The following is a 267,179-nucleotide window of genomic DNA, read 5'->3' as shown; positions in this document are numbered from 1 at the left end:
GTAATAATTGGTGAAAAATTATAAGATTAAAATTCTTCCCACAACTCCCCTAACAATTTCATGCAAATACCTTAACTGCACATCCCTTGTTCTTCATCTCCTGTTAACCCTTTCCAGTGGAATGAGGAGCTCTTTACACTGGGTTGTGTATGAGCCTGGGCATGAAGGTAAATCCCCAGACTGGGACATTTCTATCACAATGATAATTATACAGAAAAAAAACCCAGAAGTACATTGATTAAATTATTTGTCCTAGAGTTTTAACTGAAACTATCATGTCTTTAACACTGCACAGAGTGGAGATGCACTAAAATGCAAACCAGTCTGTGAACACATGGGTTCACTGCGAACACTTCTCCCCACACCCTGGCTGGCAAGTGGACTGGCTGCACATTTATTGGAGTAGTCTTTTCACATAAATCATAGCTGTCCAAAGTCTAATCGGATTTTCTCTGCCTGCCAACCTTCCCAAAGGCTTCTGCACCATCAGCTTGGCAGCTCCCTGAGCGTGGCCCAACCAGGCACAGAGGAGCCTCCAGGGAGGCTCCTTCTGTTGTGCACATCCCTCCATGGCCAATTAAACGGGCTCCAGAGTCACCTTGTGCTCTGGATGGTGCAAAGAGCCTGCAGTGCAGTCAGGACTGGGGCCAAGGTGTTGTCAGAGCACATCCTAAGGTTGGGGAACGCTCTCAAAGAGAAATTTCAGAGTTACTTTCACAGCTCATTGCTGAGGCACCACACAAATAACCTCGTGAAATAAAACCCATCCCCACGATAAAAGCTGGAAGTGAAAGCATTCTCACCTCAACACAGAGCAGCTTCATACCCAGCAAAGCAGAACTGCAAAACACCGTTATGGTTGTTGACCACGGGAATTTCTAAAAGAAGCCTCAGAAAATGCTATGCATTACATTTTCTAGGTATAACAGATGAAAGGATATTAAGAAAGATCCCTATTTTAGGAACCATTTTAAGGTTTATGTTGCTTGCAAAAAATTGTAAGTTTGTTAAATATATGGCATTATTCAGTACAGCATTTTTACTGTTGCACTATACAATGACAATCACCTATAAAATGCTGACTAACCAGCAGCAGCTGCTGAAGAACTTGCTGGAGTTTCAAACCAAACTTTCTCAGAAGTTTGAGCTACAAGCTGAGAAAGCTGAAATATTAAGGAAAGAATAAATTGAAATAATTAATAAAAACTGGCAGCTGACTGCACAGTGCTTTCTGAAACTGAAGATTCAAGGTCTAACATGACAGTTACCTGTAACCTCAAAAACTTTATAAGCACATCATAAAAATGTAGAGGTACACCAAAAAGACTTGAGGAAGCAGCTGTTTAAAGACTAACAAAAGCATTTCACATTAATTAATAGTGAAATACAAACAAGAACTATTTAAGGAAGAATACCTTTTTATGAATATATACATAAAGCTGTGCATGTATGCAAGTATATATATATATATATTTGTACACTAAACCTTTTTGGTGAGGTGCCTTTTTCAACTGAAGCAAAGCTATTTGCACCAGAGTATAGATGGCTGTATTCCATATTTCCTATGTTTGTGCATATATATGCCACAGCTGGCTTTGACTTTAGGAAGAATGTGTTCAGTGTTGATTAATCAGTTATAATCAGGAAGCTGTGTGAATGTCTATTATGAATATAATTAAATCAAATTGCAGTAATTCTCTTTAAAGTATATTTTTAACACATGTTGCACAGCATGTTGTGGTACACATCTTAACACCAACACATTCCTGTGGACCACTGGTTTTTTGAAATGTTAGAACTGGTCTTTACTCATTAATGTCAATTTCACAACTGAAGGATTCTTCCTTGCCTCTCACTTTGTACTTTTTTGCATCACATCACTCCCTGGCTTATATTTAAAATTATTTGGTGTATTTATTGACACTAAAATTAATTTCTTCGAAACACTACATATTGGTACCATTTTTTGATGGCACGTTCATTTTTTGGCATGTATTTATTGAAGTAAAATCATATGCAGAGAATATCAAAAATATATACTCTGGAGTATACAATACTCAAGAAGCTTAACAGCATCAGGATGTGGAATTCAAACCCAGATCATCAATCTGCCTGGAGAGGAAGGCAAACGCCGAAAACAAGACAAGTCTTCCTGTGTCCATGTTTACTGTCAATGGTGTCCTTTCTTGGATGGAAATGGACAGTATTTCTTTATAAAAGTGGACTCCTAGGGATCAATGTCTCAAATCTAAATACTCCAGGTGAGGCACCTATCAACAGGATGATTTATGATTGCCGTGGTGCAGTCATAGAAATAAATGCTAATGATCCAAGATGCCTTTAAAGCAGTGTGGATTCCTTTAAAACCATTGTGCTTCAATTGCAGATTGCAGCTCTCGAGAGGCTGCCTTCCAACACAAGCACCATGGATTCCCTCAGCACTCTCACTTCATTCTTTTGAACATTGCCCAGAATATACCACTTACATACAAACACACTAAAATAGAATTTTTCACTTTTTCTAGTATTCTAAAAAGTATGCAGGATAAAGTGATGGGGACATTAAAAAAAGGGAAAAAGAAAAAAGAGCATTTCTTTGTCTAAATCCAGGTATTTTTTAATGTAGCTGAAATAGTTTGGCTGATGCAGTTTCATTTGTTGAGTACCAGGAAAATACATTCCATGTAATTAGAAAATAAATTTGTACTTACTATGTAATAATACTTGGAAAACACAAGAGGAAGACTTGTAGTCCTACTATGATGAACCACCAACTATTCAAAATTCTTCTTACTCACGGTGTCCCTCTCCTCTGTGTTCTAAGATACTCAGCAGAGGGAATGGGAATTTGAGATTTTGCATGATGTCAAGATAAAAATTAGCACTGAGTAGAAATAACACAAATGTAACTTTATGGAACAAACAAAAAAATGTCATTCCAAACCAAACAAGGAAAGAACTCGGTTGTTGTGGATTCAGTAACTTACAATCATTTGTACTTAGCACAGGGCTCTGTGTTAGGAGAAATATTTCCAATTTAATGTAACAGAAAATAAAATCCCATATATTTCAAATAGAACATGATATGGATCAGTAATGAATAATAAATTAGGATCCTAAGAACTTCAGGTCATTTCTAACTTAACAACAGCCTTTTTTTTGGACCCTGAGCGAATCTTTCTGGTTTTATGCTTCAGCTTTCCTATTTGAAAAAGAGGAATTAAAAAATTTTTCTTCAGATGTATTTCCACATTTTTAGAAAATACCACCATGTAAAATGTCATAACATGTTCTTGGTGAGATAATAAAATGATAGAGTAATAAACAAAGCCCTATTGACACTCTTAAGTACAACTAATATAAGTTTTTGCATTTAAAATATCTTGTGGGATTCCAAACTGAATATGGGCAGGAAAGTATCTTAAAAAAAAAAAGAAAGAAAAAAAGAAAAAAGCTTCAAACAGTTCCAGTGTAGTCAAAGAAGAGAGAAACTATAAGCAAATGATTGGACTATTGGCAAGACTTTTTTCCTTTTTATTCATTCAGAGAGCAGGAATGACAGCATCCATCCTCTGTAAAAATGAAGTTGGGAGCACGCAGCTGCAGAGCTGTGCAGAAGCAGGGATGGTTTAGAAGCCCAGTGAGGTGTGCCCTGCAGACCACAACTCTCTGTAAATCCATCTATCCAACAATTACACACTGCAGCCTGAGCCCTCTGCTCAAAAGGGCACTGGTACATATTGCACTGAAACCAATAATTATTCTCACCCATGCCAATTCACAGCACAGAGAGGAAAGAAGGTCTCAGGAACCAATCATTAAGGGGTTTCCAATGGTACTCAACCCTCCCACCAGTTGCACATCTCTGAATATTCCTAATAAATGTATTTAATGAGGAAAATGAATAATCACGCTTAGATGAAAATTGCTTTTTTCTTACGGGAATATTCATGAAAAACAAGAGTAATTGTTTTGGTATGGACATTGCTGAAATGCATAGAAAGTTTTTTGATATGAACAAGCATATTTTCTTCCATGTTCTCTCTCTCCTCATTGATTAAGTTCACCAAAGGAAACAAAACTGCTTGCTGGCCTGTATGGCAAAGCAGCAAGAAGGTAACCAAATCAATAGGGAAGTGATTTTGTGCTAAGCAAGTGATTTTTAAGCTGTATTTTACCATCCTTGCAAAAATATATAATGAAAAACACATGATATACACTTGTAAGAGAGAGAATTGAACGTTTCTTAGCACTAACTGCTGCAAGTTCCATTGGACTGCAGGAACACCTCCACACATTAGATTTGTACCTGCATTAGGGAGGGGAAAAGATGGCAGAGCCCAAAGGGAACCCAATACACAGCAGATTGTCTTTTTGTTAGTGATAAGAATGATAAAAAGTTGTCACCAAGAGATGAGGAAAACGCCTACATCAGAAGTCTTGTGTTCTTCTTATGGGATTCATGTTAGAATTTAGAGATAAAATTCTTCTTCTAGTAGATTTTTTTAAAACATGAAATTCCATGCAAAACTATGAATGAAGTCCTGCAGAATAGAAGGATTCCCTTGCTCAGCATTAGAAGTTCAAACGTTCAATAGCCACTCAAGGGTTTTGCAAGCTCTAAGACAGACTTTCCTCAGAAGAAAAACCAAAAGTGCTGTCCAGCTGTGTCTACATCTGTGAGCTGCTTGGCAGGTAGGTAAATGTATAAAACAAAATTGAAATAACTACAAAGGCAGTTCAAAAACCTTTCAACTTAAGAAATAACCCCCTAGTTTTAATACTTTTTAAAATCTCAATAATCAAATGGTTTGTGGTTTTCTTTGCACTGGTCTCCCTTGTTTGACCTGCCAGGATGTACAGTATCACTGTTACAGCACTTTAACATTATTACAAGACAGTAAGATTACAGATCAGCAGATCCCATTCTCCACTCTCACCTATGACCCACTTTGGCACATTCATTGCATTGCAGGAACTGCCTGGGAAACACTTTGAATTTTTTAACACTTAGATTTTTCCATTGTATATTTATAGCAGGTGGGAGTGAAAGCACAGAAACTGTTGAGTCTGTGTTGTCAAGAACTGAATATAGATTCTTAGGCTACCACACACATGGTCTATAACTGTGTCATAGCCCACAGGTTTTGATCCACTTAGCTCTTTAAAGAGCTCTAATTATAGCTAAAAAAAACCAAAAAAAAAGAAAATATTTTTTAGAAAAGCATCCAGTATTCACATGAATACATCAAGACATGGAAAGATTTACTTTCCTCAAAGGTGTTTGTCATGAGCTGCTTATCCACACTGGTGTCTTGAGTGGGCTCTTTTGCCCAGAAAGTTCCTCAAGGTGCACTGGGGATTGAGGCTTCCTTGAGAGACCTTCCAGGACACAGCTTCCCCTTTCATCACCGTGCTGGAGGGACTCCCAGGTGGGGAAGTGTTTCACTGACTCTGAAATGCTTTATATCTACAGTAACCCAGCTGATGCCAGGGTCAAACCCACCTGGAAGGTCTGCAAGAATTCCATTGTGTTTGGCAACTATGATGAAATGACACCTCTTCTAATGGTCAGAATTGATTACCCCAAAGAGAGACTGGGCTACAACAGCACGCTGTTTATCACACTCATGCACTTTGGTTTCACCACAACCTGAAGTGGCAATGCAAACTTTTTGTGAGCCCAAGCAAAACGCTGAAGTGGATGAATAACCTGGTAGGTGTAGCCAGTATAAAGATGCTGTGAGTCCTGATGGTGTTGATGCCAAGAGAAAAAACATCAGCAGAGTCTCTCTGCCACGGATCTCTAGAGAACAATAAAGAGCAATGCTGGTATGGGCATGAGGACTGCAGTTACATGTGGTCAGCACCCACACCTGGGAGAAATGGGTTCCAGGTGGTCACTTCATTTCAAAGCTGTCAGTCATTGTCATTGCACCGTGAAGTGGGAATGACTGTCTGTAGCCAAAGGTGAGACAAGTTCAGAAAGGACAAGTGAATTCCAAAGAAGGGTCTGGACCATAATTCTGTTAAAATAAAATAAAAATTTAAATAAATAAATAAACAAGGAGGCGGGGGTGAGCGGAGAGAGAGCAGGATTCGGGAATTTCTCCGTTCACCACCCCTATCCACCTTGATACTCCGCTGGGACAGAAACTCCCCAGTGCTGGAGCAGCACAGAAAGAATAATTATCGCCACGCACCTCTGAGCTCCCGGGCGGGCGGCAGGAAGGGCAGGGGGGCTCAGAGCCCCGGCTCGGCAGGGAGGGCGCGGTTCGGATTCCGGCCCCCGGCCCCGTTCCCGGTTCCGGCCCCCTTTCCCCGTTCCGTCGCCCCGTTCCGTCGCCCCGTTCCGTCGCCCCGTTCCCTCGCCCCGTTCCCTCGCCCCGTTCCCTCGCCCCGTTCCCTCGCCCCGTTCCCTCGCCCCGTTCCCTCGCCCCGTTCCCTCGCCCCGTTCCCGTTCCCTCGCCCCGTTCCCGTTCCCTCGCCCCAGCCGCGCTCCCGGCGCTTCCCGCGGGCTGCAGCGCCCCCCGGTGGCGCGCAGGGCGCAGCGCAGGCGGAGCTGAGGACGCACCTGCCGCCCTCCCCCCTGACCGAAAAACGCATCTTTGCACCCCAAACCCGCCACAAACCATCCGGTTTAACCTTCCCCTTGGAGATTTCTTCTTTGAGATCTCGTTTTTGCTGTAGTTTTGAAGGAATAGGAGTTGATATAAAACTACGGAAGAGTTAAAACCCATCATTTTCTTTTTAGCAACCATTAAAAAATCTCCACAAAATGTTGGGTTTATACATTGAATAAAGACTTAATTTTGTATTCTATTTCTTGGTACGAATTTATCTTCCTTTTCTTAAAATGTACTGTAAGTGCAGAAACAAGGGAAGCAGTTCAACATAAACATATGCACACTACTTATTTGGGTGACCCTGCAAGAAGGGCACCTAACTGTCTGCTGCTTGTGTAAATCCAAAACAGTAAATTTCCTTTTTAAAAGAAACATTTTTCTTAGAATGAGTACTCTTTTATTGTGCTTCTTGTGACTAATGAGATCCTCACAAATCTTTGTCAGTGTAGCAGAGGAAATAGTTTAAAGGACTTAGTTTCACATCATTCTAATACTCCTTGGAATTATTTTTAAGAGGATAACCATTACTCAAAAAAAAAAAAAAAAAAAAGGTAGTGTCCAAATTCCTCTTTCATTATGCCATCTCCTGAAATTTTTCATCTGACCAGTGCAGCAGATGAAAAACAAGGAAATAATTACAGCTCCATGATTCTGCAGGCAAGACAACACCAACGTAATGTCCTAGAAACACATTTTTCATAAAACATTACATATCAGATGGATTAATGGATCAAAATGCTGTCTCTCTTCTGATTTCAGAGAGGCAGAAGTGCTTGGTGCAGAAGCCAGCTCTGGGTGCTTTATTCCAGCTGAGAGCTTTCCATCAACAGAACAATTTTCTGCTGATTAATTACAGGCAGCATCTGGCTCCTTTGTATCACCTGAACTGCAAAAATTGTCAGATCAGTATGGAGATATCTGTCCTTTCATGTAGCAGTTAGTGAAACCCATACTACAGCATGTAGCAGTTAATTATTACACATAATCTATGTAATTCTTGGAATAAATTAATGGTATGAATCACAGCATTAAGTGCCACTACAAGTGATTGATGGAAAGGGATAGCAGATTGCTATAGAATAAAACAAAAAGGGACAACAGAGCTTCTCCTTTTACTTAGTATTTTCTGTTAATTTTGAATCTTTAAGGATCTTAATTTCATCTGACTGATCTACTTTAAAGGAACAAGGTGGACATGAGAACACTTTTAATAAAGATTTTTTTTTCCCCAGAATGGATTTGCTAAAAAATGCGTAGAATTTTCATCAAAATGAAAATGTTATGTATTTTCTAGAGTATTTTCTAAAGTCACTTGGAATAATCCAATGTAAACCTTCAGCTGACATTCTTAAAGAACCATCAAGAATATCTCTGAGATTTTTTTTTTCCTCTGAATAACAATTTAGAGATCACTGTAGAATTATATTAGGACTTCCTCTGCTTACTACCTGGCATTTTTAAAAAAATTATCATATTACTGCATCATACAATCCTAAAAGATCCTTCTCAAAATCTCTGCAGTCCAATTAAGTTTTCACTCTTTAAGATCATTGAGGAAACAAAATTTGTTTTTGACAGTACTGTTTACCTTTTTTATTAATAATTTATGCATATACAGAGTATATAAACCAGCACAAATACACAAACAGTTCCTTGAGGACCTTAAGAGCAACTTCATCGTGAACATGCATAATTTATTTCTCTTTTAAAAATACTATTGCAAGTACTCTTCTAACCATTTTGGAACTGCAGCAATGATCCTTTTTCAATGATCTTTAAATGCATTTACTTTGGGATAAGCAGACATAAAGCACATGCTTTTCTTTTTGACAACTTGATAGGGGAAGACATGAAAGTAACAGGAGAATTTAACTACAATTCCTTTAAATACAGGTCTTGTCTCTTTCAATAAGCACAGGTAATCATATATTCAGTAAATGTTTAAAATAGCCATTCACTATAAAATCATTTTAGAAGAGATATGCAAAATCTTACTCCATATGAATAAAATTCAACAGATTGCACTACACTGCAGCTTTACAGCTGGATCTCTAGACACCCATTACATTTTGTGAGCTGTTTGTACTGTAGCTTTTGATATTCTTAAAGGATTGACGGCATCCATTTCCTTTCAAATAGGGTCGTTTTCAATTTACTAGCATTCAGCAACCTGCAAATCTGAGTCTGCAAGGCGCTCTTAAGAATATCACTTTCAGACGATGGATGTTTTCCAGGTGGCTTTGCACAGAACCATGAAATGCAGCTGCTACGAAACCTTTGATGAGACATAAGTAGAACAACATCAAAAGTGCGCTTCTTTTTGAGCAAATACATGAAAGCACAAAACCAGCTGACAGTATCACATTGTGGAATTCATTTGAACTTGCAGACAGAAACCAAGAGGAAAGACAATTTCTGTGGCCATTGCTTGGAGCATGGCCTATACTGGATGCAAACACAGAAATGCATTTTTAACTCCATCATTATAGAATTGGACACAAAGCCGAAATTAAGTCTTGTGAATAGAAATAGACACACGCACATACATTTCACTTGTTATTTTACTGCTACTGCTACAGACACATATATTTCACTTGTTATTTTACAGTTACAGCAAGGTGTGTGAGCCAAATTCTCAGCTTCACATGGCCTCTTAGAAGGTCCAGCAGCTGGTAAGGACAGCCCTGCCCAGTGAGCCCACGGCAAGCACAGCACACTTACCCCCACTTATCTCCTTTGTTAACAACAAGCCCAATCCAAAGTGTTCTATCAAATATTTATAAAACAGAACGCTGGCTGCTGTAGAAAAGGTCACATCTCCAGGCAGAAATCATTGATTTTGCTGTTAGTATATGCTTAAGTTCCTTGTGCTTAAGGCATATATTTCTTTATATCCTTTATAATTTTGTGCAGAACAGAAAAATTTCAGGTGACAAAGCCAGCTTTCTGATTTCCCTGTGCCTTAGGAAGGGGACTAACACACCTTATCTACAGAGAGTCTTCATTTGCTTGTTGTCCTGAAACAAACCTGATTCTATAGCACAGAATAAAGATATCAAGCTGTTAACATAAATTATGATCAAGAAAAATACTTTTAAAAATTTAAATCGTGATTTAACTGTATAGTAATTAATTTTTGAGTATCTTGTTATTATGTTTATTTTCACTTTAATACACCTTTATTCATATTTGCTCCTTGGTATCACCACAGTTGAAAGTATTGTTTTGTATTTCAGTCCACTAAAGTCCCTTGATACTTTGCAGTGAAAAAAAAAAAAAAAAAAAAAAAAAAAAAAAAAAAAAAAACCCCAACTTTATTGGACCCAGAAAACAAAAGAAAACAAAACAAGAGTTTAATTTCAGTGTCATTTACAGCCATAATGACTGGTAAATATTGTTAAGTATAAGGAAATTTCAGATCTGTTAACTTGCAAGGATGTCTTCCAATAAAAACAGAAACTGAACACACGCAGTTCATGGAATCACAAAGTCTTGGCAGAGTTTTGGTGGCTCTTTCCCTTTTATTGCCACTTTCCCTAGGTTCTGTTGGATTTCCTGGGAACAGCCTGGCCAACAGCTGTGGTCTCACAGCCATTTGCATCCTTCTGGTCAAAGTTATTAATTTCAGCTTTTTCTTCTCATGGTCCTTAGAGAGCAGCCACAAGAGCAAGGGGGTCCTTGTCCTAAGCTTGGCATGCACTCCACTCTCTTCTAGGCAGACGGGTTATCCTGAGTTATCCTCCTCTCTGGGATTTCTAAACTATTTGGAGAGTTAGGGCTTTGTTTTTTAATTTTGTCCTAATTTTTAATAACCACCATCATAGGGATACTTTAATGCACAAGACATGTAACTGGTTATTTATATGGTTTAAACAGTCTTGCATGTGTGGCAAATTTTCCCCCTGAATAACTCTCCCAAGCTGGCCCTACTCACACACATATACACAAGGAAATTCAGTTGACATGCTTGCATATCTGATACTGTAACTGGCATTTACAAGGCACTCGTGAATTTTTGTGCATTTTACACAAACTTTTTTGCAAGCTGAAAAATAAATGTTCTGTTTACGGCGCTAAGAAATGACAAAAGGAGGAGCCTTAACCTTTACACAAAGCTGGAAAGTAGCATGGGAGCACAGCTGTGTGTCCCACAATGCTTTCCTGAAGGATGACTTTAATACTGTTGTTCTGTATCTGTCTATTGTCAACATCATAAATGTTCAGCCTAGCTCCAGAAAAGCATATACAAAGCACTTCCTGATGAGTACAGAAGGATTTTTTCCTTGTTGCTATAGAATATTTACACTTTCAGGAATGCCTCAATTGGGAGCAGCACTTAAAATATATCAGCAATATTTCTTTGACATCTGTCACACACATTTCAGCACAGCCCTTTCCAACAATGTATTCTCATGAATCATCTATTTAAAATCTACCCCATGTGCTAGAGACACGGTGATAATGGAAACCTGACAGCTTTTTGGATTTGTTACTCTTATGAAACTAGGCAATATGCTGAGACAAGTCCAAGCACCTATAGGGGAGGAGATGGAATGATACAGTTGAATTCCATCTGTGTTACAATTACTTGCGTTTTCTACATAATACAGTGAATTATTCACATTACTTCCTATTCCACACCAGGGTAGTCACTCAGCCACCACTGATCACCTTAAAAACAGGGGAGCATCAATTTTAATCAGGTAGCCTAAGCTTGCTGCTAGAACCCTGAAGGCACGGCCATCAGGGAGACACAGCAACAAAGAGATTTAGGTTCAAGAAGATACAAACATATTTAGCCTCAGTTTGGAGGCTATTACCAACACCCCCTCTGTCTGAGAAGGGCTGAGGTACCCTCAAGACCTTTGAAAAAGACTTTGCTGCTAAATAATTTTTTCTAGTGAAAAAATCCTTAAAGATTTTAAGAACTTATAAGTATCTCTGCATAAAGCAAGCCAGCCAACTCAGTGCTCCAGCTCCATCAGATACCAAGGGTGAATGTAAAGGGAAAAAAAAGAAAAATAACTTGGAATGATAACACTAAAGTATATTTCCACAACTCCCACCTGCTTGCACCTTAGACATCTTGACCCAGAGTTGATATATTTGTATTTCACCATCCTTTAAGAATTTTACTTTCACAAATTTGCATATCCACTTTTTGAATTTGCACAGAATCTACAACACAGTAGAAGGGTTCCACAGCCTAATTCCATGGTGAGAACCCCATACAGCTTTGCAGCTCTTCTGTGCCAAAAACCTGAAACTGACTGGAGCTCCTTCTGTAGTGTATGTTACAAAGGAGCTATTACAGCATGTACCATACACCAATTCTCGATCAGTAACTTGGAGATGATCTCTGCAATGAAAACCTGTTGTACAGAATCTGGCAGGACTCAGTTGGATAAGTGATGCCACAGCCAACCTGCACATTTAGCTCATAACTGGATTGCTGTCCTTGAGATCAGAAACTGCACCTGCCAAAGCAGGAAATTGATACTAATCACAGTCTGAAATACAGAGACGTGCAAGCTGCAAATCCTTTCAGCAAAAAGACTGATGAGAGTAGGATAGTGTGAAAGGTCATTTCAGAGTAGAGAAGAAAGAGGGTATTTGTGTTTGTAATGTATATCCAGCATCCACAAGTGCCTCACATTACATCTAAATGTTCCCATGAAAGAGCATCATTACAACAGGCCTGTTCAAATAACACCAAGGGCTGACAATTTGGCCTTACTGACCATTCTGCAATTTTTCTGTAACTGTTATTCTGCTTTACAGCCCACAGGCAGCAGGGTCTTTTGCAGATGTAATCCTGAAGTCCAGTATTGTTGCCATGAGGTTTTTCCTGGTTTGCCGAGCGTTCATATTGAAAGAGAAATGTGCAGTTTCTCGCACTCATTAATGTAAACACAGGACCGTGTTTTTTATAAACACTGCCCTTGTTATGAATTCCTTCTCAAGGGGAAGGGGAGGTTGAATGACAGCCTCCTTGGCCAATGTGGTAGGGAGGTGGGAATTCCATCCTCCAATCCACGGGCCTCATAGGAAAGGTATAATAGTGGTTTTTGTAAATAAACCTGGGACTTTCTGCCCTGCTCTGCTGAACCCAGAACTGTGTCCCGAGTCTCTCACTTCTGGTCAGGCCCCACGGTGATACAGTATAACTTTCACAAACACATACTTTGTCTTTTAACATTTGTGGGTATTGTTTGCTTGAGTCTTTTGACAGTTTTGATATTGCCTCTATCATGAACTTTTCAAGGATGCACTGAGAACATGGCAATCAAATCTGGAGCTCTGCAGAATTCTGGCATCCCATGGAGGGGCAAACGGAAGTTCATTTTCTGTAATGATGCCCTCTGGAACACATGCTAGACAAGCCATGCTATGGGAGAACTTCCCATTACTGCATGCAAAAATCTGTTCTTTGGAAAACAACAAACTATCATAAGGTGTACTTGATTTGCTACCTTACTCTTGCTAATTTGCTGGAAATCTATTGTTGGCTCTGCACTGGCTTTGCTGTGTTTTATGCCTAAAACTATCTGATCAATAACAAATTTGCTTTGCAAAGGAGACTAATTTGCTGGAAAATGTCAAATATGGATAGTCCATGAGGGCTTGAAAAATCTCCATTTTTCAGAATTCTTTTTCTCAAGGTTTTCACAGAGAGGAACAGCACACACAAAAGTGACCTGGAAAAGAACTTGTGGTTTTGACATGAGAATATGTACTAGGTATTAAAAAGAGAGGCAGAAAGGTAGTTATTTTCTTTTCCTGTAATCACCATAATTTTGTATTCATGATGACAGCTTACTGATAATTATGTGTTAGCTATCTATACATACACACTGATATTTATACTGAATGTAGGTTTTACATGACATGGTCACTAAGCTCCAAATAGTCCAGTAGATTTTGTACCAAAGTCAAATTGCAGTTCAAAGTGCTAGCAATTGCTGTGAACTAAGCAAATACCCTAAGGAGAAATGATCTTCCCAATGAAGGGCCAATGTACATAATTTAGACTTTATATCTCTTTCATCCCTTTTAATGGCAGATATTTTCTTTTACTTGTTGTTAATATGAAACACTGAGCATTTTATTCTGCTTATAAACTACTTCACCTTAATTTAAATACATCAGGCATCAGACAGAATTCCTTAGATTCTATATCACAAATACTGAATGCAACACTAGTAAGAATAATATCTTAAAAGACTTTATTTAGTAAGCATAATTTATGCATGTTTTTGTATACTCATCTCATTTCAATAATCTCTTAACCTTGAAATGCACTTTTTTGTTTTTAATTTTGTATGATTTTCATCTGAAAGGATTTAAAAATTCGTCCTGGAATTGTTTTACACAAGTCTAGGACCTTACATTTCTTATCCTCAGACAGCTCTGTCTTCTCTGAGGAACTAATGAGCTCATCATATATGGAAAAAATACACACACAAAGCTTGGAATTTTTTTACATGAGCCTACATGAAATAGCACCTAAGACTTTTGTGTTCCCTCTTACTTCCCTGAATTGATTTAATGTGCCACAAGTCCTTTGGAATGCAGTCAAAACAGGCTGCTACCACTTTATCTTGGAGGAATACATTATGAAACTATTCCCCTCTTTTCATCCATAAACAAATCCCATGGTACCTTCACACAAGTCTGTCTGCCTTTTGTCTCAGGTGAGGATTTCACAGGGTCCCTTATCTAAAGAAGTATCTTCTCACCTCCCACCCACCCCTTAAGTTACTCCTGACAGGCACACACCATAATAAGAGTGTGAGGTTGAGTTAGCAAATCCTCTGGGGAACAGGGCTGGAGCAACACACAAAGCTGATAAACAGGCACATATCTTCCCAAGTACTTGGAAAAGGAAATTTCCAAAGAACATTCACTGGGTTTTATCATTTTAAAAGCAGGAAAAGTAATCAGCATTTGCAGAAGATGCAAAGGATGGAAGTGCAGATTTAACTACTCTAGCCCAAAAAAATATTTTGTGTAGGATTTTGCACAGACAAAGTCCAATTTTCTCACAAGGAAGTGGACTAGGTGATTAAAAGGAAATTTTCTTAAAAATTATACATTCTCAACCCCAATTTTGTAAAAAAGTTTGAAAATGTCCAAGAAGTAAGAAGTTGTCCTCCCAACCACCTTCCCTCTAAAAACATAAAACACTGAGACTCTATTGGGAAGCAATTTCTATAAGTACATGGCTATTGAATTAAAAAAACAACAGGTAGTGGATTACACCCTTTAAAATCATTAACTAATGAAGTGAAAGTCATCACAAATCAAACAATGAAGCTCAAATGTACATTAGAAACTAACTATTGCCAAGACTATGTACCAGACTGTGCAGTGTGGAATCTGTGGGATCCATCTGGCTAGTGCACAAGAAAAACTCCATCTTCTTTGGTACTTATCAAGTCAGATGATTCTACAGTAGTGTGAAAGTTCCTTCAGTTTATTTCAAGATACCAAGTGCTGCAGACATATGCTTTCAAAGGCTGCCGAGAGAAAAAATTAACAATTTTGGAACAGAAGGGCTATTAGAGGTAATTCAGTTTATGATATGTACCAGGGCTGAAAGTGAAGAAGTTAACCTCTATCCAGTTAACTACAGCCACTACCAGTTCTCCAAAATTATTTTTTAGAAAATGATGCAGCTGTGAAAAGAGTTAACACAACACAGCTCCTGCTGTACATGAGGGAGATAGAATCCACTACATTCTTCACCAGCTCTATAAGAGCAGGTTTCTATACATTTAATTCTGATCTTTCAGGACAAACTGCAAAGCATAGAGAGTTGTTTTGAAAACTACAAGAACTCAGAAGATAAAAACAATCAAGGAAGATGTTAAAAGCAAGCATAATTATGGACATGTAGCTGTTCATGTAGATTGGTTCATAAAAATACAGCATTGCCTATTTCAGAAAGATCTCTGAGTGTTTTATGTACTTCAGAGAAGGTTACACATCTTTTAAAAATAGTCACAAAAGTAAAAATAAATGTTTTCACATTTACATGTTGATGAGAGCCCCACTTGTATGAAATGTGGTACAAATCTCACTTCTGGAGATCTTAATTTTATTCTGTAAAGTTACCTGAATTCAGTGATTGTTCCTACGTATCCAAGCCCTTGGACAACTCATGATTTTCTGCATGTGGAACTGTGCATCCTAAGTTGTGAATGTATTCTAATCTTATTGGAAATGAGTTCACAGATCAATTTCCACCCTAGCTCCTAACAGACTTTCGCATATCACTTTCACATGTTGGTGAACCCAACATGTTTGCAATTTAATATCTGACTGCTTTTAAAACTCCCCCAGGTAAAACAACATGAACATTTGAAGAGCATGTCTGAAAATCACTAGCAGATACATGTGCTTATTCAGTGCTTGTCTAGGAATTTTTTCATAGACCCATGAATGCATTTCCTCTTCACTTTAAGCTCAAGGCCAAGGACTCATTCTACTAAAGTCAAATACATACAAATTATATAATAAGAATTTATTTTAGACATTTTTCTTACCTTTGCTCCCACACATGAACAATGAGAGCAGCGACAGACTGATGCCTTTAATAAAAAAAATCAATGCATTCTTTTTTCTTCTTTTGTTACATTAAATTTCTAGCACAGAGATGGTGTTTATGTGATATTAAATCACTTCATTGTTTCAAGTATATGAGGAATTTTGGACAAAGACTAAAAGCCACCTGCACCAATTGCTGCCTGGATAAACGTTTCTGTGGGTTCATGGCTGTGCAAGTGACACCAGAACCTTTCCTCAAGTCTCTGCAGTATGCATTTCACTTTACTCTGACCACTGGGACTCTTTTAAACGTAAGTCAATTTTCCAAACCCACCAGTTTTATATGCAGCTTGTGCTTCTATTCAAATTATTTCTAAAAGCCACTTCACTGGTGTCTAGACCTACTGCCCACATCTTCAGGCAGCTCTTGAAGCAGAATGCAGCCAATCCCAACAGTGCTCCCTAGAAAATCCACCATGGCTTGATGGATCTTTTGACTAAAAGGAACTTGAGAATAGCCTGGTAATTCTTCGTAATTACACTGCATCACATCCTTTATAGGACCTATGCACAGCTCCAGCATTTTTTTATTCTAGGCAGCCTTGAAGATTAAAGATAGAAAGATAAAAACAACACATACAACTGGCTAAACCCCAATAGGTTTGAAAACTATGGGTATAAAGACACTTGTTACTCTGTCAGTGGGAGTTTCAAGTAGCTAGGGGATATAGGGCTGAATTTTTTCCCCTATTAGTCCAATGTAATTCCTAATACATGAACACTGAGTAATAGCTTGAGAACTAGAGAAGCATTAATATATTCTTGATTCAAGTGAATGCTAAGCATTAGTACCTTCCTTAAATAAGGCAAATGCACTAGGGAGAACACGATGACAGTGTTAAAGTTAACGACCCAGTGCAACAGTATTTAAAACAGATTTGGCGCTAGCTTAATCACATTAATTGCCACACTGGACAAAGTGAAGAATGATGAATACATTGTCCCTGGAAGTCCTGAAGCAGCATCTTGTCCATTATGTTAAGGATGCAGTGACATTCATGATCTCCAAGTAACTGGAACTTTGAGTGTACTTTGTTTGTCCTACTACATCAACTAACTATGAATTATTAATCTAAGCAGTCTTCAAAGTATTTTTTTCCTACTCTGTGAAGTACCTTTAACGAGGCAATCTGTCTCTTTACTTAATCACAGCAACGCTTGTCAAAGACTATTACCGGTTTGAGGATAATATGACGAGAAGAGGAGAGAGAATGTCATCTGGTGCTACTGCCCAGAGTATATACAGAGTACATACTGCCCAGAGTGCCAAGATGATTGGCACTCAGTTTTAAGTATGTGTACTCTTCCCTTTCCTAAAAAAAATCACCAGGGAGGAACTGAGCTTGTCAGAAAGCATCAACAGCCATTTCCCCAAAGTAACCTTAGATCTGCTGAGGTCTGACCAGTAACCATGGTCAGGAGTCTGGGAGGTTGACAGAGCCTTTTTTCATGTCAGGTCTCAAGGTGATGAAGAGTGGCTGCACTGTGCTCGTGGAGCAGTCTCGTGCTGCCCACAGCCATTGAACTGCCCATGCTGTGCTGTTCACTGAACACTGAACAGTCTGTGCTGGGCTGGGGGGGCTTTTTCTCCTACAGCCTCAGTCTAAGTACATCAATTAATTTGTTAACCCTCAGATATTCCTCTCTCACATCTGGCTAGCAATGCATGAGAGTTCCTATCATTCCTCCAGACGTCCAGAAACAAAAAATGAGTAGACTAAAGAAAAGATAAATAAATAAATATAAAGCACTGTCACACTGTCTTCTTCACTTCTGTGTAATCAGTAGAAAAGATAAACGTGGCAAGAAAGACATGAACTAAGTCCAGATGCTACAAAACACATCATTGGTCTGACTGGTTAACAATAATAAAGATATGTAAAACAGGATGTGTGTTACAAAAATCAGAAGTTACATAACTCAACTGCTATCACAGACATGGGATATTTAAAATAGGATCATCAATAAAAGAGAAAGAGAAATAAGTGGAATAAGATTTCCCATGAAATTCCCATGATGAATATAGTCAGATTAACAAGTCCTATTTTCATTCAAAAATAGGACTATATAGCTATAGACTAACTATCTATATATCTAAAGACTATACTCACTAGTGAAATAGATAATTAATAAAATAAACTTCTAGAATAAAGGCAATACTCATACCTTTTTAATTAGATAAAAGTTTTCAGGGGAAAAAAAAAAACCAAAACCAAAAACCTGATTTTCTTTTTTCCTTAGTAGATGGAACTAACATGAAAATTAAGAGCCTGTATTTGTTCAGGTCTCAGAGAGGTCATTTTTTAATAAAATTTCTTAGGAAAAGAAAATCTAGTTAGTTACCTTTCATTTCAAGCTCCTAGATAAGAAAATTTTTCCTCTTTCACAAAATAAGTCAAGTTTGTGTATAGGACTATCTGCACATTGCTTAAGCAACAAAGCTAAGAAGTCTTCTAATTACATCCAAGGTCATGGAACCAAAGTGAACAATGAGACTTCCAGATTTTTTCTGCTTACACTATCTTTTTTTTTTTTTTTTTTTTTTTTTTTTTTTTTTTTTTTTTTTTTTGCAAGCATTACCTCGTAAGGGAAAGAATCTGCTGTCAGCAACTGCAATATTTTCTGCTAAGTCATTCCACCACCTTGCAAAGGCATTTGAAAACATAAAAGTGATTTACAACTACATTTTACAACAAAATGCTGCACTATGTATATGAGAGATGAGCACAGTGTATCAATATGCAAAGAATAGGAAAGCTCCTGCAAAAAATTAGCAATGTTCTGTAGGAATTTTGCAGAATCACAGCAGGCCTAGGACCTCAAAGACCCTGATGATTTCAAATACAATAAATTCTGATAAAGGACTGGCCAAGCTTAAGAGGCTCTGTAAAGACTATGCATGAGGATTTGTGAATCAGTAAAATTAAACTGGCTTCAGAATACAGGTTGTGAAAACTCTTTGTATGCAACACATGCAGTAACCTCTTGAGCCTAGAGAGAGACATTTCTACCTTGTTCTGGCTGGTAGAAGCCACAACAGTGTTACAGAAAGAGCCACAAAGACATTTCCTTCCTAGGGAGGGTCCTCAGACCTCTGAAGAAGATCTAAGTTTTCTCAGCAAGGAGACAAGTAGCTGCAGCTCACACATTAAAATCCACTTGCACAGAAAACACTTCTCTCCCTGTTTCTATATTAAATTGCCTATTTATATACTTCTTCTAATTTTTGCTTATTCCAACTATTTTGAACTTACCACTGGCTGTATAGATGCTATAAAATACTTGAGGAATTAATTGTTGAGATCAGAGTAACTGCATAATTTTCAGGGGTTTTCTTACTACAGAATACATATTGCAAAAAAGGAGATCTACACTTCACAGACAGGGGATGGCCGGCTCAGGGAGGGCAGCAAGAGGGAGGGGAAAAACAACACAAAACTTACAGAAAGACAGAGGTGCACTTTACACTGATGTACTGAGGTGATTATGGGTCCCCACAATAACATTAATACTAATTCTCTAGGGCAAAATTCACAATACAGAATTAAAGTTCTTTTGTTCTCACAGTTAAGATCTGTTGAGTCCATTCTGAAGCAGTTTTGTTTTCAGTGTACCAGCTGCACAGAGGAAAAGTTTATGTAATGACATGGAGAAGGCTGCAATCACTGTTCTGTCCCTTTTAATTCTGGCTTTTGGAATGACATGAGGAACCCAGGTGGAAAGAATCACTCTGCATGTCTGGCCATGTGGCAGAAAGGAAAATGTAACTGATTATTCTTATTAAGGGAACAGGTTTTGCCAGAAGTATCAAGTTTATTCAGTTTCACGCTTAAAATGAAATATGCAGTGTGGTTAAATATTCTGTCTTTATTTTATACATAGCTTGAGCTGATTATAGGTATTTCAATGATAGCAATAATGAAAATTGTAATGTAAACCTAATCAGAAAGTTAATGGAAAGGGAGTGAAGAATGCTGTGATCAAAAAGTCAGATCTTGAAATACACTCACATCTTCAAGTCTGCACACTGTCCCTGCTTCTGTCTGTAAAATTTTAAAGTTCCCTCAAGTCCATCAAAAAGAAGATGGATATCTTTTTCCATAGAAAAAGACTGAGATATTAACACTAAGACATTCAAATAATGGCTTCAGAGATTAAAAGGAAAAAGTTGTCTTCCGGTTTTTCTTTTCTATAAGTTTAATAATGAATTACTCCTCTGTGCTTAATCACTTTGCAGACACAACACTTTCTGGGTACCCAAACGCTGGATACATTCACCCACTGGATATGTTATCACTGCAGCATTTGTAAATGGACCAGAAACTGAAGCAAAAGTTCAAGGAAAACACAGAACCATATAAGCAATTTACCCATTGGGAGAGACCTCCAATTTTGTATTGTTGCTAAGAAAACACTCAGAAGCAATCTCTACATTTTTGTTCCCAAAGGACACATGTTTTCAGTAGTTTATCAAGAGTTTGTGACTTCTATGCAAATCAGGTAATTTACTGTCCAATTATGCCATTTCCATGCAAAACCATAGATTGCATAAGCTATTATTAAATTTTTATTTTAAAAAAATTATTAGCGTAGTTAGGTATCATCTGAAAAAGAGATTTAGAAAAATCTCAAAATAAACACATGATGCTGTCAAACAATGAAACACAGCTTAAATATGAAGGCAACGGTGTCAGCTTTCCTTGCATGGGAAGCTACTAACCCAAAGTAACAGAAGGAACTTTAGGCTATTAGTGAAGTTTCTGTGGCTTCAAAACAGCTGTAATTGACAAAAGAAAGCAACCTGACAAAATACAGCTCGTGGTTCCAGAACCTGCATCCTGCCTCTCAGCATTAAACAAGTGAACTCTGATGGGATCAGTCACATTGCAGCAGAAAAGCAAGTGATAGCCAAAACTGCTCTCTATTGATTTTTTTTTCCCAGCTTGCTCTCAGGAGCATGTTTTGAACAGCTTCAAGAGGGACTCTGGAAACAAGCACTTTCTAAAATCTATTAGCCTAATAAAGCATTGTAGTCTACTGTGAGTTCAATTTTTTGGAAGCTTCTCTCACACCATTTTAGCTGTCATTTCTTTGATTAAGGCTACAGTGATTCGTGTACCTGGCTAACAGCCTGGAAGAAAGCCTTGTAACATAAAGGATTATGAAAAAAGTATCAACCCAGAGAAACAATCTTTACCCTTTCTCTCTCCTTAATGACTTAAAATTATGAAAGGTTTAAAGGGGGCAGGATGGGTCTTCAAGAGAAGAAAATAGCCAATTAAATACAGAACTTCATCACCAGCTGCCTCCTGCTTACCTTGCTGCCACACACCTGCAGATTTTCTGCACAACAAACAAAAGCAGTTGCCTCAAGCCGGGCACCCTTGTCCTTTCCTCTGGCAGCCACCTGAAGAGCTGGACACAGAGCCACTCTCTCCTGCTCCCTGCTCAGGGAATGCCTGTGCTGTGCTGGGTCAGCAGCAAATCCCGGCCCACAGGGTCATGGTGCAGGTGGGAAATGCTCAGACACCTTCTCCACGAGTCACACCCACCCAAAGCACTACACAAGCGATACCCAACATCGCTTAGAGAGCTTCAGGAGATAAATGCTGCCAAAGCCACTGGGCTGCAGTAAGTTGGATTGGGGTATATCCTTCATAAGGAAACCAGCCAGGACACGTGCTTGGTAAAATCCTTGTGTTTTCATGCTGGTGCCTGACTCCGTCCTCACACTGAACTGGTGCTCAGCTGTTCTCTGCCCGTGTCACACAGTGGGACAGTGCAGGACAGGACTACCTTGCCTTAGAAATGAGTTAGACAAACACTGCCAGACAGACTGTGAAAGCCTCTGTTAATGATGGGAGTCACGAAGCTGGAACCTAAACAGAGAGAATCAAACCTTGCAGCCCAATGACTGCTTCTAATATCCACAGAAAGGCTGCAGATCCACAGAAGGAGGGTAAGCAGGAGGCAGCAAGGATGACTGGAAAGTGTCTGAAAGGAGCTCCAGGCACCAAATGCTTTGCTGAAGCTCTTTTCCAGTACCTGCTGTCAAACACTTCAAAGAAAAGCTCAAGAGATACCAGTTGAGATAAATATGAGGATAAGCTACTTAGTCAAACATCTCAGCTTAATTTTTACTGCTTGGAGACTCTGAGGTGATTGCTTATATCCCTGACTGGTTTTAAAGCACAAATTTAAACACTATTCTTACTCAACAGTATCCAACTCCTTTTGATTCTCACAGATTTTTTTTTTTTGTCCAAGGGCAAGAAGACTGAAGGAAACCAGTGCATAAGGAAAAAATGTCCTTCCTTAAACTCACCTCTACTTCTTCCAAAAAGAAATTTAGTTTTGACAGCAGCCTAGAATGTGAGAATCCTACTATGAAAGCATAAAATTTACAATGCTTGATTCCAAAGTCTTTTTCAAGAAAAGCAGTCTGACTGTGCAGATTTTGAGTGGGGGGATGGAGTTGTGGAAGAAAAACCTCCTTCTGCATGGAAGTGCTTTTCTGTCAGGAGACCATAAAGATACCTGTTACCACCCACTAATTTTCACTGTCATCAAATGTTTCTGTTACCAAAGAAAATGAAAAACTTTCTACTGCTTAATCCATTTACATGTTCATATACTTCAACTCTGTCATTATTTATTTTTTCAGATACCAGCTATTACTGCCTTTGCTTCTAAATGAAATCAACTTTTACAATCTTCTTCAGTACCACTATAATGTCTTAATTTTTGATGCAGTAATTAGAATTCAACATATTACTTTATGGAAGAACTCAACAAGAAATTTTATCATGTCATTACTTAGTCTGGCTTGCATTCTTTTCCTCTACCACTGAAGCTCAGCTTCACACTGACTGGATTGCTGGAGAACTTTAATTTTTACCATAATTATTGATGAATAAAATTAGCACTTCAGAGTTCTTTACGGGTAGGTTTTTCTGCTTCCTTAAGCATGAAACACCTTAAGCATGATAATTCAATTGCAATTAATTTTCAACATAAAGAAGCTACTGGAAATTCTTCTGAATTTGTTCCTTCTGAATTTAAAACCCATTTAAGTCAGGTATAAAAGGAAGACTATTTAAAGTCATGACAATATGACTGTAAAGAACTGAAACCATGGTTTCATCATCCAGTCTGATGAAAATGAACAAAAACATTCAAGTTAATATTCGATTTCTTACCAGGGGCTAGTTCTGGCTCTGACAGCACAGGGAGACAGGGAATGGGGCTGATGGTTCATTCATCACAGATTGTTTCAGTCCCTGCTCAGAGAGTCGTTCCCTCCTCCAGCCTGGGGTCCCTCACATGGGATATAGTCCTGCATGAAGTTTTCCAATGTGAGTCCATCCCACCTTCAACAACCACGTGCGTTTAAAATACCTATACAGTTTGCATCCATTCAAAGGTGTTTTGAGTGCACAAATATATTCTGTTAAAGTAATAAATTTTCAGAAGACAAAAAATTGATATTAATACAACAACAGAACCATAAAAGCTCTTTATAACAATGTTCCAATTTTCACATCAGCATTTTATTCACCAAATAGATTATGGAATTAGCTTCATCCACGTACTTCTGCCAAGTACTCTAGGTGCTATTTTTACCTTGGCTGTTAAGTCTGAAGCAGTTGAAAAAAGTTTCACAGCTAAAAGGGTGTATCAAGTATCAGAGATGCCTCTAGCAACAGCTAGAGCCTTGTTCAATTTGTCACCTTATTTGTATCACCCTTTCCAATGCAGTTATGTTAATCTTGTCATATACAGTTTTATACAGTTTTATACCGTTTCCACTAACAAGGAAACTGCTGGCCTTTAGGAAATTGCTGACCATTACTGCTGCAGAGAGGAAAAAACAGGGTTTCATTTGCTGAAATCCATTGATTCCAGAACTGCTTATCCACACGGCATCTTTGCCAGCTGCCAGTCCTCAGTGTGCAGAGCACATGAACAGAGCTGATCACTCCATGCCCACGCTGCAGGAGAGCTCCAGCTGCTGTGCAATCTCAGCCTTGCTTCATCAGGGGGAATCCACTCCTGGCACGGCAATGGCGTGTTCAAGTGCCCATTAAAAGGCTCCAAATGCAGACACAAAGTTCCAAACACTCAGCAAAGCAAATATGAATCAAGAGGAAACACTTCTACTCAGTCATCAGTGTAAATGCAACCCATGCACATCCAGCAGGAAACAGCACTGGGATATCCCAGCTGCACATATTTTCAAGGATATCACATCAATGAGGCCAGAAGGTTCCGGTACCTATTTTGTGTTGTAGTCGCTTTGGACACAAAAATAAAGATAAATGACAAACAGTAGCACCTTGCTGGAACGCAAGTCTTCCCAGCTTCCTTTCCCACTTTTCATGTAGGAATTTCCTAGTCAAACAGCCCATACCCCTCCCACCAGGTGGGACTGTTGTGGCTATCTACAAGCAGCTCCACAGTATCAGTGAGCTCAAGCTTGTTTCCCTCTTTTGAGTGTATTCACAACCAAGCTATCACCAAAAACAGAGAGTCTAATGTATGCCAAACAATTAAGACAGCTTTCACAGATAACAGAAACACACTATATGCCGTAGCAGGCTCCAGAGAACACATTCAGTGTAAAACCTTTTGAAGGAGACCAGGTTTGCTCAGATATGATAATGTCTGGCATTTAAACCACTCTTCAGCATTCTGAGATGCCATTTTCCCCTTTAAATGTTTATCTTTTCCCAGTCCTTAGAGCATCTCTCCTTGATTTTCTAGTACTACCGTACTCAACAAATCAGTACAAGTAAATTTTTGTGTGCAGATAAAACCAAAATCACAGTCAAAGACTGACATCAGCTGAACCACATGGTCACCTGCAGCTGATGTACTGCCCTGGTCTGTGGGCTAAATAGTCTGGCTAAAAAGGCAACATTCACATCTGTTCTTAACAAATCCATTTCTCTGGCTGATCATTCCTTTTAATTACTAAATGTTATAAATGCCAGGACAAATTTATTGTCAAATTCAATAATTTGGTTTATTAAAATTCAAATCACAAAATTTGGAATCAAATTATAACAATTTTAAGCAATAAAAACAAAACAATACGAACCCCACAAACAGCGACACTTACTTGACAGAATTTCTCCCGGGAAAAGTTGAGCCAAGGGTGACCCCAGAGACACGGAACCTGGCAGTCGGTGTATCTAGCTGGGTTCACGCTTTGCCCACCCAAGGGCTTAACTTAAATACCCTTAACTTCCCCCTCGGCAACCTTTCTCCCATTGTTTCACTAAGCACCGGCCATTAACTTTGTTTATACTAAATCCCGAAAGGGTCCCCTGGCACATTCAAATGCTAATGTCCAGAGTTAGTCCTTGCTTTGAGTAATTTAACTGTCGTAGAAGTGTGTGATGATCCTGTTGGCACGTAGCATTTGATCGGTGAGAGTCCCTGTTGGCACGTAGCATTTGAAGTCCCTGCTCTGAGCCGTAGAGGTGTGAGTTGCTGATACCGGCTCATCTCAACAGGTCCCCTCCCAATACTTGAGAAGGCTGCAAAGTCTTTTGTTCCCTTCTGAATGGAGATGCCTGATTTTCAGGGTGCTCAGTTTCACCATCTGCTGCAGAAACCTCCTGAAACATAGACTTTTACCTGATATAAATTTATACAGCTTTATCATTTTCCAATTTACCATAAGAACATGAATTAATCATCTCACGTTTTTCACACTAAAGATACCACAATAGCATAATGACCTCATTGCTGTTACCAAAGTAATATCTGGGAGGTGCCAATAACTGTGTGGAATCTGTAGGTGTGGTTACAAGCTACCTTCACAAAGAGGATTTTAAAATATAGGAACAGTAGTGAAAAAAGATCATCCATAATGTGAACACTTGTTCTTCAAATTTCATTGTATCAAATTTTACTTTTCGTTAGACAGAAAGTCAAATATTTTTAAAGAATTCAGAAAATAAGGAAGGAAAACATGCCAAAGTAGGCACTCTGTGTGTGCACACATTCACAATCCTGACTCATGAGGTACACGACAAATCAAATTCTCAAGCATTAGCAGAAAGCATAACAAGGCAAAGGATATTTGCCTTGAACAAAAACACGGACAGAGTCTGAGACTGCTTTTGCTTCTTCTCCCTGATAGATGCAAGTATATCCTCAGAAATTACATAAGTAGGAGAATCAGCAGAGCAGTTCTATTTCAGGCTTTGCCATTAACTCAGCACACAGGTTTGAGGACTTGGCTTTTATTTTCAGTTGACTCATGTCACAGTCATTATTTTTCCTAGCTGCTATATTGCAAAATGTCATTATTACATTCATTTATGTTCACCCTTTTTTCATTTATTAAAAAAAAAAAAAGCCAATTGCTCCACTAACAAAATAGGAAGTTTGCTATTCCACGAACTGCAGGGATGGAGAAAAAAACCCCAATGTTTCCCATCAATAAAATAATGATAAGTAAACATACAAGCATTTCTCCCACTTTACCCAAAACTCCATATGAAATTTCTAAGAAATTCCTAAATCTGTGTAGCCAACACCAGTCGTCACCCCAGGAAGAAGTTGCCATTTATGCATTACAGTGTGGAGTGGCAGTGGAGTAAGGATTTTTCCATAAAGGAGAACCCGACTGTTCTCTGCCGAAGGCGCAGAACGTTTGCAGTGCTGTTAAACCAGGCGGGTTCTTTCACACATGCGCTGCCACCCGATCAACATTCCAAGTATCCCCATTCCTGAAACCCAGGGATTTCCTCACTCAGCTCAGATACTTTCACCAGGCACCGAACTTTCTCTTTCTCTGCCCAAACATTAAATGCAGCACTACTCACTCTGCCAAGAGTGGGGAAGTTTCTTTTTAGACTTTCATAGAACTTTAAATTGTATGACCACCAATTTCATTCTAGTGAAGGGTAAAGTCTTTGTTGTTAACAAGAACATGCAACACATACAGACAGATGTGGTTTTTTGTATATACAGATATGCTGTCATCTAAACAAATATAAAAGCACAAGGCAGTCCTTTGGCATTCCTCCAGCATGTATGTGTTTTCAAACTCTTAGGTGTAATAATTTTGAACTAAAGCTTCTTCATGTTTATTATTCAGATCGCAAAAATTGTATAAACAAACAATTTGCAGACAAATTCTAGTAGCAGAACATCTAGTCTCTGCCCCAGCCAGGAGAAAAAATGTTCACAGCATTATGTGCTTATGCACTTGACCTGATTTTATGCCAGGATCAGCATTGCTGATTTTGCAGAATGTATCTTCCAGATGAAATCTGCACAAGATATATTAATGTATGGTGGGCTCTCAGTTAAAGATGTCTCTATCTGGAGCACCAGATAGAATTAAAAAAATAGGTCTTCAATCAATTATTCAAAAGTTGACACTACTTGAACAGGTAAATTCTATATAAAATTCTGCTATTAAATCAACACCATTTAATCCCAAGAAGTATCAGCTCTTCCATAAACAATTTTTCTTATAAAAACAGTTTAAAAACAGAATCCTGTGAAATTTCCACTGAGTGTTGCATTTATGTTGCAATAAACATTCTACATTTGTAATGTAGAATTTAGAAAACATTTGCATTCTAAGACACAGTATTAATTTTGTGTGCATAAAACAAATACTACATAACAATGAGCTCTTTTATGAATAATTCAAGTCCACAATAAGTTTTGAATGCTTCCATTTTAATTGTGTGCTGGTGCAACATGATAATCACTGTGTGAAATATCTATAGGCCAGCAAAAAAAAAAAAAAAAGTGCCTTTTCTATTTCTGCTATTAAGTGTGATCAATATATTGCAACTCCGCTTCAGGCCAGGGCCAAGTTTCCCTTGTTTAGCTTCCAGTTCAGAATTAGTTCCTCTTAAAAATCCTACAGTTGCATGTAGCATAAATTTTAGAGCACAAACACTGTGCATGCTGTATCTCCACTTCTCTATGCACACAATTTTCAGGTTCTCTTACACCACAACAAAAAGGTCATCCCTCCGTATAGAAAATGCTATCAAAATAGCTGACCCATGGTTTTGTTACTTTTCATGAAAAAATATAAAAGATTGTTAAAGCACAGTAATATGTTGCTCAGACAAGGGCACTTAGGTATTGGTATGAAATACATTTCACAAGGAATCAAAATATACAGATCTACACCTGGTACAGAGCACAAAAAACCTCAAATCATCTTAAAGCAGAAGGTATCCCACTGAGTTCAGAAGGCACTAAAAAAAGTAAATGTAAAAAACATTGGTCTTTTTCAATTGCTTATTCTAATGTACAGCCCAAGCTACTCTTCACAGCATTGTGCAAATATTTTGTTGGTCCATTGTCAAATAATCACAGCTCCCCAGCCCCCAAACAGCCCTGCTGGTAACTTTTAGCTCTTACACGCTTCTGCTCACAGCATCCACCTTCACAAGGATACCCAGCTTGCCTGCTGCTGACTCTCAAAATGCCTCTGCTACAGCTCATTAAGCACAGGTGCACAGCCCCTTGATCCTCTGAACATGTCAGCCCCAAAGACGGAAGCCAAGGTGGGGCTGAGTGGGGCACCAGGGCCACGGCATTCCCAGGAGTGAGGCTCCAGCACAGCTCATGCCACACCTGCCGACCCAACTCCACCACGAACTGCAGCTGCACAGGGAGAGCTCTTCCCATTCCTCCTCTCTACTCAGGTCCTGACCCAAGGTCAGGCCGAGAGATAAACAGGTTAATAACGCAATGCTACCGTTGATTTTTAATCCTATCTTACAAATGTCACATTTTCACATCTAAAAGTTAAATGTGGAAATAATTTAATAAATAATGTACATGTTAGTGTTTTAAAAACAGCTATAAGCACTTGTAAGAGAACAGCAAAGCCTGACACTGCAGAAAATTCCTGGGAAGAACTTAGATTATACACTATCTAAGAACAGGAAAGGTGTCCTGTTTCTTCAAAGCCTGCAAACCTTAAGAAAACTAACAAAGTGTCAGGCCAGTGGATTTATTACAGGCCTGCAACTGGGTTGCGTGTAAAGGACTGAAGAAGGATTCTCACACTTGTCACAGCACAGCTGGTCTGTAGCTGGACAAATAAATCTGGCTGTAACAGAAACCTGTAACAGAAACCTGATTTTCTGTCATTTGGAAAGCAAAACGTACATAGGTGGTATCCCTGATTATTTTAACATACTGCCTGTGTTTATGCCTGTTGGTATGGTTTTCGGACGGCACAGAAATAACAACATGACTCTCCATGATGGTAAAGATGAGAGCAAACTTTATTCTTCTACATTCTACTTTTATAGAGTAGTTCGGTACAAAGAACATGATTGGTTATTCAGCGTCTACACTCTTTAGTAAACATTTCTTTCCAGTAAACACGTTGGAAAAACACCACCTGCGGATGGTTTCTCACTTCCCAAGGTTTGTTTGAATTCCTCCTTTAGATTTCTCAGGCTAACATGAGAAAGTTGCTCGTCTGCCTTTCACACAGACACTAGCAGAGCCTGAAGCCTAAATTCAGACCAATGTCAGGCCCACATCTCCCCCTTTTAGTTTTTGCTGAGGGCGGCGTCTGTGTCTGTGTCCTCTCCTGCAGGGCCCTTGCAAGAGAAAAAAAGACAAACATGACACCAGAAGTCCCATTAGTAATCAACCAATTACTAAACAGAACTTTCATTGGGCACCAACTTAAATGGTCAGGGAAGTTCTGTGGCGTTTGGTGTTGACCCTTCATAACCATGTCCATGCACCAGCGTCAAGCTTAGCTATTTACTAATTCTAATACAGAAAAAAACAAAACATCATTAGCCTGCTCAAAAATGGCAGTCTAATTTGTCAAGATCCATCACTCTAGGAATCATCCTTTCAGATAACAAGGGCTTTTTCTGCCTTTTAGCAAAGGACAGTGGTCCTTGCATTACCTGCAACCGCAAACTGATTTAATTTTCCAATTATTTGGACAACCTGAGTTGACCCTTTTTTTTTTTTTTTTTTTTTTTTTTTTTTTTTTTTTTTTTAAATGCAAAAATGCATGTGATGTTTGAAAGGGCAAAGACCCATTGCAGGATGTGCAGGACTGGACCACTGGTCACTCAATTGGCCCATGATACCTGTAGGATGTCACCTAGAAAGAAAGAATAAGAATAATAAAATTAATAAAAATATCAATAAAAAGATATCTGACTCCAAAAAAAAATCTACATGATCCCAAAGACCAGAAAGGCAAAAACCACAAAGTGAAATAACAACCCTTAATAACTACAAAACATACACCGAAGGCACGTGAAATATTACCTAAAATACAACTACATCTATGTAGGAAACTTAAATGAAACAACATCTACATTAAAACACATGAAAAGGAAATGTCCATTGAGACAAGATGTTGATCCTTAACATCACTGGATGTCTTCTTGAAGTCTGGAGCAGGAAGTGACTCGAGGAAGATCGATGAAAACAGGACCATGCTGCTGACACAGGACTTCTGTTGTCTCCATAACTTCCAACCACATGGTCATCTTTGCAGTCTATATGACAGCCACTAAGGCTATGCAATGTCCCTTTTCACTCCTCAAAGGTGATGGGTAACACGACTGCTGAACCTGCTAATGATAAAACACAGGCACATCTTCCCCTTAAATTAACAAACTTGTCAGGCTCCACTGCCCTAAACTGATAACTTGTCAGACTCCATTGTCTAAATTCAACATCCAGGTTTCAGAATTACTTTTTCTTCAGGTTCATAACATAAATGTTACATTGTTGCCTGTTATCTTTTTGATAATAATTTTGATCAGCCCAGGAACTGCAAAAGCTGAAGTGCTTCTTTTCCAGTGAGATCCTGTTCATCCTTCCCGGGCAGGAATTCCAGGTTCACCTCAAAGATCAATTCAGCTATTATATTTAAAGGTCAAATTGTTGAGTCAAATAACTCATATGTAATTTTTTGTTAAAAATCTGGGCAAACAGGCAATTCCCATCCAGAGAGAGCCAAGGCATGGCCAGTGCCCAGCTCTAACTGCAGAGGAATCCCTTACACCAATTTTAAAAACAAACTTTCTAAAAATCTTATAATAAGAAACTAATATGGTAATTGACACCTCCTAAATTTGTCAGGGTAGAGATGCTCTGAGCTCAGCAGGCTCTTGAGATGGTCTGTGACCAGGATTGGAACTGCATCCCAAACCGTCAGGACAGAGGAGGCATTCTTACAAACTCAGATAACCTTGTCTGGAAATCTGAAAATATTTAGAAAATCATGAATGCAAAACTAGCATAGACAGCTAGGAAACAAGGAAAAATTCTTGGGTGACACGTGTCTTACAGGCAATTATAGACAAATAGCAAAGTACATGAGAAGAAGAAGCAGAAGCAGCAGCCGGCTGTAGAACTGTGATAACTTTATCATATCTGTGAATTCACATCAAATATCTTAAAAACTGAGATAAATCTCATAACTGATGGTTATACTGTAGAATTATTAATAATACTTGTGTTATCTGCGAAAGGCAACAAAGGTTGCTTATTTGTTTTTTGTATTTCTTGTCATTTTTCTTCTATTATGAACAGGCATCTGTTCACAGAGACGCCTTGAGAAGAAATGTTTTGAGGGAGGGGGGGAGGGAAAAAACCCAAACAAAATTCAACTGTCCCTCTAAAGGGAAAAGCTTCTGCTCACCTCAAAGGCGACGAAGCTATTTGGCCCTCCCTCAGTGGGGCTTTGGGGGCTCAAGGGCCCCAGGGCCGCCCCGCGGAGCTGGGGGAAATCCAAACAAACGTGGCCCCCATTTTTCTGTAAAGGAAAAAGCTTCTGCTCACCTCAAAGGCGACGAAGCTATTTGGCCCTCCCTCAGTGGGGCTTTGGGGGCTCAATGGCCCCAGGGCCGCTCCGCAGAGCTGGGGGAAATCCAAACAAACGTGGCCCCCATTTTTCTGTAAAGGAAAAAGCTTCTGCTCACCTCAAAGGCGACGAAGCTATTTGGCCCTCCCTCAGTGGGGCTTTGGGGGCTCAATGGCCCCAGGGCCGCTCCGCAGAGCTGGGGGAAATCCAAACAAACGTGGCCCCCATTTCTATGTAAAAAAAAAAAAAAAAATTCAAGCGAAGCAACTCCCACAGCATTATCCGCTGTCTAGAGGAACGGCAAGTTCCTCGTGCCCTATTCGCAGTCAGCCGCTTGGCCCGCAGGGAAGGAGTGGGGGAGCGAACCCCGCCGCTCATGGCGGGGGGAAGGGGGAAAAGGAGCGAGGAGACCGCTCCTCCGTTCCTATGACGACTTGCTGTGCAAATTCACGCGGGAAGGAAATGGAGGGGAAACAGAGAGGGGACAACGGAGCGGGGCTCGGCGGAGCTCAGCCCGCCGCCGCCCTGCCGCCGCCTGTCTCGAGCGGAGAGCCGGTGGCCCCCCTCACCGCCCTGGGGGGAAGCGGGGGGGGACGAAGAGGCAAAGCTGCTCCAAGCTGCCCGTCTCAGCGGCACCGCGCGGGGAAGGGACCTGCGCGCCCGCGGGGAGGGGGGAAACCGAGTACGGAAAAACGAGAGAGAGAGAGATTTTTTGCAGCCGCTGCAGCGCCCTGGAGCAGGGCGGGAGAAAACCCGAGCGAGAGAGAGAGAAGGCAGGGAGATCGCATCCGTGCTGCCATGCCTCTGTCTCGACCGCACCCCCCATCCCCGCGCAAGGGAAAGAACAAAGTTAAAACACAGAGACACAGAGAAAGACAAGCCCTAAACTCACACAGGCAATCATAAAAACAAGCACAGGTAACGTTAAAAGCATAAAACACTCATAAAGTGAACTTTTCGCCCTGAACACACAGAAGGATACAGAGGGATCAAAGGTTTTCGATCCCGGTCCCGTCCGCAGGCCAGATGCTGGGCCACGCCGAGGAGGAAACGATCGTTGTGTCACTCTCCGGGTCGGAATCTGACCAGCTGTATCTTGGACGGGCTAGCATCTTTTAAAGTCACGGTACAGACTAGTCGCAGTGGATGATAGCGCAGGAACCACTGCCAGCCATCCGTGGTATGAAGAAAGGAGAAGGAAGAGCCAAGGAAGCGCCGTCTCTGCCGGCCGGGAGAGGCTTACAGACGCTCGCTTTGATCTCGGCCAGACAGAACCGAAAGAGGTCGGGGGAGTGCTGGGCAAGCTGTCGGCAGCGAAGAATTCCAGCAGCTCTTGTCAGGAAAGGCACAAGCTGTCCTTTCTCAGGCTGGTTCCCCAGGTTTTTCTGGAACCTTTGCCCAGCTGTCTGTTCTAGAAATTAAAGTCCAGCTGTGCTGGGTGCCGTCCGACCTGCTGTTTTTTGGCAGGAGTGATCTTTTTCCATGGTCAGCAGGACCAGCATTCTTTAGAAAAACGTGGAGATATTTTGCTTACCTCTCTAAGGAGGCAGGTAGAATTTTCAAGCTTTGCTGCATGAATCAGTCCCGGCTGCGCTGAACTTCTTCGAAACGTCAGGTCACCAGATGTTGGTATGGTTTTCGGACGGCACAGAAATAACAACATGACTCTCCATGATGGTAAAGATGAGAGCAAACTTTATTCTTCTACATTCTACTTTTATAGAGTAGTTCGGTACAAAGAACATGATTGGTTATTCAGCGTCTACACTCTTTAGTAAACATTTCTTTCCAGTAAACACGTTGGAAAAACACCACCTGCGGATGGTTTCTCACTTCCCAAGGTTTGTTTGAATTCCTCCTTTAGATTTCTCAGGCTAACATGAGAAAGTTGCTCGTCTGCCTTTCACACAGACACTAGCAGAGCCTGAAGCCTAAATTCAGACCAATGTCAGGCCCACATATGCCCATTTTGCACTGTGCAGCACTATTTTCTAAACGCTTTCGTATAGCACCGTTTATTGAGTTGCAGATTATCCAGGTCTTACAATAATGACAAACATTTATTTTAGACACCTTGTTACAGGTACTTTTCTTTCCCAATTGTTTTCAGTTGTTTGCAAGAGTTTATTTATAAATACTGAACATTTATAAACACCTGTCAGTTGCAAACAATTTCTTTACTGGGGGATGGCTGCACTGTCAGAACCTGTATTACAATTTCAACTTCAGAAAACACTCTTCTGTTATGTCTCTCTTAGCAAAGAAGTTTATCTCATCGTCACTAGGAAAATATAGCTGTTGCAAAGGAATTATTAAGGTGTTTTTACACAAACTTTTTAACTGCTGTTTCACATCAGATTTAAACGTCCCTTCGCTATTAGGTTTGCTTAAAAACTGAGAGAGAAGGTATTATATGAAATTTGCTAATAAAGCTGTTTAGTTACACCAAATGTTACAAGCATGTATTATCCTAGAAAAATGAATGCTAGCCACTATTTGCAAGGCAAGGTTTTTATAAAAATAAAATAAATTTAAACAAATGCCTGACTTAGGGTTGAATATACATAGCCGCATACTTGTCCATAAATACAGGGAACAAAAGTTCCCTTTGGAGAGAAGTGTTAAATCGTCTCTGCACTTGGTTATATTTCTATCATTACTGCAGAAGGCGACTAGGAACACTTAGTTTTTAGAAATCCTGACAAACAATTCCAACTCCTGTTACTATTGCTACACGCGACAGAGTAACTCCGACAGCACTGGAACCACTAAAATAAATACATTTTAGGGTGACCCAGATCCGCCCGCTGGGAAGGAGGAGCCGTCCCCGCCGCGGCTGCTGAGGGATCCCGCGTTAGTAAGAGCGGGGCTGCTGAGGGGGCCGCGGTACAGGGGCACTGAGGGGATCCCTCGCTAACAGGGGCACCGAGAGGGCCTCGTTAGTAACAGCGGCTGCTCAGGAGAACCCCTCGTTACCCCGGGTGCAGAGCGGGATCCCGCGTTAACCGGGGTGCCGAGGGACATCTCGTCAGTAACGGGGCTGCTGACCGGGACCCCTCGATGCCAGGCGGTCCTGAGCGGGCCCTGGTTGATCTCAGGGGCTGCACGGCCGTTCCCTGTGGCGAGGGCACCGGGAGCCCATCGCGGAGCAGCGCCGCCACAGCCCCGCAGCCGCCGGTCCGCGGGCGCCGCCGTCACGGGCGCGCTGCCCATGCGCGCGGCGGCCGCGCAGGCGCAGGGCGGGCCGGGCCGGCGGGCAGCCATGGTGTACATCTCCAACGGTGAGGGGCCAGGGCCGGGGCAGGGGCAGGGGCAGCCATGGTGTACATCTCCAACGGTGAGGGGCCGGGGCCGGGGCAGGGGCCGGGGCCGGGGCCGGGGCCGGGGCCGGGGCAGCCATGGTGTACATCTCCAACGGTGAGGGGCCGGGGCCGGGGCAGGGGCAGCCATGGTGTACATCTCCAACGGTGAGGGGCCGGGGCCGGGGCCGGGGCCGGGGCCGGGGCCGGGGCCGGGGCCGGGGCCGGGGCCGGGGCCGGGGCCGGGACAGCCGCGGTGCGCGTCTCCAACGGGGCCAGGCCGCGCCGGGGGCTGGGCACCGACCCGGGGGCAGCGGGCCCGCGGGGCGCGGCCCCGCAGCGCCGCCGCTGCCGGGACAGCCTGGCAGGGTCCGCCCGCTGCCGGTGTCGCGTCACCCCGTGCTGCCCTGCGGCCTGTGGCCTTGTCTGCTTCTAAAGCGGATTTAGGGACTTTGACGAGCCCAAGTGCGTGCTGCAGACACCGGGAGCGTCATAGTGCGGCACTTGAACCGCTTACGGGGAATCAGACACTGCTCTGGTGTTTTCTGTAGGTTTCTTGGACGCAGAGCCCCTGTGGCCGTGCTGACCCCTTCAGTTCAAGTACTTGGGCAATAACCTGCAGCAAATGAAACTCGCTGCCATGAAGTGCAGTTTCACCGTCCCAGCTGCGAACTCTGGACTTTACAGACCTGTTTGTGTGTAGTATACTGTACAGACAGTGTCACACACCGAACGTCACTGGATGTTTTATATCTGGATATGTTACAGGACAAGTTTTGGATAACCAGAGTCGGGCTCCCTGGAGTTTGTCATCTATAACAGATTTCTTCTGGTCGATAGCAGATTTTGTGGTTCTGTTGTAAGTAGAATTTAATTCTTTCAGTGAGCTTCATTTTAGATTAGATTTAGATGTTACACGTAGGTGGAAGTTACACTATGCTATGAGTAACACAATAAAAACGTTATATTTACTCTAACGTTCCACATGTACAACTGCTTTATTTTAAATTATGTGGTTTTGTTTATTAAGCACAGTATACTTTACAAAAAGTGCATGAAGAGTGACACTAACTTACTGGCAGTTCAAATGAGTTTCTTGCATTTCATCTATTTTCATACTGCAAAAAAGAAAATATACAGTTTTGTTGAAAAGCATCTACTAGCTGATCAAATATTTAAGCTGTTTGAAGAATTTCTACTGGTGACAATAGATTCTGATCATGTAAAAGTAATCACAGAGCAATAAACACAAATTTGTGGCCCCAGATCAAAGCCAGTTGTCAAACAGAAGGTTCATGTGATGTATGCAACAGTTCTCAGTGATTTCAGTTACAAGTTTATACTTTATGCATTTCTTCATATTAACAAGAAAACTACATTTTATAGTTTTGGCTTCACTGTAATTTGGAATGATTTCAGATTTTAGTTTCATATATAAGAGACAAATTGCCAAGATTTAAACAACAGCAATTGTGAGAAGATACACTCTTCATTCCTGAATACTACTTACTGTTCTTCAGGCTATTTCTTATCTTCCAATAAAAAAAAAAGCAATAATTATATCTAGCTATCAATTCACCTAACCCTTGTTTTAATTTTTCAGTTTCCAGAGCATTATTCAACCAGATTTGAGAAGAAGAGGCTACACATCTTCCTCCTATTCAGGATACCATGATGGAAGAGGGTATTTTTTTCATATTCATAAAAAACACAAGTTTTTTCCCCCATCTTGGTAAAGTGGCATGAATCTGAGTAGATTACTGTTGTGATTTGCATTGAACTGGGTTGTGCAGGAAGGCTGAAATGGTTATCTGCACTACTGTTGGTGACAATACACAGCTTTGGACAGCTGCAATAGCAGTACAGACTAACATACAGATATATTAATATTTTTGAAGCCTGCCTAGAAGACAAGCTATGTCTTTGTTAAAATTCTTTTCTTAGACATGTTTATACTCAGCATTTGACTTGCATTAGTGCAGTCATTTCTTGTACTATATTACCTGCAGATAAAGCTAAACACTGTTATGGGGTGTAATTTCTATGAACACTACAGCCTAAGTGTTTTTTAGCACTGTGTGAAAGCATCAGTGATCTGCAGCCTTCTCACACCACAGCAGAAATGAAACAGGAGAGGGTTTTCGTGAAAGTGGGGTTGGGGTTTTCTTACAGCTTTTCAGATGAAACTCAACTTTATCAGATGTTCAGACTTTCTCACTACTGAAATTTAGAGACAGTGTTATTGTATATCTAGCTGAAAAGTTTAATGACAGTAAAATTCCTTTCTTTTCAGGCCTCCAGCACCTCCTCGCCGTAGGATGGGCCGAATAAATCACTGGGGTGGAGGCCCCAGTCCACCACCAATGGCTGGAGGTGGATGAGGAAGGTAATTCCAAATCTGCTGTATCCTGCTTTGAAGGGTTTGGGTTCTTTTTAAATAGCAGTGTTAATTCAGGGTTAAGGTAGAATGGAGTGTTTTGTCCTCCTGCTGCAGGAGTTACCAAAACAGGAAAATAATCAAAATTACTCAATTATCAAAGAATAAAGATACTTCCAGTAAAGGGGAAAAAAGGCAGGGGGAAGGGATGTTTAAAAGGATTTTGGTTTAGGAATGGTGGGCTTTTAATTGCACAGAAGTTGATAGACAAAGTGTGGCAAAGATTTTTGAGCACAGCTGGTAAGTTATTTATAGCATCTCATCTTTTTTGGCTGCTAATTTAAAGATCAGAATGTTAGAAAATGAAGCTTTCATTTCTAATATGACATGTGAGGGGTTTTGGTTAAAGCTGATATTTCTCAACAGAAACAGAAAAAAATAAAGTTGTTACAAGACAGTAAAAATGGGTTTATTTCCCCTGGTACAATGATACAGCCATACCAATCTTGAATTCCAGTAAAGTGTAAAAATTAGAATTGCTTAGAAATAGAGGTAAAAGTAAAAAATGTTTTAAATTTCTTACCTGATCATTTAATTCTGTTTAATAATTAGTTTGGCTGCTGGGAGTTACAGCTGACACTGAGTGTATTTACAGTATGGTTTAATTTGCTTTAAGACTTAAGTAAACAATCCTTGTTTTTAATCAGTCACTCCCATTGTTACTATAATAAAAGTCACAAGGAAAAAGAAATCCCCATGCAGGTGGTTAATACCTATAAACCTTGTAGGAAAAAGTTCCTATACCAGGAAACACATACATCACTGTTTCCATTCACTAGAACAAGGATGAGCTTCTTCCAAGTAGGAGAAAAACCCTGGGGCGTTGTGCTGTTTTTTCTTGTCGAGTAGACACAAGGCTAGCAAAGACTGTGGAGATGGCTTTTGGGCAGTCACAGCACTGTGTATGCTGCTCAGAAACAGAGTTAGCAAGTCTTTAGCATGTGGTATTTAGCTAAATTAAAAATACATTATTTAAATGTTTTTACTTAGTTTTATCTCACAAAGAAAGGCCTCTTTAAATGTATTGTTATTACTTTATCTTTTAGGTAAACGCCTGCTGAAGAGGCAGGCACAAGCATACACATCTGCCAGATGAAAAGAAGAGGAATTTAGTGCTGGACCAAATGGGGATGTGTATGCCTGACTGGAAGCTGTTCTGTGAGAGAAGCAGATTAATGAAGTTGTACTGGGAACTCCTTCTTCAAGGATCCAGTGTAACTGAACCACAGTTTCATTAAATACATGTTTACTGTCTAAAGTCTTTGTATAGTTTCTGAACATTTTACTGTAGTTGCAAAGTAATAAGTAAATTATATTTGGCTTGTCACAAGGCTGATTTTCTCATCATTTTTAGAAATTGAAAAAATCTGAAGTACAATAAGCGTTCTGCTATTCACATGGGGAAAAATACATATTTGTAGTTGATATAGATGGACGCTCAAGAGTCAAAGCAGCACTTCCTATGAGGTTTTGTATTCACTCTCTTGGGACAAACACTCTGTACTTTGCTGTATTTTCATCGTATTAGTGATACTCTAAAAGTACTTCAAAAATGCAGCTAACAAATTACTTTGTTTTACAACCCTTGCTTCACTCGGGCCCATAATGGGTTTTATAACAGAAACACCTCTTGAAACAGCTTAATTCTCCACTATAAACTAACTGAAATGTATAAACAAATTTACTCTACAAATTTTGGGAGTTTTTTACAATAAAATTAAGTGGTGTTTTTGTTATGTGAAGAAAAAAAAGGTGAACTCAAATACTGACAGCTATCCCAGAATAGTTATTTGTTTCTAAATAGTAACTATTCCCAGTTTCAGAATGGGAGTTTGGCGCTGTTCTTAGAGTTCATTGGGGATTTGTGGGTTTGGGGTTTTCTTGCTTAGAGAGGGCTGCATCTCTTTGAGAAAAAATTAGCTGACAAGTATGCAGATTAAATTATTTTCCACATAGTGCCACTGCAATTTTTTTACTTAAGTCTCCTTAGTAATTTCTTGTTAAGGAAATGTTCCTGTCTGACTATTCAGGCACTTCTCTGGCACTTACATCCACGCCCTGTAAGATGAGATCAAAACTTGCCCTGCTTGATTCCTACACACAGCGCATTGACAGTCAGACCAGGTTTCCTTACCCACTCAAACCCCAGGCTTCTCAAAGCGGGGTCTCAGTCGTTCAGATCTTTAAAATAATTTAATCTTGGTGCAACAACTAAATAACAACCGGTGCCTCCAAACAAAGGAACCCCTGGGCTTTTATACACTCAGCATGAGCATGGCAAAGTCTGGAAGTCAAAGGCTGCTGCCGTGTCTGGGTTCGCTCCCCGGGCTGTGCCTCAGTTCCTCGGCCCTGTGCTGTGCAAAGGGCTGGCAGTTCATGGGCCTCACCTGGGGCTCCTGTGCCCAACCCGAGCTCAATGAGCAGCTCGAATTGCAGCTGCACCCCTACCTGCACTCAATGCAGACTTGGCTGTGTAACAGCAACTTTTCAGCCTTGAAAAAACACAGCCCTGCCAGCTCCAGTCAAACATACTATCTGCACAGTTTGTAAAGGAACTCGCTGCCCACAAACAGGGAGGCTGGTCATCGTTAGCCCTTTACAGCTGTACGACAGCCCTTCCAGTACAGTGGAGTTTTTAAGCTGCTGGAGGGCCGTATTCCCCCTCTTGCAGCCCCAGCAGCAGTACCAGCCCAGCTGACAGCGCTTGGCTGCTGCTCCACCAGACCCACGCCAGCGGCGGGGCTGCTCCCCAGGCTCCCCGTGCTGCTGCTGGGGTCTTCAATGCCAGGGCAGGAGCCCCGCACTCCTCTACGAGCGGGGCCATCCCAGGCAGCGCCCAGGAGCCGCCGGGCCCGCTCCGAGCCCGCTGGCGGAACCCTCGAGGGGCGGAGCCGGGCCAGGGCCCGCCCCGAGCCCGCTGTCGGTACCCTCGAGGGGCGGAGCCGGGCCAGGGCCCGCCCCTAGCCCGCTGGCGCTACCCTCGAGGGGCGGAGCCGGGCCAGGGCCCGCCCGCTTCCTCCCCGCGCCGGGCTCGGCGCCGCTCGGTCCCCGCAGACGCGGCTTCCGCCCGGCCGGAGCATGACCCAGGCGGAGAAGGGCGAGGGGGAGAACGGCAAGGACAAGGAGCGCGACCGGGAGCGCGAGCAGCGCGGCGTGAAGCGGCCCATCGTCCCCGCCGCCGTGCCCGAGTCTCTGCAGGAGGTGAGGCCGGAGCCGAGCGGCGGCCGCTCGGGCGCTGCTCCCTCCCCGCCGGGGCGGGCCCGGCCCGGGCTCGGCCCTTTAAAGGCCTGCCGTGGGGGGTGTGGAAGCGCCGGGAGGGCTCCAGGTGGTCGTGGGAGCTTGATCTGACCTGTGCGCCTTGTGCTGCTTTCAGCAAATACAGAGCAACTTCATCGTGGTGATCCACCCCGGCTCGACCACCCTGCGGCTCGGCCGGGCCACGGACACGCTGCCCGCGGGCATCCCGCACGTGATCGCGCGGCGGCACAAGCAGCAGGGCCAGGCGGCCTACAGGGACAGCTGGCTCCTCAGGGACGGCCTCAGCGTAAGCGCCAGCCACTGCCAAAGCCATCGCCTCCCTGGGGCGGTTTGGGTTGTTGTGCACTGCACGTGTCCCTCTCATGCTTCATGGTTTTCCAGAGGAGAATACCTCTCCAGTCAAACTTTTTTTCACCCTTTTAAGGGTTGTAGATGCCACCTACTGAAGTCAGTGGGCTTGCACCAGTCTGTTTGCATTGTATTTGATGTGTTTGCAATGAACTAAATCTAAAAAATTGATAAGTTGAGGGCTTGTACATATTGATTTCCCTGTGTTATGGTCTGATACCATACTCACTATTTCTTCTGATGGAATGCCTGTTAGGATTAGAATCTGACTTCTCCGTTTGTGAATGTGTTGGTTACTAGTTAATTTGTGGCTTGGATAACACAGCAAGTAATTTTAGGGCAGCCTGGTCAAAAAACATATGTATTAATCTTATTTTAAATCTGAATCTGTAAAAATTAAATTAACCTCTCCAATATGAAACCTCACCTTTAAATAATTGAGATCTATTTAAACATTTTTGCTCCTGCTTCATATGTCTGTAATTAAGTAGATAATGACCTGAGCACACCACTAGAGATGAAGTCCAGCACCCACTAAAAGCAGTTAAAAGATTCAAGCTGACATGAATAGGTGTTGAGAAATCTAATATAAAAATAGTTTCTTTAAAAATGAGCATAAGTCCATTTTGCATTGTACAAACATCTGTCCTTTCTACAACTTGTCAACCACAGTAATGATTTCATTGGTCTCTAATAGCTTCAGTATTAGCAGTATACAGACATGGTTTGAAGGTATTTACATTGCATATTTGGGGTTTTCCTTAGAAACCTGAAAGTACTGAGCAGAGACAAAATGGCCTTAAAATGGTGGACCAAGCAATATGGTCCAAAAAGATGTCGAATGGAGCAAGGCGCATACCAGTGTCACCTGATCAGGTAACTCATTCTTAAAGTCTTCTTAAATTGTTCATTCATGCAGCCCTTGGGTGTGATGCTATGCTTCAGTGGACAAGAATAGATACCTGTTTATAGACCAGATATGGATAAGTGTAATTGTGTTACCTAACCATGAAAATGTGAGAAAATTAAGATTTTAAATGTTTCCTCAAGAGTGGGGTTCAAAGGGGCGTTTAGTTTTTCTTCCATGCATAAAAAGTGACCGGTAAAATATTTATCACCAGGATTTGGTTTGATTACATTTCAGGCCAGGTCATACAACAGACAGATGAGGCCTGCCATTTTGGATCACAGCTCTGGGGCCAAGTGGACAAACACATCAAATCATCCTGAATTTTTGGTAGGAGAAGAGGTAAGATTGATTTTCCTGCTGAATGATGCTTCATGGTTTTAATGCAGCCATTGATCAGTTGCAGTCTGCTATAAGTTATTATGTACTGAAAGATGTGTGAAGCTAACCAAGCAAAACTGAGAAACTTTACTGTGGAGTAACTGAGTATTTGTTATCATTCAGCAAGACAAGAGGTTTCCTCCATTTGCTTAATGAGCATCTTGGGTTCCTTGCTGCTATAAATCAGGATTTTTGCAGGGAGTAGGTGAGAACTTTGTCCATATGGCATAATTCAGAGAAAAGGCGAGAAACTGATAAAAGTATCACTACATGGAATTGCTGCTGAGTAACGATATTTGTGGGCTTCAGAGTGTTTAAATTATTTTAGTTTCTAATATGAAGTCATGGAAAATATATCTTTATGTTCTCTAGATGTCTGTGGATAAGAACATTCAAACAATTTAAATTATGTACTTGCTGTCTTTTTATTTTAATGGTTTATAATCAAGTTCTGTTACAAAGAAATCCACTGTATTGCTGTTACATCAGTCTGAGCTCTGCAGTGCCTTCTTTTATCTTCTTCTGAAATACTTTTTTTCCCAGTTGTTACTCATTTTGTTACACTTTTTTTGGGGAAAATCAATACCCAGAATGTGATCTCTTATTTTCAGGCACTGTATGTTAATCCATTAGATTGTTATAATATCCATTGGCCCATTAGAAGAGGGCAGCTGAATCTCCACACAGGACCTGGTGGCTCCCTCACTGCAGTACTGGCAGACCTGGAAGTCATATGGTCACATGCAATACAAAAATACCTGGAAATACCTCTGAAAGACCTAAAGGTGAGCTGTGAGCAGCACATTTGTGTGGTGTGGGCTGTATATCCACTTCTCTAAGTGTTATTGTAAAAGAGAAGCAACTTGCTGTTATTGGTAGCCTCTAGCTGATGCGTTTCTTAATAAAAATCTTTCTGCTGATCAACAGGGTTCCAAGACTTTGTCTGGAATTTTGTCCATGTCTTTAAGACAAAAGCTGTTGATAAAACTTCTAACAAGGATGTTTGAAATCCCATGAGATATTTCACAGTGTTAGTCTTTGTTTGGGGTTTTTTTATTGACTGTAAAGGAGGCACCTGGGGAAGGGTTGCCTAATACTTGTATAGTTACTTATACTTGCAAAGTAGGTGCTTGTCTCATGCCTGATGTACTTTTAAATATTTTAATGGCTATAGACTCTTGGCACTTACTCTGAACACATTTTTTAAAGTATGAAATTGCCTAAAATTTTTATTTTTTTAATAAGTTGTACATAAAACTTTATTTGAGAGCTGGCTTTAATTTACGGTTCTTGTCTTCAGTACTACAGATGCATTTTACTAATTCCAGACATCTATAATAAACAACACGTGAAAGAACTGGTAAATATGATCCTAATGAAGATGGGCTTCTCAGGTAAAAACCATAATGAAGCAAGTACTTTATGATTAATTGCATAAGGATTTCTTTCTTTTTTTTTTTTAATTTTAAGACCTTTTTTTGCACATCAGTCCCAGGTTAGCTGGGACTAGCACCCTCATCTTTTGCCAGTCAAGTAACTGTCTCTTCTAAATGGGGAAAAGGGTTGGCTAATATTGAAACAAGTTTTTTGGTTTGCTGTTATGCATCCCTCTGTGGGCTGCTCATTCAGCTGAGGTAAAAGTAGCAAGTCTGATTTCTAAAGTATTTCTAAAATGCATGATTGTCTGGAAGGACAGACTGGAACCTCTGGTAGTTCCCAGGCTTAACTATGGATTATGATACAAATGTATTCTGTAAAGGTGGATTGAAAGGAAAACAGAGGGTGAAATTGGACCTTATTTTATAACTATTTGAAGACCTTATCTGAAATGCTATCGTGATGCTATTTGATTAAAACGAAAAACGGAATTAGGAAAACACTTCATGTACATCTGGTAGCCAAGACCGTGCACTACCAGATTAAAAAAATAATTAATATTTGGAGAGAATACCTTTAATCTTGTAGAAGATGGATCATTTGACCCTGCTCTTAACTTTTTTCAGGACTTTTAAAGCCTTATCCAACAAAAAAATCTCTGAGTAACCCCCACCCCATCTTAACTAAATATACAGGCTTTCAGTGCAGAGTCAGGCTATTTACAGATCTTTAAAATACATTAAAATGTCCTTTAAATGACAGCAGCGTGACTGTAATGTTTGGCATGAATTTAATATATTTTTTTCTCATATTGCTAGGAATTATTGTACACCAGGAGTCTGTCTGTGCTACCTTTGGAAGTGGTTTGAGCAGTGCCTGTATTGTAGATGTGGGAGATCAGAAGACAAGTGTTTGCTGTGTAGAAGATGGTGTTTCCCATCGCAACACCAGGTACCTTAGAGTGTGCAGAATTATTACAATCGTGCTTACTAAAGATTTGACTTTTAAAAGGAGACAAAATTTCTGTAAATATAGGGGGTTTCTTACTCTGAGGCATTTAACAGTCAACTGTTACAATATGAACCCTAAAGTATTATCTTTAAAAGAAAAAAACAGGCAAAACTGATCAGAACTAATACTGTATTCTGGAAACTCACCAAGTCATGATCCCAGCCTGTCTAAAATCATCTGAGCATTCCTCTCCCTATCACTGCAGTCAGCCAGTATTTCAGCAACTACATAAAAAATCTTTTTCTCCTCTGTGCTTTAGGCTGTGTCTTGCATATGGAGGCTCTGATGTGTCAAGGTGTTTTTACTGGCTTATGCAGCGAGCAGGATTCCCATACAGAGACTGCCAGTTAACTAATAAGCTGGATTGTCTGCTGCTCCAGCACCTAAAGGAGACATTTTGTCATCTAGATCAGGTGAGATGGGGCAAATCATTATCCTAGTAAATCTTTTTCTTTTACAGAGTGCTACTCTGGAGGGTCTTTTTGTGAGTCCAAGTTGATTGTAGATATTTTACTCAGGAGAATACTGGCAAAATCTGTAGAAGATTTAGACTTGAAATGTTTGTAACTTGGTTTATCTTTCCTCTAGCTGAAAGGAATTCCAATCCTTAAAAACATAATTTCTTTGTTCTTATTGCTGAAAGAAGCTGATACTTGCATACTTGCTGGTTTTCAACTTCAGTTCTGTAAGATCTGCCAGCAGGTCTCTTCTTCCTGCAAAATGCTCATTATACAGTCTTAAGCATGTAGAAAACTGTCTGGCACATCATACAACATGGAAAAGACTTTTAAAAACTCAAGAATAAATAAATATTAGAAAATGGTAATAATGGTAAATAAAATCCATTGTTAGAAGAGAGTTTTGTTACTTTTTTTTTTCCCGTAGTTAAATAAATTATGGAGCTTGATAACTATAAAAGATACCTTTTTTGTTGTTATTTCTATTGTTTCTGACCTTAGGACATTTCTGGATTACAAGATCACGAGTTCCAAATTCGGCATCCGGATTCTCCAGCTTTATTGTACCAGTTCCGGTTAGGGGATGAAAAATTACAGGTGATTTTTAAATTAAATTTCAAGTATATTGAGCATGCAGACTCAGAGCCTCAGTTCGTATCAGTCCAATGCTACTAAGCCCATGTGATTTATGGATTGTTCTTAAAACATGTTTGTAGATAAAATAAATTCCTATATAGATGAGTGGGCCTAATGCAGCACTGGTGGATGTACAAGACTTTCTAAGTAGCTTTATCCTTCAAGTGCAGAACATTAATGTTAATTTTGCAAATTTTTCAGCTCACCATTGAATATTGTAATTTTGTAACAAACCACATTTGAATGCTTATTTATCATACAATGCTAAATATGTAAAGAAACTTGTGTATTTGTTGGGATTTTTTTAAATTATAAGAAAAAGAAGACACTTCCGTATTTTGCAAACTATCTGGAAAAAAAACCCACCTCTATTTAATTTTGAATTGTGAGAAAACTAGAATAAGACTTTTGTTTTTTTTACCTGCAGTAAATGCCAAAAGAAGGAATATTGTGGTAAAAACATGCCAAATCTCTCTTCAGGCACCCATGGCTCTGTTTTATCCAGCAACTTTTGGAATCGTTGGACAAAAAATGACAATTTTGCAGCACAGGTCACAAGGTGACCCTGAGGATCCTCATGATGAACATTATCTGCTGGCCACACAAAGTAAGCAGGAGCAGGTGTGTGATTGCTGGTTCTATTTTTCATGAACTATCATTTAATTGGTAACTAACTCATCAATTCATCTCAGAAACCAGAGTTTGTTACCCTGGTCAGAAGTATTAAAGAATAAATTTAAAGTAAGTAGTTACAGCTGCCAGAACAATTCTTTAATTAGAAGTGTCTATTTTTAAAGTCTAAGAAGGCTTCATATTATGGGATTGATCAATCTGATGGAGTCCAAAATAAGCCCTTACTTAGAATATGAAGATTAAAATGAAAGTTAGATGAGGTAATAATGCAGGGCTTAACCTTGCTTTGCAAAAAGGGGAAGGGAAGTATAGTGGTGCTTAGTTAAGTCTTAGTACTGTTCTGGAACCTGCTGCTTTTTGCATTTTTCGTATTTCAACTTGTTTTCTTATTTTTAAGTCTGCAAAAGCTACAGCTGACAGAAAATCTATGTCAAAGCCTGGTGCATTTGAGGGAGAATTGAGAGGCCAATCTTCAGACATTTCAGAGAGGATCTACCCACAAGAAGTGGAACTGGGATCTTCCCAGGGTGACTGTATGATACCTGGCAATGATTCAGAGGAACCTTTAACAGCACACATGTCCAGGAAAACTGCTATTTCTCAGTTTGAAGGCAAAGCTCTGGGCCTGGACAAAGCCATCCTTCATAGTATCGACTGCTGTGGTAAGAATTACATTTGTACAAGTCTGTACAGTAGACCTTTATTTCACCAAGGAAAGATGTGTCTCTAGGTTTTATCACCTGGAGAGTTGCTACACTGTTCCTTATGCTTGCATCTTTGTTGATGCTGCTCGAGCTACATGTCCAAGGAATAGAAGAAGAATTTTAAAAGCAAACATCAGTTTCTATCTGGTTTGACTTGCAATAAATTAATTGTAATACAAGCCATATTAACTTTAAAAAACAGATCTATTTCTATATATTCATTCATTCCAGCATCTGATGATACAAAAAAGAAGATGTACAGCTCCATCTTAGTAGTGGGAGGAGGCCTTATGTTTCATAAAGCTCAGGAGTTTCTTCAACACCGAATTCTCAACAAAATGCCACCTTCTTTCAGAAGAGTTGTTGAAAATGTTGAGGTCATCACAAGGCCTAAGGTAACTGTTAACTGATAGCTAAGTAGTAAACTATGACTGGTTGAGATCTTCAAAAGATTAAAAGAAAAAAATTCTGTCAAAATCCCAGAGTAATTGAACATCTGAGATTTAAGGGAGCTTTCAGCCTATAACATAGCACTGGCTGGTTAGAGACAGGGAGTTAGAGGCATAGCAAGAGTGTGGCTGGTACAGATCACTGAAGAGTTTATTAGCTCAAGGCTTTGTTATTCAAGAAGCAGTTAGTACTGGCCTATGAAGGTAACCTGTCTCCTCAGCAAGAAATTGCGGTTTTTTATTTTTTAGTACTATCAAGATAATAGAAAAACAGGCGTTGAGATTAATTTTCATTTGGCATTAATCAGGCAAAACTTGTAAATATATTTCCATCTATTTCAGAGCCTCCATTACTGAAGGCAAGATTTTCATGATGTGCTTAGAACGCATCTTAAAACAAAAAGTGACTTCTTGAAGCATCTTGCATATCAGTTAAAAATTTTTATCTCACTATTTTTACCTGGATAATGCTGAAAAACTTTCCTCCTTCCCTACCCCATCAGATTGTAACTGGTGAATACTGTTGGAAAAATAAGATACTGGGAGTACTATGGAGAACTCTGAAATGAGAGCAATGATTGTGTCTAATCTGTGCTTTGAATTTAGGATATGGATCCACGTTTAATTGCCTGGAAAGGAGGAGCAGTTTTGGCCTGTCTGGACACAACCCAGGAGCTGTGGATATACCAGAGGGAGTGGCAGCGTTTTGGTGTCAGGATGTTACGGGAGCGAGCTGCCTTTGTGTGGTAATGGAGGTGGCTGCAGAGGAACCTGTAGGAACTGCTCTGAAGATTCCTTTCCCCAAATGCTCTTTTTTTTCCAGTGCACAGAGATTGATCTTCTGCTGATATATATTTTTTGTATTTTATTAATATTCATTTCAACTGAGATTTTTCTGGAAATGTTGTAAAAAACCAAAAAACTGACTGAATTCTTTTGTCTTCAGCTACCCGTCATCTTTTGAACTGTATGCATTGAATTCTGCATACAGAGTACCAGTCATCTCCAAAGTGACTGTATTTATATTGTACAGGTTCTGTATATTGAAATTGCACAATGTAGGAACTTAAAGTATAAAATACTATGTGACAGTTGTTAAGCCAGGATCCATTCCAGAAACGTGTACACAGAAGCAACAGCTGAAAAGTGCAGCTCTGGGTTTAATGTAATATTCTGTTTCCTACTCTAACGTTACCAGGAGATGAAGGTGTTAAAAAGTGATCATTAGTGTAAAAATTAAATGAAAAACTAAAACTACAGTCACTGTTTCTGTTTTACTTACGTAATAAATTATTTTATTCAGGGGAAAGACAACGAATTCGGAAGTGGAGTATTTTTTCTTGCCCTGTACTTATCATCAAAACCTCTTGTTAGCTTTTCATTATCCATTGTCCAAGTCTACTTTTTTCCCCTATTTTTACAAAACTCAATATAATACACCCCAAAGACTGAGCTGCAATTTTATATAGCCCAGCACGTCTTCCAGTTTCATTCCACCTGAGGGCAGTGAGGCTGCACTCCTCAACCACCCTGCAACACCACCCAAACCTGGTTTGGTCAGGCACCTGCCTTCAAAAGCACAGGACTGATTTGAACTGAAATATTGAAGAGGGAGCTTCTTGAACAAACTTGAGAACATTCCTATTGCAGTACCTAGAAGGTAGCCTCTTTTATATGACCTTATCTAAAAGGATGCTTGCAGCAAAACTACAGAATTTTTACCTCTGAAATGGCACAAGCTGCAGCAGCAATGAGATGTAATCACAAGTAGAGCAGCAAGAGGAAAACACATCCTCCAAATGAATTGATTGTGAGGAGCTCTAAAAGATGAAAAAAATCACTTTGAAACAAGTCCCTAAAAGCTACTGTCAGTTTTCATAATACTTATCATTATATGGTATTTATGGATTAATTTATGTGTTTTTTAAATAGAATTTAGAGAAAATGCACACAGAATTATTGAAATAATCATTTCCAATGTCCCTACATAGAAAGTGTGCTGAAAAGCAACGCAAAATGATTAATCATCAATATTGAAGTTGTTGATTGCTTTACTTAAATGACTTAATTTTCTTCCCTAGTTTGAAAGAAACAAGGCATATCAGTCTGAATCTGGTACCTGCCAATTCCTCCCATGTTACTGGAATGTACCTCCCCCTGCAACCTGATGTTTCATCTCTCTTCCTTTTTGTTTAGAGTTTAACCCTGAGCAAGAACTACAAAATAACTAATTCCTAAAGTGCAGCATTAGTCTAATAAGCATAAAGCTTAAGGAAGATGAAAGGCAAAATTTGCCAAGGCCAGTATAGACTAAGTCACCTAAGACCAAAATCATCTGCATTTTAACGGGATCTTAACATTCAAACATCTGTATAACCAAAACATCTACTTTTCCCAGATTTTTGCAAACATCCAGGGCAAAATCTGCTAAACATACCTGATAAATATTACAACAGAAAACAATGAGTAGTTTCAGCTTAGTTTGCAGTGAATACTGACTTGAAAATGATAAATATTCATGTATTAAAATATAGTAAATAGTAAATCCTGCACAGGATTCTCGAAATTTCGTTTTAAAGGCCATGTGTATGATTCAGTTGGTAACAATGGGGTAAGACAGCACCCGTTTCTAGTCTGCAAACCCATGAAATGCAGGAACCTTTACAATGAAGAGGAGACACCTCTATTTTCACATTCCAAACAATGAACACAGAGTTTGGTGTTCTACATCTACCCCTACTTAACTGCTGAAATTACTCTGTTACTTCATGAAACTTCTATACTCTTATATATATTTAGTGTATATTTTCTATAAACAAAGTGAATATTTTATTTGCTTACTGAATAATGCATTGAAAGTGTACAAAATTATTTCAACCCTGCAAACACACATCAGTTTGTTTTCAAGCATTCTTAATCACTGCAAAGATTAAAGACCACTTACATCAAGTGCACATGTACTTATAGTTCCACAGGGAACAATTACTCCTTTCCATTAATGAATCATTATTCAGAAGTTTGGAGTGTGGTGCTTGACTGTGAATAACCAATCACCCAGAGACTGTCCATTATCTTCTTACCTGATTAAGAACAAAAACATTAACAAGTAATTAGGCTAGAAAATTATTAATGATTCAATACATTCTGAGAAGAGTGATAAGGAAGGACTTGGGGAAAAAAAATCAGCATCTACAAGCAACATTAACGATATTGCAGCAGAGACCATTGTCCTTAGATGATATCAGAAAAAAAGTACAAGATATCACAATAATCTTGGTTTGTCTTCCTAACATCAGTTTTGTTCTGCCATGAGCATTCGTAACAGGTAAACAAGACTCCTGGGTTTACCATCCAGGAGTGGCACTGACTCTTCACACAATACCAATCCCTGGCCATTTCTGGGGGAATTTTCTGAGATACTCTCACCACCAGCACGTTTTAATGCAGTTTAGTCTATAACGAACCCACACTGTATTTGCATATACTGAAGATATTCAAAGCACAGAGCCAATAGGGAAGTAACTTATCTGAGTTATATTGTGGAATTTTTAGTTCTTGTGCCTACCCAGTAGGAACCTGTTCAGAGTTACGACTGAACACACACTGACCAGCGATACAACCAAACACAAGAGTTCTCACTGCTGAGGTGAGGAATCAGTCCATACAGACAGGCCCGGCGGGTCAGCGCGTTTGCTGCTGTCATTTCCAAAGCCAGGCTTTCTCCTGGAAACACGCATTGCACAGGTAAGGATGGCAATTAAACCTTCCAATTGCAATTCCAGCTCAACTCTCAACTCTCTTCGAGCACTGCGCCCAGGGCTCATACACACAGGGATACCTCCCGTCAGCGCCGGGGACAGGGCGAGGCACCGGCAGGGCGGGCACGGAGCGGTGCACGGAGCGGGACACCTGGGCTTTCATCCCCAGCCGCTGCAGCTCCCAGCGCTCCCGCGGGAAAGCAGCCGAGGGTGGGGGAAAGGTTTTTTTCTGCCCCACTAAGAGCGGGTGAAGAAGTTGGGACGCTCCGGGAAGGAGCGGGGTGGGGTCGCTTCATCGCGGGGCTGGGTGTGCCCCGCGCCTCGGAATTCCGCGGCGGAGTTGGCAGCCCCGTCCCGGTGGCACTGGCCGAACTGGAAGCCCTGTCCTGGTGGCCCTGGCGGAGCTGGCAGCCCTGTCCCGGTGGCACTGGCGGAGCTGGCAGCCCTGTCCCGGTGGGATGCGGGAGCGGCGGGGCAGCGCAGCCGCCCGGGAACTCTGGCGGGATGGGCGAGGCTGAGGACTTCGCCCGCTGCCCCTCTGGGCGCTTTCGAAACGGTGCGAAGGCGCTCTGGCACACCGTGCACCGCGGCCAAAGGGTGCATTCCGGGGGAGGGCCCGGCCGCGCCGCTGCCCTGCCTCCCTCGGAGCTCGCCCCGCGCTCCCGGGCCCTCCCCGCGCTCCGCCCGCCGGCCTGGGCGGTGGCTGCCGAGGGTCGGCGGCAGCCCCCACACTCGAGCGGCCTCCCCGGCCTGGGTTGAGACAGACGCGGCCTGTGGGTGCCCCGTCCTGCGGAGGGGACCGGGACAGACCCATCTCCCTCCTGCTCCGGCGGCCGGGAGCGAGCAGCCGCGGTCCCGGTCCGGTTCAGAGGTTCAGAGCCCCCAGAGCGGGGTCGCGGCAGCCCCGCACCCCGGACATCACGGACACGCTTGTGCACAGAGGAGGAAGAGGCGAGGTAAGTCTGCTTGAACACTTCCAGCCCTGGAAATGAAACTCACCACAAAGTTTTTGAAAGTGAATGAACTTTCTCCTTAACAGGACTGAAGGGGACGTTAGTCCAAAACATCCTGCAGCAGATACATTTAAACCTGTTACACAGCCTGCAGCAGGGAAAAACAAACAAACAAAAAGCAAGATCTGCTTTAGCCTGAGGAGCTCTTCCTCCTGCACTTTACAGTCAGGCCCCGCAGCATTTGGGGTAACATGAAGGGTTAATGCCCTGACAAAGCCCCATTACTCCTCTACATTATGTGTTGTCTCTGCTGTGGACATCTCTGGGAGAGGATTATGTTTTGCATCTGCCAAAGAGGATATTCTTGTTTCTCCTCTGTCAACAGAACAGGGAGTGTTTCAGGCACAGTGACCCTCCTTTTTGTTTCAGGATCAGTTTAGAAGAAGTGAGGTAGGATAGTGCTTATGTAGAGGCATCATTGGAAGAGGAGAGTGGATGTGAATCAATATGGCAAAAAAAATTGTGCATTGAAACTAGCATTTTAATCTATTGAAACTAGTGTTTTAATCCATTCAATCAAAATATGTGTGCTAGAATTATATTAAATGAGAATGACTTGATTTTTTGACCTCTGCACTCCAGAACTCAGAAGCACCAAGGTTTGTGAATCATCTACACACAGACTGTCAGAGTCGGTGTATAACTTTACTGTTATGGCTGGGGCACTGCTGACTGACTTCACTCCCAGCTCTCTCTGCCAGATAAAAATTCTCTCAGATGTTATCTTGCCAGTCCTGTTCTGTTTGAAGTAAAACAACAACAAAATGCGAAGAAAACCGTGAAATAACGTCTAACTATATAGCTGAAAAACATACGGTGCAGAAAATTTAAAATTCACTACTTAAGTTACTTAAAAGGAGCATTAGGTTTCGTTTTCATGGTTGGCAGTTCAGCCTTCCCTCCCAGGCAGAGGATGCCCTGTTCTGAGTCCCTTAGAGAAGCCTGTTTTCGTATATGATGCCAGATAGAGTTGCAGTTGTAGGTACCGTGCGTTACATCAGCCTGATACTGTATTCAGAAATGTGTTACAATGACTCAAGGAGCCCTAACACCTGGTTTCAAAATTCCACTGCCCACCTCTAGCTAACCAGTGGATGATTAACTGTATTATTGTATTGTAGCAACAGGATCTTCCTGCTGAAATGCTCCTGCTCTCCTCAGTCTTGTACGACCACCAGCCACAGGCCCTGCTGAATAGCAGCTTCGTAAATACAAATAAGCTTGTTTTTTTTAAAAACAAGCTCCAGATTTTGATGTTCTACTGCAATACAGGAAATGTATTTTATGTTGCTGTCATATGCATTTCTGCAAGTCTGCTCACTGATTACTGAGGAACATTTTACTACATGCTCATAAAGAGGTCATGATATAGGAGGAACCCAGGTAAAGACATGCAGTAACATCCAGTAAGGTCCAAAATTTTTTTTGTTGGTAGTGAGTACAGAGCATCCCAGTAGGGCTGCAATGTATAAACCTCCCTACTTCTGCCTCTTTCCTTTTGACACAGCCACCAACATTTAGAGGAGTTGGCCATAAAACTATAGTTCCCTACTGGATAATCTGTTCCCCAGATTATCAGGACCCAGCCCCATATTCTACCAACCCCCTCACCAATCTGCTGCTCCTGGATCAATAAAGTCCTGTGGCCCACCAATTTTGCAGGCTAAACATAGGTTTACCTCTTCCATAACCTTCTTCATCACAACGAAAACAAGTAAAAACCTCTCTCTTTGCATCCTCTGCTGCATCGCAAGAAGCTGATAAACTTTTTTCTTCAAGAAAGAATCCTTTGATAGACTTCACCTGAAAAAAAAACCAAAAACAAACAAACAAAAAACTCCCACAAAACAAAACAAAAAACAAACAAACAAAAAAAAACACAAAAAAACCCCCCAAACAAACAAACAAAACAAATACAAAAACCCAACACAGTCCCATCTTCAACTGGGAAAAATTTTGAATTATCTGTGTAAGGAGAATCAGCTGTGTGAACTTCAGGTTCAGACATATCCCCAGCATCTTATTTTTTCTTTACAGAAAAAAATGTTCTCCACGGCTGGTTGTTCATTCGGAAGTTTTGGGGTTTGTACAGCTCCAAACAAGTTTATTACAAGTTTTCCTAAGAGAAGTCAGAGTTATGCTTCTTCCCATCTGTTCCCCAAGAGTAAAGGAACATACTTTTGCAAATGTTGTGTTTAAAATTGTAATTGTATGTGGAAAATTTTGAACTTTTAGCAGCAATTTACACCCGATTTTGTTACAGAGGATTCAGTGTATTTCAGGAGTGTGCTTGCTCATCTCTTTCAGCTGTGCAGTGCTGGAAGAGGTAGATCACTGGATAACTCACTGTCTCTATAATACATGACAACAGCTTAGACAGAAGTCATGGGCCAGGGAGAAATATTATTTACAGCCCAAGGATACCCCATTTCACTAATTATTTAGACCAAAAGGAATAGTTTCAGGGAAGACAGCAGGAGAAACCCTTCAGGCTGGCCAGCAGGATCAGTACCTGTGACACACAGAAAATTTGGCACCAAGTCCCTGTGCCCAAACCAGTGCAACACAGAGCTAAACCTGTGGTACTTTCAAGGCTCACAGGCTTCTCTGAAAGTAAAAAAACCCTTTCCATTCCTACTCAGCCTAAGGCTCTAGTGGTGTCAGATTGTGACTTCTTGGAGCACTCTTCCAGGATTTGGGGTTTATCAGCAAGGTAGAAAGGCACAGATGAGCAGATTTTTCCTTTCCCTGTGTTAGGAGACACACCTGCAAATCTGGCAGTTTTCACCTTGGGGACAGCTGGAAATGAGTTTGTTACACATTTGTTTTGTGGAGACACTCTCTGGCAGAATGTGCAGTGAGCATACTCACCATTTCCATTGTGAACTGTCTTGTGTGACATCCCTGTCACAGACTTACAGAGAAGTTTTTTGTGGAATTGTATTTTATGGAAATGGTTTGCTCTCGTTCACCCCTGGAAAATGTATGGTTTATCCCAAGTCTGTACCCTCCCTGCAGTGGCTGGAGAATCTTACCGCGCCCACCTTGAACCTCTGTGTTAAGGGTGCAATCCGAGAGGCCTCTTCCATCTTTTGCCCTGGTGGTCTTCGGGGACTGCTCCCTCCCCATCCCTCTCCCCTTCTCCCTCTCCCCCCTTCCCTTCCCCCTCTCCCGCAGGACCATGCTCCCTGCCTGGAGTGAGACTTTGAATAAACCCTCATCCCATCAGCACCTCAGCAGCCGTCTGAAGTCTCTTTGCCTGCCAGCACGGGAACACCCGCGACCCTAGGACCCGGGGGGCTCCCGGGGAACCCTCCCTGGGGACCCCCCCCAAAATTAAACTACAACAGTTTTTGAAATTGTTGTTGTTCTTAAATTCCTGCCTGTTAGAGGTGGATAAAGAGATACTACAAGGAATGCAAAAGTTTCCACCTCTTATGAGTTTGGCAAATACTTGAAAATGTTCATCTGTCTCAGGAACCAGCAACAAATCAAAATCAGACTACATATAATATAGGACAGTACATTTGACTGCTGCACAGACTCCATTAAAAGAATTATAAGACAGTAAATGTTTACTGGTTTATTACCATTGTTAACTTCTTGGGCAGTGAAAATGGGTAAAGAATACCATTGTCACCTGAAAATTGCTGACATTTTAGAGGTATTAGTAATGCTGACTAATACTAATAGTATTATAGTTTACTAATACTAATAGTGTGCTGATACTAATCTTAATTAGTATCTTTGTATTTTTTCTAGGGTAAACCACTGGGCTTTTGTCAGAAATTCTGCAAGAGTGATTAACTATCAGTAAAGATGTCATATTTAATGAAAGGATTTAAATGTCACAGTCCTGTGATGTGCAGAATAGCAGGAAGCCTGTTTAAAGTACGCACATTAAAGAACACCTTGGGCATCAATGAACAACAATTCAAAATTTCACGTGCATCATCTCAGCTGAGCTCTGAAAAGGCAAACTCCTATAATTACATCATCGTGGGAGCTGGGTCAGCAGGCTGCGTTTTGGCCAACAGGCTGACGGAAGACCTGCAGAGCACCGTGCTGCTTTTGGAAGCGGGCCCTAAAGACACCCTGCTCGGCAGCAAAAGGCTGATGTGGAAGATCCACATGCCTGCTGCGTTAACCTACAACCTCTGCGACGAGAAATACAACTGGTACTACCACACCACCCCGCAGAGGCACATGGACAGCCGAGTGATGTACTGGCCCCGGGGCAGGGTGTGGGGCGGCTCCTCCTCGCTCAATGCCATGGTCTACATCCGCGGGCACGCCGAGGACTACAACCGCTGGAGCAGGGACGGGGCCGCGGGCTGGGACTACGAGCACTGCCTGCCCTATTTTAAGAAGGCACAGACACACGAACTGGGGCCGGATCAGTACAGAGGTGGGAATGGCCCCCTGCACGTGTCACGAGGGAAAACAAACCATCCTCTTCATCAGGCGTTCCTGGAGGCGGCGCAGCAAGCCGGGTACCCCTTCACAGACGACATGAATGGCTATCAGCAGGAAGGCTTTGGCTGGATGGACATGACTATACACCGAGGTAAACCGTAAAGGGGTCCTCAAGTAATTTCTCTTTCTGATACAGCAATAATTTTGAACATATAATCTGCACTGAATGCCATTTGAGTGTTTCGGTTACTGCCCAGCTATGGCACTCTGTATTGACATTCTATTCATTTCTCAGCAGCTTGCCATCAGTGTACTGTGTATTTCACTGCAAGTTGCATGGCTAAGAAAGTCCTGATCCACAGCTGTGATTGTGAAATTTCTTATGTTAAAATAATATCTTTAATTATTATATCAAATCACATTTGCTTTGAACTCTATAAACTCTATGAAGGCTTTCCCTCTGTAGGCATCCTGGTGATTATTGGCCAAAATCTGAAGCATACTGAGCATGACTACTTTGATGTTTAATGTAAATATACATTGTAGGTCAAAGATGGAGCACAGCTAGTGCTTATCTTCGCCCAGCCATATCACGCCCAAATTTCTCAGTTGCAGAGAAGACACTTGTAACAAAAATCTTGTTCCAAGGAACAAAATGCATTGGTGTTGAGTATGTGAAAAATGGGCAAAGGAAAAAGGTAAGAGATTTTCAATTTCCAGTATGAAAGGTATGAATCAAAGCCTAATTATATCTTTTTTTAAAAAGTCTATTAAAAATGGCACTTTATTGTGCAAAATGTTCATTATTTTAGAGGTTAGGTTGTTTCTTACAGTATATGATTCCTTGTCAGGAATTTTACAGAAGATGATATTCCAGTTGTATTGATTTAGAGATTAACTTCATCATCACATATCCATCTGCCAGTGGATAGGGCACAAGCCATAACTTGATGTTACACAGAGTGTTGTGTAAGATGTCTGGAGCCTGTGGTGCAGCCATGCCCTGTCCCAGCACATTGACCTGAGTGCTGCAATGGGGATATTTCTGACAAACAATTCTGGCAGAGGAAACTCTGTAAAAGCCAGATACTGAAATCTGAATGGCTCAAAGGATAAATGACAGATCTTGCCTTATGGTTGACTGTGGAATGAATATTTCCTAGTTTCAGTTCAACTTCCACTGAAAATGTGATTGTGTGGAAGGAAGCTTGAATTGTCATTACAAAATTTGGTGGATAATTGGTTCATTTTATGTCTCTTTCAATCCACTGCCTTCTGTAAGACCTAAATCATCCTCATTTGCCTTAACAGCTGATTAGGGATTAGTCTGTAACTAGGATATTGCCTAAAAGGGGCTTGTATGCTAATAACCTAAGATATTTAGTCCCAAACAATCATAAAACAATTACAAAGTGTATTAATAATATCCTAGAGAGAGCTGAGTACAAATTTTGGTGGTTTGAGTTCAGTCAGCCTTATAAAACTCAGCAGACAAGTTCACATGCCAGAAGTTAAAATGCAGTATAAATCATATGTTCTTTGATTTTCTAAAACACAGATCAAATCTTCTGCTTTCTAAGTGGATTGCAAATGCTAATCATTTTACCAATATGAAACAAAAGTTGCAGAACCTTTAACTGATTTCATAAGCTATTGGATTTCTGTGAAAACACTACCTCTAATTGCTGTTCTTGTGCCATTATCAAGATCAATTTTGTTGAAGAAAGTCTTGGAAACCCAATTACACACATCAAAGACTTTCTGAACACTGGTCCATTTAATTGTGAAATTCTTCAATTGCTATGAATTTTCATACATACTAATATATGTATGAATTCTACATAGTGAATAATATATATTTCTAATCAAGTATGGTACAAAATAACACCTTCAAAGTATTTCCCCTCCCTCTCTCCCCTTTCCCCCCTGCCCAGCATCAAAACTGCAGGATTAGTCTGCTTTTATTTTCTGGAAAATTTTATACTTGTCAGGATGGAAGAACTAATAATGTTATTGCGTTATGAACATCAAAATCAAGCAATTGACTACAATAAAGTGTTTTTGTTTTTACAGTCTATTTTAGATAGAATCTTTTTTATATCAGTCATCAGCAAAGTGAAAAGATCACCAAACCTGATTTAAAAATTATTCAAAACCTATTCTCCAGCCATGGACTTGTTAGTCTTCTAACACTGAAGTCCTAGAGATCTCCCAGGATTTCAGTAAGCCCTCTGACAAAAGTAGGAAAGGTAGACTGAGGTATTCCTGGAGTTTTTAAGTTCAGAATCAAGCAGAAAAGTATATTTATACTTTATATTTCATATAAAGGATGATATTGTTTAATGTATTATAGACTAACCTAAACAAAAGTGTATCAAGGTCACTTTTTCCTCTTCGCATGTTAGCTGTGACATTATGAAAAATTTTGTGTGGGCTGGGAACAAATACAGTGCAGAGACTGAGCAAGCATCATTTGAATGCTGTTCTGAACAAACTGGTATCAGTTCTGTGTATACCACAGAAAAGAAAAATAAATTTAAAAAGTTGGTATAACATGCAAAATACAGCTCTAAGTATTGATTCAACAGGCTCTGATATGGTGTTTATTTGCCTTAACATACTAAGGATTGCCCAGAGCAAACAACAAATAAAAGATAACAGCACTGGCCATCTGTTGACCAGATCAGATAAACAGTGTGAAAATGCTTCTTATTATTATTAGACTTGGATGTTACTGTAGCAACAATCTCATTTGCCATCATTCTGTATAGCTGAGGTGTCATTCAAAAACGACAGGATTACTAGTTAATATGCATTCCATACTAATCTGTTAAAACTCTGAGTCAAAGGCAGAGGAATAAATTAGCAGTATCATGTATCATGACCAACTCAGGCTCAGACCAAACTATTTGATAAAAAGACTGTCAGCAGAAGAAAATTCATTCTATGCCTGCAGTCAATTTTATGAGTAGTGCTTTAGTGGATGGGAGGGCTTTTGAGGACTACCATGAGCTAAGAAATCAAACTTTAGCCTTGGTTGAATTAAAAAAAAATAAGCTCTTGAGAATTTTTGAGCTACCATGTCTGTGAATTCCAAATCTTCCTTAGGAATTTCAGTTTTAATTTACAAAGAGTTACTGAAAATGGCAGAGAAGCTTAGCTGCCTGATCCGAGTGCCACAGGTACTCTTCCCCTGGCAAGTAGGATAGGAGCTGGGCTGAATGTTTCTGTGCCATAGAGTGTGAATGGATTGTAGAGATGGGAATAAATACAGGAATGATCAAAGTAAAAGCTTGATTACTTCTCTCTGTGGAAAATTCTGACAAGACAGGAATACATTTAAATGAGGAAAATGTGAGGGAAGGGTGTCTAATCAGGATCAGAACAGCATATCCAAAGAGGAGTCCCAGAAGCTGCTTGCATTCGGCTCAGGCTTAATAATCTTAGGGCTTTTGTGCTCATTTCCTTTTAGGTTTTTGCCAGTAAGGAAGTTATTTTAAGTGGAGGTGCCATAAATTCTCCCCAGCTGCTTATGTTGTCTGGAATTGGAAATGCAGATGATCTAAAAAAACTGGGGATCCCTCTTGTTTGCCATCTTCCTGGTAATTTTTTTTTCTTCTTTCATCATCTTATGAATGCAACTGAATAATCATTAAATTAAATTAATCATGAAATTGAGTTTTCTTTACGTCAAATTATGAAACGTTGAAAACATGTTTGTTACAAATCAGTGGAAAGATGTATTGATTTTATACAAATCAGTGGAAACAGGCATTGATTTTAGAACTAAGCAATAAATTCCTACTCTTTCTCCACCACATTTGACAGTGAAAAATGCCTTTCTGAAGGCATATTTTTATAGATAAGCAGCACACTTGTCATTAAGAGTTTTGATTTAGTTTTGATCCACAACAGATTGTATAAACTCCCACTGTCATAAATACTCAAATATAAAAGAGATAACCTGAACTTTTCCTTAAAGCTAAAGAAGAAAGCACAATATTTAGAAGCCATATCTGCCATTTTTAGAACAGCTGATACATCTGCCATTTAACTTTCCATTTTCATTTTAGTTATGCTATGTTTATGTAAAACCTTATTCTGACATGAGCAAAAGGCTGATGTGACTCATGGCCCTGGTCTGTGGCATCACTGCCCTTGTAAGGGGTTGGTTTAGTTCCCATTTCAGGTGTTCTCTGCTTGAAACATGGTGAGTAATTGTTCTGTGTGAAATAACATTTTTTTCCTCTCTTTCTTCTCCCTTCCCCTCTCTACTCCCTGCAGGAGTAGGCCAGAACCTTCAAGATCATTTAGAAGTGTATGTCCAGCAAAAGTGCACCAAACCTATTACTCTGTATAGTGCACAAAAGCCACTTAACATGGTGAGGATTGGTCTTGAATGGCTTTGGAAATTTACAGGTATGAAGCAAAGTATGCAATCATTTTTCCACTGACTGATTTAGAGCTGCCACAGCCTTTTATCTGTGAGTTTTATAGTCTGGGAGCTTTAATATGTAATCTTTTTCATGCTCTGGGAAATAACTGGAGCTTGCAAAAATTATTTCTTTTCTTCTATACTAGAATATTTTAAAGTTTTTATATCTCAGGTAATGAAGGACGTTATTATACACCTCTTTTAACATTCCTATGTCTCATATAAAGAAAAGTTCTACATTTAAAAATCAATACTACTAAGAAAAGATATTGCAAAAAAGATGGACAAAATAATTTTAAATCAATGTGATGTCAATAAAAGCATATTGTTGAACTGACTTAAGTTTTCTGTATAATTATCTCAAAAGAATTTGTTTGTTGCTCTAATCAGAATCATTTTGGCCTGCAAGTAAATGTGAATTGGCTTGCCTTAAGATGACACATGCATTTTACTGTAACTCAGTCATAAGCTGTACCTTAAAAAGAATCTGTAAATATAATACTTGATGTCAGTTAAATAGCTTGGCCAAAGTTGAGTTCTACATCACTTGCTGAATTATGTTATTATTCAGCAACTTCTTCTGGGTATATTGTGGCTTTTTACCATGCAAGTAAATATTGAGGGCTAGCTTACAGATTTAAACAGAAATGAAAATAAAATAAGGCGGATTGCAAGGCTTTCATCTTTCCCTTCAGGCACTGTGGATGGCTCTGCCTATTCCATATGACTGATGGGATAACTGGAGTGCACATCACAGAGTGAACAGTGCTGGAATGTCAGGACATGCAGCCAGTTCTCTCCACACCTTTTAGGATCCAAATCTGCTTCTGGAGTCAGACCCTTGGCCTGCCAGTTACAGTGAGAGAACTGTAACACCCCATTGTCAGATCAGTGGGATTTCCAAAGTTATGTGTATTTAGCTTTCTCCAGGAATTAAAAAGCAGATGAAAGTGATGCACACTGCTTGAACTACGAGCCGTTCATAATGGATTTGCATTCCTTGCAATTGACCCTGGACATATAAATTATTCATAGTAGTGCAACTAAGGGTTAAAAACAAGAGGACTTGTTGCTCTTCCAAGGTATTTAATGGCATCTTCTCTCTTCTTTACACTCTCTAGGTGAGGGAGCCACTGCCCACCTAGAATCTGGTGGTTTCATCCGAAGTGGACCAGGGGTTCCTCACCCTGACATCCAGTTCCACTTCCTTCCATCTCAGGTCATTGACCATGGTCGGGTTGCTTCCACAATGGAAGCTTACCAGGTGAGCTGAAGAGAATGTTCCAGTAAGGTTTTGTGGACACTGGCAAGGAGCTTTATGCTCCATTATAAGTGTTGATAATTTGGCTATATTCTGAAAAAATACTTTGTTCAGTATAATATGAAATAGACTGCTTAACCCCCTCCATTGGGGAAAAAGCACAGCTTTGTTATTTGATATTGCCACCAAATTTATGCTGGTTTTTATCCCTGGGAAACAAGGCAAGTATTGAATTAAGTATTCACTCTACTGAAGTGCCCTAGTGCTGTGAGTTAGGACACAATTTGGCAGTGGAACAAGGTGTTCCCTGTTCCACTGCAGTTTAGACAAAGGTTTAAGTAAAAATATATAGAAACACTCATTTATTCCTTGGCACAAATCCAAGCCCCTTTTTGGACTATCATCTTGATCCAAACCTCTGAATGCTAATTCTGGGGAACTGTCACTGAATATACATGTTTTTCCTTGCTGATCTTTTTCCTTCAGAGACATAACAATTTGGTCCAATTGCTGTTTGTATTAGAGTGCTCTGATACTACTAAACTGGAATGGTTGTATTATAAATGAAAAGAACACCTGTGAGTTGATGTGACAGGCATATTTCTTCTCTGCAATGGAATTACATATTTACCGAAGAAATTATGTAAAATGGAAAAATGTTCAACGGTATTTTCCATCTTTGGTTAATGTTTACATTTGCTGAATTTGTAAAGTCCGTCTAAAAAAAAACCACAAAAAACAAAAATACCAAACCCAAACAAACAAAACCCCCAAAAAACCGTGCTGAATTTGGAAGTAGATCTGGTGGGATTGTCTCATGAGTACAGCATGGGTGTTTCAGGTCCACGTGGGGCCCATGAGGAGCACAAGTGTGGGCTGGCTGAAGCTGAAGAGTTCAGACCCAAGGGACCACCCCATCATTGAGCCCAACTACCTGTCAACAGGTAACTGCAGCCTCTCCTTGCTCTGAGGTCAGCTTATTTCCTGCCTGTTTCAGTAGCTAGTTTTTGTGCCTACTAAACAGCAATTCAGAAGTGCTGGTTGGTACGTTGTTATTTATTTCTCACTTATAAAAGTCAATTAGTATGAAAAGAGGTGATAGTGCAAAGAACAGTGTAAAGTAGAAAGAATTCCCTGTTGGGGATGAAGTTAGAATTCTTAGTATCTGCTGTGTCTTGCTGTTTGTTTCATCACCACCTCTGCTTGTGAAGGAATGAATTTCTTCTGCTTCTTGGTGCTGAGACTATTCTCCTTTTCCTAGACAGTGGGTGCAGCAAGATAAAGTGCAATTCCTCATAGTTCACATCTTCCCTTTTGGGGTTGTGCAATACAAGTGACAGTTTTGTTCACAGTGAATGTAAATACCTGTGACTTTGAAAAATATTCTGCTTTATTATGGCTTTCAGCAAGAAGTGAGAGACTTTCCTTCCAGCCTTTTTTTCTACAATGCTGCTTGTTTCTGGTTTGCATTCTATATACACCAGCAAATTAAATGTGTACTTACAATTTTCGTATTTTCTCTCTATACAGAAAGAGATATTTGGGAGTTTCGCCAGTGTGTCAAGTTGACCAGAGAGATCTTTGCTCAGAAAGCTTTTGAAAAATTTCGTGGGCCTGAAATTCAACCAGGAAATCATGTTCAATCTGACAAAGATATAGACGCTTTCGTAAGGCAGAAGGCTGATAGTGCTTATCATCCCTCCTGCACCTGTAAAATGGGCCAGCCTTCAGACAGCACTGCTGTAGTGGATCCCCAAACAAAAGTAATTGGTGTTGAAAACTTGAGAGTAGTTGATGCTTCAATAATGCCCAGTGTTGTCACTGGAAACTTGAATGCCCCAACTATCATGATAGCAGAGAAAGCTGCAGATATAATTAAGGGTCTCCCATCACTTCAGGAGAAAAACGTTCCTGTATATAAGCCCAAGACCTTGGAAACACAGAGATAAATGAGTATTATCATCCTTTCACACCATTTGTTATTTAGGCTTTCATCAGCATGTTGGTGTCTCACACTGAACACACCAACATGATAGATATCATGCAAAACAACATATCCTATTAAAATAACTATTAATTTGAATAAATTTTTAATATTAGACTACGTACTGTGTTTTTAATCAGCTGGCTTAAGCTGCATATTTTAGAATCACAGAAAATGTTGAAGGGACCAATCAGGATCATTGAGCCCAACTCCTGACCCCGTGCAGGACAGTCCAAGAATCACAAACTTAGTTAAACATGACCTTTTGTGGTAAACTCAGATTTTCTGTTGAAGAGAATCTGTTTCTGATGGTTGTACACATCACCAGAAATACCGTGTGATTGCACAAGGAATGGAAGAGATGAATGTGTGCTATGTTGAAAATTATTGTTATTTGAAGAATTTTAACTGCTATGAGAATGTTACCCAGGATAACAGACAATCAGTGATCACCACATCCTGCAAAAAATGGTCAAGCAAATGTAAGCACTTATACAATTTCATATTCAAGAGCTGAATTAGTTTGTATCAGAATTCATAGGAAAGGGAGGAACCTGCATGTGCTCAGAGTTTTTCAAACATGATTTTTATGAAAGAAATGCAGTTTACAAATCCTCACTCAAAGTTAGATTTCACTAAGCTCAGCAGTCTCCAACTGTATAGGATTCAGGGAGAAGACATACAGTGTATTTATCAGAAACTTATTTTTCTAAAAATGCAGAACTGGAGTTGGTATTTATAAAAATCTACTGGAAATTTTTGTTTTGTTTTGCTTCTTTTTTTTTTCCCACAAGGAGCTTAGTAGAATTCTGCTCACAATTTCAGCTGATGTAGCTGTACCACTAGCAGTAAGAGATCTGCACTTCCTATAACATCCTTAAAGTGATTGGTCTTTGCTCAGATGATAGTTTGCAAAAGATATTTATCAATAAATATTTTGAATGGTGCCTTGCTCTCACTCAAAAATTTTTTAGAAAAATTACAACCAAACTATATTTAAAACTAAATGTTACTCAACTGTATAAGATCAGATGATATGGGAAGAGGTAATTTTAAATTAAAAGGCAGATATCTTATTCAGTGAACCAATGTTATATTCTATTTAGGACTTAAATCTTTGCTTTTTTAATTTTCAGATGTGTAAGTTCAGATACTTGAGCTTTCATGGCTGTTTCTAGTGTCAAACTAACTTTCAGGTACTGATTAAAAAAAAAAAACCTAAAGAAACTGAACTCACTGAAAGAAATTGATTCCATTGATTATTTTGTATTTATTAAGTATTCCAAAGCAACTTCTGACTAAGAAGATGTCAAATCATAAAGTAAAGGCTTCTGTAGCCTAAGATTGCTCAGGACTTATGGCAAAGAGAATAAACAGTTCTTCAGGAGAAAAAAAATGGAATTTTACACCATTTTAACAGACTGTAGAAAACCTTGCTGACTCAGATGTTGGCTGGAGGGACAACTGCAGATGTTCAAGGCAGATACTTGTACCTGGTGCTGCTCTCTGTAAGGCACTGACTGGAGCTCTGCTGAAGGAAAGGACCTAATTCCTTAGAGCATCTGCATAAACAGAAACAAAACCACTGAAGATGGAAGATGATAGCAGTGAACTCTGCTCCAAAGGGAGACAGGTAAACCCTTTCTCTGTATGTGATGCATTCTTTTGGGATGAGGGGAAGAACAAGAATATTTCACATCCTAAGTGACTGATTAGCTGCCTTAAGTAGACCATTCATCTGGTGCAACTGTTTGAGAAAAGCATGGGCTGTGTATTCTGTACCTCCTAGTGGCAAATGATTCTTTCTCAGCACTTAGGTTTGTGAAATTTTTCTTTAAAGGTATTCAGTAGATTCTGGTCATTTGTCATTTGAAATACAATAAGGATATTTTAAGTTACATACACTGGTGAGACTTACCACAGTCCTGTGCAGCTGAGAAGGGAGGCAATTCAGCAAGATGAGATACTGAAGTTGCTGCATTTGCACAAAATGTGGGTTTCCACTCTAGGCATGCAAGATGGGAGTTGTTATTATGCAACTGCAGAGGATCAACCAGCCACTGGCTTACATAACTTACCAGTGAACATGCACAGACCTCTCCTCTGCTGTTACACCAAGCTCTAAAAAGAGGAGTAAATAGCAAGGTTAGGTATCCATGTGTCTTTTGTTCAGGAGACAATGCTGCACTGAGAAATCAGATAGCCAGGCATTTCTTCTGAAACATCATCATCTTTTCTTGCAGTTCTAGGCATCCACAGACATCTTGGAGATTCCTCTCCTTCTAAACACTTAAACACTTTCATTACTGTGAACTGCAATGTTGCTTTATTAACTCCAGCCTCACTGCTGTAGAAAACTGAGGCTCCTCCATGAGATTCCTTTGATGCAGTACTGAAGGGTTTGTTGCCCTGGTGAAATCTTTAATAGCATCACTTTACCATTAGTTTCTCCTGTGCTGTATCTGGTTGCTGATATTGAATTCCTGTTAAATTTTTTTTCTGACTTCCAGCAGAGTCAAGTCTGCTAAAGGGTCCTTAGAACAGGTCTAGGTTATTCTAACATATCCTGTGGAGCACTGGCAGTCTCATAGCTAAAATTACCCATATTTTACACCTTCTTGGACTGAAGAACACAGGTTGTAATCCCACAGTTTTATCTATTTAACAAAATAATACAGTGTGGTTATTCCCAATTCTACCCAGATATAAATTCTATAAATATACAGATAATACATTATGTGTTCAAAACCAGTTAACTGTAAAAGCTGTTTGATTCAAGAATTACTAGACCTGCCAGCATGGCTTGGACCAGCAATGGTACTGCAAGGGAGAACCCCAGCATCTCCATGGAAATGGCTTGCTGCTGATGCTCCAGGCAGTTGGAGGTCTCTGGCTGAGGACAATGAGATTAAGAAAGAAAAGTGACCAAAACCATTTCTTTTGTGCACACATTTCAGCTCAAGTTGTTTCAGTATGAGAAGTGTTTTTAAAAGCAGCAGAATATAGCAGTATTTGTAAAATTGCACTGTATTTAATTTATGTAAGATTTTCTACACCACAACCTTAAAATCCTTTCCAAGTGTCTGCTTTCAATGAGTCTGCAGCCAAATTAGGCAGCTACATGAACACTGGAAAAGTGGGCCTAGAATATGCATTTTCTATAAAATAAACATAGAAACAGATTTTGAGGAGTAATAAAAGTATAAATATATTCAATAATATAAAATATATATATATCATCAAATAATAATAAAAGTAATGAAATACTTTTTATATTATAGTTAAAATGAAGAGAGAGAACACAAGCACATCTTATTACACTACTATAATTTTTAGTCTCAGTTCTTCTGTCAGCCAAGCGCCAAAAAAAGACACTGTTCAAATATGAATATATTTTATAGATTTTTTTTTTCAGTGAATTTACTTCACTGTAGAATACAGTGTTTAATTCTTTGCTAGTATTTTCTCTCATTAAATACATATATAAACAAATTTGGAGTCTCATAAATTATGATTTAATTGTTGAGAGAACTTTTAGGTTTTTTGTACTAATTACCATGATCGTTAGTATTCTAAGAGTGCCAATTACCATGTAATTATGCATATATTGATTACTTATTACCACGTATTTCTGTAGTGAAACTGAACAAGTATTCTTTGAACCTATGCAAATGTTCTCCCCTAAGCCAATAACTACATAGAACATGGTCTCCAACTAAATTTCCTTCATCGTTTATTTTTGCAAACAGTTCTCTCATAAAATTCCTTATCTACCTTAAAGAGTCTCTCATCACATTATTAAAGGCTGAGGACAAAGGGCATACAGTGAGGTCAGCATATTGTTTTCTGTCTCCTTGGAGAAATCACCAATTAAAAATCCTGTCACTGCTCAATCTGCCAAACCTGATGTGCTATCAAACGTCCATGCTGGACAAAATACAAGTCTGAGATTGTTTTCCTCCTTTTTTTTTAAAGTTTAACTTCAGTTGCCTTGAAGGTGATTATCAGAAGTGGGTTTACCACAGTAGGCAGAACATCAAAATCTACTCATTGTTATTTCCCAGGGATTGCTCCATTTTGGCCTCCCAGATTTTGTTTCTGTAAGCTGGGAAAGAGTAACAAAGTGAGTATTGCTGGGTAACCTACCCAAGAGCTTCCCAAGACATCATGGAAAATTTATTTAGGTGTTTCAGGGTATTTTAGTCAAATTTTCCTAATCATTTCCATAGGTCTGTCTCTAGGGAAGTAGTAATCCCTTTTGCACATGAATACTCTGCTTTATTTCTTTGTGGTTAACAGCAACCATTCATAAAAGACTTGCACAATGTGATGCTACAGACTATTTCACACATTCCCTCCCATCCTTATAACACTGCACATTGAATTTAACCTTTGGAACTTCTTTGTGAAAAATTATTAGTAAAAGGACTCCCAAGTATAATAAAATTATTACACAGTTTTATTTGGAGAACATTTTGCATTTGTTTTAATACAAAATGATGTAGGTCAAGAAATCATTTACAAACCTTTAAGTTCTTATCCTGGCATTTGAAATAAGAATGATTTCAGAGGAAGTCTGTAAGCTATTCATAGGAAACTGTCATTATGTACAAAATGTTTATTGACATGTTTTAAACATCACATTTGTAAAAATGTGAACTGGATTGCTATCTAGCATAGGAACTACAGGTAAAACCTGATAAGATAACTTGTTAGAACAAGTCATTGTTATCCAGTGCTAACAAAGTAGACAGTAGCTTTCAGGGTGTTTTAATTATCCTCCAAGGTCATTTCAGCCTCAAAGACATTTCAGGATTTTACTGCATTGTGAACAATAGCGAAGCCCTCTCTTGATTGCATAAAAATAAATCTTTGAAATAGTACACATAGAACAACAGAAAGGAAGAGGCAATAAAATAAAATATTTTTTATATCAAGGTTTTTGGTTCTGTGTAGAATCATACTATCACATTTCTTCTCTTTCCAAGCAGAGAAAATGGTACTCAAGTAAAGCATTTTCATTTACCTGTGAAGTATTTTCTGCCTCAGATATTTTCTGTGTCAGTTTAAGGTACGTAGGTATTACGCTTTGTCAAAACTAATTGCCTCATGACCAGGAATACCCTGGCATGAACTTGCCAAGGTTTTTGGGTTTGGGGCTTTTTTGCATGGGGTTATTACAAAAATAAAATTAGAACTTACTTTTCAGTCAGAAAAAAAAGTTGAAATTACTTTAAATTTTTTTACCTTTCCAAGTATAAGACTAAGTAGTCAACGGTGCATCCCTTTTGCAGAGAGATTTATTAGACTCAATTATTAAAAAACAAAATCTGATCTGTTGCCAAGTTCAAACTTGACACTTTATCCCAAAAAGAGATTTACACTGAGAGGTGGCTCTATTTAAATATTTAAGCTATAGATCTATATATTCCAAGTAAAAATACTTCTATCTAGAATTCTGTGGAGAGTTACAATAATTAGGGTCCATAAATATTGCTGCAGTTCAATTACGGTACAATAATTACAAAATATAGAACATCTCTTTACAAATACAAATCATTGTATATTACAATTAATTTACAATATTTTCTACTATATAATTTTTAGCAAACTATCTTATCTAATTCTACTATAACCTGGTTGCAAGTGCATTAGTAAGAATGCAATTATTCCAGTATATTTTGCCCTTAACATGATAGTCATAAAACAGACCATCTGAATGATATTTTCCTATGTAAACTGATGTTACATATGACAGATTATTCTTTATATAACTTCTTTTTCCAACGATCTCTAACAGGTAGAGCATGACAAATTGTATTTTAGAAGAGCATTAAGAAAAGAAATCAGGAGGCAAGTTTGAGAACAATGTTAGAATGGATATGCAATGGTATCTGATATGCTTTTGAGCACTGAGGTAATGACATTATTGGTTGTCATCACTCATCTCATGGTGCTGTTTCCCGCACAATCTTGTGCCAGACCTCTACAGACATTGTCACTGACAAAATCCTGCTCTACTAGGAAGGACAGCAGCACAAGGTTGAAAGACAGGCAAGATATTACACCTCAGAATCCTGCTCTAGCCCTCAAAAAACTGATTGTCACAATCTGCTTGGTTTCAAAATAACCTTATTCCTACAGAGGAACTGAAAGTTCTGTGGGAGGAGACTTGACCTACTGCAGCTCTGTTCACATTTCGGCAACCTGGAGATAATAAATTTATTAGTTATGGCTTCCTTGAGGTGTGACATCACTCATACAAAACTTGGATTGGTTATTCATTCCAGCTAGTGCCTAGCATCGTGAAACTATGAGGCACTTTTTCTGTTATTAGAACATTTTTCCTTGCTAAGTACTATAAGCTTGTAATGCATATCATTTCATCAGCTAAGTCCTCTTCATATCGTCCCGTTTCCGGCTCTTCGTCGCTGTAGCCAGGACCAAAATCTTGAAGTTCGTAATCTTGTCTGCTTAAAATTGGAAACATATCCCCGTTGGCCCCATTGCTGATATTTCCATTGAGAAGGTTACTTGCTGCACTCTCCATCTCATCAATAGTCATGTCACAGGCATCAGCAATCTCGTGTTTTGTAGCTGAAACAAATTTAGGGTCCTTTGCATACCTTCCCAGGCCTTCAGATATAAGTACCTGGCAGAGGGAGGTGAGAGAGTGAGGATTTCAGTGGAATTACAGAACAAAAGACAGACCATAACATTGCTCACTGATGGAAAGCACTAGAAACCCCATGCTGAATCACTGGAGCAACCCACAGCCAAACTGTCTAAGTAAATAACAATTAAATCAACAATGAGAAGTGTCCAAAGCACACCGTGATGTGTGATAATGGAACTTCTCTCACTGACTCCTTAGGTAGTCTTTGCTAAACATCAGTCATCAGGCTGATACACTAAAGACAACAGTTAATACATCTCAGATGGTGCAGTTAAAAGAATTGTCTGAAATACAGAATTTTATATGTTCTCAGTACTTTAGAGTACATGGAAAAAAGATGTTGAATTCCCATTTGCAAAAACATAACAAAATGTGTTGTTTAGCTCATAGCAATGGAAAGGAAGTGATGGATGGAAGCTACAGCATTAACTATGATTCAGAAATGCTGCACACACATTATCTTCAAATCTTTTTTAGTATAAAAGGGAATTCTTAGCATTCTTTAGTACACCTACAAATCAATCCTTGCAGTTGTTATTCTTCTCTCTGCATTTAGTACACTGATTCATGGAATTTTTGATCTTTTATTCAGATTACTGTAAAAATGGGGATTTATTTCTCTAGAAACAACAGAGAGAACAAGCATATACATCATCTGTTCCCTATTGCCATGGTGGAAGGATACTTCAGAACTGACGATCATCTAGAAAACTTAAATTTCAAAATTTTGATGTCTCTTTAGTTCTCTGATTAATCTCTAACTAACGTGAAGATCTGGATTCAGCAGAAATCCTTTGCTACACGACAGTTACGAATAAATTCCCCTCTTTACCCAAAACCAGTGTCTGGCTATAAAACTAAAAATCCAATATTTAGAGAGCTGATGTGAATTTAACGACACGCTTTTCAAAGTTAACCCCAAAACTGCTCAGACAGACACTGTGGGCTCCTCCAGAGCTCCTGCAGTGCTCACCGCTTCCACCAGGCTGTCTGCACTCCTCTGCTTGTCGCTGTGTTTGTGCCTGAAGTCGTTGGGGACGGTCAGGCTGGCTGGTGTGAAGGTCCTGTAGGAGATGTCGGGGTCGTCCGTGTACCAGGAGCTCCTGTGCAGGGAAGGCAGGCTGCCGTTCATGTGCTCTGTGGAGTCAGCCCTGTCCACCTGGATCAGGGGGGTGTAATAGGGGGAGCGGTCCCTGTTGGGAGGGGTGGCAGGCGGGGTGGCCCAGGAACGCGTCGAGCGACTCGGTGAATGTTTATGAGCTTTGCTGGAGTCCAGGCCTGCCACAGCCATCACCTGGTAAAGGCAGGAATTTTAGAAGTTAGTGATTTCAAATAGTCATACTCATTTCTCGTTTCAGCAGATAACTCAAACCAATTTTTCAGGCAGCAGCTACACAAAGTTAACATCTTCTGATGTGTAGTAGCCATGCAAGAGAGAAACAGGACTGAAATTGGTAAATTGACACAACAAAATGGTGTTTTTCCGTTTTACTCATATCACAAAATCTTTTCGCTTAAAGAATATATTAAAAAATACGAAGTATAGAAACATTCCTTCTGTCCAGGACACGATAGGAAGCTGTCAGCATTTTCCAAGCTGGGCACTGAGCCTCAGAAGGTGTCTATCTTGTACTTGCAAATGGTCACAAATGGATTTGAGATAGGCCAAGGTTAATAGACAGCTGTTGTATTATGCATTCCTGGTCAAAATTTAGGGCATGGTGACTCTTTGTGAGCACTCAGAGTCAATGGGGGAGGCTACTCATTCTGTTTTGTACAAGGTGGATGTTTGAGAAGCCGTGTGTCCAGCAACAAATACAACAGGACTGCTCCAAACACCAGTGAAAGTCAGGAGTCCAATGCAGAGGCTGGAAGGATGTAATTCACTGTTAGTTAAGGAAGGGTCTGAGCTTACCTGCTGCTGCATTAAGTGAAGTGGCAAAGCTGTGCGATGGTGGAAATTAGGAGAGAGTGGGATCTCGTCTTGGCTACTCTGTCGGCGGAGGCATTCGAAATTAAAGGAAGATCGTCTGTGTGCTACAGGGAAACCATAACTCGTTAGAAAAACAAAACATTTCTCCTCAAAGTCTGTTATTTCCAGAATTCCAGGGTGAACTATGATACAAATAAAAAACAGATCCTCCAGTAAGAAACAAGTTGTGCTAATAAAAGCAAGTGGCTGGCTAATAAGATAAAGGGCAGATTAATCACATAAGCAAAAGCAGTCCCAGGTAGAAATCACAGAAGCAACCTAACATGACAAAACTGGAAGCAGCTGTTTCAGAAAACAGACTTGTCTGATGCAGCTGACTGGCTCAGACACTCAACTGCAGAGTCCTGCTATAAACAACTGTGACCTTCTTCTTTCCTCCCTATGGCTTCAAGCTCTTAATTCTATTCCCGAAGGAAATATGAAATCTCCAGTTCCTTGGAAGCAATATGCAATAAGTAGAACCATATCCAAGTCAACCCAGGCTGTCAATTCCTGATGTTTATCCTGTTGTTTAAGACAGAAATCATACATGGTCTCTGCTGTTATGTGCTCTTCTGTGATAGCAAAGAACAAGTAGAAATCTGAACTGAATCAAGATGTTTGGCTGATGTTCCAGCTGATGTTGTTGAAAGTCTGCAGAATGATGGGAAGCACATGGGTATCATTCCCCTGTGCCAGCTTCAATGCACAGAAAGCCTAGATGCTGAACTGCAGCTAGAATCCAGGTCCACCTCACAGCTGCAGGCACTGCAGTGGGACACTGGAGAGAACCCGGCTGTACCAAGTGCCACAGAGTTACGGCACCCCACAGTTATCATCAGACACTGCATGCTGGATACCAGCAATCAAAGAGCCACTGAACTAAAACAGGCACCTCCACGAGGTGGTTCTGTCCTACTAAAGCAAACTTTGTCTCTCTCCCTCGTCTCTACGACAAATCCAAATACAGGAATGCAAGCCTTAGCTCCTGATCCTAATATGCTAAATGTCCCAATACCAGCATGTATAATAAGCAACCCAAAAAGTCATCCAAAACAAGGCACACTTCTTTGCATATGCTTCTCTGCAGAGAAGAGGCTGAAAGAAAATCTCTGTCATTCCTCAGTACACTTCTGGAAGCGATTCAAATACTGTGGTGATGAGTTTGGTATAGAAACATCCAAAAAGCTTGACATGGAGCTCAGTTTACTGACTGCAGTACTCAGCCAAGGCACTGGACATTATGTTCACTTGGACTGAATCAGATGCTAGAAGGAACTGTTTAGTGCAATGTACGGGTGTTTTGGGTGGGGTTTTTTTGGTGGTTTGTTTGTTGTTGGGTTTTTGTTGTTGTTGTTGTTGTTTTGTTTGTTTGTTTGTGGGTTTTTTGGGGTTTTTTTTTCCCTTTATTTATGTGAGACAATCAAGGCTTCCTCAGGCCAAACAGCCCATACACTAGTTACAAATAATAGATTTGAGATTCTCTTAAAATCTGCCCAGATACTGAGCTGTTAAAGTCTCTCAAATCTTTTCTGGAATATTAAATAAATGGTTATGACAGGAGGTCTGACACTGATTGGTTTTATGACACTACATTGGTTAAAGTCAAGGACTTCCTAAATTACCCTTATGCAACTTTGATCAGAACTAGGCCCTCTTATCCTAGGATATCAAATACTCTTATCTAGTACCTTAACCTAGTCCTCTGTAGATGAGATAAAAAGCATAACTTCCTCTAAATAAATTACTGCCAAACACTGTCATTAAAACTTTATCTCCAAGAATGCAGTTAGAGGAAACCTTCAACTCTCCACTTGAAACACTTTCATGGGAAGACCCAGGACAATGTTTATATGAGAGTTTTTCTCCTGCAATCTGTGGAATAGATATACAAAGCATCTTTCTCTTTGGATTAAAATTCCTCTGCAATCAGAAAAGCTTGTAGAAAGATGTACAGGGGTCTCCTTTCACAGTGTCTCCTTCATCTGATCTGTCTCCCTTCTGCTACTAAAGCAGCTTTCTGTACCCTTCACTATTGTTCAGCTGAGTTATTTACTTTCTGTGGTGCAAGACTCATTCTGCCCCTGTGCCCCTTGAGGGCAGAAAGCCAAAGAGCAGAGAGCATGCCAGCCTTGTCATAAGGAGTTGAGTGTGGATCCAATACTGGCAGTATGCTGGAAAATACTACCTTTATTATAAAAAAAAATATTTTGCTGCTGCCTTTGACCACAGCTCTCTGTAGCTTTAAACAGTCTAAAACTGTACCTCAGGTATAAAATTATCTCAATACACTTGAGAATCTCTGAGACAAGAAAAAGCCTTGAAAAGTGGTTGCTTTTGATCTTCTAGTGCCACCCCAAGTTCTTCCTCTCTGTGAAGTGTCAGAGGTCAAACACCAAACCCAAGAATTTTGAGTGTGTGCCTAGTTCACCAGAGGATAGGCACTGCTGATCTCTGCAGTACAGCCTGGTACATACAAAGACAGAATTGCGAGACAAGAACAATGACATCTTGCAGATTATTGTCCTTGAGATAAGGAAAAACCAAGGGATAGAGATATAAGGATGAGAAGAAATCAAAATTGAAGAAACAGGAAAAAAACATCAGTTGACAATACTAATTCTATCTATAAATTTAAACATCTTCTCCCTCAGAAGAAACACAGAGAGCATTATTCCTGAGATAGCAGAATAAAGCACCAATGTCAATCTGAAATAAGATGCTTAAAATCCAATTTTTTTTAAAAAAGCCTTTTAAAACTGGAATCTGTCTGAATGCATTGGAATGATTTCAGATTTGCAAACAAATTGTCCTTAATGTACTTACGTGGTGGTGTTGGAGGTAGCAGCCGTCTCCTAGGAGATCTTTTTGTATCATAACACATCTGTGAATCATCTTCCTCAAAAAAACCATGTGGGTGATGGTAACCTTTTGGTCTCTCAAAATCTGAGTCATGGCAGTGATATCTACAGTGGTAATCACATCTATGTCTGCATTAAAAAACAATAAAGAAAATATTCTTTCAGTGAGTTTTTGTAAACAGTTACCAAATTAGCTTCCCTCCAAAAGATTTGCAAGCCTACTCTTTCTCCAGCAAGATAATCGAACACTGCATTCTGTAATTGCACAACTCAGATTTAAAATCCAGTTTCTGTAGGATTTTGAGATAGGGCATATACTTTTGTACTAGTACAGTTACATGGTCAATTATTAAGTTAAATTTTTAGTCAAGTTGTATTTTCAATGAATTTATTCTTACCAGTACAGGCAAAAAGGTAAGACCTCAGTCACACTGCTTAAAAAAATAAATACTCTCTTCTACTCCTGCCATGCTCTCTTGAGAACCTGGGTAAGGTGCAGGAGCACAGAAGCACAGAATGGATTTAAGCCTCTTACATTCTGGATGTTCTCATGTTTGAAATCAGATCGTGAAAGGGTGTTACTTGGTGCTAACTATCATACAAAAAGAATAGTTATCTAAGAATTCTGTAAAATTCAGCTTTCATGCAAATCTCAGCTTTTATCCAAACAAAGGCAATGCAGATCTGGGTGCCAATCTTGGCAGAATTCAGACGTTAAATGTAGTCCATATAGCAGGAGAAGAAGGAGGAGAATTAAGCACGTCTGGCACTTGAGCATATGCACTTATGGATCTAAGATAAAATGGCAATAAATTCTTCTACTTCTGGGCTGGACTTGAAAATTAAAAAAAATGGGCAGAAGTTGTGAGTACTGACAGTGGACAGATTTTAGGCTTCAGGCACTACTGGAGTCTGTGAGCAACTCTCTCATTCTGGCCTGGGCAAATCCTAAAGAAGAACCCAAACAATCCTTGCGAGGTGAAAAACCATTAACAGGTGGTGTTTTTCTAATTTGTTTACTGGCAAGGATATTTACAAAGAGGTGTAGGCTCTGAATGACCAATCATATTCATTGTACCAAAGTACTGTATAAAAAGAGGATTTAGAAGAATAGAGATTGCTCTCATTTGCTGTAAGCTGAGAGTCGTGTCGTTATTCTCGTGCCATCCGTGAACAGGAACGACAAGTGGAGATTATTTTTGAGATGCTACTGAATGTACTCAGTAGAAGGAAAACATTCCATCTTTGGAATACTCTCCTTTCCTGCTCATCATTTCCCATTTCAGCAGTTGTGGAGTATTAATTTCATTAGAGAATTTGCAGTGTGAGTGTGCTTTGTGAAGCCTTTACACCTATGTACCTAAAATGTTGAAATATTTTTGCATGCTATTTTATTTTAAAAATATTTTTATTTAACAACATTTTATTTAACAAATAACCTCACCTGTTTCCTGACAACATACTGTCATCCTCATAATATTCTTCTCCACTGTAATACTCCTGCTCTGCCAAATAATGATCATCATTGCAATAGTCTTGCACTTCATGTTCTTCCCTGCGAATGGTAGGTCGGCGCCCATCACCAGTGTCAGATCTGTAAGGAGCAACCAAATTGTGATTCTTTTTTCCTATTTATATCACTATATATCTATATCTATATCTCTATTGTTTATTGCATACACAGTTCTTTTAACGTGCTTCAAAGAGGAAAAGAAAAAGACAAGCATTAACAACTCTCTAGTGCAGACGGTGGTGTTAGTGCAGAGCAGTGCAGTTCAGAACACGAATGATGGATCTGTTCCTTAAAGATGGCCTTCCTGTATTTCCTTGTGGTACAAGAGAAAAACCATAAAAGGATGCTTAGTGAAATCAAACACATTCAAGACATTTTCATATGATATACACTGTCATTTGGAAAAGCACAGCCTCTCTCCAATGCCTGGAGTTTGCCAAAAGGCTTATATATTGACAAGTTCTCACTGAGGTATTCAAAAAGAAATCTGAAATGGATATGTAAATCTAGACATTAAAACCACCACTGAACATCCATTTACCAATTAAAGCAATAGATCCCATATTTTAAGAACTGTCTTAGAAAATATTCAGACAAAAGACCAGGAAATATTTTGGGTCCACTATAAAAGGAACTGTACACATTAACATTTATCAAAGCTAACACCAGTGGTTTTTCCAGTCTTGGGGAGTCAATTTTTAACAAGGGCTACAATCAGGTGTGATCTTTAGCCTGTTGAAAACTGCAGAAACCTGCCTGGACTTTCAAAAGGGCTTGAATAATTTTGAACTTTAGCAAAAGTTTGTCCTGTTAGAACAGTATAAAAATTGACTTTAAAATTGTCACTTAAGTTACCGGCCATATGCATTGTTATACAGTTCATTTAGAAAAGAAACAGGAAAGGAGACAAAAAAAACCAAAACAAAACAAAACACCACCCACCACACAACAAACACAACTCCTCCCTGTCCTCTTCAATTATGTCAGAACAATATCAACTCACCTAATATATGTTTCATAGTAGCGTGTTCTATCCAGGTAGGCCATGCAAATGAGAAAAATATTTTAAGAACAAGTCATCCAGAGAAATTCTTTGGTGATTACAATGTCTGTGCTATAACTAATGATTTCACTTTAAAGAAAGTTTTTACACCTTCAAACCCCAGTGAAGCTTTATGCATTTCCCATTCATCAGAGCTAGATATTAAACACAGCTCATACATCGGTAGGCAACAGAAATGAAGATGCAAATTGATTCCACTTGGCTTAACTTTCCTATAGTGTATTTATAAATTTATTTGAAAACAAAGACATATTTAGGTTTACCTCCTACTGCTTGGCCTTCTACGCTTCTCGTGGTCAGTCCTGGAGTGGGAGTGGTATCTGTTTTCAGATCTGTGCTCACGATTTCCAAAACCTGTGTGTTTTCCATGGACTTTGGACACGTTGGCATTATTGAGATTGGCATTTGTTGAGTTTGGAACGTGCTTTCCTACCGAGTTGTGATTGTGATGGTTGTGGTACACAGAGTTTCCTGCCTGATGATACATGTTTTTCTCAGTATCACTCGCAGAGGGGATTGAAGGCCGCTGGACGTGTAAGGGACGGTGTGTGGTGTTGATTTGCTGAAATGAATCTCGTCTGTCACTGCTAATGTGGTTTATGTGGTTGCCAAAGAGGGCACCATTCCTCTGTTTTAGGGGAAGAGAAAGAAAAAATTATATCAGATACCTTAACACAACATACTCTTGACAGTGACAACTTACTTTTCTCTCCTACATGCATAGAAAAGTAGCAATTCAAGTAACCTGTGATTTTTCTTTCTAGTTTTATGATGCTTCAGATGGGATCTCCTGAAGTGACAGACATGTGATTGTGGTGATGACAATATCGTATTTCAGAGTCAAATCAACAGTATGCTGTGATCATTATTCTTTTCCACACAACTAAAAGTGACATAGCCAGCTTTCTCCACACTTTATTAGGCAGGAGAAACCTAGATTCCCATACATGAACATGCAGCAGCTTCCTCAGAAAGAGACATGTTTGCTTAATTTTGGGGAACGCTTTGGTGGAGTTCTCTGCTGCTCTCCCTGCTTGCAGCAGGCGTCACTCAGACAGGATGGAGTGCCATGCAACAGCTTGCAAGCAAATCCCAGGGAGGGAACATTCAGCTCCAGTGCTTCCATTCTTTCTTCTCACAGACGTACAAGAAAGAGTAGTTTCTGTTTATCAGCCCTGGGAGTGTAATGGATGGTGAAAGAGAGGATGAGGTGCTAAGCTATGACTGTGACATGCAGCTCTCTGGACACCTGACCCAGGTTAGGGAGCCTCCCTGTCTAGCCAGGTGTGGGTCCTGGATGACAGCAGTCTGAGTTGCAGCTCAATCTAGAGAAGACAGGAGGTAATGATGGTTGGCAGAGAAATGCATCTACTGATGGCAGCTGAGGCACTGTCTCCAGTGCCACATCCTCCTTTTTGCAGAGGACAGGAGCAAGCTATGGGGCTTCTGCTGTAATTCCTGCAGAAGCATGATTTTACATCTGCTTCTTCTGAAATGCTTGGGAAAAAAGAGTTTTCTTGCTGGCTGACAAATGGTTTGCAGACTGCCTCTGCTTATAACACCAAGTTTACATGTTCACCATTTAGGACTAAATAGCATAAAGAGGAAACCTAATCTTTCTTCTGATCGATTCCTATTGATATTCATCATGAGATTGGAAATGGCATTTATATTTAGTTGACCTCTGTGTAACCCCATGCACTCATTTTAAAATATGCAGCTCTGTGTCTGTTGTGGTTTGCTTGCACAGACTTTTGTTCTCTTCTTCCTATCTACCACTGCAGAGGCTGAAACCAGTTTCTACCTTGCCACTACCAAAATTTGAATGGCAAGGTCCATACCTTTTGATAGGATTTGCTTAAGAAAAAATAAAAATTAATGAGAAAGAATTAGGGGCAGGAGAACCTGCAGGAACTGCTTCCTTAATTTATGAAGAAATGCAAGTGCCCTGGTACTATCATTTTTATAGATTTATACATAAAATATACTTATTTATAAAATATTTATATTTTATAATTTCAGGGGTTTAAAAGTATTACTGCTATTATAATTTCATATTAAAGGATAAGGTCATTCTTTACTCTCATATTAGACAAAAACCCATTTTTATAGCTTTATATATGAAATACACTTCTTTATAAAATATTTATATTTTCTAATTTGAGGGGTTTAAAAGCATTTCTACTATTATATTCTTTCATATTCAAGGATAGGGTCATTCTTTACTCTCATATTATACAAAAAACAATTCACATGGCTGGGTTCTGACATTACTTTATAAACTTCTTCCTCCTCCTCTGGATTGTTTTCCTCTGGTTCATCATCTTGCAAGTCACAGGATATAGCTCGGCGTATTTCTGGGCCAATATCATGAAGTGTCCTTAGTCCTGCCTAAATCAATGACAATACCATAATACATTAGGAATGCAAATTCTTTTTTGCTCTTTAATTACAGGTGTTAAATTTATTTTAAAGGACAATTCACAGTTTTTGTATACTGACATCCACAGAGGATGCATTCTGCTGTAAGTTCCTTTACTGTTATTAACAAAAGGTTTATATATTCCAGTACCACCCTGCTGAGGTGATCATGTCTTTATTAGCACAGTGTAGATACTGCCTAAAATACCACTGATGTTTATGGACCCCTATAGAAGAAAAATAAATCTTATTAAAAGGTATCAGTAATCAGCAAGAACTATAATAATGCATTTCAATGAGATGTATATTTAATGTTCAAAACATGTTTGCAGCCTGTGTCAACAGAGGAAACACAAGATCTTTGCTATAGCAGCAGCAATTTCAGCAGAGCTCAGATGGAAAAGAAAGCGGTGAAATAATTCCAGCTCATCTGCACTGCACTATGATTTGCAGATATTTGATTTAAAGCTTTAGATTAGGACAGAAAACCATTGAGATACAGCAGCAGAGGCTCAGTGTACATACTACATACAGTGTTCATACTCCTTTCAAGTTTGCTACCACAAGCAACATTTAGGAAAAGGGATAATGCTGAAACCATCCAGGACAGACCTGCACATCAGGGAGGAAAGAGCTGTCATACTCCATGCCAAGAACTCAATGCTTTGTACAGGTCTTACTTCTAAAAGGACACATTTTTCCTGATTTGACTCTGGTTGTTATGGACCAAAGCAAGAAACACAATCTTGTTCTTTCCAGCAACTTCTTATATCTCCTGAGGTTCAGAAAAAATCCAAGATGTGTGCATTTAACCCTTCATTACCACTGTACTTACACCACTAAAAATCCCACATAACATTTTTGATTATGATTTTAAAAACATGATTTATTCTTTTCTAGCATTTTTGAAGGAAATGTGAGGGCTGTCCCAGCACAACACTGACATTCCATGTTACTTGCCCTGGGGTAGCTGGAGGATGTGTAGAGAATTTTGTGTGTTTCAGAGCTGTAGAAGGAGCTGGGAGACCCTGGAGGACCCCAAACATGGCTTGGGCTCATTCATGCTGTTTCCTCACACATTCCCAGGAATACACTCACAACTTCTGCTCAAAACAGAAACAGCTGCTTTGCTGAGAAAAATGGCATTTATGCAGTGTGGGCAATCAGAACCTGGAAAGGGATGAACCAAAAAGCTTAGAACCTCAATAGTGAAGATTTACTACAGGCTCCACTTCAGGTTTCACTCCCTGCAGTATTCACCTTCTTGAAAAAGGTGCCTGACTAATCACATTATCTACACCTATTTGGCAATTCAGTTTTCTTCCTCAGGGATGAACTTTGAGAGTTATGCTATAATTGAACAAGGCTCTAAAATCATTTACTAGTGAGTTAATATACAATACTCGTTCCATGAATACATTGTGCTTTCTCCCACTTCTTATGCTAATTGCACAGTCAAAACCTCAGCAAGGTTGCTAATGTCATCATTTTGCAAGGTGCTAAAGGGAAGCAAAATTAACTCTTTAAGGTACAGATATTCAAGTGGAAGACCAGAGGTTTCTAATTATTTAGCAGAGACAAAGGCAGTATTTATTTACTAGAGGACTGCTATTATATCTTGGTTATTTGACCATAAGCTAGAAGAGCCACTTGCAGTTCATACTCACTACCTGCTGAATTTAGAGCAAAAAGAACTAAAAAGAGCAAAAGACCTCAAGAGGCACTTTAGCATAAAAAAACCCCTGAGCTTAGTATGAACAGAATACAATTTGAAAACTGCTTAAATAAGGAAATCAGCATCCAGAAAAATACCTGACTAGATCTACCCTACAGCACTGAACACAAGAGACACAGCAAAGTCCTGATTGTCCAGAGTTATTCATGCTCGAGGAGCCCCTCTCTCAGCTCTGGCTGAGTGTGCTGCTCTACAACTGCACAAAGGCTCTGAGTTTTCAGCCAGCCCAGGCTGCCTTCAAGCTGAGCACTGCTCTGAACACAGCACTGTCAGAGAGCAGCAACAGACAAAATTTAACTCTGACAAAATCTACCAGCTCATACTCCTGTCTGCCAAATTGTGACAAAGCCCACAAATATATGCCTGGAAGCTGAGAAAAGCCACGTGTTTGATAGCAACACAGTGAATAGTAATTTAATTTTGATTACATTTCCAACTGCCTTCTGGCTTACTTCTTGGTGAATTACCCCTCATATACTCAAGAGAAAGCAGGCAGCCTTTATCATCTCATCTCATCTCATCTCATCTCATTTCTCTCCAGTAATACTCATTTCCAAGTAACAGACATCTTGCATTTACAGAGTCAGCGGCAGAAGAAAGAAGCCTGGATCACCAGGTATATGTTCATTACACTAAACCTGGCAGATTTATTCACTCACAGCCAGCACTGAATCTTTCAAGCAACACCAGTCTAAAATATTCCTCAGTTTATTTGCTCTAATGAATGACCTACAACAATTTTGTGAACTCTCTCCTTAAAATGACTACTCCCATTTATTGTCTCATTTTACCTGGTGCAATCCAACAGCATTCTAAGTAATGTAAGAAACTTTTTCATGACGGGGAGCATAACATAATGATACAAATGCTCATGCTGAGCTCTTACTGATAAGACAATTATTCATTAGATCAGCCAGCTAACACTGAAGTGGGACTGACATAAAAACACAGGAATTAGCACTTTTATGTCAGTAGGAAAAACTCGTCTTTGAACCACACTTAATGTCTTCTGCAAAGACTGAAGAGGCAGCATGGACTGATCAAACGTTTGACTTTACCTTCAAGCGCTTCAAAACCAAAGATCTCTTAAACAAAAGAGCGCAAACAAATATCAAACCAATCTTCCTCACATCTCTTCTTTAGTTTACAGAGAAGGGTTCTCCAGATACACATTCTGTACATAATATTGCACATTTTAGTCTACCCAGCAAGAACCCTGGTGACAATATAACACACAACAGAGCAACGGTAGCACTCCATGTCCTCCATTTGTGAGATTCTAAAACCTGCTACACTTAAATCAGAGATAAAAACAAAAGCTGAGCAGATGTGGCTTTTCAAAAGAGAGAGCCAATAGTGAATTGTCTAGCCTTGTTAGAGGTGTGCTTGTTTCTTTTTCATTAAGACTGCTAAAGTTCTTAGGGGTTGATTATTACCCTAAGTAGAACTTCATAAGACTTTCATTATATACAGAGATTCAAGATGTGTCACATTCCTTGAGCATGGCTCAACTCTATTCTACAGATTTCACTAGAAGTTTGCAAAAGAAGTTATTTCTTGTTCAGACACATTGTTTATCCAAAATTTAATTTTTGATTCTTTCCTTGCTTCACCTTTTTTCCTTGTAGATAAGAGAAAGATTAGAAGTATCAGTCCAAAGGTTATTTAGCAAAGCAGTGACACAGAGCTCTGAACAACATAATTACATGAGGAACCCAAGCATGTCTTTAATTAGGCTTTCCCATAAATGCCCAGAATGACTTCAGATGAACATGGTAATTCTGTGCAGCTGTGCTCTGGAGGCACAACAGCACCTGCAATGTTTTCTGGATGGCACAAGACAGATACACCAATGCTGGGTCCTAAATAGCATCTCAAGAGACAATGACTGATGCCTGCCCCTGTCTCTGACACACCATCGAGATGATACAGATGTGTTTTCAAAAGCAGAAATAACAAACATAGGAGTCCCTCATCCTCAGTGAGAAAAGTACAATAACTGTACCCCTAGACAGGTTATTTAGAGATATGCCTTAAGAGGCTTGAAAGGCATCAAAACATCAAAACATTTTGAAGTTAAACATGTAAACGTTTTGAAATGACTGCTTTTAACAAATGCCAAACAGGTTTTAAATCAACTTCCTACAGTATGCATAAAAGAGTAACACCATTTAAAATATATGTCTTATATTAAGAAATCTGTGTATGATGCAAGACTCCAGTCACGACTTTCAGTGAAAAGCTCAAATAAATATAAATACTGGAAGTACAAAAAGATCATTTTCCCTGTACCTAAATTCAGTCTACAACCATTTTAAGGCATGGTCCAACCTACATATAGATGCAGTTTAAGCTTAGTTTTAAAAGTGCAAGCACACTACCCTTATTTAAAGAATGTCATTGTCACCTATACTGTTTCCAGTCAGTAAAATACCAGTAGTCCCTCTTTTGAAGCATCTTAGAGTGATACCAGGAACTGGAAGACACTAGCAAGCTTTGCTTCACAGACTTTAGAACAATGATGTATATTTATGTAAATTGCTATAAATTGCTATATAAACTCACATGAACTGGAATAAAGCAAAAACATTAATTCTAAATACTTGGATTTTTCAGAGCTTCACAATCCTGGAAGCCTATGACTCTAAAAACGTTCCTCTAAACCATTAGATTTATAGGCAAAGGACATGTTTTTACTGTCTGCTTATTTTAGAGCAAAGAAAACTACAAAGAGTAAAAAACCTCAGAGCCACACTGACACCTTAACATAAAAATAAACTGAGGTTAGTATGAACAGAATACAATGACAGAACTACTTTAAAAAGGAAATAAGCATGCAGAAGAACAGCTGAATAACCTACACTATAGCAGTGGACATAAGAGACAAAGTAGTCAAGTCTTGATTGCCCAGAGTTGTCCATCCTGGCAGAGCCCTGCTCCCAGCGCGCTGCAGCTCCCTGAGCTCCCAGCCAGCCCGGGCTGCCAGCACTGAGCCCTGCTGTGAACACCACAGGAACATGCCAGCACAATTACATGGAACTTGAGCAACAAATTAACCCCTCCGCTGACGCCTACCAGAGGGTTTGGCTTTTCCCTTTTTCTATTACTCTTTACTGCAGGGTTAATAGTAGCTGTAACATTTGCAGGGAGAAAAAAAGCATAATTAGTTTAATCTGAAACATGTTTCCAAAATCAGACTCAGGTCAATAAATCAGTGCTTTTGTGCACCTGGGATGTGAAAGAAAATATCCTTTAACTTTTATTTGTGTGTATCAACAAAGAGGGCTACACATAAATAAATATGAAATACAGATGCATTGTGTAGTTTACAGTAAGTGTTTTCCGTAGAAAAAATAGTGTAGAATTAGTTCATTCCCTCTCTGTGCTAGATGAAAGTAATTAAAATTGTTCATGCTTCACTTAACACCTATTTTACTGGCAATGTGACCACTGTTTGGCTCAATACAAGTTTCCATCATTACAAAGACATCCCTTTCTGACCCAGAAAATATATTTATTGTCACTGCTTAAGTATCAGTCAATAGCACAAGAAAGGCAATGGAAGCCCTTTTTGTTGGTGACCTCAGGGCATGTGTAACACCACAAAAATGGCATAAACAGCTGACTCAAACTGCTCACCCATCATTTCAGAGCCTCTTGTTCTCTTGTCCTCATAAGGGTGTGAATTCCCCTGGGTCTGTAGAAGACAAACTGTGGGGCTCCAAGGGCTGCTGTTACTGCAGCTCTGAAGATGGTTTTGGTGACAATATGCAAGTTTAACCACACTGCAGTTGGTTATCATTGGAAGTGGCCTTTTCTGAGTGAGGAGGAATTCGAAACTTCATGGCAGCCAGACTTCCTTGACTCAACAGCATGAGCAGATAATCATTCTCTCTTCGCTTTCCAGGCTGCTGCCTCCTCTCTTACACGAACCCAAACAGCAGCCTGGCTTAGGCTAACAGCAAATACGACGTCCTTGAGGAAAACCTGAGCTCTACAGAATAAAAATCACCCTGACTGAAGCTGCTGTGGAGTAAGAAGAGGAATTCCTGCCCACTGCATGCTCTGGCATACACAAAGTTTTGCAGTGACCTCTGCTCTAATTTTCTAACTCAACCCAAACTTCCATTTTTTCTTCCACATCAAACACATCTCAAATCCAGTGTAGAAGAAGCTGCTTCCTTCACTGGAATTGGGTGGAGGTTCTGGCCCCTAAACATGAGGGGTTTGCCAGGGACATTCCTGTGACACAGTTAACAAGTTTTGTGTTCATATAACCAAACAAAACTCAGGCAATGAATGCAAGTTTCAGTTTCATGTGTTAAAATGCCTATGTCTTAATGACAAAAACCCCATATTCTGTATATTCTAGTGCTCATTCACCCTGAAATTAAACACTGTTTTTTCTGTCTGAAGATAACATCTTCTAAGAACAGTATTTTTACACATGCTCCTTGGTCAATCCGCATTCCTGAGTCCACGGACTAGATCTTTAGCTAAGTAATGTGGCTTCCAAGGGAAGATTTCTTCCCACACCTGGTGAAATAGAACTTATTAAAACAACTACTGTAGGCCACCAGAAAGCCTCACTGGATTTTCTGAGCTCACAGAATTTTACTCTGTGTTACACAATTCTCTTCAGCCAACTAAAGACAGTGTGGATAGCTCACTGTCTATCATACTACACCTTTTCTGGAAGTGCTTTTCTTGCTGAAAACATTACTTTTTATTACCTTGAACTCTAGTTGTAATATTGTGGACATTTTGTTTTGCAGTTCTGAAAACGTTTTTTATCTTGGATGTAAAATTCTTAAATTATTCTGCATCACTTTCTGCCCATGTTAAATCATCCTACCAGAGACAGCAGCATAAGAAGTACATGTTTTTAAGTCTTAGCTAAAAGCAAGGCATCCAATTTAATATCCTAGATTACAACTAAAGGACTAGATAAAAAAAAAAAAAAAGAAAAATAAAAAAAGTGTAATTCCCTTGGAAAAACAGGGCCTTAGGCCATTTGACAGTTACAAGGTCTCCCTTCAGCATCTTCAAAAGTACTGAATGAAATTATAGAAAAAAAACAGCCTCCTGAGCATGAGAAATAAAAGAGGGCAAAGAAATTATCTATGCTTATAAAAAGGCTGTTTCAGTCTCATAAAACGGAGAAAATGGCAACATCCATTAATTTTTTGCCCAATAATTGGCCTTTGAATTAAGACACAATGGATTCTGTCACAAGGAGCCTTCTGTCTCACAGGGGTTGTTTAATCTCTGTAGGCAGCAAAGTGTGACATGGCCAACTGTAAGAACCAGCAGGATTATAAAACCGTAACTCACCTCTTGCTTCACTCAAAGGTTAGGAAGGGACTCTAACTCTTGATAGCAAGTTGTTTTCTTCCTCTCTTGCAAGAGATAGGAGATAAGGAAAGCCAGGCTAGATAATGAAGGAACTGCAGGGTTTATTAGATCCTTAGGAACCACCTTCTTCACTAATTAAGTAGTTCATTCACCCCAAGAGAAAGTCACAGGTATCAGCGAAAGTACAAGAGCATTTATGGCTCATATGGCTTTTGACACAAATTGGAACAGGTGACATTGCTTTGCTTAAGGATTTTGCAGCAGGACAACTGGTCTGAAATGGGGAGAGATGTGAACTAGAACATGAAAATGCAGTTGCTCTTCATCTTTACAAATAGAAGAATCAGATGGCTGGAAAGCCTTTTCTTATCAGCCTGGTGAAAGTATTTTCCTCATCTTATTTAAAGCTCTAAGTAAGCTATTCCTAGTATAGAAAGGGTCTGAATGACAGAGTTCAAAAAATCACAGCCAGATGTAGGCAGCTTCTGCTGCTCCTATCTCCAGCAGTTCAGAAAGCAGGGGCTGTTTGCAGGGATATGATCACGACTACCAGACACTGTGAAATCTTACCTACTTCAGAGAAACTTTAAAAGCTACTGCTGAAGTTACATGCCCACCCTGATTACAAGAGGTTGCTGTTTTGTTTTTTTTTTAAAGAAGAGGTACCTTCTACCTCAATAGAAAAGGTATACACAGCCAAAAATAAAAAATAAAAGCCATGTATTTGCTGTCAGATTTCAGTGTCAGGAACTCAGGCATAGCTGAGGATAATTTTCCCTTCCAGAGAGGAGAGAAGGCTGGCAAATTCTTTTTCTGTTGTTATTCATCATCTTTTCCATTCATGTCTTTGTAACAAAGTCAGGTGCTGCAACAGTGAATGTGCAGCACTTGATTAATTAATGCTGGAGCACCTCTGCTATCGTGACACAACAATCATCACAACTTCCCAGAGAAACTGAATAATAGAGTGATACTGGATATTCTGCTTTTCTTAGTAAATTGTTTAGCAGAGAGATATGAAAACATTAATTTACCTAGAATTCTTGAGAAAATAAATAGAAAAACAGTTACCATTAGGTCTCCAAGGACTGAAATAGTATTTCATGGATCATGATTTCTATACTTCAGACACAAGCTGGATGATATATCCATAAATTATGCTGCCAAAAATGGTTGATAAGAACAAAGACTTTTGAAGCTTTTTTGAAGACTTTGAAGTTTTACAAGCATTTAAGCTTTTGACAAAGCCTGGAATGAAGAGGCTGAAAATGGATGCACCCAATTTTTGTACATTTTAAGGCCTAAAAGATTCTCTCATTTATATTAAACTCCCTATAACACATCCCACAGGACTATTCTCAGGGTCATTGATCACAAGAAATCAATTCCCTGTTGAAGTACAACATCTCTTTTAGCAAGATATCCAGCTCTGTTTTAAAGCTATATCCTCATATAATTAATTGTTCTAACAAACACAGTATTATGACTTTGAATTTGACATGCTGCAGCTTCCAGTTTAAAATTATATTATTCATTTATATGACGGACTGGGCTTTTTTTTCAACCATGGTTTTCAGGTCACTTTGAAACAGTATTTCCTTTTTTATTTAGTCAGTCAAATTGAGCTCCTACTCATTTGTTAGAAAGACAAAAGCAGAAAAGACAAAGATGGGGAAAAAAGAAAGCAACAATCTTCCCAACTACTGGCCCAGCTCATTTTAATACCATGGGAGCATTGTTTTAATCAGAAAAAGAGTTCCATATCTCAAATCCCACATGCCTTTGCAGATGTCTGGTGGAGATTCATGGTAATTTTTTTTAGTTGTAAAGTATTTGCCTAAGGAGAGAGGAAGAGCTGAGTCTTTCCAGTTCCATCTTGCCCTCTGTCTTTGTCATTGAACAGGAAGCAGAGTCTGATAATAAACAGGAGAGCACACTCACATTTGAGAACTCAGTGGTTCTCTCTGCATTGCTATGTGTGCAATTTCAAAAACTCAAGTGAAAACCTGCAGTACTGAGGCTTAGCACCAACTTTGACTTCCTTATGCTCAAATGCTTCTGCAATAAAGAAGTCCGAAAAATCCTTCCTAAAAATCCAACATCTTTCACTGCCTTCTCAACTGTTTACAGCCTTTTTATCACTTCCATTACCAATAATTTTCTCTTCTTTCCTGTATGCAAATGCAGTTCATATGGCCCTGGCAAGACATGTGGGCACAAATACATAGCAAGGATTGTGGTCAATCCTCCCCTGCTTGTTGCATCTCTCATGCTTGTGGTGATTTGGAACACAACAGGAGTCAGAGCTGCCAGCAGAGAGACTCTTGGGAAATGGGAATGAAATAAATAACCCACTTAACACAGCAAAGATAATTTTGCTAAACTGAAGTACAAAACCAATAGGTTTTTAACAAACAGATTCTGAATCAAGTTAACACAGTTCTCTTTAAGAAAGGGATTTTCAAAACATATTCCTAAATTTTGGCATCAGAATCAAAAACTATCAGAAGCAAATATATTTATAGTTTGTAGCAAACTGCTAATCATTAACTGAAATTCACAAAGTCCCAATCCAATAAAAATGGTGCAGTGTATGATGTCTGGAATTATTTGAGAACAGCTTTCCATTTGCCTGTTTCAAAGTTCATTCTACAAAGGTACCAGTGGAAAGAAGTTGTCAGAATTTGCTCTTTAGATCACATGTGCTCTATGGACTGCTTGCTGCAGGCCTGTTGAGAGACAGAAGGCCAAATCTATTGTCCTGGTTTCCATGTGATGGCTGGTTTTAAGAGATAGACAGAAGTGTGTGACATTAATGCAGTTATGTTAATATTTTCTATGAAAGAAATTCATGGATGCAAAATTCAGAATTTGCAAATAATAAAAAATAGGTAGATATTTCACCATATCATAAGTGGAAAAGAAAAAGAAAAATGAGAATTAAGAAAAATGATACTGTATAAAAACCTCTTTACTATGAGGTAATGCACAGTAGGAAGTTCCGTGAGGATTGGCTTGTAGCATTTTAAGTACACAAGAAATTGAAAAGAGTTAAAACAAAACAAAGAACATAAATGATAATTCAGAGCTTTATTTATTCAATATCCAATCAGCAACTTCAGACTGATTTATCTGCTAGATTTGCTAAGAAATTTCATAACTATTGCTACTGTTTGAGTAATCCATAGAGATTAAGTTTTTGTACTTACCTTGTTATGGACAGAATAGCAGGATTAGCTTTTACTTTTCTGATGAATAAGGGCCAAAAGTGTCCCAGCTAAAAAAATTCCTGGCAGCATTGCACAATCATCAATATTCATCTACCTGCTATTTCAAGTAAGCTCACAGAATGGTTAGTTAAAAACAAAAAAATCACCTGCAGAGCAATCGTGGTGTTCTTCGCAGGATGTTTCCCCACCAGTCCTTGTTCTTTGCGTTTCTTGAATTTCCTAAAGTAGTCCTGTATCAGGAAGGTGGCATAGAACTTCCCCACGGTTACCTCATCATCTAAATGAACAGACCAGACAGATCTCTCCCAAGTCAGCACAATTATCAATAGCCTGTACACTCACATCTGATTTGGGGGGAAAATGTGATGGGTGCAACAGGTACTATGCTGTCAGCTTACAACAATGGAGCCTGTAAGGGGCTCAAAAGCAATGTTTCTGCAAGCAGGTTTGGTTCAGTCAATTAAGTGATCTCGTCCTAATAAAAAAGAAAATACAATTCTTCACCAAGACTCCTGCACTTCTAAGTAGGTTTCTACAAAACCATAAACTTTTTTGTACATACATAGAGGCTGAAGTACTGGCTTTAGTTACTTGGAGTAAACAGATTAAATAAAATCTACTATGTCTCACATACACTGATGTTCATAAGAGTGACTCTGCCTTTTTTTGTCACTGCTGAACCAAATTTGCTTGTCAGTGCATGTATTGTGTCAGTTCTGTAATGCTGAAATGAATGAAAATTACTTCCATCAGTGAATTTAGTACAATTGAAACAACAGGCAAACAGCCAGGGCTGTAAAATGTAGCATTTTTACAGAGTCACTGTTGTGAACAAAATCCAAATTTGAAAGTTTCCAAAGGAGGGCGCCTTGTGGGGACACCAAAATCACCTGGTTCATAGCAGGTTAAGAATGAATGGGCCTGTTCATGAGTCCATTCAATCATTCAGCTGGGCAAGTTTGATCTCCCAGTGACTAATGCTTGCCAGAAAACTAGAAATAGTTTTCCATTCAAAAACATTGCTTTTGTTGTCACACACTTTTTTTCCTGAGAGTTAACTGACAGGAAGTTGCATTTCCCTTCCTGCTGCACTGTTCAGTCTCCCCATGTTTTTCAGTATCCAGAGACAGATTTTGGCAAGAGGATTTCTGGCTCCTGCTGCACATAAAGAGGGGCTGGTGTGGTTTAGGCATCAACTGTTATTCTGTCCAGTCATGACCTGACTGAGCATGAAAATCTAACAAGCCCAGACACATTTTACGCATTTAACACACCTACGTTAGAAATTATGGGCATTTTTAAAAAGACATTTTATTAAAACAGAGCATCTGTGTACTTATAAATAATATGTGCAAATGTGTCTCACTAAGGATAGTATTTGTAGTACTATTTTTACCTGTAATGACTGGGTTTTCTAATTTAAATTGACTTTCTTCTTTTAGTTACTTGCTCTCATCAGAGTGGGGAATCCATTCCATGCACAATACTTTTAAATCCATTTTTACCACTCTGATAAAAATTATCTCAAAATGAAACCTCTACCGTGCAAAATCACTCCTCTCATTAATGTTGAAATGGACTGTATGCATGTGAGAAAGTACAACAAGCTGTAACTACAGTGAAAATGCACCCAGAATGTCTTCTCTCAGCAGTTTGTCTTTAAATATATCAAAATCAAAAATAGTTATAACAATTACTTCAAAAGATACTGGTTGGGAGACCAGTCTGTTGCAGGAAATATCTTAGCATATTAAAGAGCCTGCTCTGCCACACTCTGACAACTCCTCAAGAGTCAGAGCCCCCCAGTTCCTGCTGGGAAAGGAGGAACTAGCAGGAAATACCAGGAACAGCTCACAAGAAGGGCTCACCAGTCTATGGATTCCATCTCACCAGTAAAAAGCTTTTGATTGACTCCATGAATCTCATTAATGAACTTTTTGTGAACATTTGCTTTGATGTTCACCTGTAATTTTCCTTTGCAGCTCTTCAGAAGTCTAGTGGTGCACTGTATTGGATGAAATCTCTTACATAGCATGTAATATAAACTGGCCTTCCCTAGTTTAGATCTGCAACATAGCTGTGGCTTAACTCCCCAGATAAGCCTTTCCCCATCCTCCATACTATTTCATTTCAAGTAGTGGAACAGAACTTTCAAGGAAGTGAGTTAGCAAATGGCTCCCAGCAAGGACAGGCACACAGAAGTGACAGACTGGAAATAACAAACACTGTGATGGGCGGCACTCAGAGCACGGCTCACGTCAGGCTGAGACACTGCACCACACTGACTGTGCCTGAGATGGCAACACCTCTGAAACACCAGGAGGCACAAATGAGGGGCCCTTGCTGATCACTCTGGACATGCACCAATTTTTCACAAGCACAAATGCACTGCCAGTTTGCTGGACTGTGCGTGCCCGAGTCTGTCCGTGTCCCCATGATGCCCGTGTGTCACAGGCACTGCCACTGCAGACACGAGCACACAGGAGCTGATGCCTGGCCAAGGGGAGCCATCCTCGACTCTGCTTTCTGAGTAACACACATAGAGCCAGATAGAGACAGGCATGGGAAGGTAGCTGAGCATAACTGACCACAGAACAGACAAATCGCCGATTACAGCTAGTGATGGCGATAGGAATCATTTCAAGAGGAAGCTCTTGGAAGAGGCAAAAAGTACTAGGCAGGATTAAATGGATTTGCAGGTGGAGACCGGGAAGTTTAGAGAATACAGGTGAGTCTTTAGTGAGTTTTATGTATTTCTCTTACTCTAGTCTCATTCATTCATCAGACATTTGAATGACATTCTATGTTTTTGCAAAGCAGTTTCACCTTTCTATACTGAAAATGTGTTTCTAACTATTAACAGTCTCACTCAGTTATAAGAGTTATTTAATAAAAAGCTATTTAATCAGAACCACGAAGTAACTGTTTATCTCTAGTGCATCTATAATCCAAGGGGGGAAAAACCCCTGCTACACTGATTATTTTCATTCTGCTCTGCAAATAAGGGTTCTGAAGACATAGCCATGACACACAAAGGACCCAGCACTCAGTAATATCAGCACAAGTAATACTGGAGCAAACTACTATAAACTGCACCTCTCAATAATTTTAAGTGCAAGTGATTTCAACATATTGAATTTGAATGTTTTGTTGATTCATATTGAGGAGAATTTTCCATCTCTTGGGAAATTGTTATTATCAGCTGTCACTGGTGTTAATTCATAGGAAATTTTCCATTGAATATTAAACATAAAAACTAATTTCTACTGTACACTATGGCATAGGAATGTAAAATAGCTGTATTCCCCTTTTTTTCTAGGTGATTTACAATATTTTCATTTTTAAAGTAAATCATAATAAAGTCCACAGAGGAACAAAGTAAACTGGAATTGAAAATTCATAAATCTGCAGGACATCCCAACATATTCCTATTTATCCTGTGTTGCCAAAGGCATCCTATTTCCCATCAATTGAGCACATCCAGGTTTTCAGCCTTCCAGCTACACTGAAGAGCTACATTTGCAGAATAAACATTAGCAATGAATTTTAGTATAGCTGAAAATAAATACACAGCTTATACTCAGCAATGAAATGAAGCTGAAGTTAAGAGTGAATTCCTATGTGAGATTAGTTCTAGGAATGTAATCTGTACAGGTTCTTTGTCAGATTGATTTAGGCAGGCAGAGCTCGCTATTCTGAAGCATGCATCTCTATTTCAATAAAAATGTAGGGGAATAAAGTTGGCAAGAGGCAACACTAATTCCATGCCACCACCCTAAAACAGAATTGCTTCAGAATATTCGGAAAGACTCATAGTTGAAAGGAACAGAGGCTGCAGAAAAAGCTCAAGCACATAGTTACAACAATAACAAAGCGATTCATCTATGCCATGCAAGCACTTAGGTGTAAGGCTAAAAACAACAGAGTAGAACACAAAAGTTGTTTTAAATGTGCAGTATCAGTTCTCCTTTGGAGAGTAAATTTAGCCAGATTTTTGGCTTCATCCCCACTATTATCCAGCAGCCACTTCACCAACAGCAAGTGGCTCCTCCAGCCACAGAGCTGCTGCTGCTGCTGCTCCTGGGTGATGCCAGCAGCAGTGCAGGCAGTGCTTCTCCTCCTGGCACTGAGCATCCCCTTCCAGGGCCAGGGGCTGGAGTCTGAGCAGTCCTGGGAGCTGCCAGAACGCTGTGAAGGCACAATAAACTACAAGAAACACCAGGGGATTACAATGGATCTGAGGACTGGATGTCTGGGTAAATATACCCTGGGCATCAGTGACAGTGAGACAGATCCTGCACCTTTAAAACTTGAAAAAGCAAGTAAAAAACAGTCACCTGAACCTACACTACAGCGTATTAATAAAAATGTATATATTGAAAAAGGCTAAATATATATATCAGAATATATATATTTACTAAGAGAGATATTGACATGTCATTTTACGGCACCCAAGAACATTTAACAAATGTGCCTTGTAGGTCTCACAAATGTTTGGTGTCATTAGAATTCAGATATCTCCTTAAATGGGCCACATTCATATCTCAGTCTTATGGGCACAAATCTGAACCATTTCCATCATTTGTGGAATGGCTCTGCTTTAAACTACCGTAACTGAGATAATTCAGCTTCTTGCTTTATTAATTTAGCAAAAAAAGATTTAAGCTGGCAATTAATTTTTTTATTCCTCCCAGAAGTATTCAACATATACAAGCAAATAAGCTATAATGTAGCATAATACAAAACATGGTGTTTTGCTCAATGCATTGAAATCAAGCTAGTTTATTTTGCTGAATGATTTGAAATCAAGACTATATTTAGGTCTAACAAGGTATTTTTTTCAAGCAAGAAAATAAGCATAACATTTTCCTCTCTCTTGTTTTGATCTAAGTTTCACTTATCAGTCTTCTATGTATTGTCTATTGTAATGGGATACAATTGTCTCAATATGTATTTTGCTATTGTTTGTTGTCCTTAAATCATATTATAATTGCAAAATTTAGCAATTTTGTTTCTTTGGCTCCTGACACTCTAGAAAGTCCGACATGCACAGAGAACAGCACACGGCAGAGTTTATGGGACTGACCGCCAGCAGGAGGGACCACTTGGTCAAGTAATTTCATGCTCGTTTTCTTCCATATTTTCTTTATGACTGCTCTAAGTTCTTCATTGGCTTGCTCCAGGTTACCTGTGGCAAGGAAATGGCAAAAACAGAGGATGGCAATTATGGTTCAACCAGCTGCGGTGAATGATCCTTTGGATATTAACTATCTGTGTACAATTAAAGACTCATAGAGATCCTTTGGGGCAAGCCCATGCTATGTGATGCAGCAGACAATGCAACAACTAAAGAGAAAAAAAGGCATAAGACATCAAATTCCTGGTGCTTTCAAATCCAGCTCTGGAACACTGCATAGGTCAAAGCTGACTTCCAGACCTTGGCCTCACTCTGTCACTCCTTCTGCTTAAATTGTCCAGAAAGTGATGACTTTTTCTTTACAAGCCATTTCTTCCTGGAAGCAAAACTGAGCCTTTATTTACTTGATCACAGTAATTAGTTGCACAGGCCTGAAAGTTTGAACTGAGTACTGAGCAGTTTTTCATCTCCTGCACTGCTCACACAGCAATGCCTGAGGGGCCTTAATCTAAGTTTGTTATTGACAGTGAAACCCAAATTCTCCTGAGAACAGCAGAAAAAACAGAACTGAAAGCAGTAAAAGATGGCAAAAAAAATTGAGAAATGTGTAAAAATAGAAAGATGTTTGAAATATCCCACTGTCTTTAAAAACCTTTCCCTCTTCAATGCAAATGAGAGAAATCTATTCAACCCAGTCAGAACTGGCATCAACCAGACTGGGAATGTTGCTTTCAAGTGTGCAAAAGTTGCAGTTGTATCACTGTGGGGTCTAAGGCACAGAGCTAAAAGATAGTGAGGAAGGAGCACCTCAGGCAGGAAGGGAAATTAATTCATTTCTTGCAGTAGAAATTCTGCTATGCCAGTGCTGCACTTTTTTATGTGACCAGATGAAAACATAGAATAATTTCTGAGGTATCTTTGGCTCTGGCCTCACTATCCCTTTCCTTTCGTTTTCTAGCAAATCCTTCCTAGTAACAGTGAACACAATCCATGACCCAAAAGCAAACCAGATCCAGCAAGACCAAGGCAGCCCTCCTCACATCCAACAGAAGAAATAAATTGTAACTTTTCCTCATTGTGCTTTCTGACAAGGGCAGTAAAGGCTTTACAGTGAAGAACCTTACCTTCTGTTTTTATCTTTAGAGCAGTCCTAACCAAAGCAAATAAAGTAGCATTGAACATGACGGTCCCATCACTATTTAGTGGCATATTCATGGCTACTAACCTCTGAAAATGAGAAAAGGAAAACAAATTTTGATGCTGCTTTCTTTGGAAAAAAACTCCCATAATAGTAGTTTTTGAAATGCTAATGTATTCAAATAATACTATTACTGAGAGGAATAGAAATTATGTAAGTCCTTCAAAACAAAGTTGAGTTTTTCATCCTAGCTGTGTATAATATGCAGAAATTAAGAACAACATTGCTTTTTTTTGATATCAATCACATGTATGCTTATACACAAGCTAAAACTGTACAGAAGATTTCCTGAGCTAACTTTCAAATACTGAAGCCCAGTTTTGGACTGAGTCCCACTGTGCCAGTATAAGGACAGAAGCAGTGATTTGAGGTGTGCACTCCAGCCGCAGTCGTGTCCCAGCTTTCCCAGGGGTTCCTCATGCTCCATAAAGAACCAGAGCACCAGGTCTGAACTGCCTCAGTCCATTCATTCCTCGGGTAACTCTTCAGTGATGTTGTGAGTCTCTTATGCCAACTCCACTGAACTGCTGTGAAAGGGGCTTTTCTCTTTGGGTCAGTCCATCCCTGCATCAGAGTTCTCCTTCTAGAGCAGCATTGCTGTGAGCCTGTCTGCCCAAACGACACAATTTCATCTGTCAAAATCTTTCCCTGATGTCTGACTTGGAGTTTGTTCCATTCCAGTTTAAAAGCACTACTCAATCAATAATTGATGTTAGCATATAGACAGAGGTTTTCTTTAAGTATGAATTGTGACATTGAATTCCAGTCCAGAAGTTTACATGTCAACTTTAACTACTTATAAAACAGATATATACAAGAAATCCAAACGACAGTACTGTTGTAACAATCCTTCAATTAACAGGCTTAATCTTATTCCCAATGAAATTGCTAAAATCTCTATATCTGTAATTCTGAAGTCGTCAAATAACGTAACAATAATTCAGCTCCTTTGTACTGCATTTTAACTTTTATATAAAGATGCCATTAATCCTTGTCAAAATGGCACATTTTGCCTGACAGATTCTATAACATTTTAAATTCTGAGTTATTTTCTGTCTTCTCACTTGCTGCTACATATTGTTACACACTGTTATTCATTCCAGCCTGATTTATCACCTTGCAGTCAGACAAACTCAGGTGAAACTCACCTTGCAGGCCACTCGGTGAGGGCACAACTTGCCAAAACCAAGCGGTGGCTGAATCCGTCTCAGCAGTGTCACCACATCGAGGTGCTTTATCCTTCCCCTGGAACAAACACACACCAGTTAACAAACACCCACTCCCAAAAAACACACCTTCTTCTGCTTGCATTGCTTTTACCAAATGAATTATATCAGAGAAAGGGTCTAACTTACTTTGCTTCGGGGTCATATTCTGACCATATTCTTTTGAATTCATCCAAATGATGGGGGCCCAGAATAGACCAGTCACGTGTCAAATAATCAAAATTATCCATAATGACAGCCACAAATAAGTTTATAATCTAAAAAAAAAAAGAAGTAATTAAGAACAATCTTTCTTGATTATTTTGAATTTTTATCAATTCAATATGTAGTAACTTAAGAACTCAAGTAAATCAATAGTTTTTGGCACATACCATCAAATATTTGCATTTAACTAACTGGAAGTCTATCAAATAATGACATAACAAGAACATTGTTCTATTTTAGAGTATTCAATTTTTTGACATAGGCTACAACATGGTTTTGTTTCTCTTCCTCGATTTAAAAGATCCCACTACAATAAATTGAAGAATGGATCCAATACACACATTATGAGACAGTGTGTATCTCAGGAATAGGATTGAATTCCATGACAATACATGTTGTTAACACAGAAGGTAGTATAGAGCAACAGAACATATGTTTACATCAGTTCACACAATTTTGTTGGACCACTCTCCTTTTGCAAGAAAACAATTACTGTGAATAGAACAAGTCAATCAGCTTATACCAGACACCTGCAATGAGGAAAAACATATTTCAATTATTATCTCAGAGCAAATAATCAATTTCTGCCACAGATTAGGGTGAAAGGTTATTGTTCACATCTCATGTGCCACATGTGAGACCCTTGTAGAGACACAAATCCAAATTCTGCTAAGTTTAAACAAACCAAACAGCATTACTACTCAATCAGGGGCATTGCAGCTCCATTAATAATGAATATCTAATGGTACCATTGAGAAATGCATGAAATGACAGTGATGAAAGACTGCTAACTCAGCTTCCAGTGCAGCCAACCACCCTGCACACGTGTGCAGGCAGAAGAAAACCTCACACGTAGGAATTTAGAATCATAGAATAGTCTGGGTTGGTGAGGACCTCTAAAGGTCATCCTGACCAATTCCCTGCAATAAGCAAGGACATCTTCAGCTGGATCAGGCTGCTCAGGGCTCTGTCCAACCTAACTTTGGATATTCCCAAGGATGGGGGTCACCTACCACCCCTCTGGGCAATCTGTGCCAATGTTTCACTATCCTCACTGTAAAAATTCGTAGAAAATACAGGATTTAAGACTGTATGGAAAAACATAACCATAATCTCATAATCCAAAAAAATATTTTGGATATGGGATTTTAGTCAGTCTCCCAACTCACTACTCTTCATTCAGAAGAAAGCCAAAATACCAAAGCTCATTGCTGTTAATAAGCACAAGCTAAACTCACCAAAAATGCACAGAGCATGTAAAAACTGATAAAATAAATGATGGCAAAATTGCTTCCACATGTGTATTCTTCCCCAGGATTATAATCAGATTCTGGATCACAGCGCTTTCCAGGCAAACATGCCAGCATGATTTCCTGCCAGGCTTCTCCAGTAGCACACCTTTATAACACCACAAAGATAAATTCAGCATTATATGATAAAGATGGATTAAAAATGTATTCATTAGTTACATTCTGAGAAAATACTGTACAAGCTGTACAAGCACCAATGCGAAGACAGACTATGAACATTTCAGAGCAGGAATGAATCAAAGTGCAGAGCCAGTTTTAGAAATGACAAGCACAATCTGATACTGCAGACACATTTTATAAGGTAGACCAATGCACTAAGGCTTGCATGTAAAAACTGCAACCCCAAACTGTGATTTACAAGTTAAATTCTTACTGCAGTGGAGTTACTGTGTACAAAAGCAGTGTTGTGTATGAAAATCTCTCATAAAATTTCAAAGTACACATTTGTAAAAGATGAACTTTCCTCTGTGGTTGAAGAACTGCCTGTCTCTAATTTCTCCTACTGCATTTTTTCACAGTTGCATACAGCCTGTGTACAGTCCCACAATTTCAAAATTTTAAAAGATATTTATATAATTATGACATCTTTAGCTGCTCATTACGTGGTGTCAAAGTCATAAAGGGACTTAGATCTCAGTGGGGGATGCCTTTGATAAGGAATGCCCTGCCAGTTTTTCCAACCAGATGAGTAACAAATGCACAGGAGCTGAATTACAGAATCTCAGGTAAGAGACCACTCAAGGTTGTCACTTTTAGAGGCATCCCTGTCCCATGTCATTCTCTCCTTGTTTCAGAACATTTTGAAGCACTCCTGGCAAACATTTGCCTTCTTCCTAAATTCTCCAGTGATGGAAATCCCATAACCAACCCCCCACACTCCTCATGAAAGTTTAGCTGCCTTCACCATCAGGTTTCTCCTATGGCTCATCTGGTATTTCCCTTCTGCAAGTTACACCCCCTTCAGCAAATGAACAGTTTATTTCTTTATGTTTGCAATAACTTTATTTCTTCAAATTATCACACAAGCTGCTCTTCTAAAGGTCTCAGTAAGGGCAGAGCCTTTTGCAGCTTTCCCAGTGCTCAGACAGATTGATACCTGGGCTGACCAGGTTTGGGCTCTGCCTGACACAAATTGCTTCCCAGAGGAGTTTCACAGGAGCTGCAATGAGTTTGGGTCTGCATCACCTCACCAGAACCCTGCTGTGCCAAAGGATTCTCAGCACACAGCCACAAACAGGAGGTGCTTGCTGAGCTGAACTGATTCTCACTTGCAAACACATTTTGCACATTTTTCACAGATCAGTGAAATGGGATGCATTGAGTGAGAGTTATGGTTTACTCACCTGAAGAGAAGAAGCACAGCTTGGGGGAAAGTCTGAAAATTGTTGTTTCTGTTTATTTGATTGTTGTCCCTCATAGCAACTTTTCCAAATACCTACAATAAACCAGAATTTTGACTCTCATTCCAGTGACCTGTGCTGTCAGAGACTGTAGGCCTTGCAATCTAAACTTCCTTCAGGATGCATGAAATTTCACAAAAACACTTTCATTACACTTCAGATTTTTTCCTGATAGTCTTGTAAGTGCAGTAAATATATCACATATACAAGGAAAAGAAAAAAAAGCAGCACACCAAATTCTTCTCTTGTGTCTTTTGGAATTTCCTGATCCAGAAAATCAGAGCCAAATAAAGATTTTTCCATTATGCTGAAAGCTCTGCCTTATACACAGAACCTCTATTGAAGGAATGTTTCAATAAGCAACTTAAGAAACAAGCCTCAGACAAATCTGTACTGTTGTTTATTCTAAAAAATTCTCTAATTACCTGCATTCCAATGACAGCATAGATGAAGAACAGCATGGCAATCAGAAGGGCAACGTAAGGCAGAGCCTAGAAAGGAACAGGTGCATTGTCTTTTAATAATGTCACACTATCATTTCTATTTCCATTTGCAAAAGTAATTTCTCTGTTCGACACAGATTTTCCCAAGGTTTTTCTTCCTATGTAAGTGCATAAAATGTTATTACCTGTCACTCTTTATACTTTGCTGCATGCAATGAATACCAGCATCATTGTATTTTAAATTACTTCTTCCAGCAATCCAGAAGGAAGGATCACCTTTAGTGTGGTTTTTTTTATTTTCATTACTGATTCTGACAACACAAAGATACTTCATTCTATACAGTTACAGAGTTTCATTAACTTCACATTCATCAGTTTTCAGGAGCAATGATTCAAGTATCTATTTCACTTATGAAATTGGTTTAATGTAAAATATGTGTTAAATTCTTCCTTTCTAGTCATCTAATAAAAACGTGTGGAGATGTGAGATCTATGTATGTCAAACCTATCCCATCTCTTTTAAATATGCCAAATATTTTTTCCAGAAGTACCACAGAAACCTCAGCTAATATTAAATGACAAAGAACGACCCTCAGACTCACAGAAGTAATTGGTGAAATTAATTTTGGCATTAGTGTGCAAACATCTTTAAATATGCCATTATTGATAACACTAACTTAAAAAAGATTTTTTCATGCTACAAGGGTATTGCTTCATAAAATTTTGTCTATAAATGGTTGTAATTATAAAGCAAATTTCAATAAATTGTGCTAACCTGAAATGACTTGATAAATGTCCAGAGTAATGTTCTGATCCCTTCTCCTCTGCTCAGCAGCTTCACCAACCTCATCACGCGGAAGAGACGGAAAAAAGTGATGGAGATGCGAGCGCTGTCCTCAGAGTTCTGAAGAGCATCACGGAGAAGTCAAACCAAATACAAACTCAAACATGCAACACTTCCAGAAAAACAACATAAAATGCAAAGGTGGAAGAGGTAAGATTTGGAAAATGTATCTTGAGGGCCTGTTCACCTTGATAACCATGATATGAAAGGAAAAGTTACATGCTGAAAACACAGGACCTGTAGAAATGCTTCACACAGCACATGCATTTCCAAGTTTTCTGTTTTGTTAATAGGATCGTGTTGGGGTTTTTTTGTAATAGACTTCAATAGGACACTGACAATGGATGCAAACCACTGTGCAACACCTTTGCAGTCAGACAGGAATGAAAAATACAGAAAAACTTGGTGGAAAAAAGACATGGTAAAAAGAATAAACTCAAGTATAGGTAAAACCACTGGGGTCACTTTACTGATCTTACCCCAGACTCATCAGTTGTGACTGTTTCAGTTGGCTTTGGCTTTAAGAAATTAAGAACATTAAATATTAAAATCAAATAAAATATTAAAAAAAAGTTAGCTTAACCATAAGCAAAATTAAGAACATTTTGAATTTCTAAATGCAAATTAACATCTTTTAACTCAATATATGTCCTGAACAAAACATTAATTCCCTTATTAAACCATCCTCTTATCATTTCATGTTGGCTAAAGCATGCTAAACCACTTCTGGCTGATTCATAATAAAATCTGCTAGTATGAAACCTGTTTAAAAGATTTGATAGAAAGTAAATACAAAATAAAATATCTGCTCCTATGTAGGCCAAAAAAGTTAGCCATCAATTTTCACAGGTTGTATGAAATCATAGCAGGGAACTCAGGAACAAATCTTTGGGGCCAAACTAGCCTTTCAAGGTCCTTTGCTGCTCTGCCCCTTTTGAAGATTAATTACTCCATCACTGGAATTTAACCACAGTCAAGTAACTGTGTTTTATACCACACCAGGAGCTCCCTTACAGCAGAGTTAATTCACTTGAGGTAACTCAGTGATAAGCATGGGGTGCTGCAGTGCTCAGCAAGGGCAGGACAAACAAGGACTGCCTCTGCCAAGGTGACAGACACAGGTCCTCAGCCCCACGCCCTGCAGGCTGCCCTGCCCCAGCAGGGCACAGCTGGGGCAACACCTGAACCCTCTCACTGATACAGTTCTGTGTGTCATGAGCCCCACAAGGGTGTAGCCAGCTCTGAGGGTGACCAGCAGCCTCTCAGAAATGGCTCAAGAATAATTAGCAAGATGGCTCATCAGAGGTGTTTGGGAAAAGCAAAAAGGTTTTAATTAAAGCCAAAATAACAAACTATACACAACAAAAGAATAAAAGCACGGTGCAGGGAGGTCCCTTGCACCTGCTAAGACACCCCAAAAAGCCCCAAGGATCTCTGTGCTCTCTCTTAATGATCTAGGAGGGGTTTTTGGCTTGCTGCCCAACAGAGAACACCTACATTCCTTGAGGAACAGCTCAAGGATCCAACGGATGCTTTTGTCCTGGCATTGGCCCAATTACGGTGAGAAGAGCATGGAAGTTTCTGGTTCCTTAACAGTTTTAGGGGTGAACCTTAAACTCTTTCCTAATCTGGAAACATCTGCTTAAGTGTGGGGCTGCACTGCAACATCTCACCCTACCTGAGCTGAGGCAACAGGATCAGGCATGGAGAAAGGGATCAGGATTTGATTGATCCTTTTGGATCCTCAGGAGCCACAGGGAGCAGAGAGGCACACATGACTCCTTGTTCACAGAGCCAGACACTGTGTGATATGAGGAACATCTCACTTTTCTCCTTTTGTTCTCTCTGCCTGATTTTGAAGAAACTTTCCTGAGAGCCTAAATGGTTACACATTTTGCAGAGCAGGCAGCAAAGCTTAAAGGATCAAGGCTCTGTGCTTGCTTGTGCAATGATAAACTTGCAGCAGCTTCTTCCAAAATTGGAGTGTCTTTAAAAACATTTATAGCACTAGAAAAAACGGGATTCTAGATGTTAGATCCCAGTGATGAGTCTTACCCTCTTGCCTAAAATATCCTTCTTTAAAGGGGAACCTTTCATCAATTCCTGTCACACAGAGCAGCCACGAACACAATGCCTCCCCAGAGCTGCCCCCAGCTCACTGTGGATGCACCAGCCACACTCAGTGCCACACTTCACCTACTCAAATCTCACATACTGCTGGTACTCAAGATAAAACTTGAGAAGGAAGGGAAAAGAAAGGAGCTGATTCTGTTGAAAATATATTATGCAAACATACTGTGGGAAGGAAAAGCAACAAAAGGTAGTACTTTTTAAAAATCAGACCACTATTAAAATACTGATTGTGTTTATTACTTTTTTTTTCAAAACATATTTAATATAAAGACATCAGTTGGGGAAAATTAGGTAAAAATAATGGTTTGCTCAACCATGTGCAAGTTACATATGGATACATTACTGCCCTGTCAGGATATCAATATATTCTGAAACAAAGAGCTTTTTAACTGTGTAAGGGATTATTACTAAATTTATGCATGAAATTTACCAAAACCCAGATGTCCTTATTAAACTTCAGCAAGCAGAGTATTTGTAAAACTGCTATAACACCTAAACTTTTTAAGAACTTATATAAAATAGATGGAAAATCTGCTGCTAAGGGAAGACAGGTTCTTCATTAGAAATTCCCTGTATATTTCAACAATTTGAAATAAAATCATCAAAATACAATTAAGGAAAAATTAATTATCACAAACACCATAAATGTCAAAATATCACAAATTGTGGAAGTAATCTTGCAAATCTGCCTACCTAAATCAATCCCAAACCTGCAATGGTGCACACAGACCCACATTGCCACTGAATTTTTAGTACAGAAAAAAATCCTTTTACCTGAAGCTTTAAAGAAAAAATGTTTAATTACACTTTCTGCAGATGAAGCCTGAAATGTCATATTAATCTCTGGTGACTGACTCAGGCTAAGCTTGATACTGAGCAAATTATTTAATTTGCTTCAGTATTTTGTATGATCAAAAACTGAGATCAGATTAAATTACAGTATCATCACAAATAGACACTAAGAAAAAGAAATAAACTTTCAGGGTTGGCATTTGGGAATTTTTCCCACTGTGTTTTATGGGAGCAGAATGGAGCCCCAAATAAGTTAGCATCAGTGTTGGGATGGCAGTATATCATGGGATAGATAACACCAGAAAAAGAATACTTTGATCCTCCATATTTTCATTTAATCACTTTTCCAAATGAAAAATTAATGAGTTTGTATTATTACTTGGTTATGAGAAAAAAAAATTCAAAAGGAAAAGTCAGCAAAAATAATATTTTCCACATATAACTCTCTTAATAATTACTTAATTCTCACTTTTAAAAATGCAGGGGTCAAATAATCCAAACTATGTGATCAGTTCTACTGGAGCTGCTCTGGAATGATCATCCCTCATTTTACTTTTTGTCAAGAGATCACTGGAGGTATCTGTGTTTGCACAGTGGTGTATGCCCAAGACTGCCCAATGCACACTCCCCTCACAAATCTCTCTTTCTCAGGTTCTTCAGACTAAGAAGTCCTAATTTCCTGTTTCTGGTGGCTGATCTGATGCTGCTGGGCAGTGTCAGGATGTCATATGCAAGAGATTACAAATTATGGACACTGCAAAGTGCAGGCCAGTAATGAAAAATAAAAACACTCTGTGCACTAAAAGCAAATTGTGCAATAATGCCAAGTTGGAGGTAAATGCTAGACATAAAGTATGAAAATGAACTCTTGATACAAGAGATTTTCCTACTGAAGCTGAAAATATTTATCACTGGGCAAGCATTCTCGGTTTGGCATTTTAGAGTGTATCTAATTTTTAACCCATTTGGCATTTCCCTCTGATAATACAGCAGCTTCGTTTATTTTACTAATACCAACTTTAATGAAGCTAATGCAATGATATACCACAAAAGAAAACATTATTCATACTTATTTATAAAGGAAATGCTCATTTGGGAGACAAAGTTAGTTAACGGTTATGTGTGTCCATCTAGCATGAAGCAATGCTCAGATCTGGGAAACTGAGATAAAAATATGAATATCTTCAGCAACAACATCAGGCAGACTGATAAAAAAGCATCTGCTTCCTGCAGATAAGGAAAAAACAGACACCCCCCAAGCACACAACCTTGTCTGCAGCACCAGTGACATGACGTGCACGTTCACACATAAGAAGGGGGCACATTTTGATTTTGTACATGTAGGGAAGTATTAGAATGCATTTGAGACTGAGGGGGGCAGGCTGAGCAGAGGGATGATATCTGTTGACAAAAAGGCAAATAAAAATATTACCTGTGGTCAGACAATCTACCTCCAGCCTCCTCTTTCCCCTCATTTTCCACCAATCATTCCAATGCTACTTGGTCCCTAACGCTTTGGGACTGGCTGGTCATTATCAGGACATTATTGTCCTCAGAAACTGGGACTGTGTGATTCCTACCATGACAGGTGTGTTTTTGTCAGCCACAAGTGTGGTAATGGTCACAGCTGGAATAAAAGGACAGCTTCTGCTTTTCCTGCTTGGCTGACAGACACACTGCAGAGAGGGGAATGAGCCCTCATTGTCCTGCCTGTTCTGTCAGCCATGGACCACTTACACTCAAGAGCCCAGGTCAGAAAACCCTTCCCTTCATAACCATGTAATTTTGAGCCAATCCTCAAATACTCCTTAAATAACATTTCTTTTTTTACTTAATTGAAGTGCAACAGAACAATTTAATTCCTCAAACAACCGCAAGCCTCAAAAAAATATAACCAATGATCAACCTAAATTTCTGACTCACTGATTAAAATGTTTGCAACCTGCTACCAATTTTGGTCAAGTTACCAATGCTGCTTATGAAAAATTTAGCACATTTCCTAAACAGGAACTCCTTGTTACACTCTTCATATTGCAACAAATGTTCAAAATAAACATCCTGACTAAAAAGAACTTTAGTGTCAAAACTGTGAATAGTGTGAAACAGATTGGATCATGCATTGGAAGCAAACTCTGTGCTTAAACAAAAAATAAACATGGTGAAAACCAGTGATGTTAGTAAATGATGTTGGTCAAAAGCTTCTTTTTTACATATTGTGCCAGAGGGTCCAAGAGTATGTCAAAACAAATGACATGTGATGATAATGTCCTCATCACCATAAATAAAGAATGAAGCATCTGAATGACAAACAATGACAATAGCATACATAGCAAAACATCAGGTTGCCAAAATATCTCCAGAAATGTGTGCTGTGAGTCCCTGTGCATAAACACACACAACTTGTTCAGAGAACAGTTACTGCAATTCAGATGTGAGCAAGAAATTTTCTTCAGTCTCATCAATGCTCTCTATATTCCCTGTTCAACATGAACCAAATGCCCACAGACATCAACTAATTAAAATTTTAAGTCAGTGTGAGAAACCTCTGAAAAGACTTTTTTTAAGTGCTTCTTCCTCTGTAAAAGATGTATTTAAGCTCTAAATTCACAATTAATATGTTGGTATTATATGATAACTGATAAATACTCTATTGTACAATAAAGTAAATAAATTACCTCGACATTAACACAATGAAAACAGCTCAGAAATTTATTTCTGGCACCAAATTAAGTATTGCAACACTGTAGAGATTTGATATTGCACTGAGACTTCACACTAATAAAAGCAAAGCTGTATGAGAATGTAGTTTTCTAACCTACCCTTAAACCTAAAGAGAGATGTTTGCAAAAGTTTACAAAATATATCAATAGTATTGAAAAATACAAATTACTAGCACCAAAACCTAAGTTCTAACATATGATAGGGGTGCACAAAGTGGTGCTCAAACTGAATTGGACTGCTTTGCTCAAAGCTGAATCAGAATGTCTCACAGAGGTAGACATGAGGCTCTCCTCCACTCCTCCACACAAGCACAAGATCAAGATTCAAGACAGGTGGATTTTCCTGAGGGCCTCAGGAGGAAGACATAAATGCTGTTCCTTTAGGCCCTATTTCAGCAGAAAACCTGAAGGGTTTTTTAATGTCAAGAATAAAACCAGTCCCATAGAGGTGGCATTAATAATTTACAAAAAAAGATGAGGAAAGGGAACTCTCCATTAATTTCTCAACATTTTGGCAGCACATGAATGGTAAAAGAAACTTCAGTAGAAATGTGAATGAAAACCTTCACAACCACTACTGTAACAGTGTGATCATGCTTCTAAATCATTCAGTGTTGGTCATCCAAATGGCTTCTGAACTGACAAATAAGATAATTTCTATACATTTATACATCAGGTCAAACTGAAGCTTGTATGATATTTCCTTTTAACAACTTATTTATTCAGATTTTATTTCCAATTTATTTCTCTCTCAATCTCATAAGTTATATAAGTTCCTCTCCCAGACTGGACTGACCACATTTTGTGTCTGCCAATCATTACTCTGCCTTTTTAATTGAAAAAGAACCATTTGTATGACCACACAAGATCTTGCATGTCATGTGAAAGTTTCTGAAAACAAAAGGCCACCGAACCCAGAAGTAATTTTATAGGTTTTAGTAGTGGTTTTAATTTTTTTATTACTATACCACATGTATATTTACTTATATATACTTGCCTCTAATAATTTCTAAAAATAAAATGAACATGAAAACCAATTAGGCTCATAAAAGAAGGAGGTTGAAGGAAGGGATATTAAATGAAAGAGTAAATTTAAAAGATAATCACAGAAATTTTTTTATTTCCAAAATATATGTTGCTCTGAGGTGGTTCATTTCTGGAGCTGGTCACTGATCCAGTCCTTGAGAATGCTGAGCAATCCTGTAAATTGCTTAATACATAAAAGATTGACTTCTACAGGCACCAAAAATATTCAAACCACATTAATTTCCTGGATTATGTGAGAATGGGAGATTACTGGATCAGAAGAATCAGCCTCAGGGAAGCATATATATTCTCATAAAATGTGAAAAAAAAATTAACAACAAAATAAAAGAGTTGACATTTAATTTCCAGTATTTAATAATGAAATCAAGGCAGTGTGTACCTAGACAGTGCAATCCATTCTCTTGTAAAATCTGGGTCAGATGCAAACTTGCTGTTTGCTAGAACTCAGTGGCCTTTGCACTGGATGTAAGCACCCCCAGCTACACTGTCAGAATGGTGCTGAGCTGCTTGCACAGCACAGGGCAATCCCATCTGTAATCCTACAGGGATGTTCAGTTCACACTGAGGACACGAAGTATCCACACTCGTGTCTCCTTTGCACTGCTCAATTGAGATGGTTGTGCCCCTGTATTCAGAACTGGGACAAGATCTGATTTTCTGTTAGTGCAGGTGATTTACCCTGCTCCAAATCAGCCCTCAAACAAGGCTGAGCTTCCTCAGCTTAAGAAGTTTCTGTAGTGGGAATTTTCACAGGTGCTATTTCAATCTCTCTTGGAATCCCATTGGAAACAAAGTCTCATCAGCATCTCAGCAGAGATGTAGATGTCCCAGGATCACTGCCAGTGTTAGATAACAAGTACAGGTTGAATGGCACAATTCAGAATGCTGAAAAAACACTGAGGAAAAGATTCTGAAATACTGGATTTGGATGACAGAAGTTTACACTGAACTAATCAAGTAGGAACAGTTCAGTAGAATCAAAACAATAAAAGTAAAAAGTTAAGACATTTCCCTGGACACTCTTCATCATTAAATGTTTCATGTTGAAAATGGGAAATCAAGGCCAGAAATATACTGAAACCATAATATATTCTTGACTTGCACAAACAAAGCACAGAAAAGTGGCAAGACCAAAAACAGACAATGCTTAGTACACAAAGAGTCTGCTGTGCAAAACTAGAAGAAATCAAAGATGAGCATTTTTTCTCTTGTGAGAATAACAGGAACACTAAGAAATGGCAGTGCTGGCTGTTGGCTGTGGTGTGTACTTATCTTGGAGATCATTACTTGGTCTCCAGAATATTTTGAAGACAACTGTGAGAATTGCTAAATCACAATGTTCCTCACAGCTGACAGCTCAGCAGTGGCCAGTCACAAGCAGTGACTTTATGGCCAAATAACACTGTCCAAAACACATCTGCTTTGGTCATGGAAGTACCTCTGAGCTACCTTTCCATCTCTTCACAATCAAATACTTATGAGGGAAAGCTCTTCTAAATTATTGGTCTTTTTACTCTCCTCAAATATTGTGCTTACCTACACCAGTACTACTGTGAATGGAAATTGTGGGTAAATTGAAAATACTTGAGCTTTAAGTCTAAATGCAAAACTTTTCTGGGGAAAAAAACCCCCAACCTAAACTAAAAAAACAGAGGGAAAAATCAAAAGTAAATCAGAGGCAGCTTTTAAAAACATGCTCCATGAAGAATAATTGTATTTTAAGAAAAATCTCTAGGGGACACTGCAGTTCTGGGCTGACTGACCTTCCCTGTCAGCTCAAGTTCCTTCAGTTCACAGAAAGATCCATCCCACAGAACTGAGAAAAAACAGTCTGAAATCCAAATGTCAGGATAAAGTTCTTTTGCTCCCATGTTCTCTCATCACTCCTCCATTTTCTTTCCAGACATTCAGTCAGTCATGAGATTCCCACAGTTTAACACAAGACCAGGAAGCAATTTCAAGGTGAATCTGTTGCCCAAACACCTATTTTATGTGCAATGGCCATCAGACAAAATTCTGGCAAATGATGGAGTTTTCCAAGTACTTTAAGAGTAGTTAAAAGTTCCAAACACTTACTGCAGGATATATGAAAAGCGAAAGGACTGGGAAAAAATAAACATTCTATTTTCCACAGCATGGAAAGCCTGACTTTCTATGTGCCCTTCTTCTGCTACCTGATGAGATATGAATGCCAGCACCCCTCCAAACCCAAACCTCTCACAGAAGAAGAAATCATCATTTGTTAAACCAAGCCACTGAAAACTTAGAGAATCTTGAATTATCTTGGTCAAGTTACCTACAAAAAGCAATGGGCTTCAAGTAAGATAGTAACATAAGCTTGATTCCTTTTGTTTAATATTTTCTGTACATATATAGAAAAACAATTTTTATTGTCTCACTTTGCTGTGTGCATGTGCAACTATACAAGTATATAAATAAATAACAGCAGCTTGTACAAACATCTGTATCAGTGTTTTGGTCTTTGTTTCCAGGATTAAACATACTTTTTTAAAAAGGACTTTTTGGGGGATTAAGTTTACATTTTCTGTATTTCTTGATGAGAGCAATTACTTTTTAGTGCATGAACAGTTGCTACTTACATTAACTTCTGTTATAGCAATATCAACGACGCTACCAACAACAATTAAGGCATCAAAAGTGTTCCATGCATCAGTGAAATAGTGCTGTTAGGACAAGCATTCAGCAGAAAGAGAGCAAGAGAAAAACACAAACAGAAAAAGAGAAGAAAAGGACAGTGTTATAACACAGAAACACTCTAGGCTTCTCTGATGTACCACTATAAAATCTAAACTTTCCCTTTCATAGCTAAAAAAAATTGGTAGAAAAAAAAGGCTATTTATTTCCCATATCAACATAATTGACCTATGACTGGTCTGTACTCAAAACTTTAGAAACATCAGATCAAAATCTGTGACTTGTCCAGATGATGGAAATAGTGGGGAGACAGAGAAAGAGAAGTAGGGACTGGGGAAAGTAAGCTGGGATATACTCACATCAGCTTCACTGAGAACGACGTCTACTATGCTGCCAATAACGATGAGGGAGTCAAACGTATTCCAGGCATCACTAAAATAGCCCTGAACAGAGCAGGCAGGGTGCAAACGTTTGTGATTACACATGAAATGTCAAATATTTGCATACTTCTGTTTAGTTTTGCATAAACAGAAATTAGTTAAACAAAACCTGTGGTCTAATGAGAAAACAAAACAAAACCAAACAATATTGCCTACTGAAGGAAAAGCGACATAGATGTGCATGTGTGTGTATATATATAATTATATATATACATGTACAGACACACACACAGACACATACACACTCTACACATGCAGAACACACCATCAGATAAGCACGATGTTGGCAAGCAAGCCATCATCCAAAATTGGTTTGGGGCTTCTAGCAAGGCTGAAAAATTCTAACATATATACCCTAATGAGGACAACAAGACCTCTTTCATTATATTTATACCAGGTCAAGCCAATTGAAACTTCCTTAACATCAAGGATTTTGTGATAGTCTTATCTGAATGATTGGTAAAAATATTCAAAGGGTCGAGTCTCATTGCTGGCTAAACATGCACAGTTATTAATGTGCAACTGTGCCTAAAGATTAGAGAATTTACTTAATCTTCTATTCATAAACTAGGTCTAATATAGAACTCATCCTACATTTGCAGTCAGAGGCTGATTCTGTAGCCAGTGAACCACAGCAACCTGAACAATTTCTTAACGCTTTTGGTTGGTGCAGCCAGTCCAGTGACTAAAAACCATTTTCATAAATTGCTTCATCACCCTTCTGATATTTTATACCTGTAAATATATTTCCCATGTGTGTGTTACTGGGACATGGCTGCAAAGGGCTATAAAGGGCTATCATACAATTAGCTGACTGCAGGCATAGAACTGCACGTTTGAGCAAAGAGGTATTTCAGAGGAACCCTCTAGGTAGGTCCCAGCGTGGAACAAATCAAGATGTATTACAATTGTCAAGATAACTATGGAGACCAGAGTTTTCTACAACAGGTGAATTTCTCCTAATTATAGAAATCCAGAACTGCAAAAATTACTGAACTTGCCCTTTGCTCATTCAGATATTTTAAAGCATCAGTCTACCATGACTAAGGAACGTGCACTACACAGGAAAAGCTGAAATGTACATTTTGTACATGTACATTTCTTGGTAATTAATTTTAAAATACTAACTTTTCAGCCACTATTGAAGCTCTAAAATAATACATTAGCAAGAATTTTAAAGTTACAAACGTGCTAATCTAACACTATACCTAGTTACACTTTTTATTACACTATTTGCTCTAAGGTAATGTTTTAGCTGAGTAGTTTAAGTTAATACATGAGTTGTCAGCAGAGAAAAAACATTTTTAGAATTGGACTCATTTTTCTCAAGATTTTAAACTGGTAGAATTTCTAGTAATTTCACAGTTTAAAGTAATGCACCTGAGTTCATTACTATTTGAAAAAAGGCTTATTTTGAGTGCAAATTTGCTCTTGGAGATTATGAGAGAGATGCTACAGTAGACAACAGCACTACATTTCATTCTTGGAAACAGGGTCAGGAAAGGCTCATTATGTTTCTAATGCTACTCCTTTAAAACACAAATTGCTACAATCATTCCTTTGTCTAAGGAAGGGGCTGTAAGAGGAAAATAGATCTGAGTATTGTTATCTCTACAACCCTTTGCCCTACTCTGATTCTTTGAGTTTAACCATCAATTCCAGTTTGGGGGCAAAAGCCAGAGCTGGTGGATTTGGCCTCCTGAAAAATGCCTCCACTCCAAAGAGCTCTTGCACAATTCCCTGCTGCTCCCTCCTCACTCATCCTGCTCATGGGAACAAGCCATTCCCAAAGTTTTACTAAGAATCACATTGAACCACCTCAACAATGCTGAAATTTATAATCCTGATGAGATTAGCAGCTGCCAACCAAAGAAAGAGAGCTGCTTGCATCATATTCTTCCTGATCATTCACATTCCTTATTTCTAAGTATCTTCCTTGATTTTAGAATAGCAATATTTTTATCTATATATACAAAAAGTAAGAGACTATTGGCAAACAGCAAACACATAATCAGCACAATCCTGAGCTGTGCTATCCATCTTCCTCTACAATGGGAACCGAAAGGATCCTCCAAAAAAAAGGATAATTTCAGCTATTGAAAAAGTTTTACTTTACTAGACATGCTACAAGATACAGCACTGAAATTAAAAAATCACATTTTGATTCAATACAGCTAAAACATTTTACAGCTAAAATAATTTACACATTTATTTATTTATTTTATGAAACCTTTTCCATCAGTATAGACAAATATTGTTCAAACTAATATGTAAAGCAAAAGCATACAAATAAACAAAAAACTAAGAGAAAATAAAGATGGTTTTGGAAAAGGGAGGAATGGACAAGTCACAGCAAATAAACATCATGCAAATAAGTTGTTTTCACCACTGCAAGGACCCAAGATCAATTCACTTACTAGCCATCTCTCCTTTTTTCTTACAAAAATCTGATGTAAAACGACATGGAAAATCATTACAAGTTTAAGCAACAACTGGCTACCAGGAGGCTGTACATAGGGTATGTGTGGATGGATTATTTTTGATTCCACAGCTGTATTTTGTTTTGAATGACACTGAACCATCCTGAGTAACAGATTTTATCAAATATGAAGAAAAAGACCTGTTCTTTTAGCTCATATTATTAAAAATTTGCTCATTGAGACACGCCGAAGGACAAAAATCACAAATCCTGGGGAATATGTAGGCATAGAGAATTAGTAACAAAATATGTTTCCATACATCTACCACATGAATATTTTAATTCTTTTAGTACTCTCTTGGAAAATTTAGGGCCTCATTCTGCAAAGCCTTGTGTGATCCAATCTCCCAGTCAAGGCTGCCAGACACTGGGCATCACCTGTACTATTGAGCACTTCCCAGGTTTTATGTATATCAGAGCTGCAAGGCAGCCTGCAGTGCCTTGGTTTCACACAACACAATATCATAGGAAGAGTATCAATAATTTATAGTAGCATTAAGTTTATATGACCAGCAAAATCAAAAGATTACCATTTTCACAGGACTTTTGTCAACATATTAAGGGGACACTGTCAAGCAGATGAGATAAAAGCTAACAGGTTTTTACCTGTTCTTATATTTACAGAGTTAAATGGAGTTTTTATTTGATGCTTTGAACATCTCTGAAATATCTTTTTAAATGCACAAAATTAATAAATAAAGCTTTATTCTGTCAGAGTAGCCTAAGAGACCCACCCACCAGTGACACAGACATAGAAGATATTTATCAGTCTTCCCTCATGGACCCTAAGGCAAAGCATTAAGTTTGGTTTCAGATTGTTCCTACTATTATTAAAGCTTAACAGGAGTTAAAGCAATTAGTTGTTATTTTAAACATGCATCTATTTTGAAATTTAGAATAAAGACATTAATATTCTTCTTTAGGCTGCTAGCTGATTTGTGATTATTAATGAACTATGTAATATGTTTTACCAATAGGTTTTGTTAAAGAGTATCTGAAAATTTAGAAGGTTACAGTCTCCAAAGAATAACAGGAACAACCTTAAATATACTTTATTACCTTCTGCTAATTAGTCTCTTCCAAAGGTCTGATTATTATGGTGGTCTTTAAGCCTTGTCCTGCTAATTAAAGAGTTTAAGGTGTTCTGCATCTATGGGGGACCGAAATTCAGGAAATAAGGCCCTTCCATTGGCAGTGTCTGCCTGTCAAAATCTCAGGGTTCAGATCCAGGGATGTCTCACAGTGAAAGCATCCAGGCAGATAGAAAGCATGTTGCAACAGAATTAAAGCTCAGATTGTACAGAGTCTTAGAGACCAGTTTTAAGACATTGCATTTGCTAACGAGTAAGAAGCCCACAGTACAAATGGAGCACTGTGATTTGTACACTCATGATCAGACCACTGTGTGGCATTAGCTGCTATTTCTGACTACAGTCACAAGTGCATGGAGAACCATACAAGGATTCACAATCTTCTTTCAAAAAGCAGATGATAAAATGCAGCAGAGTCCTCTGTGCAAAACAAGGATATAGAACAGGAAATACAGATCAAGAAACACAACCAGCATACTCATGACACTGTGTTCCACACAGCTGAGCTATCTCCTCTGGGGCCTCATATTGAGCTATTTTTAATGTGAAACCCTTAGCATTCAAATAAGATAGCTGAGACAAAAATACAAATAAATCCATTAGAAATGTACAATGGACTGGACAGTGCAGAGCGAGACCACGGGAGAGCGGGTAAGCATTAACCCCGAACTCCACAGTTCACATCTCAACATCAGATCTCAAGTGATGGATAATTTCTTCACTTCTGCAGGCAAATACGAGCTGGCTTTAAACCAAGTAGCTCAGTCTGTACAGCCAAGCTCAGTACTAAATGCGAGCTCAATAAATAGTTCTGAAAGTCTGGAAAGCTGTTGTCCCCTGCTGCAGCCTGAGCTCTGGGCAGTGCTGTGAGCACAGAACTCCCGGGGCAGAGGAGGAACGGGGCTGCCCCCAGAGCCAGGGCACAGCTCACAGGCAGCCCCACGGGCAGGAATCCACAGCTCACTGCCAGCCCCACGGGCAGGAATCCACAGCTCACAGCCAGCCCCACGGGCAGGAATCCTGGCTGCTTTCAAAGAAGGGCAGTGGAAAATAAAAAGTACCAGTCTTGGATGGGGAGAGCAGTATACTTCAAATGGCTCATCTGGGTTTTTTCAAATTCGAAGTGTAGCAAGTGAGCACGTTTTACTTATTTACATAGCTCAGAATAAACATTAATTTCATTGTACTAAAACCAGATTTTGTCTGGTTTTTTCATCATTAACTTCTGCACTTCATAAATGCAGTATGAGAACTGAACAAAAAGGCTGCATTAGCTGCCACAGGATAGTTTTATCCTTCTTTCAATTACAGTTAACAGTTTCTCTTGCAAATCTACTTCTGAAAATGTAGTCTGCATCATTTATATTGACAGTGTCCCTTTAAAACAAGGAATCAACCACTCAGTGTGGGGCCTTCTACCAAAAATTATGTAAATATAACTGAAAACATAAAAATCTAAAAAGGCTATTGCATATGTAAATTATTGACGTGTATGTTTGTAATACTTAGCTATATTTTATAAATTAAAGAAATTATTTTGCATTTTAGAATAGGAAATTACACAGGATACAGGTCTTTACTGGAGATTAAATTAGTGTCAAGTAATGAATGTAGTACCCAGAACAGGAGACGTGGTAATGCTTGTAACAGGAAATGATTTATCTGATTTAGAAATGGACATTTTCATTACCTCAAAATATTCTAGATCTCATCAACCACTTTGTAAGACTTTTTTCTGATATCTGCATTTCATTTCCTGGAGTTACACTGCTATTATGAGCTCTCTGATAGTTAAAGACGGGAAATGTTGGTTCTTTTCTTTCTTTGAATAATATACAACAAGTGTGAAACTCATTATACTTAATTCCTGTGGTGATGACCTAATTAAAGCATATCTTAAACTTACCTTGGGTTTGAATGCAATCAGTTTCAAAACCATTTCAACAGTGAACACTCCTGTGAAAACCATGTTCATAATGTCCATCGCATCATTAAATAGCTTAGACTGTCCGTAATGCTGTGAATGGAAAATAAAATACTTACAAAAGTAAAGGCTTTAAAATATTAGGTGAAAGCAAGGCAGTCTAAGACAAAGTTGACAAAAACATTTTCTAATAAAATTTATGAAGCACATCTATATACATGGAAGATTAGCTGAGTACCTCTGGTCAAGCATGGAACTGTTTAAATCTATTCTGTTTAGACACTGAGCAGAACAAGACTGTTGTTCCTCAACATCCTAAGGGAATCTCCAGAGAGAAAACTGCTCCCTCAAAAGTGGAGTATTAGATAACAACGTTTTCCTAAGTCTCATATGTGAGGTTTTAAAATTACTCCATTTTGTGTCACACCTTCTTAGAAAGCCTGAAGTATGGTAGTCACAAAATAACACAATGTGTAGGAGGTATATTTTGAAGAGGACAGTGAATACAACTTTACTGAGAAAAGCAGAATGGTTTTGTAAACTGAATTCAAACCATGTTGTTTCTTAACAAACAGAAATTCCCTGAAATACTAGGGAAAGAAAGAGACAACTAGACCATGTCACAGAAAAGTGCTGTGATCAGAAATGCTTTCTTTAAAATCCTACTTCATAAAAAAATAAAGGTTGTCATAATCGAAAGGCATTCTATCACCCATATCCTTCTCCTCAATTTATGCCAAGAGCTTCAAGAGAGTTTCTGCTTTTCCTACCTGCATGGCCAAGCAAAGGGTGTTCAGCATGATGAGGACAAACATGATGTATTCGAATCCAGTAGAATTCACCACATACCAGAACTTGTACTGGTAAGGGTTTTTTGGAATATATCTACGGAGAGGACGTGCCTTCAAGGCATACTCTACACACTGACGCTGAAAAGCAAATACAGTAAAAAACTGTCAGATTATAACTCAGCAGTTAATCAACTGGTAATAAAATTATTAAGTGAAAATTGTTAAATATAACTCTCAAAACCAGTCTGTCTACTTGATTTAGGGCCTTTTATTATTAAACATTAATAAAGTGCACAAGGAGCTCACCAATCCTCGATTATTTACAGCTGTATCTAACCATATCTACAACTCAGCCACACGTAAAAAATATATTACAGTATGTGTGGGTATAGTACACAACAGGACTATTAAGTCATCTAGAAACCATGTTTTGTCTTTAGCCCCTTTTCAACCACCAATGGGCCTGCATAGCGTAAAACCCTACAGTCAGCAAAATAAATACCGTGGAAGTGTTTTTTCTAATAGCTCAGTTAAACTGCCCAGCAAAATCACATATGTACAGAACATCATGCATTCATCTCATAATCTATTAGTGCCCAAAATCTTCAGGGCTGGTCCTCCTACTTGTCTCTGGAGGAATTCCTACAGGACCTGACTAATAGGGGACATGATGCAGAAAGAATCCTGGCTACAGCCTCTTGCTTGGCTTTCTTTAAATGAAGTGTATTACAGTCAGCCAAAAATACCTGAAAATTTGTGACTTATGAGTGTCTCGGTCAAAGGATTGAGCAGTAAATTGGGACAGACTTTTGTAATTTTAATCTGAATATCCCCTGTAAATTTCTAAATAAGTGGGAGTGAGAAGTGGAACATTTTGAACACTTGAACTTCAGACACTTTCAGACTATTCAGAACACAAAAACTATTTCCCACTTCTTAGTGTAAAACCTATCTCTGCCTCAGGATAACCTGGCTGTATTCTTATTAATAATGTGACATTAAAAAGCAAGATGCTAAGAAGCCAACAAGCTAAGTGGACACCTTCCACAACAAAAGCACTGATGAATTGGGCTCACAGAAACGTACAACAACCTGAATACTCACTTAAATAAATACCCAGATAATAAAAAACTCAAATTAATAAATACAAAGCTATGTGTTTGGTGCCCTCTTCTGCCCCAAAGCAGAAAGGAAGCTCTTCATGCATAAACAAAAAAGGCTACTTTCAAAACTTAAGAATGCATTATTTATTTTAACCTGATTTTTGTCCAGCTCACAGTTCTTGTACTCTTGCTCTCCCTGTTCTTGGAATGTAACAATCACAAAACCAACAAATATGTTCATCATAAAGAAAGCAATAATGATGATATAGATGATGAAAAAAATGGAGATTTCCACTCTATAGTTGTATACAGGTCCTACATTCTCGCCATTTGAATCAATGGCTTTGTATAGCAGCCTGAAAAACAAACAAAATGTTATCTTTATTACCATTAAAATGAGAAAAGAGTAAAATATGCAGACTCAGAGGACAGTTTCAGAAATGGTCTGATGTTCACTGTTATCTTCTTCTATTTACTGACAGTGCTTGAAAGAATATAGAAACCAGAAGAATCAGCTCACATTATATTCTTTTTTTCTGAAAGAATTAAGTTAATGACCCAATGGTTGTAGTTTTCATTTATTCATTTATTTCACCAAATAAAATTTTCTCATTTAGGGAAATAGTGAGTGGCAGTTAGCTCTTCCTAGGTTTCTCTATGAGTGCACTGCTGTACGATTTTTTAGTAAAAGGTTTACTTGAAGGCCTAAAACTTTCAAATTTAGCCATATTTAAGGACCATTGATGGATAAGCATCTAAAATTGTTACTTCCATTAGAGCTCCTTTCATGAGGAGTAGTTCCTTATAGCAAATGTAGTCAGATTGGGAATCAAGCAATATTTTAAAGGTCATCTTTTCTTACTTTTCCTGAAACATGGGACAAGTGCCCAGATTCAGGATAATATGTTTCTTTATTTCCTCCCTTTTTACACCACCACTTGAAATTGCTTTATTGTCCAAAAATGTCTGGTAAATGATAATGAATTGTTCTGGAAAATGCAGCTCTCAAACAAGAAGCATGGAGCACCCACTCACGCTGGCCAGCCTTCAAAGGTGGAGACTGTGAAAAGGGCCATCATAGCAGACAGAACATTATCAAAGTTGAAGTCACTGTTTTGCCAGACCCTCTCTTTGACCATGGGACTGTCGACATCTCCGTCCTTGTAAACGATGTAAATCCCTCTGTGGGAAAGAAACTGTCATTAGTGAAATACTGAACTAACCTCAGAGTGGTCAATGCACTATTCCAAGCTGTTTCTTATATTGCTCCTCATGTTTGTTTTATTGCCTTGCTAATGTTTAATTGCCTTGCTATGTTTTCTGGTGGGATTCAGATGACAATTCCAAGTTACACAACCCTAAATGGCCTGACACATGCCTGCCCATACACAGTTTAAGTTATTCAGAACGTAATATGTCACATCTTTAGACGGAAGATCTCCTCACCGGCATTCCTCGGGGTTCTGTTTTGCCTCATCAGTGCACTTGTAGAATTTTCCCTACACATAAAAACAAAAAAGCAATGACAAAATGCAGAAAATGCAAAATACATGTTTTTATACTATGATTGACTCAGGATGGGACCATCCCAGTTCCAGCAGCAAACCACCAAAAATTCAATTCAGCTTTTCTTTTCTTGATGCACTGTAAGTTCTGAGAGTGTCTTACCTTAAATAGCTGCACCCCAATACAAGCAAACATGAATTGCAGCAGAGTTGTAACAATCATGATATTACCAATAGTTCTAATAGCCACAAAGACACATTGAACGACGTGCTGGAAAGAAAGACAAAAATATGTTTCAATGCAATTCGTCACAGACTACATCTCATAAAAGTAATTTCTGAATTTTTTTTTGAAACTACTATTTTTCTGTTGCCAGCATTTCACCTAACACTGGAATTTGACTTGTTTTCTAAATTTGTCTGTAAGTCTGTTGACACAGACCCATGAACATCAACTGGCTAGAAATTACACAGGCACTATGGATAAACAACTAAAATGCACTGACAAGTTGGATCATCACAGTCCAAACTGCTCTCAGTGCAGCTCCTCCACACACAAACTGCTGTAACCGTGGGCACAGCCTGGGCTCGTTAACACCAGATATGTTTAAGAATCAGGAACTGATCTCTGTCCTTGCTCTGTGGACTTCTGTAGATCATTTCTCTTGAGCAAGAACTTTTAACCTGAGGCAGGACTGAAGGATCAGGACAATAAAAAAAAAATAAAAATAAACACCTTAAGTCCTTTTGCTCTGTTTATTGCCCTTAGAGGTCTCAAGACTCTTAAAACTCTGAGAATCTTCACGACTGAGATAGCACTTGATCTAGAAGAAAAACAAAAATATACTGTCACTATTAAGGTAACTGATTGTATTACAGAAAAACAATATCCTTGCAAATTCCTGAAATGTGAAATTTGACCAAAAACTCTTCAACTAGAACTCTCACGATATGTATACAAGCGTTTTTTATTCTTTATTATTTTAAAATAGTATTGATCTCATAAATACCATAATAATAATTTTGATTTCTGGAGCAAATTTGGGATTAACAGCTCAGAAAACACATCTAAGACTATAATGAAGCAAAATAGTCCCCAAAGCAATTTTGTGTTGACAAGATCTTTTGAAGACACTGTGTAAATCCTGTAAATCAATGAATCCTTCCATTTCCAACTAACCTGAGATCAAAAGATGTCAAATGACTTTGATTCTCTCTGTTTAAGTAGCCAGGACTGCCTTTTGAGACAGTGAGAGTGCGCAGTGTTTGAAAGAACACCCTGTGAAGCTGAAAGCTTGTGCTGCAGGAGTTCTGGTAGCAGCAGGGTTCAGAGTGGGGAGCAGCTGCCTGACACCCTCCCCTGCTCTCTTGAAGTCACTAGGGCTTTCACAGATTATTTTTAATATGGAAAAACTACTCAATTAATTAAGAAGCGCATTTAGACTCCTTTACCGTGTTCAGTGTGACCAAACAAAACAAAAAAACCACTCTCCACTACCACTTATAGTCCTGATTAAGGTACAACTTCTCTCCCCTCAAACACTGTCTAGTTCCATATCCCCATAGGTCAGTACTGGAAAAACCAAGCTCATAAAATCGGATTGCAGATGTGACAATAGCTGGAGAGATGGGATTTAAATCTCCTGAAGCTCCAGGAAATACCTGCTGTACCATACAGTGTCATCGTGCTCCTCCTCGTTCTCTTGGTAATTGTGGGAAGTAGTAATTTGTTTCCAACCCATATTAGTAATGAATTACAACAGTCCCCGGTAAAAGCACTCCCTCCTGCCAGCCCCATCCCTGAGCACTGACGCTGCACACCCACACTCCGTGGGGGAACAAAAGGAGCTAAAACTCTGATTTCAGTATAAAACCCCAGAGCAGAAATAAATCATTCACACTGTAAGTATAGTACTTACTGAATCCCAAATGATACCAGAGAAACGCCCACAACCAGCAAATCCAGCAAATTAAAATAATTCCTGCAGAAGGACCCTTTATGAAGGAATGCTCCAAAAGCTGTCATCTAAAAATAGAATTGTTACACATTTAGTCTATATTTCAATTTATTAAAATTCACATTTAGGCTGTTTACAAGACACTTGCCTAGAGTGTGAATGCATACAATACTATCTCACTTTCTAAAATCCTTTGAGATATAAAACAAACCCTCCACGATCATTAAATCTTTCATTTAAATCAGAAAAAATCTTCTCAAGCAACTTCAACAAATATGGTAATTGTTTCTGATATCAACAAATGTTTTATTTTGTGTAAGAACAGATGAGGCTGAGATAATTACCGTGAATTAACTTGGCCTTTGTTAGAAAAATTGCTTCAAAAAACATTTGAGATTTCCACGTTTACTAAACTGTAGGGTCCAAAATCTGACTCCCAATTATTCATACTATCTTAAGAATTGAGGGAGCTGAAAATGTACTGCAAACACTTGAGAGTCAAAGCTAGTACAGGAGCAGGACAAGCCTGTCCTAAGGCAGAATTACAAGGCTCTTTAGTTTTGGCTTATGGGAGACGTGAGTGGATATCTTGGAATAACCTGAACAACCAATAGAGGTTTTGTATTCTGTGTAATCAGAGGTCCCTAAATTTTGCTGTTCTGTGGGGAATATCAAACGTTGCTTTTCCTTTTGGACTTTCTCTAGTTTTTCTGTTTTCTGTCCCTATATTTAAATTAAAAAAAGCTTAAAAGTGGATCTTGTATGCATCATTTGCAGGTTTCATTAGGAGCCAGTTACAGAGGCTCTATTAATTATTGCTGCAGCCAGCACCTGGGCAGATGGTTTTGGGTATCACAAAGATCAATTTGACTCCTAAACCCATGCATTAGACCTCCTACCATAACTGTAAGTAAGTACCAGTTTAAAAATGCAGAGAGGAATCCAATTAAACCATTAAATGCACAGACTCACCAGCTGAAGGGAATACTGCGTAAGTCTTTCTATAGTTATGGATTAAGTCTGAAACACTGAAACTAAAGACTCATAACAAAAATAAGAATGCCTCTGAAAAATACCTCGTGGTCAGCTCAGTCACAGGAATTCTAATTTCTTCAGCCTCAAGATCCTCTTACAGAGCCTGAATACTGAGCTAGTCCTTGTTTTCCACAGGTAACAAATTTGATGCCATCTAGAGAACAGCCCATACTGAGTGTGCATTTCAATCCCTTTAATTTCTATTCTGTTCCTCAAGGAGTAAGGAAGAGCTTTTATTTCACTTCCCCTCACACAGATTACTACAGCTTTCAAGACTGTTCCCCAGTGTAGAATAGAGCTACAGGCAATGGGCATCTCAGTGCATCCCCATTCAGTGTGCAGACATTTCCAGGCCTTTTGCACAGCAAACCATCACCACCAGTAAAGGCTGCACCTCTGCAAAGGGAAGATGCAATTTTTTTGGAAGCAAAAATTAAATAATCTCCTTATTTTGTTGTAAAGGTCTCTTTTTCATGATCAAAATGCTAAATATTCCCAAAAGCTAGGAGGGTAAAAATGCTAAACCTTTAACCTATCCCATGGCATGATACATATAACATAGTTATAATATAAGATTTCCATTAAATTAGCTTATTCACTTACAGCCAGTACAGAGGATAGCTCTAAACTCATCAAAATTGGTGGGAGTTGAACACTAAAACAACCCTGAATGCCAAACTAACATATATCTACCACTACCCATTTACATCGTACATGATACAAGCAGAACTCAAAGTTTCATGTCACAACTCCCACAAAAATTAATTGACATTAAAGTACAGGTTAGGTATGTATCTCCCCATCTTCTCATGGAGACTCATACTTCAATCACCACAAATCCCAGTGGAAGCTTTTGCTAGAACTCTCTAGTAAGTTTAAATGGTGTGGGATCAGCACAGTAGAGGGAGGTAGAATGCACAAATCCCTAGCCTGATGTTTGCTCTGATGTTTTCACCTTCCCCAAGTTGTCTGAACAGAATGATAAACTGAATTTCAATGTTATGCAGGGATTACGTAAGAGAATTCTCAAATGCTTTTAAGTGATGTTGCAGCTCTTCTGTTATTCACATCCTCATTCATATCCACAACACTGTGCAATGTGAGAATCCCTGTTAGAGAGCAGTGAGAGCACAGGGAGACCCCCTACATGCTGAGAGTTATTCTGCTTTAATGCTTGTTTTTGTACAAGTTTCTTCAGTATAGCTGATAATATTGCCTCTGCTTCTCCTAATTTCAGTTTCAGGTATTTTTCACCTGGAAATTAAGGAATACTATTGTTGCTGCAGGTCTAGTTTTGAATTTTCTCCTTGCAGAACACACTCCTTCTGTACAGCTGGGATCCTGTGGGAAGCACAGCAGAGGACATGGACGGCCCCAGCCACAAGCAAGCAAAGCCAGAGTCTGACGTGTTAGTAAAGCAGGCACTGTGTCTGTGTCAGGTCCTGACTGTCCACCACATTTGTATGGCACACTTTATTTCCCTTTATGTGCTAATGTACTGCAGAGCTTCCTGGAGAAACCAGAGTCAGAGGCATCAACATTTCCGGCTGTGATGCTTGTTTCCTTGTAATTTTTACAATTTCAGATTTCAGCTGCCCAAGCTCTAGAGCTTGCTGCTTCCCCTGGATAACTCATAAATTGCTCAGTGCCAAAATCTTTTGCAGTTTGCAGGAATGTTGCTTTTCTTAACACATCCAGTTATGCCTCTTTATCCTGCTCTTTATAATGCTTCTGCCTCCTAGAAAAACACAAATGGAACTGCAGGAGCTGGAGAACCTGCTGCTCAGAGCATGGGGAAGTTTACTCTCTTCTGCCACAGATATTATGGTAACATATTTTTATGGCTTCTCAAATTCAGAGATGGGAACTAGTCTGATTTAATGCTAAAGCTCTTTTCAATGCTTTGTTCTCTCCTTTAGTTTGGCCTTTCTATAGCAGAAAAACTCCTGGATATTTATTTTTGTGTGCAACAAATAAGAACTATCAATTTTATAGCAAGCTTCACACTGCTGAAAATGTGAAATAAGGGGATAAACATTAAGCCTGGGAGAAAATTCACAAACATAAAAATAGCCTATTACTTACAGTACAGCTTATCTTGTAAACAGCCCAAATATTGCACCAATTAGTATTAATCAAATTGCATTGGGAAGAGTATGCACAGCAATATGAGCAAAAGCTGGGAGAAGAGATTTTGTTAAGCTTAATCCTCAACTGGAAATGCATAGTTTATGTACAGATTCTTAGTGTGCCAGCAATTTTTAAGTGTATAAATCAGAGTTACTCAACCAAAAACTTGTGGTGAGAATAAGCACAGCATGAAATTTTATGAATTATATGTGAATCTCTGAAAAAACATTTTTCCAATTCAAATGAAAAATTTTATTTCCTTGTTCAAAATTTTGTTTCATGTGAATGCAATTTTTGGTTATTTATTTTCTTTACCAGAGTATGCCTTGTATATTGAAAATCTGAGTAACCCCAATGGATATTCTTAATAATCAGTACACAAACTATACATTGAAATGCCAATTTTTGGCTCATGCATGGGTAATACATTTAAGCAAGCATAATTATGCCTGTCTGTGAATTTAAATGTATGCCCAAGATGAATGCAAAGTATCTTAGTGTATAGATAGATAAATGCAAGAGATCTTGCAAGTCCTATTGCAAGAAAATAGCCATCTACTATTTTAGCTCTGTGGATATAGTTCAGCAAAATAAATGAGAAATTACATGCTCCCTCCTTATAAGACTGATTATCTCTTTCAGAAATGCCAGAGCAAGGAGAAGGAAAAGCTCATGCGCAGTGATTTATTTTTCCCTTTTCTGACAACTGTAAGTTTAAAAGGGGTAAAAAATGAATTATTAAACTGATGTAATGATAAAAGATCAGCTTCTTCATGCACCCAATGGTAAAAAAAGAACCAATCAAAACTATGAGGAACTGTCAAATAAAAAAATCCTCTAGTTTAAAAAAGTTTAGCTTTGATCGCTTAGAGAAAAGGCGAAGAACACTTCAAGTGCCTTTTCTTGGCAGGTGACACACAAGGAAAATCCTTTTAAACAAGCTTCCTTTAAAAACCTGTTACCTTCAAAATGATCTCAAATGTAAACATACTAGTGAAGACATAATCTGCATACCCTAGGATCTGGAAGGTAAACAAAAAGTTACAAACATTATTGCTAAAGCTGCTTTTGAGCTAACAAGGATCAATTAACAATGCATTACCTTTAACAGGATTTCAACAGTAAAGATGGCTGTGAAAGCATAGTCAAAGTAACCAAGTATCTGCAAGGTATAATACGTGCCACAGTAAGAAATCCATCTCTTAATAGTTTTTACAACTTAGACCACATACACAACACCTGAATTAATCTAAGTAGATAGATGGAGAATTTAGACAAAGTCGTTTAAAATTCCAGCTACTGTGCAACCATTTTTATTTGCTTAAAAATTTAACAGATGCCACTGTGCTCAGGTATTAGATCTCAGTAATCGACAGGACCCAATAGGCAACAATTTCTTTCAATTCAGACTTTCCTCTACTAGCTTTCACAGATACTTTCTTCAGCCTTTAGCAGAGATACAGAATCTTAAAAGAGAATAAATACTTAATAATAATGTCTGTGGGTTTTACCAAAGTATTGCATCACAAAATAAAACTTCAGTGGTTACTTCTAGAGTGCAGATTATCCCACATTCTACTGCATTATACGGTTCCTGTATAGACTTGTCTAGAGTGTCAAAAAGCAAATTAATGAACAAGTAATCTCTTAAAATCAACACCACAACCCTTTTTCCTTGAAGTGGGAAGATACAGCAGTGATTTATTTGTAGGAAATCTAAAAGAACCCACAAGAGTTGCACAGTGATATGAAATTTCTAAGAGGATTGTGGCTGTGGGAATGACCACAGTGCTGTTGACAGGCACATGAACACAGCTCTGTGAAATACCACAGCTCTGGGTGGTATTTCACAACCACCCAGAGCTGTGGCCACAACACTAACACCTAAATCAGTGAACTGCAGGAGGCTGAGAATTTAGTCTTGAGGATCCAGCAGTCCACCTAGCCAACAGCTGTGCACAGAAGCATCTTTCCTGGGGTTCAGCAACTAACCAAGTGGGAAGGAGAAATAAAATCAAGAGACAACACACAAAGAAAATAGTCATACTAGATCAAATAAAAAGAAATCATTTTCCCCACATATTCCGTTGAATATCCCATCTGCTTTCCTTTGGTGTGGCTGAAAATATAGGTAAATATTAAAGCCATTCAACAAAGATTATTTAGCAACCAACTCATTCTAGACTTAAAATAAAATATTTAAAAGCATTCCAGTTTGTAAACTTTCATTCTGTTGCTGACCCGGCTGATGGAAGGAATGTGAACCCTCAAGGCAGTAAAAAGAAAATGATGCAGGCCTGGGGCATATGAGAGTACTTACAACAAGAGGGCAACACCTTCCTGAAATCCCTCACACATTTTGTCTGTGTCCCAAACAGAAAATCTTTTCAGTTACCAGTCACTCTCCACTTACATTTTCCTAATGTTCCTCTAGTTACAAATACAATTATCAGCCCTTGAAGCCATTTCTATAATAACAATTTCAGTATTCTCCACCAGCTCTCTCTTTTTCCTACCCATTAGTGTGATTTATTTATAGGATTACATTGGTTCAGCTTTATAGATATGGGAAGAACACTGCTCTGCTGAATAGTGCATGAAGAGTGTCTTTGTGCTTTGGCCTCTTTTTACCTCTGGAGAAAGTTTTAGCTTTTGGGGGTTTACTAAACTTACTGAGAAAATGTTCAGAGAATGCCAACAGCCAAAAGAAGACTTTCAGAGGTTGCACCAACACCAGCAAGAACTAGAGAGATACAACCTCTACAGCCTCAGCCCCACCTTTCCTGCAGGATGGAGGAGTTTCTCTAACTCCAAGAGAATCTCTACAGATTATTTTATATCTAAAACAGGAGAGGGCTGAAAGTTCTGTCAAAGCAACCCCAAAGTCCCCATGGACCACTACCAAGCTGCACCAGCTCAGCTATTTCCTGCTCAATCTAAAGCAAACCCAGCTCACAAGAATGTGAGAGTCTTGCTACACTGGTGGTACAAGTGCAACAAGGCCAAAAAATTCTGTGGTCACCAGGGTGGATTTGGTTTTGTTTCTCTGTCTAATAGTTGTGCATTTGAGTAACAGTTAAGTCTTCCACTAGATTAAGCACTTAAAATGTGGGATACGGGAATTTGTTTTGGGAGAACACAAGTGTTTTGTTCCCACATACAATCTTATTGAGTAACAGAGACATTACTGAAATTAATGGGGTTTAGGCTGAAATGGCATTTTTCTCTGAATCAAGGCAAGAGCTGGGCATGCTCTGATCCTCTTCTTACATGTGAGTTTAGAAAAAAGTAAGGTTTGTTTAGTTTCTGATGTGACAAATCAGAAATTCAAATATCTTCGAGCCCAAAGTGGGGGTAACTCAAACCCCTCAGAGTGGCCACACGAGATTGTGTGAGAGAGGAGGTAACACCCTGATGAATCCCTGCCCTCACTGACAGAGAGAGTTACACACTCCAAGTGCCCCAAGACCACAAAACAGAATCAATGAAGAGAGGGCACATCAGAGTCTGTTCCAAACACGATAAACAGTGATAATTCTAACTGGCATTTTTAAATCAGCATCAAACACTGTAAGGCAGTGAGAGTGATTCAGGAATTGCACATCAGGTACTCCAGCTGCAAAGCAGGAAAAAATATGAAAATTATAGATATTATATTCAGCTTGGAAATATTTTATCCTGATATATTTATAGTCACAGAAAAAGCATTATGTAAATAATAAACACTTCTAATACTGATGTTCCATCAATAAAGGTAATTGCCTTTAAAGATTTGTGCTTCTTAGAGCAAAGGGAATATAAATGTATAGCTTGAAAAAGGAGAAGGAATGTTCTTAACATGAAAATTAAAAACCAGGCACTAGGCCCAAAGGGTTGTATCCTGTGAGGGTATCTTTATCTTCAGACATAAAAATGAAGGGCTTACATTATTTCGAAAAGAGTGGCTGCGAATAGGATCTTCTGCTGCCAAGGAAACACTGCTCAGCATGATGAAGACAAGGATGAGATTGGTGAAGATGTGGTGATTGATAAGTCTGTGGCATCCCACTCGAATTCTAAAGAAGAGATACAAAAATACACCGGTTTTGCTCACGGAATTCAGCAGATGGTTAATACACAACATGTTTTCTGTTACTCTGCCAACACTGATGGAGTAGAGCAACAATCAGTAGTTAGAAGCAATGAAATTGCTGGAGCCATTGGTCTGATTCCTCAGAATGCAAATAAATTCAAAATCTGGTTCAACCGTAGGGAAGATGCACTTAGAGAAATCTAGGAGGGGTTGATTATGAACACCCCAAGTTCCAGTGCTTGTAGCACTGTGCACGTACAGTCACAGGTCAGAAAGACCAAGGCTAGATAATAAATCGTTCCAGATTCCCAGTTTATCTGATTCTTACTAAAGTTGTCAAAATTACTCATCTTGTGAGATGCAGCTTTGGCTGCAGATCTCATTGTGCTATTTAGGACTCAAATCAGAATCCCCATGAAGATTTTCTTATAGAATTACAGGACAAGTGGGTGTTGAAGGCTCCAGAGCTGTCAGGTCTTAGCCACATGACATGAAGTGTAACTGTGCATATGCTTAGAGTCACTGAGCCCGAGGTAATCACAAATATAGAGCGTGTCTGGGATTAAACTGACAAAAAGGCAGGATCAGGTTCATATCTGACTAACACGGAAGTTGTCTAAATTCTGCTGAAGACTCAGAAGGTTCTTGGCTAAAATTTTTTCTCCTGTTATTAAGTAGATGATTGGAGCGTGGCGTATCTTAGTTAAGCAAATCAGCCATTTCAGACCAAGAATACAAAGTGTTAGTTGAAGCTGAAAGCAATTTCAAATGTTCAACAAACTTTATGATTTGGATCCAAAACATTTTATCTTGATCATCTTCTAAACTCGATGGCCTCCACCACTGAAAGGCAGCATTCTCCTGTGGTGGTGCATCAATTTAGTTTACTGTTCTCTGTATTGATTCAGTTCTCTGTATTGGTTCAGTTCTATGTACCCCCACCCCCTCCTAATTAATATTTCTTTGTCTCCCTCACAAGAGGTATTTTTAGCACACACCTGCTTCTGTTATGTAACTTTCAGTTATGTGTCAGTTATCCTTCCCGCCTTTGTGAATCCCCTCCTACCTTCTCCTGATTAGTCCATGTTATGTTTCTCCACCCCTGGGACCCCTCAGTAACTGGCCCTGGTTGGCTAATGGTGGCTGACCACTCCCTTTGTTCCTCCCTGCTTCCTCAGGACAAAACCCCTCTGCACAGTTCTCTCCTTGGCCTGTTGTGGGCTGAGGAGGTGGTTTCAATAAACCCCTCTGTTCACCTCCTTTCATCCCTCTGCCTCATCGCCTTCCCACTGCTCACAAGAGCCCCTTCAGGGAAAGAATCCACAGGAGTCAGCCCTGCTCACTCTGCTGCAGGCTGACCCTAGACTGCGCCTGTCACAGTGCCTGGGCTTGCCGGGGACAGAGCCTGCAGACTCTTGTAGGCACTGCGACATTCTCCCATGCCAAATAAATATTAAGTAAGGACTTCTACTGACTAGTCAAGCTTGCTGTCTTCACTAGTGCAGAACTCCAAATGCTCTGGAGTTAAAGTGGCAAAAGATTCCACTGTCTCCCCAAAATCCAACTATTATGGTTCTTGATTTTTGAAATAATTTGTCTTTGTCTTTGAAACTTGTTTGAATCTGGAAAATGCTGTTACCCTAAGAGGAATATATACAACCTTTCTCCTACTTTTCTCTTTTTCTGGTTTCTCCTCCACAAAGGTTAGTAGGGTTACTAGAAAGTCTGTCTCATGCAGAAGATGTTCAGATCTTATATCCAGTGATGTCCTGGTTTGAGGGGAAGTGAGTATTTTTAAGAGGCTGTAGTCAAACCAATCAGTGGTCAGATTTAAATGTTAGCATTTTTTAGTGGCCACTGAGGGGTTGGACACGCCTCCAAGGACACAAGGGGTTAAAAGCAAAGACTCTCAGAAAGTCTGCCTCTTTTGAGTTCTGGTTTCAGCAGAGAAACATCTCCTCTCCACTGCTCAGCTTTAGGCTGGGTGGAGGAGGGGGGCCACGTGGCCGGGCTGAGGGGAACCACGCGGCTGAGCTGAAGTAAGCTGGGGTCCCAGGGCGGGGAAGAGAATGGACAGAACTGGAGCTGAGCTGGCCCCATCCAGGATGGAGGGGTGGAAAACTGTGGAGGTGCCTTCTGTTCCCGCCCCCCCCCCTCCGGGAGAAAGCGCCCAGTCGCATGTGGGAGTTGCCAAGCCTGGGAGTGCCTGAGCCTGCAGCCCTGCCGGGAGCCAGAAACTGTTAACCCTTTCTTGGCAGAAAGAAACTTTTTTCCAGACATTGATTCTCAGAGCTAGTAGTTTCAGAAGAGAAAGAGAAACAACCTGGGACCGAGATGATAAAGTCAGAAGATGAAAAGAATCTTAGATAGGCAAAGAATGAGAGGAGTGGCTTTCTGAGCTAGACTTTTCTTGCATAATGTTAGCCATAGACTGAACTCAAGTCTCTTTTGAACATAAACTGCATTTAGGTAGATACAGCTGCCTCTGCTTTTGCTACAGTGACTGGCACTTTAAGAGTAGAGCGAGCAGAGAAGAGAGGGAGAGGGTATATACGGTGGCGCCCTCTGCCCTCAGGGGAGACTTGCTCCTAGAACCCTTGGCCCCAGGGGAAAAATGGGGAGAGCTCAGCATGCAAGCATCTTTAAAAGAGCCCTATATGCAGCTTCAGCCCATGGACAGAGGTGAGAGCACTGGACATGGAAAAGAGAGTGTCACCACTGCAGACTTCTCCGAGCGGTGCCACGGGTGACATGGAAACACATAAGGGGTAGACCTGTGTTTTCTGAAGAGCAGTCTGTGGTGCGAGAGAGACTCCTCTCTCCCTTGCTGAATTGAAGATTAGTTTTTTTTGAGTAGTGATTGATTTAAAACCCAAGGGTTTGGTCTATAGAAAGTAACGTGTAAGGAGTAGAAATTAAGAGAAAAGAAGAAATGTTCTGAGAAGGTTTCATTTCTGGTTTGTGTGTGTGTTTAGAGTTTTCCTTTCTATTTCTGTTCCCATGTAATGTAATAAAGCTTTGTTCTCTGTTTTCAAGTTTTAAGCCTGCTCTACTCTGTTCTTGACCACATCTCACAGTAGCTCATTAGGAAAAACATACACTCATGGGTGCATTAACATCTAGCCAGTGTTAACCCATGACAAGTGACTAACATAGTACATAGATAATACACCTTAAAGGTACTTTCCAGACATGTGAGAACTCAGACTATATGTACAAAATGCTATTATCTTCAACAGTGGGAAGAAAAATAATATATTTTTCAAATTCTTCTCATTTACCAAGTCAATCAGAAAATTTTAGGAGGGAAGCCAATCTCTTTTCTGATGAAGACTCTAGCTTTCTACTCCTGTCTCCCTGGAAGCAGGGAGTTTAACTTCACTGTTAAACCTTGATGTTTAAACCAGTATTTTTCAAAATTGTATTTACGGATTGGTGCTGCTGAAAATGAAGAAGGCACTCCCTTCAGGGATTGGTGTGATCTTCTCCTTCATGTTGAGTTCTGATATTCTACGGGGACGTGGGCCTGCTGGTACCTCTGGTTCATCCTCCTCATCTTCTTCATCTTCACCTACTTTAAATTGAACATTCTTTTTACTATAAATGAAAAATCACTATTGTTTTGTTCATAACACTACAAGAGCATAGCTTGTATGAGAATACACATGGCTTATAGGAAATACATATTTGTAGCATGACTCTAAAAGTCTATGAATTCATATGTGAACATCCAACAGTTGTCACAAGCTCTCATACAGGTTGCTGTACACATGTGGGTGTGTGCATGAGTGCCCTGAGGGCATGAACAGGCTCTGCTGGTCCTGAGCAGCCTCACCTGAGACTCCTCTGGAATCCCAGTCCAGCCCAGCCCCTGACAGCCTGCCCATGCCTGAGCTGGGTGCTGAGCTCTGGGCACTGGGGGAGCACTGTGTGCTCCAAATTCAGGACAGATCTCTGTGACATGCATCCAGACAATGAGGAAGAGCTGATTTTTCTATAAGTATGTTCACTGGGCCAAGAAAAAACTGACCAAACATCATCAGGCCTGGAATGTCCTCTTTTGCCAAATGTTTCAGAGAAGTTTAGAATTTGCTCTCCCATCAAGATAGTGTTACCAAAACAGTCCTGAGGCCCACAGTATTAACTCCCAAGTGCTGCTTGTACTCTCTAGGACGCTGCAGAAAAAGAGAATACTTAGGCCCATTTGTCCACTGATAAGAGAGCACAACTTCACAGACTTCAAAGGAATTGATTCAATGTTCACCGAGAGCAAGTTTAGGGTATTTTAGCAAACAGACTTGAATGTGTTTCTAGGCAGTATTCACATACCTGGTACATCACAGGGGGGATAGGGATCTTTATCCTCATCCTCTCCTTCTCCATATTCGCCAATTGTCACCTTCAGCAATGACAGGGATGCACAGGAAAAAAAAATTAATATAGAGTACAAAGCGCACAGAAAGCAAACCAAATAAGCCTCTGAAGTCAGAGAAGTGAGTTTTCTGAAGCAGAGTAACTCTGAAAACATAGGAGAGCTGACATTTTATTACTTAATTTTCAAAAATTATTTTTTGATAGTATCCACATTTTTCTGGCTGTGTAAATCACAATAAGAATAGAACAAACACACTTTGATAAAAGCTACCAAGAATGTTTGAACATTCTACTAAGAGTTTATCATTCACTGATTTCACTGGATTTATTAAGCAAAATACCTACAGGGATCCTAAAAAAAAATCACATTTTTCTAAAAATAACTATTTCGTTCCCTAAGAGCTTCCCCTCTCAGGTTTTCCTAGAACCAAAAGCTTTTCTAGTTTAAGAGATACTGTGAGGATAGAAAGCATCAGAACTAAGTTTCCTTTGCCTGGAAAAGAAATGTAGGGATGATGAGCTCATAAAAGAAATTGTACTATGCATAATACAAAGTACTCCCTAGCAAAATCAGTAAAATTGCTTCTTAGAAAAGAGACAAGTTTTAGGATAAACACCTTACTATCCTTGGGCTTCTTTTGGTCACCTTCTGTCTTCTCACTTTTTTTATTTTCCAGACTCTCCTTTCTATAAAACAATACAATAGCAATTACAAAACATGCCATGTAAAGACAGACAATTTTAAGTGAACTATAGCAATTCTGTGAAAAGTTGAAAGCCTAATAATAAAATATTTTAAATACTGTGCACAGCTGCAGGTGTCACAGTAATAAAATCTATGGCATTTGAATGCAATGAACCATTTAAAAGATTATGATTTTGAATATAATTCCAGAGGCTAATCCCTAAAACATTCAATGCATGATCATTACTCCTTTCTAGAGGGATAAACTGTGCCCTTGGACTCAAACAAACAACTTTCATTGACTTCAACAGGCTTGCAGTGATTTCAAAAGAAGGTTTTTTACTTGTCTATATAAGGCTTAGAGAACTGATTCCACAGGGAGCTGTGCACTGGCAACAACAGATAAATTCTTTTGCTAATTGCACAATAAATCCTACTGTTGCAATGTTTGAATATCAGTTGGTTTATCATTACATTTTAATTCACCCCAATTACTACATTTTATCTAAAATCATACTGTTTGTCTATTATTTTAGTGTCTAGACAAACCCTCTTATTTTTTTTCCTGAGTCCAGCACATTTTGAAGATGGTAAAAACATTCATATAAAAAATTCTTTATGGAAGAATTCAGTACCCTCCTCATTCCCTCTCCTGCTGGTTCAACATGCCCATCTATTTTACCTCGCATTCTTTTTTCTTTCCTTTTCTTCAGCTTCTTCTTTCTGAGCCGTATTTAGACTTTCAGCATCTGCCAAGTTATCCACAGCAATGGCCAAGAAAACGTTTAGCAAGATATCTATTTCAAATCATTTTAAGGACATTATGCCTTACCATACTTGTGTGGTTTATTATCAGCATAAACACTGACAATGTGAGAGATATAAAACACATGTTCCCAACCTACAGCGTGGAGGTTTGTGATGCTGGAGTGTAGTGCAAATAACACCCATTTAATGGACCAGACTGACACTGGCTGCAAAGTGAGCAGAGATCCATTAGGGGCACGGGGTTTAAAATAGCAGAATGCTTGAGGTATTTTTTTAAATAAATGAAATTCAACTTCATGCTAGTCTGAGCAATTCCAAATATGAAATTGTCTATTATATGTGAAGACTGTTCAGGCATTTTGAAAAATTCATTTTTAATGCACTGTCTTCCATGTCTACAACAATCTATATCAAATTCAGTTTTTCAGTCCATATCAGTTAATCAAAAATACTGATGCAAATACCATCTAGTGCAGAAAATACAATGGTTTTGCCCTTTCATCACCTCCTGACCTTTTAAGAACTTCTGAGAACAGCTATAGTTTGTTTCTACATGGGGCCAAGGAACCATTTCCAGATCCTAAAGGCAGGGAAGGGGAATGTTCCAGCAGAGTTTATCCCAGCTTACTCTGCCTGTGCCTGGTCCCTGCCCTGCAGAGGATCCCTGGCTGCGCTCTTAGCCCGTGCTGGAGCCTTGGGGATGAACGGAGCACCCCTGCCCCACAGAGCAGCTCCAGCTCTGCACTGCCAGGGCTGACAGACAGCAGGCACGGCAAGGCCCTGTCTTGGGTTATGTAACCAAAAAATGTGTATTCTATTTCATCTGTAGAAAGCAGCTGGGAGATGGTTTCTTTTTTCTTTATCTCTTGTAACTCCAGGGGGGAGGAGGGTGGATGACAGACCATCTGTTAAAACCGGTGGGGCAGTGTTTCTTATCCCTTTCATCAACATCGTCCACCCTCCAGGGGATATCTTCTGTTAATGGGCCATTAAGACCCACCAGTGCCATGACACATTACATCATCCCACTGTGAGATGCACTACACAGTGGGGAGGAGCAAACCATTCCCTACCCAGACAAAAATGGGGACACAGGGACCCCAGACATCCTCTTTTCCACTGGATTCCCAGAGGAAGACCAGACCCATCTCACCACCACTGAACCTGTTTACAGGATCATCTCTACTCCAACAGAACAACATTTGTTACTCCAGGAGGACTTATTTGGACTGCTTCCAACACCCTGCCCAACACCCTGCCCAACAGGGTGTCAGGTCATATTCCTGACTCTGTCAGGGTTTTCTAGGACTTTTGTTTGCTTGCCCTTTTTTTTTTTTTTCTTTGTATTACTGCATTTGTATTTTAATATTCCTAGTAAAGAACTGTTATTCCTACTCCCATATTTTTGCCTGAAAGCTCCTATTTGCAAAATTGTAATAATTTGGAGGGAGGAGGTTTCACATTCTTCATTCCAAGGGAAACTCCAGTTTTCCCTGACAGATACCTGTCTTTCCAAACCAAGACAGGCCCTGCTCCCAAGGAGGAAAGGAAGAAAACATGCTCTGCTCTCTGCCATGGTGCTGGCTGGAGATGACTCTTGCTCCTCAGGGAACGGGGCACAAGGAAAGTTCTGTTTAAAGCACTCAGCACATGTAGAGAGCACTTGTCTGTGGCCATTTACCCCTCTCAGAGGGATTTTGTTGATGTCCCTGGCACACAGCCCCACTCGGAGATGTTTCCAGCCAGTGTAAAGGATACAGTTACCACAGATGAAGAGGATAATGAAATATATACAGACGATCATGCCTGAGGATGAGGGACCACCGTATGCCATTATGCCATCATACATGACAGCATTCCAGTCTTCACCTGTTAGGATCTAAGGAGCAGATATTCGGAGATTAGTAGTAACTCAGCATCAAAAGTGATTAGAGAAACACATTTCCTCTGACCACACAACACAGCTAACCTTCTGTATGCATAAAGCAATACCATGTCCTTTTCATGCATTGTTTTAAAATTCCCATTAAAAAAAACATCTCCTCAAAGCTTGGGTTTAACTTTAACTGCTTCTATTTTCTGCTATGCATTTCTAGGACTGAACTTCAAAGGCAAAAATAATAAAAAAGAAATTTTATTGAAATTTTATTGAAATTTTATTGAAATTTTATTGAAATTTTATTGATCTTGGCATGTCAAAGTAAGAGCCCAGGTTTTCAGTAATGCCCCATATGTAGCAATGGCAACAAATGTCCATCACTTAAAAATCAAGTCAGTATATGTTTTAAGGATGCTTTTTTCCTCTTTTTTAAAATAATGGCCACATATCTGTACTACAATAAAAACTCTGAGTATTGCAATGCAGGCTTTAGGGGCACTTCATGTATTTCTAAGTAACTACTTAAAAATTATCAGTTCCATCCTGAGAAAACATGTAATACTCTCCTTCCAAGCAGTTAAATGGTTGTTTGAGAAAATTAAATGCATACCATATTCTGAAATTCATTTTTGGAGAGCTAAACCTATCCAGCTAATTTCCATTGCTGGTGAGCATGCAACAGATTGGTTGCTCCTGAGTGTCTTCTAAAACTGAAGGAATCTCCATTTCTTTGAAAATGAGACAGCCTAAAATCTGAATAAAATCTAACTCAGCTGAATTGGAGAGTACAGCCTTAAATTTTTGTAGGGGCAATGTCAGGTCAAACATGAAAACTTTTCCCCATAAGGAAATTTCTCATTAATGTTTTCTTATCTTGAAATTAAAAGGAAAGATTTTCTGCTTGCTCTGGGCAGCCACCAGATGAGACTTCCACCAAAGAGACAGGAATTGACACCAAGGTGAATTCTGTAGGGTCAGCTTTTAACTCTCACCTACAATGGCTGAAACCAAATATTGTAGTAATGTACACAGCCAAGTGTGAGAATGGTGAGCAAAACCAAACCAAATAGCCTAATTCCAGAATCCAAATTGGGAAAAATAAATTTTAAAAAAGCATCACAAGTAAGTGGAAAGTAAACGCTAAGTATGTCCCTATCATTTCACAAGTAGCAGAGAAGTTTATTTTAAGATTTATTAAAACATGGCCTCTAAAGAAATTAATGTTTGTTTTGATGTTATAGTGATATGACCCCTATGTAAACATGCACCCTTTAAAGGCTTACTATTTTTTCTTGCTTGAGAACAGCTGAAATGTTACACAGCTAATGAAGTTAAAGAAAAGAATTTGATCAAAATAAATATAACACTCCACTTCTTTTTCTAGTCATGTGTTTGATGGACAAAGGAGATCTAACTCTGTGAAGTAACATGACAGCTATGTTGCATAGATAGATCAAAGAAGATATGAAACAAATGGTACAAATGGTGCAAAATTACCAGAGTACTGAATTTAATGAGCAGAATGCTACTTAAAGTAAACTGAATAAATAGTATTCATGATTTTATTTTCAGGCAACATGATCACTTGAACAGTTTTGTTGATCAAAGGTAAAATGTCTCATACGGGATGAAAGAAAGTTACCTGGAATACAGTTAAAAGGGCTTGTGGAAAATTATCGAAGGTGCTCCGTTTTGTTTGAGTTTCATCAAAATTAAATTTGCCTCCAAACAGCTGCATTCCAAGCAACGAGAAGATTATGATGAAGAGGAAAAGCAGAAGCAACAGTGAAGCAATGGACTTCATTGAGTTTAACAAGGATGCTACCAAGTTGCTCAGGGATGCCCAGTGCCTATAAATTAAAATGCGTGTATTAACACACACCAAAAAATCCAAAACAAACAAAACAGTAAAAGAGCAGTGCATGATGAAGTATTACAAAACAATTGCTGATCACTCTTCAGTTATCCTTAGAATTAGCAGTATTAGATAATCTTACCTTGTTACTTTAAAAATACGCAGGAGACGAACACAGCGAAACACTGAAATTCCAAGGGGTGACATAATTTCCAACTCCACCAAAATGGTTTCAACAATGCCACCACAAACAACGAAGCAATCAAAGCGGTTAAAGAGAGAAACAAAATAGGCCTGTAGGCCCAAGCTGTACATCTTTACTAACATTTCACAGGTGAATAAAGCCAGAAGAACTTTATTTGCGATATCTGGAACAAAATATTAAAGAGAAAAAATTCTGAATTGCTTCATAGATTCCATTTTTATTTTCACATATTAGTACTATACTTTCTATATGAGTTTGCAGCTTTTTGCTTAAACAGGAAGTACTGCTTTTTTTTCTGTTGGACTGTAGTTGATGCTTAAGTGGCAAAAGTTACACAAGGATGTAAAGCTTCCTGCCAGCTATAAACTATTCATTTTCCCAATCTCTTGTGCAGTTCACAGTTCCTCAGCTCACAGCTTGAGTCCACACTGTAACTTAAGCAACCAGCCCACAGCAAGTTCTGCTGTGCCAGTACCCACTTCTTCCTCATCTTTCAAGCACAGTTTCATGATAAAAGTACAGGTATTTACAATTTAGCATTGCCAGATCTGTGCTGCTGCGTTACTAAGCTGTGTTACAGCTATGGAAATCAAAGACCACATCCATTTGTTTCTTTTATCTTCCTCTGGCTGGGCTGAATATCCTTCAGACACCAAACAACAAAATGGCGAAGTACAGAAGTAGCCACTGATAGAACACAACTATCCATAGTCAAGACCAGGGCAAATAACTTTTGACTGTACCTTGGATCTGTGTCAGCCAGTCAGGTTGATTGTAATGCTCTGATGAGATAGTTAAAGTGTTCAAAAAGACCAAGACAATAACAAGCCAATAAAATGTGACAGATTTTACTGCAGCCCTACATTTTCTTCTGTTAAAGCGGTTCCAGCGACGCCAGCGTCGACTGAAAGTTCAAATAAAAATAAATTTATTATTGTATGGAAAACACACATGAACTTAAGGAGAGATTCTTCTGTGTACAGAAAAAGTGTAATTGTATATGTGTGATCAGGTGTATTTTCATAAATATGTGTCTAATACTTCAATAGCTATGCAAATTATTATTATCAGATTATGCGGCTCCTAATCTGTTAGTCCTTTTTCTCTATTTCCTTATAGATTTCTAAATGTAAGCCACAACATTTGGAGACTCCAATTGCCTGTGACATTGTTAGATTAAGATGCATTTAACATTTCATTGGGTAACAAAATATATCTATATTTCCAAGGCCCCATACACTTAACAGCAATAAAGAAAAGTCAATGAATCAATTTAGAATTCAAATTAAATTCAGTCTAAAAATGTAGGCTTTGAGTTAAATCACAAAGAGAATTCTGGCAGGATTAAATAGAATAGGAATGCTGAGGTCACCTTTCAGAATTCTACCCTGTAACATCAGAAATCTTCTTCAGTAATTCCTAGAGATTTCTACTGATGTGCCCTGAAATTGTGTCAGTGGGCAAAAGTCTGTGAAATAAATAAGAGTGACAAGTTGAGGCTGTACCTAGATATGAGTTGGATTCACAAGTTGGATTCTCCTTTGGACTCATAAAACTAGATTTCTCTGCTTCACTTCTGGGAACTCTATTCAAGCACTAACTAGGTTTTCTTTATGTACCTTAAATTGGTACATGTAGTAATGGAAATTAATACTGGTTTCAGATATCAGCACAAAGGGGCTTCAAGCCTTGGTAGTATTCTAACCATATAAAGGAAAAATATCCTGTCCTGACCTAAATCAACATGGTATTCAAGAACATTCTTATCTTGCCAATCCCTTGCTGTAAGGGCTCCATGGCCATCAGCAGGATGCCTCACTCCCTGGGTAGGTTAAACTGACTTTTTTTGCACTTACAGAACATCTTATCATTGAAGTCCATGAAACAAGAATAATAATGGTTGGGTATTCTACTTATAAGACTCACAAGCAGGCTCAAAATCTATAACTCCAAGCTTTCTGAAGTCATTGGGGCTATTATTTTGTTTTCCCCAAAAAGATGTGTGGAACAAGTGACAATAAAGAATAGCTAACTGGTACATATATGAATGTATATGAATAACACAGGCATACATAAACAGACTACAGAAAAAAACCCAAAAATTCAAAAAGGAGAATAGCAGTAAATTTCTCCATTAAACTGATACAAGTAAAGGCATGTAGAAAGATTAATTTCTATTTTGACTTGTAGCGCAGCAGGTAGGCGAGCTTGCAGGGAAAAGCATTTTCTATTTTGATCCAAAGGCATTTTGACATTATAGTCAAAACAATATCCTTGATAAGTTATAGCCTGACTTACTTTGTGCTCAAACACAATGTACTGACACTGCAGAGTAACATTCCAGAAGCTGGAGTGAGGATCAGCCCAGCTGATCAGAAGATCAGAATTTGATCAGAAGAGCGAGAATTGGACCAAAACTTTGCATTTACCTTAGAAAGTGATTGTAAGAGGAAAATACTGACCTGAACTTGGATTTTGAGATGGTTTGACTAGAAGAAAACGAAAACACGTTTTTAAGAATGGGGGAAAAGCAATTAACAAATTCATTCTCTTTTGAATTTTGCATTGGCATTACATATACATAAAACAAACTTCTAACAAAATGCATCATGTCTGCTGAAATTCTTTTTTCTGTTATTTGTTTTCTGAAATATGATTTCTAAAGCCTTACACATTTTCTAAAGAAAGAAAGGAAATCTCCTTTAAAACTCAGTAAATAAACCTTAAATGAACATGTAGAAGCTATCTGGAAGTCAGAAAATCTCAGCAAATAAATACTGAACACCATGGGTTACAGAAATACTTCTATACATTCAGTTACTGTCTAAAAAATACATGTTATCCAGGTCATGCACAATTTAACAGAAAATATTTAGTTTTACTTGTCATTAGGAACTTCCATTCTTTTCGTATAAGTTTGGACAAAAATCGTATTTTATAAAAGCTTTCAGGAAATCACGATCCCACTGGAAGTTGAGTCAAATTGTTTTATATCTTCTTAACCTCAGAATTTTAGGAACACTTTAATACTCTAATAATTGGTCTAATACCAAACTCCTGTAAGTGCCATACAAAGCCTGGCTATTTCAAGGCACCTTTGGCTAAATAAACAGTGGGAAAAGGAGGATCCTTTGCAATGCTGAGATGATGCGGAACCCTTGGCACCCATCCATGCACTCCTGTCTTGGGTTATGTAATGAAAAAGAACTGTATTCTATTTCATCTGTAGAAAGCAGCTGGGAGATGGTTTCTTTTTTCTTTATCTCTTGTAACTCCAGGGGGGAGGAGGGTGGATGCTTTCTGATAATAGACCATCTGTTAAAAACAGGTGGGGCAGTGTTTCTTATCTCTTTCATCAACCTCATCCACCCTCCGTTGATATCTTCTGTTAATGGGCCATTAAGGCTCACCAGTGACATCACACATTACACCATCCCACTGGGAGATGCACTACACAGTGGGGAGGAGCCAACCATTCCTACCAAGACAAAAAATGGGGACACAAGGACCCCAGATATCCTCTTTTCCACAGGATTACCAGAGGAAGACTGGACTCATCTCAGTGCCACTGAACCTCTTTACAGGATCATCTCTACTCCAGCAGAACCACATCTGTCACTCCAGGAGGATTTATTTTGGACTGCTTCCAACACCCTGGCCAACAGAGTGTCAGGTTGTATTCCTTACACCATCAGGGTTTTCTAGGACTTTTTGTTTGCTTGCTTGTTTTTTGTATTACTGCATTTGTATTTTTTAATATTCGTAGTAAAGAACTGTTACTCCTATTCCCATATTTTTGCCTGAAAGTTTTCCTAATTGCAAAACTGTAATATTTTGGAGGGAGGGGGTTTTACATTCTCCATTCCAAGGGAAACTCCGGTTTTCCCTGACAAATATCTATCTTTCCAAACCAAGACAACTCACCACAAGCTCCCGCAGCACGCCGGGCTCTCCCCCTCCCCGCTGACGTTCTCCGTGTTCACGGACTCGGTCTCGCTGGTGGGCATGCTCGCTGTGGGGACACAAAACTGCCTCAGACCCAGCACAAGCAAGGCACTGCACAGCTGGGACCTCCTGGCCTGTAGCAAGAATTCCAGCTCTGCTGAGAGCTTGGAAGATCTGAGGAGTGGTGGATGAAGTCAGATACCTCATCAGTCCTCCTCTCCCACCAAAAGGAAGCACACAGAATTCCAAAGTGAATTGTGGCACTTTGTTTCTTTCTTTCCTTCTTTTTAGTGATTCAAAGTAATTGCTTACAATTTACTGCAGAATATAAAGTTAGAGGAGGTTTGTACAGAGCATGCTACCTCAGCGGAGAAATTAACCTGAGCTAGATTCTGTAACTTCACTTTGAGAAGTGTTCTGTTAACACTTTGGAAGTGCTTTTCAATTGAAGTGCTGTTAACAAGCTCGCTGATTCCAAGAAATACCATCAAACTTCTGAAAGTAGGAACAATCACACCGTGGTCATGCTGACCACTCTTTGCTTTTACTGACACTATGAATTATTGAGGCAAGATGCCAGAAAGTAAATGTGCTTGCAAAATACTGCGTGAGCAGCAGGCAAAAGCATGGGGAATGGGAGAATGGTCCTTCAAAGCATGATGAGAATTACCACCAATAAAAACGGGACAATTACATTTGCCACAGAGTGAATTATTACACAGATCATTACTGAGTGGTTAGCAATTGTAGCTGACAGTCTTTTAGACAAAACTCATTTTCAGCTAGGTCATCACCATATGTCTTCAAACCAACTGAAATACAAAGGGAGGACACCCCATGTCAAAAAGTGTTAGGAAATTATGAACAGCCAAAGTTCTCAGTATTTCCTAGGGGGGAGCAGTGCTTCCATGTCTGCAAAGCAAACATGAAAGGAAAACCTCAGGAACAAGAAAAGTGTAAATTAATGTTGCTGGTCTATAAAGTAGAAATACCATTTAAAGTAGGAAACAGAAGAGAAGTGCAAGATACACTGAAATTACTGTAAAATAGCAAGAACAAAAGTAAAACAGAGCGTTCTAAAGATATCCTGGTGTGTACCTTCCACTGGTTTGATGGTTTGCTGGTTTGGTTTATTTTGGTTTCGTTTGTTGGGAAGGGTTTAAGCCAATGTATGTCAACTGAGAGTACTGAGGGCAGAACAGCCACACTACCAACTTCTGAGGGAGAAATCTCTCTATTTCGCTAGCCTAAAGGATGATATGGGATTTAAGAATCATACCCTGAATTTTCTGACTTGTGTACAAATCAGGTACCAAGTGAAAAGTGTTAGAAACAGTCTCTCTATTGCCTCAACACCGACGTGAAGATAGAGGGGAGTGGGAAGTGCTGGTTTGGTTTCTGTGCCCATCAGTCCCATCCAAGCTGGAGACTGACAGGTCTGTGCAGGCCAGGTGCTCAGCTACTCTTGGCAACAGCTGAGAATCTGTCCTCATGAGCAAATCACTGTTATATGAAATGTTAAACAGAGTGGCATAACAAAATGTCCATGCAGGTGTTTGAATAAACAAAGCATTTCAGGCAGTAAGCACAGCAAAACCTTCTTTCACAAGGTTCTTCTGTTCTGATGATTCCGTTAAAATATTACTAGGATGACTTTATATATGAAAAGTCTCTGGTTAGCACCTGCAAGTGTCTCAATTCTAATATCATGCTTCCCTTTATAAATCAGTTTTAAAATAATGAATTTTTGCTAGTCCTGTAAGTAATTCACAGCTTTTCAATTCTGTAAGAACTTCACAGCTTTTGAGTTCTGAACAGTCAGAGTTCAAAAGGAATTTCACTCAAAAGTAAAGGAAAAAATCTTTGACGTTCAAATTCAACTACTAAAATTTGAAAGGGTTAAAGAAAAAAAAAATCACAAAATAATTCCAAACATAGTCTCAGGGCTTCAGAACTAAGATTTTTTTTTTCCAACATGACAGTGTCTTTTGAAATAAGTTTAAGGGGTTTCCCTGTCTGGTAAAGAACTGAACTGGTTGCCTTGTGCCAGGTGACTTGACTGTTGTTAGAAAATACCACATTATAGTCACGTAATGATGAACATTTCAGCACTTGTGATGGGCAACTGCAAAGTAAGAGTGCAGAAGTCTTGTTTCACATACTATTAAGAGCTGCCAGGAAAACACAGCTAGGCCTACTTCTATGATTATTGCATATGTACAATGTCTCCCACACTTGTATTTCAAATTTATCAACCCTTCCATCCCCTGAAAAAATCCAGTTCTTCATTAAGCGTCACCCTACTGAGCGACAAAAAAACTACATTTAATGTAAGTAATGCAAATGCATGTAGAAGTGAAGTACTTTTACATGTAATTTTAACTCAAGTCTACCCTGACTTTGTGTGTTAGCCCACAGGGAGAAATATCAGCCCCGTTTGAGCAGGATTATGTGAAGAAAAACAAAGTAAAAATATCTTTGTCCCTACTGAAGTCAATGTCAGTTCTGCTAAATATTAAATACATCAGAATGTTACTGTGTTTCAGACACCACAGGGCTATAGCTCCTACTCTATCAGTGACTTGCAGGTGCTGTATTACAAACAGAAGAGGGAAGAAAAAGAACCAATTCACATTAGAAACTGTCATTATACTGTAATTTATATGTCAAAATTGAAACTTGACAGAAGTACTGAGAAAGGCACCGTGTGGAAGTCCAGCTCCAGCAATGCCAGCAAGTCATCAGGTCTTTAGCCAGAAGAAAAGAGCAGCACTGCATGTCCACATCCACTCTGCTAATGCAAGCAACCTGCCAGGTCTCAAAACAACTCAATTCCATGGTCACAGCTCTGTAAGAGCAGGTGATGTCCATGAGGCAAACACAGCACACAATTTTGAGAGACTTCTAGAGACTGATCTCAGCAGAGTCAGCTCTGAGATCTGTAAACTGGCACCCCACTATGGAAAGGAAGATGCCAAATTTTCTCTTTTCTTTATTCACCTTTTGCCCTTATTTTATTTGCATTCTTCTGGAAAGTTTATCTAGATTTCTAGATCTAATAATCTCTTCAATTAAGCGAACTGGTTTCAAGCAAAAGAATGCTTGCATTAGATAATAAAAGCAACGCACACAGCATGCAGCTTAATACTTTCCTGAGTGGATAGAAAACAGGTCAAATACATCAACTACTACATTTTTGCTTCTGTGGGTAAGAATATAACATGAGAAGAACAATCCATTGTATTCACGAGGTACTCTACTGGAGTTTTCAGACTTTGGAGCAGGGATTCTAAACTCCACTCCAGGATGTAACATAACTAATGCACAGCGAAGAGCAAGCCACTGTCTATCAGCAGTGATGTGCCCTTGCCAGGTAGAGTTAGAAGAAATAAATGCCATAATCCTGAAATACAACAATTCAGTGCCACTGTAGAAACCAGAAGCAGGCTAAATTACAACCTGAATTACTGAATTGTGGTGTCAAGTATTATTGTTAGAAGTGTTCTCCTCTCTAATGTAAATGATTAAAATTTTAACCTGTTTCAACTTCAACTGTGCATTTTCAATCCATAGGCTGATGTCTTTTTCACACTGGTGCATGCTGGGCAGCTTTGTGGTTACATGTGCTGAAGGAAATGTGCTGCAGAAGTGGAGTGATCTGCATAGCTCATCAGTATTGGCTACTGCAGAGAATCTTGGCATTATTTTAAATTAGCAAAATTTTAAATCAGTCTTACAAAAAATGTCATCTTCTGCACAGCCAACCAATTCCTTGAACTGCAAAATTTTCTTAATTCTTTCTCAAATTAGTGCATGAATTTTATGAATCCTTTTTACCAAATCTTTGAGGTAGTCAAACAGGAAAACAGAGTGAAAAAAAAAAAATCCCCAAAGTGGCAACATTATCATTGCAAATTCATCTCAAATTTTCCTAAGTCTGCTGTATGCCGAGAAAACACTTCAGAAAGAAGTGGCACTATCTCTTCTGACTGTGAAGCTTCTCAGGGTAACTTCAGTTCAAGGAGAGTCTGCTTGGAAGATTTCTCCATGACAGTGTAGCAAGATATCTTTTTTCACAGTGCAGATTTAACATTGTTGTAGACCATTCTTACAAGATCTGTCCTTTTACAGGCAGCCCATGGAAAAGCAGTATAAGGTTGGCTGCTTAGCAATGGAAGGAGAGCAAATTAAATGGATTTTGCTACAGTAGCATCACTGAACCAACCACTTCTAGCCTGAAGGATGACACTGTGAACCTTGGGAATGTTGCATATTCTACACACATTGTTTTTAATGGAAACACAGGTAGAAGAATATTTAGTGTGGTGTTTCTAATCCAGAGACAGTCTAAACTTCAACTGCTCAGATCAGCATAATCATCTCATGAACTCAGGAAGAAATAAACTTAGGCCATTAATTTGCACTTTGGAAAAACCCTATTAACAAAAGGTGCACCTGCTCTGCAGAGCAGAAGAATCCAAGTCAGTGCCCATGAGTTTGGGATGCCCTTGACCTGCAAGGTCAGGCACCAGTGGTGGCACAGCAGCCACTGCCAGCAGGTGACAGTGACATTGTCAGCCAGTGCCAGGATGCTTCCTGACAAACATCAGAACCTGAACCTGCTCGTTTATGGGCTGTGTTGAAATACATGGTTCAAAGTAAAACTGCAACTCTCTTCTCACAATTTTTATAGAGAAACAATTTCAGCACATAGAGCTGTGTGAGCTATCAGGCAATATATGTAACAGATGCACAAACAATTTCAAGCACTCAGTGTTTGTCCAAAATGAGCCAATTGGGTTGCAGCAATTTCTGACTTAGAATTTTGCATTCTCTAAAGTAACTGGATGCGAGTTTTCAGCCTCACTCTGGGCCACAGTAGTGATTATTAGGACAGCAAGAAAGCCAGTTGGTCAAATAACTTAGCTGCAGATAGGATTAAAACTAGATCTCCTAACTACTGCAATTGTGCTCATGTCAAAACACGACATTTGGCAGTATTAAAACAGGCAGATTTGAAAATAACTGTCATACTCTAAACCTCCTGTCCACTCCAGTGTGGGTGGGGAAAAGTGAATAAACCTCCTGTCCACTCCAGTGTGGGTGGGGAAAAGTGAATAAAACAAATTACAGAGACAAACCCATCAACCACAAAAGGAGATACAGTAAAAGCTTGTTTTTTGTTAGATGCTACATCGTAAGTATCAAAAGTAAATAGTAAATATTATCATGATGCTGTTCTAAGCTTACACTATGATGCATTATGAAACTTGTAAAATACTTTTATTACTTTCCTCACACCTACATTTAAAATACATTTTTGATCTGATTTACCTGACTTCTAAAAAAGAAAACCTGTTTTTCAAGAACAGCCACAGACAAAGACACTTCAGTGGAAATCTGAATGGATTAAACACACTACTTCAGGGAGGTAGAGTAGCACCTCTATTTCAAACATGCACTTCAACCAGCAGGAGGGTCTGCATGCACGAGGGGTTCCATGCACAGAGGGTTGTGCCTTGGTTACAGAAATGCAAACGATCTGTGCTCCCGAAAGCTCCCACATCCAATGCAGTATTGGCACAAAAGAAAAGTTCAACTGCAAATCTGAACACGTTTTACCATGTTTATTGGAAGAACGGCCAAAGCAGCTAAGTCTGCTTTTCTTCTTGTCTTCCATTAAGTCAGCCAGTGTAAGCCCTGGGGAAGCACATGTAATCCCAGCAGTGACGCGGGAGGTGGCAGCAGTCACAACGCAAAAAACAAAAACGTGTCCGTACACACAACACAGGCAAGGTTAGGCAAAACAAACTGAGATCACCAGCAGCACAACTGGTCACAGCTAAACCCCTCACCTCTCACGGATCCTTGCATTTTGAGCTAAATTCGCAGTGCTTTGAAGGCAATGGAAGTTTTTTCATTTTCAGGATAATCAGCTATTGGTTCCTAGTAAAGACTTCCAACATTCACTAAAGGCATGTTTACAATTCTAGTAATTAAAAGGTATTCTGTTATTCAGCAGCACTGAATACCTGCCCATTATCAGCAACAGGGATGTACAAATGCACGGAATTCATAAATAAATGACTTAATGTCTTCTCTGATTAGAAATTTTCAAACCCTGGGGGGCATTGCAGGAACCTCAACTACAATTTTAAACGATTATGTGAGAAATTATTAATCACTGACTTAACCATTTTTGAAATCTCTACCTTTGCCTGCCATAGAGATCTTCTGTATTTTAAACCCAGAGCTCTTCTACATCATTGAAGAGCACCATGATGATCTTCCACCACCATAAACCAGCAGTAATCTGGATCACCCAGAGGTATAGATATTCAACACAGGGACATAGCTGTCTAGGAGCCTGAAAATCATTATTCTGACTATCTTGGGACTCAACTCTACTTCATGCTTCCAAGACGGCTCAAGAAAAATTATCATCAATATATTTCAACTAAATTTATTTCCTAATGATATCTGAAATACAAGGGGGTAGAGCAACTTGACAACCCTTCCCCCTTTAGAGGCTGTTTCAATTGATATTAAAAATGAAATACCAAGCCACATATTTAAAGACGTGCATAAATCCAGGAGTGCTAGGAGATTGCCTGTTCACTGGAAATTTCCACACAAAAGCATATATGTCTGCCTGAAGTAAAATTCTTGGCATTTCTCTTACAGCTTTTTTAATTACTTTCCTTCTATTTTCATTCTGCAAGTCTTCTACAACCTTTAACTTAGCCTAAAATTATGCCTAAGTTAACAGTTTAGACTTAAAAGTTCTTTCAAATTCAGTAGCTATGCAAAGTATTTTTTTTCTGTATGACTTCAAAGCTGTTTAAGGAATGCCAGAGTAAATGGGGTTTTTTGCAGCCTATTAACAAACATCCAATTTGAACAGGACAAGAAATGGTCCCCAGAATTTCACCTGCAAACCCAGTCCAGCTGACAACTCAGTCATCCAACACTCTATGCAAACTCAGCATCACCTACAACTCTACACAGTAGCCTTGTACAAAATGTATTTACTCCATAAAATGTGCCATCTTTTACATCTCAGCCTCAAGATTTTATACTGGTACTCAAACTCACAGGTCATGTAGTCCTTCCACACATTAGTAGCAGTAACTAAGTGTAGTGAGTGTAGTGAATTCTGGCTTCTTTTTTTTTTTTTTTTTCTCTGTTCTAGATAAAAATTTCTATTTGTCAAACATATTTTCCCATAGACATAAATTATTCTTTTCCAGTGATGCTGGAATCAACACCAACCCACAGGCTGCCTTCCAGCCTCTCATAAAATCAGTGTCCTTCCAGCCAGTTCCATACTCCCATACTCTGCTTTTATTGTGAACTAAAGGACTAATAATATTCTGAAACTCAAAGAATTTGAAAAACTAACACTATCTCTGCAATATAGAGATAAGTTTAAAAACAGATACTTCAATATCAAACCATGTAATTTTTATCATTTACTGCACCTGAACAGTACTGTAACTTAAAAGAACACAATAAATTAGCACCACTAGAAGAAAAGCAATGGTAATAATGTATCATTTCAACACAGAAAATACTATTCTGGGTTGTCTTTGGCAAACCATTTACCCTTATAAATAAATACTCTATGGTATCTAAATGACCACATACCATGACTTTCCAGAGTATAACATTAATAACATGGTGCTGTGTAGCATTAGAATATATACTGAAATTTGGACTTCAGTTTAGACTTAGTGTTAAATCAGCAACCACATCCTGAATCTGTGTTCTCATTTATGTACTGCTCTAAAACTTCTCATGAAAATTGTAACTACTACTCTGCAAACATGACAAAGAGGGTAAAATAACTTCTGCTAAATTATGATATTAAAATACTGCTGTTGCTAGAATTTTCAGATATATAGAAATCAATTATAACTTTAACAGTTTTTATAGTATCATGAAGTTAACTTGCTCTGATACCTTAGAACTCAGATTAGAAGCACAAGAGGATCACTACAGGATAAATTACCTGTTTATAATAGCCCACTGTCAAATATATACATCATAAATTGCATTTCTTAGTGTCAAGTGAAAATCCTACAAGTTTTCATTTATTGCACACCCAGTTAAGACAAGCAGTAAAAAATATTTTATATTGTATTCTGAATAGCAAAAAGAAAGATCCAGAATGTCATTTGCTACTTCAACAACAGCAAAAAATCCTCAGTATTAGCACAAGGTTATTTCTTGACTGTAGCTTTGGCCATATTTTAAAGCTCTTTATGTCATTATTATTTCCCTTGCATGCACCCATAGGAAAACACATCTAAAGATTTACAATGACACTTAGTGGCACATGGCTCCTCTGAACTAACTCTTTCCAGAACACAAATAAAGCAAAAATTATAAGTCTCAGTAGTGACTGAATGCAGACAGTGATTTATACACGGACACCCCAAGCAGAATTTTGTTGTAAGATTCCAAATTATCTTCCGTGACTCAGCATCTCCATATTAACCAACGATTGCTCTGCTAACCAACACTTCTGCAAACTGGGAAAGGGAAAGCACTGGACAGGCTGTGCTCCCTGCAGAGTTACACCCCCAGGAGGAGTCAAACTGTTCCCACAGAAGTAGAAAGGAAAGAATACATACTGTTCCTCTTGCCTTCTTCATCAGCCTCTTCATCATTCTCGGGGTCAATGTCTTCTGCCTGGGTAATCCAGTCTAAATATCCCTTCAGGTCTTCCTCAAGCTGTTGTTTTTCACGCAGCTTCTGAAAGTCCCCTCGGGCCTTGGCTTTTTCTCTTTCTTTGGAAAATTCTCTATCAAATGCAGATAAAGCAGAAAAAAACCACTGATTGACAAACTTGCCAGCATTTTGATCAAAGCTTTGACAGTGCAAATTAACACAGTGACATAGAAAACACACCAAAGACTTGAGCACTGCTTTGAAAACAAGGTAGAGGTGCAAAGAAGTCATGGCAAATCCCTACCATGTTACATCTCAGCTTTCAGAGCTTTTGTGATTTAATCAAAAATTAAGCAGTATTTTTGACGCTTCTCATAAGGGAACAGTCAGTTCTCTAATTACTGCTCCTCTATACAGATTTTAAAATTGCTTTTATCTACAAATGGAAACTAACTTGCAATAATGAAGCAATTTCACATTTAAGTATTCTATTTAAGTGAAAAGGAAATTCTGGTAGCCAGTTCTAAAATCCTTCCTCTCCCAGGCACAGTTCACTGGCCATGTCCAAATATACAGTATTCCAGAACTTCACTATTTGGAGTCTCCCTTAACAATATCACACACAGACTCCTGTGCTGCTGGAAATTTGCTCCCTGCAACAAACCCAGAAGTCCTGTTCTCACAGATCAGAAACAGAAACTTCATCCTCTATCTCATTGCCCCAGTCTCAAGCCAATATATTGGACCGTCTATCCAGATTAGAATCAATTCCTGAATTATCATGGAATGATAATAAAAACAATGAAAGCATGCTCTTTGATGAGGAGATTAGATAAAATGGCCTCCTAAGACCTTTTTTGACCTGAATTACCCCATAAATCTAAGATTCCCTGAATGACATATGACTCAAGAGAATTAACAACATCTCACATGCCAGCATTATTACAACTTTCAATGTGCTCCCAAATGAGTAACATCCTTTGCTCCAAGCATCATCACATTCCAGTTTATCTGAGTATCAGTGTGTACTGTTAGGTGGAGGCAAGGCTCTTTTGGACTGTATTCTAAGTACATACAACTCAGTGTTTAAAGTTAAGCTTGTTCTGACTAACATGTTAATCATTGAAGGGTTTGGGCTGGGAGGGACCTCAAAGCTCATCCCATCCCATGTTCCTGCTGTGGGATGGGGCACCTTCCACTGTCCCAGGTTGCTCCAAGCCCCATCCAACCTGGCCTTGGACACTTCCAGGGATGGGGCAGCCACAGCTGCTCTGGGCAACCTGTGCCAGGGCCCCACCACCCTCACAGGGAAGAATTTCTTCCTAATATTGATCTAAACTTCCTTCATTCATTTTTAGGGTGTTTACCCCTTTATCCTATTGCTACTCACATTAATCTTACAATAGGGCTTAAGTTAAACTTAAAAAAGGCTAGAGCAATTTCATTTACTATTAATTTGCAACTCCTTTATATATTGAAAAATAACATTTGAAAATATTCCCTAATTAATACATTCTTAAGGGGAAATTTATTGAACCACTCAGCAATATATTTTTTCAAGTGGAAAATATAAAATTAACATAAGACAGAATAATGTTGTAAGAAGGTGAAACAATTAGCAATAAAAATGTTGCCCTAAGAAAACAGAACAAAATAACAGAAAGTCTCCGTTTTTCAATATATTATTTCAGTTTGGTAATATACACTATTTATTGAGAATTGCAAAGGCATAATCTCTCCAAGAGGTTTCTTATTTATTTTCATTAGCTTTTTTAATCTTTAAATATGTCAGAGCAAAAATTTAGTGTTGAGAGGACATCAGTAAATTTAAGTGTTAAGCTGTTTACATACAACTACAGAGATGCTGGAGGTTTTTTTAATGTGATGTTGCAGAAATTACACAGCTTTCTGCTGCAAATACTAAGAGGCAGGCACTACATCTTTTGCATTTGAGGACTTAATTCGACAGCATTTCAGCTTGGCACATGGGGATCATCCTGTTCCATCTGATGGCACTGTAATGAAGCTGAAGAATGACAGTGCTTGCTTTGCATTTGCTATCCTTCACCTCCCATCCAAGGACGAGAGTCTGCAAGAGGCCATCTCCTCACAAAAATGCCAGCGAAAGAGAGAGCTCTAAAGATCTCTCTGAAAGATAATCACTCTGAAAAAAACCAGAGTAATTTCACAAGTCAATAAGAAACTGTTTGGGTTAAGGAATGCTGGATTTAAGCTTCTCTCAGAGGATTAGAGACTGTCCTTTACACCTGACTGAGGCAACGCACTCGTGACTCACTTCCCACTGGCAGCATCTTTGGAGAAAGAGCTATCATGGCAGAGCAGGAAATGAGAAGTAACAAGCCTTGCTGCCTTTTACTAAGTATTCATGTCTTTCTCATTATAAGTCCTTCAGGTATTTCTCATTAATTCAAAGGAGATGTGATGCATGAGGGTGAAGTAAAATAAAAGTTGCTGTTAATGTATAGAGTGAAGTGAACAAAATAATTGTTAATTAATTAGCTGGCAAGGCTGATACTTTGAACAGCATTTCACCCATGGCTGAACCACTCTTTAACTTCACATTAAAACAGGTGCATGCAGAGAATTAAACCTAGTTTTTTATATACACAGCTGATTCTGACCTTTCCCTCTAATCCTGCACACAAATCAGATGCTGCCTTGCTACAGGCTGCTGCAATTTATCAGTAGGGAGAAATGCAGGGGTGCTTATTTCCACAATATTTAAAATAATTAACTTTATTTTTAAAACTTGACTGTTTATAAGGAACTATAAAACACGAGAAGACAATTTTCTTCAGTGGAGGGAAGAATCTGGCTCTATGGTATTTTTTTCTATCACTTCCACAGTGAAGGGACATCCCTAAGACACATATGTACATACACCTTTTAGTGCAATGCCATGAATAAGAAGGGAGAATTTAATAGAATTGTAAAGTAACAAGTTTCCTGTAGGCAAAACAAAAGCATCTCTTTTTTTGGCCAAGAAATAAGTAATTTGAAAAAGATGATGGGGATGAGAAGAGGGAGAGGTGTTGGCTCTTTAAAACTTCTGACAAAGACACCTGGACAAAAAGATACTTGAGTATTTAAATAAAGATACATAGACATTAGCTGATCTCCTGGAAGGAGGACTAAGACAGCTGCTTGTGCAACATTTCATGGCTGTGGAGTGGGAAGGGTGGGTCCAGGGCAGAAAAGAAAAGCTTTGGGCTCTGCAGGCAACACAGGGACTGAGGAGGTCAGACTGGTGGCCTGAACTGGCCTCCCTGTCATCAATCCAACACTCAGGCCAGCAGCCTCTGAAGCTGACAGGCTCAAGAAACTGCACATTAATTGCAGTAAGTGGACTTCAGCTCTGTAAATATTTGGTTTCACAAATGCCTGTGCTAAGACCTAACTTTTAAACACTTATTTCATTCTGGTTTGATAAAACGACCTGGATCCGATATTTGAAAATATTCTGGGCAAGGGGTGCTGCATCTGCAGCACAATAGAGACATCATTTGCAAAATAAAGCATTTGATGGAGACTAATTTACATAATCGCATTTACTTTTAGTGATAACTAACCTACTATATAAAATTCAGGGTTTACTTCTGTTGCCCAAAAACTCCTTGTCTCCTAGCAGAAAGATGATCTCATTTCTCTGTTCAAGCACAACACCATCATCATCAATGGCTGTTGAGGCAGAAGCATACAAAATGCAGGGCTTGAAGCTTCACGCTTCAGCAGTCTGGGGTAATCATGCCAGATTTTTCTTTCTTGAGCAGAGTGAAATAACCCCTGCTGGTATGCATCAGTTGGGAATGGCTTGATGCAACAAGGTGGAAGTGGCAGCAAGGAATGCCTGCTGGGACTCAATTACATCTCCCTGGTTCTCACACCGTAAATTACAGGCAGGGTCATATTAACCAAAAGTCCTGAGGCAATTTGTTGAAATGCTTTTGGTATACTCACCCATCTCTCTGTATATGCACAGATATAATAACTAGAGACACCTACACCAGCCTCCCACCAGCTGAAACCTTTCCCATGCTAAAGGCCAGGGACATTTCCTCAGGGGGTCTGTGCAGCACCATGAGTGTTCTGAAACTCCTGTGCATCTCTAGGCATGGATGATATGAAACAAAATGGTGCTTTTGATATCTAAGCATAAACCAGGACACAAATCCATCATTAGCTGGTTTCCTGTCCTTTTGTGTCACTGCAAACGCAGTGGGAGGGAGAGTGAATCTCCTGCAATACAGAGCTCACTGCACACAGGGTCTGGTATGTGGAAAGTGTTAAGCTAATTCCATATGTAGAACTACCACCCAGACATCCCAGACTCATTTATGCACAAAGAACAGTCACATAACAACAAAAATGTACTCACAGGAGTACAGTGTTGGCCACCAGACTTGCAGCAGAGGTTTCACTCATGGTAACCATACCAACCAACAAATTAGCAGAATCAAGTCAGACAACTCAAACTACTGCAAGTGTACAGCTAAGCACAGACAGCAGCTCACAGCAGGGTGTAAAGTGCAGCAGATGTGGAGAAGCATGAAAAAGTTAAGTAACATCACATCTTTAATTACAGGAGATTTGTATACATCATTGTCACCCCTTCTTTTAGAGGAAAAATATTCACAGGCTGAACACTAGAATTATTACTGTAGGACAAAACCAAAAAATCCTAGCAGGAATTTTCCTTGAGCAAGGAACATTGGGCTCTTGATGGGGAAACACAAACTGGCACTGCCTACCCATGGCTATCTCTGTGGAGTTTGTTAGCAATTAACAAAATGTGCATTCAACAGCTCCAGCAGCAGTTCTGTGGAGCAAGGGCATGTTCAGCCTTTCTGTGTCAGAGTGCCCATGAGTACTGTGGGGTCATTGGTGGGAACAGACAGGCAGGGAACTGTTTGATAGAGCAACAAAACTGAGATCTGATGTTTCAGACCACTGTTAATTAGATCTGCCTATTAAGATGTGCCCCTTCTCTCCTGGGTCCAGACCCATTTGGCTGAGAACACTCTGGATTTTCTGGAGAGGAAGGGGCAGTTTGAGCACAGGACCAACCACTGGCATCCCCTGACATCGGGACGTGCTCTCTCAGTGGGTGTCTGAAACTGCCCTGGTTTGTTCCCTGTCAGGGGCTCACCAGCAAGCACCCCACAGGACTAATCCCTAAAAAGATCTTGGTGTGGTGGGTTCAAACAGGACTGAAATAAAATCAGTTCCCTCCACGTTCTTATTCAAGAGTACAGAACTGTCCAGGCTGATTTTAGTGGTTTCTGTCTAAATCAGTTATTTACTGCTGTACACAGCCAAAAGTATTTGCTGGTCAATTATTGTTGCTAGTATATTCAATTGATTGATCAAATGTAACATTTCCTTGTTTTTTATTTATGCGAGTTTTACTTTCACCAGGACACAGAAATTAAATGACCCTGCTCCAGCTTATAACTTCCTGAGACCTACAGCTGGAGCACCTCTCCTTGTTTTCAATGTATATTCAGTTTATCTACGGGAAGGAGTAAGATTTTTCAGCAATAATTTTTCTTTTATATTTTTCACTAGGCCTCCCTGCTGCTGTGAAAAGGAACACTGTCAAAACCCATTCATTTTCCTTTTGCTGAAAGGCTATGGATGACAGTTCACTGCCGTTTTCTATTTGGGGCATCATTATTCAAATGTCTTTTCCTATGATTTTTTCCATATATACTGTAGACAACAGTTCTTAGGTGTATAAGCTTATCTGCACCAACATATTTTACATGACATTAATTGGCAGATATTGCTGGGAGATTGGGATGGATGAGTGCACATCCTTAGCTTTTAGAATCACTATGTACATACATTGCAAATATTACCGGGGAAAAAAATGAAAAAATTAACATTCACTTAGTAACCTGCAACATCACATGTAGTAGGACATAAGGGCATGTCAAAGCTTATGTTTTGGTGTCCTTTTGGAAGGCAATAAATTCAACTTATAGATTTATTAATGTGTGTTTGAAAGGTTTTATTTGTTCCCATGGCTACCTAAAGAAATACTTCTGCCTTGAGCAGAAAATGCCATCAGCAGAACCCAACTCCTAATGGTAAGGACTATCCTCATGAATAGATTATCATGTATCATTAAAAGCCATGCCTCTTGATAAATAAGTTTTGAAGTTTTATAATTTATTTCCTCTGTTCATAGCAAACTAGTTTAATACAGGCTGAATTAATGACATACCTATTTAAACTTTTTTTAAAAAAACTTTTTACACTTTCAGGTTGATGGAGTATCTCCATTCTGATCTTTATTTGTTAACTTTCTAATAACCTTAACCTTATAATTTTGACCTTTCAATTTCAGCTCACTCTTTTGCACCAATGGCCATGATATGCTCTGGTCTTTTACACTGGAATATCTGGAGGAGGTCCGTCCTGAGCTCTCAGTTTCTGCACCTAGAATTTCATGCCTTCATAAAATTCACTTTTAGAGTAATGTGAATGCTTCTAGTGTCTAATACAGAGTAAAATGAGTTTTTTAGAGTTTTTTTTAGTTTTTTGAAAAAGCCGAATTAACTCAAGCCTATGAATTCTCTCCATCCTTGTTATTCAAGGGAATTACTTAGGAAATAATCTCCACAGTCAGCTTCCATGCAGAAATTACAATATTTACCACATGCAGATTCCAAACACACATCGTTTCTATTCATTTACACTACTGATATCAAAAATATGAACTGTATTTTTAAGAATGTCACCTTCTGCAGGCAAGACTGAAATGGATCACCAGGAAATACTCACCTTCAGAAAGAGCTAGATGTAAAACAAAAGATCTGCCAAATCATCATTCTCATCCATTTTACAGTATCTAAATACATCAAACATGCAGTGCACAAAAGACATTACAGAAATACAAAGGGGCAGATGGTCACAGAACAACAAAGGAGTGCAAAGAGAATAACTGAGTATTTTAAAACAACAAACAGATCAAAACCAGCAAACATTTAAATGTGCATGGCATAACCTGATATAAAGGAAGCAACACTTCCATACAGAAAAGGTACTAGGCATTCAGATTCTACTTTCAAAATCTGTATGCAAAGCCATGCTTTTCAAGTAAGTTGGATTAGTTTTAGCATTCTTGATATTTGACCGGTTTAGTAAAATTTAACTTTATCTGTAGATTTATCACAAACCAAGTTTTCGTGTTATGGTTTGAAGAGTATAAAACATAAAAGTTCATAACTTTTAAATAAAACCAAAAGAAATATATCTGTTATATATTCAGTGCTTGGCTCAGAATCAAAACTATCTTTCTACTAAGAAACAGAAAAACATCCATTGGATTTTACTAGTACGTCACATTTATCCATAAAATTTAGACTAGACTAGTAGCTCTAAACAGAAAGTATGGGGAAAATTATTTATATACAACTGTCATATACTGATCAAAATAAATCAGAGTAACAGTATTCCACACTGGTCCTTGTTTGTCACTTTCAAACAAGTATGCCAGGACATTCTCTTCACTTCTGTACCAAACATCAGTTTGCTATGATAGGTCTCTTTTAGGAGTATCTCGTTTGACTTTCTCCTTGCACTTTCAGTGTCAGTCCTTGGTGATATTTATACATCACATGTCTCAGCTCTCCAGTATCATTGTCTTCAGAAAGAAAATAAAAAATGGGAGTTTTAGGAAGGCTCTTTCATGTATTTAGGGCAAACATGGATTCAGACAATTCAAGCACCCTGAGCATCCAATTGACCCTGGCTGACAGTATGGCAGAAAAATAAATTTAGCAATTAATGGCTTAATGAACATAAGGAGAGTTCACATCCCATTTTTCACTGCAATTTCTGAGCACTAAAAATCCAAAGCAAGCTGGCAAGGGTTGTGAGGAGCATTAGAGCTCTATGGATCAACAAAACCTAGAAATCACTGGTGATATCTTGTGTGCAGAAATGAACTCAAGGACAATGGGACACCTCTTCCCTGTATTGGAATGGCAGCTAAAAAACTACTCCATATTCCAAAAAATATATGTATCATAATGTTGAAAACTTCCCACAGTATTTTAGATTAAATCAAATGTTAAGGTGATTCATGAGAGCATGAGAGCATGACTTCAGGAAAAGAAATTAACATGTGCAACAAAACACCAAATTTGGTGTCCCTTTCCCATATTTTTTTAAAGCATTAAAAAAAAAAAAAAAAAAAAAAAAGGCAGAAAAATCTGAAACCAGGAACAATTTGAGTCATGGAAGGAAAAACAGGAATATTCATTATCTGTTACCAGACACCTTCACAGGACAGGAAGAAAACTAATTGGTGCTTGTGATGTTCTTAAGGGCCAGAGAAGGAACTGTGAGAGCCTAATCCTGTAAGGACTTTGGTGGAAAGGCCAGTCACACAGCAACGTTAGGTAACAGCATCAACTACCCTCATTTAGCTGCCCCTCTTCTTGTTTCATCTTCCAGCGTGGCTGAAAGCCAGGCCCTTAGTTTTGCAACAATTTACACATTTGCCCTTGGATTAAACAAAGCTGATATGACTGTATAAATCTTGGAAGGATGAGATTAAATCTGAAAACCAGCAGTGTTGTTTTAGCACTACCATTTTTCTTTTAAACATCTGCTTTATAAAGCAAGGCTGACAGTAAGGTAAAACTATGCTTTCCCTGGTTTCCTGTGTGCAACAGTAATCTATCAAAGTAAATGACTAAATATTTTAAAAAGCACATTGTAAAACCACTCATCAGATAAAAATGCTCTTGTAACGAAGTTACATCAACACCTGGAAATCTTGTTTGCTTATCTGATTTCCAGGAATATAATAATGCCTTATCATTTCTTTCAGATACAATGGATAAATGTGGCAGAACCATGAATAGGGTTCCCCACACTATCAGAATCCTGATGACACCATCAACTGCACTGCCAGGCTACTTTCCACACAAGGGAATTTCTCCTGTTGGCTAACAAGGACGGCACAACTCTCCTGAGATTGCCAGAACAATATTGTTTGCTGCATAACTAAAACCTAATGCATACAACAATAATAATTTTCCTTTCAGCATTCAGCTAGTAGCTGGATCTTTTATATATTTATCAAAAAATATCTCTACCATAAACTGGAGTTTCCCGAGCTCAAGTGTGTTAGAAATCAGGAAATGGCAAAGGAAATAGGGTTGTAACTTCATGAAAGGGGACTTTGTAAAAAGAAAAACTGGCAAACTCTTGCCATAAACTACAGTTTTAAAGCACATTATGCAGCTAGAACTGACACAGCTTTAGTTCTTGACTGGAGCTTGGAGGGCGCAAACCAACAAAAAGCTGTGACAACCTCCCACAGACAGGTACATTAAATTGATATTTTATTATTGATAAATTTATCAATTCCTGGTGCAGGTTGTCACAGCATTTCACACCTCTACAACCCAGGAACCACTGAACACTGTGTCAGGGTAGTACAGCCAACTTCTCTGTAAGACAGGTCTTGAAGCACTTATTAAAAATATTTTGCCATATTTTGAGCAAAATTTGTGACTGGTAAACATAAACAACACTCCAATTGTACTATGACTATTTGAAGAAAAGCAAAAGTTGGTCTTTCAGAAAAAGACACTCATGTATAGCAACAGGGGAGAATATTCATACAGGTGCACCACCCATCTCTGTGCACAAAATCTTTTTCCCTGCAGGAATATTTTAGAATAAGGAGATTAGTGCCTCATTGGATGAATATTTTTGCAAGCATGGTGAACGTGATGTCAAGACAGATACAGGCACTCGAATCACACAGTTCAGTCCAAAGAGCAAACACTGGTAGGATGACATAAGAATCTCAAGTGCATGCAAAAAAAGCCATTGCTGAGCAGCTGGAGTAAATGCAGAGGCCATCTTACAAGTAGCAGTAGCATACACAATGTTAACTCAAGGGCTTACCCACTAAGTACACCAAGAACCAGGTTAAGTACGAAAAATGAGCCAAGGATGATAAGACTAACAAAATAGATCCATGGCCACTCACATCCTATTGCATCATTTACCTGTAAAACGCAAGGAAATAGATTATGATTCAGTCATTCATTAAACAGCAGAGCCCTTTTTGCAGCTGCCAGATCACATAGGTTCAAAGTTTATGGCTTACCCAGACCTTTAAAAAGTGAATGAACAATTCTTTAAATTGACTTACCAAAATTTTGTTGTAGATGTGAGGCTTTAGACAATTAATTGAAATAACATATAAATGAGTGCATGAGAATTGTTATTTTATAACTTTGCCGAAAGGACATGAAAAGTATGTACTGATAGGTCTAAACTCTGATTTTGGTGTTTGTATGTTGTTTATATGAGAGCTACAAGAAAACTTTTTGTTATCTAATTAAAGGAGGAAGCAATACAGGCTTATTAAAAGATGTCATCCCAACTGAAGTCTCACCTGTATGAGATAACCTGTGTGTTCATGGCAACTGAATTCAGGACTCTGCCTTCATGATGAAAAAGGTGTATGCTTACCCGCTCAATACACCAAGAACAAGATTTAGTACGAAAAATGACCCAAAGATGACGAGACTGACAAAATACACCCATGGCAATTCAAATCCCATTGCATCATTCATCTGCAAGAAATAAGATGATCTTATAGAGTAGATCACTATATTAACAGCAATGAAGAGTCAGAGAAAGGAGAATTTGATCATTCAGGTTAGATAACATTCTATGTAATCCTTCAGAAATCAAAGAAGAACAATGAGAGCAAGAAGGCACTGGCCATATTAACTTTGTATTTCCAACAAAAACCCTAAAACAAAATGCTGGGTGAACCTAGCATTTGGATAAGAATTATCAAACAAATGGATCACTGCCACAGTTCTGTTCTTTTACACTGAAAATGTGCACTAAATTTCAGACATCCAATTAAGATGAGGATCACAAAGTATATTGAAATATTAGGATTTTTACGTCATGTATATTCTATCTACATGAATGATCATTTGGGAAAATAAACAGCAATGTGTATCTCAACTGCACAAGCAGTGTTACTTTTTGTAGCAGGGAATTCCCACAGTTTTTCCTGAAATAAAGCAGTCAAATGCAGTCAGACATTTTAAATCAATTCAAAAAGAATTAAATGAAAATGAATTTGTGTAAAAAGCACAAACACAATTTTAGGCAAATGAAAATTTGAAAAATAATTTTACAAACACAATAGAAACATGGAAACATTCCAGGAAAACTTCTGAACGTAAGTCATATCCAGATCAAGGTTGAATGAAATTTAAAAATGTGTTGCTGATTTTTTTTTTAAAGTAAGGTTGAAGTCATTGAGCTTTCAATATGCTCCTTATAAACTCACACAAGGTTTTCTACAAAGATTTCTTCCACTTGCTATTCTTAGCCAGCTTATCATACCTATCAGAAGATGGACTGGTGAAACATACCCATGGAGATCTAAAAAGGCCTATTCAGAAAAAGAGATATTTTAAAACAGGGAAAATTGGTTTTGTGTGTAGGATTCAGGTGTGAAATGGCATTTTGATACGTCACAAAAATTCTGACATGAAGAATTCATGAAGCTTCTTGAAAATGTCTCTTCCTGAAGAGGAATTATTCTGGCTTTTGCACTGCATTCTTCTGAAGATGTTTTATAGTCATGAAAATTCAGCAGACAATAAAATTCATATGATACGGTTGAACAACCTAATTGCAAATCTGTTTTCTCTTCTGTGAATGCCATTGTGTTTGTTATATCTGAAATTTGTGATTAGGCTTTGAGCTCTATTGACTGTCAAGTTTGACACCTCTCCTTAACATCTCTGTTGAAATAAACCTACTAAACTTGGGAACAGACATTTTTCAAAATTACCTCTTCTATTTTTTCCCCTGTCTTCCAATTAAATATCATCATCTCAGTTTCTGCAAGGGGGTCCTGTGGATGGTTAGACAGAAGCATTAAGTCTTTGCAGGTTAAGGCCCAAAGGCACTTCTCCTCCATGGTGATGAGTGATAGCACCAGTTTATACTTACTAAAGTAAAAAAGCTCCTAAGTAACCAAACCACATGAGTTTACACAGCTTCTTCATGCAGCTTTTAAAAGAGTCTATGCATCATCTTTAAAAATGCTTTCTTAATTGAACTGAGGTACTGAAGAGTAACTTAAAATTACACTTGCTACAAAAAAAAGAAAGAAAACTTGAAAACACATATTTAATTTGGATTTTCTCTCTCTTCCAATAAAACTGTATTTTGGAGAAGTTAAAATAAAAAAGGGTTATAGCCATTCAGCAAGACTGGGATAATTACCTTCAATTTCAAGAGAACTCAAGCTTTCACCATTCAGTTTTGCAATATTCATATGGGAAAGTCTTTCACAATGCTGCCATTATCCCTACTTAGTCTCCTGGGCAGAGCTATCAACAACCCTTGGCACTTCAGCAGCCTCTGTTAAGGACAGTGGCTGTGAAGTTTTGGGTTTTATCACCCATACCCATTCTGTCAAAGCGAGTCCCCTGCATTTGAGAAGTTTTAGCAATGAAGCCCCAAAATTAATAAGCAGAACATCTCATTGCCCAGACTGAATTTCTGCCTTATCCCAGTGGATGCTGCCCTTTGCATCTTCTTTCAATCACAGGCATCTGGCCTTATGTTTTAAGAATAATATTTACTCAATTTTTTAAAAAAGTATACTCATAATTATTTTATTACTTTAAAAATGAGTTTGCTTCATAGACCTGACTCATACCATACAGGCCAAGTGTTTTTCTAGCAATAACTAATCAGAGCAAGCATTTTAATTAAATTTAAATACATCTGAATGCATTTTGCATCTAACAACTATACAATTAGCAGACAGTTGTTTGCAAGTCACCAGAGTTCAGAGCGACATAAATTCATCTGGTATTGGTGCCAACATGTTTCTGCTATGTATCATTTTGAAAACCTGAGAGATTAATATTTGCAATTTTACTTTGAGCAGAACTCAAAAAACAGAGCTCTGGCAGTCAATGCATTACAACTCCATGCTCTGCTTTTGCTCATAAAGAGGACATTTTCAGGCAGCCAGGCACTCTGCTAACTTAGTTACCCAGAAGCAAAGCTGAAATTCTCATGCTCTGTCACAAAGGCTCTTGATAGTATGAGCAGCTGTAATTTACATTCTCTTTCTAATATGCAACCTATTAAATAAATTCTTTCTCATTTATGCAGCTGGATTTTAAGCCCAATGTTTTAGGGTAATCTATCTAGGACTAGTGCTTTGTGAAGCAAAAATTGGCAATTGCAGCTAACCAATACTAGAAGAAATGCTTCATTTGGGTAAATGCTGAACTATTTCAAAAGCATTCCATGACTCAGGAATACCTGAACCTGGCAGAAGACCTTGGAACTAATTTAAGAGTGAATTACTAAAAACTACTCAACAACTTTACCATTTAATTCTAGATACAATTAAACTTCAATCAAGTAATGCTTTGTAATTTCTATTCATGAAGTTGTATTTCAGATTGCATTAATACCAGAGATCAAAGTACAAAAAGAAGTTCTTTCCTTTTGGAAAACTTTGCTCTTCATTTCATGCATGTCAAATGGCATTTTCCATAATTTCCAATTAAAGAAAGATTAAAGGAATTGATTTGCCTTCTGATTAAAAATGGAGACAGAGCTTGGTTAATATATGAGAAGAGAAAAATCTCCAAAACCAAGATATATTCATTTGAAGGGATTAATGCTGACTTCTCAGCCAAAGTGCAGAAAAAGGAGCTAAAGATACAAATTCCAGATGTGCTAATGCAACACCAGGAATTCAAGGAGATCTCACATCTGAAATCCTCAGCAAAATGTCTTGCAAGAGTCTCCTGCTCAATGACTCGGGGATGCACAGTGCCAAAGGAGGTGTCACATTTAATGGCTCTCAATGGACTTGTTCTGTCTTTTTGAGACCATGAGGCTTTCAGCCTTCAAAACACCTATGGCAAGGACACCACCAAGCACCACCCTTCTTGCCCTTTGTCTTTTTAAAGATCTAGTCTTACTTTTTAAATGTCATTTCTCCGCAGTTTGTGCATCACATCAACCAGAGGGCAGATGAGATCATGGGCAATATGAAGGACAAAGGCTTCTTCAAATCCCTTCATTCTGTTTCACCATAACAGTAGAGGTGCATTACACATTATTTATTTGGTTCTTTATGTTTACATGCCTGAAACTTCCTCAAGTGGCATTTGGATGAATTATCCTGTGAGCTGTGCTGTATTTGGAGTCAACTATCATTAAAACACAGCAAAAATTATCAGAGACCAAGACTGAAGTGAAACGGGAAAAAGCCAAGTTTACTGCAGATACAACCCTTAGCATTACACAGCAGCAGATGGCAAACCTGAACCTAAACTAACAATGATTAACATCATTAAAATCTCATTTATCCCTATTTATGGTAATTGTGAGTAAAATCCTCATATGCAATTGCATGCAAATCAAGGTCTTAACTTTTCTGTACACCTTGCATTCTTTTATTGAAAATTGTTGCAAGCGCAATTTGCAAGCAATATAAGCTCTACCTGGGGTTAATGATTAAACAAAACCTCTAATACAATGTCCTGATGCATGAACCTATTTTGATTTTCCAGTGTTTCAAACCCTCTTAAATTTGCTGAATTTCTTAGCTTCCTTAGATTTTAATTTTACCTTCCTCTTTTCATAACATGCCAACAAGACACATAACTGGTGGCTTTACTTAGTGCTACCTGAAATCTGCTTCATCATCTTAAAAATTGTTCAGACTGACAAACTCAGCCTCTTGACAGGTGTGAAAATTCTGCAGACATCAGTATTTTGTGAAGTGGGACTATCCCTGCATTCTTGGAAGCATGGAAGTGAGGTTCACAAAACCTCAGATCAGGCTATTCTATTCAGTGAAGAGCACACCAGAGAGCTTTTCAAAGCTGCCTTGGCTTCAAAGGTTTTGTCCTGAGATATTTTTGGCTGAATTGGAGTTAAATTAAGGCTGACTTAAAACAGGCTGTGCTTGAAGCACAGCACCATCCAGGGTGATTTATAAAAGCATGGAATTTTATAGTCAGTGTTCTGGAGTCAAAGCACAGATTTCCCTGACACTGTCCTGGTTGGACAGACTCAGCTTTGTTCTGCTTCTGACACAGAATTTGGAGATGCACTGGTGGGGTGTGCACTGAGATCACCCTTTGTTAGGCATTTCAGCTCAGCAACACCTGGAAAAATGAGAGTTCCATGGCTCAGGCATCAAGGTAGTCCTAAAGAGAAAGAGATTCCACTGAGAAGAGTAAAATTGTCACAGGACTTAGAGAGCCTCATAATTGCTTAATCACCTCTTAAATTTGGCCTCTGTCTTCTGTATGTAAACTGTAGTGTGCAACTGCATACAGGACACATACAAGTGATCCTCTCAAGTTAAACCTCACTTGGAAGATGCTGCTTCAGCTTACTGAATTTGCTTTGATCAAGCTGAATAGACCTCATTGTCTTCTGTTGGTTTTATTCATTCTTAACAAATGAATTTTGGTATTCCCATAAAGAATTTACTCTTCAAAACATGACTGCTTATAAATTTTTACTATGATTGTTTGGGAATGAGTTTAGATGCAGGCCTTTCTTTTTCATTCAGACACTGTACTGTATCTAATAGTATTTTAGCTAATTCCTATTAGTGGCATTCCATTAATCAGCTTACTGTCTTGCAGGGAGGAGGGGCTGGGCGGAAATCAAGTAATTGTTCCAAGGAAAGCCAAGACGTCAAATGTGACTGATAAGAAATTATTTTATCTTTTTCAGATAATTATACATTCCTGCTTAATCTGCAGAGCAGATGGACAGAACCATAACAAAATGAAGGGTGCTACCTCTACAAAACAGTAACCCAGAGAAAATTTGCTGTTGAGCACTACCAGGTTTAACAAAATCTGTATTCCAGATATAACAAAAGCCAACTGTTTGTCTCCTCTCAGTCAATTTCAGATTAACAATTTGCCAGTGCTTGTACCTATTTATATGTATTGCTCAAACTAATCTCACAAAAATTTATAAAACCTATGCATAGATTTGGCTTGTTAAATCTAAGGGCTCAAAAAACTACTGAAATTAAGTAACTGATGTGATCAACAACATGTTTATTTTTTAAACAGTTAGCTACCATGTATGACAATGGAAAATTATATCCATACAGGTGTCCTGTACTAAACACCTTCTTTCTTCTGGATTCTGCTATTCCAACTATGTGCTGTACATTATAAAAAAATTGGATGTGTTTAATATTTCCCACATACTGGATACAGAAAAATACAGGTACAATGCATTTACTATTCAGACAGATGATGTACAATTGTTACCTTAGTTTATGTAGCACCAACAAGCAAAGCCTCAATACTTGGGAAGATCTAAATTTATCTGCTAGGTTGTTGGCCTGGGATAGACTGGGAACTAGAATTGTTATAAAATAATTGCTGGCTTCTTGTGGCAAAGATTTTGGAAGAAACTCTAACTGATGGACTAGTGGTGTTCTTAGCACTGTCCCTAGTTTAGCCTCTATTTCCAATCCAGTTTCGACCCAGTTTTATTTAAAATTTCTGGGAAGAAATAATGGGTTCTTCTTAGGATTTGCAATGATCTGTGACAAGAAATTAGTTCCATGCTTTGACTGCAGTACAGGTCAGCAGTCAGCTGAGGCTGAGATACCAGATATCTTGTCAAAGTTAATCAAGTTCAGCTCATGGAAGAGATATTTCCCTGTGAGTTAGTTTAAAATCCTCCTCGGGTAGGGTCTTTGTGTAAAGATGCTAATTGGAAAAAAATTATACTATAATCATATATTATGAAATTTTATATATGTATCTGTATCTCACATCATTTTGATCCTAATGCAGACTTTTAATCTGTACAATCCTTAGCTTGGTAGCTCTGTTTGTATGTCTGAATTTGATTATTCCCTTTTTCTGAAATGAAGTCCTGTCTCTTTGCAATCCAAAACTGGATGATTCAGAGCTTTTAATAACAAGAGAATATAAAAAGGTAATTAGTCCAATTCATTATGTAAAAAGCAGGGGGGGATTAATCTTGGTTTTAATATGAAACCAGATTCAAGTAGTTAGCACTCAGAAAAAATTCTGCCTGCAATCCCTAGCTCTTTAGGGAGATTTATGCAATATATTAATGCTGTCATCCAAAATTTCTATCACTCTTTCTCCAGCTGTACATCATGTGTTAACTTTCTGCCTGTGTAGTCATGGAAGGCTGGGAGCTCTGTGCATGCAGCACATGGATGCCTTTGGGGATGAGCTGACTTGTTTCACTCCAGAGCCTCCCTCAGATGACCTGTGAGTGGTGCTGAGCAATGCTAGCAGAACAGCACTAAGCTTTCCCCAGGTACCTAAGAGGAAAAGGCAGGAATCAGTATTTTCTAATACTTTTCAGGCACGTTTCCTCACAATTTTTAACATTGCTAAATACTTGCAACTGATTCACAAATGGAAAAAAGCTGTGAACCTCTCTCAGGCAATAAGCTGAAATTCATTGCTGACAAGTATTGTTTGGATGCAGGAACATGCCTTTCCTTTCTGCAGGTGGAATGGGACTAACACGGCTGAAATCACCCTAAGTAGTTGATTCACACTAGCTTATTAAATCATTCAGTTCAAAGTTCTAGACTATTATTGTCTGTTTGACTCTTGATCACATTTTTGGTAAGGTATTTTTATGAGACTCCTTGTCAGCACTCTGATGACAGTTTTGATAATACTTCAAACATATTTTGCAGATTTTTGTTTATACAAAACATTACCTAAAAATACATTTTGTGCACGAGTCAAGGGGTTTTCTTGTGTGATATGTATTTGTAAAACATTTGCTTGTGTTTGGCTGCACATCAGCTGATTTCAGGTATATTGTATCTGAGTCTACCCTTAAATATCCTTGAATAGGAGAATTCTAAAAGGTGTCAGGAGTAGAGATTGAGCTCCTGACCCAACCTGATTGACATTAATACACTGGCTGTGCAGACACTTATGCAAAGATGCATGTAGACATACACTAGAGTGCAATGCAGCCTGAACAGTCAGTGTTACAGAAATGATGGATTTTTTTCAAATGTTCTAAGATGCTTCAAGGAGTATATTGGGAGATGTAAAGCCTAATTTCTTAAACAGGAGACAGGTTCCTAAGTGCACCCTTTTTTGTTATAAAAGCAGAGGAACAATGAATGAAAGATTTCTTTGATGATAATATATGTTATTAGCAAAAAGTAGTAACAGTTTTTAGAAGTTGACATATCAGTAAAAGGTATATTTAAAAAAAACCCTGCCATCCCTTTCGTTAAACCTTATATGAGTTTCAGGTATATTTTAGATTGCCTAGACATTTCAGGTAATGATCTGAGTATTTTAAACAAGAATCCTTTAGAGAATATCTTGTTAATATATCAGTAGGTGTATTAATAGGCAAAACCATGTAAGACATCAGTGTATCATTATTCAGCAATTTTAGCTTGAGTGCTTCAATCTCAGAAATCTCCAGATCAATCTGACAGTGCTAGACAGGTATTAGAGAACTGGGGAGCTTTTAAAAATGGAGTTAGTAATGCAGCATCTGACCATAAAATTGACCTAGTAAAATTCAGTAGCCACTAATACGTTTGTCCCGTCTTTGAAGCAACTGTGCTGGCAACCCATCTCACAAAGTATTTTGTTTCTCAGAGGCCCTGACCATCTCTCCTTCAAGCTACAGTTGGATTATTCAAGTGTAGTAAGTCAAAATAACTTCACTATGGTGAAAACAAGAAGAATTAAATGTGATCATTTTGGTGCTCATGGGAAAATTGGGGGTTTTGCTGGCAAGTATCACTGTTTGTTATCTGTGTTCCCATGTATCAAGTGAAGCAGCTAAAAATAAAAAGCAATTTACAGAATACGTGTTTGCCATTAATAGATTATACATCGAGATGTTTCAAAGGCCTGGGAAAAATCTGAAGCCAGATATGCAAATGCAGATTCAAGTTCTGCAATTCCTGAGAGCTTGCTAGCACAAACTGGAAATGAGGCAGAGAGTACTATGCTCTCAGCTTTAGAGTGTGAGCCAGAGCATTAAAAACTTGGGCACACAGAGGCTGCTGCTTGGCTGATAACAAGGACTGCACCAGGATCCAAAACTAAAAGCATGAGCCTCAGTGAGGGCTCCAGAGCAAACAGAGAGGACCATGACTGGGAATAAACACAGTCCCAATATAAATGGAGAACACACACAGATGTGCAGCCACAAACACACAGTGTGGGAGCACATGTGCTGCACTGGCTGCTGAGAACAAGAACAGCACCCCTGAACCTCTCAATTCAAACCTTTGGCACTGAGGAGTCAGACTTTTTGTGGATAAACCAGGTAATGCCTGCTATCCAGCGAATTACAGAGTTTCCTGAGGCCAGATGAAGACACTGGAACTCAGTAGGACATGTGGGATTGGGATGCAAACTGGTGAGCACCAGGATGCCCACGGGAGTCACCACGATCTGAAGGGTGCCCAGCAGCAGCAGAATCAAGGCCTTAACTCACCATAGATATGCATAAGAGAAAAATCATTATTGGTGCAATCATTATTTGAAAGAAAGTTTAGTGCCATTAACCAGGTGATAACGAGCCATGCCAGTGAGTGCTGCTGGAAGCTATCATTTACAGCTGTCATCCTTGCTGACAGAATGCCACTTAACACCATGCAAAATATTGCACAGATTTCACCCACTCACATTACACCTGCTAGCAAGAGAAGCCCACATCAGTTTGTTTCACTGTTCACACAGTGACCAAATGAAAAATGAGAATTTTGTGCCGTTTCTCATATTTGTAGGTTTGGGTTTGTTTTCCATAAAACTCATTCAATCTGTGTCTTAATAACAGAGTTTTAAGTAAAAAGCAACCCAAAAATCCCATGCACATTGAGCTAAAATGGCTTCCTCATATTCTTTTATTACGATCTGGTATCCCCCTAATGCTTTCGTAATTTTCAAATGAAATCAAACCCTTTCCGATTTTTAGCCAAATCTACCTCAGATTGGTCCAGTGATAAAATTAAAATATATAAATTGACATTCCTCTTGTCCTCAGCAAGTAATTTCAGTTTGACAATGGGCAACTTGTTGTTCTATAAGATAGAAAGAATCTGAATCTATAATTTAATTATATAGGCATCAGTCAAGATAAATTCCAAAGCCACCTGAATATCTCATTTTGATTTCACTAGGTCAATAAATATTTGCTTCATTGTCTAATAATCCTGGTATCATTTGTATTAAAAAGAAAACCGACACCTGTAAATGCTACATTGGAAACTACTTAGAGAGAAAGAGGTAAAAACAACCCATGTACTTTTCAATTGTTTATAATTTTCTTATACTTTTCATTTTGTCTGATCATGAAAATATTCAACTTCCTGTTTTAATTATTTTGGTTTTTCTGCTGTCGCTGGAGAGTCTGCAAGGGTTTCTAAAGGGCAGCAGATTAACTAGGGCATCAAATCCCAGGGGAAAAAATGTTTAATTCTGAGATACTCAAATTGTTTCTGTATGTTTTGTAACAATTGCATTCTAAATACAGCAAATCTCTAAAGATTTTATATTCATTTTCTTTGAAAAAATTTGGAGGAATTATCAGCTTCTGAAATGTGGGTATACTTTTGCCTCAAAAGATATTAAAGTTGTAATTTTTTTCTACAGATAACAATGGCACACCTTCCCTTTTCAGGAAAAATTAAAATAATTGCCATCACCATGAACACAAACCATAAAGCACATATTAATTCTACATTCACACAGTCTCCTAGAAATTAGGGAGAGTTGGAGTGCAAACTCCAAGGAAACGAAAAACCTTTACAATGGGAAATCATGCAATAGCCTGTATGTAGCCAAACATAATTGTTACTCATTAGTATTGATGGTTTGTGTGTTTCTAGCCACTTTTGCAACTGACAACAGACAGAAGAAGATATTCATAGCTGTCTTTTTTCTTAGTCTTTCAGTCCTAAAAGGATGTCATTTTACCATCTTAATTATCTTTAACAGCTATTTTCCCTTAAAAAGATATCCATATTCTATACTTCAGTATCACAGATTTTATCTGAGATCCTGCGTTAACACTCTGTGTTTTATGTTTTAGCAACAGCTTTTTTCACCATGATTTGCAACAAATGACCACATAAAATCATGTGATCATTCACTGGCTAATACCACATTCTTAAATGCATCCAGTACCCCACAACAGATGCACTATTAGTAAATAATCTCCCTTGGCCAGACAAACTTGAAAAGATTCACAAAGTGAGCTGCTCTCAGCAACAAAACCCGAAGTTCCACTAAGATACTCCAACTTGTTAACAGTGATGCTTACCAGTAATCACTTTCCTTCTTCCATACATATTTTCTAACAATTGAACTGTTAGAACTGAGGTTTTTAATAAGGTCTTAATAGCTGCAAAGACTTACTGCTGAGTACCAAGTAGTACAGAATATTCTCACTAATGTTCAGCACCTATGGGAGGTTCTGTCACAGACTTCTTGAATGACCTTGGACAAATCACTCACATCAGATATTGAGATACTCCAAGACTGACAAAACAGTGTCATGTCACTTAGAGTGGAATGGGATTAAGCATGGAAATGTCCATCTGTGGTTTTAGGTGACTCTATTCCTTTAAAAATCTATGTGCTCATTTTCCTCCATTCTTCCACTTCCCAGTCTGTGTCCAGCTGATTGTTGATGTTGCAAGACTCTGAAGTACCATACCTTACACCAAAGGAGCATTTAAAGGTGAGGATTTACAGAGTTAGGTTTTCTAATATCTTTTGCTGCTTCCATGGAGATGGTGTCAGGGCCACAGCTCCTGTAAATTTGTAGCTTCTAAATGGTTAACATGATTTTCAGTCCCCATGGCAAGCAATGCCAGTTGAGAGCTTGCATTTTTCTAATTTATGTTAACATTGTGAAAAATTCTGGACAAATACTGCAAAAAGAGAGCTCCTAAGCCTAATCAGTGAAGACATACTTAATATCTGTAGGCTCACACCAAAAAATGCTAGTCCAAAGGACATAAATGTAGTTTTACATTTATCCAAATGGAATAGGCAAAAAAAAAGCCTCAAATAAGCAATGAATAAATTTGTTTCTGAAATGTCCTTTTAGCCTGAGGAATCCAGTAACAGGCTGTGACTGAAACAAGTATGCAGCCAAGCTTGTCTCCTGCAAAACTCACCAAGATTTCCTGCTGATGGTGCAGCAAAGCACAGCTCAGTCCCCGCTTGAACAGAGGAGCTTGTTTAAAAGCAAACAGAGTGAGTGATGGATGGACTTACCCAGTACAACACATCAGTCCATCCTTCCATGGTTATGCACTGGAACACAGTCAGCATGGCAAATGCAAAGTTGTCGAAGTTGGTTATGCCTCCGTTGGGCCCAACCCATCCACCCTTACATTCGGTGCCGTTCATGACGCACTGACGGCCGTTCCCTGAGAATGCACAAGGTGCTGGATCGTCTTCAACTAGGATATCTGGAAAAGGACCAAAACATCACAGCTCTGAGTACTCAACTCTTCATGGGTTACCTCTTCACGTGAGGAAATATCAACGCTATTGTGAAATAAATTCAGATTTCGAGCTGACAAAGGCAACGCATCAGAGCTTTGGAGCTTTTATTCTCTCTCAGATCTGGGCCTTACAACCTCAAAAATAGGTTAATAAAAGTAATTAAGCAGTGGAAAGAAGCACAATGTAATAATAAATCATTTCTTAGAAGCTCCTCGTGCTGATTTTTTCTTTCCTCTTTACTGCTGCTACCTCACTTCATGGCACTTCACACCAACACATGGACCACTAAGGAAAAATGGATCTAACTCCTATACAGAGTCACCTTCATTTCTTAGCTGAAAGAAAAGCATCTTTAGCCATCAGGTAAGATGGTTTCACTCCTTCAAAGTTCTCCCACAACACACACTTCCACTGCCTTACTTCACCTGGACAGAAGAACACTTGTTCTCCTTCGCTCATTTCAGAACTGCACTCTGCACTGCACTGCCACAATCTGGATTTGTCCCTTATAGGTAGTCACCCTTGTTTTCTTCATTACTGGTATTTCAGCTACACATATCAGAAATGAAAACCTATTCAGAGCATGGTCTAGTCTCTAACTAGTTTGATTCTTTTGTGAAATTGGTATTGGGTTTGGTTTTTTTTTCATTTAATGCACTGTACCTAAAATTGTGAACCAGTGTAAACTGGGGTTACAACCGCTTTAGTGCTTTGCCCTAGTTCTATTTCAAACTGAAATCCCACAGACTTGAAAGAAAACATCACCAAACTCTTATTTTAATCAACATTTTAATGACTTACCTGAATCAATAAGAAAACAAGATTTGTGCATTTTTCCAATAAAAAGTTCCAATCCTATAATAGCATAGATTATGATTACAAACAATACCAAAAGGGCAATATGGAGGAGGGGGACCATGGCTTTTATAATGGAGTTCAGGACAACTTGTAAACCTAAAAAAAAGAGGATACAAGATATGAACCATATTTCTATGTCTTGCTCTATCAAATTTTATATAATTACACATTATTAGGACTTAATGATACAACATGCAAAGATAATCAGGTTTTTTTAAAAATCTAGAACCCAAAACCACAAAAAGTTCCTGTAACATAAAAATCTTCATAAGAATCTAAAACTTTCTGTCTAATTAGTTTACTCTTAATAAAGTTTATATCATAGAAGTCGGTGCTTGACATGTGCCACAAGAACCTGTGGGTGCTTTTATAAAGAAAGGGCATGTAATCAGTGTATGCCTGAAGGTCATTTTATATGACTTCTAAGAAGTTGTGCGCTAAAACAAAAAATTTGTGGCAAGTTCTGAGAAAATGTGCACACAGCCAATTGTAGAACTGTCTTCTTACTCTGGGGAGAAAAATACGGAAAACATATTTTTAATCTGAACAAACTTATTCTTTCATCATTCATCCCTTTCAAAACTATTCTATTTTCTTTTTTGCAATTAAATGTTTATCCAACTTTCGGTTTTATCAAAATGAGCTAATCCCAGACTAATGAAGCTGCCATAGTACCAATGAGAATAAAATATGGCTCTTTTTTAACTTGCTAGACTTCCTCTCTGACATTTCACAGGACTGCTTCTGTCCTCACTGAAGCTCTTTTGCCAAAAATCAACAATTTCCATGTAATAGTCTGTGATCTTATAAACACCGAATTAGCTTTTTTCCTTTGAATGCCTTGGAAAGAGCTGAACTCTAAGTCATGAACCTCATATAGCCCAGATAGCTTCAATAATTAATAAAGCATTAAAAGAAAACAGGAAATATCAGAAAATTCAATTGCTTTCTTAAACAATATTGTTCTACTTTTTAAGTTTCCTAATTTATCTGTTAGCTCTGCTGAGATAAACAGAAGGCATTCATGTGCATTGGAGGGGGCAGGAAATACAAAATGTGTAACATGCTCTGGCATACACTTACCAACATATAAACTATTATAGGACCACCTACGCTTTCAGATGCAGGGGTTCAGAATAAAAAAAAAATCATCTGAGTTTTATTTTCTGGGGCATTTGCATTTTTACATGTAATTTACTTTTATATAAAGCTTCTAAAAAGGAAGTGTATTCCCCTGTCTGCTTATTGAACTGTGTAAGGAGATCATACACTGACTGAATTCACAATCCCTTGTTCAACTTGAAATAGGGTATCATTCATCTTGAAATTCTCTTTATATACATAGCCAGATAACAAAAACTCAGCTTTACCCCATCTCATTTCTGTAATTTCTGGAAGAAGGCAGTTCAAAAAGCAGAGCAGTCACATTCCTGATTGCAAAGGAAATAAAGAGAGCAGAGCTTACTGGGCACTCCTGATACAAGTCGGAGAGGTCGCAATACACGAAAGGCTCTTAGGGCTTTGACATCAAAGCCACCAGGTTTGCCACCTGAGTGGCTGCCACCATCTGTTTCTTTGGTTAATTGTTCCAATATTACACTAAATAATCTAGAAAATGAGAGGAAAGGTAAGGTCATCACCATCCATTTACCACGCAGTCAAAGATATTACTTTGGAAATTAGTTGAACTGCAGCTCATTCTGCAAAGCCATTCAGATGTCAGATTGAGAGGTATATTTACATATTAAATCATGACAGACAGAGCTATGCAGTGCAAGACTTTATCATCTCTAGAGAATGAGGATCACACAGTTTCCAGTAATTTAGCACTCAGCTTATACATACAGTTTGCTATTTTTAAATAAATGAAGCTACTTTGCCACTTTTGTTCAAACATTTTAGCTTTAACATTTGGAGAATTAATCTTCTCTTTAGAAGAAGAAATAGATAATAACAAAATATATAACTAATAAACCATCTGGCTTAATTTTGGTAGAATATATGAACTCCAAGTGGCACAGCAGTGCAATATTCTATATACAGTCAGCAGAAACCGAGTATTTTAAAAATAATTAGAATTCATCATTTAATAACACCAAAAAGAATTGTTTCTTACACATAATATCTCTGAGGAAAAATATATTCCCAGATGGCTAATTTATTATATTGTATTTTTTTCCCCTGCAGAAATGAATTAGTCATTCATTAGAACAGTTTGCAAGACAAGATATTTATTTTGCTTTCCCACTTTTAGCAGCAATTTAAAGTGATGCATGTTCTTGAAATCCAAATTAATCTTGGGTTTATTTTAGTTTGGAGCTCCACCTCAGATGCATGGGTTTCTAGACTGTCACTAGACCACACAAACTGTGTTATCCTTTGCAGGGTCTGTAGTTCAATAGTTGCAGAGCTGCACTTCTCCTGAAAGGATTATCAAGTTAATAGAGTTTTGCAATCATGAAAAATGTTTCACACTTGTAGAGGATGCCTGAAATGTGCAGGATTTCAGTTTGGTCATGAAAAGTTTTCACAACTCTGGTTAAGAGCTCTGTCACACTGCACAGTTGCTTGAAATCACATATTACTTAATAGGCTGCCTAAACTAGATTATTGAAGGCTTTACCCTCCCCCAGTAAGCAGCTGACCCACACCAGTCAACACCCATCCCTACTCTGCTTCGTTCTGCTCCAAACTCAGCCCCTAAGACTCTACAGATGTCACAAGGAACATCAACAGCCCACAGACTGTCAGACCAAATCCAGACATTGAATACCAGGTCCTGATGCAGCCCTAGAATTTAACTGAAGCATAATTGCAGGAAAACAAACACCTTAATGATTTCAAGAGTGACTATTTGTCACTCTTAACACCATGTGCTCTAATGACAGACATTATTAAAAAGGGCTTCCAAATCAAGTCCTGAATTCAGAGAACCTTTCAGCCTCCCAGTTCATACAACATTCAGAAAATTAAAGGGCATAGGCAGGTGCTGTGAAACCTTTCTCTACCAGGACCTTATTCTTTCACAGAAATCAATGGAGATTACATGAGAGACCATGCAGGTAAGCAGACTACTCAAAGAAATTCTGATGGATTACAGAAGGAGTGACAAAGAGTAGAAAGTATCACATTCACAGCTCTCTCTACAGCTCTGTCATTTTGTTTTGTCCAGCTGAAACCAGGACATATGTCATTCCTAAAAAGGAATTAAGGTATAAAACTATTGATCTTCTTTATTGAAATTTACGTTCATATTCCTCCACAGTTTACCAAAGATTAAAGGTTTAATTAAGATTTGATTTTAAAAACAGCTCTAGATGTGTTTCCCTTTTGCTTGTACATATTTCTTTAGGTATAATTAAGATTAATGCAATCAGACTGCTACAGTTTCTGCTGAGAAAGCCAATTTCAATGCATTCAATATAGGACATTATGGCATTATCTTTCAAAGCTATTGAAATGAACAGCTAATGAAATTTCCCACTGAAGCTAGGCAAATAGAATCAGGTCCAGAAGGGATTCCATATCCACCTTGGATTATATATGAAAATCAATTTTTCACTGGGCTTTTATGTATGAATTAAATAAATGGGACTCATGCTTGCTTAATCATGCAGGTTGAGTTCTTACTGACAGAACAAAAACATTGCTCACAGTTTTGTCGGTGTGTGACATGTTAGGAAAGATCCACCTTGTCTTACAGGTAGGCTGATGACAACCTGCACTGGAGTGTATATTCCAAATTTTTGGATTTGAATTACAACTTAATCCTAGTGTGATATTTTAGGCATATGATAAGATATAGGCCGTTTTTATTTGTGTTTTCAACAAATTCAGTGTAAGCATATGACCTAACTACATTTAACCTCCAATAATGAATGTTTTAGGAATTAGTGGAAAATTTCTTAGTTATCATGTATTTAGGACACAGCCAAAGATAGAGGTCATGTTAATTAGACTGCTCCAGGGTTACTGTAACTCCGTGGTCACTTGACAAAAGGGAAGATGTCTATTCAAGTGACTGCTTGGCCAGGGAACAGAGCTCGTGTGTGACAGTCTCCAACCTGCCCACCAAGCTTCCCCTTCAGGCACAGAGACCAATCTGTTGAGAATGACCTGACCTGATGAAGGATCTATTTATACACAAATTTTAGTCCTGGACCAAAACTGCCTGCATGCCAAAGGACTGGCCCAAATAGAACCTTCTCAGTAATATTTAGTATCTCATCATCAAATAGTTACAAATCAGGCATTCTTATATTCACAGTACTTCCCTAAATTTAACAATGCTTTACCACAAATTCCTTTACTTAGCATCTCTTTCTTTCCCTTTATGCAGAGACAACTTAAAAGCAACACACACTCTAATTTCTGAGCCTTTTCAATTACAGGCAATCCTTGAATTTAAAAATGAAATTAGAATTGCACACTGCAAGCCAAGTTTGCTACAACACACAAAGTTGTACATGGATAATACTCTCCATGTTCTAGATAATGTATACTTTTAGCAAATGAAATTGACATTACTGATTAGCAGTTTTTTAACATAATCTCCACAACATTTAGGAAACTGGTGAATATACATTTCAAGATTAATGCCCTAGATAGCTAGAGGTAAGATCTAATGAAGTAGCACAACCTCTGACATAGAGTTGCTGACACAAAAATAATTTATCAATAAGTAGGAGTATAATATAAGTTCCACTCGTCTGAAGCTGCATAATGCCCAAGCAGTCCCTTCTCTGGGGCAAAGAACAAACTCTCCAAGGTTTCCTGGTACAGCATGGTGCACAGGGTAAAGAAAAAAAGGGTATTTTTGATATACATTCTACCCTAGGCAAATCAAAATCATATCTGTATCTGGGGCCTGACATGCAGCACCCAATTTTACTCAGATTTTGGGAATATCAAGGAATCGCTGTAAATTCTGTCCCCCCAATCACTCTTCTCCACTTTGAAACATGTTTCAAAGAGGTTTTTGTGAAACAGATGAACTCCACATAACTGCAGTGAAGAGTTAAACAAATAAATTAAATAATAATGTGTGGCCCTTAAGGGATAAACGTATGGAAAGACACCAGGAGTTTTCCCTGAAAAAGTCGGATGCAAAAGTTTCTGAAAAACAACTCTGGAAATCTCCAGCAGGACTCAGAATTCCCTAGGAACTTCTACTGTAAATGCAATGCAGCCACAGACAGCACTGAAAATTTTAGGACTTTTTAAAAATTTTTCACTCGGTTCATTCTTTTACTCCAAAGAAACAGAAATCCAGCATAGGCTGCTACTCCCAGCCAAACAGACCTATGCCTACCTCACTGTAAAGAAAATTTTAAATATTTGTATAATGGAAGGTAAGCTACTTACCCTACTATTACTATTACAAAATCCAATAAATTCCATCCGTTTCTAACATATGCATTGGGGTGTAATAATAATCCATATGCTATAATCTTCAAAAATGTTTCAACTGTAAAAATTATCAGGAAGGCATATTCTACTTTTTCCTGTGGAAGACAAAAAGAGTCATGAAAGACAATGAATGTAACAGCTCCTTTTACTGTTGACAATTTGCAACAAGTGGGTACTGCTCAGGACTAAGGAAATACCTTCATGGCAGTTTATTTCACAGGTTTTAATTGCATAACACATAATGATAACTGTACTGAAGGTCACAATCACATAATTGCACTAGGTTTTCTTGTTTTCACATTCTGTGAGAGGAAAAAAGCTGTTTCTGCAAACATGGAAGCATACTGTACCTTTGCTGAAGCAAACAGTCCATAGGTCAATAGGATTCTCTGCATTCATTAAAACCAGAAAATGCTGCAGAACAGAGCCCTGAAAATATCCTCGGAAGGTAAACAGTGGTATACCTCCTTTCACTACTCAAAAAGTTTTAATTGTTTCATATTTAATTGTACACAACTATCTTGCAAATTTTTAATCTTGATATGGAAACTTGCACTGACTTTTTCTCCCTTCTACATCACTAGGATTTCTTTTAAATACCCTACTATGTTTGAAGACATTTGAAGGTACTGTACCACCTTATATCATTGAAGCTTCCACATCAGATTTATTGGGCTTTTTAAATGTTATTAGTTTCTGAATTTTACCAAAATTCTTATTTTAGAGCTATAGACTGAATATCTTTTCCTAAATAATTACGTACTTTAGAAAGAAGAAACTCCCAAAAATATTATTAGCATGCTTGATTTGGTAAATTGTAGAAGTCACCACTACCGAAACAGAGCAGTTAACATCTCTGTTCTTTATACCTTCAGACAAGATCATTTCATTATTTTTCTATAACATTTTGTTTACTTATCTGTTGCTACTCAAATATTACAGCCAAGAATAAAAGGCACAAAGATGTGATTCATTTTTTAAACTTGTTCAGGAACACATGATGTTGCTCATTTATCACATACAAGGTTAATTACATGACTATAACTGCTCAGTCAGGATTACAGTCTTCTACTATCATTACTCAAGTTGAATACCAACATTACACACATTACACACAGAAATACATTTATCCCTATTTGTCACACACAAAAATGCACATTCCTTATTTGTCACACAGCTTGGCACTTTCATGCACAACCAAAGGAAAAACCAAACCTTAATCATTTGCAACTTAAAGATCTTGATATTCTTACACATGAATTTTTAATTTGGGCAGCTAGATTTCTTTTCCTGCCAAAAAGTCCATTTAGGGTGGTTATGTATATGACAGGCTATATCCAGTTAAAAATCTGGTGATTTAATAGAGGCACAGGATTATCAATAAACTCCCCTCCAGGTCTTTACCTGCAAAAAGCACCACCCTGGGAGCAGATAAGGCTCTCTTACTGCAAAGCAAGGATTCCTGGATTTCATCTCCTGCTCAGCTCAGTCCTACACCCCTGGCTTTTCCCCCTCTTTTGAGTACACTTCATAAACACTGTGGAGCTTCATCAAAGGCTCCTGAGCTACTTTCAGTTTTGGGTGAGATCTTCCAGCCCAGTGAAAGCAATGGACATCCTCTTTCTCCTCAAACTTGCTAAGACTCCTTTCAAAGCTGTCCCTTCCACTTACCCATCAATTTATCACCAATCAACAAGGACAGTTGCTAGATAACAAGAGAGAAGTGGCCTTACACAAGAAATGTGAATGTCTTGTGCACAAAAATACATCACGTCTCTTCACCTAGAGAGCACCACAGAGTTTACGATAATATGAATTATCAGCATTCCTGAGAAATACCCTCAGAAATGCTTCAATACAGGAAATCCTACCACATACACATTCCACAATAATGGCTGTTTCTATCACCCTGCATACAACTAAATTGGCAGCTTGGTTATAGGAAGATAAATAATGCAGGAAGCATAAGGAAGACAAAAATATTACAGTTGTCACTTGCCATGGGCAAAATATATATCAAAATCATAGTAGTGAAAGAAAAAGTGAGACAAAATACATTTCATGTATTGCATGTATGTTTCATATATGCCAAACTTCAACAGCTTCTTTATTTAAAAGGAACACAGGATCCAGGAATGGATGGGACCTCCTAAGACAAAACAACCTCATGGGTCCGTATGTCCATCCTGTTTTACAGGCAACGATGTAACTGAACTCCATCCATTAACGTACCAGTTCCATCCTAAAATTCTAAAATCTTTGCTCTTCACTGCTCCCCTTAAAAAAATATTCCGGTGCTTTTCTGCTCTCTGGGCTAAACACCAGCCCCAGTGCCAAAGTTACACAACTTTGTTATGGTCACACAGCCCTGCAGCTCATCTTAATGGGACTGTTCAAACCTGAACAAACAACTGAAATCTGTTCAACCCTGCCCTATCACTTACTATCCATCTTTGAAAAGTAATATTGGTCTCATTGCTGCTTATCTTACTTTGTTTATGGAGGCAGGAGTGTTTCTTATTTCCTAAACAACATTACAAACATTCCATTTGAGCCATGTGGAAGTAGGACAATCTCATTTTTAAACCCACCAGTGGGTTTAAGGTCTGTGTGTGTCACTTTGCAGATGGACCATAAAGAAACCTTGACAGCTGCACCAACAGAAACCATGTCAATCTCAGCAAGGAAAAATGGGAAGTGCTGCACCTTGGGTTAAATAATCCCACACCAATATGGGCCCAGAAAGGACCTGGGAGTCACAGTGAGCACTAAGTTAAAACATGTGCTCATTTAAATCAGACAAATTCCATATCTTCACTGTTTCATTTTTCTTTCCTCCCTTCCTGCTTTCCTCCCTTCCATGCTCTCACACACTCAATGCATTTATTTCTTTTTAAAGCACAACCTGTGTCTTCCATGCAGGCCAGATGAATGACTTGGCCCCATAGCTAACAATATTCAAAGTATAGGCTGTGCCTTCTTTACAGACTGTTTGGCTCTTTAGTAAGTAGGTAACCAACAGATGTTCTCACACAAACTGCAGAGTTAAATCCTGGTCATCCTCAAGAAGGCTCTGGTGGTCTCTTCTCACACTTGGGCAATTTCTTGCTGGTCACTATGGCCATCAATTTTTGCCTCTGCAGCCCAGATACATCTGGAGGTCACACGTCACTTTGTATGTCCAGAGCTTAAGCAACCACTACTCAAGAGTAAATAACATTTAATTTTCAGTATTAATGAAAGAGTTGTAGAGGCAGAGTTGGTTTGGGAAAACAAACCTAAAAAAGTAAGAGATAAATTCAAAATACAGACTGAAGACTGCAGTTTTAGCAGGATACGATGCACAGATTTATCTGCTGTCTTTTCTCCACAGTGGAAAAATCATGTTTTGTTCAAATTAGTTGATATATTTAAATGAATACTTAATTTCATTCACAATGGAAGTAAGAACACTAAAAAAAAAAGGACAGCTAAACAAAATAATAAGGAAATACCTAAGAGTATGTATAGAGTGCTTGTAAAAGAAAATCTCTATTAAAATAAACCAATAAGGCAGTTTTGGTTCTAAGAAACTGCAGAGACCAAAGCAGAATTTGCACAAAATTTCTAATGTCTATTATTGCATTTAGTTCTACATTGCATCATAAAATTAGCAGAAAAAAGTGACAGCTGTAAACCTAAAGAAGATATGAAGCACAACAATATGTTTGTGTTCTGAAGGATCTAATCCTGAGGCTGTATAGATTAATAGTTGTTTGTTCACTGATTTGATAAAGCTAGGTCATCTCTCCTCACAGGCAGCTGATTCCAGCAAGGCTGTCTGACACTTTTATTAATGCTGCTCAAAATGTTCAAGTCTCAGCAATCTTTTTCTGAATATATGATGCAACAGGACTGGTAAGATAAACTGTCTTTCTCATGGAATCCATGGAGTTTGTTTTGTGTTCCATGATCAATATCAAACGCAAAGGCTACCCTTACCCTATGAGTTTAGGTGGAATTATAAGAACTTAATTTTCTCAAAAAGAAAGAAAGAAAGAAAGAACAAAAAACAGAGGAAAAAAAAAAAAGAAAAAAAAAAAAAAAGCAAGCATTTGCTTTCTTACTTTAAGTAAATCAGCTTAGCAGAAACCCTGTTGCTCAGGAAATCTTTTTTCCCCCACCCTAGCCAGATGGTGTACATTAGTCATCATTTATTATCTTCATATTTTCAAAATCTCTGAAAGAAATATGCAAAGCTACTGTTGCATGTCAGAAGGTGACACACCAAAATTCTGCATTTACGTTAATTTGCTTCACTGGATAACTGTTTCAAAAGAGTAAGTCATTAATTTGCAAAACCATAATCTATTATGCTAGGTAATTAAGTCTTACTGTATTAAAATTTCTGTTCCCTTAGCATCAGAGATGGGAATTATTTCTTAACTGAAGAAATGCATTTTTGCATCCAGACTAACAAAGATGCATCAGAGTAAAAACTACTTAGCAGATAAAATGACTCAATTTAAGCAAATTAAGCAGACTGACCAACTCTCTGAAGCTTAGACACAATACAAGATACTTTGACATTATTGATTTAGGGATCAAAAACAAAAAAAAAAGAAAAAAAAAACCCCAAAAAATTAGATGCTGTTTAATAAGCTGTGTGACTGATGTTTGACAACACATATAAAGCCATTTGTCATTTAGACAATCAGATGGTTTTTTCAAGTTCTGGTACTGGGAAAACACTCCATCTATAAGACAGAGAAGTAACTTGAGTTTTGAATTTTAAAATACAATAATATAATTTTTCACTTTGTATACCTGTATTCCCCTGAAAAGTATCTGTGACATGCAGCACAGCAACAATTAAAAAATAGGAAAGTAAACCTATTTATTCCCACATGTGAAAAAATATTAGAGCAGTTTCCCAACACAAAAAATGAAACACAAATGGAATCCATAACCTGGCAAAAAGAAATCTATATACTTCTCTCTATTTCATCAACTTTAAAAGCAGAAACAAAGTAATGTACTACCAAGATTAGACATGGAAATTGCTCTCTGTTTATTAGAAGAATTGGAATTATTTATCACTCAACAATTTGCTGATAACTATTTTAACTGTGCCTTCAGATACATAACAACAAACAAGGAGAACAAGTTTGGAAAATGTTAAGGATTCATGTTCTGATCAATACAATTAAATCTTGTTTCACCATCCTCATCAGTCCTGACCCACGGGAGGGAATACAACCGCTGCTCTCTGCTTTGTCAGAAGTCTGCATTACTGTTCTTGCAAGCACAGCTTTGTTTTAGACAGTGCTCTGCAGCAACTTTAGAAAACAAAAGTGCACAAAATTATACTCCTTTAATATAGACCAGGGCAACAAACATTGTTTCCAAACTTGAAGTGCACATTTCATGTACATGAGACCTTTTATGTTTGAATACATGCAAAATCCAGGGCAAGACTGGGCAGGAATTTGGCATTAGGCTCAGAAGCATCTCCAGTCTTTTGAGGGGCTTTAGAGGACTCCATCACATCACTGCAGATCCAGATCCTCTGGCATTTCAGGCTGGTGCATCTGATGGCAAGGCTGACACTTGGAAGTCAACACCAAGTGCAAACTCCATGCTCAGAAGTAGAAACAAGTAGGTGTTACACAGCATGAACATTCTTACACCAGTTCAATGTTAAATGAATGAGATTTCACATTCCTAGTACCACTGCCAAGCAACAAATCTCACTCCCAAGATTTTTACTGTTTTCAAAGTGAGCACAAAATCCTTTCATCTTTTGTGAAGGTAGGATTCACAATCCCGTGGCTTGGTCACAATTAACAACACTTGCGCCCTCCAGATATCAAGCAGGCATTTGTGTTTGCAGGAACAGGATGTGCAATAAGAACATCTCAAACACTCAGCACAGCAAAGGAACAAAATGGGTGTGCAAGTTATACACTGAGGTGTGAGTAAAATTAACTACAATTAAGTTTCCTAAAGTCCTTTTTTATCAAGGTAGTCTGAAGGAGCATTTGAATAGTTTACATCACTGAAATAATACCTCAAGCTTCAAAGACAGTTTTAGTTTTACTTTCATCTGACAGGTTCTGGCAGCCAGAGGTAGAAGAATAAGCACAGCATATTTAACACTGATTACCTTTTTCATTATTTCCTGGACTCACTTCCTCTAAATGCAGTGCAGACATGCATTTCATCTCTGAATGTGTTTTCATGTCATATTCTTAATCGTGTATTTTGCACTTTACGTTGTAACACAATAATGGAGATGTAAACACCTCTGTTCTGTAAATAAGCATTTGTACAGAAAGAAAAGTGTTGCATCCAAATTACAATTTTTCATAGAGATTACAGGCATCTGTGTGGAGCCAGAATGGTTTTATCCACGTAAAAGTTTTATTTAGCACATATTAAGTATTTTCTGTTCATAAACAGAAAAAAATCCAACCTCTTTGTCTATTTTTTCCTCTGTTATGTTTAGGCAGAGCTCTGCTCTGGGACAGGTAATGCAGAGCTTTGCTGAGCAACAGCTGGGGAAAACAGACATCCACTCTGTGTATAATTATTAAATTCACTATTGGCACTGCCTTGCACACCCTCATAGAGGCACAGACAACCCTTCTGCTTCATGTTGTTGTGAAGAAATGAGGCAAATGGTGTGATTTTAAAAATTTGATCATAAATAACCGAAAGCAAAACTGAACTCATGCAAATTGACCATCTACTAAAAAATTATCAAGAAAGGGCCCACAAACCAATCACTTGGCAATGACTGCATTCTTGCAAGGTGTAAAAGGCAGCTTGTAGAAGTGCCAGTAGGCAGTGACACCTGAGCTTCATTCCTAAATCCACTCGAAGATTCAGCACAGTATTCCAAAGAATTGCACAAACAGAAGCAGGCCAACTAAGCAATAAAAAATATACCTGGAATAAAATCCAATTTACTTTGATGTCTTTCTGCCCCCATCTAGCTGATGATATTCATGAGAACAAGGCCAGCACAACAAGTAGAAGAGAATATTTGTGTATAAAGGCACATGGCCTCATCATTTTCCTTACACAGTTGAATAGAATCAGTGTCAAGTGATGAATTAAACTGACATCTAGTCATAAAACAGCATTGAGGTTAAATATATATTGATACCTACTATCAATTTTATTTATTTATAAGACACCAGGCTTTGACCAGAGACCAGGCTATGAGACTATTAGTAGGTTTCAGATAGCTTAGTGAATATACTCTAATTCTGAAAATTTAAAAATCAAGAGAATATTGTAATCCTTATAAATTCATTCTGACTATGCAGAAACCCATGAGCAGAAAACAGACAGGAGCACTGACAGCATTAAATGCTCTATCGAATTTAGAGCAAAGTAGGTTAAAAAACCAAAAAAACCTCTAAAAGCTAAAAGAAATTATTTTTCCTTAAAACAGAAAAACTACAGACCAAAATTTCACCAACCAAATCAAACTGTAATTATTTTGGCATTTCACAATTAAACAGATGAAAAAAAATCTGCTTTTAAAATACTCTTGTGTGAGCTCTTCCTGTACATTTTTGCTAGTCATAATCCAAAACATAAATTGAGACCACTCACATGTTTCTTAAAATGCTGTAATAAAAACTTGCAGCCATCATAAAAACTTAATTACTCTGGTGATGCTGCTGGATTTAAACCTGCCCGCTAACAACGTCCATTTTTCCCAGGTTTTCCAACCCATGTACTTCCTTCTTTGACCAACACTATCCTGAAATGCACAGGAGTGGCTCTCACACCAGTTCTGTGCTCAGCTTTTCTGTGGGTGAGCTTGCCAAAGCAAGAGTCTGTCCCAACAGACCAACAATTCTCCAAGCAGCTCTGAGGGAATATGGCACCCAAATGAAAAGAAAGGGAGAAGACCAAACAGGTAAGGGGTTTTTGTGTGTTAGCTATTCAGTCACAGCTCTATAATGATCCAGTGCTGTGTTTTAAGCATGTCAAGGGCTTTCTGTTAAAACAAAAAAAAAATAAAACAATGTGGAGAACAGACTCGGTCTGTAGTTCTGTTCTGCACTGAGAGTGTCAGGCAGGAAACAGAACAATGACATTCCTTGAGTAGGTGTTTTTTTCCTTGATTTATTCATCTGATTGCAAATCTAATTTCCACTTTCATTACAAAAGAACTGGACAAAACTGATAGAATAATTTCATCATGATGCTTTACTCATTAATCTGTCAGATATATGACTCCATTAGCTCTTTGCTTTCGTCAGTTTAAGAGCTACAGCTTTATTAGTTAAAAACATACCCAAGGAGACAGTTTGTTTTTCTAAATACCTTTGGTAGGATAGAAGCTTGCCTTATGGAAGGCTTAATAATTTAGTTTGGTGGGGTTTGGTTTGAGTTTGTTTCATTTGTTTGACTTGGGGGGTTTCTTTGTTGATTGATTTTTGTTACAGTGGAAATGGTTTAACAATGGTTAATCCATCTCAAGTTTCAAATGGAAGAGCTCCAGACCACTGGTCAGTCTGGGAGCTTTGTGGTCTTGTGGTCTGCTATTACCCCTTGCAAACCAGCAGCATCAAGAATATTCTCTTCAACCCTCTGCTTTTGGAGAACAGTCAACTTCCATGGCCAGGACTGGGTATCTGCATCAGGACTGGCTACAGAATTCAAATATTATTAAAAGAAAACCTCAAAGGCTTTAAAAAGTACTAGAGAATGTGAAACCCTTACATTGGTATAACAATGTCAAGAAATTTCTTCAGAGAAATCTATATTTAGTTCTGACTTTCTTTTTAATACACCCTAACATCAGCTCAGCACTAGAATTTCATACAGAGGACACTGAATGCAATACATGATGTGGATATGATGATTCCATTCTGAGAGGAAGGTATGATTACTAAACAAGTTCCAGTGTGAAATATCTAATGCCCTTCTGAGAACTACATGCAGCACACTGTTACCTCTTCACAATTATTTTCTTTTAGAAAGAATTTCTTGACTCCTTAGATACATTTTGATTTACTCTATGTATTTGTTAACAGGTAAAACAAAACATTGCACTAAAAACCACTCCAACAAATCTAGAAAGACTGTATTATTTATGAGCACACAACCTGCCAGAGCACTAGAAGTCATAAACTACAGAAATGTCAACAGCAATGTTGCTGATGAAATACATTTTCCACTAAAAGAGAAGGCAGGATAGAATATTCCTGGTAGATGCTGCCCAGAACAACAATGTAAGGAACAAAAAAAAAAATGCATTTATCCAAACTGACAAGAGAATGGTCTGCAGTAATCATGAAAATGTTAAAGCACAACTTTATCCTTGATTGTCTCCATTTTCTGAACAAGTTCTCCTTTGCAGTTTTCTTCTCCTGTGTTTGAGCCAAATGCTTGAGGTATCTATTTAATAAAAATTTTATTTACCAGTCAAAATCAAATTATGCACTAATAAAAGACTATCTTGAAAGAATATCCCATCGTAAATTCAAGATATGTGAAATACAATATGACTGTAGAAATTGGTATTTCCCTGAAGCAATAAAACGCAGAAAGATTCCCATGTGTCCACTAATTATTTGTGGATACACAAATATTAAGGGAAAAAGAAGCCCTCTATGTTCTTTCAACTTGAACACGAGGCTCAATAAACACAGAAGCATTTTAAAACACATCTGAGGGTTAGATTGCTCTGGCTGTTCCATAATAAAGAAAAGGAGAATCTGTAGAGAAAATACAAGGAAAACAAAAGGGACACATGCTCTTTTGCCATGACAGTGTTTAATGGAAGCCCTTTGCTCCACTGCAAAACAGAGCTCAGGGAGAAGAAATATTGAAAGGTGGAATGGCTCTTTACAAATACAGAGCAATTGCAAGAAAAATTTTAAAAATAGCACAGCTAAATCAACCATTTGTGTTAGCCAGTCCACAAACAAGACCCATTACACACCTGCTTTAATCTCAGCAGTGCTCAGGTACAACACTGATCCACTCTTACGAAAATTCATTAAAAATTCAAACATTTAGCTGTTTTCTAGTAATAGCACCACCCATGAAGCTTTCCTGTTTTCTTCATTCTAACCACGGTAGAAATGTGTTTAAAGTAACCCTGAATGTACTAATATTGAAGTAAAGAAAACCATGGAATACTACTGATATCCACTGCTAAGGTATCAGGAAAACTTGCCACAGTAGAAACAACTGAAATACCTGAATAAAGTTGAAAACATTTTTGTCCATTTCCCCTGATCTGCAGATCAAACTTTAGTGATAAAAATCTTCAACTCCTGATAGAAAAGAAAATATGAGTCTGCCTGCCCTAAAGCCACATTTTTTGCTTCTTTATGGGTGAATCTGTTTTCCCTGTATCTTGTGGAATGTTGCTGACATATTTTAGGGTCCCTCCAGTGCCTGCTACAAGTACAATTCCAGATGCTGCAAATGCTTCTAAGTGCATCTTTGTAATCTCTAAGTTGCAATGCAAAATCATTTTCTTCCTTTCATTCCCATACCATTTGGCATCCCAGGAGATGTATTTAGGTTCTGAATGTCTTATTTCATTTTCCCCTTCTCCACACAGAACACTTGATCAAGAAGATTATTTTGATATTATTCCCATCTGAACTGCATCTAAGCCTGTTTTAATTTATTCCCCTATCTGGAATATCAGTTTTGATTTCCAGAGAACTCACTGTCCACAACAATATATTCCTAAGTGCTCTGTCACTGTTTCAAGTTCACTTTTACAACTATAAGGCAGTTTGAGTACACAAACACCTGCTTTTCTTTCACCTATAAAATTGCTTTCCAGCTGACATAGAATGCCAAAGTCCCTGCAATTTTTCTCCCATCTATTCAGTGGAATAGCCCCTAAGGCACATTTACAAACAGTGCTCTTCAAAGTAATTACATGAAACAAGAGGTATTGCCTCCCTTTTGGAAAAATTAGGCTTTCTCCCCTAAAGAACCGAAGTCTCTGCTATCCTCAAGTAGGCAAGAAAAAAAATCCTATTTTAATCAGATAAAAATCCCAGAGACCAAGAGCTAAAAACAAAAACACTTTTTTTCTCTTTCAGCTATATGTACAGAATTTAAAAACCACATATTTACTGAAGGTCACGGAATCATCAAGGTTGGAAGAGACCTTCAAGATCACCTGGTTCAAATATAAACATACACCACCATAATCACCCCTGAACCATATCCCCAAGTGCCACTTCCAGATGCCTCTTGAACACTTTGAGAGATGGTGATTCCACCACCTCCCTGAGTAACCTGTTCCAAAGCCTTACAAACCTTCCAGTGATTTTTTTTCCTAATATCTGATCTGAACCTTTAATGACACAATTAAATGGCCATTTCATCCTGTCCTTTCTCTTAGATTTGGTAGAGGACAAAAATCTTTTCTAAGGCAGTTGTAGAGAGTAATAAGGACCCTCAAGCCTCCTTTTCTCCAGACTGAACAACCTCAGCTGCTCCTTGAGGGACTTTCTAGACCCTTCCCCAGCTTCACTGCCCTTCTCTGGACACACTCCAATGCCTCAATCTCTTTTTGAAATGAAAGCCCCAAAACTGGACACAGGACTCAAGGTAATTTGATTGCCTAAGTAAAGATATTTCACAGCGAGAAGAGCTGAACTGAGAATTCTATTAGTTTCCCACTGTTTCAGTGATTTGAAGACAGCTCAAAAACTTATTTGATTTTACTGCAGTGAGTGTAACTAAAATACAAATCTTTGTACCTTAATGGCCTGGGAATTGCTGACATATGGAAGTCAATTTATTCTGCATATTGGTTTTTAAAATGATCACTGAAACACAATTATTTTCACAATCCGCTACTACACATTGAACAGCCAGTGAAACATTGGAAAAATGAAGATCCAAAAATTAGTCCTTAACATGGGAAGAAGCCTAGCAGGAATTTACACTCCACAGGCTTAATTCAGAATCACTTTGGAGTCAGCAACCACCATTTTTTGTTCCCTTCTGTGAACTGACAGTTTGACGTCACAAGCTTTCTACTCTGATTGCAACACCAGTCCCTCGAATTTGAAAAAAGGGTCTTTATCTCTGCAGAAAAAATGCCCAATACTCTGCACTTTGAGATCAAGTCCTCAAAGTGCAACAAAATGCTTTAATTAAAGCTATTTCCTTTGCTTAGTGCTATTTCTAATTTGCGACTTGCCAACGGCACCGTTTTACTCGTGTTTCGATGGAATAGTTAGCACAGCGTGAAATAGATGGCATCTCCTCTGTAGCAAAAGTGAAAGGTTGACTTCTGCCCTGGGCATCTTTCATTTTTTGTGAAAGCTTAGAGGTAGAAACTGAAGCATGATAATTGAAGCTTGAAGGAAAAAGTAGTGACATTATAAGAACTGCTTCTGTCAAGAGGTAAATATCCTGTGATACAATATATTTAATTTGTATGAATAAATTCATAGTGTTAATAAAGATTGAAAGGTAGTTATGCTGTACAAAATGGGACACGTTGGACATGCTGACAGATAGTAGACCCCATTTGCCATTCCAAGTAGCAGTGCAGGTTACTATCAGATGAAAATAAAAAGGCTAATTCATCTATTCTTTTTTTAAAAAATAATTCTGCAATTACATTTATTATACACATCGCTTTTAAAAGGCGGCTTTCATGTTCTCCAGCACCCAGGGCATAAACCTGAAAGTGCCAGTGGAAATAAGAAATGATGTAATAGAAGTGTGTAAAACCTGAAGCAATAATACGTCGCAGTCAGAACCCCATGGCTCTGCTCAAGTGACACACACATTTGCACTCAGAAGTTTTGCCTTTTTTTTCCCTTGGTTAAAGCTACCACAGCAGCATTCTCCTAGTGAGGTGTGTCAGAACTAATGTAGCTGAATGTAGTTCACTGTAATTGAAAGTAATTCATGCTGTCACATTTACTGTAACGAGAGGTCACATCTCCAGGGCCATAAATGTTGTTCACATTAATCGTAACTGACACCTTCCTCCTCCTTCAGGGAAATTCAGCCATATCACATGGCTTAGTTCACATCCTTTTTAAGGATCTGAACTTCTTTATGTTTGGCTGGTTTTGCAGTTTGTTTGGGATTTATTGGGTTTTTAAGCTAAAATCCAGCAAAAATATCAGCAACAAATTCTGCCTTGTGCATGGTGATAAAGTCATCTCACAGAAAACTATGTAACAATAATTATAATTACCCCAATCTCCAAAAGTCTTACAGATTACTAAAAATGATGACCTAAAATCTGGCTATTCTGGAAACAAAAATAGTTCTTAAATTAAAAATACATATAGGCCATATTCTAAAAGAGCAAGTAAAATACAACACTCTCCATAATGACCCCCTGGACTACATACATTAATTTCTTCCTAATACTTACGTATATTATGATTTAGGAATCACAAAGCCCCACAGAAAACCATGTAATTATTTTGAAACATTTAAATTCCATACTGACATGCCAGGCAATGAACCTCCATTCTCAACATGACTGTATATTTCCAACCTGATAATTTAACCAGGACACCATTTCGTTTTTAAATATGAACCAGTTATTTGCGGGGTTATAGCGTGTAAATCTAAATCTTCTGATCCCTATTTAACAAAGCTACACACCCAAAGAAGGCCCTTTAAAGCACTGAATGCACATGCATTCCACAATTAACACAGTGTACAGAAATTGGAAAGCTTTTAATCTGCATGCTTTGTTTATCCTGAATTATAGTCAAAAAAGAAAGATGCTGAAGAAGTGCAATGTCAAAACACACTGGCAAGAGTATGAAGTGCTTGTTGGCCAAACAATAATCTAAGAGTCCTAGTTTTGATTTGGGTGAGTTGACCAAGAATCTGGGTTTTCTTCTTGAAAAATTAAGTGGTATCTCAACTCAGAATTAAAAGCTTAGGGTTTGGGTTTTTTCTAACAGATCCTTATGGCAGCACAAAATATAAATTTTCATTTACTCACAACAACAACTGATAATATTAATGATAAAAAGTTTCACTGATGACTCTCAGAATTATATATTAAAGAAATGAAGAACATAGAAATAGGAGCACAGATTCACTTTTATAATAACTTGGAATAATGTTGTTTTTTGAAAGATAGATTAGCCTTAAAGTTACAATTGTTTGAAATTGATCATAACTCAACAAGAAAATCAGTTGTTTGATTTCCTCTGGCATAACTCAGTAATAATGCTACTGAAACCAAATAAATTGGATGCATATCTGAATTTTTGAAGAACCAATGTTGAAACACTCCAGACTCAATATCTATCACAGAACACAACTCTTCAGAAATAAAGTTGATTCTTTCAGAGACCAATTTTTCTGTTGTCTGACAATGTAATTTAATCTTGGTGAGGGGCACCCAGCAATTGTGCAATTTCCTACAGTAGCATTTGGAGTAGAGATTCACAAAACATTGCTGTGACCCCTGCAGTAAAAGTTTGCTGAATGACCTGAAACACCAAAACAAAACATGCATGACCTCACTGCAATAAAAAAGTCAGATTTATTCTTCTTACCTGTAATCAATGTTAACTGTTACATTTTTAGCAATATCACTCAATATTTCTCAGAAATAAACCTAGGTTTTTCTTCCAAACAGGTAAGCACTTCATGTTTCATTATTACCACACCATGGCATAATATTTGTTCTTCACCAGTATCCACAACAGCCTTGATGGTGCTTGTTGCACCAAACATATATGTACAAGGATAAAAATGTGATTTACATTTAAAGTAGTTTCCCATCTCAGCATTAACTGCATCATAATACATCAGTTTCTTACTCTGTAGAAAGGCATTTCAGCACTTCTACCTAAGTACCTTGTTTATTCCTAATTTCAAAGGTTGCCATTAATCTATATTTTTCCAATATATTATCGCTTAGGGAAGTAGCTCAAAAGTCACAGTGAAACTATATTCCAATAAATCACCATTGCCATTAATACCTCAGCACCACGAAAAAGTATACATAATTAAATAACTATGGGCTTTTCTAACTAGGGAAGTGACTTTTGCTTTAGAAATACTCTCTTTTGTGTTCTACAAAGAAGAAGTCAGAAAGTAAAAATACATTTAGGTAATAAAACATGCACTCCCATTGAGTCCTATGAAATACAGCTTCTCAAAGCAGGTCTATTATTTGCTTAGGACTCTTTATGTACTTCAATAAATCATCAACCACTAATTTCAAAGTTTTTGGTGAAAAGAAGCAGCAGCACTAATTAATCAGTCTGCCTAAACTCTGAACGTGGTTTTGCAGATATTTTAAAGCTCATTTTTGTACAATAATTTCACAAGGAGTATACAGTCTAATACTTTTTCATGATTGGAGGTAAATTAACACAATATGCCAGGGAATTCAAATTTGCCCCTTTTTCCTACTTTATTTCTTCCTTCTTTGCTGCACATTTTCCAGAAGATTTGACAGTACTGAGATGTGCAGTTGTGGGGCCAAATCCTGCCAAAATGAATGTCCTGTTCACTCCTACTGGAAGTCTGTTCCCATATCTCACCCCGCTGGCATTTAGAAAGCTCTTCTAATCACTAATGTAACTTCACCCACAGCTAGTTGATACCCAGTTGTTCTTGTGCCAACACTACCCTTTGGCTAGAGCAGCTTTCCTCTCCCCCTCATGTTCCCCCACTGAAATTCTCTCTCATTCTTCAATTTTCCAAGCTGAAAAAATGTCATGCTGTTAGTTCCCTCTTATGAAATAAGTTTATTTTACACAGTCATCCTATTATCCTTCCTCTGCACCTATTTATTTGAATTGATCCGCAAGGGGATGATTAATTTACCCTCTGTCAGAAAGCAATTTCCACACTCTGACAAAGCATGCACATAAATCTGTTCTGTAACTTTAAGTCTGTTTCTATGACACTCTAAACTCCATACCTTCAAATCCTTACTTTAGGGTCAAAATTGTCACCACTTGAGCTCCACCAAAGAATCAACACTAGTTTCTCCAGTCACATCAGACTGAAACCCATTACATTTGTTTTTGAAGCTCCCCAGACTTCCACTTTACTAGGGCACCTAAAGCATTTATTATTTCTATATTAGCACACAGAACCTCCTAACATTTCACATGTGGGGAGCCCTTTCCACAGGAATGCTTAAAAGACATCACTTTTCTTGAAGGATGTTATGGGAACAGAGGAGAAAAGGATTATTTTGATAGGTTAGCATAAAGTTATCTTTTCCTTTGTTACATAAGCCTTGATATCTGTGCTGTCAAGTATTTATCACGTCCAGAGTTAAACAGCATTGTCTTTAAGTCAAAAGGAGTAGGTCTGAACCCAGAATCTGGAAAGCATCCAGTTGTAGTAATGTTTTCTTCAGATGAAATATGTTGGACAAATGTAAAGCCTTTTTACTACTGTAACAAAATCTGGTTGGATTAGGTCTTCGGGCTACACACTTTGTCATTTAGATTGTGACAGCAACAAGCCATGAGAGGAGCAGAGGAGTTAGCCAGCCAATCAGCTCCTGTGATTATTAAAAACTTGACATTTCTGTAAAAAAATACTTCACATTGAAAGAAATAATAATTTTCTTAACCTTTACTTGCAGTCTTCTAAAAGAATGATTAATCAGGGGCTATGCTCTGTTGCTGTTTATTTTTCTGGTTTTTACTGCATGTACTGGCACAGGTCACGTAAAATGCTGTCATTTGTTGTTTCCCTGTCTCTTGAATGTGTGCCCTTTCACCTTAACTTGCTTTCCCAAAAATAATAAGCCTACTTCAGACAGAATCATTCTGATAATACTTAGCCCAGGTGAAAGTACATATTTTGAAAGTTAGACCATCAATTATTACAACTATTATCCCATCTGCAGAACAGGAATACTGGAGTACTAATGACATTTCATGCTTCAATTAGGTTTTAGTTCCTTACATAAGAAAGGGTAGCACAGATGTGTTATCAAATAAAATTAAATTACAGGGCGTATTTTAATTCTGAAGAATTACGTGTTCAGACACCACTTATTCTTCCACTCTGGAAAAGCATAAAATGTGTCAAGAAAAGGCCAAGACAGGTCAGTTTAGCTTCTTAGGGATCCAGGCTATTTTCCAGACCAAAACCCCCACCCCGGCCAAGCAGCACTCTTTAGACACCTCAAGCCAAGTCTCAAGTCAGGCAGCAAAATATTGGTACAGTAATAGCACAAGGAAATTCACTTGACATGCTCAGCACAGAAAACTGAAGACAAACTTAGGCTAAGCTTTTGTCTCCCTAGTTTTTCTTCACCTCCAAGTTTCACCAAACTCCACAAAACATTGGTGCAAAGCATGTTTGCAAAAAGGAAAGTTAAAATACACCATAATTGCTTATACACATCCCTGAGTGTGCCTGCTCTAAGCTAGAGAATAATACTTTGTGCTCACTTGGTGTGACATTATTTTAGGCTGTCTATGACAACAGGTAATGGGACCTAAACTCCTGTTAAGCTTTGATCACATTTGTTAATTGGTTCAATGGAGTCAAAAGTAATTAACACACATGTATAACATAAAATGCATCAGGGACAGATGCATGCAGATGTAATTATCTTATTAATAGCAAAGTGACCATAAGATAAAAAGGCTGATTAGTATCAAATGGAACTAGCTGAGAAATAGCCTTAAAATTGTAGGAGCAAGACACCAGCACAGGTTTAGAGCCCCCTCCAGCCTGAGAGGGAAGTCACTGACTCTGCAGCTGCACTGATCTTCATGCCCAAGCCGGTGCCCTTTAAATCCACCCTGGGTATTCTGTAATTAAACCTCTGGTTGCAGTGAACACCAGCTGGACCAGCAGTTTGACAGCACCATAAAACCTGGTATTGGCTGCAGTCTGATCCATGACAGCATTCTGGCTGTCCAGGGTCTCTATTCCAGCACCCAAGGATGCACAAACACAAACTCCACCACTGCACACATGGCCAGGATGAAAACAGCCACTGCAAAGGAGAGCAGCAACCCAGCCCAACAGCACTCTGCAGCTGGGCCAGCTGAAAGGCTGCCCTGTGCAAATGCTACATGCATCTCCTTTGCTTTAATATTTTAATGGTAGCTTAAAAGAAGTACATAATACACAGCCTGTGTATTATGGGCTATATATACACACAGACTACAGTCTGCTGATATGTAATATAGTCTGCATCCAGGTAATGCACAAACTACTGGTACAGTGGAGAATGGAAAGCACAACACTTTCCAGTTGTTGTAATCAGCAGTGACTCCTCACAGCAGCTTGTGCTGAAAAGTGGGGAGAAAGGGAGATTTCAAGCCAAGCCCCTCAGCTGGGCTTGTTCCCAAATCCATCTAAAGCACAGTACAAAGATAGGAGAGCATTCTCCTGCCCTTCAAAAATTAAGTAGGTCAATATGACCTGGCTGTGTTTCCTGACATGTTTGTGTTGGCCAACTCTTGCAGACTGCAAGGAAGACATTTCAAATATACATCCATCAGAAACTCTCATCTTTTCTGTGCCCTAACTTATAGAGCCAGAGGAAGCAGGCAGAGGTGAGAAACTGAAATTGAAACTACACAGCTATTTTTATTTATCCCTAAATTATCCCTTCCCTGATATTAGTCTAGAGAACATCTCCTTGCCAGACCAATATAATGCTGATGAATATTTCATTTTAAAAAAAAACCCTATTTACTTAATTTTTGCTTTCTACTATATTTGCTCTTTAAAAACAAAATGCAAAAGTAAGTCTTCCCCACCCCAGATGCTGTTAATATTAAAATTACATCACTAACACTTTGTTCATAGAGATTTGCATGAAGTCTGGTTTTCAGCAGAAATGGGTAAAAAGTCTGAAAATCGTGTGTGTGTTCAGTTTAGGATGAACACAAATAGAGAAAGTTTATGTAAGAAAAGATTAGTAGAGGATTAAAACTTTAAAACATAGGTGAAGAGAAGGTTAAAACAGGATATAATGCCTATCACCTTTCAATCATTTGTTTAAACTGAGTTTGGGTGCATAAAGGTTGAAACTGGATTCTTTGGACGTTCCTCTGCAGCTCCAGTATAACCAACCACCACACTCACAGCAAATCCCACCCTGCCTGCAAACCAAGCAGCTGGACAATCTGTTTGGCAGAAACTGTGGAAAAGCCAACAACCTCAATCCACTGACTGAACTATGGGTGAAGTTACTTTCTACTTAGCAAATAATATTAACTGAAATTAAAATATTTATATATACACTGAAGTTTAGATACTGCATTTAGCTGTGCAAGGATCCAGATTCATCTCAGGTAAAGGACTAAATAATAAACTTGACCTGAAGTGGAAATAAAGGACCATACCTACACTTACAAAAGGAAATAACTTTGTAAATCTTAACTGTCTATTTTGTGTTCTTCTATGAAGCATGACAACTGAGGAATTCAAGGAAAGAGTTGACTCCTTTTGATGTGCTGAGTGAGATCTGCCCTAAATTCTGGATTACATGGCAGCAACCATGTAATCCTTACACTGTGTCTACTTGGAAAATGTCAATTCAATAAAGTTTAGGTCAAGTTCTTCAGAATCCATCCTTATATCTGTCTTCAATCACTTGCCCAACCAGACCAAGCTCTTAGTAGATAACAGTAACTACAGTACTTGACGCTTACAATGAAGCATCTGAAACTTGCCTGGATTGTATCATTTTGTAGATAAGGACGTTCAGTCTGCCTCAAGCAATAAATTCACTTTCTGTAAAGAATGCAGATGGTTAGATACCAACAGGATGAATGCTGTACTAGCCTTTCATGAAAGATTTAAACAAGCAGTTGCTCTATTCATCAGCCATGGAAGAAATTTAATTTTTTCAGCATTTAATTTGCAAGAGTGTATTTATTATTATGGAATCACACTTAAATACAACATATTTCACTGTTTCACTGCAGAAAAAAAAAAAAAGTGCAAGCTTTTTTGTGTGCTACTTTACCTCAACTACCTCAACTTACCAAAAAGTGCATTTCAAAATATTCATAAAGCCATGATGACATTTGAAAATGTAGTTTAAGACATTCCATCCCTCAACAGTACTACATAAATTGAGACTACATCCTTAACTTTCTGTAGAATGGATGTTCTTTCATTGATCTTAAAATCACACAGCAAAAAAACCCCAAAGTGTTAAGCTGGGATCCTCTCCCCTCAATATTTTCATAACTACCCCACAGGAAAGCATTGCAATGCCTAAACACTGAATGCTTTGCAGCACTTGTGTAGTCATTACAATACTTTGAGTCACTTGACAACTGCACATAATATTTGTATTTTCAGTGACAGAAGCAGCCATGATAATGGACTTGTAATCAAACTGCCAACACCAAAGATCAGTTCCAAATTAAAAGTCATTAGCCTACAAAAGTTGAAGATGGAGGAGAAGAGAAAAAAGGATTCAAAAACATTAATTAAAATGTTATGCCTCAAAAGCATTATTTTTACTGTAGTTTTGGGGAATTATTTTTGTAACATTTTTACATGGTTCATTCAAGTTCCAGAAATCCAGAGCTGGGAGTTCTGAACCCATAAGGCTCCATGTTCTTCTCTTAAAATTCTGCTCAGAGAATCCAAACCCAGGAAAAATCTGGGGCCTGAGGCTGTCCATTTACAGTATATCCATGTCAGTTCAGACAGCAGTAAAAATTTGATTTGTATCAGACATGGACATGATCCTGTGTATCTTCAATTATTCAACATGGAGCTTATTAAAAAGTTAGATTTCTGGAGCACAAGAGATCCCTAGAAGGCCAAAGAGGCAATACCTGCCATGGATGAAGTGTCACTGAAAAGTTTATCAACTGAAAAAACCATTTACCAAACTTAAAAGAGCTGCATGAGTCTGCACGAGTTGGGAGTGCTCCACTATGTGCACATGGCATTTCTGGTTTAGCACTTGCAGCCCCCAAACCAAACTCTGTCTGCTGGCCTTTGACTTGGAGGCTAAGTTTTCCACAGGTCCTCATCCTACATTAATTCTACATACAATGAAATACTTAAATACATAAATACATAAATACATAAATAGTTGTACACTCAGCCTCTGACAGGATAAAAAGTGTGGGGAAGGACACTGACAACCCTTTTTTTCCAGCAGTGGTACTGGATTAACAGAGTATTTTTGCTTATTTCCATCTTTTCACTTTTTCTGAAAGGCAAAACCATTTCAACAGCATGAGAACATACTGGGCATATGCTGATCCAGTTAAGTAAAAAGGTTTATTAAGAACAGTGGGGAGGGGTCATTTTCACACAGATTTGTTCACTGATCCCCTCATACTGTACAGTTACTTCAGCACAGTCCAAGCAGAAAAACATGCACTGGAGGATGAAGGCTATGCTCAACTAAGCAATAAGACTGAAAACTGTTCACCAAGCTAAAATCTTACATATTCCATCTTCAGAGGAAAAAAAAAAAAAAAGAAAATAAAAATAAAGGAAGAATTTCAGAAGAGCAAGAGTCCATACAAAATCTAAAATTACATTAAAAAGTATAACAGAAGATATATTTAATATATTTAACATATTTAACAGGGAAATTGCTGAAGAAGTATCAAGAGCTGGATCCCCTATGTACCTTCAGCAGAAGAAAAAAAGAAGAAAGCGAAGTCAGCTTGATACCGGACTTTACCTTCTGGGAATTTGAAGAAGGACTATGGAAGTTACCAATAACAGCAACACAGCTAAAAGCTCAAGCAGAAATCATCATCATCTGATCTCACACAACAAGAGCCTAGACTGGTTTTGCCAGCCTGAAATAATGACTGCCAAAGCAACCCAGGGAAATGTTTTACAGTCAGACTTAACTTTATAGCTATAAAAACAAGAACAATTAAACTCAATGAAATATTTTCCCTTCCACAGGGCCAAAAAGCAGTGCCCTTCAAGCAACCTAGAGGAAAGAAATTAATCTATGAACAAAGAAGTGTCCCTTAATAAGTTTAATAACTCCATTTTGCCCTTCAAACATACCTCTGACCAAATCCGCTCTTTCTTGGCTGAGATCCAACATAAACTTGTCAGAAGAAAAGCTCAACACATGAAACTGTGCTTAAGTACTGAAAGTGGATGCCAAAGACTCATGTCATTCACTAAAGAGCTGGGTCAAAAGCTCTGACTGGTGCCTAAACAAAGCTTTTCTTCAATTCCAATAATGCAGAATTTTCTTCTGCCCTCTTTGAGCAGCAAAGACCATCCCACCCAGACCTGCAGGCTGGTGAGGTGCACACGGGGCATCTCCTGCAACCACTCCCAAACTGCTGTGGTGCCACTGCTCAAAGTTTTCACCTCACACCTCAAACTCTGCCCAGCTTCACCATCCTGCATTAATCTATTTAGTATCACTGTATCCAAAAGGTTTAGGTCTTGGACAAAAACAATGTAATACAGCCCAAGTGTTTCATGGCCTATCCAGGACTCTTTCAGTTCTGTTATATTTAGGCATTGACAGATTCTAAAAAGACCTTCAGAACTTTAAAACAGAATACACAATAACCTACCTAAAAACAAAAGTGGAAAGAATAACAAGATTAGCAAAGAGCTGCATGATAAAATGAGGGGTAATGCAACTAACACTAGAGGATACAAATATGTGTCTAACTAGACTAGGAAGAAAAAAAAAATCTGATTAGCGAAACAAAATGTAATGAATGAACAAAGTTAGCAGTAGTCACAACTAAGTCAGCCCACACAGAAGTAAGTTTGGAAGAACTGAGTGAGTCTACCATAATTTTACAGGCAGTAATTTGCTCTAGACAACATCACAAGATCTAAAGTATAATAGGAACAAATTAGATTAGCACCAATTGCAAGGAAATTAAATGCAGGAGTACTCAAAGAGGAAAGGGACATGCAAATTGCTTTCGCAGATTATCATTTTGTTTGGGACTGCAGAGATTAACCCAGCTTGTTTCAGCAACTGCAGCAACTGTTTCAAAGAACCTGGTTTTAATGGGAGAAAGTGAACATTTTTAGGAAGAGTTTTAAATGTATTTTTTAGAAAACATAAGAAAGATTTTGACAGCCCAGGTGGAAAGCAAAAGTTAAAAAAGACAAGACTTTGACCAAATTAATTTTTTTTAAATTATCTTTCTTCTTTTCCCCAGAAGTCCTTCAGGCTCTCTGTGCTGCTACAGGTATTCCTGGAGGTAACCTTGTCCAATCTTCTAATCTCATAATGAAGAGCTCAGCAAAAATTCACTTTGCTCAAGCATAGAATTCTTTGTTTCATACTCACTATACTCAAAACTGCACCACAGAACACCAAAAAAGCCAACTAGAGGCATATGCTGCATGTTCTATTTACAAACAAATTTTGCACTAGAGTATTTTGCTGTAACAAGTTTCTTCAAATGCATGATGAAATAACCATGCTTTTAGAACACTGAGAACCACTTGCAGCTTGGTTATACAGTACTGATCTTATTTTTTTAAAACTAGCAAAAACTGCTGAAAATTCACTAGATTTATGCTAACGAGGCTGGAAAGGGAGAGTTCAAAAATGCAAAGCCATTTTACTTTCAACAGCTTATACTAATACATCAATTATGTCAGATAGTCTGAAGAAAATATAGCTTTGTTGGTTCAATATTATTTAAACAGAGATGTTTTGTTTACTAGATTAAATTTTATTCATCTTTACTACAGTTTAATCAAGCTCTTCTAACTATATAATGAAAAAAAAATCTTTTAATGCAGATATTTTCTGTAAAACAACTGCCCTGAAAACATAAATATAAAATTCAAAATTGATCAGAATTACTTTCATATCTCTGCACCATTGAAATACTAAGTGTCTAATACTCTTTCCTCTTCCTATAATGAACACCCAAGTACAAATAACCAGAAAGATCTGCGCTCAAATACAATCAAAACACCTTCCTGGCAGCTAGGTGCAATGGATATAAAAGAAATTCTCAGGAGCCTCTGCCCAACTGTGAATTCCGCAAAAAATATGGAAATCACCTGTCCCCAGAAATTATTTGTAACATTTTTTAAAGCTTGTTGCTTAAAATACAGCAGGTTAACAAAGCCCTTTCAGGAAAATCATGGTACATATAAATCACCTGCTTCCAGAGGCTTCTCTTCTCATACAGCAGGATTCTTAATCCCTCCTTACAGCCATGAAATAACTTTCTAACAAGAATTCTGGCAGGACTTAAGAAGGTCATGAGCCTCAAACTATTTCTTGTTGACTACAGACATGTTGCTCAAAGAAAAGTAACACATTCTCCACTGTGATCACAGTCCCTTCTAAGGAAATTACTGAGAACATGATGGAATCCTAAAATATTTAACAAGGATGTATTTTAGAAGCTGCTGCTGACAACTTTACTATTTCTGTGAGTATGTTTTACAGCATGACTTCCTTCCAATTTTGAAATATTACTACCTTATTTGGGAATACTGAGATCAAAATCTTACACAGTAGAAAAACTCTTAAACTGTACAGAATGGAATGTAGGTAAAAGCTCAATATTCTTTCATTACCCGTTACATGAATTTTAATTTACATCCTGATGACAGAAGTGAAAGCTTCATTAGGCTGAAGAACATCAGTACAGGTTAGTGCAACATTAAAGTGGGAAAAAAGCCCTCAAAAACCTGTGCTTTATCAGCATAATGGCAGAGCAGAGAACTACACTCCTGCCAATACCTGTTAGGCCAGTATTCACTGAATGATATCAATGTTCACAAAAACCCCAGAACTGCATACTCAACAAATCATCTCCATCTCAGCATTGTTACATTTTTTCATCCTCTAACTTGATCCTAAGAAGTTAAAAAAGTCACATCTCATTTCTGCAAATATACATAATATACATAAATATACATATATGTAAAATATTCCTGAAATAACAACCAACACCAACACCAACAACCTCAAGGACATCAGCAGTGGCCATATTAAATGAACAAAAATGAGTGTGTACCTGAAACGAAACAGGGATCTGAAATTTGTTTTATCACATTTATGTACAACTCTCACATCCCTGGTCACATTCAATAATAATATGGTCTAGAAAATTCTCATCTCCTGATAGTCATGTCAAAAAAATTATGTATTTAAAATACAATTTAGAATACCTCCAGAGTAAGGACTCCTTCCTCTGTCAACGTACTGGGCTCCATTTCCTTTCAGTACTACGTAAGAGTATAAATATTTACTAAAAATAGTTCAGCATGAAGATGAGTCACATCATCATGTCCTTGGAGACCAATTAAAAGCGGAGTCATTCTGATCAAGTGTTACAATAACCATCTAATAATCAAAACAAATAGAATTACACCTTGAGTAAGTACTACTTAATGCAAGAACAGCTGAATCATACCCGAAGTTTTTAAAGGTTGCATTGTGTGCAGAAAGAATTTCATTACTTACAATGGGCTACACATCACAACAAGGCTTTAAATACTGGTTCTCACTTTTGGAAGGAAGTTAGAGTGTGTGGGGGACATGAACTTAATTAAACTTTGCTAAAGAATCCACATAACCCCACTCATTTGCCACATATCATGAATCAGAAAAATTGGCAGAAACAAGTACTGCTGCCTCTGGGAAGGAGACCAAAGGCCAGGTTTGGGGAGAAATTCTTTTGACCTTGGCTCAAACAAGTCCATAGGACTGTGAGCCTGGTATCTCATCCATAAGGCTAGAGAATAGAAATACCAGTAGAAATATTCCAAAGTATAAACCTCTCCAGTTTATACCAAATACCCCCAAAGAATGGTTACAACCTGTCCACTGGAGGCAGACTGGTGGAAAGTGGACACTGCCCTTAAAGGATCAACTTTAACCCTCAGATTAAGCAGAACAAGACCAAGCAGTATTTTCTGGGAACCATGAGGGCAGAATGATGTTAAGCAGTTGCTCTGCCTTTTACTTCTGCCCAAGCCCAGAAGGCAAACTGTTTTCTCTCTTAATAACTCAGTGGAAAAAAAAAAATCTGTTATTTAATGAGTGACATTTTGATTTCCAACTCAATTTTCAGAAGATATGTAATTTATCATGCCTTAATTTCAGATACTTAAAACCAGTAGCCACCTTTAAAAAAAAGCTTTCTTCTTTGCAGAAACATTGCTCACAATATTTAATGAACAAATCTGTAATACCTTAGGAGTACATTCCTACACAAAAATCTAATTTAAGAATTCTGCATTAAGACCTCTTAATGAGCCTAGCCACAACTGGGGGTCCAACAGATCAGCATGCCTTCAATGAGCTCCTTTACAACAACTGCCAAGATGAGTAAAATATTCGTTATTAAAGACTTCCCTGAATTTCCAAGAGCATTCTGCAATACTTATAACAAAATCCCTTTTTTAAATTTTGTTTCTTCTAATTGATCTTAATTTCCTTATTTGGAAGGACATGGAATATTTATATGGGGTTCAACAGATATGAAATGGGGTTAGACAAATATTTTATTTGATATATTCTGATATTCACAATGCTTCAAACGAAAAATAGCAAAAACCACCTGGAGAACAACTGAAAAATGAGATTTCTGACTGTATTGCACTTTTTGTTTTAAAGAGTTGTAAACAAGCTGGAGAACTTTTTCTCTATACTATCCCTATTATAGAAGACTTTTTAAATTGTCAATGAAAAAGAAAACTGTCCAATTCCAAGATCCAATTACTCTGTTGTGAACTCTTTACAACAAACTGTTCTTGCTGTTTCTCTAGATCAGTATTCTGTCATTATTCATGTCAGAAAACTTTTCAGACACCGCAATTTAAATGAACACCACAATAACTGAGCATTTAGAATAAAACTGGCTAAAATCCATTTTCACATCAATGTGTGCTCATAGACTGTGCTTCTGTATCCATTTACATTTGAATACTTGTTCTGATGACTAAGCAAAGTCCTATAGAAGCTGTTTTATTTAATAAAAGCAGTTCTAGCAATTCTAATTAGGAGCATTTGTTATTCTACAGAGATGCAATTTACAGTAGGGGCCATAAAACAAATCATGATAAAAGCCAGGATAATGTTCCTCTACCAGCTCAACTTGATAGATATCATACACATGAGTTAATATTTAAACTCTTTCTCCAGCAGGAATAGCCATACTCCTGCTTTAGCTGTTTTCATGCATGGAGAAAAGCCAAAGGACAGGTACTAAAAATGGCCAGGCCAGGTGCAGAATTTTCTTTGTTCATCTCTTGCTACAATGCCCATAGCACTGCCTACAAAATAAAGTCTAGAGCAGTGAAGCAAAGTTGAGTGTGCATACTTGAGCACTGACATTACAAATTAGGGGGCTTGCTGGCAAAATTGGTTAACACAATGCTGAAGAGAATTCTTAGATGGGTAACACCTTTTCCTGACCATCTCCCCTCTAAATTTAAATTAATACAGTAGAGTAAATAAAACCAGGTATCTTTAACTGTGACTTAACAAAATGTTCTGAATCAATAAATGGTGAATAAAAAATAAACTTGCAATTGAATATGGAATATATTATTCCTAAATTAATAATTATCTATGAAAATACATGTCTACCTCCCAGTTCAACCTTTTCTACCAAATTCCTAATTTCGTCATATGTTCTACCATTTGACTACAATCCAAACATTTTATACACATAGAAACACAAAAGTAGCTTAGAAAATCTAAGGGATAGTAAGCAGATCAATTCAAAGATTTCTCCTAATCTAGACCAGACCAAAAATGTACAAGAAGATTTCAAAATATAAAATAGTGCTGCTAGAAAACAAAATAGGTGACCTATTTTTGATAAGAATAATTTAGAGTTCTTTAGCAATTAGTAAACGTAATAACACTTCAAGAGCAAAGAGTCATCTGTAACAAAGCAACATTGGAAAACTCCATCTAAAGCAACTCCCCTTACATAATTAATATGGCCCTGCTTCCTAGATTAGTACATCCACAAGGGAAGTTTTCTTTATATGGAGCTCTGATTACAAGATTGCAGGAAAGCTAACGAGTTCCCAGGGCATGTGACTTTGGCATTCATTGTCTTCGTCTTCTAATCCTCTACAAGGCAAACTTCTAGACGGTACCTACTGAAGGAGAAATGCAAAGTAATTCAGACCAGAATATATTTAAACTATCTTTGATTTACCATGTCACTAGATAAAGCAATTTTAATCATAAATTCCTGGGAGTCTTTAAAAAAGACCTAGGTGATGCTCCTGTAATTTCAATGCTCCTGCTTTTCAAGTGCATTTAGAAATCAGAAAAAGATCCTGTCCCATAACAAGAAACATGCACATATCATGCATAATCTTTTTTTTAGGTTAGCAACATATCCTCTTTCTCTTAGATTAACTATTATTAATAGTTGCCACTTGTATCACAGTTTCCTAATCAGAAGCTTTGTAATGCCTTAAAGCCTATAAGGTCCTACATGGAATTATTGTTTCTGCTTAAGATATAAAAGTGTTTTCTCCCATAAACATTTCTTGGGACCAGGGTTCAGAGATTCTTATTTTCAGGCTTCAACACAACCAAGAGATTCATGCTTCTTATTCTCCAAGTGTTAATGAATGATGTGTTAAAACAGATCATTCCAAAGGATTACATAATTAAAAGTTATTGCAGAAGGAATAGCAGTTTTATACATTTTTGTGACCTGTGCTACTACATATTTTCATTCATCAAAACCTGAATGTCTTCCTGGAAAATCAGGTCTTTGCCAAGAGCCAGATCAGCTTGGATTCACAGGCAAAATATTCTTTCAATTTTACAGTATTCCACTATTAAACCAGGATTATATAATTGCATTCCTGGTGAGTGGCTTGCAAAACCATAAATAAACAAAACCCAAACAACAACACCAACATAACAAACAAAAAAACCCAATTAGAAGAGTACATTCCATTGAGAGCAATCTAAACTGCTGCAACAGCTGCTGTCTTCAAACTGCTCAAACTTCCCTAAGAAATGCTTATATACTGTATAGAAATGCAATCATTTCCTTACTACTATTTTTTTCCCCTCGATCACAGGTTTCTTTTTTCTTTTAAGTTCTTCCTAATTCCATCTTTGGACCTCTATATCAGACACAGCATTAACTGAGCTGATAGACCAGGCCAAAATAGAAAATAGAAAAGGACCGCTTGCTTTTCAAGTTGAAATGATGAGTCATTTGGGTTTTTATAATTCATAGCTTTATGTAAGAAAATAATGTCAGAAGATTTGAGAAAATATAAAGTTGTAACACTTTCATATCCAAGTTTAGTGTCTCACAGAAGAGAACTCCCATTTTGCAGGGATTTGCCATCTTACATGAGGTGCAATTCACTTCCTTAAAAAGATAACCTGACCAAAAGGTTAAAGAAGAATAAATTAAAATTCCAGAAAAAAAGTGTTCTAGCAGTGAATCACCATGCCAGGCTGCTATGATGCTCTTTCCACTCTAATAAACTTTAATTTTAACGTGATTTCTGTAATTGTACAGAACTTTAGGGAGTCTGTACCAAGTACTCAAAGCCACCACTTCCCAACTCCTGAGAAGATACAGCCTGTGAGAATGCATAAACCATAACCATTAATATCTTTGTCCACAGTCAGCAAAAATTGTGTGGATCACATTACTTGAACACAAGTTGTTCAAGATGATTCATTCCTTCTTCTGGTACAGAAATTGCAATAGCAGACTTTCAAATATAGATACCCAGTAGTTTCCAAGTCATTTTGGAATACACTTAAAATGGAACTAGAGCTACAGGCATAAACAGACCTAGCATATTTATTTGGCAATAACCACAGTATTAGTTATAACCCATGTTTATTGATCTGCACCTTCATTCCAGTTGAACAAAAGAATTACTTGGTTTGTTTTTCATTAAAAATGTAACTAGGCATTTAAAAATTCCTAAAGAATAATGCTAATTTATAGCATTCTTGAAAAATATGAAATATTAATCTATTTGGTTATACTAAAATAAACAGTATCTCACAATTCTTCAGCAACAGGTTCAATGAGTGTACCGACAAACTTTCCACCAGCCTTAAAACATTTCAGTATTTTCACCCCCTATTACTGCAATAGCATGGAAATCTTCTGTGGAGGGGAACTATAGCCCTGCTATGGTCATAGCAGATAAATAGAAGATAAATTAAGGAACTGTGTTTATAAACATTAGGTACTATTTTTTATTCAAACTGAAATTTTTCAAGTTTTAGTTTTTTCAGTATTCATTCAGGCTGCAGTCATGCACGCCACACACACATGCATACACACAAATTTCCTCTTTCTTCCTGCAAAGTTCCAGAGCATCCACATTTTTGTGCTCTTGACTAATCTGGTGCAGTAAGATGGACTTCTATTAGTCCATCTGAACAACCAATTTTGCCAGTATTCTTGTTAGAGAAAAGAGACCACTTTTGAGATTGGAGTTAACAGCCTCTTCCCAAGCCTATATTCCTCTTTTATTCTCTGGAAAAGGAAAAGCTGGATAAGGAACAGGACTAAATAATTTATTTGCTCAAAGAAAGAAATCCTGTAACCTCATTTTTTGTGAGAATTTTCCTGTGGTGCAGCTTCTAACTGTGTGTGTACAATACATTTCATAAGGACAAAACCACAGTACTTGATCCTGCAAATAATCATAAGGGCAGTCAACAGATGAGAGGACAACATTTATTTTGTCTTGGGTGTAGCTCTTCTGTTCCATGTGTACATCCAAGCCTCTGACCACATTAAGAAAGAAGTACACAAAACCTGATAAATGAAACACAATTGCACATAAGAACTCTGTTTTATTTCTCATCTTAATTTCTTGTACTCTGACTTTTGTTATAGAACTGAAAATTTATTCTGTTTGAGAAGCAAACACCAAAATTGCTGTTTTGTGTCAATTTCTGTGCATTTCAATTTCTTTATAAGATGAAGAATCTGATTATCACATTAAAAAACTATGACTTTGCAATTTTCATTTAGAAAACTATTGCAGCAACACTTGGGAAGCTACAGAGTTATTCAAGAATAACGCTGCTGCTTTGAAATTAACTCTGTATTCGAGTAAGGAATCTGAGATAATCTAAGATTCAACTGTTTTACTAATCTCTGTATTTCTCTGAAGAAAATCAAGGTTGTTGCCTCAAAACTATCAGGACAGAAACCTGCACCACATGTTAGCCACCAACCATGCAAGGATCTCCTGGGTACTCTAAAACCTATATTGAAAGTGAGAACAGGTAGCTGAACACGTCAGATTTCATTGTATTAGAAGTATTTCACTGTATTTGTTCCCAGTTAATATTTAAATAGCTAACTAGGAAGTTTTAATCATTGCATTTTCACTGCTGTGGCAGAAGATATTTCCTCAGAGGCCTAACAGCATGGACTGGGCCATGAAGATATGCCTGCAAACATCTGAGGAAACAGGACAAAGATAGAGAGCAAGAAATAAGATTATCTTCTGCAAGCTACTCTTGATGAGGGTCATTCGCTAATCAGCCTCCAGGTAGGCATTCCTGTATTATCACAGCATCAGTGTGTCAGCACTGTTCCTTTTTTCATCTATGAAGTTAAAGGGTTCCCAAAGGCACTGGCCCAAAAACTTGTCCAGTGTTATCATCTGCCAAGTCCCACAGGACACCTGGGAGCAACAGTTACGACCTCACTGGGTTGGTTCTTAACTTTTCTTTGAGGTCACTACAGGCACTGCATGTCTAATGTATAACTCTTGGTAGAGAAAGAATTTACATTACAAACATGGTAGAATGTTGTTGTCTTGGGTTATGTAACCAAAAAAAAGTGTATTCTATTTCATCTGTAGAAAGCAGCAGGGAGATGGTTTGTTTTCTTTCTTTCTGTATCTCTTGTAACTCCGGGGCCGGGGAGGGCAGATGCTTTCTGATAACAGACCATCTGTTAAAATCAGGTGGGGCAGTGTTTCTTATCCCTTTCATCAACTTTGTCCAACCGTCCCCTCTCACCACACCCCTCCCCTGGGGGGATATCTTCTGTTAATGGGCCATTAAGGCTCACCAATGACATGACACATTGCACCATCCCATTGAGAGATGCACTACACAGTGGGGAGGAGCCAACCATTCCCTACCCAGATAAAAATGGGGACACAGGGACCCCAGACATCCTCTTTTCCACTGGATTCCCAGAGGAAGACTGGACTCATCTCACCACCACTGAACCTGTTTACAGGATCATCTCTACTCCAACAGAACAACATTTATTACTCCAGGAGGACTTATTTGGACTGCTTCCAACACCCTGGCCAACAGGGTGTCAGGTTGTATTCCTGACTCTGTCAGGGTTTTCTAGGACTTTTGTTTGTTTGCTTGTTTTTTGTATTACTGCATTTGTATTTTTTAATATTCCTAGTAAAGAACTGTTATTCCTATTCCCATACTTTTGCCTGAAAGCTCCTAATTGCAAAATTGTAATAATTTGGAGGGAGGAGGCTTTACATTCTCCATTCCAAAGGAAACTCCAGTTTTCCCTGATACAGATACCTGTCTTTCCAAACCAAGACAATTGTACATTTGTAAACCCAGTAACTACTGCAAGTGTTTGCATGTGCTCCTCAGAGCAAGCATGTGCTCCTCAGAGCATGCACACCCCTCACAAGTCCCAAGTGATTTTTGATAAATGAGAGTTTTGGGAAAGCATCTGCTGCCAAAGTAACTAACACAGCTCCTCACAACCATCTCTTTGAAGGAACATTTTAAAAGCTGTACAGGTTTGCAACCATCAAAAAGTTTAAATTACTCTTATGACTGCAATCCATTCTGATATACCAACTTTTCAGGATTACTTTGACTTCTCTGTCACATCACAAAGACAATTATAGCCCTTTAGACACAGTATTGCAATGACAGGGCACAGGCTCTGTACCCAGTGTGCTGGGTCTGGACCAAAGCTTCTCTCTATCACCTGATGCTTTCCTTTCACTTGGTTTAGCTCAAACAATTGTTTCTTACAGCAGGCAGCCATGCCTGGTTTGGAGTGAGACAAATCAACTTGAGGGTAATGGATGGCAAGGAACATAAATTATGTCAAAATACAGTGTACATGTGGTGTGCTTTACACGGCTTGCAGACCATTGAAGAAAGAGCAAGATCTAAAAGTACAAGCAAACTTGTAAAAATTATCCCCAAGCAGATCCTAGATGAAAAGCAGCCATCAAACAGCCCCTGGCTCGCACATGCAACACCATGTAAGCCTGAGCTCTGCAGTCCCAGGGGAGAACTGCCCCTGCCCTGCCAGTCAGCAAAAGTTTCAGGATCATAAACACACAGGAAAGAGCCCAAAGTCTGACGTCCGCAGTACCTCAGTATCCGCGTTTCAAATATAACAAAATATTTACCTAGCACAGAGGGACATGAAGAGCAATCAATAAGATCCAATTATACGACGTATTTAAAAGATCCCTGGTAACACGTTCCAGTTCTGCACACCTTGCTTGCCTGTGTAAGAGTGAGCCCATGTGGTGAGGGCACACCCATGCTCCAGGCCCTGCTGCAGCACACCAGCAAAACCTACAGCTCTCCATGGGGCAGGGAGGAGGTTGCTGTGCCCAGATCAGCTTGCAAGACCACAAATGAAATTTTGGAAGAGTTTCAGAGAGACTGTGCCTTGCTACCTAATGAAGAGCACTCATATGAAGTGTAAAAAGAAACTGCTTAAGATGCATTACTGATCAGAGAATACCAAACTGGAGCTGCTTTTGATTACCAAAACCACTCTAACAAGAAATGCTACTGCTACTACATCATTTAGAAGCAAGATCTGACAAGAAAAAGATTATTACACAACAACTTATTAAGGTCATATGCACCTCCTGTAATTATTAATTAACATTTTAATTAAGCACAAAACTTGTGTCCTATTTTTTCCTAAACCTGTTTAATTAAATACACCATGACAATAAAAAAGCTCTTCTGGCTTACTATTAAATTGCTTAGAATTTTGTTACACCAAAGCAGAAACTAGTGACAATTTCTCATTAAGAAGGAAAATTTAGTTTCTCATGCTTTTCATAGAAGATACAAAGCACATTAATTTCTGGTACAGTATTAGTAACAATGCTTTCACTGGTACAGAAACATCTTTTAGGTTTCCTTTCCTCCAGAAGCATCAGCAAACCAAGACCAGCAAAGCACATTTTTGCTCTGCAATTTGCTTTGGCCACAGCTTTGCTGGATCAGCAAAATGTCACTAAAACAATACAAGAACAGCAACTGTTGATCACATCCCCTTTCTGCTGCACACCAGGCTGTGCTCAGACTGCCCAAATTATACCTCAGTCTCCTGTTGCCCTTAGTAGCTCTCTGATACCATCTCAGCCTCCCCAGCTGCTCCTCTGCAGTACCTAACACTGTCACCTTTGTGATACAATCTTCAGGAGCACAGATCTCTATTCCTAAGGCCCAAGCTTCAAAAGATACACTGCAAAGATGAGAAAGTTATCCTGATGATCAAAGACATCCAACTCACCAGAAGTGTGCCTGACAACACCTTTTATATTTTATGATCAGAGGGGAATACTCTGATCTCTCAGATCTCTGAGAGCGTAGTAAAACCAATGTGCAAATTCACCTAAGGAAACTACAAACAGCAGGTTTTTATAATCAGACACGTCAGTGACAGTGGTGGCAAACAGCTCACAAAACGTGTTAGAGACAGAAAAGCTTTCCCCTGCTCTTTGCTAAGTATCCAGGAGTTCATAATACCATTACTGACCTCGACCTCTGACAATGTCAACAGAGAGCAGATGCTCTGTCACTGGCAGAGCTCTCTGGTCTTTGAGGTAACAGCAGCTTGACACAACATGCTTTAAATTACATCCACACTTGTCACATGGAAGTATGCAGCTTGTTATAGGCATTTGTCAGCTTACCTTTAAAAATACCAAGATAGAGAAGCTGCTCCTGACTGAAAACCTCACGTTTAATAATGCAGAAATAAAAGAAAATTGAAATAAACCCCAAAGAATAGACTTAACTCATTGCATGTATGCATCAAGATTTTTCACTATAGGATAAGTTAAATTCAATAATTAAACCATCTGTGTGCATTGGGTCTTGGGGAAAAAAAAAAAAAAAAAGGAAAAAGGACACTATTTTTCAGCTGCTCTGTTTGGTTTTTTCCTTCCAAAGCCAGGACTAAATTCAGATATAATTCTAGAACTGCAGAATTACAGTCACAATCAGTATAACTAAAATAAGAACTTGGCAACATGTCTCTTCATGCCTTGTATGGCATTAAAGGTACCATCTGTGCACTTAACAAATTTATAATAATGTCTCGCTACCAAATGTTGCATGCTCATGTATGTATTAAGGCTTCTACTCTGCAAATGCATTGAAGCATAAAGAGAGACATTAATTCTGAATTACCTGAACTAGTACAATTAACATTTTGGCCATGTGTTGATGTAAGTACCATTTATCCACAAAACAAACAGTCCACAGAGAGCCAAACAAAAACAAACAAGAAAACCTCTCTTTCCATTCCCAGAATTTTAGTTCTTTTTCTTCACTAATTCTGAAATTGCATCACTCCACAGTTGAAGGATCAGCATTCAAATACCAATGTAAATTGATTGGAAAATTATAGATTGCAATCCATTGTGGGAAATTTCATGCAAGTCCCTTGCTCAAGTACTTCTGCCTGCTTTGGTCCAATCCCCTCTGCTGCTGTGTGATAATAAAGCTCTCAGCCTCACTCCCCTCCTGTGATTCCAACAAAAGGAGGGAATTCTGATCGCAGAATCCCTCACAGAGGGGAACAGTTGTTAATATGGTGTGTCAAATATGGAAACCAAACTGTGGGCAAACATCTGAATCCAGCTGCAGAGCAGAAAGGAGACCCTCATTCAGTCTATTCTTAGCTGTTCATCACTGCTTAGTTTAGAAAAAAAAAGTAGGGCTTATTACTAAAACTATTTCAGTTAAAGTCACCTTGAAATATGAGGGTAGGGAAGAACCACAGTGACAGTTTGCCTGGCAGATATGAGAACAAGTTCCCTCCAGCAGGGAAGAGGAGACAAGAGCTAATGATGAATCTGGTTTTTAATACATTTCAATATATTTTTAAAACTACTTATAACATTTCATATATATAATTAAACTTGATTTCCAATCTGAACATCAGTCTTTACAGGTTTCTAAAACCTCTAAAACAGAAGACATTTATCTCACCTTTGCTGATGTATTCTACTTTTCCAACTAAAGGTCATGTTAAATTTTAGAAGTGTTTGGATTTAACAAAAAAAAGTAAGGCCTTCCATACGACAAGTCTTCTGAATATGCAATCATAAATGGTTTATGTAACACTCGTATTTATAATACTCATGATGCAAATAAGTCCTAACCTTTTCTACAATTCTGAATGTTTTGGAAATGCTTAGAGTTTTCCAAAATTTAATAGTTTTTTTTCTTTCTGTGTTTTCCTCCTCAGCCCCAGAAAAACAATTGAGTCGAGATGTGGTCATTTAGTTAGCCAAAATCAAAACTGGAATCCAGTAACTGAATAAGTAGTCCTCACTGCTAATCAAAATCCTTCCACGTCCCTCATTTCTCACCTATGAAACTCTTCAGCTTGCATTCCTGAATCATCCATGTATGGAATTTTATTGGTATAACATCTATTTACTCTCCTGAAGGGTAACTCCCCTTCCTTGCTGTTAAAGTAACTTCAGATCAACCAGTGAGATCAGAAGAGTCACTTCACTGTCACCATAAATGCTTAATAGCACAAATATGATATTTATACAAAATAATCCAAATCTGTGCTGTCATATCTGCGCCTTTTAAACTGAATTACAATGGTTAATAAAGCCAACACCAACAAAGACTTAGTTCATCCAAGAGGAAAATATTTTTGTATATAGACATCTCATGAAGAAATTCCTAGTTTATATGACTACAAATGGAACCAATCCAGGTCTTAACTTCAAAAAAAACCAACCTCTTGTCATATCAAAGCAACAAAGTTTATATAAGAACATAGTTACTTCCCACTACATGCCATGTTCCTGATTAATACTTAAATACCATCAATATTGAGATCTCTGCTGTGCCTTTCAACACTACTCATTAAAAACATTTTCATTTCAACAGCGTCATGAACTGGGACACTGCCCAGGAACGAAACAAAATATCCAAGTTTATTAAATACTTGACTTTCAAACCCAAGAATATTAAACACAATTCTCACCAAGCACCCAGGCAGAAATTTAGCTCTAGTAAGAATGTTAGGTTGGAAGCAATACATTCAATTTGCTCTGAATTCATTCACAAATAACTGTGTCAGCCTCACCTCTATCACCCCTAAATTCCTTATCACCCATTTATAGGCTCTGTCTACTGTTCTGCAAAGAAACCTAATGTGGATAATTTTTAATCGTTTTTAATGTCCTTGAGACTCTGCACATCAGATTCCCTGGCTGTACAGGCAGTAGAGTTCTCCTGCTGGTCCTTCTTAGCCCCAAGCCCCACTTTGCCAGAAGTGTCACCCTCCAAAGACACAAAAGGGCTCCCATTCTTACATCTCTGTTGCATTAGCAAGTGAACTGCTTTTTCAACCAATCATTACTAGCTTTAAGTTCTAGAAGAGAAGTACCATAATTTAGATAAATATCAGCAACCAGGAAGAAATCAAATCTCAAACAACAGTAAAGAAATGCCAGTGAGTAAAACAAAAATGACGACCCCTAATTCACATGCACACAATTCCACCTTATGTGGCACAGCTCAACAGCTGAAACCTACAATCGCATGACCCTGAAATCCTAAAAGTCCAATAGCAGATTCAACACTACAATATAGAAAGCACTTACACCTTGAGTCTGGCAACATTCTTAATAAAAGACAGATAAAATGATAAAGCACCATTCCTGTGCACTGTCTCCACTGTCAATTAACTATCCACATTTCAGTATCTTTCTATCTCCCCTTACCCTCGCTGCAGGTTCAGGTATTGAACCTCAGTGAAAACCTGCATGTCATTGACACTTCAGCTGTGGAAAGGTGATGAACCACACCCTTATCACAGCTGGATAACCAAAATCAGCTTGCAAATTGAAGACTATACCACTAAGACAGAAATTAGTATTTCAAATTATGCATTTACTAGTGACATTTTTAATTCTCAAATAATTTAGAATAGACTACAACATAAAAACACTTTATGAACTTCCAGAAGTGAGCTCCCCTTTGCAAATTACTAAACCTCATGTTGAATTCAACATATTATTGCCCTAATTTGCTGTATGTAGTCATTGTTTAAAATATGAAAAATCAATTATTATATCACAACACATTTTTGCTTAAGAATGTTCAATAAAGCAACTGAAGTAGCAAGCAAGCTCTGTGACACTAGTGTTAATTAAAGGTGGTATTAAGAATCTAATTTTAGAAAAAGACCAAAAGAAAGAAACACAGAACACATTTAAGCATCCTGACTTTCTATAGACTGTCCTTTAATGGATTTTGACACCACAAATCAGACATGTGGCTATAGAAACCTGACATTTCTTTACAAGCTATCCAGAAAACAAAGTTCTGACCCAAACTAAAATTTTGAAAGTGTTCTGGTCTGGTCCAAAGGAAAAAAGCTTTGAGACTACAATTTCAGATAAATGAATTCTATATTCACCGTGGGGTTTAGTGCATATGACCTTAATACTAATTCCATGCAAAGTATCCACTAAGGACTTGGCTATTTCCTTCCTCCTCTACACCCCAGACAAAACTGGATTCATGCACAGTTTGAATCCAAGCTCACTGTGCAAAATGAGCAATAAAGTGGCATTTTAGTAGCTGAGAATAACACTAAAAACTGCTGCCTTACTCTTCCAGAGATAGTCAGCAGACTGGCAACAGATAACTAATGCTAATGAGACACACTAAATCTTCTACACTTTCATGTAAGGACAGGCAACAAAGCAGGACTTTTCCTCAGCATGAAAGAGCCCTCTCTTTAATGATTTTTGAAGCATTTATCAGCAATGAAAGCAACCCAGAGTGTGCCTCTCCCAGCTGTTGTCTCCAGCTGAAGATAAAAAAGAGAGGTACAGCTGACTGAGGCTCTAAATAAAAAGGCTCTTCTCAGAAGTACTCAAACTATCACACACATCAGCCTTCAGCACAAAATAACTTTCTACTTCAAAAAAAGAGAACAAATTGTACTATACAAAAATTACGGTATCAGCTTCAAAAGTTGCATTAACCTGCATTTTGGAGGCTGACAAAAAACATAAAAACACTGAATAGAAATATAAAAGTGCTATCAAACAAACTAATTCACACAACTAAAAAATGGTGGATGACTTCCAGAATGTATTTCCTCATTCTCCTGCACCTCCACAGAATCACAGAATGGTTTGGGTTGGAAGGGGCCTTTAAGTTCCAACTTGCCTGCCATAGTTTCACGGTTTCTGGTGAAAATGAGATCGAATCACTAACAGTCCATCCTACTGCAAAGGTTATTGATGGCTGTTTTACAAAATGTTTATCTCAGCAAGCACCACCATCACTGCCAGCACAAATGCAGCAAGTGTCTGGAGTTCCCTTAGACCCCATTTAACAGCTGAGCCAAATCTTCTGATCCCCACCACAGGAGGACACGAGATGGTGCTGAAGGAGAACACCACACTATCAGCCTGCGACCTGTGTGGAACAGGAAAACCATGACCAGCTGCTCCCAACCTGCCCCAGGGGGAGCTCATCTTGGGGGCTTTCCCAGAGATACCCCCAAAGGAGCAACTGGAACATGTAGGCATCCTGCACAGAAACTTCCTTTTAAACTGCATCATGCCAATAGCATTTTGCCAAAGTCCTGCACCCTCACAGTGTGGGCACAGTAAACAGACCCACTGAGCTCCCTGACTCCTGTCCAGCCTCCTAAGAGATGTGCATTTAGAAACAAGTAAATTTACAGAAAAAGCCACAAAGCCCAGCTGATAGACTCTGTGACAGATATACTCACTGAGCCTGCTGACCTCAGACAAGCAATGTAGCTGCTCATGAGATGGCTCCTTACTTAGGAATCTGCAGCAAGTGGAGACAGAGTCTCCTTTGGGAACTGGTAGAAGTTCTTATCAGTGATCCAAAAGCATCTAATGGAAAATGAAATTCCTGTAACATAGTTTCACCTCTACTCTACTGATTACTACATACTTCAGCAGCAGCAGCTAAGAGAGCTCCTTTTCAAGAGAGTAGAATAATCTCCCACTTAAAATTTGAGTTACATCAAACAATTAAGGCAAGGGAAAGAATGCATGGAGGTGTTCACCAACTGCCAAGAAAAAAATCCCACAGTTTTAGCTCGTAGAGTTTGGAAGCTTTTGAAAGTAACAATTTTACAGAGGCATGCTCTCAGATGTATCCCTTGCTTGTTATCCAGCTTCCCTGCTTTATTGCAGCTACCTTTCTCAATCAGGTACCTGAAAGGTTCTGCATAACAGAGAAATCTCAGAAGAAATAAATATGCATTCCACCCCTTCTGAGCATCTAGGAGAACTGAAGGCTAACATAACTGCTGGACAAGCCAGGAGAAGAGTTTGAGTGGAATCATTTGTGTTCACTCAGAGGACAATGCTTCTTTTCCTATCTTGGCTGGATATTTATTAAAACCAAGGCAACAGTGCAGACAGATAACATTTGGCCCAAAGGCCAAAAGAAGGCCCTGATAATGAAGGCTGGTCCCCAGAAGAATTTCCATTCATCCTTACTGAAGTGCTCCTACCAGAAAGTGTAGCATTGTAATAATGAAAAACATACCCGAACATGATCCCAAACCTCTTCTGATGAATAATTACAAAGATTGCATCAACGTGCACCTCATAAAGAGACTTTACTCAATCCCACTGGAAAAGGAATGTGATGCTATTGTTGTCATCATCATCTCTTACAGGACTGGGGAAAAACAGCTTCATGAACCAAGGTTGAAATCCTGTCCCTTTCCTACCTTCAAGACTTGTACAAAGAATTTTCTTTTTAGGAAATGAAGAGCAAGGAGAGCTTTTCAAACAAAACAAGCAAACATTTTGCCACTATGTAATTTCAATTGATGTTGTCTGCTGTTTAAGTACAATGTCTTATTTTTGCCTAGATACTTCCATGCCTACTTGATTACTAATTCACCATTCATCAAGTAATGAAGTCAGTGTAACAGTTGATTATCTTGCTGCTGCCTATGGTTGACCAATTTCAGTCCAACCGCGTTTTCCTCCTACTTCAGCTGGAACCAGCAGGTTCTTTCACCATCTTTCAACACTAAGAATGTCATTGATTTTTTCGTATATACCTGTTCACTCAGTAATCTGGTAACAGAAATTTGTTTTCAAGAAAAGTATAGATCAGTCAATTAAGATACAAAATTAGACTAAAATCTTGGGACAAGAAAACAAAGCAAGAGATATTTGTTGCATCCACCACATATTTTGATTTGAGAAAAGTGGATATTCTATATTTTACTTCATCACTACTGGCTGCATTCTTCACAAAAAACACCAGAGAATGTGAATAAGTTTATGGTGGTGATACAGAATATGTTTCTATTTACCAACACAAACCAGAAAGATATTTATAACACTGTGATACACTTTAATGAGAAATACTGCATGCAACAGTATACTTAGCAACAGTGTTCTGAGCCAGCATTATGTGTAGGCAACATGTAATACGTTGGTATTGCCAATAATGTACAGAAATCATATTTAAATATCTGGAGATAAGCTGATTTACATAAAGTCATTACTAGAATCTGTCCAAGACCTGCTGGCTTTAACTTCTACCAAAGAAATTACTCAGAAGTGCTACAATGAAATGTTTGAATCAAAATGACAAACTCATGGTAGTGTAACATCTGAAAGGTACAGCTGACACAGCTTTAAATGATGCCGTAAGTTCCACATGCACATTCTGTTTACTTGTGGTACAAAAGCAGATATATTATTATCACAGCTGCTACACTTTCTCAAAATGCACCTTTCTTACCAACCCTTCCATTATACAAGAACTACCACTACAATTCAGAATCTCAGCAGCACAGAACATGACATGTTGGGGAGCTAGTTGTAATATCCAAAAAGTAACTTAAATTAGAGGCCTAGCTGAGGAGGGAAAATGAGATTCATTTAGGCATCAAATATGTTGTTGGCTTCTGTTTAACATCTGATAAAGAAAACTTTGACTACTTTGAACTTCAAAGTTTATTTGCCAAAATAAGCATTACAATACACAGAAAAACACTATTGAATACAGTTTTTAAAAGTCATCTGCTAAGAGAAAATATTCCATCAAAAATAGTATCTGTTCCTGAATAAATAGTATCTATCCAGTACACACTAAAGGAGACCAGAAATGCTTCACAGGTAGGAAAAAAGACCAACAACATTCTGGTAACCCAGATCACTACTTAGTAAATACTGGGTCAGTCTCAATCTGATGTAATACTCCAGCGTGACACAGTGTACATGACAGCACCTCAGATCATCTTGCCAAGGAATCAAAAAGTCATCATGTCATGATGTGTTCTGATTCAAAACATTATTCTGAACAACACCTTCGCAGCAATCACTGCATTCTTAAGTTTTACTTCCTGACAGAAAAAAATATCTACTCCAGTGATAAAATAGGATAAAATAGCTTGTTAAAGGAGAAATGGAAAGAGTAACAAAGAAAATGCAGGTGAGTTGGAGACTGCTCCACATCAGAAGGTTTTTTATAGGCAAGATGTTAGGATATTTGTCTCTGCTGAAGCTTCTTTAGAATCAAAATGATAACAATTAAGCACAATGACCAGATTATGTTCTCTCAAAACATTTAAATAAAGTATGATGCGCATTATTAAGTGTGATGTGAACTGTCTCATCTAAAACCACTGAACACAAAGGCCCTACCTCTGGCTCAAACTCCTTGAGCTGAGGATTACTGGATCCAGTACTGGGCATTTATTTTGCTTCCTAGACATCCTCTGTCAGCCAGGATTGAGGGGTTAATCTTACAGGATCAGTACACTGCCAGAATTTGCTATTCCTGCACTAAAGAAAATCTTGATACAACAAGAGTTGCTTCGAGCATGCCCAAGTTAATTTTGGGGCACAGATAATTCTTGACATTTAGCTTCCAAATAATTACAGTGCTTAAGTTATTGATAAAAATAACCTTCTAGATATTTTCAGAGGTGTGAATGCTTTTCAAATTTACATAAAACCCATATATGCCAACAAGAAATCTACAGCTCAGAATGAACACGTTGCTCTATTTTAGGCATATATACACACAGAGAGCATTGTAAAATAGAAAAAAAACCCTGAGTGCTTGTCCCCTTTGAAGGTCTGTGTTTGCCCAAGCTGAAAAGGTCTCCAATCACTATGCACAACTAGGACAGCAGAATACAGGACAGATTTAGCCCTCCAAACAAAGAATTTCTAAGCACATCTTTGATTTTTATTTTTTCCTGCAATTTATCCAACAACAAAGGTCACTGCAAAGCACCAGAGCACACATTTTACTGCTTGTTACAGCTTATACAAAACCACAGCTAGCAACTCCAAGCTAAAATATGTGCTATTTTTCTTAACTCATGCAGAACATGCTTGTGTAGATATAGCACCAAATTATCAAGTAATCATCGCCTGTGTCAGTGGAAAATAGAGCAGCATCCAACTATTACTGAAGTTGTGGGAAACCATTCACCAATTTTAACGTCTTTCAAAGTGTTATTATTTTCATCATCAAAATATCACCACTTATAAAAATCTTCTGGTATGGGAAGAAAAACTGTACTGGGAAAAGGTTTAGAATAAAATGTGCCAGAATCCAACTATTTTGGTAGAGTGAATATACACGCAACACATGGCTAGCCTACAAATGAGGGAATCAATTCTCTTAAATGTTTAGCAACCTAACAGCTACTGACAGAGTAAATCCCATGATGAAGTCATGACATTTAGAAAAAAATTAATCCAGTCTGATATTTGCCTCTGATTTTTTGACAAATTTGCTGTAACATGTACTTATTTCTAGGCTTTCAAAGATGAGTGAATTCTTGTATCAATCAGTTTCTGGGAACCACAGCCTTTTGTCTTCAGCCTTAAGAATGAGTTCACTAGATGCAAGAAAAAATATCCATAATGGAGTTCACACTACATAGGGCAACATATTAAATTAGATGAGCTGCTTCTTAGTTGAAAGCAGGTACACTAGTTAAATTACAAAGCAAAGTACTTAGAAAGGTAGGTTCTATGTATGATATCTACACTCTAGGCTTGGCTTTAAAAAATCCACAATCCCTTGAGACTCTACATCCTACTCAGAGTTACAAGAATTCTAACATTTCATTAATTACAATCTGAAAGCTGAAAACTTCTCTGCTCCATGGGAGTCAAGTATTTTCATGTGATCATAAGACCACAGCAGTTTATCACTCATTAACTAAGTCATTATATTTTTAGTGTTCTTGGTTATCACCTCTTATTTGCAAGTAAAATGCATTCACTTAAAATATGAGCAGCCATGAAAAAGTGGCATTAGGATGATTCACCCTGCAATGGGGTTGTCTCAGAGCACCACCTAGTCATTTCCAATCAAGTCAATACATGAAGATAAATAAATATAAATTGGTCTTTGCGTAAGGACACACTATTTTAGGATAAAAAATTCTGTTTTGTCTTCTAGATAGAATGATAATGATAAGCCCTTTTAACTTCCCTTTCTAAGTCAAGATAAAGGCCTCTAATTACCCCTTTTTAATTTTCAGACAAAATAAATATTCCACTACGAACTTCAAATTTGTAGAGTAACATTCAAATCCAAGGATTCAACTTCATGGATTTTTCTTTCATTCCAGTAGGACTTTAACATGCACTAATAATGACTGAAGTCACAGCAAGTAAAAACAAGGCAGCACTTGCAGTTTTGCAACTCTTTTCTAAAACACACGGTCGGAGTTTGATAGGGAACATCCTGAACTGTCTCTGCGAACAGTAAACCATGGACTTGAAACTCACAGACTTTATTACTCATGGTTACTCCTCCAAAGTTTTGGAGGAGAAAGGACAGGATGTGCTGTTACACCCTAAGGTTTCCCTCTCTCCACGCACTGCAAGGGGGTTCCAAATCGCACAGGAGGAGCCGATGTTCCACGGCCCCTGCTCAGCTCTGACCCTGTGCTGGGATGTCTGGCTCTCTGAACGATGCCTGTCAGCTGAGGAAATGCCTCCTTCAGACAAATGAGCCCACATAGCTGCTCTTGCCCAAGAAATCAAAGGATCTCTGTTATTAGTGACCTCTCTGATAGTTTAGTGAGCAGCAGGCACCAGCACTCTACCCTGTAATTACAAGGACTGTAAGTATGCACACAATGACATGAAGGGGACACCCAAGTCCTTGAAGTTCATTGATAGCTGATGAGGTTACCTTTCAGTTCATATCACTCAAGATCTAGTTCTCAGAAGAACAGATAAGCTTCCCAATATTAATCAACGTTAAAAAGTACATTATTATGTGAAAACATCAACTAGGGGCCTCCACTACCAGCTTTCTTGCTGTTAAAAATGAGAAAAAGTGGAAGAAGGAAATGAATAAACAACTCAGTGGAAAACAGCCTGAGTACCTGGACCTCTGGCACTTTAATTTGTCCTTCACACTTGCCAGGGACTTATTCTGAGATTACTGGCTAATAATAGGACAGGCCATATATCTCAAACACAAACTCTTCAAAATTTCATATGGGAAACAAGAGTCTGATACAAAATACTTTTGTGTTTTGTGGGATAAGATGGACACATTCATTTGCATTTTAATACTTTAAAGATTATATAAGATTTCTGTGGGTTTACACTTTTTCTTCCACATTCTGGCAAAACGTTGTTTACACAGCTGGTTGAAAAATTTCATAATCTCTTCTAGAGAATAAATCCTCTTCACATGACAAATATTCATATCACCAAAAAAAAAAAAATCTGAACTCCAAAGATCCCACATCCAAAGAATGAATTACCTACATGTAAACTTTTCTCTTTACTAGAAGTGAAATTTTTGACTAAAAACATTAGAAGTTTTGTATTTCTGTAAAAGCAAATTCAGTGCCATTTCAGTATTTCATGGTTGTGAAATAAAATAGTGTAGTATTTCAAGGTTTTAGTAGTATTTTACAAAGTCTTATATCAAAGAATATAACATTAATATTTATTTTCCATCTCTGGAGGTGTTTAAGGACAGGTTGGATGGTGCTCTAAGCAACCTGATCTGCTGCAAGGGGCATTAGGATTACACCATGTTTAAGGTCCCTTCCAACCTAAGCCAAGATTGTGACTCCATCTTTTTATTGGTAAGTCATGAATGCAGAATTCAAACCAACATTTCTGAAGACAGAATCTTGCAATTCGAAAACACCTTCAGTGATACCATTCCCACCAGTTGGACAGCTCCCATTATTTGTGAACACTCCAAACATCACCCTTTCCTTTGCCACGTGCAATTTCTGCTGCATGGGGTGTGGCCTGCCTTGGTTTCATTGACAGATCACCTGTTCATGGAACTACTGAGCTTCCCAACTAAATATTGAGGGTGCTTTTGCCACCAATATAACAAATACAGGCTTAACATTAGCATTTCCAGATACACACAAAACACCGTATGGAAGCTAACTGTATCTTCTGAGACATCTAACATTAACTCCCCCAAATTTCCTGTCCTACTGCTGTTTACCTAAATGTCACTGCTTTTGCTGTATCACTATGGGAACAGTGGCTGTTCCTTCTGTTCCCATATTGCCACTACCAATCACTTTTCCTTCGCCAAATTTTGCTGCCAAAACACTCTACATACTCAAATTTAAAATATAGCCTCTAAAAACAAAATTTTCCAGAAAGCATTCACCAGAACATCAGCCAAACCATTTCCAGATAAAGACAAAGTATCTGTTTTAAGAGAACTCCCTAGATATCATTCCTCTGTCTGTACAAACCCTATTTACCATATCTGGATCCCTCACAGCCTCAAACTTACTTTTCCTTTTGACAACCTTTTAAAGCAGAAAGCTATTTTATAGGCAGGAAACTAAAATTCTAAAAAGATAAATATCCTGTCCAAGAATACCAAGAAGTTCAGGGCAAACAAACATTCAATGCTCATCGCTGAAGTTCTCGGCTCAGGTCTTACCTATGTTCTCTTTCCCTTTCCCTTACGGCACCAAACTATTTGACTTTCTTAGCCCACATAGTTCAGTGCTCCTTTTAAAGGAAACAACCAGTTCTGCAAGCATGAAAATTAACAAAGCCTGATCCCTTCAGCCTGCCATTGTATGAGTTTTGGGATGACAAGTGGCCTGCATGTGAGGGGAAGAGGGAACACAAAGTTCCTCTCCCCGTTGTCAAAAATCATATAAAAATAACTTGGAAATGTTTGTTTCTGCTTTATTTGGTTGAAATCAGATGCTCTCAGAAGCTGAAGCTAAATCAGCAGCCCATGCATTTTTCATCCACACTGATACACACTCTCAGCCACACAGTGCTTAGGAAAAACAGAGATGTGGGAAGCAGTCAACAGTCTTTACTACAGGAGACAAAGTCCTTTGCACAAGTTACAAGTCTAACCCATGCTGACAGGCCAGGTCTGTGCATGCTCAGTCTACCTGGGCTCAATCTGCATTAGCTGTGGCTGTTAAGATTACAAAGCCTCCAGCAAGCTTCCGAGTTCAGGGTAAGGTCTGCTTATGGCATTAGGAATGCAGATGCAGTGCCCAGCTTAAGGTGGGCTTGCACCACCACCCCCGTGACCACCAAACACACAACTGCAGTACTGGCCAGCAAAACAACATGGCCTTGGTGAAAACTTTGACTTCTACTCAAATGAAATTGTTCAATTATACTTCAGCAAAAATGTAAAACATTTTAAGTACTGTTCAAATTGGTACTAGAATAGAGAAAAGCCTTGTGGTCCACACTGTGCCTTGAGAATTAGAGCAGCTGAGGGACCTCAACAGAACCAACAGAGCCAGTCACAGACTTTGTACCTGGACCTATTCATCTCTAGCTTTCAAAGTAAGGAAGCATCATTTAGTACCCTGAGACTAGTAGGTACAGTCCAGTTAAACACTGGTCCTTTTTATGACTTACTGATTTACTTTTTTAGAAGTCAGTCATGCCAAGAGATTTTGAGAACTTATTTTAATAAACATACAAGAAGTACATAATTTTGTAGGTTGCTTCCTTTTTTCCTTTGCTATAGCAAAAAATCCGTTACGAGATAAATTGCTTGAACTCAGAACTACTAAATATTCTTGTGATGAAGATAAGCATATAATCACTTAAATATCATTTCATGATGAATAACGTTTATGCCACACATCACTGGTGTGTGTGTTTTAAAGGATTCTGGATGAATACATGAAAAAAATAAGTAGTGGCATCATAATAAATCCAACAGAGTGAAAACTGCACTAACAAAATGTCTGATAAACATAATACAGCTTTGGGGTATTTGCTACTCAGTTCCTTGGAAGGACTGCATTTGTCTGATTAGCTGAGCTCAGAAGATGCTGTCTTGCTGGAGGCTGCTGCACTCCGCAGCCACCGTCAGCAACCCAGAAAAGTATAATTATCAAACCAATGAACCTGATTAACAAACACTTCTCATGCTCATATTCTTACATTGTAAAGAGATTTCCTTTGTGCTGAACAAATGTAAGCAGCTCTGTGGGCTCCTTTGTGCCACTGGATCTCCCACAACATTTTGCTGAAATGCTGCCTGGTAGTTCAGCACAACATACATAAGCTGTCAGGGGTGATTAAATCCAACACCTCACCTGGTTTGTATCACATGAGAAAAGGACAACTAAAACAACTGGGCAAATGAATCTTTGGGCTGAACTATTTCCCTCAAACTAATACATGATGTATCCTAATTACTGGAAAATTTGCAGCAAAAATAAATTTGAAGACTGAATTCTGAGCTTCTGCAGGTTCTTTGTCTATTATGATCCCTTCACCTTTACCAGCCAACACAGGCCATGGCTTATATTACATGATTTACCACACTAACAAATAGCAAGATTCAAATCCTTAATAACAGTATAACCCAAAGGTAGAATTCTACAAGACTGCAAATTGGTAAAAGCTCTCTACCTCCTTGAATAATGATCAGTGTGAAAAAAAAAAAAAAACATAATAGCAACAGACTTAGACACTGCCCAAACCTCTAGCCATGCATCTAAACCAAAAATCTACTTTTAATATTAAAGAAGAGAGAAAAAAATCTTGATTCATAACAAAACAAATCCATGCAGACCAATCTGCCTATCATTTCAAAGTCTAATCAATCCCTAAAAACATGGAAAATGAAATTATGTACCATGGTCAGCTGTGCTGATTTCATTGAAAATCACTGAAAATCACATACATTTCAAATTTTTATATAAAGTTTGTTTCAAATGCTGAAGTCGTGCACCTGCATTTCTGAGAAATACCACACTGTTCAATCAAGGCATTAAAAAAAAAAAAAAAAAAAAGCAACTCTAGAAACCCTTTTCTTCATAAAAACACCCATGAAAAAAATCACAAACAATTGCAAGCGGCTAATTGGTTTTACCAAGTGAATTTTATATAATCAGAAACAACACTCAGTCTCAATCTCTTCTCAAACTCTTCTGAAAGTGGGGGGAAATACAGTGACATTCAATTTGACATTCATTAAATGAAAATGTTGTCACAACTGATTACATAGTGACCAAAAAAAAATCACTTCCATCCTAAATAATATTCTCCCACTATCGCTATATATTCATTTAACCTTTCTTCATGGCCCTATTCTTCCAGATGGCCCTGCAAAAGAAAGGTTTTGGTGCATGACAGAAAGATAAACAAGCCTGAGTTCTTGCAAAATGAATGGTAAACCAAATCACACATTCATTTAACAATGACCGAAAACAGTTTGCCATCAAAGCTCACCAGATTAGAAACTGCATTTCAGTTGATTTAACAGCCATATCAATCTTTTGAAGTACTCAGGGACCAGCTTTCTGAAAGAAAGAACTAATCCAGTTCTGCTCAAATTAAGAAAGTCAGACTTGACCAGCACTTTCAAAAACCATGGATCCCAACTCTGTGGCATTTCAAGACGCAGCGCTCACACACAAACCATGGTAAAAACAAACACAGTTCTCAAACCTAATATACATCTGATGTGAACGTCTTTTAAAAGGAAAGTAAGCACCCATACTCTGCATAACCTAGAGTTTTAAAGCAGAGGAAAAAAAAACAAGTAATATTTCTGGCAATCTGGGTTTGGTGTGGCATTGATACATGGCAACATGTAATAGTGTTCTCAATTCTGTGGTGTTCATTTTTGAGTAAAACCTTCAAAAACAACTTTCAGTGTTTCCTTTAGTGCAGCAGCTATTGACAAGGAATAAAACCATAATTAGAATTTTGTTAGATTTAAATACTCAGTACTGGAGTAAACAAGTAATTCACACGCTTTACATAAAGTCAGTAAACTAGTTTTATCACCAGGGGTTTTCATGGGTTTTTTCTGAGTTTTTCAAGATCTACTTTTACTCTATTCCAACAATTTGCATATAAAGTACAAACTTACTCTACTCACCTTAAATGCTGAATTTATATTTCAACTACAGTAATTTTAATACAAAATCTAACTACTTTCCCCACTGACCAATCAACTGAAACAGTAACTAATATGATTGTTCTATGTTTTTAAATGAACAGGTTTATTTTTATTACAACCAGTCTATACTTAAATATTTCACAGGCATATCTTCATCAGGGAGTAAGTGAAAAAAAGAGTGGGGAATCACTGATCTCCACAGCATAAAGAAACCCAAAAAAAACCGTGTCTTCTCTACCAGTGCAGCACTATTCTGTTTGAGAGACTGACTTTAGGCTATAATAGAAAAAGAACTCTTTCTGGTGTATGCTCTCTCCCCAGGCAATTTGCCAGTAGTGCACTACCAGCAAATCTCTTTAAGGAGAGACAAGCCCTTAGTAGGAATTCCCCACAGGAACAGGCCTGCAACTTTGAACATGGAAAAAACATTTCCTTTCAAATGACAGTGATTAAGTACATCTTTTTGTAAGGCCTTCAGGTCTGGACAACTGAGAAGCTCTCTCTCTCTCTCTTTTTTTTTTTTTTTTTTTTAATGCAAAAGTTTTATAGTGTCACTAACTGAAATCTGTAACACCAAAGTTCAGATCTTCACACATCCTTATATTCCAAACAGACATTTTTAGGATCCAGCTACTTCAGCACAGATTAAGTTGCACTGGCACACACAAACTAAAGAGGAATAAGGACTTGACTGTGTTACTCCCAAACCTCTACAAACCCAACCTTTCTACCAGCTGGAAATTGCCAGTCATCCTGGTCATATCCTTCCTTTGGGAATGTCCCTCTTCCTAAACCAGAGAGTGAAATAAAATTCCTGTTTCATTCACAGCTAGAGATGGACCTGACACATGCAATTCAACTCACCAGAAAAATTCAAGAGTTATATTGTATTACTGGGGTAGTGCAGCACAGAGGGTATAGGCCCAGGAACTTACTGACGGAAGAAGTGGGACTCAAACACTAACCCAGAATTTTTATCTGTTTTGCAGAGGTGTGCAAAGGAAAAAAATAAGTTTTCTAAATTCAAAATCTGCATTGAAAAAATCAAAGTAATCCATAATAATTAGCTAATGCATATTACTGAAGCTTTGGGCTGACAGCAATATTAAACAAAAAATTGAAATAGGAAGATAGGGATGAGTACTAAATTACAATATTTTTAATAATCCCTTTGCAGAAATGTCATCTATTAAGAAATTCTTGCAAATGTGCAAAGGTTACTCACTGACGCATTCTATCTCACCTAATAACTATCAAACAACTTTATTATTAATTTTCAGAAAGACAAGGCATGTTGTTCTTGTAGTTAAATAGTTCTTTCACGGGTTTTTGAAAAAGAAAATATACGTCAGGGTATCAATGTACATGGAAATTAGCAAAAAATTATCAAAACTATCCCTCAGAGCATTTGCATGTAGACAAAAAAACTGACACATGCCTCCTCATTTTAATGTGTGGGGATTTTTTTTCAAAATTTAGCTAATGACTTTCTCCCAGGCCTCTTCTATTCATACACAGACATGTAAATACATTTCACTGGCTTGAAGCAATGCACATTGTAAAATTCGTATGGTATATCAGTTAAAATTAGATCCTATATTTTGAATCTTCTTCAATTAAACTTAATGATATTTTCCCTTACAACAAATTAATCTGGTATCTTTAGTATGGGTAGCTTGGCTAAGTATACACAACTCATTCTAAGGTCTCCACCATGTTTTCCCAACCAAAGTGAAGTATTTTCAGTGGAGTCCAAATTATCTTGCATCTTTCCTGAAAAGTTTACTTGGGTGACTTTTATGCCAGCTAGCAGAGACATTAGGAGAGCACATTAGCTAAGAATCCAAAGATAGAAAAATATCAGAAACACAGTATCAAAAAGTTATTTAGATTGGAATATTTTCTAAGTGAGTGGAAAGAGAGCCAGGCCTTAAAGACCCTTGAGCTGAAAAAGTAAACATGGCAAAGACAGTAGATAAACACAGAGCTCCTTCAAAGATACAACATTGAACACTTAGCAATTCAACAAAAATCTTTAGAATTATTTACTAAATAAGATTAAAATTTATAGAATTCTACAACAATATTTTCAGATGATCTCTGTATAGAGGACAGCTGGATGCAAGGTAAAAGCCAACAACCTTTTCAATGGATGGATTAATTAGTCATGTGGCCTCAGAAGTGAATGAGTCATGGAGTTGCTAATGAGATAAGGACAGGAAGCCTGACACCTCTAAGTCAAGAGTTCAGCCGGTTCCTCTCAGAGCACTCTCCTGCTGTGCCCTACATTGAAGGCACAACACTGGCTTTCCTCCTGCTGGAGGGACTCAAAGAGCCACGTAAAGCTACTTACAGAGGAAATCTTTGCCTGAAAGTAGGACACAAACATCACCTGGCTGTAGCAGTGTCCCCCACTACAGCTCTCCTGGGATAAGGAGGAGACATCCAGGACCATCAGCACAGGCTGGAGAGACAGCCCTGAGCACAGAGCCTCACTCACAGGGTTCCACAGACAGGGCACTCAGAAAAGGCTGGAGAATGCTGTTATCAGGGGCACAGAGGTTGTACTGGACATTAGGGGCCCTTTGTGCACTAGAGGAAAACTACCTACTCATGGGACCTTGCCAATTTGCTGTAATTTATACAGCAATACCCTGACTCTGCTGTCAATCTTAAGTAGAACAGTGTCGCCACACAAACCTTGGAGGTCTAATCACAAGAGATGCAGTGCAACCAAAGGTTGAAACTCAGACTTCAGGGGTGTCAAAACTCAGACTTCAGGGGTGAATTTTTAGCAATTCTGGATGAATTGTATGCCTACTTATTGTTCATATTTACATATTAAAAAAAAAAAAGAAAAAGAAAAAAGAATAACCAAAAATGTCTTGACCACAGCCAAAATCCAGACGTGTATGGCACTGGTCTGCCTGCACATGGTAAAGAAAGAAGCCCAGTGCAAGTGAGGGCAATAGGAAAGGCAGCAGGAGGCAAAGCACAGAACAGAACATGACACCAGGAAGATAAATTGAGGTGGGAGAAGGAGATAGAGAAAAGCATGCTGCACAAGAGGACAAACAGAAGAGAAAACACAGAGGGAAGCCAGAGGGTACAGGCAAAAGATAACAAGAAATAAATGAGTGGGAAGTAAAAGACAAAAGACATGAAGGGAAATAACATACCACAGATGAGGAAAAGAAAGGAAAAGACAGAAATAAGATATATATACAGGAAGCCCTTTCTGCTAGAAACTGCTTCTTATCTAGCTCAGACAAGAAAAACTTCCAAAAAGAGGAGCTCAATCAAGCATGGAAAGTTCAGACCATCTGAGACTTCTAAAGACAGATGAAAGAAACTACCTTAAAATACAAAGCAAGATTTCATCCTGAAGTATATTGCCCCTGCTGTGCTGTAATAGAAAACTTCTCAGTTCAGTAGTAGTTTCCCCATCTACCTGGAGAAGAACAGGGCCCACTTGTGTCAGTACATGCAGTGACTGAGGATTAATTATTAATGAGGCAAAATTCAGGCTTAAGTTCAACACTCTGTACTGCAGTCTATGCACATGCACATCCTTGCACTGAGGCTGCCACTGCAAACTTTCCAAGTCATAATGGATGAACACTTGGACTGCTCAAATTCTCACACATGTACCTTCTCATGAGCCCAACCAAAAATGGAAAAGTTTACATTACTAGTTCCCATTTACCAGTGTTCCACTGGTTTTTGATCTCATAGCATTGCTTCCTCATTCTAAGGCTGATTACAAATTATGTCTATTTTGTATTCACAGAAAAACCCCACATGTATAAATACTTCATTTTTCTGTTTACAAATTCAAAAAAAAAAAAGAGCCAGTTCAGCTAGCTGATGGAAAGCAATTAATTTATTCAATTCAGTGTAGCAACACTGAGAGAACCAAGCTAGATATAATATCCATATGCAAACTAAAATTTATGAAGCTGAACTTGAATTAAAGCCAGAGTGGGGCAGTCTCCTAGCAAGACCAGAGTGCAGGGCTCAGGTCAGGCATCCACGCCATGCATGTCTGCATGCAGGGAGCCAAAACCCTGCCAAACCCATAAAGTCCAACAATGATTAAGATTTGGTCTGTTCACAAACCAGACAAAAGATCTGAATATTATTAACAGAATAATCCCTACTCCCACTGTAAGACAGTCCTCTCGCCAACACAAGCAGCTCAAGCAGCAGGAGACAGCATCCAGCAGGTTCCCAAGTAAGCCTGAAGATTTCTTACTCAGAAAAGTACTGTAGTCCCTCACAGTGCACTTGAATCCACATTAACCAAGGGAGATTGTCAGAGGAGAGACATGAACCCAGACCACTGATAAACCTATTTCACGATGGAGAACCTCAGTCACAGGAAAAGCCAATGCTGCTCATTCCAGAACTATTTCTTTTATTAGACTGAACACACAGGATGTGTCCGTGTGCTCCCTTATGGAGTTTAAATCTGTCCCAACAGCTCAAAGTACATTGCTAGTATATTTTCTGTTCTTTGAGCAAACTTAGTGGAATGAATCAACTTCAGGATAAACAGGATGCAAATTTAAATGAGAATTTGAGATCATTTAAATGGCCAAGTAAACTTTATATATATATAATTGGAGGAAACAAGAATCCTTCTACTTAAAATAGATAAGGATTAAGAATATCTTACTAAAAGGGGGAAAAAAAAAAAAAGAAGACTCAAATTATTATTCCTTAGACTACCCTGGCCACATTAGATAAAAAAAAAAAACATCACCAGGAATGAAAATGTCCATTGTCTTTCTAAATACTAGCATATTGTAGAACTGAAATTGGGTCAGAAACACCAGACAACAACCTAACAAAACTAATGCTAGAAACATTTTTCAAAATGATTAGCCTCTGACACAAGTAACTACTTTAACCTTTTCAAGTAATGCTTTCTGAAATTAGTTATTAGCAGATCTCGGGGTGGATTGACAGTTATGGAGATTTGTGCCCTGAATTTCTCAAGGGAAAAAAGAAAGTCTGTTGGTTGGCTGGATACACAGCTGCATAACTCTTTCTTTACAATGACCTGAATTATTCTGCCTTTCATCAGCAATTTTTATTGTCCATATTTACTTAATTGCAATTAAAACATAAAATGGGTCATTTGCACAAAATAATTACTTTTAGAAAAATAAACATATACACACCACAAATTATGCAAACATGTTCATAAAATAGAAGACCTCATATCAACCCTAATTTTCCAGGTAAATGAATTCAAAATTACCTACTCTTGGTATCCAATTCTTTATTTCATTAACTTCCTTTCCCATCCAAAGAGTCACATGCAGATTGTGAGTGCACAAGACCACTCAACTCTGCTATTTCAAGATGGACTTTAGTATAAACAAAAAAATCATTGCAATGTAATTCAATATTGCCCTTGAGTGATTGCCTTCTTAAGTTTCAGAGAACTTAAAAAAAAATGTTTACATTTTATCTCTTCAATCACAACCATAGTATACTATTTTCAACCAAAGAAACACATCTCTACACACCACTTACTGCAATACCATCCCTTTTTTGAAAGATCATTTATACCAGCACAGACCGCTTTGAAAATTCACACTGATGTTCCTATTGCTTTAAAATGTATTAATGCAAAATACCCAGTAAAATAAACAGCCAAATAACACCATTATAAACTGCAAACAGAGTAGACAAGCACACTAGGAAAGGCAGTAAACTTTCAAGTCTGAAACAAGTGTCAGAAACAGTAACAGCTAGTAAATATGTGTAATCAATATAAGCAATAGAAACACAAAGTTTTTCATGTCACACAAATATATTGATACACACAGCATAATATTATTGCAAAGTTTTATCCAAAGAATTTTACTGATAAAAAAACTCATTTTGAGCATATGACAAAGTAACACTTGATACTGGGGAAAAAAACCAAGTCATTCCATATACATTTTGTATATCACTATATACCAATTTCTTTTACTGAAATTACCTATATTTGGTGCAGTCTCAAATACTAGTTTGTTATGCTAAAAGCATAGCAAACAAACATAAAATAAAAAATCCAGAGTACTTACCAAATTATGATTAGTTGAATTAGAATCATCTTCTGGGAATGGGATGTAAACAGCTAAGGCCACACAATTGGCAAAAATAGACAGTAGTATAAATATGTCAAATGGTCTGGAAAATCTTGTTAAGGAACTAATGTCTTATGAGTATCTACAAACTTTTAAGTCTAATTCTTTCAGCATCAACAATGGTAAAACAAGTCTTTGCTTTAAGGCAATCTTTTGACTGATAACTCTGACAAACACTCCATCACCTTTAGTTATAGCACTATATATATACCATATTATTTTCCATCACAATGATCCTTCAACGTCCTCTTCCTTTTGAAAAGAGTGAAAACTATTACTCATGCTGTCACAGAGCACTTTATATTAAATTCCAAAGATGAATATAATTATCTACTCTTAAATCAACATGCAGGTCACCATAATGGGCAAGGAATAATCATGGAGCTGCTCTGTCCTCATATGTAGGTCTCATTAATATACATTTGTCCAAAGGAGGAAAATCATTGGAAATATAGTTCATAGTAGGATATGAGAAAGATTCCCAGAAAACCACAACTATTCTGTTATAGGACATCTGGAAAGCTGTACAATTGACACAGGAAAATTCTGAGCCACTCCATGTCTCTGACAGTTGTATTCCTGAATCCTGGCTTTGGCCAGGACAATGAAAGTTTAAGTGAGTTGAGTAGAAAATAGAATATTGTGACTGGCTTGGCAGCCACACAAAGAGAGGCTACAAAGAGACTTCCACACTGACAACAGCACGGGCTGCAGCACTGCTTTCTGTACTAGAGCTGGATGACAGCAGTGGGAATCTGGAGATACCTGTTGTCTTCCAGAAAAAAAATCTTCCTTTTCTTAAAATTCATGCATATGAAGTTCATCCTTCAGTTCATCATTGATTTTCCTTTCTCATATGCTATTTTACTATTCTCTGTGACCAGAAACATGGAGGTACCTAGAAGAACCTATCTGTGGAAGTTTGGAAAAGAAGCACTTTGGATCAGCTACAATTTTTGGCATCCTTTCCTGTATTTGATGCACAACTTCTGGGTATGTTTCCATAAGAGTCCCATAAAATGCTGGGGTAAGAGTACTAAACATATTCAAAAGCATATTTTTGCCAGTTTAAAAGGTTCCCTGGGAGAAAAAAAAAACCAGAAAAAGTCCTACAAGGCCCATATGTCCTATAAGATGTGTTAAATTTTGTTTGCTGGGCTATTAAAAGTTTGTCACCTTGAGGGTCACATTTATGTCTACAAAGGGGATTGACCTCAACAGCTGCTACATTGCATACAAAATAAAGTTACAACAGCATTTTCTAGACTGGACAAAGCAATTGATACCATCACAAGACTGACAACCTTGTTTTATGGTGTGGTGCTGCAGGGACAAATTCTCGCTGAGTTATTCCACTACAGATCCATAGTAATTTCATTTACCTGACCTTAGCCAAGGAGAGGCCAATTTACTGAAATTAGTTGGACTTCTACCAGTTTAAATGAAAGAAGAAGCCATTTCACTATCTTTAATTTGCAGTTGAATTTTGTACAAAGAACTGAGAAACACCAACCCTATAAATGAGTAACAGCTCTTATTGCCAGGTTGGCTGCTCTGTTTATAGTAACAAATTGAGTTTTCCTTCAGTAATCTACTGTCTTGAACAGCTGTTTCCCATTACAGGGATGTTGCCATGGCTAATAGGCTAACATTTCTTCCCTTGTACTTCAGCAGAACTATTTTCTGTTTCAAACCTTTTCTTGGTAATCAAATAATACACCAAACCAAAGCTATTTGTTCTGACAGAGAAATGCACATATTTCCACATCATAACCAGTGAACTAAAGGAAAAGCCACCCTTCCCATCACACAGGTCATCATGAACACAAGGCAGCATCTCTGATCTCCCATCTAGATATACACGCTTCCAAATATGTTTGGTGGTAGACATAAGCTGTACAAGCTCAGAAGATTATTATACTTCAGACATTTGTGTGTACTTAGAACATGTCCTTGGCTTAAGTAAAAATCTTCCCTACTTTTAGTACCGGGAAGAACAATCTTTTTAAAAAGATCTCTACATCTGACTCATTTGCCCTAATGGCAATACCCCAAATTGCAATATGGAAGAAACAGGTTTGACAGCTCTGGCTATCTCCCTAAGATGGCTAAATACATTCCCATCCATTCTCCCTTATTTAGAAAGGCAAGAAATGCAATGCAGAGATTTGCTGGAATATAACGCTAGCTTGAAAATGTTCCTCCAACTTCTCCCAAAAAAATGGAACAGCTATGAGCTCTCCTCTGACTTCGAGCTACCCACCTAAATGATGTTCTGTGTCAATATGACACAAGAGACTACCTTTAATAGTAATTGAAGCCAAATTAACCCCCTTTGACATTAATTACAGTTACCCACACGTACAAGTGACGTAACACGTTAAGTTGTGATGCTCTAAGAGATCCTGTAAAACAATCCCTTTTATACAATCAGAAAATGTAAGAAAATCATGAAACAAAGCAAACTGCAACAAAGGATACTTCCATTCTACTAGACTAATGCAGGCTCTTCGTATTGGATTATTGAGGGATAAACAGAAAAGGGCACGGGGTGGCCGACTATTGGACGTATTACCCTGTTTTTTGCTCTTGGCATATTGCTGGCGTTTTCTTTGGGACAGAGATCCTACAGGCTGGGCTGTGGTGGTACTCATGTTTTGGGCAGCCTTTGCTTGTCTAGCAGCATCGATTGCAGCTTGCCAAGATAGAACAGTTTGCTTGGATGGTGCTGAACTGTTTGACTGAATAGCTGGTCCGTCACCAGGGAGAGGAATCCTGGTGCTGCTTGCATAGTTCACCTCTGTGGGACAAAAGAAAAAAGTACTTGGTTATAATTGTTTTACACTAAAATGGGTCTAATCCAAAAAGACTGTTTTAAGACCTCATGGCAGTGTGATGTTTCCATTACATACACAGATATACATGCATACACTTGTGCTGTGGTATATGAAATTGAACAGTAGAAAATATGCTCAGGAATCAGTTTTACAACTTCAGGATTGATGTAAATGTTGAGACACAAACACGTCTCGTTTTGATTCTTTCCCTTACAATGTCTTTTTCCAACTGGATGGAAGCCTTCCTGTCCCCATGTTTATTCAGTAAAACATATCTACCCCTTAAGATCAAGTGTGCTGTAGCACCTTAGTATTTACTATTCTCTCAATTTATTTTGGTCAAAAGAATAGTTGTTTAAAATTCTTACACATTGTTTCATTAAGAATAAGCAGCAAGGTAGAAGGGGAAGTCCTGTAAGCAAGTTAAATCTTGCCCTGCTTTGCATTCTCAAAGAAAAATGCGTGGATGCCTCCCACAAGCGAAGATCCAGTACCGTCTGCGATAAACACGTTCCTAAAGCTCTGCTGTCTTCCGCACTGGGAATCCATTGTAAAGGGATAAGCTCTGGTTCTGCAAAAAGATGGTGTCTGGTTGTGCCTCTTCACGAGAATTTAAAAAATAAACTGCGCCTTCCAAATAATAATCGAGTGCTCTCTATGCAGATGACAGCAAAGAGGCAAAACACCACCTCCTCGCAAGGATCCTTGCTCGCGAGCTCTTTGACTAGCGCAACAGTCTACTCCTACATGCACCTGTAGGAAGGAGAGGCTCCTGAGTGCGATTCAAAACTTGATGCTTGGGTGGGGAAAAAATGGAGGAACGGCACAATATACTGGGAATTCGGGTTGGGAAGAGAGGTGACTGAAACAGATCTGCCCAGGCGGGAGAGGAAAAATCGCTCCCCGTCAAGCAGCGGAGAGGCAGAGCAAGCACAGCCCTCCTGCTCCAGGCACAGACCGCGGGAGCGCCGCGAACGCAGGGGGACGAGGCCGGGCCGGCCCCGTTCCGGGGGTGCGGGAGCCCTAAGATGGCTCCCCGGGATGGCGGCGGGGCCTGGGGGGGTCCCGGCGGGGCCCCCACGGAGCCGCCGTGGGGAGCGGCACCGGCGCGGCAAGCGCTGGCCAGCGGCGGCGCATCAACAGCTGGGTGACACGGGGGGCAGAGCCGCCGCGGGGACAAAGGTGGCACATCTAGCTCCAACATTTTCCCAAAGCATCCCTGCTTCCCCTCCCGCCCCCTCTTCTTTTTTTTTTTCTTTTTTTTTTTTTTTTTTTTCTCCCCCAGATATAAAAGCAATGGCACAGCCATCTCTCCCCCGCCTTCCGCCTGCCCTTCGGGATGCCATGAAACGTGGCTCGGCGCAAATAAACCACCCACCTACCCATCTATCTATATAGCCATCGTCTTTTTAAATAAATGCTCGAAAGGGAAACAAAACCCGGGTGACTGCGTTCCTCGGGGGCAACACCAACTTGCTGCTGATTGAGGAGGGAGGAATCATTTATAAACAACAGCGGGGGCTGTGGCAGCGCCGGAGCCCGTCGGCGGAGCCCCGCGTCTCGCCCCCGTGCGCCCCGCCGGGCAGGGGCCGAGCGCACCGCGCCCGCCCCCGGCCCCGCCGCCTGCCCCCGGAACGGGGCAGCCCCCGGGAGCCGCAGCTCCGGGCAGGTTCAGCCCCAGTAACAAGGGATGTGGCAAACGCAGCCCCAGCCGCGTCCTCCCGCAGCTGGTATTAATGGCCCCAGGACAAGGGACAGACGCGCATAAATCCGCTCGCGCGTTGGTCACACGCCGAGGGCAGCACCTTGTCCCGCCTTCGTCTCATCCCCTGCCCTTCCCGGTCCCTCCTCGAATACAGCCGCTCATTCTTTTCCCATCCCAAACCGACCCCATCCTCAACCCCTTCCCTAATCCCCCCAATCCCCGACTCCCAAATCCCTCCTAAATCCTCCCCCGCCCCCTCCCTCCCCTCAGCCCCAAGCACGCCGCTGCCCTTGGTGGGCGCCCCGGCTCTTACCTTCAGGGTGCTGCTCGGGCTGCTGCTGCTGGTGCATTTTTCTCACTTTCTCCAGCGTGTGAGAGGAAAATGAAAAAACAGAAAAGGGCAGAGACGCCCCCCAACCCCACCCCGAGCCAGGTGCGCGCTGCCCCTGCGCTACCCGACCCCCATTGTAGTGACTAGAGACGTGCGAGGGGCTGCTGCTGCTCCTCCTCCTCCTGCCGCTGCTGCTTCGCCGCTGCCAAATCCCTCAGAGTTTGGGCCAACATGACACTCACATCCGGGTGACACGGGATCTCTCCATCCCTAGCAACCCGGCTGCTGCTGCCGCCGCCGGCTCCTCGGTCCCCTCCTGCGCTGCTGCCTGCTCCCCGGTCCCCCTCCTCCCGCCGCCGCCCGCTCCGCCTCGGCCCCCTCCTCCCGCCGCTGCCGCCGCCCGCTCGCTCGCAGTCCCCCTCCTCCCGCCGCCGCGGGCTTTAACTCCCTCACTGCTGTCACCGCCGTCACCGCCACCTGCTGCTGCGGCCGGGCGGGGGCGCGGGGCCGCTCCGCTCGCCCGGAGCTCCGGCACCGCAGATAGACCCGCGCCCGCCGCCGCCTTAACCCCGTCACCGCCGCACCTGCTGCCGCCCGAGCCCCGTCCTTCCCAGCCCCCTACCAGGGGCACCGACCTCGGCGTCAGCGCCTTCAGCGTCTCCCTCTCCCCGCGCTCCCGCCACCGTGTCCGGCTCTTGGCGGCTCAAGGCTCTCCGGCCGCTCCGTCCCTGCCCGCACCCTCTGCCCTCACCTCCAGGAAAACTCCCCAGTTAGCCCAACCCCGAGCTCTCCGCTGACCTGTTGGAATGCCGTCATTCTGACGGCAAACTAACACTGGGCTCTTCAAAGTTTGTCAAAATAAATAAATTAACTGAAAAAAAATCATTTTAGCGCTACCTTCCACTGCAGAACCCTCGAACATTAATTTAGGTTTTGTCTCATTGGTGCTGAAGCTACCCCAGAAGTGCCGCGTACTGATACACGTGGTTGCAGGAACCGTGAGCTGTTACCACAAAGAAGAAAACTCGGGACAGCCACCTTCTCTTACAGCAAGGTAGTGTTTCAAGCACTACAAAAAGTGATTAATGAAGTCCGGTTAAAATCATAGACATAAATTTCCATTTGAAACAGAACTGATGCTTCAAAATTAGTTTGTTTCTCTGCAATGAACGTTTCCCCATACTTTTTATGAGTATTTCATTATTTCCTTTGAACCAGCCACAGTCAAACTCAGTGGGTGTGAACCCTTATCTTTGACAAAAAGTGGTGTTTTGTTAAAAAACTTCTCCATTAAACTATTCCTAATACACCTTTCCTCTGCCACTTTCCAATTCATGTGCCTATCTGCTTTTTCATCCATTCTTCATCCACAACTCCATCTAATTAATAATAAATAACATCTACAGACAGTAATTAGAAGAAGAGCAATAAAACCTTAATACTGCTGATATTCCCCAGGGATCCAGTGAAGGATGCCTAGCCAGCAGCTTTAGAAGAAGCTCTGTTAGGTAAAGCCTATCCTTTTGGGCGATACCTTTGTTAATTAAAGAATTAAAAAAAAAAAAAAAAAAAAAAAAAAAAAAAAAAAAAAAAAGCAGCAAGGCTGATTTAGAGAGCAGCCTTCCACAGATGCTTCTTGACCTTGGATTCAGAGCTTCCTCTTTTCTAATTTTCTGACCTGACTGGCTCGGTTGCAGGTTTGGTTGATTTGGGGAGGCACCACACCCTTTTCGCAGGTGTCATGACAGTGCAGGTGTTTCCAGTTTAAACAGCCTTAATGTACTTAGGTGCTTGCCTTACATGTCCAGAAATTAACTAGGATTTCTACTCTCAACAGTCAGATATTTAGGGGTCCAAAATGCTTAATACAATTTCAAAAGTATCTAAATCAACATTAGTTGTCTAACAACCACTGCAGGCACTGAAGAAGGCAGCTAATGTGCTTAGCAGGAGGAAGTGCCTAACCCAAGAACCTAAGAAGTATCTTGGCAAAGCTGGACTCCAGCATCCAAATAATTTTTTCTAAATTAGCCTCATTAATTTAAGCACTCAGGCACTATTGAGAAATTCATATCTGATAAGGCCTGGATCTAACACAAACAAAAACATCCCCCAAAAAACAGTTTTTCTCATTTGATTTCCTTGCCAATGTTTTCATAAGTTTCTTGATTTTGGCCTCACCAATGTCTGTTTTCTAGCCCCTAGTCCTTATGATGACCACAGCAATATGTACTGGAAGTTACCAAATACTCCTCAAAACCAATAAAACCATAAAACAGCTGGAAAAAAAATCACAGTTGGTCCAAACTTGTAAGCATATAGTTGTGCATATTTCAAAAGCTAAATGTCCCTTTATTGCTAGATCAAATTACCTACCATATTTTCAAATCAAAATTAGAGCTAAAAAGGAAATGCAAATTGGTTTAGAAACTTCGGAGGAAATATTAAGGAATACTGATAGTCTTTAGTTACAAGAATACTAATTACTGAAGCCATCAATTCTTCTTTGAACAGGTGTTTTCCCTTCTCCTAGAAACTGGTGTCCAGTTATTTCCCTAAGATTGCTTCGCTTTTCTGTCACTTTGATTTTGGTTACTCATTCCTAAATGCAATGGCCAGCATTCTGTGCATGCTTTAGAACATGTCCCAGCTACTAAAGCAAGTGATGACATTTTGAAAGGAAATGACCATTGTCCAGAGAAGAAAGGAACATGGATGTTGCCATCTGTCATACCTCTGTGCCACACCACACTCAGTGTACTTCATTTATATGTTATAGATTGGTAGAGCAGGGAGTAAATACATTCAATATTATAATACATTTATTGGCGATTTCCAGCTAAAATACCATCATTCCCCTCTTGATAACATTTACTGCTTCTCAGGGATTTATTCTGTGTAAAGGAAAGAGGCGGATGAAGAAATTGCTTCTTAGGGACATTATAGGAGCAGAAGGATAAACCTGCTTAGCCAAAACTTCAGCCACTATGAGCTCGTGGAGTGGAGCACAGCAATGCTGTGCAGCAGATCACTGCAGGAAGCAAAAACAAATCCAGTTGCAATGCATGTGGGAGGAACTTACGTAACAAATACGTAATTTTATAAAAAATGAGAAGCTACAGAAGTAGCCTCATCCTTAACAAGGGAGGGATTCTCACTCATGTGGGTTAATCCATTATTAATTCTAATAGTCCAGCTGAAGTTATTACTATGCTAATATATAATAAACTATTACTATCTTTATTCATGGAAGGAATATTTTAAGGAAAGATGGCTATGCTGCAAACAAGGATTTGAAGGATTCATTCTTATTCATGTTATGCATTTCCTTTTAATTTTATATATATTTTCAGGTGCATGCTGTCTTCTTGTCTAAAGACTTGTATTTTCATTCTTCTCACCTAAAGTATGATGGAGCTATAGTTTCAATTTGAAGATCTAGTTTGAACTTTTATCTAAAAAAGGCCATGATGAAATTTATATATGGCCATATATTTTTTGTGTCAGATCAGTGAATATCACCTCTCTGATGTCACTATGAGTAAGGGTGACTCTTTAAAGAACTTAAAATAGCACACTGTTATTGTGGATGTAGTTTATATAGACAAATACAAAAAGTACAGACTTCTGAAAACCCATTAACTTGGATCTCAAAAGTAGATAAAAATGTGCATAAATGGATTTTAAAATACATTAATCCACTATAGGATAAAAATGATGAGAGGGAGGCTTAATTGTCCGTGTTATTGACCTTATCCACACTTGAGATTTAATAGGTAAAAGAACTTTCAGGAGGATATAACACTGAATTTTTATATGTCCTCTGCAAGAATACTCTTTTATGTTTTTGCATCATTGATTTTTTTTGCTAATTTGCATGAGCAAAGTATCCTGATACTAAGCATAATTTTGATTTTCTTCTCTCCTAATTAGCACTTGAAAAAAAAATCCAGATACAAGAAACCTACCACACTGAGGTCTTGTGATGTGATTACATATAAACATGTGATTTGCATATAAACTCACCAAAATTTTTGAAAGTTTAATATAAATGAAGTAATACTATTTCAGTCTAGCTGGAGATTTGGCTCTATATTTTGTGAAAAAAATCTCATTGTAAAAACTTGTACAAAGACAGGGAGAGTGAGAGGGAGTGAGGAAGAAGAAGGGAAAGAAGGAGGGAAGGCAGCAGGATGCATGGACAATGCTCTTTTCATTTGTTTGGCTGAGCTGAAGCTTCAAGTGTGTCTCAGATTGCTGTGGATTAAAAAAATGGATGATGCTCTCCAGTATTGCTTACAAACTGAACAAAGGTCCAATTTTTGTTTTCCATCCGCTCGGCAGAACTTTATAGAATGGTACCCAGATAGCAAGGAACAACTGCAAACATGATTTTGAAATAAACATTTTATTTTATATGTCTGCAATGATTTTTTTTATTATCTCTATATGCAAGTATAAACAGTGTAATCTGCTCTGAGCACAATGAAAATCTGTCAAATTTAAAATCCAGTTGGACTTTTTCAAAACAAATTACTAAGAATGTAATGAAATGTGTTTTCCTGACTAATTAGATTCTTTGGCTTTGTATGGCTTCAATTAGGATGTTATTACCCAGCAACACAGTTTATATTCTTTCAGCAGTTCCCTCTTCTACCTGCAGTTCTCCCCTATTTTCAGTTTAGCATATTTTGTCACTAACTTGCTCTGACTGAAAATACAGCTAATTAAAAGTTGCTGGATAGTCTTTTGTTCTTTATCTCAAAGCTTCATTTCCTAGAAAACAAAATCAAGAAATCATCTTCTACTTGTTCCCCTCTGATCTACAATCATGGATTGGCTTTGTATTTTCCTCCAGGGATCCCCTGTTATTAATAAATGCTTTCCACTCTTTGGATTATCCACCTTCCAGAGCTCTCACACGCCTATGCCAGCCCTGCTCCTTTGGGGCCCAAGTGATTTGGCTTTGGTGGGCACCAGACCAGGTTTCCAGCCAGAAATTATTTCCAGCTCTATTACTGTGCTAGCAAGGTGAATTGAAGTGGTGACAGCAGGACTACATCACCTTAAATTTAGAGTATCCATATTTAGGATAGAAAATATTTAGACTGTTGACTGCAGGAACACATTTCAAACTGTCATTTAAGTAGATTCAAAATTTTCTCTCAAGAGTTTCATCTCTATTTTTAGTGCTCGGTAGAATGATGATTTCACAGATGGGCAACATAGCCAGCTACCAAAAAAATTCCACTACACATAATTGTGCTTGAAAATGTCACAGCAAAATGGATGGGTGACTCACAGTATCAGCACATGTGCCCCATGCAAACAAATAACTTATAAATGCGAGCCACACTCCAGGTTTTTTCAGAACGTTCTGCTGGTGGCTGGTGGTGGAGTTTCGAAACCCCGCACTGGAGGCTGGAAGACTTCTAAAAACTGCACAGACTTTAGACAAGCAAAGGCTTTTGTGTGGGGGCTCTCCCCCGGCGCCTGCAGGAGACACCAGAGGCAGCCGCAGCCCTCGGCGGGCCCGGGGGAGGCTCCGGAGCGCGGGCGGCCGGTGAGACCGGCCCCGGGAGGAGCTCTGGCCCCGGGAGGAGCCCCGGCCCCGGGGAGAGCCCCAGCCCCGGGAGGAGCTCCGGCCCCGGGGGGAGCTCCGGCCCCGGGGAGAGCCCCGGCCCCGGGGGGAGCTCCGGCCCCGAGGGGAGCCCCGGCCCCGGGGGAGCCCCAGCCCCGGGGGGAGCTCCGGCCCCGAGGGGAGCCCCAGCCTCGGGAGGAGCTCCGGCCCCGGGGAGAGCCCCGGCCCCGAGGGGAGCCCCGGCCCCGAGGGGAGCCCCGGCCCCGGGGGGAGCTCCGGCCCCGGGGGGAGCCCCGGCCCCGGGAGGAGCTCTGGCCCCGAGGGGAGCCCCGGCCCCGGGGGGAGCTCCGGCCCCGGGGGGAGCCCCGGCCCCGGGGGGAGCTCCGGCCCCGGGGGGAGCCCCGGCCCTGGAGCCGCTCCCGCCGCTCCCGTGGGGGCTCCCGGCCCTGCCGAGCGGAGCCCAGCCCCAGGAGCACACGCCATAGGGCACAGTCCCTGCTCTTCCTAGGAAACCCTTTGATTTCTCCTGCAAAGCCCAAATGAACCCTTTCAAATGTAAACCTGCTTTGCACTTTTAAACCAACTCTATCTGCTGTGCTATCTGGGAGTAAAATTTATCTTACTTGTTCTGGCAAAGAACTTGACACAGATATTAGGGAATATGTAAAAATCCTTGTGTTTTCACATTTAGCAGAACACAGAGTGAAATCAAATTCTCAGGCTACTAACCAAATTCTTCAGTTACTAAACATCACACATTACCTGGGCTTCAAAAAATGATTCTCTCTTGGCAGATAGAGGAAATTTGTATTTAGCAAATTTCTCTGTAGAATCTTTCCCAAACAGATTTTAAACCTTACTTTGAGAGACATTCCTTGTCATAAGAAGATACAGCTGCACGGTTGAGCACACCAAGGTCAAGAAATGTCCTACTTCATTCTGGGGCTGTGTCATGACACAGTTTCACATGATCCATTCTGCCTTCTGCAGGAATATGCACCACGCCATGTGCAAGACAGCCAACACTTACAGCCAGAAATGAAAGGTAAATATTCATATTTATCTTTTCAAACCATTAATTAATTTATGTATTCAGCAATGGATATGACACAAAATGTATTTCAAACTGGTTTTGTTGGAAGGCAATTTTCTATTGCAGCAAAAGCACACAGGATTTGCCCATACCTGTTTCACAATGAGTAGGTCAAGAAATAGGCACAAACTGGTTTTAAAGCAGGAATTAACAACAACTCTAAGAAGGAAGCTTTCTCTTTGTGCTAACTGGTACCTGCTGGGGAAAATGCAGTCATTTTTGTTGGCATTAGCACCCCACACTGAAAGAGGAGCCATAGATAATGAGAAGATCACAGGCCTATAGAAGGAGGGGACAGACACAGTAACTGCATCAGAGAATGGGGGAAGCAAATATACAACACTACTGAAGAGGAACACAAGTCAAGATTTCAGATCTAGAGCAAGCATTTAAGGTCATTTTTCTTTAAAATCTCTCAGTCTGACAGATCCAATGAGCTGCATTACTTACAGGAGTAAAAGACTTCAGCTAAATAATTTAGGAAGTGTGGTATAATCTCAATACTAAATAATACAACAATAATTTTTCAAGTGCCTCACCAGGTAGAACAGAGACTATCACGTAAAGGTCCCATCTTTGGTTTTAACACCTTGAATAAATGACCAATCTTTGTTTTTATGAGTATCTAAACACATGTATGAGTTATGTATGATTCAAAAATTCCTTTCCCTGTCTCTTCAAATGCTGTAGGATGTCCAGATTTCTACCCTACCAAGAAATTTTCTTCCTGGCCTTATGGTGACATTCAACAAAACACAGAACCATGTTAGGTCAAACCTCTGACAACGGTGCTTTCACTGGAGTTCAAAGAGCTTGGAAGGACAAAAGCATAAATAAGGAAGCAAAGTAAATATCCTTTCATATCATAAGACTTTACTGTGTAGCTCTTAACAACATAAAGACCAGCTTAATAGACTAGGGAAACAAATCCCTATAGAAAAGTACTGAGGGATCACGTTAGTAGTAGACAAGGCAACAGAGGAGCTTTCAATCAGGAATAGAGGAGATGCAAATAACAAAATTCCTTCAGCACACTACGGACTCTCTCTTTACGTGTTTCAGTTAGCAGGTGCAATTACCAAAAGGGGCTTTTGAGATACACTTTGTCACTTGGAGGGCTTGGAGATTTTTCTGTCATCAGAGACATCACTGCCCAAGCACATCAAATGAGGATGTGCTGTGATGTGTTTAATTCCGTGGAAATATTCCAGGTTTGCATCATATTAATATTTCTAAAACAACTAACAAATTCTGTCACACTTTTGCTTTCTTCTGCATGCCCTTGAAGCTAATTGAAAATCAGCGAGTGCAGCCAAATCTCAATATTTTATAATCACCTGCCTCACACAGTTGGCTTGTGACACAGCTCACTTACAGCTTTGAACTTCTGTGTAATGCTCCTTTCAGTGACTGTGGAACTGGTGTCTCAAAATAGGTACCCCTCCCCAGGGAAGGGGTGTATCCCACCATGGATATTGGCTTGAGACAGCCGACAGACCAGCCAACACACTGCAATTTCAAACACAACACAGCTCTCTTATGCATGCAAAATAAAACACAGGATCAGGTGGATTATGTCTTGGGGCTTTTCCAGTTTGTTATTGTAGAGAATTCTCCAAGCACATCTCTGGGCAGGAACCTAGCTAGGCAAACATTGGACACTAATATCTTCAGTCACTTAATATGCGTGTTGCTTTTTTTTTTCCCCTGAGGTCTTTATTTCCTGTCTAATAAAGGGATTATTCCTGAAAATGACTCTCACTAGATTCAGTAAGATTTTTATCCATTTCTACGTCTGAAAGGCTTGCATCATCAAATAAGAAACTAGAGATTATGGCTATGAAAATATGTGAATAAAAGCAAAGGGACAGATGCCGAATCCATAAAAATTACTAAGGCATAATCTGTGTTTGCTGTTCCATATAAACACACAGTTAAACAAACAAACAAAAAAACCCCACAAACAAAACCAACATCGAGTAAAATCTCAAAATTTATTTTCAGCTTCTAGCAGATTTAGTAGATGAGGGGGTTTTTTTTTTGTTCTCTACAAAGGCAAGTGATTGAGCTTATTTATGGGCATATTTTAATTCTGTGAAGATACAGACTGCTTCCTCTTGCCTCATACTGAATTTAGAAAATTGTAAACAAACGAAATGGTGAATTTCCCTTTAAGGTTCCATTTAGATAAGTTGATTTAGGTTTAAGGGCTCTGCAAAGCTGCAGCACATTTTGACCTACTTTGTGTACAATACAGTGGGTTAAATAACACTTGATGACAGTGAAATAATTTTTAGCATTTTTAGCCCCCTGAGAGCTAATATAGCTAATATAGTACTTAGCAATATAAACCACATGTGTGTGCCCTACACGCACAAAATCCCATTCTGGAGTCACATAGTGTGGGCAGGTTACAGCTGTACTTTGTATCTTACACAGTCTTTCATAAATTCCAGCACAAATATAATTAAGAATTCAAGGTATAAGGAAAGGTGAAAGAGAAAAACACATTTCTTTTAAAAATTCTAGGAAAGACTGTCTCAAGCATCACTATTTTCAAAAGTTTTCTGTCCCAGAGGAACCTCAGAACTGCTTTAGCCCTCAGTACACCATGTTCTCAATGGAAATTCAGATGATTGTGACCTTTGCCAAGGAGATCCCTGGCTGACAATACAGTTTCTTAGCATCTTGCAGTCAGGCTTACACTCCAAGGTAAATTAAAGTATGTCAGATACTAGACCAACTCTTAGATGTAGTCCTGGATTGCCAGAACGTGAAGACATCCACAAAGTACCTCTTTCCATCTGTGCCTGGTCTCCACAGAGCAGCTCTAATTGAAGAACAAATTGTAGTTGAAAGTTTTCTTTCAAAGCGTAAAGAAGAAAAAAGAGCTCAAAAATATTTCAGGCAGTTTTGACAACAAGCTAAAAAAAAAAAGAGAGAGAGAGTTCTGCAGATCTTATACTGCTTTCAGTATCTGGCAAGAAAATGCTGCCTTTCCCCCTGCCCATATTCCTGAACTGTGGCTTTCACCTGGGAACGTTCTGTGCGAGGGACTGAGGAACACCCAGCTCGCATCCACCCACACATGGACACTCACTCCAGTGGGGAGGAGCTGATTAAAATGAGGCACTGAACTGTTCCTCATTTGTGGCAGTGAGGGGTGATGCTGCGATGCCTGGGAGGGGGAGTTTCAGAACTCTGGAAAGAGCAAATGGAACAGGGACTTCCAAAAAGGGTGGTAGTGAACATATTTTTTAGAAGAATAAGCTGTTCGGCTACATAGAAAACAAGGGGAACAAAGCTATACAAAAACAGACAGGAAAGCTTCTTCATAGGTTGAATTTTTGTCAAAAGTCTGCCCTGCAAACCCATGTGAAACATTATTTTTCTCCATCCTTCAATTCTTTTGTTTTCAGATAAAATATTACAATGCTATAATTTAATCAGAAACACTAATTAAATTATATTAAAATATGAAAGTTTGAGGTTGGAGTGTGTGGACAGAAAATGGATTTGATCTTGCCTCTGATGGAGAGGTGCCACATTTCACAGTGCATTAGCTGACACACTCTGCAGAGGGATGGGGTTTGGCTTCCTAGAAACACTGCACATAATCTGAAAAACGCAGCAGGTTATTTTTTACCTCTGCCTAAGCATCCTGCTTACATACAGATTTCCCTTTTGGCAAGCAGAATCTGTATCTTTTCAGTCTGTGCCTGTTGCATCACCAAGCACCACCTTCTCTGCTGTGCAAATGAGCCAGCAATGCAGCAGTGGCCTGGGGGCAAAGGCTGACTCAGAAGCACTGAAGCCAAACATCAATGCTTCCCCGAAATAGGCAGACACTCAATATCATTGACTTACATGAGATCTGGTATTTCTTTCAATCCAGCCATATCCAGTGCGAACTAATGGACAAGCCAGGAGTTGGGGCAAAGAAGGGAGGGCAAGGGCTGCAAGAGCATGAGAAAGATCAGCTATTCTAAGCATAAAAGAAGGATGAGACTGATGTGGATGACTAAGAATGTCAAAAGAGTTCTTGAGGAAAAATAGAGGGTATATGACATACACAAGAACATGAAATCCGAAGAGGATTAAGAGAATTATGAACTGGAACTGAAAGGATGCAAAAAAACCCCAAAACCCAACAACAGCACTGTGTAAGGCTGCCAGAATTGAAGTGAGAAGACTGCAAAGAAAAACAATAAAGAGTCTCAAAATACTTAAGTGATGTGAGGATCAACAATGAAGCAGTTCCTGAGTTTATAACAGAACCTGTGCATGGCAGGAATTAACAAGACAATAAGATAAAGTAAGAAACGCAAATGCCTTCTTCTATTCAATATCCATGCAGTAAAGAGAAGTGAAATGCCAGAAAAGAGAACACAGCTTGCAGAGGAGGACACTGAATAAATAGGATTTTAAGAAGAATAAAATAAGTTATAACCTTTGTGCCATCTAGAATAACCAGTAACACAAGGAAGCGATAGGAATAGATTATTTGCAACAAATAAAGTGTCAAACAGCAGTGACCCTTTAGGAGTGATTTTGCAGAAAGAACTCAGGCTGAACACAAAAAGTGAGTGAATGTTACTCCAGCCTGCAGAAACAGAATTTGAAAGAGCTGGGAAAGCAGAGATGACTCATTATGAACTGAGTGGCCATTCATCCTACTGGTATTAAAGCAGAGGATCAGTAAACAGGTATGGCATCAGGAAAAAATAAGTGTTCCATAGCAATTCACAATCCTTTGCAAATACAGGATGTTTCAAATTGCATTTTCCAACTTTACTTTGAAGTCAGTCTGAGGCAACAGTTTGCAATCTCCCTCTGATTTCTGTCATTTTCCCCCAGAAACCAGTGGCTCACTACTTAGGCAGAACCAAAGCAGAGCAGTAGTACTCTTATTTTCAGTGGGAACCTTACTAAAATCTGTCAGCAGATCTGAAAGAATGGATGCTTCAGGATCTGTCAGGAGCCCAATTTCAGCACCATAGAATAATCCCAAAGCTGAAAGTTCTTCACAACATATTTGTCTTATATTCTACTTGCTTTTTGTATAAAAGGTCAGCAGGCCCATTCTGCATCAGATCACTGTCCTTAGATTCAGCAGCATGAAGGAAGGAATTTGCTAATCCTCTCAGATTCACAAGATTTCAGAAAAAATAGAAGAATGTGGGAGGTTTGGGGGTTTTTGGGTTGTGGGATTTTTTTTGTTTTGTTTTGTTTGTTGTTATTGTTGTTGTTTGTTTTTTGGGGGTTTTTTGTAACTTGAAGTTACTTTAATTAAACTCTTTGTATCAAGTAAGTAACTTAGTCAACCAGAGGAGAAGAGAAGCTAATGCCTTCCTGGCTTCTCCACACCTGAGCATGCAGTAATACTGCATAGCTTTTTTTATTAATTGACATATTTTCTGCTGTGAAGAGGTTGTTGAAGTAATGTCTGAAGCTTAACAACTGCCAAAAAAAGGGTTGCAAAATACATTTGATCCAATCATTCTCTTAATCAGATTCAGAATTCTTCTGCCCACGTTTTTCACACTAAATAAACTCACCACTATGCAACCTGCATTTCTTTTTCTCAACACACACCCCATTTTCTGAGTGCACATTCAAACAAACTTGTAGTTTTTCACCTTTATGTCATCGAATGCTGCCTAATATAAATGTCTGAATATGCTTCTTACCTCCTGCCTGACCTTCCCCTAAGAGCCTCCACTCTCCCGGGTTTCAGGCTGTGTAAGGATGCTCTATTTGATGCCATTACAACAAAGAGGTCCACGCCAAAGCTCCTTGGCCACCAGCACCACTGCTGATGTCAGCATAGCTGGAAGAACAAGGCTAGTTAGCTAATTGCTTTACAGGGCAATCATGGGCAGTGCAGAGCTTGAAGCCAAGTGCTTTGCTGGGGCAAGCAGGCAAAATGCCACTGAAGGCACCTCTTCCCTGGGCCAAAACTCCCCCTGCAATGACAGCCAGCACAGAGGTTTCCAGACATGCTTATCAAACCAAGGACCAAGGTTTCTGTAGGTTGCACTCCACATAAGCACAGCAGTAATTGCCTGGTTTAATGCCAATCAATCTGATCATTTGTGGGCATACCTTCACAGAAGATTTCATTGCTTTGTATTGATTTTATCAGCAGCAGGAAAGGTTGTGCATTTAGGATAAAATCACGGAATTACTGAAACCAGAGGGAGCTATACTGCTAATTTCAATAGTGTTAGGACTTTCTGCTGCAGGAACTATTCCAGCGGTGCAGTGAAGATCAAATGAAAGACAACTCACTGATGCACTCACTGATGCTAGGCAGCAACTCAGTGATAGTGCTGAGAACATGCAGATGGAATTCTGATTTGTATTTTTGTCTTATTTACATCAAAGAATATGTTCCATAAGAGTTCTCATGACAGATCCTACACACTATAAAATACACCTCAATCCTACAGTTTTCAATAGAATCACTACTACAAGTAATTGTAAATACAATAAATCATGTCAAAGTTTATTGTTTAATGAGACTAAAATGGCACATTTTAATATTAAATAGCTTTTCATGGAAAAGGAGCAGGAAAAAGTTAAATACCTCTACAATAGATTAAAAGTGAAAAATTATGTGATGCTACTGAAGTAAATTATAGTAATTCAAAGACATTAAAATGGACAAGAAAGTAGAATCAAATTTGTACACATAAACCACCAAACCTTCAGGAAAACACATTGTGTTGAATAAAGTAATATTTTTTATTGCAGAAACAGTCTTCTAATCATGATACTTCTGCAATGAAGTTGCAGCCATGAGGAACATCATAGTTTTAATCATCACCTACTATTTAGCATGGGATGTAAAGCATTAAAGTAGTAACTCTCTGGAATTCTAGAGAAATCTGAGACATTATATTAATTTTTAAAAGTTTCCTCAGTAATGCTTTTTCTTCTTTTTCAATAGCATAAAAACTCTATTCACTATAAAAATGCTCTCACTACACCAATCTGTTTCCTCAAAGCACTACTAAAATTAACATATGATTTTTTTTTGCATCTGCAACAAAGAATGAATGTGGACACTTCAGAAAAGTCCTCAATGTTATTTTATTTCTTTTATATTTCAAAATGGAATGCATACATTGGGCAGCCAGAGTGCTCTCTTGAAGAACCTTCTGAACTCATAATCAACCCTTGATGGTTCTGAGTTCTCATGAGCACTAATTTGCTTTTGCAAATTACTTAACAACTAGCAAGACATTTTAACTTGTCATCATTTGACCTCGAAATAAACCATTATAAATCTTTATGCAATATTACAACCTATCACTCCAACTTGCACTCCTGTGTGCAGGAATTCCAGCGTTGCAAAATCATCCTGTGTTCACTGAGTGCTGGATTAAGCAATTCAAGAGAATAAGTATTCAAATTCTAACTGCACACAACTTAATTCTTACCAAAAGAAAATCATATCTTAAGTCATTCTTTACTGCTACAGGTTTTTCCTTTTAGATGTAAAGCCTAATTATATAGAAAAACAATTTATGTCTCAATTACATATGCTTGTGGTTTCAGGATGTGAACAATACAGTATCAGATATTATTTTTAAATTTTCCAAGGACAGTCTCCCAGCTTGGAAGGAGAATTCAGTATTAAAATTCAGCTTTAGAGAACAAAAAACAGCTAAGTCGTGCCAAACAGTGTAAATGGAAGGACCAAGGTAATTTTATGTCTGTCAGCCTGACAGCGATCCTGGGCAAAATTATAAAAAAGGCAGCACTGGAATTTTTAAGTAACACCAAGGAGGTAACATGATTTATACAAATTGGCATAGGACAATGGAAAATAAATCTTTCAGGCCAGCTTGGCAGCTTTTTCCCTTTGAGACTAAGAGGTGTCTTGGTAAAATTATATTTAGATTTCTCTCTGGTACTTGACATGTCCTTTGGTAACTAAGGCAGGATGATATCAGTGCTGCACACAATGGATTAAACATTGTCTGATGTCCCTTATGAAGGAAGTGCAAACTGTGGGCCTGCAAAGGACTTTACATCACTATTTTCCTAAAAGCTCAGTTCTCCCTCAGTCATAGCTATTGGACATATGAAAATGAATCATTCATAAAATTACATAGTTCAAAATAGTCACAATAGTCTCTCACAAATTCAAAATCTATATTTTATATAATCTCATGTAGAATCACTGTTAAATGAAGATCATTCTTTCAACATCTTTCCATGGCACAAATTAATGGTTCATGTATCAAGTATCACACATTTAAATGCTATTACTGAAGGCAGAAAAGGCTATTTGTGGGCAGGTAGGATTGTGCTGTTTTCTAAAAAAAAACCTGAAGTTTCTTCTTTTATGTAAATGTGTATTGGTTTGTATTCTGAGTTTCAGATATTAAATCTTAGTAATGTTATGAATTAAGAAGGAAAATGAGAAAAAAGCATTAAATCAGTATAGATAATGCAGTAAGATGTATGGACCTATATTAATGCATCCCTATCTCAACAGAAACATTACGTTTCACTATAAGTAGATATATTTATCTTCTAGAAAGCACAAATCATAGATCTTGTAAGATTTTATGAAAAGTATTCAAAAATATCAAGAGAAAAAGGAGGTCAGTTCTTGAAGAGAGCTCCTCTCTTCCTCTTTAATGTCTACACTAAATCATTTCAGCTAAGCTATCAAATATTTGCCTCAGCCTTTGGAACTCTGGCCTAACGACAGACATCCACTACAAGAGCCAAACACGAGGCCACATAGGAAAGCATCTGAAGTAATTTCCTCATGGGTGTAAAAGCTCTCAGTGTGACTCCAGGAAGGACAGGTCTCGGAGAGCATTTCACTCAGCTCAGCCAGGAGGAAGCAGAAGAGCTACAAGGCATCAGAGGCAACAGGCAAAAGAATTATGAGCATTAGTACAAGTAAACCCAACTGCAAACAACAAAGTATCTGTGTGCCCTGTAGGATAAAGCACATTTATATTTGGGAGGAGATAATGAGAGCTTTGCTGGGAGAAGGTATTTCTCTCTTGTTGAATTGCCTTTGGTGAAGAGGTTTCCATCTAGAAGGCACAGATCTCCAGGCAACTCAGGTGGGAGAGTTTGCCATCCTAATAGCTGCCTGTTACAAAATCATTTTGACTTTGGTAAGTTTGCAGGTTTTGTACTTTACTCATGCACTATTTATTTACAGAGTATTTACTCTGCAATATACTTTTACTCTGTCTCCTTTTTTAAAAAAATACTTTATTTAAGGTTCTTCTGAATTTACTGTGAGTGCCTAATTCACTTGGGGCAGGTGTCTCAGAAGTAATTTCTGGAAATCAAAGTATAAACTGGATTTTTGCAGGTGTCTGTAGCTAAAGGTATGGCTCATGGCTTTGCTGGAGACTGCCTGCATCTGTGATTTGGGATTTACAGTTGAAAAAGGTGCTGAAAGAGAGAGAAAGGTGTCATGTGACAGCAAGCTGGGACATTCTCCTATGGTGCTTAAATTGGCCATTTCACTCATAGTGCTGAAGACACAAAGACATCTGTGCACATTAATGCTGAGCTAGGTTAAATTCATTTTTGAAAGATCACACACTATGTATTTACTATACATGCTATACTTCTCTTAAAATAATATCCAAATACAATTTTCACAAAAATTATGACCACACACTGAGCGCAAAACTAGAAATAGCTAGAAATAGCTTCTTCATATGTAACATGTGTTTAATTTCCTTTACTCCTGAAACAGCCAGAGAATATAGTGAATTTATTTCCAAAAAGTAGCAAATTGTTGCTTTGTGATCACACCTTTTTCCTGTTCCCAAAACAGCAGCAAAGCTATTTCATCTGCTACTACCTACTCTCATTTCCAAACTCATATTTTAGTGGTCAAAGCAATATGCTTTTGCAGAGGAAGTAAAAGACATTTTCCTGAAGGCATCTTTTAGAAAAAGCTTTTTGCTGCACAAATTCAATAAAAATCTGTGAAAAAAGAAGCAACTATTGAACTCCACATCAGTTCCCATAAATGTTATTCAGTACTGAAAAACTGAAGTAATAAAACTTTAGAAACAGACCTAGACAGAAAGCAGTTAAATATGTGCAGGATTAATAAAATATGACTAAAAAAATTTTCTTATTATGACTAAAAATGACTAAAATATTCCTTAAGTTTCTGTCTCTTTCTGGTAATTTCTCACACCATAAATGCTCCTTTCTTCAAAAAATTAGTTTCATAGTTGATAAGGAGTCAATCAGTGTGAAGAGGGTTAATAAAGTGGAAGCCAAAATAGGGCTGCTTAATCTACTGTGCCTTTAATTTCAGAATTGTTGTGGCTGTATTTTTCATGTTTCTCAAACCCAGGAATATCCCACCAAGCAGTCTCTGTCATCTGGATACATCATCACTTGTTTCCCATTGACAGTGCTTATGTAAATCTGGGAATTAACACAAAATTGCAGGGTTTAAATTCTCCATCAGCTGTTAATTAGTATCTATTGTGAGTATCTAATAATTGTAGAGTATCTTTAAAGTAGGTGTTGTCAATGTGTTTTCAATCCCTTTTTTCTATTCTTTCTCACACTAAACAAGACTCTCATTCAGCCTAAGTCCATGTGACAATATGAGTGTGAGGCAGATAATAACCCACATTATCATATAGCCAGAGCTCAACAAAATATAAAGGCACATAGATGAATGAACTTTTGTTAGCCAATAAATGGCTACAGAAAAGTTAAATAACCATTTCTTTTTCCTGTCCCTCAAGTCCTCTCTGGTCATGGTTGCTCTTTGTTAGGTCATTCCTCAAACTGCATCCAGAGCAGCAGATCCAATTGGCAGCTCAGTGTGTGTGTGTGTGATTTTAGTGTTTAGTCACCATGAGAAAATTATTTCTTCCATTTGGTTCTCTGAACCTTGCTTCATGCCCATAAACAGAAGCCTTTACTGAAGAAAATAAATATTCTTGCTTAGTATAGCTCCTACTGGGTTTTATCTGGGCTAGTTCATGCAGAAATTTAGGATTAACTCTGACACCAGTGAAGCCAGTTTCAGAACTGGCCATTTCCATTTATCCTCTTTCTGAACTGGGTGAGAACTCGGCTTAAAATTCCAATGGACATTTGACTTGGAGCTCACCCTGCACGTTAGTCTGGGATGGAAATACAATGTGCAAAGCTGTGCAGCAGTCATATGAATTAAACTTTTCTTAACTACCTTAGAGGAATGTCTGAAAATGTTCCCTGAGATGGGTTTTTTTAGCTCAGCTGATGAAATAAAGTCTGACCTGAATAAAGCTGCTGTTTATAATCAAGAAAATGCAAAATTCTTGAAGAATTGTATTTGCCAGGACATGGACTCTCACTTCAGTAGTAGAGAGACCACAACCCATCATTATGAACACTGGCACTGAGAGGGTCATTGCATGTAAGAAATAAAAGCATGAAATAATATTTTTGTTTTGTTTTGGCTGCTCACAGAATATATTTGCATGACCACCCATTAACACACCATAGTAAAGCACAGTTCCACAGAGAAAATGAAACAGATGTTTGCCAACTGGAATTTGTGAGTCAGGGTACAGCTTGAATGGCACTGTCAAAATACATTTTCACTTTTATGGCCCAGGAGCACAAGAGTGACTTGAAAGATGAACCATCATGTTCTGCAGGGTTTTCAGTCAGAATAATATCAAATGGGTGTAGAATATATAACCAGAGCTGAAGCTTTTACATTTTCTCAAACATAAAGCACTAAGAATTATGGCATCATTAGGAAAATGATGAGGGTTTATTCCCTTAAAGTTGGGCTAAAATTTCTATATTGTATGTGTGAACACAACACAGCATTCCAAACTCTTGCACACCACATTTAGTGCACAGTACAACAGTGGGTCTAATAGTTGTAGGAGCAGACAGGCTCAACAAATAATTTATTAAATTACCTTCTGAACATAAAAACTAGAGGGATTATATTTCAAAAGACAAATAGTTGTGTGAATATTTACCTCTAAAAAAATACAAAATTACCTTAATCTGCCTGCATCATCTTAAAAGGGTGAGTGTCTGTAAATACAGGATCTGTCACCATGTCACAAGGCTTTATGCAGGGAAAGAAGTGTAAGCAAGGCTGGGTTTTAAAATGAAACAAATGGAATTTTTATGAGACTGATTCTTACAAACCAGAAAAAGATCCTGAAGACAACATTTGCCACAAAACTCTATTTAACTTCAGAACATTTGAGGTAACACTCACATATTTAATTTCAAACTATACAGAACAAATCTTTAACTTGTTTCTCACATGTCAAATATATACTTGTCAGAATGAAATGTTCTGAACAATAAGGATCCTTCTTCTGTCGTTCTGCACTGAAAGACCCCTAAACAGATGGATACCAGGTCTTCACTGGGAAGACAGAAGAGTCTCAAACTCTTCAGGGAGTGGAAAATAAGTATCTCAGTGGCGGTTGTCCAGGTTTCCACCTCTGCCATGAGAATAATCTGGAACCTGAGTGCCACTGGTTCCCTCCCATTCGTTCACATGCACATCTCAAACTCATACTGGTGAGGAAATGGCTTGGGCTCACCTACAAGATCTTTCCCTCAAGTTTGCAATTCTGTGCTCTCTGCAGTGATGATGAGAGAGCTAATTTATGAATGGCTGGGTCACAAGAGAATTAATGTACCACAGCGATGGAGCACAATATGCAGATCGGAGAGGGGGGAAGAATGTGGAGCTCAGCAAATCCCTTCTTTCTCATATAAGCTGATGCTCAGCTTAGAGAAAAACCATACTAATGATGCAGCTGATGTCTTGTTAGAAAACATCTGAACTGTGGCCAATTTTTCTTGACAAGAATTTTTATTCTGTATAAAAATGAAATGCTTAGTCATACAGAAAATAAAGACTAAATCAGTGATGTAATTTCATTCAATGATGGAATTTCAAAAAGACTGGGGTTTTTCTTTTATTATACAGAAAATCTTTTAACAAGTCTATTGAACCAGTCATTAATAAGATCTTTCCCATCAGTATCAAAAGAGAAGTGAGAGCACAGTGCCTAAAGGATAAACAAGGATATAAAACCTTTTCTCGCTGTTTTAATATTCAAAGTTTCTATGTCCCTCCATAAGGCTATATATGCATGTTCATGCACAAATAGGAGTGACAAGCAACAAATATCCTCAACAATTTTTCGCCCCTTGCTGTACATGAATGAAGGGCAAATATAGAAGAAAACGTAATGTGTCAGACATCAACACACTTCTCCCCACAAGATACATGAGAGTTCCCCATAGGGAAATCTGCAGCAAAGTAATTCTTAGAATAGAATGCAGACTTGCTGATGATTTAACAAATACATTTGAGTGGGGGAAAGGGAAATGAGCTAAAGTAGTTGGCACAAGTTTCAGCAGCAGTTGATCAAAGTCGGTGAGTGAGCCCTGAGAACAGGAGGCAGAGGAAGGGACTGTTGTCTCACACAGGTCTTTGCCATAGTCCCTCTGAAAATGAATTTGTAGTTTTCCCTTAGTGTCCAGTGAAAAGGAGGCTGCCACAAAAAGGACAGAGGTGGCTGGGAGTAAAGACACATACCTGGCTGTCTCCTTGCACAGCAATTCTTTCCATGGCAGTCTGGCTAAGCCACATATTTGGTGTGTGTATAACCAACACAGATTTACACATTGCCATAAATACCAGAATTTCCTACTTTCAAATGTTGCCTCTGTATGCAGGGATGAAAAATTGCATTACTTCTTGAGCAAAATATATACATACATACATACATACATATATATATATATATTTGTTTTTCTAAACCTTTCTGCTTGACTTAACACTTTGGACTTCCCATAAGCTATTTGGAAAAGTGGTACAAGGGCAAAAAAGTCTAGAACTCATTACACTTTTAGTTATGCTGATATTTTTTGAAGTTTTCTTAACGTTTACTAGACACTCAACAAATCAGTATATTTTATACATCAGCTCATATCTGTGTCTCAAAGAGCAATCAGAATGAAATCAGAATAATGTTTAACACTGAAATCATACAATTCACTGCATAACTTTGGTTGTCCACTCCAGAAAATAAGTGTATCTGTCTCCTGCATGTATTCTCAACTCAGGAGTTACTGAGATCACATATCTGTTCTAGAAGTGCTGTATAACTGCAGTCACACACTTCTGCCAAGGGCTCTTTATGAATTCTTCATGTCACACCACAGAACAAGAGTCCAGAAAATCATTCAAAAAACCCACACCTGGATTTTACTACCATTGCTAACCAGCAAAACTTTGGACTCCCATGTCTTCTTCTAAATGTTTCAAAAGTATGTACAAAGTTGAATGGATTAGGATTCTAATCCTCCTTTTTAGTATGAACCAAAACCACTGCATTTTACATGGAGATAAGATGAGCCATTGAGAGACCAAAAAAGTTTTGTTGCTATCACAGGTCTGGGGCAAGAATAAACTTCTCAAATTTCTCACTTTCCCTTATCTGCTGTGATCTGCCCCAGAGTACAATGATGGTAAAGCCTAATAAAGCAAGGAAGTTACTTGGGGGTTGTCCCAGAAATTTTCTTTTGCCCATATGCTTTATGACCAGCAGAATGTTGTCATTGAAGAGCCCAAAAACCTGTTTTAACTGAAGAGTGAGGCATAACCTAGAGAAGGCTGTTATCATCTAGTTTGTAATTCTGATTCTTAGAAGCTTCTCCTGATGATTTTTTACCCTCTTTAATCAAACCTGACTCAGAGAATAATGATATCACCCCCAGTGCTGCTGTTCTCACTCTTATTAGCATTGTCCCTCAAAAGACTGTTAATGAATAATTGGTGGTAGCTGTCAGCTCAAGAAATCAAGTGTTACACACAGTAGTAGGGACGATGTGTCTGTGTGCCTTCTTTATGTAGGGAAATCTTGAAAGACCAAGGGGAGTTAGAAAATTATCTGAACAGTTTGTGCTGTCTCTTAAAGAAAGCACCTTGCAGCAGTGTTCCCCAGGGCTGCACTTCTATTACCACAGCTCCAGGAACCCTGCAAGTCACACATACTCCAGAGAGCCTGAGAAGTAGGTGCAAGGGCCCTGATATAATGCTGTTGTGTGTGAAAAGCAGAGACTTTTGAGGCCTAAGCATTTTGATTCAAAGATTGTAATAAAGGATGTGAGAAATACAGATCTCACAGTGACAGGGAAGTACAGGAGATCAAAGGACAGCTTGTACCCTAACTTTGCTGACAGCAATGAGTTAATTTGTTGCTGGTATAACACATTTGAAGGGTCTTCCTCAATGATCCTGCCAGAGCTATTAATTCTCTGTAGGCAGGTTGAAACAAACACTGGTTCAATAGTTGAGTCAGTCACAAAAGAAAGGACAGTGATTTCACTACTAATCTTTCTTTCAATAGGCCAGATTGGTAGAACAGTATCAGCAGAAAAGGACCTCTGAAAAGGACTCTGAAGTTACCTGGTCTGATCCCCTGCTAAGAGTGGAACCATTTTGGAACAGGATGCTCATGGCCTTGCACAGCCAAGTCTTCTCCATGTCCAAAGATGCAGATTTCATTTTCACAGTGGGGAAATGGGGCTGAGCTTCATGAGGCTCTTATCAGTGGATGTCTGTGGGCTGTTAAAATCCCTCTGCACATACATCTTGTTTTACCTTTTTAAATATATGCATACTGTTTTTACTTTGTTCAAATTACCACTCAGTTAATCTCAGGCAGTACGGGAAGATGGAGCTAAAGGGATTATAGTTCCCTCTTCTTTAGCATTACCTGGTCACATGGCAGAAGAGAGCCACACACCCACCCACATGCTAATTGCAGCTGACTGGAATCAGGCAGAGCGATTCCCGGAGCCAAATCTTTGTCTAGTGTAAAATAGCAGGACCTACTCAAGATGAAACAACTTCTGCCATTTTAGAAAAGCTAGAGATATAATCCAAAAGGCATCTTAAAAATTTGTTTCTGCTTTCACTGAAATCAAAGGAAAACTCGGCAGGATTGTTACTTTCCTCACTGGAACATCACGTACGTGCAGACAGGGAATGGGTACTTCAGTACAGCTTCATATCTAGTCCATACATTATTTGTTCTGTGTAATGTCAGAAATGTTTTGGACAACATCTGTTCACATGGGAGACATCCTGCTTCAAATGACTTACAGGCTAAAATATTAATGTGTACAACATCAACTAACACTTCTTTACTATGAGCTAAGTCTTCTCACTCTTTGAGGCTTCATTCTTTTCCCATTTACCATACAAAATGCACTGTTTCTCCCACCTCAGAGGACCCTGGCCTTCCCTCAGCTAGTGTATATAAAATAAGATGTTGTTAGAG

The 267,179-nt window shown here is 38.7% G+C and overlaps 5 protein-coding genes across 9 annotated transcripts; 3 read left to right on the top strand and 2 right to left on the bottom strand.

Moving 5' to 3' along the window:
* Positions 1 to 4,095: 4,095 nt before the first annotated feature.
* Positions 4,096 to 7,481, bottom strand: LOC134558137 (protein TonB-like). The gene is made up of 2 exons (XM_063411708.1): positions 6,204 to 7,481; positions 4,096 to 6,026 (listed from the first exon to the last, which is right to left on the bottom strand). The coding sequence occupies exons 1-2, from the start codon at positions 6,759 to 6,761 to the stop codon at positions 5,982 to 5,984; spliced, it is 603 nt and encodes a 200-aa protein (XP_063267778.1). The 5' UTR covers positions 6,762 to 7,481; the 3' UTR covers positions 4,096 to 5,981.
* Positions 7,482 to 35,481: 28,000 nt separating this feature from the next.
* Positions 35,482 to 37,768, top strand: SELENOK (selenoprotein K). Its single transcript, XM_063411577.1, has 4 exons — positions 35,482 to 35,546; positions 36,147 to 36,237; positions 36,982 to 37,062; positions 37,672 to 37,768. The coding sequence occupies exons 1-4, from the start codon at positions 35,528 to 35,530 to the stop codon at positions 37,766 to 37,768; spliced, it is 288 nt and encodes a 95-aa protein (XP_063267647.1). The 5' UTR covers positions 35,482 to 35,527.
* A 3,040-nt stretch (positions 37,769 to 40,808) lies between these two features.
* Positions 40,809 to 49,291, top strand: ACTR8 (actin related protein 8). Its single transcript, XM_063411757.1, has 13 exons — positions 40,809 to 41,016; positions 41,189 to 41,359; positions 42,187 to 42,297; positions 42,566 to 42,670; positions 43,321 to 43,494; positions 44,010 to 44,103; positions 44,905 to 45,037; positions 45,357 to 45,510; positions 46,057 to 46,152; positions 46,672 to 46,812; positions 47,222 to 47,486; positions 47,760 to 47,923; positions 48,584 to 49,291. The coding sequence occupies exons 1-13, from the start codon at positions 40,894 to 40,896 to the stop codon at positions 48,725 to 48,727; spliced, it is 1,875 nt and encodes a 624-aa protein (XP_063267827.1). The 5' UTR covers positions 40,809 to 40,893; the 3' UTR covers positions 48,728 to 49,291.
* A 3,124-nt stretch (positions 49,292 to 52,415) lies between these two features.
* On the top strand, positions 52,416 to 65,479 carry CHDH (choline dehydrogenase). The gene is made up of 8 exons (XM_063412065.1): positions 52,416 to 52,691; positions 56,511 to 57,315; positions 57,711 to 57,862; positions 60,637 to 60,766; positions 61,449 to 61,583; positions 62,721 to 62,863; positions 63,702 to 63,804; positions 64,391 to 65,479. The coding sequence occupies exons 2-8, from the start codon at positions 56,568 to 56,570 to the stop codon at positions 64,807 to 64,809; spliced, it is 1,830 nt and encodes a 609-aa protein (XP_063268135.1). The 5' UTR covers positions 52,416 to 52,691; positions 56,511 to 56,567; the 3' UTR covers positions 64,810 to 65,479.
* A 3,798-nt stretch (positions 65,480 to 69,277) lies between these two features.
* Positions 69,278 to 244,902, bottom strand: CACNA1D (calcium voltage-gated channel subunit alpha1 D). Of its 5 annotated transcripts, none has more exons than XM_063412064.1 (48): positions 244,145 to 244,474; positions 241,771 to 242,089; positions 239,227 to 239,332; positions 182,512 to 182,651; positions 178,613 to 178,755; positions 177,091 to 177,243; positions 176,056 to 176,252; positions 163,643 to 163,746; positions 153,655 to 153,824; positions 144,998 to 145,085; positions 143,536 to 143,562; positions 141,817 to 141,977; positions 141,011 to 141,236; positions 140,656 to 140,863; positions 138,893 to 139,013; positions 137,049 to 137,163; positions 136,299 to 136,368; positions 135,637 to 135,706; positions 134,737 to 134,881; positions 131,161 to 131,290; positions 128,338 to 128,397; positions 124,032 to 124,138; positions 122,849 to 122,936; positions 122,276 to 122,383; positions 122,054 to 122,106; positions 121,643 to 121,789; positions 120,762 to 120,963; positions 119,484 to 119,642; positions 118,696 to 118,806; positions 113,139 to 113,222; positions 112,725 to 112,808; positions 103,364 to 103,492; positions 102,571 to 102,636; positions 102,089 to 102,180; positions 100,674 to 100,833; positions 99,361 to 99,488; positions 99,154 to 99,250; positions 97,932 to 98,034; positions 96,757 to 96,858; positions 91,817 to 91,947; positions 81,204 to 81,320; positions 79,193 to 79,557; positions 78,870 to 78,896; positions 77,798 to 77,947; positions 76,319 to 76,482; positions 73,436 to 73,557; positions 72,494 to 72,814; positions 69,278 to 71,496 (listed from the first exon to the last, which is right to left on the bottom strand). In XM_063412064.1, the coding sequence occupies exons 1-48, from the start codon at positions 244,179 to 244,181 to the stop codon at positions 71,203 to 71,205; spliced, it is 6,501 nt and encodes a 2,166-aa protein (XP_063268134.1). In that variant the 5' UTR covers positions 244,182 to 244,474; the 3' UTR covers positions 69,278 to 71,202. The 5 variants fall into 5 exon arrangements, with proteins under 5 accessions (XP_063268134.1, XP_063268130.1, XP_063268132.1 ...); XM_063412060.1 differs by lacking the exon at positions 112,725 to 112,808 and adding an exon at positions 244,798 to 244,902 and having other exon boundaries at positions 69,279 to 71,496; positions 244,145 to 244,189; XM_063412062.1 differs by lacking the exons at positions 112,725 to 112,808; positions 113,139 to 113,222 and having other exon boundaries at positions 69,279 to 71,496; positions 244,145 to 244,473.
* Positions 244,903 to 267,179: the final 22,277 nt, after the last annotated feature.

Source organism: Prinia subflava, chromosome 14 (assembly GCF_021018805.1).
Source record: "Prinia subflava isolate CZ2003 ecotype Zambia chromosome 14, Cam_Psub_1.2, whole genome shotgun sequence".
NCBI classification, from domain to species: Eukaryota; Metazoa; Chordata; class Aves; order Passeriformes; family Cisticolidae; genus Prinia; species Prinia subflava.
The sequence above is the reverse complement of the archived record's forward strand: the minus strand, read 5'-3'. Positions and strand labels throughout refer to the sequence as shown.

Bases quoted from the DNA above. Each gene is read 5' to 3' on its own strand.
- LOC134558137 (XM_063411708.1), bottom strand. From the start codon at position 6,761: ATGGTTGCTAAAAAGAAAATGATGGGTTTTAACTCTTCCGTAGTTTTA. The intron at 6,027-6,203 runs GTGCGTGGCGAT...TTATTTTAACAG, and splicing joins GCCCGCCCGGGAGCTCAGAG to AATTATGGTCCAGACCCTTC.
- ACTR8 (XM_063411757.1), top strand. From the start codon at position 40,894: ATGACCCAGGCGGAGAAGGGCGAGGGGGAGAACGGCAAGGACAAGGAG. The intron at 42,298-42,565 runs GTAACTCATTCT...ATTACATTTCAG, and splicing joins TACCAGTGTCACCTGATCAG to GCCAGGTCATACAACAGACA. The intron at 43,495-44,009 runs GTGAGCTGTGAG...TCTTGTCTTCAG, and splicing joins TACCTCTGAAAGACCTAAAG to TACTACAGATGCATTTTACT.
- CHDH (XM_063412065.1), top strand. From the start codon at position 56,568: ATGTCATATTTAATGAAAGGATTTAAATGTCACAGTCCTGTGATGTGC. The intron at 57,316-57,710 runs GTAAACCGTAAA...TATACATTGTAG, and splicing joins GGACATGACTATACACCGAG to GTCAAAGATGGAGCACAGCT. The intron at 63,805-64,390 runs GTAACTGCAGCC...CTCTCTATACAG, and splicing joins GCCCAACTACCTGTCAACAG to AAAGAGATATTTGGGAGTTT.
- CACNA1D (XM_063412064.1), bottom strand. From the start codon at position 244,181: ATGCACCAGCAGCAGCAGCCCGAGCAGCACCCTGAAG. The intron at 141,978-143,535 runs GTCAGTATTTTC...TTGAACTTTCAG, and splicing joins ATCTCAAAATCCAAGTTCAG to TCGACGCTGGCGTCGCTGGA. The intron at 119,643-120,761 runs GTTAAAATAAAT...TTTGCTTTTCAG, and splicing joins GTGAGCTGGACAAAAATCAG to CGTCAGTGTGTAGAGTATGC.